At 39.6% G+C, this 288,358-nt stretch overlaps 4 protein-coding genes and 1 pseudogene across 17 annotated transcripts; 4 read left to right on the forward strand and 1 right to left on the reverse strand.

The window, feature by feature from the left end:
* Positions 1 to 48,617: 48,617 nt before the first annotated feature.
* Positions 48,618 to 49,970, forward strand: LOC143754035 (E3 SUMO-protein ligase KIAA1586-like; annotated as a pseudogene).
* Positions 49,971 to 57,899: 7,929 nt separating this feature from the next.
* On the forward strand, positions 57,900 to 104,021 carry htt (huntingtin). Of its 10 annotated transcripts, none has more exons than XM_077246539.1 (67): positions 58,052 to 58,280; positions 60,062 to 60,145; positions 60,822 to 60,942; positions 61,224 to 61,283; positions 61,755 to 61,834; positions 62,015 to 62,153; positions 63,763 to 63,904; positions 63,998 to 64,176; positions 65,236 to 65,440; positions 66,450 to 66,494; positions 66,681 to 66,761; positions 67,450 to 68,003; positions 68,956 to 69,079; positions 69,172 to 69,290; positions 69,409 to 69,520; positions 69,606 to 69,743; positions 70,285 to 70,443; positions 70,522 to 70,619; positions 70,705 to 70,844; positions 71,014 to 71,077; positions 71,842 to 71,942; positions 72,032 to 72,178; positions 73,537 to 73,657; positions 74,021 to 74,166; positions 74,353 to 74,504; positions 75,584 to 75,786; positions 75,909 to 76,035; positions 76,177 to 76,301; positions 77,214 to 77,324; positions 77,428 to 77,505; positions 77,584 to 77,807; positions 77,911 to 77,989; positions 79,685 to 79,846; positions 80,005 to 80,060; positions 80,604 to 80,752; positions 82,610 to 82,746; positions 82,845 to 82,961; positions 83,099 to 83,221; positions 83,586 to 83,836; positions 85,009 to 85,151; positions 85,280 to 85,490; positions 86,279 to 86,414; positions 87,417 to 87,596; positions 87,686 to 87,862; positions 89,082 to 89,158; positions 89,277 to 89,415; positions 89,498 to 89,620; positions 89,706 to 89,916; positions 91,198 to 91,343; positions 92,350 to 92,527; positions 93,290 to 93,379; positions 93,453 to 93,637; positions 93,725 to 93,851; positions 94,647 to 94,750; positions 94,846 to 95,000; positions 95,075 to 95,214; positions 95,307 to 95,389; positions 95,791 to 95,921; positions 96,021 to 96,153; positions 96,404 to 96,559; positions 97,471 to 97,661; positions 99,567 to 99,681; positions 100,558 to 100,789; positions 101,110 to 101,215; positions 101,325 to 101,487; positions 102,061 to 102,221; positions 102,342 to 104,021. In XM_077246539.1, the coding sequence occupies exons 1-67, from the start codon at positions 58,183 to 58,185 to the stop codon at positions 102,553 to 102,555; spliced, it is 9,558 nt and encodes a 3,185-aa protein (XP_077102654.1). In that variant the 5' UTR covers positions 58,052 to 58,182; the 3' UTR covers positions 102,556 to 104,021. The 10 variants fall into 10 exon arrangements, with proteins under 10 accessions (XP_077102662.1, XP_077102654.1, XP_077102655.1 ...); XM_077246540.1 differs by having other exon boundaries at positions 67,450 to 67,817; positions 69,603 to 69,743; XM_077246544.1 differs by having other exon boundaries at positions 67,450 to 67,817; positions 69,603 to 69,743; positions 100,558 to 100,771.
* Positions 104,022 to 106,807: 2,786 nt separating this feature from the next.
* rgs12b (regulator of G protein signaling 12b) lies at positions 106,808 to 153,677 on the forward strand. 4 transcript variants are annotated; one of them, XM_077246553.1, is made up of 17 exons: positions 106,808 to 106,907; positions 107,003 to 107,095; positions 108,512 to 110,582; positions 119,617 to 119,721; positions 138,959 to 138,980; positions 142,494 to 142,663; positions 143,111 to 143,203; positions 144,451 to 144,594; positions 147,252 to 147,431; positions 148,532 to 148,682; positions 148,873 to 148,967; positions 149,247 to 149,441; positions 149,714 to 149,787; positions 150,002 to 150,128; positions 150,500 to 150,596; positions 150,776 to 150,843; positions 151,882 to 153,677. In XM_077246553.1, exons 3-17 carry the CDS (start codon positions 108,576 to 108,578, stop codon positions 151,942 to 151,944), a joined length of 3,591 nt encoding a protein of 1,196 aa, XP_077102668.1. In that variant the 5' UTR covers positions 106,808 to 106,907; positions 107,003 to 107,095; positions 108,512 to 108,575; the 3' UTR covers positions 151,945 to 153,677. The 4 variants fall into 4 exon arrangements, with proteins under 4 accessions (XP_077102668.1, XP_077102664.1, XP_077102667.1 ...); XM_077246549.1 differs by lacking the exon at positions 107,003 to 107,095 and adding an exon at positions 151,491 to 151,587 and having other exon boundaries at positions 106,809 to 106,907; XM_077246550.1 differs by lacking the exons at positions 106,808 to 106,907; positions 107,003 to 107,095 and adding exons at positions 107,589 to 107,696; positions 151,491 to 151,587.
* A 14,411-nt stretch (positions 153,678 to 168,088) lies between these two features.
* Positions 168,089 to 191,249, forward strand: dok7b (docking protein 7b). 2 transcript variants are annotated; one of them, XM_077246557.1, is made up of 11 exons: positions 168,089 to 168,254; positions 168,380 to 168,425; positions 169,932 to 170,162; positions 174,480 to 174,680; positions 177,982 to 178,101; positions 181,966 to 182,073; positions 182,883 to 183,718; positions 187,265 to 187,331; positions 187,961 to 188,041; positions 188,140 to 188,286; positions 189,784 to 191,249. In XM_077246557.1, the coding sequence occupies exons 1-11, from the start codon at positions 168,201 to 168,203 to the stop codon at positions 189,921 to 189,923; spliced, it is 2,031 nt and encodes a 676-aa protein (XP_077102672.1). In that variant the 5' UTR covers positions 168,089 to 168,200; the 3' UTR covers positions 189,924 to 191,249. The 2 variants fall into 2 exon arrangements, with proteins under 2 accessions (XP_077102672.1, XP_077102673.1); XM_077246558.1 differs by having other exon boundaries at positions 187,964 to 188,041.
* A 100-nt stretch (positions 191,250 to 191,349) lies between these two features.
* On the reverse strand, positions 191,350 to 196,422 carry lrpap1 (low density lipoprotein receptor-related protein associated protein 1). The gene is made up of 8 exons (XM_077246559.1): positions 196,108 to 196,422; positions 195,816 to 195,960; positions 195,518 to 195,648; positions 195,276 to 195,396; positions 193,863 to 194,018; positions 193,688 to 193,770; positions 192,594 to 192,770; positions 191,350 to 192,429 (listed from the first exon to the last, which is right to left on the reverse strand). The coding sequence occupies exons 1-8, from the start codon at positions 196,261 to 196,263 to the stop codon at positions 192,361 to 192,363; spliced, it is 1,038 nt and encodes a 345-aa protein (XP_077102674.1). The 5' UTR covers positions 196,264 to 196,422; the 3' UTR covers positions 191,350 to 192,360.
* Between the last annotated feature and the right edge of the window lie 91,936 nt (positions 196,423 to 288,358).

The raw sequence follows: 288,358 nt of genomic DNA on the forward strand, positions 1-288,358 counted from the left end.
AACTGTTGAAAAGCTTTAAACCCATGTATTTCCTATGGTAAATTGCCTGTATTGGCTGTAAATGGTCTTTTCCATCTATGATCGTATAATTTTCATATCTTAATGTTTAAAACCAGTGCAGTACAATTATCTGGACTCTCTAGATCAATAATTATCAGAAAAGGTATAATTACTTCATTTGGATGGCTATAATAGAGTGTAAATCGGATGGCTATAACAGCTATAACAGCTTGGATGGCTATAACAGCCAATAAGTGGTATTTTACTGCCCCCTGCTGTCATTTCATCATACTACTCTCTAATATTTTTATATAAAATTGATATTTAGACTTTATTAAATCATTATTTTAACATTTACAATCACATTTTGTCAAAATTCATCTATCGCTTTGTACTCTCTAGAAGAATAATTATAGGAAAATGTATAACTTCTTCATTTGGATGACTATAATAGGGTCACTTCAATATGTAGCCTTGACCGAAAGCCAATATCTTTTCAATAAATGCTCATAGCTTCTTAAAAAAAGGTCAAGAAAAGCTATAACAGCTTGAAAAAGGCTAACAGCCAATAAGTGGTATTTTACTGCCCCTGCTGTTTAAAAAAAGTCATTTTGTCACACTACTCAACTATAATTAATATTTAGACTTTATAAATTCACTAATTTAACATTTACAATAACATTTAGTCAAAAATCGTCTATTGAAGTGACAATTGAGTCACATTGGCTCCTGAAGTTCCAAATGTCTCTATCTACATCAGAATGAGCGTGTGTAGATTAAATGATATGAAAAACATGGCCTATTGTATAAGTAGGCTGTAATAGCACTGTTGTCCACTAGATGGAGCAGCAGCATTAGACATTTTTTTTTATCTTTTTTTATCAGCTTTCAGCATTGGCTAACAAACAAATGCTTAAAGCATTTTCTTTAATTAGTTTTATATTATTACATTGCAAAGAAATATGTGAAATGCTCATATACCATTAAAACAGATTTTCACAATAACATATCCCAAAAGTGTGTGTGTGTGTGTGTGTGTGTGTGTGTGTGTGTGTGTGTGTGTGTGTGTGTGTGTGTGTGTGTGTGTGTGTGTGTAAGCATGCATTATGGAGTTAACATGAAAAAAATGGTTTGCTTCACTGGAGAATACTGGAGAAACAAAGTAGTTGAAAATGAAAGTGAGCCAATAAGTGGTCTTCTACTGCCCTCTGCTGGCCACTCTTCTTATTAATTGTCTTTTTTTGTATATAGACACTATAAAATCACTTAAATAACAATTACTATTATAACACATTCATATTTTGTCAGAGTTTATCACTTCAATTGTTCTTATGCTTCATATAATTGCTATCAACGTGGTAAATCATGGTAAATAACGCCAGAAACATGGTAAATCATAGTAAAAAAGGTAAATCATGCTAGAATCCTGGTAAATTATTCTAGAATGTGCTATATCATGGTAAATCATCATATAACATGGTATATCAAGGTAAACTATGGAAAATCATGTAAGATTCATGGTAAATCATACTGGAACATGGTAAATCATGAAAAATCACACTGAAATGTAGTATATCATGGTAAATCATGCTTGCTACATAAAACTTAATGTCTTTTGATGCTTTTGTGCTTAACGGCCTTAAAGGCCTTAACTGCTTGAACACCGCTAAATGCTGCTTGCAGCTTTAATTATTATTATTTTTCTTCTCCGCTAAAACGCATCGTGCAGCCCAAACCGTAAGTGCTGGAGCTCTGAAACTTTGTCAGATGGTAGTACAAAAATCGAGGAGAGGTTCAGAGAGTATGACCCCGATTGGCCTATAGGTGGCGCTACAGCAATCAATTGCGCGTAACTGCTCATAACTCCTAAACCGTAAGGCGTAGACTCAAGTGTCTTATATCATTGGAAAGCTGGACTCTTAACTTAAAAAACGTATATCTCCGATTTCATTTCCGCCATGATAGATTTTCCGCCATTTTGAATTTTGTCGAAAAATTACTTTTGCGAACTAGTCCCTGGTTTTTTGCCCGATCGGAACCAAACCAGTGCCAAAATGTTCTCTGGAGTCTGAATATCAATAATTATCAAAAAAAAGTTGAAATTTTGATTAACTGTCGCCAGAGGGCGCAAAATGAATGTTGTGGGCGGAGCCTAATTTACTAAAATGGCTATAACTCAAGAAGTAAATGAGATAGCTTCACCAAACTCGGTACACATGTGAATGAGTTGATTTTGAGGTCACAGTAAAAAAAACGCGTCGATCTAACACTAGGTGGCGCTATAACATTAAAAAAACATAAAAGGGGGTGTGGCCACCTGACCGTTAGTCCGATTGACCTGAAAATTGGTATGCAGTGTCTTGGTCCAAGGCCCCATGTATGTGTAAAAGGATATTGGCGTATCTCAAAAAACATGGCCGCCATCGGCCAATAAAGTTTGAGCACCTGTGAGACGAGGTTAACGGAGGCCAATCGGAACGAAACTCAATGGGCATGTTCGACTCATGGCCCAAGAGGTCTGTAAGAGTTTTGAAAGAAATCGGCCACTAGTTGGCGCTAACGAGTTTTACGGCTCTGTAATCACGTGGTGTTGCACACATCCCCACAAAATGCATATCATTTGATAGATCTCCTCATGATGAACAACTTTGCCTCTAGAACTATTGCTGTCAATCAAACCGTTCATTAAATATTCACGAATATGTTAAAAACCTACTTTTGCGAACTAGTCCCTGGTTTTTCGCCCGATCGGAACCAGACCAGTCTAGGACAATTCTCTGGACTCTCTAGATCAATAATTATCGAAAAAAAGTTGAACTTTTGCATTTGGGTGGCTGTAACAGGGTCATTTAGAAAATGGGCGTGTCAAAATACACTCAAATGCCTATAAATCATAAATAAAAAATCAGAACTTCACAAAAATTGGTGAGCATATGTGCCATAACATGGTGAAGAACCATGCAAAGTTTCATGGAGATCGGACCATAGGTGGCGCTATAACTGTTAAAAAGCTTCAAAACCATATATTTCCTATGGTAAATTGCCTGTATTAGCTGTAAATGGTCTTTTCCATCTACGATCATATAAAGTTCATATCATAATGTTTAAAACCATCATAAATCATTATAGAATGTGGCATATCATGGTAAATCATCCTATAACATGGTAAATCAAGGTAAACTAAGATAAATCATGGTAAACTATGGTGAATCATGCTAGAATCATATTAAATCATACTAGAATGTGTTCAATTCTGGTAAACCATGCTAGAGAAGGGTAAATCATGGTGAATCATACTAAAACTTGGTATATCATGGTAAACTATGGTAAATCATGCTAGATTCATGGTAAATCATACTGGAACATGGTAAATCATGAAAAATCACACAAAAATTTGGTATATCATGGTAAATCATGCTAAAACAAGGTCTATTCCATCCATGATGTCAGTGGTTAAATGCTTGCTACATGAAACTTAATGTCTTTTGATGCTTTTGAGCTTAACTGCCTTAACTGCCTTAACTGCTTGAACACCGCTAAATGCTGCTTGCAGCTTTAATTAGGTGTTCAAGCACGAAGTGCTGAAAACCTATTGTAATTGTAAGGATTTTTATTATTATTATTATTATTCTTCCGCCGTAAAACGCATCGTGCAGCCCAAACCGTAAGTGCTAGAGACTTGAAACTTTGTCAGATGGTAGTACAAAAATCGAGGAGAGCTTATCAAATTATAAGCCCAATTGGCCCATAGGTGGCGCTATAGCAACCAAAAGCGCGAAACTGGTCATAACTCCTAGACCGTAAGTCGTAGAGTCAAGTGTCTTATATCATTGGAAAGCTGGACTCTTGACTTAAAAAACGTATATCTCCGATTTCATTTCCGGTATGGAAATTTTTCCGCTATTTCCGGTTTTGTCCAAAACCTACTTTTGCAAACTAGTCCCTGGTTTTTCGCTTGATCGGAACCAAACCAGTGCAGAAATGTTCTCTGGAGTCTGACTATCAATAATTATTGAAGAAAAGTCGAAATTTTGATTTCCGGTCGCTAGGGGGTGCAAAATAAACGTTGTGGGAGGAGCCTATTTTACTAAAATGGCTATAACTCGTGAACAAAATGAGATATTTTTACCAATCTCACTACACATATGTATGAGCTCAATCCGAGGTCATAGTAAAAAAATCGCGTTGATTGAGCTCTAGGTGGCGCTATAACATGAAAAAAACATATGGCCACCTAGTGATTAGTCCGATTGACTTGAAAATTGGTATGAAGTGTCTTGGTCCAAGGCCCCATGTATGTGTATGAGGACATTGGCGTATCTCAAAAAACATGGCCGCCATTGGCCAATTAAGTATAAGACAAGGTTAACGAAGGCCAATCAGAACGAAACTCGATGGGCATGTTCGACTCATGGCCCAAGAGGTCTGTAAGAGTTTTGAAAGAAATCGGCCACTAGTTGGCGCTAACGAGTTTTACGGCTCTGTAATCACGTGGTGTTGCACACATCCCCACAAAATGCATATCATTTGATAGATCTCCTCATGATGAACAACTTTGCCTCTAGAACCATTGCTGTCAATCAAACCGTTCATTAAATATTTACGGATATGTTAAAAACCTACTTTTGCGAACTAGTCCCTGGTTTTTTGCCCGATCGGAATCAGACCAGTCTAGGACAATTCTCTGGACTCTCTAGATCAATAATTATCGAAAAAAAGTTGAACTTTTTTATTTTTCTTATGGTATTAAAGGGTTATTTAGAAAAGGCGCGTGACAAAATGCACCCAAAAGCCTATAAATCATAAATAAAAACTCAGAACTTCACAAAAATTGATGAGCATATGTGTCATACCATGGTGAAGAAGCATGCAACGTTTCATGGAGATTGGACAATAGGTGGCGCTATAACTGTTGAAAAGCTTTAAACCCATGTATTTCCTATGGTAAATTGCCTGTATTGGCTGTAAATGGTCTTTTCCATCTATGATCGTATAATTTTCATATCTTAATGTTTAAAACCAGTGCAGTACAATTATCTGGACTCTCTAGATCAATAATTATCAGAAAAGGTATAATTACTTCATTTGGATGGCTATAATAGAGTGTAAATCGGATGGCTATAACAGCTATAACAGCTTGGATGGCTATAACAGCCAATAAGTCGTATTTTACTGCACCCTGCTGTCATTTCATCATACTACTCTCTAATATTTTAATATATAATTGATATTTAGACTTTATTAAATCATTATTTTAACATTTACAATCACATTTTGTCAAAATGCATCTATTGCTCTGTACTCTCTACAACAATAATTATAGGAAAATGTATAACTTCTTCATTTGGATGACTATAATAGGGTCACTTCAATATGTAGCCTTGACCGAAAGCCAATATCTTTTCAATAAATGCTCATAGCTTCTTAAAAAAAGGTCAAGAACAGATAAAACGGCTTGAAAAAAGGCTAACAGCCAATAAGTGGTATTTTACTGCCCCCTGCTGTTTAAAAAAAGTAATTTTGTCACACTACTCAACTATAATTAATATTTAGACTTTATAAATTCACTATTTTAACATTTACAATAACATTTAGTCAAAAATCGTCTATTGAAGTGACAATTGAGTCACATTGGCTCCTGAAGTTCCAAATGTCTCTATCTACATCAGAATGAGCGTGTGTAGATTAAATTATATGAAAAACATGGCCTATTGTATAAGTAGGCTGTAATAGCACTGTTGTCCACTAGATGGAGTAGCAGCATTAGACATTTTTAATCTTTTTTTATCAGCTTTCAGCATTGGCTAACAAACAAATGCTTAAAGCATTTTCTTTAATTAGTTTTATATTATTACATTGCAAAGAAATATGTGAAATGCTCATATACCATTAAAACAGATTTTCACAATAACATATCCCAAAAGTGTGTGTGTGTGTGTGTGTGTGTGTGTGTGTGTGTGTGTGTGTGTGTGTGTGTGTGTGTGTGTGTGTGTGTGTGTGTGTGTGTGTGTGTGTGTGTGTGTGTGTGTGTGTAAGCATGCATTATGGAGTTAACATGAAAAAAATGGTTTGCTTCACTGGAGAATACTGGAGAAACAAAGTAGTTGAAAATGAAAGTGAGCCAATAAGTGGTCTTCTACTGCCCTCTGCTGGCCACTCTTCTTATTAATAGTCTTTTTTTGTATATAGACACTATAAAATCACTTAAATAACAATTACTATTATAACACATTAATATTTTGTCAGAGTTTATCACTTCAATTGTTCTTATGCTTCATATAATTGCTATCAACGTGGTAAATCATGGTAAATAACGCCAGAAACATGGTAAATCATAGTAAAAAAGGTAAATCATGCTAGAATCCTGGTAAATTATTCTAGAATGTGCTATATCATGGTAAATCATCATATAACATGGTATATCAAGGTAAACTATGGAAAATCATGTAAGATTCATGGTAAATCATACTGGAACATGGTAAATCATGAAAAATCACACTGAAATGTAGTATATCATGGTAAATCATGCTTGCTACATAAAACTTAATGTCTTTTGATGCTTTTGTGCTTAACGGCCTGAAAGGCCTTAACTGCTTGAACACCGCTAAATGCTGCTTGCAGCTTTAATTATTATTATTATTATTATTTGCATTGCAGTGATAATAAGTCCTTTTGCTGTGCTTCTGTCCTTCGTGCCCTGAAGCGTCCAGGACCAGGAGATCGAAAGAATGTAGAGATGACAGAGAAAGACAGACACAATAAAACTGACAGAGGCAGAGCTGTTGAGAACCAGCAGAAAAGGAAGACCTTCAGAATCATTTTTACATCATATTTACCTCTTGTAATAACTTATTTTATGCACATAGCTAAAATCAATGAGCATTTATATTCATGTACCGTTTTACCTTTGTTTCTGTCTATCACTATTATTACTGTATTAATTTCACCTCTTGTCAGAATGTGTAATGATGGACATCTTAAACACAGAATGTGCTTTTCAAAGCTTAAAGAACTCATAAAAGGAAAATAAGAGACCATATATTTAAATAAAACGTTTTTTATTTCAACTTTTTGTTTTCTCTAATATTTTTTTTGTTGAATTTTGATATATGTGACCATGGATCACAAAACCAGTCACAAGTTGCACGCCTATATTTGTGGCAATAGCCAACAATACATTATGGGTCAAAATTATTATCTTTTTATCCCAAAAATCCTTAGGATAAAGTATGATAATAAATCATTTCAGGTAAAGATCATGTTCCATGAAGATTATTTTTAAATTTCCTACCATTATAAAGTAAAATGGGTCAAATGGGGAAGGCAGAAAAGGCTTTAGATTTGGCCATTGTTGTTAGAGACGGATGACTTCAGCTATCACCTCCTGAGTGACTTAAGTGTGTATGTACACTTTAAGCACACCATAGCCTAATTTGTATGCATTATCCTACAATATATTGTTGCAAAAATTATATTCTTAAGCATGCAATAATAACATGAGCTAAATCAGAGGGACAGACATATGCAAATAAAATTAAAAAAGGGAGTGGCCACTGTTCATAGTTTCCTATGAACAGACCAAACAAATAAAGTTGATAATGCTGCATGTTTGGTAGCTCGTAGCTTCTGATCAAATAAAACCAATTCTTCAGTTTATTTTTCTTTCTCTACCATCAATTCAGGTATGACATTTCTTCAAATTGTAATTTTTATTATAGTCTGTATTTAAGAGTTAACAACACAAATAGTGATTTACAAAAATTCTTCGTCTCCTACATTCTCAGAAAAAAAAGTACAAAAGAGGTCATCTTTCAAAACCTTTGTTGTATATTAGTAGGCTACCTTAAACGTACACATTGGTACCAAAAGTGTACATATTAACAGTTAAAATGGTACATATTACCCTTTTAAAGAGTACAGTCTTAGTGAGCTTTTGTACCATTTTTTTTTTCTGAGAGTGCATGAAAACCTTTCTGTTTTTGTGGTTCATTAATTGAAAGAAAATAAGTAAAATAATTAAAATTCTTGTGCACACTCATCCATTTTTATTTCCACAGCTCTGTTCAAACATGTGCAATTCAACAGTAATCATCTGGAATGCAACTATATTTGAATGGTTCTGCATTTGTGAGGGGCATTTTGGCACTTATTTCAATCTTTTTACTTCAATACTGTGCCTCATTTTGGGAACGCCAGTCCATTGCTGGTTCTTCTGGGTACACCTCTGTCAGGACATCAAACCCAACTTGGTGTTTCCACTGAACATCACTATACTGGAGCTTTTTTATTGTATTCAATGCATTGTTGACATCATTGTTGTCAATTATCCCTCTATATTGGGCCAGTACATACTACACTTTCTTATTGGTCTTGGCTGGACTTTTCGACCCCTCATCCAGACCTTCGTGTGTATTGAACAATATTTGGCAGTGATTCATCCACTAACATTCCTGAGATATAAGAGTATCCAGTACAGGATTGCATTGGTAGCAACAGCTTGGCTAATGGCAACGGGCAACAGTTTGAGGCTTGTTTCCATTGGGATATACTACTTTCAAGATAACATATTCTTTGTGGGCTTTTGCATTGCTGTGATGACAACCTCATTTTGCTGTGTCTCTGTCCTTCACGCCCTGAAGCGTCCAGGACCAGGAGATCGAAAGAATGTAGAGATGACAGATAAAGACAGACACAATAAAACTGATAGAGGCAGAGCTGTTGAGAACCAGCAGAAAAGGAAGGCCTTCAGAATCATCTCTCATATTTTATTGTCTATCCTGATTTGTTATTTACCACTGGTAGTAACTTATTTTATACGCATAGCTAAAGTCAATAACCTTTCTTATATATGTGAAGCTGTTCCACTGATTCTATCAATCACCACAATTACTCTGTTCATTTCACCACTAGTCAGAATGTACAGTGAAGGCCACCTGAAACATATACTGTGCTTTTAAAAAAACAACTGGATGAGAAAATAATCCATATTATTCAAATAAAAAAGCGCAAATACTACAAAATAAAACATTAAAAAGTTTATAACACATTTTTCTAACACTGTCCAACAGTGACAACGGCAGGACAATTTATAGCGGAAGTCCGCATCTGTCTGGTTTCCCCTGAGCCCAATGAGTTTTAACAGACCCCCTAAACTGCTTGTGGTGGGTTTGGTGGGGAAAGTCACATGAGAGGAGGCAATGCCTCCATCCACGATTGGTTATGATTGGATACGATTGGTTTGTGAGATAAATCCTGACTCTTGTTTTCGTGTGTGTTCGGGACTCGGTCTGAATGAACAAAATGATGGCATTGGTGGGAAGACTAATTCAAAAGTAGACAACTCACCCACTTAGATATCACAGCTTCATGTCACGTCAAAACTTGAAAATACTTTAAACCCAAAACCTTCAAACTTCAATCTTTTAAAACTACTTCAAAATGTCTGGCTAGGCTTTCTCAAGCCAACATCAAAGTTCGTCTACAAACTTTTTAATCTAGTTTGTAATTTGATCTTTCTTTCGACTCTCAAATAGTCAAGACACTGGATCACTTTAAATTAAACTTTTGAAAACTTAGAAACTTGAGAATCCAAAACTTGTCATGACATTTGGAGTTAAAGAAAAGGAATAAGTTCAAATAACTTAGGGGAATTAAGTTTAACAGGTGAGTTAATATTGTTTCCCGCCCGGTCATAATCATCTCATGAAGTCGGTGTTTCTACTTTTGTTCAGAATTGTTTGATGTTCAATCAGTATCTGGTTCTGGGTTTAATTTTATATCTCTTTTATTTCACTGACTTAGGCTCACTGGATTCTTGCCATGTATGCCATTTAAAAAATCTCTTTAACTTTATGTTGAGTTTATGTTAACTCATGTTTAGTTGAGTTTACTTACGCTTTTAGGGCAGCAGGTGAACTTTCGTTTATAAGTTTAACCAACTGGAAATGTTCAGGAAAAAACAATCATTTTACATAAAACACATAAATTACACACAGTTGTTTTCTTTTCTGTTAACAAAAGGAAACGTGTAAACAGGTGCGGAGATAAGAAAAGTTTTCAAAAGAAAAGTAAAATTGTAAAAACCAAAACAACAACAACAACAAAACCAAAACACATACATGACATAAAAATAATAAAAACCTTTGTACTAGCCTAGCCTTGGACTGTTTTAATGTAAGAAAAAAAAGTCAATAGTTTAAATTATGGCCCATTTTATTACTACAGCTTTCATCTAAAATGGTCCAGCCATGTATTATTAAAAATAAGTCTGTCTACAATAACAAGGCCAGAATACAGGTGTTTTTGTAAATCCACATCATGATTTTCTATTCAAATGTTGCACCAATAGGTAATTATCCAAGTAATTATGTAAAACCTGAAAAAAAATTGTAAAACCTGAAATTTGTACCAAATAAAAACCTTTATGGACTTTTATTCCAATACTTTTTTACAGTATAAAAATTATATAAGTGGAAACCCAAAAATGAGCTTGGAGCATCCTAAAATATACTGTTGAAAAAATAACAACTACAGGTATACAAGTTGTTATGGTACAGGGACACGGAGACAGAAGGGCAGGTGAAAGTGTTTATTAGCAGCAGTGAGCAGACAAACAATTAAGTGGTAAACACAAGGTTGAGGAGAGCACAGGACACAGACGCTATAGAGGATCACTAGAGAAGGACGTAGGAGATGATCGCTGGAGACATTCGGGAGATAAAAGGTCTTAGAGGTTTCACATACGTTGGTAAAACGAGACAAGACAAAGCAGTGCTGTCGTTGAGGTGACAGGTGATGAGTATTCGGGTGATGGCTGATGGTGTGTAGGTGTGGTTCAAGGAGGATGCTGGGAAATGTAGTGAGGAGGAGGAGACTAGATGGTGACCGTGACAGTACTCCCCATGCGGGCGTCCTGGTGTCTTTATCCAGAGGGTATGCAGACTCCAGGATGATGCAGGCTGTACCGGCGGCCAGGACGGAGCAGGCTGACAGGGCGGAGTCGGAACTATGGGCTTGGACTCAGGCTCAGGGACAGTCTCAGGGACAAGTTTTGAGGGTTCAGGTGGCGAGGCGGCCATCTTGGACAGAGGAGAGGGTTCAGTGGAGGCTGACAGGCGGGCATGGCGTGAACAGTCTCTGGCTCGGCGGGCATGATGTGAACAGTCTCTGGCTCGGCGGGCATGATGTGAACAGTCTCTGGCTCGGCGGGCATGATGTGAACAGACCCTGGAAGGGTGGTCTTGGCGGAATGAGACCCTGGAAGGATGGTCTCGGCAGAACAAGACCCCGGATTGGGTGTGGTGGTGGTCATTCTGGCCAATCGCGCTGACATGAGCGGTGGATCTATCACGCTGGACATCAGTCTTGGACGCCCAGAGAACAATCCGGTGGCAGATGGTTGGCATGACGTGGAGAATGGCGGCCATCTTGGGACGTGGTTTTGGAATGGTGGTCTCGGCGGGACGAGTCCCTGGAAGGGTGATGGTCTCGACGGGACGAGACACTGGAAGGGCAGCGGTCTCGACAGGACGAGACTCTGGACAGAGTGGGGAGACAGGAACAGAAGGGAGATCGGGGCTACTTCCTCGACGGTGTAGGAGGACCCACCCGACCACAGAATGTAATCAATGTACCTTTCTAGGGAACACGTGGTGGCAGCAGCTGGTACTTACTGGAAGAGTCGATCATCCAAACCGCATCATAAGATGGTCTTAAGTGCCCCGTCATTCCATGGCACCCGATTCACAAGGTCGAGGAACTCCTTGATATAGTCCTCGATGAGGCGGTGATCCTGGTTGATGATGAAGAGTAGGTCAGCAGGATCTTGTGCGTCGGGGTGGATGCTCATCGTGCTGCAATCGGTCCTGGTCTAGTCTTCTGTTATGGTACAGGGACCAGGAGACAGAAGGGCAGATGAACGTGTTTATTAGCAGCAGTGAGCAGACAAACAGTTAAGTGGTAGACACAAGGTTGAGGAGAGCACAGGACACAGACGCTGGAGAGGATCGCTGGAGAAGGACGTAGGAGAGGATCAAGGAGGAGGCTGGGAAATGTAGTGAGGAGGAGGAGACTAGATGGTGACCGTGACACAAGTACAGACACACGTATATGCAAAACAAAATAGGAGTGGGCACACATACATTTATAGTTCTTTAGATGGTGGAAAAGGTGCTTTTGTAGCTTGTTTTTTTACACGGTTTGAAACAGAGGCACGTTTAGTATCTTGTCGCTGTTGGGTTGAAGAAGAATTCTTCAGTATATGTTGCACGCTGTAACATCAATCCAGGTATGACATCTTTTCCCCATAATTTTAATTCACATACTTCAGATTTAAGGATTAAACAAATAGTGGCAAACCTGACCACCAATATTTGTATCAAGTCGGACTATTAAATAAAACACTTTTATAATTTGAACTCCAGGCATAAAACACAAGAAATTAAATAACATGCGGTAATGAAAATAATATTTGATCAATGTACCCATTCCTGTTTTCCCCAGCTCTGTACAACCATGTGCAATTCTTCCATTAACATCAACAATACAGATTCCATATTTGATGAGTCAGTGGACTGGTTCTGCATGTGTGAAGGACATTTTGGCCCTCATGCCACTTTTTTTACTTCAATACTATGCTTCACTGTGGGATCGCCGATCCATTGCTGGTCCCTCTGGGTGTTTCTCCGTGGGAGCATTAAACCCAACATGGTGTTCCCACTGAACATCACTCTACTGGAGCTGTTTTTTTGCATTCAATGCATTATAGACATCATTGTTATCAGCTATCCTTCTCTGCATGGTGACCGTTTAGCCAACTTTCTTATTGGTGTCAGTTGGACTGTCAGACCTCTTCTCCAGATCTGCATGTGTATTGAAAAATATTTGGCAGTTATTCATCCAATAACATTCCTGAGATATAAGGGCATCCAGTACAGGATTACATTGGTAGCAGCAGCTTGGCTAATTTCTTTTGGCAACAGCTTGAGGTTGATTTTCAGTGGGGCAAACTATTTTAAAGATCACATATTCTTTTTAATTGTTTGTATTGCAGTGATAATAACCTCATTTTGCTGTGGTTCTATCCTTTGTGCTTTGAGGCGTCCAGGACCAGGAGATCGCAATAATGTAGAGATGACAGAGAAAGACAGACACAATAAAACGGACAGAGGTAAAACTGCTGAGAACCAGCATAAAATTAAGGCCTTGAGAATCATCTCTCATATTTTAGTGTCTATCCTGATTTGTTATTTGCCTCTGGTAGTAACTTATTTTATGAATATAGCTAAAATCAGTAAGTATTTGTATTTATGTGAAATTGTTCCACTAACTCTGTCCATGACTATAACTGCTGTGTTTTTTACACCATTAGTCAGGATGTATAGTGAAGGCCATCTAAAGCACATAATGTGCTTTTCAAACAAATAAAAGGAAAATAAGAAAATGAAAAAAGTGATGTGACAGGATCAGAATTGAATTTGACACTGCCACACGTTGTTTTAGCGCTAGTCAATATAAAATTGAATCATTTGTATGTTGCTGATTTGTGTAAATCTGCATCACAATATACAAGATCTGAAAAAAATTTAGGCTTTAGATAGATAGATAGATAGATAGATAGATAGATAGATAGATAGATAGATAGATAGATAGATAGATAGATAGATAGATAGATAGATAGATAGATAGATAGATGTAAGACTGGAAAAAACTGTAAGAACTGTAAGAGAGAGGGCTACTCTCTGAGAGAACAAAGGAAATTACCATTTGAACCCACTCTTGTGCACCATTCGAGACACAAGTTTCACCTCAGAATCATTCTCATCTACAACTCTTTTCCCCACTCTCTCTCTCGTTGTGATATCACCTGAAATTCATCCAAAATATATATGGTTTTAATGTGAACAATTATCATACAGTTTTATACATGTTTGGTATCATTTGAAATGTCTCAGTGCAACTGGTACAAATGTCTCATTCCCAAAGAAGTAAACCAAAAGTTAATAAAGTTCTTAAGAGTTTAGAAATATCTTGCACACAGAAGGGTGTGACTTTCAGGCAAATGGTCCCCTGCTCTCAGAAGGTGTTAACTCAATTCAAATTTCCACTGTCAGCTAATGGTTCCATGCAAATCAACTTCTGCCCCCGTAAGTCTGGGACAGTGATTAAGGTGAATTTCCACTGTGAACTCTTGTTTACATTTGAAATGATGTCTGTCTATATAATGAAATGCAACTAGAGCTCAGGGCCTTCTGTATCTCAGATCAGCTCGTGAATGTTGAGAGCCGCCGGGACTCTCAGCTTCATGTATTTCCTAATGTCGGGTTCGCATCTCTTCTCTTTATTCCAGAGCAATTGATGTTATTGTATTGATTATATTTGAACTGATTAAGAAATTGGCATGATACATTTACCTGACATAATAAATTGTTACATTTGATTATTCTAATTGACTTTGACATTATTTCCATGTAAGAGTTTAAAAAGAATAGTGAATAATGATAAAATAATCATTAAAACCTTTTCATTTATGGAGTCAGATGAAATAACGAGTTGATACATACGAAAATGTATTTCATTTAATCAAAAATACTTTGCCACGAGAAAAGACAGTAACACGTAAAGACCTTCCGTGCTGGTCGGATGCCGGACTTTGGGCCGATCGAGCGCGAGTTTACAATAGATAGATAGATAGATATGCATGAAGCTCAAATAAAAACAACAAACCGTTCTCAAACTTTGTCTCATTCTTTTTATTTTTTTACAACATAATATTTGTGAAGTTTCCTCACACAAATATAGGCATAGCTTATCTCTCAGCATGAGAAAACGTTTATTTTTTGTTTATTCCGTTATTTTCTCTCTGCACTAAACTAAATATTTACATAGCCTATAAATAAAAACACAAGGGCATATATTTTGATAGATAACAGTTAGGTCTTTAATCTATTTTATTAATGTTATTAATTTAGTTGCTAAAATGCTGCCTAACAAGAGATACTTTTTTATTGTTGTTTATTTAAATTTATTTGAACAAATTTATTGAACGTTTATTGTGCACACATTAAATATTTGTCTCATTTCAATCGGCTCCACTGTGATGATATTTAACGCGTTTCTCTTTAGTTTGGGCTCAGCACTGTCAGCAGTGCTTACTGTTGCAGCAAGAATGTCGCTCCAGTGCTTTCTTTGTTTTAAGTTTGGCCTCCAGTAGCTCTGTAGTGAACTTTCACACTTATGTCCACTCACAGACATAATTTCCCCCGATTCGAGACCAGCATACGACAATCTCTGCACCATGGTGCTGCGAAGGAAGTGATTTGTGTAAACCTTGGATTTGCCTGCTGCTTTACAAATTCTCTGCAACATTGTTGCGAGGTAGTTCACACCCATAGGCTCTCTTGTTTAGCTGCAACAGTCAAAAACGAGAAAAAACTTTAACACAACAAGATATAACACAATTTATAATTAGCTAATATGATTTATGTGCCGCTGCGTGATCTACGTACCAAACACATTTAGAGAGGTTTTGCTTTTTGGGGTGAAGGTAAAAAGCAGGGGGGTTAGATGGCAGAAGAGAAACGTACTTCTCCAGAGAGGCAATGGGACAAAGCGGGTTCCCAGTTTGTTGGAACATGTTTTAATTTAGGTTCAACAGTATTTTAACTGAGAAAGTGCACACACTGTTTTCCATTTGAGACAATCAAGGTTTTGGACATTAACCTCTTGTCACATCTCAAAGGTCAGCTGGGCCTTTTGTTGATCTAATCAGGCTGATTGGATTAGCATCTCAAGGCTCTGAGTTACACTGTTACCTGATGAAATCAGGTAACCAGCTGAATCATGTACTTTCCTTTACATGTTTTGTTCAAGAGTCCCCTCCTCTATGAAATTAATCCTACCCCCTTGAAATGTATATAAACTGCAATGTTAAGTTCCCTTAGATTAGATTTGATTGAGATGACTACAGCGACGAAATAAAGAACTTATACCTCGACAATCTCCTGGTCTGCAACTCTATCTTTTCTACACTAGAGAAGGAAAAAGTTCACAACAAAGCCACGCCTGCTCTCCTTATTTCTGTCATGTGGGTCCTTATGGTTTTTTGTGTCTTCATTGAAACTCATTGACGTACTTTAGACCATTTTCGTTTGTTAAAATGCGGAATGATTCTGGAATGAGTTCCCGGTTCCCCTCTTTTCCTCTATGTCCGAAGTGTAACTGCACGTCAAACCAGACTTTGTTTACGAGTCCTTCAGGTGTGTTAGGATTAAGCGCATCGGACAGTTTTATGGTGCTGAAATCTTTGGCAGAAATCGGTGTGTGATGCTCCGTTTTATCACGACCCTCTCTTCTCATTGTCTTTACGACTCCAATGAAAACCTTATTGGATGAGGTGAATTCGCTGTCTCTCATCAGACACCAGTACAAACTCAAAGGTGGATCATTCAGGAATCTGTTCAGACCCACACGTAACGCTATATAGCTACTGATCCAATATTTTTCGCCTTTGGAGCTTCTGACAGTTCCGTAGAAGTCACGGAGAAGTGCGTTGAGTTCCGTCTTGGTGATTTGTTTAAAATCAATGCTGCAACCCTTTTCACTACACCAGTCACCGAAACATTTCACTGCCCATTGGGTTTGCTGCACGGTAGTTTTTCATAACGAGTCTTCTCGAATGTATCAATGTTACATTTCAGCACTTCAGCATGACGGTTCATATTTGTAGAAGTCTCTACAAGTTTGTTCCTCAAACTACTTATCCATCGTCATGCCACCTAGTAAATCGAAATTTACTTTAAACATTTTAGCCTTTTTAATTCTTACGTTTTTTTCTGTTTATGTTGATACGTGTGGTTGCTAAGGGTGTTGCTAAGGGCGCAGTGATAAATAGAACCGTTGGGTGAAGCGGTCATAGCCGTGTTTTATCGTGAATAAAGCACAACTATTGACCAATCAGAATCAAGGATTGGAACTAACTGTTTTATAAATATATATATATATATATACCAAAAATTTTTTTTAGGTGGACAGATCAATACAGTACAAAGAACATGTAGGATGTTGGAAAATAGCAATTACTTTTTTGTTAACCAAATGCTTTTTAATCCAAGCTATTGCTCCAACGAGGGTGAAAAAGTGCACCATTATTTGTTGCTTAGTGAAGTGTATGTTCAAGTAAGCCAGAAATATGCAGATTCTGTGCAATACGCTGTATTTAGTAAATCATGATGACTCACGAGTTGAGTATTTGCACTAAATCCACACATATTTGGCTTACACGAACTTTGCCAGCAAAGTGAGTAAGCATTAACTCACCAACAGTTAGCACGTTAACACGCCAAATTAGCTAGTGATTTGACAGCGTTACCCGCCAAAGTAAATTTTTACCCGCATTTGGCGGGTTGGCTGGTGTTAATTTCAATACATATTCATAACATATTTCGGAAGTATAACTCATTATTTTGTGACTTAAAATGATAAATACTTGTGTAGAGGTCATTTAGTTATTTGTTTCTAAAAATGGGAAGGGGGGTGCCATCAGCGTGACCGGTGTCTGAAGCATGCGTGACAAACATGTGTGACATGCAGGCAGGCCAGAGGCATGGAAACGAGACGCAGTCTTTTATTCCCCTTTTCAGGGAACCGGTGTTACAGTCGTAACCTGAGATGTTCCCATTCGAAGCGGAACTTCGACACTGCATCTTGGATTGACGATATGAAGGAATATCCGTTTTTTTCCGCTCTGAAAAATATGAACCACATACATATCGTAAATCAGAGAAAAAAAATTATGCTAGTTACTGTATGATGATTGAAATCACGAAATGGCTTCAAACAGAAAGTAAATAAACTGCAAAATGTAATGTTTTCTAATACATTCATGCATGGATTGCTTCTAACTGCATGAGCTAATGGGGCCATCTGCGGGACACTATTAGCATGTTAGCCAGGGTTCAAAGCGTCAAATGCGAGTAAAAATCACCGTGGTTAATCTTTATTCTACAGTACATGTACTTACAGTGCACTTACCTAAGAAAGTACTGGTAATATAAGGTAACTACATGGGTTAATGTTAGGTTTAGGGGTAGGTTCAGGGTTAGAACCTAGTTATAACCCAGTTATTGTAAATGCTATAATAATGCTATAATAAGTACATAGTATGAACATGTGGAGAAGGACTGTAAAATAAAGTGCTACCTTTGGCTTTGAGGAGATGATACTCGCCTGCTGCCCAGTAACATTGTTATGAATTTTGACTATGCATGGTGGTGAGAATGTGATATGGCTTATTGCGATCATCAAATTGCAACGGTTGGGATGTAATTATGTAAATACAGTTTGACATGCCACATGTTTCAGAGTACTGTATTAGTTCTCATTTTCGATTCACAGTAAATGCTACTTTGCAAGTGCTGTGTGTTTGAGTCGCTTATATTTTACATTTGGGAGTGCAACATTCATTATAAGAATCGTTTGTGGGCGATATGGATATGATTCATGATTTTATCACGATTCTTTCTCATGTTGTTTTTACTATTTTGAAAGTGACTGAGCAGTATAGCCAAACTCATTCTTGGTTTTAAAAACGTAGCCTTAGAAGGTAACAAAATATAACAGAAAAAAGAAAGACAGGCCATAGTGAGCGAAGATAAAAATCTTTATTTCATTATTTTATCTTTGTTATTAAAAATAAGAGCAAAGATGCACATTGCAAATACACAACAGCATAAAATACAAATTAAATAAGCAGCGATTTCTTTTTCAGCAACAGTAGCCTAGATGTATATAATCCACCATTCAAATAAGAAATTGAATAAACAAATGTAAAAAAAAACAAAAAAAAAACTACATTACCTCTGCCTGGTTCTCGGACTCTGAGTGTTATCTGCCTGCCCCGACCTTCTGCCTGGTATTTGTATTCTGTTCTTGCCCTGTCTACACTGCTGTGTCTGCTGATTTTGACCCTCACCTGTTTAACGACTTTTCTCAATAAAGAAAGCTGCAAATGGATCTCTCGGATTCTGATGATTCACAACAGAAGACTTCGCCATTGCCAGATCCAGTAGCTATGTCAACCTTGTCTGCAGCCTACTCAGCCCAAGCAAGTCAACTCGCTGCTCATCATCACCAGTTGAATCGCCTCACCTCTTTAACGGAAGAACTGGTCAAAGCTGTTCGAGGTCTTCAAACTTCACCAACAGGGCAAGCGCCCATGCAAGCCGCCGCCACTGTGGCCCAGCCTGCAGTAACCCCGCCCACCGTGGGGTCTCGCACTCCCAGAAAGGTTTGACGGAGATCCTGGCAGATGTAAAGGGTTCATTCTCCAATGCTCTCTATATCTCGCGCAACAACCCACGCTGTATTGCACCGAAGCTGGCAAAATTGCCTTTGTCTGTTCGTTATTCACAGGGAGGGCATTGGATTGGATAAAGGCAGTTTGGAGGGATGATGGAACTTTATTTCTGTCTTTCAGTGTGTTTCTCCTTTGCTTTCGTGAGGTTTTCGAACATTCCAAGGAGGGGAAGAGCACGGGCGACCGTTTGCTTGAGCTCACGTAGGGCAGATTAAAGGTGGCTGAATACGCTCTCACGCATCGCACCCTTGCTACGCAGACTTCCTGGAATAACGACACATTTAAAGTGATCTTCCGAAGGGGCTTGAATCACGAACTGCAGTCCGAGTTGGCCTGTCGGGATGAGGGCACAGACCTCGATCATTTCATAAACCTCACCATTCAAATAAACAATCTCATGCGATCTCGTCGAGCGAGCCATCGCCCAGTTCCTGCTCCTCGCAACATTCAAATTCCCCGAGCCTCAATCCCCGTTCGCACTGACGAACCCGAGCCCATGCAAATCAACACTTACCATCTGTCCGTGGAGGAGAGAGAACGAAGGAGCTGTCATCACCTGTGTTTGTACTGCGGTGAAGCCGGTCATCTTCGTATTGCCTGTCCATCCAGATCACGCCCAGCCTCTGGATCGATGAGTTCAAATGTCGATGCATTAAATCCCAGCTCGTGTGTATCCGTGCCCGTTTTGATCACGGCCAAAGGTCGGCAGATTACTACCAGAGCTTTAGTGGACTCCGGAGCCGCTGGGAATTTCATATTTGCTGATTTTGCTCGAAAGCATAACATAACATTAATCCGTTGCCCCTCTTCCCTCACAGTCGAAGCCATCGATGGACGGCCATTAGGCTCCGGTCAAGTTCCCATTTAACCCAGGAGGTCCACTTACAAACTGGGGCTGTCCACAGAAAAATCATACAATTCTATGTCTTCCAAGCTCCACATACTCCGGTGATTCTAGGCCTACCCTGGCTCCGCAAATCTACTGGAGAGCCAACCAAATTGCCCGCTGGAGCGATTCATGCCACTCTAAATGCCTCATCCACTCGTCCGAGTGATTACCGTGCCCATGGGGAGGACCTGCACAATAAACCTCCCTTCTGAATATCACAATCTATCCGAAGCCTTCAGCAAAATAAACGCCTCGAAACTCCCGCCTCACCGCGCCAGTGACTGCACCATTGACTTACTACCCGGGTCCACGCCTCCCAAGGGTCGTGTATTTCCTCTCTCCCAACCTGAGTCCGAGTCCATGAGGAAATATATTGAGGAGGAGCTCACGAAGGGCTTCATTCGACCATCCACTTCTCCGGCGTCCGCCGGTTTCTTCTTTGTACAGAAGAAGGATGGAGGACTCTGACCCTGCATCGACTATAGTGCCCTGAATAACATCACAGTCAAGTTCTGCTACCCACTCCCCTTAATACCAGCTGCCCTGGAATTGCTCCGAGCTGCGAGGTATTACACCAAGCTTGACTTATGCTGTGCGTACAACCTCATCCGTATCTGGGAGGGGGACGAGTGGAAGACGGCTTTCTCCACCAACACAGGGCACTACGAATATCTGGTCATGCCTTTCGGCCTGACGAATAGTCCTTCTATCTTCCAGTCATTCATAAACGATACCCCTGGCAAAGCTCCCTACTGCTCTACAAACAGCAGAGCACCTCTGCAACCAGGTATTCAGGTTTTACGGCCTACCTGAGGACATCGTCTCCGATAGAGGACCCCAGTTCACGTCTCAAGTCTGGACTGCCTTCTTCAAGACCCTTCAGGTTAACGTTAGTCTCACGTCAGAGTATCATCCTCAATCTAACGGGCAGGCTGAACGCATGAACCAAGAGGTCATCCGGTTCCTACGCTCCTACTGCCATCAACATCAGGAAGACTGGAGTCGCTATCTGATATGGGCAGAGTACGCCCAGAACTCCATCCAAAAACATTCCACCGGAATGACTCCCTTCCAGTGCATGCTGGGAACCCTCAAACGTCCCAGCCTTGAACGACTGGCTACTACGCAGTGAAGAAACATGGAATCCAGCCCATGCTCACCTTCAACGAGCAGTTCGCCGTCAATGGGAACAAGCTGACCGACGTCGTCATCCTGGTCCAGAGTTCCACCCAGGCCAGTGGGTCTGGCTATCCACCCGAGACCTACGCCTGCGGCTCCCCTGCAAAAAGCTCAGCCCCAGGTATGTGGGTCCATTCAAGATAACAAAAGAAATCACACCAGTCTCTTTCCGTCTTGCCCTGCCTAATCATTACCGTCTTGCTTCCACCTTTCATGTCTCACTGCTCAAACCCGCTGATGGTCCCAATGAGAGGGAGGAGGAGAGGCCTCAGGAGCAGAGCCCCCAACCCATTTTGGTGGAGGGCGAGGAGGCCTATCGAGTCCAGGAACTTCTGGATTCCAGACGTTGGGGCAGTTCCCTTCAGTACTTGGTCGATTGGGAGGGATATGGCCTGGAGGAACGTTCATGGGTGAACGGCACAGACATTCTGGACCCCAGTCTAATCACAGACTTCCATCACGCTCATCCCAACAAACCCGCTCCCCGCTCGCCACATGGGAGACCCCAACGTCGTCAGGCCCCTCGCTCATCCCAACAAACCCGCTGTCCCGCTCGCCACATGGGAGACCCCGACGTCGTCAGGCCCCTTGCACCAGGAGTCGCTCACGGGGGGGTGTTCTGTCACAATCCCAGACTCAGTAAACTCCCTCTCTGGCCATCAGAGGGCACCCTCGCCCGAATATTGACTCTTCCCGGTGCTCACTACATTTTCCAACAGCCCCAGTTCTGATTCTGATCACTTTTCCCAGCTGCAGCTCATCCATCAGGCTTTATAGCTGCACTGCTCGCAGCCCTCTGTGCGAAGTCTTGTTCTGCTATTGTGAACATTACTGAGCATTTACCCCTGTGACTGCCTGATCGTTTGTGACCCCATCTGTATCTGATATCTCCTTGTCTGCCGCCCGCCTACGTTACCTCTGCCTGGTTCTCGGACTCTGACTGTTATCTGCCTGCCCCAACCTTCTGCCTGGTATTTGTATTCTGTTCTTGCCCTGTCTACACTGCTGTGTCTGCTGGTTTTGACTCTCGCCTGTTTAACTACTCTTCTCAATAAAGAAAGCTGCAAATGGATCTCTCGGATTCTGATGATTCACAACAGATACAGACACGCATCCGATTTTCTCCCAACTCTCTACTTTCACTTTAGACATAACCGACTGTGTTTATGTAAACCTTGTCTGTATTCGACAGTTTAAGCCCAATAAGACGTGAAATATAACTTTTCAGTACTCACGTGCTGCAGGCTTTTAGTGTTTTTACTTCCTTCAGTTGTACGCACTCCGAACAGCATGCAAGTTAAATTCCAGGACCTCTACGCTTTCACATATCACAAAGAAATCGAACCACAAGCGGACCCACAAACAAACCGTATTCAAGGTTCGCTTTTTGGTCCTTTTAGGGGAGTCTGAGATCACTTGGTTGGTTCACGTATAAACGCTGTACCGCTCCGAGTGCGTTTCAAGGACTCAAACGAACTAGGTGTGAAAACACCCTTAAATCTGTTGTTTTCAACAAAGAGAAGTGGTCTTTCTATGGGTTTCCGCCAAAATAAAAGGTCAATGGTTTCATGTTTGAAAACAGAAATTAAGACAAACATAAATGTTAGTATTGTAAGTTGAAGGTTTTTCCCTAAAATAAAATACTAATAATGATATTGCCTCATTTGACCTCAAATGAGTATCTACTGCGGCTACTCATAAATCAGGTTACCAATTGGACCTTATTTACACGCGCTACTGCTCCTCTGACCATACACTGGTCACTCCACTGCACATCTAAGATCACTTCCTCCTCACTCTCAACCTCAACCTGCCTCAGAACACAACACACACTCCTCCACAGGTCACCTTACGGTGAAACCTACACTCACTCTTACCCTCTCGCCTATCCTCTTTGGTCTCATCCACACTTACTCCACCTGATCAGCTCTCAACACTAGATACTAACAGTGCAACTGATACCAGAGATGCTCACGAGTCTCTGAGCTAGAGTCCAAGTCAAGTCTCAAGTCTTTGAGCTAGAGTCCAAGTCAAGTCTCAAGTCTCTTGTGGTTATAATAAGTGTTGCATCACGTACAGCGACCCATCCAGGCTGCTTAGAACACTACATAGCTATATATAAGGAATGCAAAGCATGTAATATGTTATTATGACTCCTTTTTCTATTGGCATACAGTATCAACGTTGATTTTGGTATATAATCAGTGTAAACAGGCTATTGCAACATGACAAAAACACCAAGAATGCTTTACTTTTAAGTTAATATCTGTATTTTGCCTTTTAGCTTGAACATAGGCCTACAGTAGCCTACAGTACAGACCAAAAATTGAGGTTCTGAAGAAAAAGAACTCCCTTGTCTGTCGCTGAATTATAATGAAAGGCCTTGGCTCCTATTGTGCTGGCTCTGTGGGGCCATGAGACCAAATATAGAAAATGTTATACCTCACAGCACTAAAACTTACATACTCCTATTTAGTGCAAAACATTACAGTGTAGCTAAATGCAAAACACTATTGCAACCAATTTTGATTGTTCGGTCAACGGGGGTCTTACATGCTTTCTTACATGCATTTCATGGGGCACACACGCACACTAGCACACACGCATGGTCTCTCGCTCTCTCCCTCTCTGCCATGCGCGCAAAACACGGTTTGGAGCGCAGTATGTGCAAGCTCTTGCTTGCTCGCTCTAGATTCCGGGAGATTTGAACTAATTTGCGGGCATCAGGGAGCCGCTATCAATATGCGGGAGACTCGGGATGTCTGCAAAGCTTACGATGAATGGCACAGCAGCGGCCGGTGCAGTCGACATGTTTGTTTGTTGTCCTCTCATGTGTGGCCACACGCAGCCAATACGTAGTATGTGTTACGTAGGCAGGTTATACGTAACAGAGGGAGGGGAATAATAGCGAGCTCATCAGACGTTTCCTAAAAATAAACATTGTTCACGAGTCCCGAAGCTCGAGTCCAAGTCGAGTCTAAAGTCTTTCGAGGACGAGTCTCAAGTCGAGTCTGAAGTCACCGTGTGTGCCACTTAAGTCGCACTTGAGGCCGAGTCTCAAACTCGAGTCCCCATCTCTGACTGATACTCTTTTCTCCATCTTAACATCCTGCTTGGACAACTTCTGCCCCCTTTCCTCCAGGCCAGCCCGCGCCACACCTACAATCTGCCCCCTGGTTATCTGATGTTCTGCCCTGCTCTCAGTAATTGAAGCTCTGAGACTAGCAAGAGCAGCTTCCAAATCCTCAGTTCTCATCCTGCTGGATCTGTCTGCTGCCTTCGACACAGTTAACCACCAGATCCTCCTGTCAATCCTAAAGATGAAGGGCATCTCGGGAACCGCACTCCAATGGTTCAAGTCTTACCTCTCAGGTAGGTCCTTTAGGGTGTCATAGAGGGGTGAGGTGTCTAAGACCCAACATCTAGCTACTGGGGTACCTCAGGGCTCAGTGCTTGGACCACTTCTCTTCTCCATCTACATGAAATCACTAGGATCTGTGATTCAGAAACATGGCTTTTCCTATCACTGCTACACTGACGACACACAACTCTACTTCTCATTCCAGCCTGATGATCCGAGGGTAGCTGCTCTCATCTCAGCCTGCCTGCTAGGCTCGTCATCCGTAACTCCATCAAGGTCAGCCAGGAACCTTGGAGTTGTAATTAATGATCAATTGAACTTCACAGAGCACATTGTTAGAACTGCCCAGTCCTGCAGATTTGCCTTGTACAACATAAGGAGGATCAGGCCCTTCCTATCAGAGCATGCTACACAACTCCTTGTCCAAGCGCTTGTTCTATCCAGACTGGACTATTGTAATGCTCTCCTAGCTGGTCTTCCAGCCTGCACCGTCAAACCTCTGCAACTGAAATGAAAATCTTGTTTATGAATATGAAGCTTATTTTTTGTAATACTATAATAATTAGTACAATTTAATTACAGCGTATCTAAAAAGAAATGAGACAGAAACAACAACAAAAAAACAAACCTTTCTGAGACGACGTTTAACAGCTGTTCTTGAACAGCTTCTGCTCGATCATCTTCACTAACATTCTCTGGGTCCGATTGATGCCATTGTTTATAATTCACCAAAGCACAAACTACCGGTAAAGTTAAGGGGCGTGACGTTTCCGAAAAATGTGCACTAGGCGGTTAGCGAATCACAACACACTGGGCCAGCTAACCAATCTGAGCCCATTCCGTATTTTTGAGGGACTGGCTTCATAGAACCCGGAAACCATCAGACCGTTTTTACAAGGAGGGACAGAGCAGTGTAGAATAAAGGTAAAATATTGAAAAATAATGAAATTTTTTAAAAGCGAAGCATGAACACATGTTACAGTGCACCCCACAAACACAATCAAGCCTTCGAAAAAATTTGTTTTACCACCCCTTTAAAATTAGAAATGCCACATTAATTAGTCAGGTTGGATGCAGCCACATAGTGGTTTCCTGAACCGACATGATAACAACAGAGCCAGCAGGAGAAGCCCAAAAAGTGAAAAACTTCCTGTTAGGCTCCTCCCACGCTCTGCCTACAATCCAGCAGCCATATCACCCTGTAGCCAAAGACTGGTTTCCCACTGAAGTCCCCAGGGTTGAGCCTGGTCAGTACCTGGATGAGAGACCCCCTGAGAAAACTAGGTTGCTGCTGGAAGAGGTGTTAATGAGGCCAGTAGGGGGCGCTCACCCTGTGGTCTGTGTGGGTCCTAACGCCCCAGTAAAGTGATGGGGACACTATCCTGTCAAAGAGCACCGTCTTTCAGATGAGACATTAAACCGAGGTCCTGACTCTCTGTGGTCATTAAAAATCCCAGGATGTCCTTCGGAAAAAGAGTAGGGGTTTAGTAGCGGCATCCTGGCCAAATTTGCCCATTGGCCTCTGTCCATCATGGCCTCCTAATCATCCCCATATATACTGATTGGTTCTATCACTCGGTCTCCTCTCCACCAGTAAGCTGGTGTGTGGTGGGGGTTCTTGGTGTTCAGGTGGATGCTGCACATTGGTGGTGGTTGAGGAGATTCCCCCTTTCATATGTAAAAGCGCTTTGAGTACCTAGAAAAGCTCTATATAAATGTAACGCATTATTATTATTATTATTATTATTATTATTATTATTATTATTATAGAATCCTCAAGGTCAATTTCACCCTGCCACTTTGGTGTTTGTGGGACCCGCTCAACTCTCATTCCTCAAGAGAGAGTCAAGCATGCGTTGAGCTTCCCACAGCAAACGCATCACAAAGAATACATTCAACTCCCTCGAGAGCTGTACGCGCTCCATGCAAATGCTAGATTCTTATCACTCTATTGAGAACCAAGCAAGAACAGAGCCTCTTACAACGAGTGCATCATCATGAGTGCTTCCAAATCCATCAAGAGCCAAACGTGCTTGTGCAAATGCTAGATTTCAAGTCGAACGCGCTCCAACAGTGTTTATCTTATGCGGGCATACAAACAAGCGGCTTCTGAAGACAAAAAAAATCTGATGACGTGTATTACATGCGCCCATTTATACTTACCGGCGCTCCACTTCATGGACTGTCGTCAGCCAATAATTTGGAGTCTTTGTCACACGTGCATCAGACACCGGTCATGCTTATGGTGTTCCCCATAGCGTCAATCCAAATCACAGTGTCGAAGTTCTACTTTAAAAAGGGAACATGTTTTTACAACAAAACAACATTTGCTTGAACAAATTGATGTTTTCTGGCCAGTGGGAGTACGTGTGGTTTCAGTTGGTTCTAATTTTTCATAAATGTAATTTTAAGTACTAACATTCTGAGTTAAAGCGTTCAATCACTGTTGGTTTTACCCACAAATATGTGATTTAGCATAGTGAATAAGGTCTAATGTCTGTCTCTACAATAACTATCAACAAGGTTACAAGTATTGTTAATTATAGCAGTTTATTACCATGATGTTCTATTCAAATATGGAACTAAGATTTGTTTGAACCAGCTGATAAATATTATGTACACACATTCATGAAGTGAAGTAAAACAACAGATACAACACTATTCAAACACAGTATGAGCGCTTATAAATTTTTAGTTCCCTATGAATAGATGAAACATGGTGGATGAGGTGCATCTGTAGTTTGATTTTCATAGATATATGCACTTTATAGAACATTTTCTTTACTGAAAATGTTCTATAAAGTGCATATAACTATGAAAATATTTTTTATTTCAAGAATCAAGATTTTGGTGTGCTAAAACTGTCACTTGACATTTATTTTGAGTTTATTGTCAGTATGGGGTCAGTGTCAGTGTCAATATTCTATTTTTGCATGTATGTATTACTATTTAAAAACGTCCATTTATGCTACCATGTTTAACAGGTGAGTATTATATTGTTTCCCGCCTGGTCGTAATCATCTCATGAAGACTGTATTTCTACTTTTTTTTTCTTTTTTTTTCTGATTTGTTTGATGTTCAATCAGTATCTAGTTCTGGGTTTCATTTTATATCCCTTTTGTTTCACTGGCTTAGGTTCACTGGATTCTTGTCATGTATGCCATTTAAAAATCTGTTTAACTTCAAGTTGGGTTTATTCATGCTATTTTAATTTACTTTTTTACGTTTTTAAGGCAACAGGTGAGGCACCAAGTTTACCCAACTTCTAATGTTCAGGGAAAAACATTAATTTTACATAAAATACATAAATTACACACAGTTGGTTTCTGCTCTGTTACCAAAAGGAAGCATGTAAACAGGTAGGGAGAGCGAAAAGAAAACAGCTTTCAAAAGAAAAGTAAAATTGTAAAAAAACAACAACAAAAAAACCAACAACAACAACATGAGCTACATGGAAAATAATCAAAAACTTTACAATAGCCTAGCCTTAAACTGTTTTAATGTAAGGAACCTATTTTTAAGATGACATAGTGACACATTACTACATACAGTAAGTACATGTAGTAAATTAATATTACTCAGTACTTATTTTAGTAAGTACAATGTAACTACGTCACCTTAAAAGAAAGTGTGATTAAAAATTACTATTATATTTGAAATTATATAAGGCCAGAATACAAGTGTTTTTGTAAATGCACATCATGATTTTCTATTCAAATGTTGCACCAACATTTGTTTGGACCTTCCCATAAGCTGTTGAAAAACAACATAATCTTTAAGAACACATTAATGACATGAGCTAAAACAACAGGGACAATTCAATGCAAAAAAAACAACAACAAAAAACGCATGAGTGGACATTTTTCTTGAAAAGTATTAGCAGGTATTTAATCAGATTAGGCTTTTTTTCTTAATCAGATTTACTTATTAAGGGTCAAGCACCGAAGATGCGTAGACACATATTGTAATCGTTGGCGTTCTTATTATTCTTCTTCAGCTCTTGGAGTCTATGGCTGCCCATAGAACTACTTCCATGAAAGTAATGAAATCTGGCACACAGATAGAGGACAGTCTGACCAGTCACCAGAGCAAATTTGGAGACTAACTCAGTCCCTCTAGCGCCACCAACTGTCTAAATTTCTCCTTACGTTTATGCGATGGCACACTATGACGTCCTTAAAAACTTTCTGCCATTTCGAATCTTCAAACTCCTCCTATGCCTTTGCTCCATTACAGAAATTGAACCAAATCATCTCAAGTTGATTTGTCAAACCGGTCTCGAATAACGTGCAAACGAATTTGACTAAGAGCACACCAAAATGGACTTAAGGCTATATCTCTGCAACGCTTTAGCATATTCTGACCAAACTTGGTGTATGTTATAACAACTGTGACCTGTGGCCATCTGCACAGTTTAGGCACAGTGCCACCTAGTGGTCAAGAGATATGAAAAATTTACATTTTTGTTTATAACTTCTGTACTGTTTGGCCAACAATCAATAAAACGTCTCTCTTTTGATTCTGTGCGTCATACTGAGTCAAACAATACACAATTTTACCATTTGACATTTTGGGCATTATACAAATTGAATTTTGTCATAAAATGCTATATTTTATGAATGCATTGGCGTATCGTTATGAAACTTGGTATTGTCAGGGTGCTGTAACTACAGTGTGTTTCTTGGTTTTGTGACAGAGCCCTGACATTCCCTTATTCTCCTGTCTTTGTGTGTCTTGTTGTGTTCTGCATGTGGTTTGTGTTTCCAAGGCCACGTGCTTTTCTGTTGTCTTTCTGTCTTGTGCTACATCATGTTATCTTGTTCTGTGTGAACACACGGCTTATGAGTATCCCTCATTAGCTGCGTGTTCGTGTCTCGTTCTGTGTAAGCTCATGGCTAGCGATTGGTTATCGCTGGTCATGTGCTTTGTGTGTGATTTATGTTTGATGTGAGCACATGGATTGTCTTGTTACGCTTCCCTGTGTCATGTGCTCTCCTGTCTATTGTCTGACACCGCCCATCTTGTTATCTGATTATTGGTTCAGTTTCCACACCTGTCCTCCCTTATTACTTGCCTTGTTTTCTGTCCTATTTATTCCCCTTGTGTTTGCTGTCCTATGTCAGATTGTTGCCGCACGAGGTTGTTACCCTGCCTGTCTGATGTTTCCTGTGGTGTATGTTTTCTACCTTGTCTTGTGAGTCTGCCTGCCTAGTCAAGTGCCTGTAGTGTTTCCCCCACAGGGTAGTTTTGTTTGTGTTTTGTTTTACTTTCAAATTAATAAAGCCCATATTCCTCTGCATCATTGAGTCCTCACTTTCACCATTACCTCAACCTGTGACAGGTATTATTCAGCACCATGCCCTGACAGTACTCAAAAAGTTTCCGTGCAGCACTTTGTAATCAAAAGTTTTAATAAAATTTACAAAAATGCAAATAACTTTTGTTTAATTAGCCTATTGTAACGTAAATGGTCTTAGTAGTTTCCTTGGGTCATGCCGAGAACATAGATTCCAATTTTGCCATAGTCGGCTGAACTCGAACTCCTCCAAGATCGTTTGTATGATTTTCACCAAATTCGAGTTAGATCATTTTCAGACTGTGCTGACAAACATTTCTGGATTTATGGATTTCGTGCTGATAGTCAAATCCGTTTTTATATAACTCATCAACAAAGTTTATGCATGATTCCAAAACAGCTGCATCTCTGCAATCCTCCTTATATTGACTGGCCATCAGACATCTTGGAGGGAAAACAAATTCCACATACAACAGTTTGCCAGTATGATGATGCATTAGATTAGAGTCCACTGTAGAGGTTGATGTACAACTTTATTATTTATTTATTCATTAAATAGGCATTATTTGTAGTGTTTTTTAATAAACTGAATGCTACACCTGGTCAGTATTTCTCATGTAAGCATTTCTCATTCTTCATTGTTATAAAAAATACCCCGAGCTGCATGAAAAACATACAGAACATATATCGCCATAATCATATATTTATTTGGCTTTATGTTTCATCTGTGGAAATGTTTCTCTCAGTTATTTATGGGCGGAACCGTGCGGAACGAGGACATGAACACAACGTCACCATTTATAAGGGCTAAAGTTATGATCACATAATATGATTGACAGCTCTAGAGCAAATGAGGTCTCTGACCATAGACTGTAAAAAAAAGTTGGACGATGCACCTTCTCTCTCTTCCATTGTAGAAAAGTGAATCCACCAATATGGTGCTGACATTGCAATGATTACAGTGAGAGAGAAGTGGAGCCGCGTATCAAGGCCCCACCAACACTCCAGCAGATTCGGTAAGTACAGTTTACTGCAGAAAAACCCATGATATCGGTGTGAAATAAACAGTTCTATCAGAAAGACTCGGAAGGCGAGATGATATCACGATGACATTTATTAATTAATAGACCAGAAAATACGAGGCAGGGGCGCAGCCGACCCCTCGGGGAGGTAAGGACAGAGACCATCCTGGTGGTGGTGGGGAGGATGGAGGTGAATGTTTGCGTCATCATCTGCGAACTCAAACATGTGTAAGTAACAAACTTTTATACTCTAGGTATTAGATAGTGATAAACCAGAAGTAATGAGTGACGTAACATTGACTATTCCTGGCAGAACTTTACGCTAAAGTTTTCATTTATGAAAATGTCGAAATTAAACTTAGAGCTACAATCTCCTCCTGAAGATCCCGAGTCAGTTGGTGCCTCGCTGACTATATTGCTTAAAGAAACTGTCAATCACAGCTGTCACTCATGACGTCACACCCCCATTTTTGTAGCAACCAAACTTATTTTAAAATTGAACACTTGAACTAAAATCTAAAATGACAGAAACCATCTTTGGATAAAAGTGTAATTTGACTGTTTAGTTTGAATCAGGTCCCATTAGCTTACATGGAGAGGGTGGGGTTTATGACCTATACTGTCTCCAGCCACCTGGGGGCGATCAAAACGTTTTGGCTTCACTTTTCAGGACCTGTGCAGCACACTTGTCTCTGACTCATAAAGGCCCTGATATACTCACGATGAGGTTCTTTTTCATTCTTCGCTTAGAGGTAAAACAAAGTTCAAAATAGCCTGCGTGAGCAGCAATACACTGTTGTTAGCAAACATGTGACACCGCCCACACTGACAAAACAGTAAGCATTTAAATAAAGCATAATAAAATCATCTGTTCATAGCAACCTGGATTTGTTTGTTTGAACGAGTTCTGTAATTCAGCACTCTAGTAAAGTCACGTCACGTGTATATAGCACTTTTAGGAATAGATTGCTTAAAATCAAGCAGCTTTATCGTATTAAAAATGAAAAACAGTGTCAGTGTCTCATTTCATCAGAAGTAACTTTATTTTCTACTATAAAGCAGCTCTCCAGTGTGTTCATGTTTTCACTCACGTACATCTGACCTCAGCGGGTTGAACAGGAGAATTAAAGCTGAAAAGATTTCCAGATGAAAGAAGGCGGAGCCTCCGTGCACACCTATATGATGTAATCACCACTGACCAATGGCTGCAAAGGTGTTTACCAGCCGAAGTGAATTTTACGGAAAATTCGCTTTGGCATGCTGTTTTGAACTCCCAAAATGAACTCGATATGAACTTCGTTTCAGCCTGATTTTGTTTGAAATTTTTTTCACATCAGTTCTTTCTTCGATTACGCTTGAAGTATATCGGGGCCTTGACAGACACGCACGGAAAAAAACAATGCTCTGTACACTGTTTCAAGCTCTTCAGATTGCATAATTGAGTGGAAAAGGAATAGAAATGATAATCTGTATAATGAACATGTAATAATAAATCCGTTCTTGGACACCAATAACACTCAACATCCATTCTCTTCTCTCTTTCTGTCACGATCACCTGTCACCTCAGAGCCTCATTGCCCACAATCCTTCCTGGTTCCCACCTGCTCACAGCCATCACCACACCTGCCACTGATTATCACCTCATCAAGACACACACATAAGCACTCACCTTGCACACCCTCATCCTCTGGTTTCCTTGGACATTTACCAGTTACGATCCCATCTTTTATTATCTTCAGTCTTCTGCCATCAGTTTGCAGCAGTCAACACCTACAACGATAGAGTGTTTGCTGCTATTTAATAAACTCAGTCACTTTCATGCATCGTTTGTTTCTTGCATTTACCTGCCAATAAAAATCATTTGTGGAGGGCACGCCAAGATGGCGTCTGAGTAGCTGAACAGTTTCTGTCTCGCATAAACTTTTGTGCAAAACTTTGTCTATTTTTTCCTTCCTTGATTTTTGCGTTACTTCTACAAATGTCTTTATGTTCTGAATGATGCTACGACATTTCTAAGCTGGAATTGAGAATATTTGCCTTCTGGGACTGTTAGAATTGAACGTCTGTCGCGGCCTGCCGAGTGTGTTGACTGAAACTCACGTTGCTGAAACATAACCTGAGATAAATGGAAGGAATGGCGGAAAGCGTGAAGCCGAAGCGTGTGCATGATTATGCTAAACTCACCCCCGAAGTCGAATATGATTTAAGTATGGATTGTTTGCCATCTTCAGACACCCCGATTAACAGCCCTCTTCCGAAGATCCGACGGCAGGTATCTGAGCCTTCAAATGCGGAAATACTAAATTATATACTGAAGGCGATTGAGAGGTTGGGAAAAAAGCAAGATGATTTCATGGAGAAGCTACTGGAAATTGAAAAGTCTGTTACATCCAACTCGACCCTGATATCCCAACTCACCACCAAAGTTGATTCAGTTGCCGACAAAACGGAGAGGGGGGTAGCTAAAGCTAACGAACTAGATCTTCAAGTAGCGGCTGTGGTCACTGAAAACAAACAGCTTTGGGAAAAAGTCGACGAACTGGAGGCATATAAAAGACGGTGGAATTTGAAAATGTCTGGTATTCCGGAGGAGGAGGCAGGAGAAAACGTGAAAATGATCGCAATGAATGGATATTGTTTCTCGAATCTCGCCGGGATTGAGAGACATTCTTCAGACTTCCATTGATGTTGCACACAGAATCGGCCCTGAGAGCAGGAGGCGCGAGTCCACGGAGGATTATTGTGCAGTTTTTGTCAAGCACTCATCGGGATCGCATCTGGATGGACGCGAAAAACTCTGAAGTTCTCAAACAGAAAGGCATCAAAATAACAGAAGATCTGACACAACGGGCAAGGGAGGCACAGAATAAACTGTGGCCCCTGGTAAGTCAAGCCAGGAAAGATGGAAAACGAGCTGGGTTCAAGGGATCATTTGCCATTATTGATGGAAAGAAGATTGCAGCGGATAATATGTGAATCATGTTAACGTTTGCCCTCTATCCTTTTATGGATCCAATAAATGACATTGAACCTTAGATACAAGTAGGCCTATGTAACCACTTTGCAAAGATGGTGTCCTTTTTGTTCTCTTATGTCATTTCCTTTGTAATGTTGGCCTATTAACGTTAATTATTTTATAGGTTTGATATTAAGTCATGTGATGCTTGGTGTGGAAGGTTGAAGAGAGAAGTTTTGCACTTTGTTCCTTCTCGCATACTTAACTCGTTTGCCCTATATAGGGCAGATTGTTCCTTTTTTGTTACTAAATGTCTTTTAACTATTCTTGTTTTTCTCTTAATGTTCGGGGGATTCGCGATCTTACTAAAAGAAAAGCTTTATTTTTATTTTGTAATTCTAAAAAAAGAGATGTTTATTTTCTACAAGAAACTCATTCTAGTGTTAATGAGTCTTTTTGGTCAGCACAGTGGGGAGGTAAAACTTTATTTTCACATGGATCTACTCACTCAGGGGGAGTTGTAATTTTATTTAACCATAATTTTAGTGGTAAAATTCTTGAGTCACACTTCTCCTTAGAGGGTAGATGGATAATGGCTGTTGTTCAGTCTGGAGAAGCTGTTATTATCTTATGTAATGTATATGGCTTTAATAGCTCTAACTTAAACCATACTCTTATCCAATCTTTATCTACAAAATTACTTGCTTTAAATTCGAAATTTCCTTCAGCAGCATTTATTGTGGGAGGGGATTTTAATGAAGCCCCTGATCTACATTTAGATAGATTCCCCCCAAGACTTAATGTTAATTCTCTTAATTTAGTAATAAATGATTTTTGTATCTTTGTTTCTTTGTTGGATGCTTACAGACATGTCCATGGAAACAGTATCTCGTCATTTACTTTGTCACGGAACGTGCAAGGTAAAAAAGGTGTGAGGACTCAAATGCAGAGGATGGTAATTTATTACAAAAATAAACAAACACAAAGCAAAAACCCACGAGGGGGAAAAACACAATAAACAAGAATGAAACAACTGAACCTTAACATGAAGCGGGGAACGGGGAATCACGGGGAACAGGAGACATTAGACAAACAATCCGACAAAGACTGCAAACAAGAGGAGACTTAAGAAGGGAACAAATCAAGAGGGGACAGGTGAAAGAACTCAAACAATAATCAGGTAACGAGGGGGAGGGATAAGACAACGACCAGAGCACATGGCCCAAAATAACAAAACACCCATGTGCAACACAAGACAGGACAGGCATGTGACATTACCACCTCCCTACGGAGCGGCTACCAGACGCTCCATTAGACCAGGGCGGGACGGGAAGGAAACACCAGGGCGGGACGGGAAGGGAAGGAAAGACCAGGGCGGGACGGGAGGGACAGACCAGGGCGGGACGGGATGGACAGACCAGGGCGGGACGGGAGGGACAGACCAGGGCGGGACGGGAGGGACAGACCAGGGCGGGACGGGAGGGACAGACCGCTTACTCCAGGGCGAAGCAGACAGTCCATCGGGCGGCCAGGGCGAAGCAGACAGTCCATCGGGCGGCCAGGGCAAAGCAGACAGTCCATCGGGCGGCCAGGGCAAAGCAGACAGTCCATCGGACGGCCAGGGCAAAGCAGACAGTCCATCGGGCGGCCAGGGCAAAGCAGACAGTCCATCGGGCGGCCAGGGCAAAGCAGACAGTCCATCGGGCGGCCAGGGCGAAGCAGACAGTCCATCGGGCGGCCAGGGCGCAGCAGACAGTCCATCGGGCGGCCAGAGCGGTGAAGACCCCTCGGGCAGCCAGGGCGGTGAAGACCCCTCGGCCGGCCAGGGAGGTGAAGACCCCTCGGCCGGCCAGGGCGGTGAAGACCCCTCGGGCGGCCACGACGGTGGCTCAGGCTCAGCAACAGCAGACACCGGCTCAGCAACAGCAGACACCGGCTCAGCAACAGCAGACACCGGCTCAGGAACAGCAGACACCGGCTCAGGAACAGCAGACACCGGCTCAGGAACAGCAGACACCGGCTCAGGAACAGCAGACACCGGCTCAGGAACAGCAGACACCGGCTCAGGAACAGCAGACACCGGCTCAGGAACAGCAGACACCGGCTCAGGAACAGCAGACACCGGCTCAGGAACAGCAGACACCGGCTCAGGAACAGCAGACACCGGCTCAGGAACAACAGACACCGGCTCAGGAACAGACACAAGAACTGTAACAGTCACAAGAACAAACACAAACACAGAAACAAACACTGGTTCTGGAACAGACTCCAGCTCTGGAACGGGCACTGGCTCTGCCTCCGGAACGGGCACTGGCTCTGCCTCCGGCTCTGGAACGGGCACTGGCTCTGCCTCCGGCTCTGGAACGGGCACTGGCTCTGCCTCCGGCTCCGGCTCTGGAACAGCAGACACTGACTCCGGCTCTGGAACAGCAGACACTGACTCCGGCTCTGGAACAGGAGACACGGGCATGTCCAGGATCCGAGCCAGACGCTCCAGATAGTCCGTAAGTGCCTTGGCGGCCACACAAATGGGCATTTCCGGATCTGTCTCTGGCTGGGCAGACGTGACGTGAACAGTCTCTCGCTGGGCAGACGTGACGTGAACAGTCTCTCGCTGGGCAGACGTGACGTGAACAGTCTCTCGCTGGGCAGACGTGACGTGAACAGTCTCTGACTGGGCAAACGGAGCGTGAACAGTCCCTGGCATGGCCCCTCTTCTCCGCTGAGTCCTCATGAGGTCGGATCGTTATGTCAAGGAACGTGCAAGGTAAAAAAGGTGTGAGGACTCAAATGCAGAGGATGGTAATTTATTACAAAAATAAACAAACACAAAGCAAAAACCCACGAGGGGGAAAAATGCAATAAACAAGAATGAAACAACTGACCCTTAACATGAAACGGGGAACGGGGAATCGCGGGGAACGGGGAATCGCGGGGAGCAGGAGACATTAGACAAACGATCCGACAAAGACTGCAAACAAGAGGAGACTTAAGAAGGGAACAAATCAAGAGGGGACAGGTGAAAGAACTCAAACAATAATCAGGTAACGAGGGGGAGGGATCAGACAACGACCAGAGCACATGGCCCAAAATAACAAAACACCCATGTGCAACACAAGACAGGACAGGCATGTGACATACTTGGTTTAAAGCAGACATGTCATAAAAATCTAGAATAGACCTTTGGCTTATATCTGACCGCCTAGTTTCTTTTAATAGCTCCTGTACAATCTCTCCTGCCCCTCTAACTGATCATGCCTGTATCGATCTTGAAATATCTGAGGTTCGTAATAGTTTTCAGAGGATGAATACTGGAAGATGAATACTTCGTTTTTGCAACTTCCTTCATATTGTTCAGGCATTAAGAACATTATTGAGAAATGTAAAGTTAATTCAGATTCTGCTATTGCAAAGTGGGAATTTTTTAAATACGAGTGCCGAAAATTCTCTATACAGTTTGGTAAACGGCTTTCTAAGGCAAAGGAGTTGAGAAGCTCTGAGACTGCGATCATAAAGGGAATAAATAATATTTTATGTCTGTCATCTCCCAGTGAACAGGACAGGGAGAAGTTGTTTTTATTGAAGGAAGACCTTGATGTTCTTTATGCTGAAAAGGCCAAAGGTGCATTCATCAGATCAAGGGCAAAATGGCTAGAATTTGGAGAAAAGAACTCTACATATTTTTTTAATTTAGAAAGAAGAAGAGGAGAGTTAAAAAGGATCTCAACCCTTAATATTAATGGTAATCTCACTTCAGATGAAGGGAAAATTTCAAAGTTTGTATCTGACTTCTATCAACGACTTTATATTCCTTCTTCATTACATTCTGAATTTTCTACTACATTTTTCATGGAGGTGGATTATTTTATTTCATCTATAAGTGAAGATAGTCAAGCTGTTTGTGAGGGAGAGATAACTATGGAAGAACTAGACACTCTAATTACAAAGACCCCATTTAATAAGAGTCCGGGCCCTGACGGGTTACCGTTTGAATTTTATCGATCATTTTGGAATGATATAAAATATTTAATTTGAGATTTTTTCAAAGTATGTTTAGATCGGGGAGAACTATCCGCATCGATGAAGCAATGTCTTATTACCTTAATCCCTAAACCACATAAAGATATTTTTTTTTTTAGATTGGCGCCCTATAACGTTGTGAAGGGGGTGGATTGGAATCCACTGCTGCTTCAATGTATATGTAATGATTGATTATAATTAAGGTATTAATCAATATTTTTCCTTCTAAATATCAAATGAATTGAATGACTTCTCTGGAGATTTTACTTTATTTATATAAGTTACCAGTGTGATTAATGAAATGTTCTTTTCATGTATTCTTTAATGTCTGTATTTGATATCTGAATGCAGTTGTAGGGTCTGGACCAATCAGACACACACTAATTATTCATATTCACTATATTTAATGAATATAAAGGTCTATGAAACTCTCCCCCAAAACTAACCTCACAAATGAAGTTACTTTGTCAGCCGGGTGTCCGGTTACAGAACACTTTAAGACTGATAACAGACTTTACGACCTCAAAGGAATGTGGCCACATGCGCCACATGCTTAAGAGAGAGAGACCATCTTTAATTAAATAAACTTTGCGGTGTTACTCTGATCTATGAAGGAACATGCCTCACAGAAACTGTGATGATTTACTGTCTCGTGTACTATTAGGTATAACAACATGGTATGTTTGATTGGGGTGTATGTGGTTGAACAACCACCCAACGGTCAATATAACCTCACCTGTATCATGCTTCCTAGCAAATTAATCCTCATTTAATGACACACACTTTGATGTACATCACCTTCTCTTAGAATGCAATGTGAATTTGTTATGTCTATTTGAGCTTGAATGAACAGTCTAAGCATGCTGGGGACAAAGACCATAAATCAACTAAGAGCCGCTTCCCCTCTCGGACATGTCACCTTACTCATAGGTCCATTCAAACCTTAGGGGTTGGTTCTTTCTCAGGGTATATCAGAGGCAGGCAACAGTGACCGCCCTCTCTTAGTTCTTTCATCCAGCCGCAACACTGTTCTGGTGATACTGGGGAGCCCCCCTCCCCCTCCACGGGGGCCCCAGGGCCCAGCAGGCCTCGATTCCAACCAGATATGGGCTCAGACAGGAGAGAGATGACTCTCTCACAAAGAACCAAGGACAATCTCAAGAGTTTTGGAACAAAGACTCCAACCAACAACGACTCCAATCACCCATCCTTCCGACTTCCTCACTTCTCCTGGGTGCTCGGCGTGGCCTCAACAGAGTCCCAGGCCTTGCCCAAACCAGCCATGCGGTCCTGGAGAAAGAGAACGCTCAACCAACTTCCACTTGACACTGCCGGAACCATCAACGACTTCAATTTTCAACAACTTCAAGAATTGTTCCCATTACATCAATTCAATGAAATGTGAAAATGAAATTCTGATGGTTCTTCTCATAGACCCTCTTCCGGTTTCCAATTTCATCCTATCACTAACCTATTTATGTATTCATGTGTGTATGTTGTTTAGTTTATTTATATTCATATAAATATCTATATTTAGTTAATAAAACTTGTACATAATATGTATTTGGTTCTGTTTTGTTTGCAATACAAGTCACTTTACGATCACGGTTTTTGCTACTGGCTCAAAGTACTGTACAGGCGAAGAAATAATTATTCTTCGGTGGCCATGGAAGATACCCTTTATTAGGATAAATTAATAATCAAAATAGTTCGTTGGAAGAACTGATTAATTGATTGTAATATTAATTCAGCCACATCAAGTTAATCCAATTAACTGACCAAAATATTTATAATTAATAATAACAAGATATTATTGATTATTAATATTTCCAAAAAGCTGAGTTCCTTACACAGTGCTTGCTTATTTAACACAGCTTCCAGAAATGAAATAGGGACTTGTTTTGTGTTTGAGAAAGGTCTTCAATGTGTTTAAACATATAGGGGTCATTGAAGCCAATCGTTTAAGGGGCCATTTCTTTGTTAAAGCCTTTCTTTCCAGTTTGACTAAAGTTTAGCTATCCTTGAGAGAAAGAATGCATTATCTTGATGTTTTGAGAGGACTCTCCTGTTTATAGTGAGAGCCTGGCCAAATCCAACCTTGGAAAAGCTGTGTGCGTGTTAGTCTTCTTGGTTACAGATTAAGGAACCACTGGCATTATTGGAGATTGACTGAGTTGTTGTTCTGGACATGCTGGCGCCCAGCAACCCAAATCTGCGACCTTGAAGGTCATGACGTGCCTAACTTCAGCTGCATAATCGATGGAGATATGCTTCAGTCTATCTGTATATGTGTGGAAAATTACTGTGTTTAACTATTTCATAGCCAATGAGAATCATTCATCCTGTAAGCAATGACGTAGCTTAGACCTTGGAAATCGTATAACTGCTGTGATCTTTGTAACTGTAAGGGGGGCGGCCTACGAACTCCTGTGCGAGTATTGAAGCTGACTTCTGCTGATGAAACTGCAAACTATCTTCAGTAAATATTTTCTTAAATTTTTTATAATTCTGACTCTGGGTCTTCATTCTTCATATCTGGTTCTGGGTCTTTAACTGTACACACCTTACAGTTGCTTAATTCTGATTACAAAATATTGGCTGCAGTATATGCTAAGAGACTAAAACCCTGCTTAGAAGAAGTTATCTGACTCACACAATCTGGCTTCATGAAAGGTCGACACATTTCAAATAATATTCGTCTTGTTTTAGATCTTTTAGATTACTCTGAGTTAGTTAATGATGATGCACTTATCTTGTTCTTAGATTTCTACAAGGCATTTGATACAGTAGAGCATGCCTTTATGTATGATGCTTTAGGACGATTTGGCTTCAGTCCAAAATTTATGAAAACTGTTCAGACCTTGTATAAAGACATTAATAGTAATCTATCCTTATCTAATGGGACTTCACCACGGTTTGTCATTGAGAGAGGCATCAGGCAAGGCTGCCCTATTTCTCCTTTTTTGTTTCTGTTGGTTGCAGAGCTTCTTAACCTTTATATAGTGAACTGTTTGAATATCGAGGGCATCCAAATTGCAGACCGTACTATTCTAACTAGTCAACTGGCAGATGATACATGCATTTTCCTGAAGGATAAAAGACAAGTCCCCATTATATTACAGGCATTAAAACATTTTTCAAATGCCTCTGGCCTTTTTGTTAATCAGAGTAAATCAGAGATTATGACAATTCATCATTCTGCTATCCCAGATAGGCCTATATGTGGAATTAAGGTAAAAGAAAAGGTTAGGTATCTTGGCATTATAATTAGTAAATCTCCACATGAAAGAGTTGAAAATAATTTTACTACGTGTTTACATAAAGCAAAAATGGGTTTTAATTGCTGGTCTCAGAGAAACCTGTCCATGGACGTGTTCTGCTTTCCAAAGCTGAGGGAATTTCGAGGCTGGTATATCCTGCTCTCTCCTTGTATGTTAACTCTAAAATGTGCACAGATATTGACAGGGCCATATTTAAGTTCAGTTGGAAAAACAGGACTGAATATATAAAGCGAAAAACGATTATTAGAACCACTGGTGTAGCCACGGGTGTGCCGGTGCCACCCACCTAAAATAGATGCAGAATTATTTTTTAAAGTTTTAATAAAAACGTTTCCTAAACTTGGCCTATTGTTGTTTACTTAAAATATTTGTACATTTAAAATGTATTTTAATTTTTAAATTATTATTTAAAGAAAATAATGTTAACAAAATATCTGCCGACATTCGGACTGCCAACCAATCCGCAAACAGCCGCTGACTGGTAATACGGTTGTGCTGTTGAGGCTCGCGCAGCCTCATGAGGACAAATGGAAACAAATGATCGCAGATCACACAAATAAACTTTATGAACATAGAGCGGTTAAAAAATTAATGTGGAGTTTTTATATGTATAACATATGATATGATACATACAGTTAAGCAACATCACGTGACCGCGAGTGCTGAATAACATCACGACTGAAAATATGACACTGATTTTATATGACAGTTCAATAAACAAGTAATTAATATCAAGTCACTTACATTTTAGATACAATATTGACTGTTTTTGTTCTATTTGAGCAGCGAAAATAGTTCCAAACAAACATCCCAAGAACCACAGCGCAGCTCACCTGAACACGTAACTGCATTAATGAATGATTCATTCAGCGCTTTGAATGCATCGATTGAGTCAAAGATTCAATGACCTATTAAACAACTGCCTGATCCTTTAACGATTCAGCCGTTTGAACGATTCATTTGAATAGATGACTCAATAACTCACTCATTAAGACGGACACCTGCCGCCCCCTACTGGTGGTTTAGTTTCATGTTTAAAAGTAGGCTATAATTCTTTCCAATATGTCATATTTGTATCTTCAAAAAATATTTAAAACAATCTCATAACATTATTTAATGCAGTTGTATTTTTTCAGTGTAAATTAATTAATTTGATTGGTAACAGCATAGTGTCTTATTATTTCAATTGAGTTTATTGATCAAATCTAAGATTTTAAAATGAAAGATGAAGCATACATTTAAACCGATTTCTGGATTTTTACTTGGACAAGAGAATGGCCGATTTACTTGTTCTAAGGACAAGCACATGTAAAGCCTTAATGTTGAGCCCTGAGTTATATTTTATATACTGTAGGCCTAGTATTATGTTTATGTGGCAAGCCAGTTTTACACATCAGCCCAGTCTATTCTGTAAAGTTAGTGATACGCCGGGTCCGAGTTTTTCTGCACATTAATTTGACAATAAATGTGGCACACCCAATTTGTCTTATGCACACCCAGAGACGCTTTTCTGGCTACGCTAGAACTCTTTCGGAGGGTGGGCTCAACGTTCTTGATTTCAGTACTCTTAACACCATTTTTAAAATTAACTGGATTAAACATTGCTTGGCCCATAATAATTCTATATGGTTTTATATCCCCAATTTGTTTTTTGAAAAGTGTGGTGGGTTAAAATTTTTATTATCATGGGACTTTAAATGTAGTAAACTTCCCATAAAATTATCTAATTTTCACAAGCAATCACTAGATGCATGGAAACTAGCCTTTAAACATAATTTCTCACCTCACACATGTATAATATGGAATAACAAATAGATATTATCTAATAGAAAAAGTATATATAAAAAGAATGGTTTGATAAAGGAATTTTCTTTATTTCCGACTTATTAAATTGTAATGGTGAGATTTATAACTATCAACAATTTCTTGCTCTCTCAGGGATTGAATCAACATGTAGAGATTACCGTAAGATTGTTAAAAACATTTCCATTAAATTGATTCATCTTGTGAAAGCGCATCTTAGTTACAACTCAGTGTTGCGGCAGATTCCTAAACTTGTTATTGGATGCGTTAATATTTTGGATATGAAGTGTAATAATTCTTACATCAGAAAGTGTCTTAATCAAGATATCGGTTATTGCTACCCTAAAGCAATTCTGAAATTGAAACAATTAATTTCTTTTATACCCTCTTCTGAGACAATCTGGTTTGCTATAATACATTTTTACTGCCAAACAAAGTAAAAGTAATTCACTTTAAAATACTACACAGGTATTATCCCTGTAATGCATTTCTTAATAAGTTTTAAAAAGACTTCCCTCCACAATGTTGTTTTTGTAATCTTGAATCTGAAACTCTCATACATTTATTTTGTAATTCTAAATATTCTGAAGATTTTTGGAAGCAAGCATCTATGATGGTTTTGATGCATTCTACAAAATAATCAGAATAGATGAGGCTATGATCTTCTTCTTGGATTGTAATACTGGCTCAGATATGATTGATAATACTTTAAAGTTAATAATTTTTCTTGGGAAGTTTCATATACATAAAGCTAAAGTAATGTCTATAACACCCTCCTTTAATTTCTTTTGTAAAGATGTTAAAATATTCCATGACTCACTGAATTCAATCACTAGAAATAAGAAGTGCATAAAAACATCTCATATTTTGGAAAAAATAGTTTGTAGAATTTAATGTTTTACTCTGTGTAAGATCTGTTATATGTTTTCCCCAATATCTGTTTCTTTTATGTCTGATGTAAAATGTCATTGTGAGTTTTTATGAAAGTTGAATAAATAAAAAATAAAAAACTGTGGCTCTGCGGCTCTGCAAACAGATATTATTGAAAAAAAAAATCATTTGTGGAAGTTACCTTTTTGCCGTATTATTCTGTTTGCTGACACTTCTGCAATCCTTTTCAGTTTTCAAAACAGCCATCTCTCACACTTTTGTACAACAGCAGCAGCTCGGGTAAGCTCAAATCTAATTGGACGGCTTGTTTCATCGTGTGGCCTACGGGGGATAAAATGGATACACTGGTTATTTTGTACATTCACTCAGTTTAATCGCACTCCGTGTGAAAGGGCATCTAGTGTCAACATTCTCACCATGTCGAAGTGACTGACAGATAGAGAAGGCCATTTATGGCCCAAGACAAACCCTATTTTGGTCATGTCACATCAGAAGTCGGAATGGCCTGAAAATATCCTCGAGCTTCATTTTTATGCATTCCAGCCCTTGAACAAGCATATTAATGTTCCCTATGACATGAGCTAAAAAAAAAGCATGAGGCCAAACATACTGTATGCAAAAATAGGAGTGAGCACATCTATATTTACAGTTGCTTATGAACAGATGAAACAAAGTGAATGAGGCACTTCTGCTGGCATCAAATATAACAATTATTCAGTATAGTTTGCTGGTTGTACCATCAGTCCAGGTAGGACAATCCCTTCAATCATTTTTCATATAGCTTAGTTTTAAGAGTAAAATTACACACATAATGCAATATTTAACACAAGATTTGATCCAGAAGTCATTACTACAGTAGGCTATATAAAGTTCTGATAATTTGAATGAAATATGATCTATTTTTGTAGCTCATAAAATGAAATAAAACATAACAAGTATTGTGCACACATTCTTTTCTGTTTTCTCAGCTCTCTAGAACCATGTGCAATTCATCCTTCATTATCAACGGTTCAACCATATTAAACAGTCAGGGTGTAAGTTGGTTCTGCATGTGTCAGGACCATTTTGGCCCTTATGTCGTTGTTTCCCTTTCAATATTGTGCTTTATTGTGGGAACGCCGATCCATTGCTGGTCCCTCTGGGTGTTTCTTCGTGGGAACATTAAACCAAACATGGTGTTTCCATTGAACATCACTCTACTGGAGCTGTTTTTTTGCATCCAGTGCTTTGCAGACTTCTTAGATTTTAAGTATTCAACTATGGCAAGCTTCAACTTATCTACCTTTCTCATTGGTCTCAGCTGGACTTTCAGACCTCTTATCCAGATCTGCATGTGTATGGAACAATATTTGGCAGTGATTCATCCACTAACATTCCTGAGATATAAGGGCATCCAGCGCAGGATTGCATTGGTAGCAGTAGCTTGGATTACTGCAGTGGGCAACAGTTTGAGGCTTGTTTCCATCAGGATGACCTATTTTCGAGATCATGTATACTTTTTCATTTTTTGCATTGCAGTGATGATAACCTCATTTTGCTGTGTGTCTGTCCTTCGTGCCCTAGAGAGTCCAGGACCAGGAAAACAAAAGAATGAAGAGATGACAGAGAAAGACAGACACAATAAAACTGACAGAGGCAGAGCTGTTGAGAACCAGCAGAAAAGGAAGGCCTTCAGTATCATTTCTAATATTTTAGTGTCTATCCTGGTTTGTTATTTACCTAACGTAGTAGCTTATTTCATGTGCATAGCTGAAGTCAGTACACATATATTTTTGTGTGAAGCTGTTCCATCCGCTCTGTCCATCACTACGATTACTGTATTAATTTCACCACTAGTTAGAATGTATAATGATGGCCAGCTAAAGCATATGTGCTTTTCAAAGCTTAGAGGACAAATTAAAGGAAACTGAAAATCTATTTATTATTTTAGATCTCTTATGTGACGTTATAGAATGTAACAACAATGTTTGTGCGCTCAACTTGAAAATACAATCTTTCGACATAATTTGTGTGGTGTGTCTTTTTTTCTGAATTTTAATAAAAGAACTAATTTAGTTGATAGGCCATGTTCTTGTACATTGTAAAATATGTTTAATCACTATGCAGTTGATCAATCTAAAGTGATTAAAAAAGACAACTGTAAATAATCATTTAAATAGTTTTTTTGCTCAGGGTTTGGGTGTGATGAAAGTTGCGAGGAGTTAAGTGCAGGACAATGGGTTTTTAATGATAATAAAATAAAACAAAATACAAACAAAAACTACCCCGAGGGGGATGACTTGACTCACAGGAGGAAAGATTGAGATGACTTGACTTGACACGACACACAGGAGGAAAGATGAGTAGAATTATGACGGCATCAAAAGAGGGTAATGAGAAAGGATAGGTGGGGCAAATTAATCAATAATCAAGTAACAAGATGGGCGGGGTTAGAATGACAGGAGAGCACATGGCACAAGGAAACACATGACAAGCCATGTGCTATGTGCTCACACAAAACAAGAAATGAATGCAGCTAATGAAAACACTCATGAGCCAAACCAATTTTAGCTTGAATTTAGAGCTCAGACTGCTTTTAAAGAAAGGAAGCATCAAATATATTCTAAAAGTCAATAACTGAAATTAACGGCACATTTTACTATCTACAGTATAGTATATATATATATAAATTTCATTTATTGAATTATTGGAGCCGCTTTGCAAAACTTTCTTTTATGGAGACCAAATGATGTGTTACATGGTCATTAAAACATTTGTCGAAAACATGCAAAAAGCTACTGAAAGTTAGTGTTAAAACATGTCTTTCTACAATAACATTCAACAAGGTCAGAATTGTATATTCAAATACTACACCAAGACTGATGTTTGGACCATTTCATATATGTTGAATGTACCAACAATTATAAACACCCAGCTAAAACAACAGGGTCAGGTTTATGCAAAACAGTATGTTTCACATAGTTTCCAACAAACATATGAAACATGGTGGATGAGGTGCTTTCTGTTGCTTCGATAGGCCTTTATCCTTATTTCATTTTATGAGGGAAATAGTAAATTCATAGCATTTGTCACCTTGTCATAGCGTTTGTCAACTTCCAATTTAACAAAATGCTGTTACTAATTGAAAATAACATTAAACGCAACCACATTTACTTGATTTGTTAAATTGTAATTCAAATCTTAAAGTCAACAGAAGCACTGGGACATGTAAGGGAGTTTGATGGGTTTATGTCACCGGGTGATTATTAAGAAAATGAGCTGCAGGTGTGGAGGGGAAGGAGCTTGAGTGGTGATTGGGGCACATGCTCCCAAAGTGGAGTATAAACAGTGTTCGAATTACGGGGGAGCTAAGGGGAGCTCGGCTCCCCTGAAAAGGACCTGGGCTCCCCTGAAAGCCTACCTTGAGACATTTAGGGGGAGCTCTAAAGCACTGTCCATTTTTTGTGTCACATATAGATTTAGATTTTCTGTACATTAAGGTTCCTGAAATAAATGATGATATTAAAAATGTGTCAGTGTTTATTCGCTCATTACATTACTATTTCCGAACATCTGTCTCCACTAATAAATGCAATGCTGTGTCTCCTGCTGTGACCATCCATGCTTGGCGGCGCTACACTGAAATTACTACGTTTACGTCACCACTTCAACTTCTCACTGAGATGTTATTTGAATGTTAGCTTAGCTTCAAGTTCAAAACATACTTTATTCGTTTTTTTGAACACTCTATGGATACTAATAAGAATGTCAAAAAGAAACTAGCCAAACCTCAGTCAATTTGGATTTACAAAACAAACGAAGAGGAGTGATGACAGCGCACCAGCTACAACTAGCTTGCCGGTGTTACCGCCGCCGCCGCCGCTAAAAGTTGTTGCTAGTGACAGCAGCACCAGCACCGAGGATAGCGAGACTTGGGCGCCAGAAACCACCGCTGCGACTTGCAGCGGACCAGGCGATCATACAACACCTTTCAACTGGACAACAAAGCAATGGAGTGAGTGGAGAATCAGGAATACATGGCTCTACACCAAAAATCAGAAGTTAGGATGTACAGTATGCATGGAGGCAAAAAGCCTGTTGCTCGCCGAAAGAGCAACGGGAGTACATATGTCAGAGGAATGGATGAATGGAGAGGTCAGAAGCGAGTCACAGAATAACCTGCGGAAAAAGATTTACAAGCATCAGGACAGTTTGGCACACAAAAGAGCGGTTGAGATTTCGGAGATGAAGGAAAGGATGTGCTCCCAAACAAGGTGCTTGAAGTAAATGCTAATTTAATGCAAGAAACAGCTACGTCTTTCAGAACTGCTTATATGGTGGCCAAGGAAAAAATGGCCTACAGAAAGCTCCCTGCTGTTATGTCTCTTCAAAAACGTAATGGTACAAACGTGGGAAATGTGCACAAATCAGACCATGCTTGTGCTGAAATAATCTGACATATCGCCAGTGAAATGAGAGCAAAATTTTTTTCAAAAATAAAAGAACTGGGATCACAAATCAGTATCACGATAGATGAGAGCACAGTTCATGGCCTGGCTTATATGATCATTTATGTGCGGTGTGACATGACAGGAACGGGGGAAGTGGATAATGTTTTCTTAGATATCATTGAGCTTTCAGAAGGCACGGATGCCGAATCGATATACAAAAGTTTGAGGAAAAGCTTGAGACAAGCGGGACTGGATGATGAGTTTCTGGGAAAAAATCTCATCTGCATTGCAACGGATGGAGCAGCGGTACTGACGGGCCTAGTCGGCAGACTAGTCACTAAACTCAAACAAGATTTCCCCAAAGTTCAGTCAATACACCGTCTAGCTCACCGACTTGAGTTAGCTGTCAAAGACTCACTTAAGGAAGTAGCTGGATGTAACCAATTTGAGTTTTATCTCAAAACTTTACGCCCTCTATAACCAGTCATCAAAAAACGCCCGTTTGCTCCAGGAGGCAGCTACAGGTTTGAACATGCAAATCCTAAAAATAGGTCAAATCTTTACAATTCGTTGGGTGGCTAGTAGTTTTCGCACTGTGAAGGCAGTATGGAACGATTATCCTGCACTGGCGCACCAATTCAGAACACCCATGGAAGACACATCTCGCTGCGACACAGAGAGGCAGAAATTCAGGGGCCTGCACAAACTCCTTACAAGCTCAGGTTTTTTGGCTGATTTGGCATGTATGAAGGATGTCCTGCGAGAACTACAAAATCTGTCACTAAAACTGCAACGCAAACAAACGTCTTTAGTTGATGCAACTTGCCACATTCAGCAGACCATTGATGTTTTGACAGCCATGAAAGCAAGTGGAGGAAAATCCACACAAAAAGCCGAACAACGCATATCGACTGGCCTGTTCAAAGATGTTGAGCTTTCAGAGAGCAGGCCGAAGATAAACCGTCTTCAGTTCAATCAGTCTATTATCAACAGCCTAAAGAGGAGACTGCCGGAACCGGACCTTGTCCAGATGCTGAAACCGCTGGATAAACGCTTTTGGCCACAGCAACATAGCGCCCGTATCCTATATGGGGAAACTGAAGTTCGAGCATTGACAAAAACACTGGGAGAACCGGCCCGAGAGGCTGTCGAGGAGTTCCGGGACTTTAAATTGCAAACAGAGCACCAGGGAAAACGCTTGTCAAACTTCAAACAGCAAGTCTGACCTACTTGCCGTCATCAGCTGAGTGTCAAAGGGGATTTTCTGCTGTGAATTCTACTGACAGCAAGTATCGCAACAAGTTGCGTGAACAAAGCCTCTCCTCGCTTCTCTTCGTGGATCTGAACGGACCCCCTTTGGAGCAATTTGACCCTCTGCCTTTTGTATCATCTTGGATTAAAGCCGGTCATCGACCCTCAACATCCTGGGTTACAGGACGGAAAGCAAAGACAGAAGACCCCAGGCCTCTGTGGTCACTTCTGATTTAAGGTAAGAATCATGGAATTACTTACTTGATCTGTGCGTTTGTGAGGATTGGCCCTAATCCTATTTAATATTGATGTATTTTTTTATGATTGTTATGAGAGTTATTCTGTTTTTATCATGATTTGCATGATTTAGGCCTAAGCGCGGTTGATTCAGAACCGTGGACAGAGCTGTTTGCCCTAACACTGACAACACTGACTGACGCTTTCGTTTTGAAGTAAACGGTTTACTAAGTAAATAATAGGTTTACTGTAAACCTATTATTTTAAATGCCCGAACATGCACCAAAAGCGTTAAAGTCAGTCAGGGTCAGGGAGGATCGGAAAATAGGGCTCCCCCGAAAGCCACTTTGTAATTCGAACCCTGAGTATAAAAAAAGGCCATTTTGAAGAGAGGGCGGAAAAAAGAGACACAGGGAGAGAGGCACAGGGAGAGAGGCACAGAAAGGCAGCGGAGGGTAGCCGCGAAAGAAGAGAACTTGAGGTATGTTTATTCCTCACACAGTCTGGAGAACCCCAAGCCAGCGGCACGAAGGATCCCAGTGGAGATATGAGTGGAGGCTTAATTCACTGGGAGGTATTGTGGATTGCAGTGTCTAGTGTGTAAACAAGCACGTTTGAAGTCTCGAGTGTTTTACTGATTGCACGAGTGCGGGAAATTCTAAATTCTACTTCCACTCGTAGTCCCAGCTGTTACTGATCCTCTGCTGTTCAGTCTCTGTTGCCAGGAATGAAGAACCATTGAGCCGCTGAGCGAATGTGAAGCTATGAGCTGTTGCTGACCCTCTGATGTTCAGAGCTGGAGGAACCATTGAGCTGGTGAGCGAATGAGAAGTTATGAGCGGTTACTGACCCTCTGATGCTCAGAGCTGGAGGAACCATTGAGCCGGAATGAAGAATCACTGAGCCGGTGAGCGAATGAGAAGCTAAGAGCTGTTACTGATCCTCTGCTGTTCAGTCTCTGTTGCCAGGAATGAAGAACCATTGAGCCGGTGAGCGAATGTGAAACTATGAGCTGTTACTGACCCTCTGATGTTCAGAGCTGGAGGAACCATTGAGCCGGAATGAAGAATCACTGAGCCGGTGAGCGAATGAGAAGCTAAGAGCTGTTACTGATCCTCTGCTGTTCAGTCTCTGTTGCCAGGAAAGAAGAACCACAGAGGCAACTTTTAAGACTTTTTATAATCCAATAAAGAAACATTAGCCGCATTTCCACTGCCGGGCCAGGGCCGAGCCGTGCTAGTGCGTGCCAGGGCCAGTCGCGTTTCCACTGTCACTTCCGGGGCTTGATCGGGGCTTACTCTGGGCTAACGGCCAGGATTTCTGGCCCGTCGAATACCTCGGGCCAAAGCGGGCCAGCTCGGGCTAGAGGCGTGGTCAAGGTAAAAGGTGTAGTTTATCCTTTTTTATATAGCGCAAAATAATCGCTGCTCGAAATGGGGAATCGCCTGTAACGTTACTGCCTGTCAAAGATACCAAAGCTCTTCTGAGCATTTGGGCAGAAGAAAGGGTACAACATCAATTTGACGGCGTGTGCAGAAACGAGGACGTTATAAAATACATTCAGCGAACAAATCTTTAAGTTCGGGAAAAAATAAAAAAAGTTGCGGACGCAGTACGATTAAAACGCCGAATGGACAACGCAAAGCCGAGAGAAGGAACTTTCCATGGTTCGACTTAATGGACAGTGTGCTGGGTCACAGAATCCCTCTGTTAGTGGCGAGACAAGTTTGGACACTATGGCAGCCACGGCCGGTGAGTTAATATACATGCTATCTTCCTAACAAAAAAAAATAATAAAATTTTATCAACTTTTGATAAAAACGCAGGATCGCAGGATCAACGGGCCGCGGGCGCAGGATCAACGGGCCACGGGCGCAGCACATCATGGGACTCGGAACTGGACGGGGCCAGCGGGGAAAAGGGCTCTTCAGAACCATGGATGAGGATGGATGGCATGGCGAAGATGGTTGGAGCCATCACCGGGGTGATGGTGATGCGGAGAACTCTCTCCATCAGGATCCTGATGAGGTAATCCGTCAGGTCATGGCCAGCCAAATCCATCTTGTCTTGGTTGTTCGTTCTGTCAGGTTGTTGCAGGTAGCTGAAGACGAGGACACAGGAATAGCAGTATAGTTGATTTATTTACAATCTTCAACTTACAGGAATAAACAGGAACAAAAGAACAAAACTCCAAGATTTCAGAAAACAACCATACAAGGACGACGACCAACAAACACTGAGGGAAAACACAAGGCTTAAAAGAACTGGGACTAATGGGATAATTAACAGAACACAGGTGAAGAAACTGAACACAAACGAGGAGCGGGAAAACTAACAGGACTGAACCAAAATCACAAAGACGGGGGGGGAAACAATATCTCAAAACTGAACTAATAACAGGACTAAACCAAAATCACAAAGACAGGGGAAACCAAGATCACAAAACAGAACTCAACACATAGAAACATGACAGTTGGTATCTTAAAAATGAGCTCAATAATATAATTATCAAAAATTGGCTTAATAATATGCATAAGCACAAAACAGGATTAATGTGAATTTTTGCTTTATAGGCCAGACCTGAGAAAATTGCAGTTTTAATGGGTTTCAATGCAGACATTTTTGTCTTTAAGGTCCTGAGTGGAATTATATTGTGTACCTAGTGTTAAATAGGTTTATTAAAGGAAATGGGGTTGAATATTAGAATATTTCACAATATGCATATTTGATATTTATAGACTCATGGCAATGACACAAGTAAAATAAAACTGTGACAATATGCAAATACAGCAGGCAGGTACATTTTGCCTAAATGGACAAAACCTGCAGGGGCATTTTTGGTACATTTTCACTGCTGGAAACATTTCTTGAAACAATTCTGTATATTTTGCATATCAATCGAAGAATGACATTTCTTTAAATAATTTCTCAATTCAATAAGTACTTCAGTTTTACTTGTATGTTTTCTAACTTGTTCAGACTCATTTGTTCCTTTTCTTTCTCTAGATCTCTACAACCATGTGCAATTCATCCTTCCAAATGAATTATTCAATCTCTGCATTCGACCAGTCATTAATGTTTGTCTGTCTTTGTAAGGGGCATTTTGGCAGCATTGTCATTTTTGCTACTTTAGTACTGTTCTTCATTGTGGGAATGCCGACTCATTGCTGGTCCCTCTGGATGTTTCTTCATGGGAACATCAAACCCAACTTGGTCATTCCACTGAAGCTGTTTGTTTGCATCCATTGTTTTATTGACTTAATTGTTACCAGCTATCCCACTGTGGCAGGTGGCTATTTGCTTGTCTTTCTTGTTGGTCTCAGCTGGACTGTCAGACCTCTTCTCCAGATCTGCATGTGTATTGACCATTACCTGGCAGTGCTTCATCCACTGATATTCCTGAGATATAAGGGCATCCAGTGCAGGATTGCATCGGCAGCGGCAGCTTGGCTAATTGCAGCGGGCAACAGCGTGAGGCTCATTTTCATTGGAATGGAATATTTCCCAGATCATGTATTCTTTCTGTTTTTTTACATTGCAGTGATGATAATCTCATTTTGCTGTGGTTTATGCCCTGAAGCGTCCAGGACCAGGTGAACGAACGAATGTAGAGAGACACAATAAAACTGACAGAGGCAGAGCTGTTGCGAACCAGCAGAAAAAAAGGGCCTTCAAAATAATCTCTCAAAGTTTAGTATTTATCATGATTTGCTATCTTCCTCAAATAGTATCTTATTTTATGCGCACAGCTAAAATCAGTAAACATGCATATATTTGCAATGTTTCTTCGCTGATTCTGTCATTTAGTATTCTTGCTGTATTAATTTCACCATTGGTCAAGATGTATAATGAAGGCCAGAAAAAACAAAGTGTGCTTTTCAAAGCTTAGAGAGTAACTAAAAGGAAAACAGGAAAACTGAAATAATATTTATTGAAGTTTTAATGTTTATTTAATTTTAGATTTCTAAAAAGCAAAGAGGTATGACATCAGGACACAATATTTGAGTGTGTAAATCTCTACAATGAATATGTGCTTGCTGTTAGACATCATCAAAATGTAATTTGATTAATCACTTGACTAACGTGCTTTTTTAAATTAAGACCAAGAATAAAACATTCTCCTTAATGAATGTTCATGAATCAAAAATACATTCAATGCATAGCATTTTTTGCAACATAATGTTGTCAGCATAATATTTTCACAAAATATTTTTTTTTATGCATGAAACAACACAAACAATGTATTTACTTCTGAGCATTATTAGGTTTTAAATTGTATATTTAGAAAACAATGATATCTTTTTGATCAGGAAAATTGTGAAGGTCGTGATTAATGTTTCATTTTATTAAAAACAAAAGGAAAGCTTCATTATAGCTTAAAGGGATGGTTCACCCAAAAATGAAAATTCTGTCAGTATTCACTCACTCTCATGTTGTTGCAACCTCGTAAGACCTTCGTTCATCTTCAGAACACAAATTAAGATATTTTTGATGAAATCTGAGAGCTGGATCACTCCTCCATAGGCTTCTAAGGGATTGAAACTTGCCATCCCCGAAAATGTATTAAAGACATCGTTAAAATAGTCCAAGTGACTACAGTGGCTCAATCTTAAGTTTATCAAGCGACGAGAATACTTTTTGTTCGCAAAAACAAACAAAAATAACGACTTTATTTCAACCATTCATGTCCTTCTCTGTGGGCCTCGAGTCAGTTAACGGTAGTGTGATTGCGTAATGCTACTTCACACGTAGGCTCACTATTGGCCGACGCTGGTCATGTGTGTGATGCATGTGACTTACCCTATTACACTAGTGAACTGACTCGAGGCCCACAGAGAAGGACATGAATAGTTGAAATAAAGTTGTTATTTTTGTTTGTTTTTGCAAATTACCTGAGTCTCAGGAATCAGGTAAATGCTGCAAATAAATAGGGCATTAATACTATATTGTCACAGTCTTCATCTGCACTGCTCTGTCTTCTTCTGCACTACACTTCCTAGAATCCCTTTTTTCTTCACACCTGAACTCACTCCCTCATTTTCCCACCTGTTCATTGTCATCATCATCCGTGTCACCTGTGATCATCTCGTTATTGTTGATTTGTTTCTATATTTATTTCCTTCTGTTCTGTTAGTCCTTGTCGGTTCTTGCTTATGTTGCATCATGTGTGTACCCTCTGCCTGTTTGCGTGCCTGTACCTGTTTAGTGATATTTGGAATCAGTAAATGTTTAAATTGGAACTTTGGACTCCATCTTATCCTTCAGCCCGCACCACACCCGTGACATATACAGTATATCCTATTATGTTTTCTTTTTTATTTATAAATAAACTAACTAACCCTATAGGGCAGGGATGGGCAACTCCGGTCCTCGAGGGCCACTGTCCTGAAGAGTTTAGCTCCAACCCTAATTAAACACACCTGAAGAAGCTAATCAATGTTTTCAGGATTACTAAAAAATATTTTTTGTCCGGGTTGGAGCTAAACTCTGCAGGACAGTGGCCCTCGAGGACCGGAGTTGCCCATCCCTGCTATAGGGTCACCAAAGTTCTACAAACTCATACTCATATCTGCAAACATATACATCATTTTGGCACTAACCAATTTTCTTTTTTTCCATCTGGGTTAACTGCATGCTTTTGCAACAGGAATTTGTGTCTCATTTCCAAATGAATGTATGAATTGGCCTTACTGGCTGTGCTGAGGGAGTGTGGAAATAAAAATCTGACATCTGACTTGCATTTTATTAGTTATTTTTTTAAAGACCAAAATATTTGGTACATATTAAAAATGTTAAGGAAAATAATGTCAAAGCTGAATATAAAAATGGTTAGAAATGTATTTACATTTCTGCTAATTAAAACTGGTATGTTTAGGTTAATAACAGAAGAACCTAATAATTCGAATGAAGATTGTGTGGAGATTCGAGCTGGCTGGCCGAGTCAAGAAAACTTAAATGATTTTTCATATGAAGAAAAAAAAATATTTAATGTGAATATGAAATGCTTATTTTTTAAGCTATGGAAGTATTATACAGTATATGAATATTCTGTTACACTTTATTTTAACATGTCCATGTTACAGTGTAATTATACATTTAAAGGTGGGGTATGTGATTCTCTTTTTTGTCCATTTTTTCAAAATAACTTGAAATCCTATTCCTAACCCACTTACAGCCACTGAGTTAGAAGCACTGAAATGAAAATTAAGCAATTTAATCATCTGTGGAACGGGCAGGACTCGAAAAACTCCAGCCAATAATTTCCAAGACCACCTAGAATCATTGGACAGGAAGTTCGTCAATCAAACGGTCGTACCACACCCCCTCCCCCAGCGCGCGGTACGCAACGTGCGCAAAATCTAAACTCGTGACGCATGCACATCTCGTCAGTAAATCCGGTTCCATGATTAGTATTAAATCGTCATTACAATCTCTCGCGCATCTGAGTTTGCTTGTGCATGATTGCGCGTCCATGTTCTTCGAATGGGTGGAGTCAGGGCCAGCGTTGGAGGAAAGAAGCTAGGACCATTTGAATTGTGTATTTTCAAAATCTGCCGGTCGTTTTCCAAATGACATACCCCCCCCTTTAAGTACTGAATAATAATAATTAACATGTACTTCCTATAGGGTTAGGGGTTGGTTTAGTTGCATGCATCATTTATTGTTATTACAAAACTAACTACATGTAACATGTGTAACAAAGGACACTGTAAAATAAAGTGTTACCGAGTAGTCTTTGAGGAATAATTAATGAGTATAAAGTGAGTAAGACAAATTCAATTTATATTTTGCTACAAGCCAAGAGAGCCATTTATTAGTCTCTTGCTCTAATGATATTTAAGTTTAAATACTATGCCTCTTTTTAATCTGACATAATTATCTGAGGCAACATTCAAATGAATCAATCATTTAAAATTTTATGAACATTTTTGTATGTGACTTTTTGTTATTTTTATTTTTATTCATGAATAAAAATATTCACATGACATCACACCTGCTATATAATATAATTACATTAAAGATTAACATTATATTTAAAGGTGCAAGCAATCGCCCAGGACTTGATTGTGGTTGAACACTTTTGATATTTGAAATCAACCCAAACAAACCTTCCCGGGTTTTTCATGCCTTCCCGGGTCCTAAAGCTCCTGCCTGATCATAACTCCTCTTTTCCTACTGATATTCCTGTGAGATTTTCTTTTTTATATTGTCTCTCATCTCTCTTTCAGCAGTTTTCAAATCTCCCTCTTCTCTCTCCTCCACCATCATACCTATTTCTGATTGGCTACACCCAACTTTTCAACAGGATTTTTGAAAAATCGCTTACTGCACCTTTAAGTCAGACTCATTAGTCCGCATTAGTCTATAGCTCAGGGGTCTCCAAACTTTTTTCATTTGAGAACGACTTTGAAAACGAAGTGGCCGAGAGCTACTCATGTTATACAATATTTAAATCTATAATCTATAATATATTTAAATCTATACAATATATAAATAATGTTTAGCTCCTCCTATGGACCTATTGTGTGTTCCATGTTTTTATGATTCACATTCCTAAAATCTTTGATTTTGCTTTTGAAACTTTATTTGTGAAAAAATAAAGACACGACTCAATGTATAAAGTGAGTAAAGTTTACAGAAACTTTATTTATTTTATTTTATTTTTTTACAAACTTTTAGAAGTTATTTATCGACATTATGCACAAGAATAAAGCATGCAGCGAAGGCAATGACATGTAGCATAGTTTTTGCAGAAAAAGAGATCACAGTCACAAGTTAAAATAGCTACTTTAATAATTGATCTGGCTTAAGTCAAAATGCATATCACTCAGACTCATTATAGATATACATCTTCACTGATTTTATTATGAAATATAGGACTTTGATTTTGACTGGAGTATTATTACCCGGAAATACAGCAGAACCGTTGCTCCCCGAACCGTGCATTAAGATGGCTTTCAGAACTGGACATGTTATCAACTACCTTCTGAACATTTTGTTTAAAAACTGGTCATAATCGGATGGTGTGTGGAAATTAAATCGAATTTAAGGGGGGGTTTGGACACTGGAAGCGGTGTCCGATCTCGACGACACCTTCAGTTTCCCTTCGGCATTCTGCACAGCAGCGCTCGCTATCAGCACTGCTACACTGGCTGAAGTGTTGAGTTTGTAAATATTATCAGACTCCATCTAGACCAGTGCTTCTGTTAAAATGGCCACCATGGAGAAACTGATGAAAGCGTTTGAGTCGCTTAAATCATTCCAGCAGCAGCAAGGCCCGCTGTCGGCAGAGGAGCTCGTCCAGAAACAGTGAGTGGTGAACTGATTGTTGTTAATGCAGTTTAACGCTTCGACGCTTCATCATCATCATCATTATCATCATCATCATCATCAGAGTGCTGACATCACCTGACACAGTCGCCATACTAATGTTATTATCACATGCATGAGGGCTGAGTGTTTTCTCGTATAAGGTTGTATGATTGTTGTTGTCTTGGGTTTAAAAATCACATGGTGCTCTACTCGTTAGAAGTGTCACAGCCTTTTGATAGATTCTGCGCTAATTTCGAAATATAGGGTACGCAATCCTTTAGAAAACGTAGGAAAATGCTACTGTATTTAAGGGAACCAAGAAATAACTCCTTATTTCTTGAGTACTGTTACAAAACCAGATACTGGAAAGTGTTTATATTATATTTATTTTGTAAGAAGTTGCAAATCTGTGTTTGAATGCAGCCTCTTGGTTTTTCCATCTTCTTGGCTGTCACTCATTATTAGTCAGCTCCCCAAAATATGCCAGATATTTATTACACTTTGACTAATCTAACATACATCAGAGAATGAATGGATGGCTCAAGCCAAGTTTTAGCTACAACAATTGAATTGTCACCGCAGTCAGTCACACTTAGGCTAATATTTTGCAAAATCACAATATGTTGTGCCTCACACATGTATTAGTTGCAAAAGCCACTTTATTTTTCTGTTTTTGCTAGCTCTTAAGTTGAATATATATTTGAAATTTTGTGAAGTGTTGAATTATATTGTCTCAGCACAGTTGGTTTTGAAGTATTGAGGATTAATATGATGTCGTAATTGAGATAAAGAGAAAATCAAATGAAGAGCATTCTATTGATTAGCCCATCACTGGTTCATTTCAAAGTGGAAATGCTATTTTAATTAGAAGAGCTTTTTAAAATCATATTTCGAAGTATATTAAACATTAAATAACAAACTCTAAATAAATACTTTTGAAAAGTCGTTGGATTATTTGTAAATTGAGTGATTTCTTCACTTAGGACACACGGAGCATTGGGATGGTTCACTTTGCATTTTACCAGCACTGAGCATTTGTTAATTAATGAGAATTTATAAATGATAGTTCTGTTAATGAGACAGATTTACATTATTTTGGATAAAACTTCACAAGATAAACTATTTGGTTTGGTACTATTTTGGATGTTAAAGGTTTAGGTAGTTCACCCAAAAATGAGTGATCCCAAAATTTACTCATCCTCAAGCCATCCTGGGTGTCTAAACAGTTATATTAAAAAATATCCTGGATCTTCCAAGCTTTATAATGGGAGTGAATGGTACCTTGTTTTTGGAAGCCCAAAAAGCACATCCATCCATCATAAAAGTAATCCATACGGCTCGTTTTGTAATGGATCACCACCAGTGAAAAGTGATTTTTATATGCGCTGCATTCCAGAAGGACATCTTTATTGCTGCTATGTTAGCAAGATTACATTAACCTAATGGATTTAGGTAATCAGCATCGCTGACAAATTAAACACTATTTGGCTGACTACTGTGGCCCAACATAATGTACTTCCTTACAGATTAATGTCCGATTTTCAGCTCAATTTCTTCTGTTTAGGTTGAGTTGCATATTATATCTGTGCTGAAGATGTTGTTTACATTGAAATTTCACAGGCATTTAATTAATAATGCAATATAATTCATTATTCTTCATCCATCCAAAATGATCTGTTTTACCTTGTAGACAAATAGTGATTCAAATAATGTGAAATGTTCTTATTCATTTTATTTTGTTTTCATGACTTCCATAGTAACTCTGTGTCTTCTTACAGAAAAAAAGACCTTGCTACAACCAAAAAGGACAGAGTGACTCATTGCTTGACGATATGTGAAAACATCGTGGCACAGTCGCTGAGGTATGCAACAGTCAATGGACGGGCACGTCAGATTCAGTGAAGGCATTTAAGATGAAAAACCCTCATCTATCACAGGTCACCTAGCTTCAACGTGAATGCTAGCAGTTTTCAAAGTCCAGTTCTTTCAGCTTGAATGCACTTGTAAAAACAGCAAAAACGATTAGATTATTGTATACTTTTAAAAAGCCAAAACAGGCGTGTTTTGATCTGTTTGAATTAGAAATGTGCTGTCCTTCACCTGTAGTTCAGCATGCGTTTAAAAGTTTGGGGTGGAAAATATATTTTTATTTTCTTTAAGTCTCTTATGCTCACCAAGGCTGCATTTATCTGATCAAAAATACATTAAAAACAGTAATATTGTGAAAAATTATTACAATTTCTAAAAGCTCTTTTCTATTTGAATATTTTTTTTACATTTTGTTTATTCCTGTGATGGCAATTCTAAATTTTCAGCAGCCATTATTCCACTCTTAAGTGTCACATGATCCTTTTAATACGCTGATTTGCTATAAACTCAATAAAATGACTAAAATAAATGGACAAATCGGTACCTAATGTACATAATGACCTTATATTATCCAGGGCAGTGCTAATTTAAGAGCTTTAGCCCGTCATGTTTAGCACACTAGTATTGTTAGCTGTGTTTGTAATGTATGTTATTGCACTTTGTTAATAGGACGTCTCCAGAGTTCCAGAAACTGCTCGGAATTGCTATGGAAATGTTCTTGCTGTGCAGCGATGACAAGGAGTCTGACGTCAGGATGGTGGCAGATGAGTGCCTAAACAAAATCATCAAAGTAAGACATGCATTGTTTGTATGTCATATATTCATTTGGATGATGATTATAGTGATGTTTTATATTTATTATTACAATTAAGAGTGTTCTTTTATGAGAGGTAACTTGTCTAAGTTATATATTTCAGAAATGTACATATACAAAATCACAGTAAGCTTAAAATTTATCAATTTTAAAAATGTAGTAATTTAATGCAGATACAATGAGCTCACTGAAGTAATGAATACTTGTTTGCTAACAAATGATTATGACATTTAAAAAATATATGTTTTTTTTTTCAGGCATTGATGGATTCCAACTTGCCTAGACTGCAGCTTGAACTGTACAAAGAGATTAAAAAGGTGAATCAGATTGCATTCTTTTTATGGGTTTGGATGTATTTTCACCAGGATCAGAAGTTTTAGGGATGCACTGAAATTTCGGCTGCCAAAAACCATAGGCGGAAAATGGTGTTTTTGGCTGAGAAAGAAAAACAGCTGAAAATATGGGCAGCAATAATAATTAATAAATGAGAGCACTAAATCGGCATGTTATATTGATTTCTGACAGATCATGTGACACCGAAGACTGATGTAACAGCTGCAGAAAATTCAGCTTACATAAATTCAAATTTAAATTGTAATATTTTACAATATTACTGTTTTTTGATCAAATAAATTCAGCCTTGGTGAGCAGAATGAACTTGATTCAGAAACGTCTTAAATAGTCCAAACGTTTGGCTGTCAGAGAAGACTTTATAGATACAGTGGTCTTGTTCTCTCTGATGACCTGTACTGATCGCTAACCGAGCATTACTCTGTCTATTGTAACAGAACGCTGCCTCTCGGAGTCTGCGGGCAGCCCTGTGGAGGTTTGCTGAGCTTGCTCACCTGGTGCGTCCACAGAAATGCAGGTATGCTTTTTGACTTAAAGTCAGTTACTTCCATTGGTCTGTTCAGAAATAAGTGAAACTGATCCTGGGTTCGAGATTACAAAGTGAAATTCAATTCAGATTTAGAATAAGCTGTAAAATGCTTCTAATTGTATCCTCAGTCACTCTTATCTTTGTCTTTCTCTCTTTTTTTTTTTTGAGGCCGTACCTTGTGAATCTGTTGCCATGTCTGACACGGATCACAAAACGTCAGGAGGAGACTGTGCAGGAAACTCTTTCTTCTTCAATTCCTAAAATCATGTCTGCCCTTGGACACTTCGCCAATGACGGAGAGATCAAGGTATTTAATGCAGTCTGTGAGTTCAGTGCTAATGAAATATTGTGCTAGTTTTTAAAAAACCCAAAGGAAACCACTGTAACGTAAGCCAATACTGTGTTTTTGGTTTCGTTAAAAGTTAGTCAAAGTTAAAGGTTTCCAAAGAACACATCACCTGATTTTCAGGTAGAAATGTACCTTGACTCAAAAGTCATGCCACAGCAATATTAACCATTCAGGGTGGCCTCATTCATTTGACATGTCAGTTAGATTCCCCTGGCCTGAATTCTGTGATTTGGCACTTCAGTGCGGGATTTCCCTCACTGTTATCTTCTCTCACTGTCTGAAGCTGTAAATGCGCAGTGGTGACATCATCTTCTCAATATGGAATGTGACTCAGTCAGATTGGATTTAATTATCCATGAGCCTCCGCTCACCTCACATCAGTAAGAGACGGAAACTGTCTGTTCCCTTGCCAAGAACAAATTCACATTTAAAGACAGGGGAATTGTCATTTTAGTGCTGTTTTCTGATGTTCTCATTTCATATGCAAGGACAAGTGAAGGTCCTAGGGAAGACAGGAAACAAAGACAAATCAATTTGTGTAGCTATGCAAACACTTTAGGAGTGCTTAAAATGTGGAGTGCTTTAGGAGTGCTACCGTTTAAAAATGATACAGAATACACAACTATTGACAAGTTTAGATGTTTTTGAAAGAAGGTTCTTATGCTCACCAAGGCTTCATTTATTTGATCAAAAATGCAGTAAATAACAGTAATATTGTGAAATATTACCATTGTTTAAAATAGCTGTTTTTTATTTTAATGTTTTAAAATATAATTTATTCCTGTGATGGCAAAGCTGATTTTTCATCAGCCAGTCTTCAGTGTCACATGATCTTTCAGAAATCATTCTAAAATGCTGATTTGCTGCTCAATTATTATTGGTGCTTAATTATTAATAATGATTCTAATAATTCTCAATGTTGGAAACACTGATGATAATGTTTAATATTTTCGTGGAAACCATAATACTTTTCCCCCCCCAGGATTTTTTGATGAATAGAAAGTTATACTTTTTTAGAACAGCAGGGAGTCCAGGGAGTGAATTTGGACTGGCGACAGTGTTACAGTTAAAAAAAAGAGGAATTCCATCTTTTATCCATGTAATACTGTAGCCTCCAGATGCAAATAATTGAATACATAAATATAGTGTGATTTTCTGCATCTATGGTTTAAAAATATTAAATATGTCCTCAACTTAGGGTCCCCCCAATGAATCTCGGCCACTTCCACCACTGATTATAGCCTTATTTATGCAATCTTTTGCAGACGAGGGATCACAAATTCACAATTGAACAAAATTAAAACGGGCACATAACATAACAGCACACCTCTCCTGTGCTGGCACAAACGGGCACAAATTAAAAATTCAAAGTGTGTGCGTAAACGATCATGTTCCTAGACTTGCATAAAAACCTAAATTATAGTTAAAGTATTACTTGTATATAAAGCAGTGTTATAATTAATATAGCAACTTAATAGGATTCCAGAAATGTATAAATTCTTATTCTATATGTATATGTACTCATATGCGGTCGCTTTAAATGTTGCGCTTATGAATGTGTATTTAGATGCTGCTGAAGGCCTTTGTTGCCAACCTGAAGTCCAGTTCTCCCACTATTCGCCGAACAGCCGCCAGCTCGGCTGTCAGCGTGTGTCAGCACTCACGCAGAACACACTACTTCTACACCTGGCTCCTCAACGTGCTGCTCGGTAGGACGCCCACACACTGGACAAATAGACTCCGGCAAAACCGCGTGCTTCAAATGTCTTCATTCAGTTGCCTGTTTTCTTCCTCTCTTTCAGGTTTGGTAGTGCCGGTGGATGAGGAGCATTCCAGTCACCTGATTCTAGGTGTATTACTGACGTTGCGCTACCTGATGCCTCTTCTTCAACAGCAGACTCCTAACAGCAGTCTGAAGGGCAGCTTTGGGCTCGTTCGTAAAGAGGCAGACGTCACTCCAGCACCTGAGCAACTCATACAGGTACCAGAGCTGTTAAACTTCATTGTATCTTTGTGATTTAACATATTGATATAATGGAAAACAGGATTTTCCTGACTCCCCCTTAAACTTTTATTGAAATTCATTTACTACCGTACCGTTCAAAAGTTTGGGGCCTGTGAGATTTTTAAAAAATGTTTTTTGAAAGAAGTCTCTTATGCTCACCAAGGCTGTATTTATTTGATCTAAAAATACATACATTTTTTGTGAAATAATATTTTCAATTTAAAGTAAAGTGTTTTTACATTTACATTTTTTTTTTAAATGTAATTTGAATTTTCAGCATCAGTACTCCAGTCTTCAGTGTGACATGATCCTTCAAAAATCAATCTAATATGCTGGTTTGTTGCACAAGAAACATTTTTTATTATTAATGTGTAATCCTATTATTATATAAAAACAGTTGCGCTGCTTATATTTTTATGGAAATAATCATACAACTTTTTTAGGATTCTTTGCTAATAGAAAGTTCAAAATAACTACATTTATTGGAAATGGAAATCTTTTGTAACAACGTGAAAGTCTGTCAATTTTGTATCAATTTAATGCATCCTTGCTGTATAAAAGTATTAATTTCTTTGAAAAACCTTACTGACCCCACTCTTTTGGTACTGTATGTAAAAACATTTAGTTCAGAAATTGTTTGTGATAATGTCATAACTGTTATGACATGACCACCAATATTTATATATCATGCCCATTCAGTAACTTGGCAAGGTTGTTGTTCTTTTTTTTTTAGGCAATCATGACATTTACAAAAATAAGTCACTTACATACATATTAATATTTTTAAAGTTACAATAGCAAAAGCACACTTTTTAAATCTTAGGATTTAAAGATAGGGTTAAAATGATTACGAAATTCGAACTGTTTTTAGTGCACAAAACCCAACATTATAATTGGAAAAATGTTATGATCACTTCTAGTTGTACATATAATTTTAAATTATTGTTTTATTATGTTTGTCTATGTGTGTTGGATTGATTCATTGTATGTGGCTGTGTATTTGTGCACGTGTCAAGCCTTTTCTTGTGTACTTAGGTCTATGAACTGACCCTGCACTACACGCAGCACTGGGATCATAATGTGGTGACGGCATCTCTGGAGCTTCTGCAGCAGGTGTTTCGCACTCCTCCCCCTGAGCTCCTGAACGCACTCATCACACGTGGCAAAATCGCACACACCGGTGTCTTCAGAGAAGAGACAGAGTGCCGCACACGCAGTGGCAGCATCCTCGAGCTTATTGGTAAATATTGCACCATATAGAACGCTGAGTTTATCCTATTAGTTGTCATGCCACAGTAGTTTGGTCAGTCGTCTTTGTTAAACTGTCAATGGAAAAGCATCTCGTGAGAAAATAACTTTTGCTTTGGGTATATAAGGGACTTTAATAAGTAGAAGTCGACCAATATTGGATTTTGTTTATACCGATAACTAAAATTGGAGAACATGGCTGATAACCAATTAAACATCGTCAGCAAGTAGTCTTTAATATCAATAATATGTAAGAAATCTTTCCACTTCATGTAAAATGTTACTGAATATTATTATAATATAAACAATGATGGCATAGCTATAATAATTTTTTGTAATTATTATAAATTAAAATTGGTGACTACTGACACACTGACATTTTTTTTGTATAACTTGAATAACATATACCTATATAAATAATGTACAAGGAAAAAATCGAATGAAAATGATGGAAAAATATGATGAAATTTTACATATTGTATATCCATGTACCCTCACATGAATGTTATACCTTGCTCACATTTTAGATGTATATATTTTACCTTGCTCGCACGTTATTTTGTGCATAACCACTTCATAAACTTTATTTTGTAAGAACAGCACAGAGGAAAATGGAGCAGTTAAAAACTATTTCTGATAACTGATAGTTCAGTACAGATTATTTGGTAAAAACGATATAAACGAGTTATCTTTATAAGTTGTTAAATTGTTAAAGTTTTCTTTTTTCAGTTGAATTGATTTTAGCTGGTAAAGCTATTTGCTACTCACTATTACTAATAACAACTCTAAATAATTCAGCTCTTAATATTTCTCACACTGCTTATTAATATTTTCTATCCTGTTTGATAACTAATCATGGATCTTCAAGATTGACTGCACCACTGCAATCCAATTTTTCACCATGCATGTGCTTTTCATTCTCTGCTTATTCCTTCCTCCAACCCTCCAATTGAATTTTTGGGCTTTTTCTGCTCTCTTCGCTTCCTGTTTCCTGCATACAGCCGGTGGGTCAACATGCAGTCCTCTCCTCCTCAGGAAGCAGAAAGGTGACTTCTTGTCTGCCCTTCTTTTGCGTCTAACCTACTGACATATTTCTCGGCTGTCTGTGGCGTGTTGGTAGAACTTCACTAGTTTTAATAATGAATGTGTAATCAGAGTTTTAGGAATGGGTTTGGAATAGAAAATGTTTATTGTATTATAATGATATGCCTTGAATCTTTTGATTCTCTTAGGTAAGCTGTTGTCGTCAGGTGAAGAAGAGGGTTTGGAGGATGACCCTGAGAGGGCAGAGGTCACCACTGGATCCTTCACAGGTAAGTTGAGGAGAGGTATGCTGTTATGTTTCAGACTCTCTCCTGACAGATGAAAAAAATCATTGTAAAAGAAACAAAAAACACAACGCATAAATTTACCTTAAAGGAAGGAGCAGAGTCATATTTAGGAATCTGAATATCATATACACTATTGTTCAAAAGTTTGGGGTCAGTAAGATTACCTTTAATTAACCAAAATTAATATTTTTTTCAGATAGGACGGTAAAGCCATTTACAATAGTACAATAAATTCTGTTGTTTTGAACATTCTATTCATCTAAGTATACAGAACAAATGTATTACTGTTTCCATACAAATATTAAGCAGCAGAACTGTTTTCAATATTGTTAATAATAAGAAATGTTTCTTGAGCAGCAAATCGGCATATTAGAATGATTTCGGAAGGATCATGTGACAGAAGCCTGGAGTAATGATGCTGAAAAATTCTGCTTTGCCATCAAAAGAATACAGCATATTTCAAAATATAGTCAAATTGAAAGCAGTCACACAAAACACTTTCACCATGGCAACTACTCAGAGTATCAGAGCCATGAATTTTGTGTTTTTCATAAAATGTAAAAATCTAGTTAATATTCAATTTTACATACTCATTGGATTCAAACAAATATATTTCATGTATTGTGCAGCAGGAATAATGCATTGTTGCACTCTTTCACATTTCCCTAAGCCTCGGTCGGTGGCGACAGCTCCAGCGAAGCTCCCTCCTCATCAGGCGTTTCGTCTCTTGGCACATCTGACATCATCACAGAGCAGCCACGGTCCTCCCAGCATACCTTGCAGCCGGGGGACTCAGTGGACCTGAGTGCATCAGAGCAGGGTGTAGGGCCTGATACTCCAGATGAGGAAGATGAGGAGGACATGCTAAGCCGCAGCTCAAGCGGGGGCGCTGGGGTCGTCAGCACGTCCGGCGACTTAATAGCGGATGGCAACCAAATGTCAGTAGGAGCCGTGTCATCGTCGCCCCCTAGTGACAGTTCCCAGACGACTACGGAGGGGCCGGACTCCGCCGTGACGCCTTCAGACTGCGCCGAGCTCGTAAGTGTCACCATCACCAGCAGGCGCTATCGGAACCATTCACCACCTTCCCCAACTCCCACCGAAGGGCCGGACACACACTCCGAAAGCGAGTCGTCTATCTACAGGCCATCCTCGTCCTCCTTCTCTACCTCGTCTTCTTCCTCCACCTTTTCTGCCATCTCTTCCTCTAGCAGTAGTGACCAGGTCAGCAGAGGACAGGGGGTGAGGTTATTGTTGCTCGTCCCCGCTCCTGATAGGACCCCGCCCCTTATTTGCCCCGCCCCCCACATGCACGACCTCTCTCCCGAGGTGTTCAAACGCCTTTATTTACCTCATTCTGGACCAATGAGTAAAAACCAAGTCCCAACAACAATGATGCTGATGTCAGATCAGTTTTAAGGGCGTCATTTGAAGACGAATCAGTGTTGTTATTGTTAATTAAAATGATAATTAAAACAAAGTTTTAATAAAATAAAATATTTTTAGATTAATAAAAAAATGTAAATGAAAATTAGATATGTTGCTTTGGCTACTAGCTAAAATAAATTATTTTAAGTTGGAGTATTACTGTTAACTAAAGCTTGAATAAAAATAAAATAAAGTAGAAATATTTGAGGTAAACAAAAACTAATAAAAACAACAAAAGCACAAACTTACTAAAGTAAAAAATAAAAACTGAAAGTGTGTAAATATAAGGCTATTCTAAATATTAATACATACTAAAATAGTATATAAATAAAACTAAAATAACACTAGAAGTTTTTTGTTGTTGTTGTTGTTGTTGCCGTTTCCCTGTTTTGATGAATCGATGAACCGCAAGCCACAGGCCACAAGCTCCTTTCAGCCAAATTAGAAGACTGAAACTTACCACTGTATAAATGAATAACTAATGAATCGGTCATTAGATCCTCAATCAGTAGTGCAACTTCGAGTTGGTGAGGCCCAAAATTGTCTTGACATGCATATGATTAAGCTTTGATCAAATAATATTTGTACGAGTTCCCCAAAGTGATGGTGCATGTTCGACTGTTGTTTGTTGTTTTTGCATGAATGAGTTGTTGTGAATGTTTATGCTTGTTTGTGAGTTTAGTTCACTTTTATTGCCACATATATAATATATCTATACATCTGTACTGTATATGCGTGTGATATGTAGGTGCTGGATGGCAGTGAGAGTCAGTACTCAGGGATGCAGATCGGCACACTGCAGGATGAAGAAGAGGAGGGAGCAGCTCCGCAACCTGACAAACCTCCAGAGCCTTTCTCCCAGTCGGCACTGGGTACACACACTCACTTGTACACTTGCTCAGTTATACACCCTGCTTTATTAGTTATCCTTTTGGCTCACAGTTCTGTTTTCTCTTGTCGCCAGCTTTAAGTAAGCCCCATCTTCTGGAGGGAAAAGGTCACAACAGGCAATCATCTGACAGCAGTGTGGATCGATTCATACCAAAGGAAGAGGTTCTGGAACCTGCAGAACTTGACAACAAGGTGAACATGCACATAAAAAATGATGTTGTACATCTCAAGTCCTCACAGATCCTTTACAGAGATCTAATATTAAAATTGTGCAGTCTGTGAATCTTTTGTATATGTTCTGTGTGTTTAGCCATCTAGGATTAAAGGAGATATTGGTCACTATACTGATCCAAAGGAAGAGCCTCTTGTGCACTGTGTCCGGCTGCTGTCTGCCTCCTTCCTGCTCACCGGCCAAAGAAATGGTGAGAAACATGACTATAGCTTCACTTGAACTCTCACTTAAAGTGCGTTTCTTCATTAAATATTATGCATGTATGTATGTAGTAGGGCTGGTTCCTGATAATGAGGTGCGTGTGAGCGTTAAGGCGTTAGCCGTTAGCTGTGTTGGGGCAGCAGCAGCTCTTCTACCTGAAGCCTTCTTCAACAAACTCTACCTGCGGCCACTAGATGGACAACAGCCAGATGGTGAGAAATACACTGACAATGATTCTGTTCATCCATCGGTCTCCCGCTCTCTGTTTTGTTTTCTTTTGTTTCGACCACTATTTTTTTTTTTTTATGTCTAATTTGTTTTGTTTTGATGTCTGTCTTTCGTCAGTTTTGTGTTATGACATTTATCTTTTGGTTTGTCTTGACATCTGTTTTGTTTTACTTTATCGTTTATCTATTTTTGTTGTTTTGTTTAGTTTTTTATTCTATTTAGGTTTTGACATGTTTTGTGTTGATATCTATTTAGTTTTTTAACATCTGTTTTTTGATATCTATTTTTTGTTTCGACATATATTTTGTTTTACATCTACTTGTTTTTTCATTCAATATAATTTAGTTTTTTTACATCTATTGTTTCTGTTTTGACATCTTTTTTTGTTGTGTTTTGCCTTTTTGTGTTTTAGTGTCTTGTTTTTGTTTTCTTGTCTTTTTTGTAAATACATTAAAAGTAAAAAAAACAAAACAAGCTGTGATTTCAACTTCTGGTGTGTGAATATGTTGTTGTGTTTGTCAACAGAGCAACAGTACATCAGTGATATACTGCAGTACATTGAACACGGGGATCCTCAGATCAGAGGAGCCACTGCCATTCTGTGTGGGGCTTTAATCCAAGCTATCCAGCTCAAGACACGCTACAACACGGAGACATGGCTGTCCCAAATCCATTCGGTCACAGGTTAAAACTGCAGCTCGATCAAATGAATGACAAAATCTAAGGCATGTGTTCACATTCTCTGTCTTTGTGTTTTCTCAGGAAGCTCTGTGACAATCGAAAACGTTGTTCCTCTGCTGCAGCGAAGTCTAAAAGATGAGTCTTCAGTCACGTGTAAAATGGCCTGTGCTGCTGTTAGGGTGAGAATATACTGTACATAAAGAATGCTTGTCTTGTCTATCAGTTTTGGAAGATTCTAATTATAGTGTGTTTACTCAACCACAGCACTGTATCATGGCGTTGTGCAATGGCAGTCTCAGTGAACTTGGCCTCCAACTGCTCATTGATCTGTTGACCCTGAAGGACTGCTCTTATTGGCTGGTTCGCACTGAGCTCTTAGAGACGCTTGCTGAGATAGATTTCCGGTGAGAGGACACAGACTTTACTTATGACTATTTGATTGAAAATCAAAGCACATTTTGATAAAACCTTTTATTAGGCACATATTTGCATAATGACTGTATAACTGCAGAACTTTGTGAAAAATCACAAACATCTGAATGTTAAAATCACCTGCTTTTTTGTGTTTGTCAGGTTAGTAAGTTTTTTGGAGAGAAAAACTGAGAAGTTGCACAAAGGAGAGCATCACTACACTGGGGTTTGTCATCTCTCTTTATCTCTTTTCTCAATGTAAGATGAAGGATTCATTTGTCATGTTTTATTTATCTAGTACAAAATAATAATAATAAAAATTCTGTCATTTACTCCCATTTGTTGTTTTCAACAAATGACTTTTGTAAATTAATTTTTGAAGAATATACTGGTAATTTTTTTTATTGACAAAATCATCACAAAACATTATCCAACACACTGTACCAGATATACAAATGCTTAATGTAATAATTCATCGATCATCTTTTTTTAAACAATGTTATATGATTTTTTATGATTTTATATATTGGCAGTTCAGCATAAATATGATTGTACTTGAGATGTAAAATAAATTTTGAACTGCAAAAAAAGCTACACTTCCTGAATGTATTTTTTATTTCTTTTATATAACAAATATTTTAGTGCTGTCAAGTCGAATAATCACATCTAACATAAAAGTTTGTTTATGTAATATGTGTGTGTATACATATATTATTAAATTGATATATATCATATATATGTCTGTGTATGTACATACACACACGTATATATGTGTAAATGTGTGTGTATACAGTATATACACACACAGACATATATATATACATTTAATAATATATACCCACATATTATGTGAACACAAACTTTTATGTTAGATGCAATTAATCGCGATTAATCGATTTGCCAGCACTAATATATTTATAATATATTTTACAGTATAAGAAATGTAATTAATATTTAATTAATATAAAATTGTAATTTTTAATTTATCAGTTGTTGAGGCTGCAGGACAGAGTTCTGAATGATGTTGTACTTTATCTACTGGGCGATGACGACCCACGTGTGAGACATGTGGCAGCAAACACCATCGGCAGGTATTTACACGTTTAATCTTTGACTAGTCATCTCCTAGCTACACGTCACAAAATCTCACACTCTGATTTTGATCGATCTCTCTCCTCAGGTTGGTGCCCAGGTTGTTCTACGACTGTGACCAGGCTCAAACAGACCCGGTTGTGGCAATAGCACGAGATCAGAGCAGTGTGTACCTGCAGCTTCTAATGCACGAGACCCAGCCTCCATCACAGTTCACTGTCAGCACTATCACACGGTACACTATAGACATACTCCATTTACATGACACCAGTGTTGTGTTTAAAGGGATAGTTCACCCAAAAACTGTAATTTACTCGCCCTCAAGTTGTTCCAAACCTGTATACATTTCCGTGTTCTGCTGAACAAAAAAAGATATTTTGAAGAAAGTTTGTAACCAGGACGCTTTGGGACACCATTGACTTCCATAGTTGGGAAAAAAATACTATGGAAATCAATGGTGGCCCAGAACTGTTCAGTTTCCCACATTCTTTAAAATATCTTCCTTTGTGTTCAACAGAACTGTGTACAGGTTTGAAACAACATGAGAGTGAGAAAATGATGACAGAATTTATATTTCTGGGTGAACTATCCCTTTAATTAGTGTTTAACTGGCAGCTTTCATTTGTCTTGTTTTTTTAAAATAAATTAATACTTTTATTCATTAAGGACACATTAAAGGACAATTCCGGCCAAAAATGAACCTAGGGCTAAATAACACATGGGTACCGCGTCGACCGTTCTCTAGGAAGCGTTTTCATGATAATCGAATGTACCCAGTTTTATTATTAGTTTTAGTTTAACCACAGATTAGCTTATAATGCTAGTGAATGGGGCACCGAATAAGTAAAAATAAAAATCGCTAGTTAATACCACTAACAAGGGTCAAAATAGCCCCACACTAACACGGTAGCATAATTAGGGTCTGTACCTGCAAACCGAAGCATTGAGAACTTTATAAGTGAACAGACAGTTTGATAAGAAGATACCTTATAAAGACAGTACACTTCGTGTAAACAAGCAGGAGCCATCTTTGGAAAACAGTCTCAACCAGTCGAATCACGAACGCTGTGCTACATGAGCTGAACTGTGACTATCGACCAGGACATTCCCAAGATGGCTCCTGCTTGTTTACGCGAAGTGTACTGTCTTTATAAAGTATCATCTTATTAAACTCTCGACTCTCGACACATGTGTTATTTAGCCCTAGTTTCATTTTTGGCCGTATTGTCCTTTAAATTCGAATTAAGTTCCATTTCAAATGAATGTGGTTCTTTTAAACTTTCTATTCATCAACGAATTCTGAAAAAATGTATTATGGTTTTCACAAACATACTAGGCTACACAGCTGTTATAAGAAAAAAACAATAGTAATAAGAAATTTTTTTTTTGGGCTGATGTATTATAATAGAAAACAGTTGTTTTAAATGTTAATAATATTTCCCAATATTACTGTTTTACTTTATTTTTATCAAATAAATGCAGCCTAGGTGAACGTAAGAGACTTTTTTCAAAAGCATTACTGACCTAACAAACGTATGAATGGTCGTGTTTTTGGCTTTAATCTTATTCTTTATAGGATCTGTTTTATTGCAGAACATACCGTGGCTACAATCTGTGTCAGAACGCACCAGATGTTACCGTAGAGAACAACCTATCTCGGGTCATCACTGCCATCTCCCATGCTCTCACCTCCTCCACTTCCAGAGCCATGACTGTGAGTGCCTCAACTCTGACCTTTTAAGTAAAATTGATTTAAAGGCCACCCTTTGTTTTATATTTAAAAAAATAATATATATTTTTTTAACTGTCTCTAAATGCCAAGACACCACAGAGGTTAAAAATATTGTTGTTTTAGATGATCATAACTTATTTTTCTTATATTTCACTTCATTTTTCTCAACATACTATAACAAAACAAGGCAGAAAAAATGTATAATAATGAAAGGCCTCTGTGGGGTTCCGTATGGTTGGAAATAGTTTGATGCTCAGTTTTGTGTAGCAGAAATAACTTTATGTATTATGAGTGGTCTTATTTGAACCTAATGTCTAATCTCTTTGCTTAATGTCATCTCTCCAGTTTGGCTGTTGTGAGGCTCTATTCCTTTTGTCCAGCACATTCCCAGTGTGCACCTGGAGCACAGGCTGGCACTGTGGCTTTGTGAGCTCTTCTGTCTTTCATCTCAACCGCTCCAGCCAGTACCGCAGCCGAGGACGCTCCTTCAGGTACACACTCACAAAATAAACTGAACCTTAGGGCAATAATGTCTTCCTTCAGGACCGAGAATAAAACCTGCTTAGATTTGATGGCTTGATCGTATTGTTAGTACAGAGAGTATAAAGTCAAGCTCAATTGGTAATCTAAGTGCAATGTTTTATCTGCAAAGGTATAAATGAGCTCTTTTTCTGTAGTCTCTCTCAGTCTGGCAGTAGTGAGGAGGTGCGCAGGTCTCTGACGGTTGGTGTGACCGGTATAGTTTTGTCTCTCCTCTCCTCTGCTTGGTTCCCTCTTGATCTCTCCGCCCATCAGTCTGCTCTTCTACTGGCTGGAAACCTTCTTGCAGGTATAAACTTATTTAGATTAGATTAACCACAGTTTAACCTGCCTGGGCTGTTCAAAAATAGTCACACTTCGGCTGTTCACGGTCATTTTTGAAAAGTGTAACTTTTTTTGTTTAACGAAATGTTTAAAGAAATGAATCTTCCCTGAAGAAGTAACAATACAATGATCTATCATATATTTTATGTTCTATAAATATACATTTAGAAATAAATTCTAATTTGAAATTATTCTGGTTTCTAGGCAAATCTTAGGAGAAGTTTTAAGGGGATTTTGGGCTATTCAGATCTTATTCACCCCCTTAAGCTGTGAAAAAATGATGCCCTCCCTTGTCTGTTGTGGGCTGCCTTTGACCTGGAACATTAAAAGTGTAATTTGTTTTTATGAAATTATATAAAACTAAATTTCCCTAATTTCCCTAATAAATTATATATAACTAATTTTGTAACAATAGTAGTATGCATATATAATTAATTTGGTCTAATTTGCATGCAAATTTCTCAATTTAACTCTTATTAAGCAAATGAACAAACATTTGGAACTTTACTACAGTAAAAATCTATGCTTCTGTAAAGGCGGGCGTACACGGTGCGATTTTTGCTGTTTTACGAGTTCGCAGAGGATCGCGTGGAAATCGGTGATGGTTGCTGCTTGCAACTTGCGAGAGGAATTACGAGACGAGCCGAGCACGTTACGAGCACCTCCCGACCTCCCGATAATAAGCGATTATCAAGTTAACTGACTCGTAACGTGTGCAATATCTCACGACCTCCCGAGTGTCCGAACTCGCACCGTGTACGCCTGCCTTAAGTGAATCTTTTTAACTCTGGATGTTTCGTAGTCTAACTCTACTAAGTCAACAAATTTTGAACTTCACTGAATACAGAAACTTAATTTTTGTTATAAAATAAACAAAAATGAAATCTGCCAAAAATGAGCAAACAGCCTGAGAAGGATAAGTGTGATTTTTATACCATTTATCCAAAGCTGATAGACGTATCACCTGTGGAGCACACATTTTTTTGTATTATTATTAATATTATTTTTACATTTTAAAATGTTGTTTTCTGCCTGTTTTTGAAGCTATTGCACCAAAGTGCATGAAGAGTCCATGGCCAGGTGAGGAGGAGTCTAACCCCGCCCCCTCTAAGGTGGAGGAGGCGTGGCCTGCTCTTAATGATCGCTCTCTGGTTGTTATGGTGGAGCAGCTGTTCTCGCACCTGCTCAAGATCCTCAATATCTGTGCCCATGTGCTGGATGAAACACCCCCAGGCCCTGCAGTCAAGGTAAAAATGCATTCAATAGACTCTGATTATAATAATGCTATAAATGCACAACACATCAGTAATATTTCATATTTTCTCACTATATTAATGGCCTCATTATTTCTGTTAATCCTTCCTGCCAGGCTACTTTACCATCATTGGCCAACACTACCTCTCTCAGTCCAATCAGACGGAAGGGTAAAGAGAAGGAGACGACGGAGCCAAGCAACACCCCCATGAGCCCAAAGAAAGGAGGAGAAACCAACACGGGTACAGTCACACCTACAGAGCCACCATACACCATTCAGGCTCTACTATGCTTTGAGTACACAAGGAAAATGGGTCTCATTGTGTGGTTCATTATTTATTAATTGAATTTTTATGGTTGTCTTGCACTGTGTTTTCATACAGGCAGAGTAGCAGACAGCACCTCAATAGCAGCAGTTAACAAGTCCACCACTATGGGCAGCTTTTATCACCTTCCTCCTTATCTGAAGCTTTATGATGCACTGAGAGCTACACACGCTAACTACAAAGTAAGTCTGCAGTCATAAGCATTTTGATTGGTCTTTTATATATACTACTGTTCAAAAGTTATGTTTTTGCTTGTAAGAAATTAATACATTTATGCAGCAAGGATGCATTAAAAGTGACAATAAATACATTTTCTAATGTTTCAAAAGATTTCTAAACTCCGCAAATAAAGAAATGTCCCTTTTTTCAGGATTTCAAATATAATTTTTTGTAGCTTTACAGACCTCTTTTGGAGAGTGTTTAAACTATGTTTATCATGTTTGTTCAATAAACGATAAACAATTATTGGACATGCATGTGACTCTGTAGATGAGTCAGTAGACCTTCGCAAGGAAAAACGCTCTGGTCACCTGTGTGAACATGCCGTAGACCTGCTGCAGGAGGCATGAGAACTGCAGATGTGGCCAGAGCAATAAACTGCATCTGTATCACGGTTTCCACATAAATATTAAGCAGCACAACTGTTTTCAAGATTGATAATATAATACATTTTCTTGAGCAGAAAATCAACAGATTAGAATGACTTCTGAAGGATCATGTGACACTGAAGACTGGAGTAATGATGCTAACAATTCAGCTTTTACATCAAAGGAATAAATTTAAAATATATTAAAATAAAATAAGTTATTTTAAATTGTAATAATATTTCACAACATGACTGTTTTTATTGCATTTTTGATCAAATAAATGAAGCCTTGGAGAGCATGAGACTTTTGACTGTCCCCAAACTTTTGAACAGTTGTGTATATATTTTGAGTTAGCACTTACTGGTTAAGAGAAATTCTATTGACTATCTTAAGAAAATATATCACAATAACATGTTTCGCTGTTTTTATCCCATTCCAAGTACTTAATTTGAAATGTCCTTCCCCACTGGATTTATATTGCTTACAATTTTTGTTTTCTTTTCCCAGGTCACATTAGACCTTCACAACACCAATGAGAAGTTTGGGGGTTTCCTGAGGTCAGCGCTTGATGTCCTTTCACAGCTGCTTGAGTTGGCCACCCTGCATGATATTGGCAAAGTATGATGTCAAAGCCTAATTATATCTTGTCAACGAACAAAGTATGATATCTGAGCGAAAGTAATATTAAAAACAAACTTTCCCACTGTATTTATCTGTCTAGTCTGTTGAAGAGATCCTGGGTTACCTCAAGTCTTGTTTCTCACGGGAACCTACTATGGCCACAGTGTGTGTTCAGCAGGTTAGAAGTGCGCATTTCTAACTCTTCTGTTTTAAACCATGAATGCCCGAGGCTTCACCGTTTGCTCTTTGCTTTCAGCTTTTGAAGTCGTTATTCGGGACCAATCTTGCGTCTCAGTATGAGGGCGCCTCATCTCACCCATGTCGGTCCCAGGGCAAGGCCCTGCGGCTTGGCTCGACCAGCGTCAGACCCGGCCTCTATCATTACTGCTTCATGGCCCCATACACTCACTTTACCCAGGCCCTCGCAGACGCCAGCCTCAGAAACATGGTGCAAGCTGAACAAGAACAGGACGCCTCTGGGTGAGTGAGAGAGTGTTTGTGAACAACATTTCCTCATATAGATTTATCTGTAGATATTAAGAGGCCCATTATGAGTACACATGTCCTTTCTGTGATCTTATAGGTGGTTTGATGTCATGCAAAAAGTCTCCAATCAACTGAGGTCAAGTATCACCAATGTCACTCGCCATCGAGGAGACAAGGTAAATTACCCGACGATATGTGACTATTAGGGATGGCCCGATACCATTTTTTTTCAAACCGATACGAGTACGAGTATTTACATTTGTGTACTTGCCGATATCGAGTACCGATACCGATATTTCTACCGCAAAAGTATCTATAGGCTCCCAGAAAAGAAGACAGAAGACTATTTTAGAACACAGGTTAGAAGACTGTTTTTATTTTCTTCTCTGCTTGTTTTAACAAGTCTATAAATAATTAATAATGAGTAAAATAATAAATGTATTAACACACAAACCACTGTTAATTTAACATAAAAGCAAGCAGTTACTGCGTGCATGGTCTGACATGACTGAATGCGCCCAAAGTGCGCTCCCTTAATAATCTAATTCCTAAAAAGCTGACAGTTCATCGCGATCTCACACATCTGTTATTATCAATGAAGCTGACTGCACAATGAATCTTTCATAATATCCACACTTTGTTTGTTATAATTAGAGGATTTGCCAGCATACAGAATTCAGCACTGAACAAAAAAGTTTTGAGCAGTGAGGGGAGTCTATCTTAAATGCTTCTGATTAGCCATTGCGTTCAAGAAATCAACACACATGTCTGTGATTGGCTACATCGCTCAACGCTGCAAACATGTTATGAATAGAAACTCTGGCCTGTAAATCGTTTCTATTTTGTTTTAGTTGTTCTTCTTGCTTTTCTGCAACAGATGAATGAAAATCTATTAGTTTTAATATGTTGTATTCATAGATATTTCTAGTTTGCGGGAGTCCCGCGAATCGTTTTATTCTCCCGGAACCCGCACACACGGAGTGAGTGCATTACCGCCCGTGCCCGCGCTCGCGCTCGGCCATCAGATCTAGTGCCGCGCCGCACTCTTTTGCGTTGGGAGTGCACGTCCCTATGCCTCAGTTCACCTCGACAAAGCACTCGCGGCGGCCAGTTTCGTTTCGCAAAATGTACGTGGTATCGGGGCGTGGTCTCGGCGAATTTTTATGAGTACGAGTACGAGTATATGAGGACAGTATCGACCCGATCCCCGATGCCAGTATCGGTATCGGGCCATCCCTAGTGACTATAATAATAAAATAAAAACTAAAAAATATCCCAAAATTTTAAAGATGTTGACTGACATGATTCTGTATTTATTGTGGTAGATGAGGAATATATTAAAATGGATATATTTTGGGTGTTGTGCATTTGTTGAAGGTTTTTTTATTAGTTAGTTGATGGGTCTGTTTGTTTGATAATGTATTGTTTAGTTAACAGTAGTGTCATATTATTGTTAATATTATTATTATTATTATTAATTTCTAATATTACTCTAATTTATTTAATGATTTCTTACAATTTTTGGGGTATGTGTATACCACCAGTCGAATGTCCCATCTAGTACAGTAAATGTATTTTAAATCAATACCTTGCAGTGTTATTTTATTATTACTTGTGTCCTATTATTGTAATTATCAATAATTTCATTTTAGTAATTTTGTTATGTACTTGTATGTTATTTTTATTAGTTTTTTTATATTTCTATTTTGCTTTAATTTTAAAACTTTTTAAGTAGTCTATATGACTACTTTTTTATATATATATATATTTTTTTTATTTTTATTTAAGCTTTTTTACAATTACCACACTGATATCTTGACCCTTCACTACAGTAAAAGTGGCTAATAGTTGACTCATTGTGTGTGTTTCAGAATGCCATTCATAATCACATCCGTTTGTTTGAGCCACTGGTTATTAAAGCTCTGAAGCAGTACACCACCAGCACCTCAGTGGGCCTGCAAAGACAGGTGCTGGACCTACTGTCCCAACTTGTGCAGCTCCGGGTCAACTACTGTTTGCTTGATTCAGACCAGGCGAGTCATTTTGAACTGTGGATCAAACTCCTACTGGGTCAACATACAATGTTCCATTTCTCTCCACTAATTGAGAATCAAATCAAATCTTTGTATTATTTTATTTTTATATTATACTTGCACAGTGCTAATTTTTTACTACCCTGTGTTTGTTTCAGGTGTTCATTGGTTTCGTTCTGAAGCAGTTTGAGTATATTGAAGTGGGGCAGTTCAAGTAAGACCTCGTGATAGTGTCATACCAAACATAAACATACAAAAGTTTGGGGTTGATAAGATTTTTAATGCTTTTGAAAGAAGTCTCTTATACGCACAAAGGCTGCATCAAAAATACACTAAAAACATGAATGATATAGTGAAATGTTATTACAATTGAAAATAACTGTTTTCTATTTTAATATATTTTAAAATGTAACTTATTGCTGTGATGGCAAAGCTGAATTTTTTAGCAATAATTACTCCAGTTTTCAGTGTCGCATGATCCTTCAAAAATCATTCTAATATGCTGATTTTCTCAAGTAACATTTATTATTAGTATCAATGTTGAAAACACATGTGCTGCTTAATGTGTTTTCAGAAACGTTATATACTTGAAGTTTCTATTCATCAAAGATTCCTGAAAAAAACAAACAAAAAAAAACTAAACAAATCTTACTTACCCCAAACTTTTGAAAAGTAGTGTACATTCAATTGCACATGCTCAGATTTGCTAATATTTATTAGTTTATACTAAACCAAAGGGATTTTTTTTTCCATGTAGGGACTCTGAAGAGATTGTGCCCAACATTTTCTTCTTCCTGGTTCTGTTGTCCTATGAGCGCTACCACTCCAAACAGATCATCAGCATCCCAAAGATCATTCAGCTGTGTGACGGCATCATGGCCAGTGGCAGGAAGGCAGTAACACATGGTGTGTAGTAGGGCTGTGAAACGATTTATCGCGATTAATCGCATCCAAAACAAAAGTTTGTGTTTGCATAATATATGTGTGTACTGTATAATTATTTTGTATATATAAATACACACACATACCTGTATATATTTAAGAATTTATATAATGTGTATGTGTATATATATATAATTTGTTTTATATAAATATAAATATTTTATATATGAATAAAAAAAATTCTTAAATATATACATGCATGTGTGTGTATTTATAGATACAAAATAATTATACACAGTACACACACGTATATTATGTAAACGCAAACATTTATTTTGGATGCGGTTAATCGCGATTAATCGTTTCACAGCCCTAGGAATCACAACACACATTTATATATTCACATCCTCAAGCAGAATATGTAACAACTGTAAACCGAAAGCCCATTTTAGACAATTTTTCAAAACCATATTTCCATATTTTCTAATACTGAACAGACAGTCCTATTATTTTTTTTTTTTACATTTTCAACTTTCTTTAGTGTGTCATTTTACTGTTCTAGCATGAAAGAGGTCTGCAAAGTTACAAAGCACAAAGTCCACTCCAATGGGAGTTATTTTTTATATTATTAATTACGGTTTCTGAACTCCCTGAAACACTTTGATTTCTTAAGTTTTCTTCTGATAATGTACACGTCACATTATTCCTCATTCAAATAATTTCCGATCCAAAGCATATGCAAAATTGGGGATGATGCCTGGTTGATTTGTGTTAGTGGTGTGCTGTCGCCATGTCTAGAGACGTTGTTGTTGTTTCCACCGCGCTTCTAACTCTGTTATGGTAAGGGGCGTGACATTTCCGAAACATGCTCTAAGCAATTGACCAATCACAACACTTATCCAGTCAACCGATCAGAGTGCATTGCGCTTTTTCGAAAGGGTGTGCTTTATAGTTACAGGAACTAAACAGAGCGTTACAGACAGACTGGGAGAGAGTGAGTAAGGAAGAGAGGAAGGAATAGAAGTGTTGCAACAATGTAGAACATGTGAAAAATGTGTTTTTTGAACATTCATGCATGAAAACCTATTCTATTAGACCGCAAAAAGTCAAGTCACCTTTATTTATGTATTGCTTTTTACAATACAGATTGTTTCAAAGCAGCTTTACAGAGATAACAGGAAATAATTTTGTAATAATATTGTTAAATATAAAATGAAATGTCACCAACTAAGGAAGCCAAAAGCCAATGGCGACAAAGGCGAAGAAAGGCGAAAAAGGCTACAGTGGCAAGGAACCAAAACTACATCAGGTGACAGAGTGAAGAAGAAAATCTTGGGAGAACCCAGGCTCAGTCGGGGGGCCAGTTCTCCTCTGGCTAACGAACGAACAGTGTATGATTATGATTCAGGCAGCATTACAGGTCAGAAGTCATATTGGATCGGAACATTATATTGTGCAGTTCATCTTGTTGAAGATCGGAGTCACCACGCGGGTATGAGGACTAGTTTGTTGAGGATCAGTGCCGATGGCTGTTGTGTCGATGAGGCCTTCACAGGGGAGAGTCTAGTTGACGCAAGCTCTGCTGTCACTTCAGGGATGCGTTGTGGTCGTTTCTAGGCGCAAGTCCACCATCTGATCTGGATACGGCCCGGGTCCCGCTGACTACAGTTAACCTCGAAATGAACAGAAATACTAAAATTAGCGTATATGCCATTCTTTTTATGATGTAGCGAGTACATCAGATGTTATAGGAAGTGTTCCCGGTTCCGGCTGACCTAATTTATGCAGCCTAATAATCATTTAACTGATTTGAATAATAGGAATGTAGAATAAGCTTCGATCTAATCAATTGAAAAAGTGATCCTCCTCTTCATTTCTCAGCAATCCCTGCACTGCAGCCCATAGTGCACGACCTCTTTGTGCTGAGAGGCTCCAATAAAGCAGATGCAGGAAAAGAGCTGGAAACTCAAAAGGAAGTTGTGGTGTCCATGCTGCTACGCCTCGTACAACACCATCAGGTAACACACTGTTTTGGTGTGTGTGTGTTAGTTTTGGAAAAACTTACTCTTTACATTAATGGATTTATGTGTAAAATAATTCATGTTTGTGTTTTTAGGTGCTGGAGATGTTTATTCTGATCCTACAGCAGTGCCATAAAGAGAATGAAGATAAATGGAAGAGGCTTTCACGACAGATCGCTGACATCATCCTGCCAATGATCGGAAAACAGCAAGTGCGGCTCTGTTTTGACTTAGTGTCTTGATAGCATTATGTTTTAAAGCACCAGATTCATCTCCGATTCTGAATTCAGGCTAATGAACAGTTTTTAAGTAAATGTACTTTACATATTTGCTTCTGTGTGCTTGACAGATGCACCTGGACTCCCATGAGGCATTGGGCGTGTTAAACACACTGTTTGAGACAGTGGCCCCCTCCTCTCTACGGCCTGTAGACATGCTACTGAAGAGCATGTTCATCACACCATCTACCCTAGTGAGAATCAGTCACATATTACTTCCCTGATGTTATAGATATTATTATCAGTTGAATAGGATGTAGAGTGGCGGTCAAAAAGCAAGTAAATGTAAACTTTGTGGGCAAAAGTGTCTATTGTCAATAGTGTAGTGATGTATGAAGCTCATCTCACATAGAAGTCACTTTCAAACCAAGCAGCTTTTTATTTGTAAACCCAGCGAATTCTTGTGACAAACTTGCCTAAGGAAATTTTCACCCTCATTCCAAATTCTCAATTGTGCGGATTCTTATTGAAGTGACAAATATTTTCTGAACAATGGCAATTCTGACTGCATATTAACCCTGTAAAGAGGCTCACTTGTGTCCCTGTTATTTTCTGTAGGCATCAGTGGGTACGGGGCAGTTGTGGGTGTCTGGGATTCTCGCGATCCTGCGTGTTCTAATCTCGCAGTCCACAGAGGACATCATTCTGTCTCGTATTCAGGAGCTTTCACTGTCCCCATACCTCCTCTCCTGTCCCACCATCCGTCGATTGTGTGACGATGACTGCTCCCCTCCTGAAGCTCCACCTGCTACCATAGAAGACTCCAATGAAGAGCCGCCGCGTTTTCCTCCTGAGGAAACATTTGCTAGGTAATTGTTGGTCGCTGTCCTTTAAAGTCAGTCTGTGATTGTGGCAAAACAAATGCATACTACGGCACTGCTAAATAATGAAATATTAATTTTATAAAAAAATCAAATGTATTTCCTGAAACGTAAATCAGAGAAAAATTGCTAGGTTTTTGAATACATTTTAAAAACATTTATTTCATGCATGGTTAGTTTCCGACAGCGGCTGCGCGAGAAACCCTTAACACCTCAGCTAGGGTGCAAAATTAACAACTCCCAAGTGCAAAATGTGAAATGCATTGTTGTGAAAACGTTACATGGCTTGGTGCCAAAAAAAAATCTGCAGATTTGCAAAACAGCCTAATATTACCTATTTTGATGATGCTGAGTTTGAAAATATCAATATTCAAAATTTATCATTTAACTTACAATGTGCAAAGGAGTGAAAAATATTTTCAATTATTAATTAAATGCCAAAGAACTTTAAATAATCACAAGTTTATAAATATATAAACCTTATTAACAAAATCTGTATCTGTGTTTGGATGTAGTAAAAACACAAACAAATGTATCAGATGGGTAATGTTTGCATTTTCTTCTGTCACTGGCCATAATTCTAACCTTGAAATCAGGATTAGGTTTTCACTCATGTGTTTTCTGGTGATTATGGGATAGTACAAGACTTTTATTTTGAGAAAGTATGACGTGCTTGAGCAAAACAGACACTATTTTTGGAATCACCACCCATACATTTTGGATTTCATTCAGCAAATAAGATGCAGGGCAGTTTCTTCATTAATTTATCATTTTTATAATCTAAAGGATATTACAGTATCTCTTATCACAGCATTACTCTCTCTTTCTTTTTGCATACTGTTTGCACTTTTTAATGTAAACCTTGGGTCTGAGGTAAACGAAATTTCAATCCTCTGTATGTCCTGTACATATAGTAGAATTGACAATAATAACCTTGAACAATAATATATTAAATAATAGTAATAATTGTTGTTGTATAGTCATATTTCCACTTGTGTCTTTAGTTGATCACTTTTCTAGTGAAGATTAGTTGAATATAGCTAGAACATTTTCTATGTATTACAATATTACACAGAAAACAGTAGACAAACAACAAGACAAACACAGCAACAATATTAATAATTAATGAACACAATTATGAATCTCTTTTTATTTGTCAGGTTCTTATTGCAGTTGGTGGGGGTGTTGCTGGATGATATCGCCACGAAGCAGGTGAAAGTTGACATGAGCGAGCAGCAGCACACGTTCTACTGTCAGCAGCTGGGCACACTGCTCATGTGTTTGATCCACATTTTCAAATCAGGTATGCACTCATATGTCATCTCATATGTCCAAACTCATAAACAGGACCCTTTACCAGCTTAGCATACTTCATGATCTCGGTAAAGGGCTTGGTTTGAATGATCCCATTATTTCCCGTAAACCTACCAGGAATGTTCCGGCGGATCACTGCAGCGGGCAGCAGGCTGCTGAAGGCCGAGGGAGGGGAAGGGGGTCATTTTTATACCCTGGAGGGTCTGAACGGCCTGGTGCTCCAGCTCATCACCACGCACCCATCTCTGGTCCTGCTCTGGTGTCAGGTCCTTCTCATCATCAACTACACCAACTACACCTGGTGGTCCGAGGTGCATCAGACTCCCAAGTAAGACTACATACCAGCAGTGTAAGTTAGGAAAGCCGGTTTAATTGTTCTTATAGTTACGACCAGCCTAAGCAAAATTCTTGGTAGTTTTAGGAAGTCAAATGCTGTTTATAATGGCAAATAATGGCCTTTCACTGATTGCAAGTTATTATATTTGTATGCTGGGTATATACGCTTTGTAACTGCAATAAGATTCCAGCGACAAGCGATTTGTCTGTACACACCAGATGCGACTACTACAAGACCTGACAAAATCAGAAAAAAAAACCAACAGAAAAAAAAACGGCCAATCAGAAGAGCATATGGACGGGCTCTCTCTGCAAGTGCAAAATGGATATGTGCATAATCAAATTAATACATAGTACATCATTAAAACATTAAAAATACATATTGTGTGACTGAAACAGTCTTTGTGATAAATACACTTGTTTATTCACCATTCACAGTTTGGAAGTTCTTGTTTCCTTTAATTCATTTTTAATATCTGAGGTGAGTTATTCATTGTCGCTTTCCGTATGGCTATAAAAGTCACATTACTCATGTTAAATGTAATAAATCACATAATTAGTACCTGAGATTAACAGTCATACTTTGTATGTTGTTGTTCCAGCCATAAAGTCGCATTAATTGATACCATTTTTAGAATAGAATCCCCTGTTGCTCGATATGTATCTGGTTTAGGAGAACAACTCTAATTAACACAGAAAAAATACCTGTTATCACATCGTGTGGTTAGGACACGGTGTAAGAGGCAAAGATTGCAAATCATGTTTTCATCACTCCATTAGGAGGAACAGTCTATCCAGCACTAAGCTGCTGAGCCCGCACTCATCTGGAGAGGAGGAGAGGCCAGAGGGGAAGCTTGCTGTGTGTAACAGAGAAATTGTCCGACGAGGAGCCCTTATCCTCTTCTGTGACTATGTGGTGAGATTTCTCAAGCTTTTTAAAAAAAATAATCTCCTGAGGAGTTTTATTTTACTTACCATAACCACTCCATCCCCTAGCCTTGCCGGGCCACTAATACTGATGAACCGGTTAATTAACTGTTAATAAAACAAAATTTTAATTAGCACTAAATTGCACACTTCCAAAGTTTATTTTCGAACATATCTGTTACCTCTGAAGCCACCTTGGTAGCACCCCCAAGAACCCACACCACTGTTTTTAACATACTTTTCTCTGCAAGGACACATTGAATTGTACCAAAGTGACAATAAAGGCATTTATACTGTTACAGAAAGATTTCTATTTCAAATAAAAGCTTTTTTAAAACTTCTGTTGATTAAAGAATCCTGAAAAAAAACAATCACGGTTTTTACATAATACTAATCAAAACAGTTTTCAACATTTATAATAATAAATATATATATATATTAGCATATTAGAAGGATTTCTGAAGGATCATTTGAAACTGATAACATTGTTGAATTTTCAGCAGGCATTACTCACAGCAATAAATGACATAAAAAAAATATATATATATATACTTTTACTTCACAGTATTACTGTACTTTTTTTTTGGTGAGCATAAGAAACTTTTTTTTAAAAAAACATTTAAAGTTATTTACTGACAACAAACTTAAAAACAAAAACAAAAAACAACACTCATTCATTTGAAAAGGTAGAAGTGAAATTAAACACTAACTTTTTCTAATTTAAAAAAATTATAATTTTGAGAATTTCTATATATAGTATTACATTTATATTTAAGTATTTATAAATTATTATTTATTTTAAAGATGAACTTTAGTGATTGTACCGACCAATATATATATCCAATATCGGCTGATACTGATAATAATAAAAAACAACAACAACTATGTGGTACCATATATCATACAGTACATCTGTTTGCCAACCATACAATTCAGAATATATTTATATTCATAACACAAAAATTGTCATCTTTGAATTTTATCCTCTCAGTGTCAGAACCTGCATGACTCTGAGCATCTGACGTGGCTGACGGTGAATCATGTGAGCGATCTGATCAGTCTTTCCCATGAGCCTCCAGTGCAGGATCTCATCAGTGCTGTGCACCGAAATTCGGCAGCCAGCGGACTCTTCATACAGGCCATACAATCACGCTGCGACAACCTTTCTACTGTATGTACATGCACACTCACCGCATCTTTTTAATTTCATGCTGTGCTTATCTTTTCAGTCACTTATGTATTAAATGTGTAAATGTGCAGCCGGTGATGCTGAAGAAGACCCTGCAGTGTCTGGAGGGCATTCATCTAAGTCAGTCTGGGGCTCTGCTCATGCTATACGTAGACAAACTCCTCAACACGCCGTTCCGTGTGCTGGCTCGCATGGTGGACACACTCGCCTGCAGACGTGTGGAGATGCTGCTTGCCGAGACCCTGCAGGTAAAACACACAATAATGACTCGCTACCAGCTTATTTCACTGTCTGTGCCATTCGTTGCAATAAACTGTTAATAAATAAACCTAAAATCAATGCAACTAAAGCACAAAAACTAAATCGAATTAAATGAAAGAGTTGGATGCATCTCCCAATGGACCGTCTACCACTGTAATAGATTCAGAGAATTGACGACTGAACAACCATCTATATTGAGCGATTTTGTACTATGGCAACAAGTCATTTGGCTCCTTAATTATTGTTTTTATGATCCAGTTTCTTCTCAGTAATCTTTCAGTTAGAATCAAGATATATTATTTTGTCTAACTTGATCAAATACCACTAAATTAACGTTTCTTAACCTTTCTTACTCTGAGGCCCCTCATTGTCAAACATTGTCATATTCGAACGCCCCCAAAGATATTTCTGGTACTAATGCTGTAATGACAAAGCTGCTTATTTTCAGACTTTTCTATTTACAGAAACTAGAAGCAATTTAATTTAGTTTAATTATTTAATTACTTGTATGAATATTATTAATTAAATTTATAATAATATAAATTCATTACTTAAATAAAATTTTGAATAATTAAAATAACTATGTATAATTATGTGATTTTAAAATTATGTAATCAAAAATGTAATTCCAGAATTCCAGAAGATCCAATAACTCATTATTACCAATGAATTTACGTGACTTTTCTTGTCAATTGTGATTACAATGGTTTAAAGGGTTGGTTCACCAAAAACAATTGTCATCATTTACTCTCACCTTTATGTTGTTCCAAACCTGTATGCTTTTCTTTGTTCTGCTAAACACAAAAGATGATATTTTGAAAAATATGGGTAATCAGACAGTTGATGGGCCCCATTGACTTCCACTATATGGAAAAAAATGCTATGGAAGTCAATATTTGGTTACCGACATCCTTCAAAATATCTTCTTTTGTGTTCAGCAGAAGAAAGAAATTCAAACCGGTATGAATTTCTTTCTTCTGCTGAACACGAAAGAAGATATTTTGAAGGATGTGTGGAAGGATTTTGTGTTCAGCAGAAGAAAGAAATTCATACCGGTTTGGAACAACTTGAGATTGAGTAAATGATGACAGAATGAGTAAACTATCAATTTAAACCATCTTGCGTTTGAAATGATGAAACCACCCCTGATTGAGAACCACTGCACTAAATGATTATTGAGAATTATGTTTGCTCCTTCTACTGTAGAATAGTATCGCTCAGCTACCACTAGAGGAGCTGGACAGGATTCAGCAGTACCTGCAAACCAGTGGCCTTGCGCAAAGGTAAGGCAGCTTGCAGTTTCCTGTATCATCAATCTACTTCTAATCTGTTTGTTTTGTCCCTGTTTGTGAAAATCTCCTAATCCTGATTTTTAAAATGATTGTCTCTCTCTTATGTCAGGCATCAGCGGTTCTTCTCCCTGCTGGACAGGTTCAGAGCCACAGTTGCTGAAGATACCACAAGCCCTGTCGCCCCCATTTCCACACACCCACTGGATGGGGACCCACCCCCTCCCCCTGAAAATGTGGACCCCAATAAGGTATGACTTACAATGGTGGTTGTAAGCTGAAAACATCTTAGCTAAAACATAACATTGTTGCTATTGTGTGTGTGTATTGCAGGAGTGGTATGTTGCTCTGGTAAAATCTCAGTGTTGTTTGAGGGGTGAAGGAGCTCTGTATGAAACTACTGAGCTGCTGACAAAACTTCCCCAATCTGACCTAAACACAATCATGACCTGCAAGGTAAAGACCAAAAATATGCATATCTCTCTCTTTTTTTTTTTTTTTTACTCAAACAAACACTGATGTTGTATTATTGTATTTGCAGGACTTCAACCTGTGTCTGCTGGCATCATGTCTGAGTGTTGGGGTACAGAGTGTATGTAAGGATCATGGGGTGGTTTTATTTGACACTGCTCAAGAGGTGGCCTTTGAGAGATTGGCTGGTGTCTTAGAGCTCCTCCCCTCGCCTCATCAGCCCCTCCTTCCCTCCGCTAAGACGTCCGCGGACTACTTGCAGAAGCTTTATCAAGTATACGGTGAGTCAAAATCAGAATAAATTAGTTTGGCTGAATCAGGGGTTCCTAAACTTTTTTTAAAAAATATTTCTTGCAAATTAATATTTTAGTAACACAAAAGTGTTGAAAATTATACAAATGTGTAAATAAAGTTAAGCTAATGCAATACCATTACAACTCACAGAAAACATAAAATCACGAGGTGCTTGCGTGTAAATGAACACAGTGCCGCGCTTCACTCTGAAACATGTAGCACAACAGAATACTTATTTAAATCACAGCCTTTGATTTGATTATTGCACTAAGCTATATCGCTATTTCTGATTTTATTCACACCTGCAAACTTGTCGCTTTTCGGCGACAATCGCCGTTTTCTTGGTCAATTGGTTCATTTACGTGAATCGTGTTGAACCGGAGTGTTTTTTTAAGGGGGGTGTAGGCCATTATTCCTGCCGACCAAAATTTCGTTATTTCAAATGTAGGCGCGTTGCGCGTGGTAAGCGCGCTCATAATCCGCCGGAGCCCCCATTGCCCAATATCAAATTGCAAACGTAATGCAAGCGGAAGGAAACTGCTCGTTATTGTGTGGTTGACGGACCGTTTATCAGTTTGGACCAAAGCAGCGCGAGACGATCTTGATCAAGCGACACTGTTACTACACAGCGCTAATAAGAGATCCAGTAAAGGAAGCATTTGAATTTGCAACAGAAGTAATAACATCGCTGCGACTCCTGCGAGATCTAGTGAGAAACATTCACATTTCTCCGTTATTAACGGATCAAACAGCACTGACGTGGAAACCAGGAAGAAACATTGTGCCATGAATTAACTATCCAGTGTCCGGAGATCAGCAACATTCACCAGGGATTTACATGTATTTACATTCACATTAATCAAATATTAGCTGTTCATCAACTAACAAACCCCCAGCATTTCCCTCATAAACCCCTGTTTGGGAAACCCTCAGCTAAATGACAAGCACATCCCCTCCTGTACGTTAGGTGGTGCTGATCAACATACAAATGTCTACAGTACTGTAATCAAGATAAGGGCTATTTTGTTTAGCATTGCTATGGTTACTGCAAAATTCCCATTCCTCTATTTGTGTTATCTCATGGTTTTGATGGCGTTATTGTTATTATTCCAACATGGTGAAAATAGTAATAATAAATAATGAGTAGGTGTGTCTAAACTTTCGTAGGTGTAAGTACATGGGAATTATCCTTTGTGGCCAATGCTGTAAATTATGGTGAAGTTGTAATGAACACACAGTCATTGCCTGTGTTTATGTGTGTGTTGCAGGTGAGCCTGGGTTTTATCAGACAGTGTTGAGTCTGTGTGGCGTGTTGAGTCAGTACCTGCTGTCTCTGTCCAAATTGCCGTCCTCACTACACATTCCCAAAGACAGAGAGACACTTATTACCACCTTCAGCACCCTCGCTATAGAGGTAAGAATGATGAAGCCTTCCCAAATAAAATAATTTTATAGGGAACATTCTAGTAGATGACCGATATGGATCATTTGATGGCAGATACCAATATTTTGGAGAGCGGAATGGCCCATTGCCAATACAAAGTTGATTCAGGCCTATGTGGTATCACAATACTTAATTTAAAGATAGTAAATAACACTCGGCGCTGCTATGTAAGTTATATTTACTAAACTTGAAATAAATAATTTGAAAATGAATGGAATTCATAAATGACAATAAACAAATATATACATGGATATCTTCTTATATAATCGTATATTAGAATTATTATAATTTTTCTTACAAATAAAGAAATTAAAAACACTGTCCACTAACAGGGTGCACTCAGTTATCTGGTAAGTTTGTGTACACTAAGAATAGACAGAGTCAGTAAATCTAGCAACGTTTTTATTATATTTAATTTAATGTACATTTATTGCACTATACACTTTTTGTTATATTACCTTGGCATTAAATTACATCTTTAAATGAGTGTTTCTAATATAATGGCTGAGGGGGTGACGATAAAATTTGTCATCGTTCTCCTGTTCTGACCAACATTATAAATCTATCGCCAATTTTTCCCTCTTTTGTAGAGTCATAGAAAGTCTATTGTATATTGTTTTCCTTTTGTTATTGGAGCAAATGGGAACATAAAAATTATATTTACTGTCGTTTCCCTTCACCACTAATAGAAGTTTTCCCAAGTATGATGACTTTCGCTTCTGAGAACCCCAGAAATGCGTACATGGGGGTCCATGGGAGCTCCGGGGTGACTGCACTCAGGCAATGCTGTTCTCAATGCTGTCAAAATAAAAGTCCATGCACTGTCAAAATAAAATTTTGACATTTATTGACCCCCCCAAAAAACGTATTGGCTGATAAGTAAAAAATATCAGCTGATATATCGACCTTTGTGATATATTGACATTGATTGAAAGATGATAAAATGGTAATATGGTTTCTCTTTCTGTCTCTGTAGGTGGTGGTTTGGCGTTTGCTGCAGGATCAGCTGCCTCTGAGTGTGGACATGCAGATGAGTCTGTCGTGTCTGTGTCTGGCTCTCCAGCAGCCAGTGGTGTGGACACACTTTGCCTCTCACTCCTACCTCACACACACCTGCTCAATCATCCAATGTATACAGCTCCTCATCCATGCAGGTTTGTGTTACAAAGCTCTAGGGAACGCAGCCAAAGACTACGATATACAAAGATGGTGCATTCATATTACTTATGAATGGGAGAAAGTGCAATGCGCAATGAGTCTTGCCTTCTAAATAAAAGATTGCCAATTGGTAAAACAAATTACTATTAAACCTTTGACAAAATCACAGCAGAACATTAAAATCTCCTTTGCCGCTGACCTAGAGAATGCAGTTATCATGTATAGGTTTGAAATAAAACAGTCTTTCATAAAAAGTCTTTTCAAGCACACAGTTTCGTTATTTCTGTGTTGTAAATATTAAAATTATCACAGAAGTACTGAGAAAAAAATTATATTTGGAATATACACACTGATGTCTACGGAAGTGATCAAAAGAGAGCAAATCATCTTTGGAAAGTGACTTGACCCTAGACGACAGTAGATGGCGACAAGTGTTAAAACAATTATTTGTCATTGAATCATTCTTTCAAGAGATTTGTTCTAAAAGGCTGATTCATCCAGTCATTTTTTTTTTGTTGATAATTAATTAAACATTTTAAGTAGACTGCAGCAATTGAGATTTTGTCTGAACCTAAATTGCATGTTATTTTGTTTAGTTGTCCGTTCAGAATCGTGGGAAAATCGTGATGTCTATTTGAAGCAAAAAAAATGGCGAATCTCAATTTACCCATAATCGTGCAGCTCTAACTTAAACCTAATAAAAATGCAATTGAAATTGATATTCATTTTGTAATTATGATTATGTGTGTGTCACGCAGTCTCTGTTGGTCCTGGTGACCAACTTCTGAGGCCGGAGCGGAAAACATCAAACACAGAACAGTCAGAAGACCAGTTGGACTCTGCAGACAGTGAGTTAATGCACACGTTACATTGATCAATGATGACCACAACAACAAGCGTTAATGATTCTGTAATTTTCAGACCAGCGTGAATGGCGGTGTTGTGAGATCATGGCTGAGCTGGTTGAAGGTCTACAGAGTGTGTTGGCTCTGGGTCACCATAGAAACAAGAACATCCCAGCATTCCTTACGCCCACCCTACAGAACGTCATCATCAGCCTGGCCAGGCTTCCCCTTGTGAACAGCTACACCCGAATCCCACCACTGGTGAGAGAGTGATTGAGCGTGTATTTATAGATTGTGTGCAAGTGTGTTTAAAACTGTATGAAAATATTCATGTCTTTGAATGAACAGGTCTGGAAGCTGGGCTGGTCCCCCAGGCTGAGTGGAGATTTTGGCACAGCATTGCCAGAGATCCCTGTGGAGTTCCTGCAGGAGAAAGATGTCTTCAGAGAGTTTCTCTACCGCATTAACACTCTGGGTATGACATGAGAGACTCATTTCAGAGTTGTTTGTCTATTTAAAAGTAGTCATGAAATGGGATTTTGAGTTACCTTACAGGATTTGGGAAGCAAATGCAGAGGAAAAATCAAATGTATACATTACCGGTCAAAAGTTTGGAAACATTACTATTTTTAATGTAAAAAAAAAAAAAAGTATCTTATGCTCATCAAGCCTGCATTTTATTTGATCAAAAATACAGAAACAAAACCGTAATATTGTGAAATATTATTATTATAATTTCAAAAAACAATTTTAATATGAAAATCTGAATATATTTTAAAATATAATTTAAAGTATAAAGCTGAATTTTCATCGGCCGATACTCCAGTCTACAGTGTCACATGATCCTTCATAAATCATTCTAATATATGCAGATTTATTGTCAATGTTGGAAACATTTGTGCTGCTTAATATTTTTTCTAACATGTCATACTTTTTTCAGGATTCTTTGATGAATAAAAAGTTAAAAAAAAAGAGCAGCATTTATTATTATATACAAACACATTTGACGTGTGTTTGTATATGTATATTTATAGATAGATAGATAGATTTATGAAACTCTTTATGCATTTTAATATTTCAAATTCTTATAATAATTAATATGAAATTAGTTGGCAAGGTGTTTCCTTCAGTTATTTAACGAAATATAGATGAAAATGCTTTATGATCTATCACTGTGTGTTGACATGTATCAAGCCTCATGTATAGTCCAGCCTTTTGTATAGTTCATTATTATTGAACCGCTTGATTTGCTCTTGTGGTCTCCTTGCAGGCTGGAGTAGTCGGACACAGTTTGAGGAGACGTGGGCCACTCTTTTGGGGGTGCTGGTCACTCAGCCAATCACGATGGACCAAGAGGAGGAAACCCAGCAAGAGGTAAATCATTAAATTTTTGCCAAAAAGACTGGAAGCACTCTTCCAGGTTTTGGAGACTGTGTGTGACAGATAAGACGTGTCTGTTTGTGGCACAGGAGGATCTGGAGAGGACTCAGATAAATGTCCTGGCGGTTCAGGCCATCACCTCTCTAGTGCTGAGTGCCATGACTCTCCCCACAGCAGGAAATCCAGCCATTAGCTGCCTTGAACAGCAACCCCGCAACAAAATCCTTAAAGCTCTGGACACCAGGTATGTACACATTCATTATATCGTAGTTGTTCTTCTAGGTTTAGAATTCGATAAGAAGTTTGTGTGTTTTGCAGGTTTGGTCGTAAGCTGAGTGTGATTAGAGGTATGGTTGAGCGTGAGATTCAGGCCATGGTGTCAAAGAGAGACAACATTTCCACACACTTCCCCTACCAAGCCTGGGACCCTGTGCCCTCTTTATCATCTTCAACGGCAGGTAAGTGGTCAAGCTAAAGATCCTGTTGAGATGCAAAATATATTTTTTTGTATTCATTACCTTTGCGTGTGCGTGTATATCTGCATATTCAGGCACCCTCATCAGCCATGAGAAACTCCTGCTGCAGATTAACACAGAGAGGGAGATGGGTAACATGGACTACAAACTGGGTCAAGTTAGTAAACTGACTACTTTAAAACACTTCACTTCATCATTCAGCATTTATTGAAAGGATAGTTCATAATGTGGCTTCTTTAATTATTCCAAACTTTTGACCGTGTATGTGTGGATAATAGCATAAATTAAATCTGTTCATCATATAACGTGATAGTGTCTCTTCAGAAGACTTAGATTAAATCGCTCGATTACTTGTACCATGTCTTTATAATCTTATAGAAGTGTCAAAGTTTTGTTTGGCGGACTTTCAGTGAATGAACAAAAATGATAAGAGAATATTGAAAAATATCTTAATTTGGGTTTTAAATGAAGAAAGTCTTTCACAGAATTTTCATTTTTGGGTAAATATTACCCTTTAAGGGTTATATCTGTATGTTACTTACAATGTACACTCCGCAGGTGTCGATTCACTCAGTGTGGTTGGGTAATAACATCACCCCTCTGAGGGAGGAGGAGTGGGGTGAGGATGAGGAAGATGAGACCGATGCTCCAGCACCTTCCTCACCACCATTATCACCAATCAACTCCAGGTCAGACTTACAGAGTTACTGGCAAAAAAAAAGCGCTCATTAAAACCAGCATCCTCCAGACTTCACACCCTGCATTGTCTTTCTACTTGCCCTTTCCAGGAAGCACCGTGCAGGGGTCGACATCCACTCCTGCTCTCAGTTCCTCCTGGAGCTCTACAGCCAGTGGATCCTCCCTGGAAGCCCCAGCAGCCGGAAGACTCCTGTTGTGCTTATCAGTGAGGTTGTCAGATCGGTGAGTGCATGCTTAGATGTTCGTTCATAGCGATCCATCAGCCTTTTTATTCTATATAGTGCAGGTGTTCTCAATCCGTTTGACTCAATTGACCCCAGTTATCCAAGTTAGAATTGTGAGATATAAAGTCGCAATTACCTTTTATATTTTTTAATCTGTGGTGGAAACAAGCTTTGATTAAAAAAGCGTTTGAAAAGTGTTTTACGAATTTATCTTAGGACAATCTATGTTCTCTTTCTGGCTCTTAAAGCTGCTGGCAGTGTCTGATCTGTTTACCGAGAGGAATCAGTTTGATATGATGTTCTCCACCCTGACTGAGCTGCAGAAAGTCCATCCACCTGAAGATGAGATCCTCTGCCAGTACCTTGTTCCAGCTATCTGCAAAGCAGCCGCAGTGCTAGGCATGGTGAGTGTGTTTATTAGAGATGCTTGGATGAGATCCAACGTCACCCAAATCCGCAGCCAAAAACAAATCATACACCCGCCACCCACCCGCACCAATAATTGTCTCTGATTTAAGTATCCGCACCTGACCCGCACCCGATGGTCAAATTCCAATTATTTTTATGTGTTGTTAAGCTGATGATAAATGGATGATCATCACCTTCAACAGTGGCCTCGCCGACAGTTGATGCGTGCATCTCTAATGGTAACATAAAACACTGATGAATGAGCGCTGCTTTTAAATGAACATTTCTTTAAAACAAAATGTATTTGACAATTTCATTTTCTTAATGGCATAAACAGGCTTTACTCCCTTAAACCGGAATGTCACTGTGTCTGTCACTTCGACTTTCCGAACAGGCGAACGCACACATACGCGCACACACAAACACTTCACAGCCGTTGCATATTACATACCTAGCACTTGATTCATCCTCGTTAACCACTTCGCTAAAACGCTTCCACACGGTACTTTCTTTCCTTCCTTTTGTTTTTAATTCTTCTTTTTTTTACTTCACTCTCGGACCTGCTCCATTTCTGCTTAAAAAAGCGGACCCTGCGCAACGTATATATTAAAGAGAGTGTAAATTACTGCCTGTCTGCCTGGCGTAAAAAAAATTTCATTTGAGACATGCTCATATTTTAAAGAATGTAATAATATTTTTGTTAATAATGATTTATCATATCCACCCGTGACCCACCCGAAATTAATCAGAATTTTATTTTTATTACTTGATCCGCGGATTATCCGCAGCGCCCCTCAGATATAACCGCAATCCGCGCATCACTAGTGTATATGCACTTCTGATGCACTGGCTATATAAATAAGCAGTTACAGCTATTTAACAGTGTGCACTAATGTATCTATGTCAGGATAAAGCCATTGCAGAGCCTGTGTGCCGTCTGTTGGAGAGCACCTTGCGCAGCACTCATCTGCCCAGTCGGATCGGGGCTCTTCATGGAGTTCTATACGTGCTGGAGTGCGATCTGCTGGACGATACAGCACGGCAGCTTATCCCTACTGTCAGTGAATACCTGCTCTCTAACCTTAGAGCTATAGCACAGTGAGTACAACTTAAACCTGTCACACTTTATGGTCTGACTAACCTTAAAGGAATAGTTCACCCAAATATGAAAATTTGCCCATGATTTACTCACCCTCAAGTCATCCTTGGTGTATGACATTCTTTTTTCAGACAAATACAATCGGAGTTACATAAAAAAATGTCCTGGCTCTTCCGAGATTTATAATGGCAGTGAATGGCAGTTTCTGTCATCTATCCATCATAAAAGTGCTCCACAGGGCTCCGGAGGGGTTAATAAAGGCCTTCTGAAGTGAAGCAATATTCATATTTATATTCATATTCATATTTAACACGTTACAAAGTAAAATTCTAGCTTCCGGCCAAACGAACATACGCAGTCTACTTGCGCCTAATGCGCAACTTGTGACGTCGGAAGTAGTGTAGTGCATCATGGCGTAGCGTAAACATCACCAGTACGTCGCATTACTCGCATAAGTTGCGCTTTACACTTGAGTGTAATCCGTATGTTTGTTTGGCCAGATGCTTGTTATTTTACTTCATAAAGTTTTTCTTACACAAACACACCGGTTCGCTCCAGAAGGCCTTTATTAACCCCCCGGAGCCGTGTGGAGCACTTTTATGATGGATAGATGGACTTTTATGGACAAAACAGAAACAGCCATTCACTGCCATTATAAAGCTTGGAAGAGCCAGGACATTTTTTTAAATATAACTCCGATTGCATTTGCTAAAAGATGAATTTCATATACACCTAGGATGATAGTATATAGTATATGAGTATATCATATACTATATGATAGTATATGAGTATATCATGGGCTAATTTTCATTTTTGGGTGAACTACCCCTTTAAAACTTCATCCAAATGGGCAGTAGTTAGGAAAAAGAAGATCTTTACATTTTCTGAAGAAAAAATTACTGTGAAAAAGTTGCTACCACAATGCTAGGGTGTAGTAGATGTTTGTCTAAGGTGTTCCAAGTGGTTGCGACATAGTTTCTTACTGGTCCAAGTTAAAATAGCCCACTAGTCGGTTCAAAGAGTCGATTCCAGACTAATTTTCTTTATTATTAAAAAAGGTGAGGTGAATACTTATAACAGTGCAATGTAAATTATAATTTACACTATTATAATTAATGTATCTTTAATGTCCTAATACAAATAACTATATTCTTCTACTAGTACACCATTTAATTCACATGCCAGGACAAACCTCATTGGTTCTTGTGCGTCAAGCAAGGATGTTTGAGTTCTGTTTACCATGTTTGACATGCTCTATGTATGTGCTATCTCTTCAGAAGACTTAAAACGTTCGATTCGTTTGGATTTCTTTAACAATGTTTTTATGAACTTTTTCAAGTGTCAAATATGTGGTGGAATGGCCTTTCAATAGAGAGACCAAAATCTTTTAAAGTTTATTAATGTCATTTTAGCAGATATTTGAATCCCTGCTCAATCCCAATGATGAAGACTCATAGCTCAGCAACCTTCCTATTACCAGTTTGACCTTTAACCCCTCCACCACACCTCTCCCAGCGGTAGGCAAAGGCAGTCCGATCATTAGTGTAACACTAACTCTTAGTGTTTGCCGTTTCATTTAAGAGAATATGGGATGAGAGGTTAATGGTTTGCGTCCTGCATTCACACTGTTTGAGTCTCTCTTAAGAGGTTATGCCTCATGCAGTCAAAGCTAATGCCAAAGTCTCTGTGGCATGCTGGGAGACTCAATAATAGGTTCACACTGGCAATCACAACACACTCCCACACACTGCATGGTCATCAGCTTCTCATTAGCTGTAATGTATGGTGTCTTACTGAGATCTGAGATCCCTCATTAAAGACCAGAGCTACAATTAGCATCAGATAGCCTCACTGAAAATAGATGAGCATGTTTAGGCCTAACACTGTTTGTGTGTCTCTCTCAGCTGTGTGAATCTACACAACCAGCAGCATGTGTTGGTGATGTGCGCCGTGGCATTCTACATGATGGAGAACTACCCACTGGATGTAGGGCCTGAGTTCAATGCTGGGATCATTCAGGTGGGAAGAGGCCACAATTTGAAAAAAAAAAAGATCATTGGTGTTTTCATTTTCTTTGATCAGTCTTGATTCTGGACTTCTGTTTTGCTGAAAAATTTACAATACACAAACTTCCAGCCACGGGTGAAAGTATTATGTACATTAAGAATTATTTGTGAGAAATATAATGTAATTTAAAGGAAGACTGTTGGTGGTGTTCTGTGGCACAGCAGGATTTTAAATAGCCTCTGAGGCGCCTCTGATGTATAGAAAACTGTGTTTGACTTGGCGTGACACTGTGCTTTTCATCCTGTGTGACCCCCGTTAAGATGTTTGGCATACTCTTATTATCATTTCTTAGAAAACAAAACTATTTCATTAAATCATAGTTCGAACAACATGCAGAAAAAACGTACATTTTCATAATCTGACATCATAATTTGCCCTTTTTCTGACAAGGCAAGGCAAGCTCAGGTTGTAAAATGTCATGTGGTGTAATTTACTATGAACTGAATGATATTTAAGAAACAACATGAATGCAAAGAGTACATTTATAAAAACTTGACATGTTTCAAGCTACAAAAATTTGGTAACACTTTATTTTACAGTGCCCTTGTTACATAAGTTACATGTACTTACCATAGTAATAAGAGTAAATTATGGATAATTACATGCAACTAACCCTCAACCAAATCCTAATCCTACCCTATCCCTGTAGTAAGTACATGTAGTTGCTTAATATTACTCGGTCGGTACTTAAATATATAATTACGCTGTAACAATGACACCTTAAAATAAAGTGTAACCAAAGATTTTTCCTTTTTTTTGTTATCATGGACACACTTATATGTCATTGAGCCTTGTCTCTCAACTATTGTTCCTCCCTTACATCTCCAGCTGTGCTGTATGATGCTTTCTGCTAGCGAGGAGGCCACACCATCCATCATCTACCACTGCGTCCTGCGAGGCATGGAGCGGTTGCTTCTGTCCGAGCAGCTGTCGCGCATGGACGCGGAGACACTGGTCAAGCTGAGCGTTGATCGCGTGAACATGCCCAGCCCACACCGTGCCATGGCTGCCCTGGGTCTCATGCTCACCTGCATGTACACAGGTGTGGCTGGAGAGGAAGGCAGGACACATTTCAGCTTCATCTTTAATACTGACCCACCTACTAACACCAACCCCTAAGAACAGACTCACCATAAATGCTTACCCTACTAACTAAGCAGAGTCCTCAGTATGAATTTAAGAAAGTGTCTTATGCAAGAGGTTTAATTTTGTTCTTGTAAAACTAAGTGAAAATTCTATATAAGAAGATTAACATTTATGATGTTTATTTTGTGGAAATCTGAGATATTGCTTAGTCAAGATGTAGAAACCTAGTTTTATCTTGAATGGATCCCTTACGGAACTGTTCTTCTTACTGGTGGCCATAAATGTACACTACAGGGAAGGAGAAGGGAAGTCCTGGGCGCCCTGCGGATGCTGACCCAACAGCTCCTGACAGCGAGTCAGTCATTGTCGCAATGGAGCGTGTATCTGTTCTGTTTGACAGGTACATATGTCTGTTTTTGAAGACACTGAATGCAAAAGGCATTTTTCCTGAAGGTACAGTATTTTTTTTTCTTTTCCACTAATTTGTCTGTGGAAAATTCTTGCCGCAGGATTCGTAAAGGCTTTCCGAGTGAGGCACGAGTGGTAGCCCGGATCCTTCCTCAGTTCCTGGATGACTTTTTCCCACTGCAAGACGTCATGAACAAAGTCATCGGGGAGTTCCTGTCCAATCAGCAGCCTTACCCACAATTCATGGCTACAGTGGTGTACAAGGCAAGTGCCACTTTTTTTGAGTGAAATTGTGCAGGTAAAATAGGTCAGTTGTCTATTGTCAATAATATAGTGATATATGATGCACAGCTTACACAGGAGCTACTTTCAAACTAAGCAGCTTTCAGTTGGTCAACACGGCAAACGCGTTGTAAAATCTGCTTGGGGAAAATGTTTGCCTACATCAAGATTCCTATTGAAATAAATTGATTTCGCCAGCAAAAAATGACTGAGCAATGGTAAATGTGTCTGCACTTTTAGTCTTAGAATTCTGTCATAATTCACTCATTCTCATGTTGTTCCAAACCTGTATGACTTTCCATTTTCTGTGGAACATAAAAGATGATATTTAGAAAAATATTTTGAAACATGTTTTGTACATACAATGAAATCAATGGGGTCCAGTGTTGATTTGGACTCGTATACGTTCATCGTATTGACAAAAACTGTTAAAGCATTCTTTGTGAGCTATCCTTACTTTAATATAGTCATTTAAAGTCGAAATCAGTTTACTAAATAATGTAAACTTGACTGACTGCTTAATTTCCACTTTAATGCATGTATTTCTTGCAACAGGTATTTCAAACACTTCATGCAACTGGGCAGTCCTCCATGGTCCGTGATTGGGTGCTACTCTCGCTGTCGAACTTCACACAGAGAACACCTGTCGCCATGGCAATGTGGAGCCTGTCCTGTTTCTTTGTCAGTGCCTCGACCAGCCAGTGGATCTCTGCCCTGTATCCTTAAATGCACATTGGTGCACCCCTTGTACTAGTAACATCACACTTCCTGTTCCTTGCTTTCCTTTTCTTTTCCTCTTCATCCTTGTTTTCCTTAACTTCTCCCTTCCCCTTTAGCCTCCCTCATGTCATCAGTCGCATGGGGAAGTCTGACACAGTGGACATTAGCCTCTTTTGTCTGGTTGCTATGGATTTCTACCGACACCAGATCGATGAGGAGTTGGACCGCAGGGCCTTCCAGTCTGTCTTTGAGATGGTGGCTTCACCTGGCAGTCCGTATTACCAACTACTGTGCTGTTTGCAGAGCATTCACCAAGACACGTCACTATAATACAGACCATATGATACAGGACAATAATGTATAACAATACATGTATATGAATAACAATAATGTATCTACAATGCAAATTAGGCATAAAAAAATGGTAATATAATATCAGAGCAGAAGACTTCACACTTATAAGAATGTTCACACCAGGATGCATGGCAACAGTTTATGGGATGGGATTGGCTGCTATGATACTGTCCTTGATAACCAGTGGACATTCAAACAAATAGTTCATTGTTATTCGAGACAGTGGAACTAATCCAAGCAAGACTACGTGTTTAGAAGCATACTACTGAAGTATGTGGCCACAATGCACCAGAACATCAGAAATCTGTAATTTAAAAAAAAAGAATACTAGTACTACCATCCCATGTTTGCCTGGTGTCACGGTATATCACTTAACATCTCAAAAAAAAGTCTATATGGAAGCAGGCTTGTCTTCTCCATATTTTGTATGCATCAATGCTCTTTATCTGGTTTCAGAGAATGTTACTGTGGCAAAACTGTGAGGCTGATCACAAAAGTTTTTTGGTAATGCAGTCAGAACTGACGATGCGTCTCCATCATTAGAAACGACGTAATATTCTAAGAGAATTTTCAGCTATAAACAAACTGACTGAAGAACATACTGTATTTAATGTTCTTACAAACTTCATGCAAACACTGTTAAAATATCTCCTGCACTTCCAGAATTCAACCGGTCCAAGATTAGATCTTTTAGTCCGCAGACCTCCCAAGATGCGTATCGTCCAACCTGGCTAAAATCCTTACATCCGAGGATTTTCTACGATGCTCTCTCCTGATCTCTAAGAAATGAAAGATGCACTCTTTCATACAACCACAACTCCCTCAGTTTAAAATCATTCCTTTTGCATGGGCAATGCATTGCTTTGCTCTGTTTGCGCTGGCACTTGAAGCGAAAATTAATTGTAAATCGAATTTGTACATCCCCTCTAATGTGGAAGACGTTGCATAAGACTAGTGGTATGATACGATTTTTTGTGTATTTAAATGTAAAATGTGTTTGACTTACTGAGTAAGAGGGGTGAATTGCCTGAAACAAAGTTTATTTTTCTTCTAAAAATTTAGTTGTCTATATTTGTTGTTTTTAAGATGGAGAAAAAAAAAACAGATCACAAATGTGAATCACTGAGGTCCTTTTGTATGGACAGGGCTTGAAACAGCCATAGCAGTTACCGTAGAGGGGCTTTTAGATGAGGGTTTCTGCATATGAAAATTACAGCTCAAATCTACATACTGTGTCCCTTGCAACACATCTGCAGTTAATTGTTAAATTTCTTTTAAAAGCTCAGGACGTAAGATATGATTATTGATCTAGTGTAATGACTGGAAATATGTATTTTAATCTATAGAGTGTTTACATTAATGTACAATTTGTGTAATAGAAATAATATTTGTGATTAAACGAATAAACTGTGGTGCATGACAACACCCATCGGTGGACATGAGATTGTGTCAAGTGAAAGGTCATTGTAACCGAACATGCGCTATAACCCAGTCTTCACTGTAAATATAAGCCTAGTTGCCCAGCTGAACATGTCTATATTAACTTAAAGCATGCTTTAGTTTGCTTTCAAAATTGACTCAATATTTTATGATGTCACAAAAAGGGGTGACTTTTGATTGTTAGTCGACTCAGTCTACATGGACACTGCATAATCGTATCTACCAATGACAGAAGAATTTGGCAAATTCACACAATTTATGGTATGTTTGCTACCATTGAGACAGTCAGACAGACGGTCATGTCCATTAGATATTTTTATTCTGATTCAGTAAGATGTTTGTTTTGACTTAGTGAAACCGAATATGTAAATAGCAATTTATACTTGATGTTTTCACTCCTCTGTGAAAAGCCTTTATTTATCTTAAATGTATTGGCACATTCATTTTAAACCAACATTGTCCCATGCCTACATAATTTCTTGCAGTTTTACATATTGTAGAACCATTCAAAATGATGGATTTCCATAAAAAACATGTTTTTGATAGTAGCTTTGAAGAGCTTTCAATTTCAATCTTGTTAGGCTGCTTTAGTGATTAAATAAGACATTAGTGTTATAGGTGACGGACAGCTTGAATGACTTGGAATGCCTTTTACAAAGACCACCAATGTGACAATACTGCAGAATCATAGCTATTTTCTTCCCTTGCATTGTATTGTTAATTTCTAGCAAATTCTGATTTTTTTTTTTTACCTTTTTATTTACATTTCCCCTCTTTAGTGATCCAGTCAGATCTCAGTTCAGCGTTTACTTCAGCTTTTTATGTTTTATTTGAGATCTACTTAAAGTTAAAACTCAGCTGGAGTATCACAGTAATGCCATGATGGTCTTGCATCAGAGACTTCTTTAAAAAAAAAAGGAATTTATACCCTTTTTGATAGTTATTTAGCTCACTTCTGCAAACTATGCCTAGTAAAAATGTCAAAAATTGATGTATTTGTTTTATGGACTGCTTTAACATCAACCATGAAAATACTAAAGTATAGAAATGAATAATAAATGTAAAGTGGTCCATTTGGTTAACTGTAGTTAAAAAAAAAATTGACACATATTGCAGGGCTTGTCAAGTGACTAGCAAAATCCAGCCAGTTGTTTTTTACTTTTATATTTCACACTGAATGGGAGTTTTCAGAAAGCAAGCTAGCTTTGAAAGCATTAGATCCCACCGTCCTATCAGTATGATCTCTAAAGCCTCACCTCCTCCAAAAACACATGAACACACTCAGCCAGAACAGAGTCAGCACCTCATGTCTCAAAGCACACAACATTATGATAAAAATGAACATAAACTTGTAGAGCTCTGACTTCTACCACATGACTGCTGCAGATTACTTTTAGCGTTAAACGGCTCTGGGTAAATGTCATGTGTTGCCATCTTGCATTTACAGTTAAGATATGGTGTGAACGCAACATAAGCTCGTTGTTGTGTTTCAGGAGGAACTGTAAAGTGGCTGCTGTTTGTTTGCGGCGCTCTGTGACTGTCTATCTACAGCTCTGCATATCCTCATGGAACGCGTGGATGACGTGTGATGTCTGCGCGAGCAGGTGTGCGGAGGTATGCAAATAAATAAGTTGACAGGCAGGTACAACATCCTATGATTGCATTTGGTTTGATTCGGGCTGATTGCAATGATTGGACAAACATTTTTTTGGTCCTGAGACTTCCACAGACTATGTACATTTTTAAAATATTTAGACCACTTCTATTATTGATTGCTATCAGGATGTGAAGAGAGTTTCATCACGAAACTCAAAAACCAAAAAAAAAAAAAGTGTTAATGAAAAACATTGCCTACACCACCTTTAAGGGGGAAGTAGGAACCATTGTTCTTTGTTTTTATTTTATTATTTTTATAAAGTGACAGTTGGCTATTTGGAGCTTATGTTAGTTTTCAAATTATAGTGCTAAGATTTGATAATTACTTCATATGTTCCTCAATCTGGTCCTTAAATGAAAGTAGTTGAAGAGCCTTCAAATAGGCTATTGTGATTCTTTTTTTTTTCATAATATATTTTAGTTCTTTCTTTTTCTTTTTATAAAAAAAATGTTTTGTATAGGTTTACTCCAAGAGCAAGGCTTTGCACATTTTCTACTCCAAGGTTAGATGTTTTATGATGAGCTTGGTAATGGATTTTAGAAGTTTACATTGTTAATCCTCCGAAAAGTGCAGGGTATTAACTTTGAGCAGAACAAACGGGGGAATCCCAAGCCAGAGTTTATGTGTGTCAGTAATGTAACTATGAACTCATTTTAAGAGTTATCAATAATCTTTGAAAAAGTTGAATTTATCATAATTTGTTTATGTAGGGTCAACAGCAGTGTCTAAACAGGAAGTGTCACCAGCATTCACTGTTAATCAGCTAATACAACTTTTAGTGTTGAGTAATTAGCCTACTTGTAATGAACTTAGAATTATCAAGAGAGAGATTGTTGTTTTATGTGGAAAGGGCTTCCAAAAAAATCTCAATATTCACTTTCTATAGACCAAAAGAACAACTTCAAGAAATAAAAAACTATTTTTTAAATTACCTTAAATTGTTGTTCTAGCTTGAACTTGGGAGGATATTTTTACTTTATGACATTCAAATAACTCTTAACACTGCATTTATAAAAAAAACTTAATTATACATCTAAATTCATTGTCATGTAAAGGAAAAGCCCTATACCGGTGTTGTCCTTAAAGAAGAAAAGAAAAAAACTGAGATGTAGATTCCTCCTCCTCCTGCTGTCCACACACCAGCTGCCCTCTCCTTTTGTTTACTCCTTATACAGCACTAAGGTTACCATGTCATTAAACTTCACATCAGGTTGGGACACATCCGTCACAAGTAAGAACACTAAATTACTTAACATAACTATGATTTATGACGCATTATTATTCTCTGTACTGTAATTGTAGGATTTTATTATGTATTCCTCACAGGAAAGTTTTTGGGAAGTGGCGGCTAATGTTAGCAATGTAGCCATTGGAAATTCTTGAGCTTTCTGCGGATATTAAAACTTCCAGACTTTTTAGGTAAATAATACTATTATTTAACTGTATGCGTTTCTATATGAGGTTGTCGTTTTATATATTTTTACAAGTTGTTGTGTCTCAATAGATGTTAACGTTACTCTTGTCAGTATCTGGCTACTGATGCCGATAATTCAATACCGTTAGATGTTAACTGTTACTCACTGCCCAGCTGTTCCTCGCGAAAACCAATACCGAGGCAGCTCGGCTCTCTACCGCTATTAAATATTAAGTTCCAGATTAATTTAATAAGTATTAAGATGTGTACGGTGTTTAACTTTTTGTCGTTTTTCGCTCGTGTTGTTTTGGACACCTGTAGTATAACTTTTGTGGTCAGTTCAGTTGGGGAGAGTGAGTCTGTCGAACAGGGTTTGGGTCGTTATGGAGATGATTGACAGCCGTGGAAACCAATGAGCGATGAGAAATATCTAGATACAGCTCCATTGTCATGGATACATAAGTTGACGCGTGAGCATTCCAACCAGATTCCAACAATGGGGAAAAGAAGGCGGGCCCGTTAGCAAGAGTGGAGTCTACTTACAAGGAAAATCTTGCGAAGTTGAGAACAATTAGGAAAATATTGAAGACAAACACTATTAAATTTGTGAGTTTATGCATCCTATCAGTTTCTAAGCGTGTTGTTCCTGGTACATGTTTATTATTATAAAATGCGTACTATTTTTTTTTTTAAATATTCGATAAGGATTGTATTTTTTTGTTGTTGCCATATTTAACATTAATCATGCCATATTTTAGAATATTGTTAGTTCAAATTTTTGTATTTTACATGTATTATATTCAGTTATCTAGGTCAATAACAAATGAGGATGAAAAGGATATTTTGAAAACACATTCCATAGAAATCTTTGTATTTATGTATTTTTTTCATATATTTATTTGTATAGTTAGGCTACACCACCTAGACATTTAATGACTGACTTGAAGCCAGACTAAAAATATGAAAAATTATTTTATTTAAACAATTGAAAACATGTTGATCATGGAAGATGTGAAATCATATAATGGTAAATTCAGGTTGATCAGGACACTTTCTTTTAGTAATCTCTATGGCAAAGATTGTCCCAATCAACCTAAATTCCCCCTACTTTTGGTAGAAATTATCTTTTTTTTGTATGTATTTTTTAATAGATCCAGACAGTGAGGGGATGGGTAAAAAATGTATATCTGTACGAAAGCCTATTCTAGACTGACACTATAATCACGACGACTAAGAATTACAAAAATGTTTTATGCATTTCTCAACTTTTTAATGAATCTCTTAATATATTAATCAACTTCGAAATCCATTTTTTTACATTTAACAACTGAAATCACCTGTTCACATTTTCCATATAAATTTCTCTTAATATGATGATTAATTTGTGAATTAATTACCTTTTTCCTCTCTACTTTGTAAAGGTAAGCATGCCCCACGTTAGTGCCTTATACTGGGGCTCTGGAGTTCTGATATCTGGATGATATCATGAATCTCTCTGCGTTTGTGAAGCCCTTGTCAGAAGAGGTTGAAACGGGGACTAAAAGAAGAATGTTCAGACAATCAGAGCAAGGCAGGAGGCGTGTAAATGCCCAGTCGTCTGCGCGCATAAGAGGGGTGGAGGTTGCAAGGGGAAGAACAGGCTATGGCTTCACATTATCTGGTCAGTCTCCATGTTTGCTGAATTGCATCCTGAAGGGTAGTCCGGCTGACTATGTGGGCCTTCGCTCTGGAGATCAGATCCTGAGTGTGAACGACATCAACGTGTCCAAAGCATCTCACGAAGATGTTGTTAAGCTGATTGGTCGCTGCACAGGTGTCCTACACTTGGTCGTTGCCGAAGGCAGTCATAACAACGCACACCTAGATTCATGTTCAAGTGATGAAGAATTGGGGTTCCATGACCACAAGAGCCACTGGTTAAGGCCAAAGATAGACTCAAAGACACTAGGCATAAACCGTGCAGAACGCGTTGTAGCGGAAATGCAGTCTGGTGGAATCTTTAACATGATCTTTGAAAATTCTAGCCATTCATCCAGCAGCTCAGAGAAAGCAGTAGCTTGTGCCTCTACTTCCAAAACAAGGGCTCTCTCAGAGCCAGACTTTCCTTACTGTAACACTGGCACCCGGCAGAGTGATCCCAGCTTGCTCACTGAAGAGGAGATGGCCAAAGTGCTCAATGAGGACTCTGTGTTCATTGATATGTTTGAACAGCAAGATGAATTTCCCCTCTTGCAAACTGCAGACTCTGCGGGAATTCTCAATGTTGGGATGATTGTAGGTTACCTGGGATCCATTGAATTAGCTTCTACAAGTGCTAATCTGGAAAGTGACAGCCTTCAGGCAATTCGTGGCTGTATGCGACGTCTACGTGCCGAACAAAAAGTGCACTCATTGGTCCTGCTCAAAGTCATGCATGATTGTGTACAGCTATGCAACGACCGAGGCGCTGTTCTAGCCACTTACCCTGCAGAGAAGTTAGCTTTCAGTGCAGTGTGTCCAGACGACCGCCGCTTCTTTGGCCTTGTCACCATGCAGGCCACAAACGACCACGGCATACATAGACACGGTGAGGAGGAGCAAGGGTTGCGTACGTCTTGTCACGTCTTTATTGTAGACCCGGAACTCTGTCATCATAAGATCCACCAAGGTGTTGCTCGACGCTTTGGCTTCGACTGCACTCCAGACCCAGATACCAGTGGTTGCTTGGAATTCCCACCGACTTCCCAGCCCCTTCTACAGTTTGTGTCCGTGCTCTACCGCGATATGGGAGAATCTATCGAGGGTATGCGAGCTCGAGCATTCCTTGATGGAGACCTAGATGCTCAGCAGAACAACAGCACAAGCAGCAACAGTGACAGTGGCATTGGCAACTTCTTGCAGGAGGAGAAAAGCAACCGAGTCCTCTTGGTTGACTTGGGTGCAAACCCTGGTCGGCATGTTCCCTCAGGACTATGGGAAAACCCTCCAGGATCTCGTAGCCAAAGTGGAGGTCATCCACCACCACCGCCACCACCAATCTCGCATCGTAATGGCTACCGCCCTGACCAGTTCGTAGATCACCCTCAACCTCATCCACATTCCCACGCAGACCCACCTCTGCTTTCTGGCAGGCATCTGAACTCCTCCTCACGGCTGGATGTGTCAGGCCTTCCTACGCGTTCCCACTATTCCGCCCATGGCAAGAAGGTGACCGGGGCATCAGGCCAACGTTGGCTGCCAGTTCACGTCCTGAGAGATTGGCGTCAAGGACACAGCAGTGATCAGGAGTCTTATGCAGAGTCTACAGACGGATGGTCCAGTGCTAACTGTAGCACCCTGCCTCCACCCATGAGTAAGATTCCAGCCGACCGGTACCGTGCTGCAGGCGAGATCGCCTCACAGCCTCACCGGCTCCATGCACAGAAGGACGAGTGGGCTAAGAAGCTGTTTGGGGAGAAGAACCTACGAGAGAAACTGAACGATGGCAAAAGGACGAAAGATTCAGAAAAAAAGGTAAGATAATTTTTTTTAAACATCAAATGTCTTCAATGTAAGTTTGCGTTTCACATCTGTGGAATACTTGTTTGGGGTCAAAATCAGTAAGGCTACTTAATTCCAGACGAGTTGCCCGCAAATTGAAGTGCATTCAAAATTACAACTGTAATTGATACTAAGGATTAGGAGGAATTATTAAGTAATGGTTTTAAATTTGATACCAGTGTATTACACTGGTTAATGAGCCAGGGAATGTTTTATTCAAACCACTGTTGTTTGTGAAAAGAAAAAAAAGCTTGCAGACATAAACTTATATGCCTGGAATGGATAGCACTTTCCCCCTCAATCTTATTATCAGGCACAGCGTGATCCTTTACTTTGCTGTTTTCAATTGTGCTAGGAATTTTATTCTATCCAACACACACAAAAAATGAAACACAACATTTAACTCCAACTGATATTCTCAATTATTTTTAAAATGTGTGGTCGCTTTTATAGTTTTGCATTGTCTCTCAGTAAAACTGCACAAACACTTTACTGTCAAGAAGAATTCTGTCAGATAGGTGACATGCATAGTCAGGCTGAAAATACATCATTCCCATTTGCTGCTTCAGCTGTGGCTCCTTGCTTGGAGGGAACTTGTTAAAACTGACCCTGAGATGAGAAGATTGAGATACAAAGCTAGGTATGTATCATTCTCCCAATGGAAAATTTTCGGTTCAAATGGCTGTGAGCTCCCTATGCTCTGACTGCCACTGATGGGCCTCTAGTAGCTGACTGCAGATCACTCATATTGAAGTCTTGAATCTTGAATTTCAAACCACTGAAACTGACCTGAATGAGATGCTTTCAGAAATAGTTTACCCGAATAGAAAAATTATATCATCGTCAATTCATGTTGTTCCAAAAAGGTTAGTAGAATGTTCTTTTCTATCAAACGGAAACAGATAAGGACCAAGGGGCAGTTAAGCTCCAGTAAATTGCCATAAAAGTATTTCTTATGACTCTGTGTGAACTGTGTTCTACAGATGAAAAAAAATGAAATAATAAATAATAATAACTTGTTACATTTATATAGCGCTTTTCTAGGTACGCAAAGCCCTTTACATATAGAAGGTGGAATTGCCACAATGTTTTGGATCGACATGAGAAAGAAATATCAGTATTCTTTTATTGACTAGATTATAAGTGCACTGCTAAGCTCTCTAAATACACACATATTCTCAGATATTTTGTAACAAAAATCAAATATGAATAATATATTTGTTCCACACTGTTCATCATTCATTTAAAAACACCTTCGCATTTATTAGGAATTGAGTAAAGCTCAGAATCGCTCCACAGGAACCAACAATGATGTCCACAGACCCAAAGCAACAAAACAAACTGCATTGATTGGATTTCCCTGAATAGCACTGTAGCTGTTACGCATAAATATATATGCTGTTATATGTGCTTTGACAATAGCTTCAGGGTCTACTAAGTACAGGATAAGACATGTCAGGCGTCAGTGGTCTGTGATCATTGCTTTAAAGGGGTCATATAATGCCATTTTTGTACAAGTTAATATGAATCTTTAGGGTCTAAATGAAAACTTTGTAATATACTTTTATTGAAAATTCTCATTAGTATTTTAAGAAAACACTAATTTTACCTGCTCAAAAACAGCTTTGTTTTCAGCACGCCGTTTCAGTGCATATGCCTTTAAATGATAATGAGCTTGCTGACTCCGCCCCTCTGTTCTTTCACCCCTCTTCACCCCTCTGGGGTGTTTTTGACACAACGCACGTGGAGTGTTGTCTTGACAACAGTTGATGGTATATTTTGGCGAAAGAATGGCAGCGGGAGTCTCTGAGGACACATCTGTAGTGTTGCCATACCAATTTGAACCGGAATCGGACCCGGAACAAGATGACGGCCCCGAAGAAGTTCGACCATTAAGGCTCGAACAGGACGTTTCTGAATGGTTGGTTAACATAATGTCACTTTAATCTATTTTTGTATGTACTGTTACTTATTAATAAGTAACATACGAGTAAACCAGGTGTAACTTAGTGTTAGCACGTTAACTGTAACACCTGCATACACAGTTTTTAATAACACAATAACCATAACGCATTGTTCATTATAAACGTGGGATTATGAATTATATTGAGAACGTCATAACGTTACATAGAATACATGCCGTAATGTACCCTAAGTGTAAACATTAGCCGCATTCATCGTGAAGCGTGCAAGAGATTTGCAAAGATTAATATGTATCGTAAAAGGTTAATAAAACTTAATACTCACTTCTTCAGGAACACTGCGGTCAATCAACAACCGTGGGAGGGGCGTCATGCGCCGTGTGACGTCACACGGTGAAACGGCTCGATTTGAGACAGGGGAATACATATAAGGAGATTAAAACAAAACCACTGGATGGATTTTTATCATTATATGATGGTTGTGTACAGGCGCTGCCAACACACATTGCAGTACAATCAACTTGTAAAAGTGCATGTACCATTATATGACCCCTTTAAGGAATCTTTTTTCAGTTTATTCTCTGCTCGTTTCTTTCAAGCTCCACTTAATGTGTGTATCAAAATAATGTGGATATCACTTTTTATGTTCAAATTTATATATTGTATTTATATGGAAATGTGGTATTTGATGCTGTAGCATTTCTTTAAGTTTTTAAGGTTTTGGTAAGTTCTTTGCCTACACTAATTAATTTTAAATAGTGTGACAGATCAATATTTAAAATGTCAAATATGCCGTGTAGTCTCTCAATTAATGAGGTAATAACAACTGCATGCATAACATGGAATCATAAAATTAGCGTATTTAAAATGCGTAGTTGCTAAGGGGCCTTTTCTGTTAATTACGTACATAATTGTTGTTACGACATTTGCCTTAACCTTAAAACACGACACATTGAAATATGTAATTAAAAATACTGGGAAAACACTGGGGAAAAATCAATACTGAAAATTCCTTCATTTTAACAACAGTACATCGGGCCTTGTTTTTACAGACTTTACTTAGAGTGTAGGGATCTATTCACAGTGGTTCCTTTCAATATTTTAGTTTAAACTTTCTTGTCTGTTTTGTGACATTATGAAAGAGATAGACAAAACTTAAAACTTGCTTGGCATCCACATGTGGTCATGAGTTGATCTCCTTCTCGCCAACAGGTGGCACTGTTCCTCTGTCTGTGCCAATTACAGGTCAAATGTTGTGGCAGAATAATATGATGATTCTTCTCCTTCATCTATTTTGACTCCTAAATGCATATTCATTTTCAAATGATAATTCAGTGGTTTTAAGTTGGTATACCAATCTATAAATCTACAAAATAGCAAAGTATTGAATTTCGCTTGTTATTTTATTATAATGTTTTTTATTTATTTTTGTTTTATTCTATATAAAGTAAAAGATTTTCTTTTATTGCACAAAAATGTTCGGTTTCATATTATTATAAAATAGATTTGTTAAAACTTCAAGGTAATGAAAAATGTGTTGAGACACCTTGTCTATGGTTAATGTAGTGAATACAACTTTATATATCCATTAAAAATCACCTTGACACCATTTGGCTAAAAGTCATTTCAAAAGTGGGCCCACTGTATGTCCCATATATAAGAACTGTTCACTATTTCATGTTCATATTATTTGTAAACTACACACCTACAATGAGTACTGAGCATGTGCAGAACAATTGTTAGTCTGATGTATGGTGAATTCCACTTAAGTCATGTCAAGACTTGAGGAGAGCGGTACAGAAAAGTTGTCAAAGAACACACTTTCTTCTGAATCATGACCGAAAATAGACTCTAAAGGCCAGTTACACCAAGCACGATAACCATAACTTTAAGATATAGTTCTATGTAAAAGAATAACAGTCCACACTTAAAATATAACGATAACGGCACAAAGAAACAATATTGTTGGAATGGCCAATCAAAATCAGAATCTCATGCCAATCATAATCCATTCTGCTTTAAGAACTATAGAGCATTTAAAGCGGCAGATGACAAAACTGCAGCACACACTTATAATAATCAGAACATGCTGTATATCGTCCGTTAATAGTTACCGTTTTAGTTATGTTTCTTGGGTCTTAATACTTAAACGTCCTTGTGGAGTGTTGTCTTATCATAAAAGATTGAGATGGTTATGGTTTTGATTATATGAATACTCTTTTGCAGTGTCTGGATTGTAATCTTACTGTGAAAGCTTTGCTTCACAGTCCTACAGAGAGCGAGATAGTTTTGCCATGGTTATGAAACCAATAAACAGATAGATGATGTTTTTAGTAACATTTCTTGGTATGGTTTGTCATCCCCTCCTCGTGGATGAAGTAAACAGGAAAGATAGCTCCTCAGAGCTCCTCAAAGATAGCTTCTCCCTGATAAGTCTAAAAGGTCTATGCAGCTCACTTTACGTCCCTGCTCCCCACAGGAATTTATGATGTTATCTCAACCCTGAGACTGACACAACTGCACCTTAAGAGGCGAGAGAGATTGAGAAAGAAAGAAAGTACAAATAGTACAGTTATAGAATATGTAAATCAACACATTTTGGTATGAAATCATCTCAAACGAGGGCAGAATGTTGTACTTGTAAAGCTTGTATACCATTCACTCTTTGGCAACCAAAAAAAGAGCTTTAGGCTGTGCTGATGTAAGCATAGTCATATGAGCCTCATGCTTTTTCCTCTTTATTAGTCTTTGAAGTATATAAATATAAAACTTTAAAGGGACATTGTGTAGGAATTTCTCCCATCTAGCTGTGAAATTGTATTTTGCATTCAAACGAATTGTGCTCTCCAGCGCCTCGCTTTTTCAACTGTGTGTTGCATCTACAGTAGCTGTTATGTACCAAAAAGCTATGACAGGATGTCTTCTAATAGCACTTCGTCGAGTTTTCGTTCGGGTGAACAGGTTTGTTTTTTCAAATAAACTGCAACTTGACACAACGAACAAACGAATGTTAAAGTATGGATTACTGACTGACTTGCCAGGGCAGTGACAAGCGCCTCTCACTGCTCTGCTCTGCTCCTCCGTTTCTGCTGCTTTCAGTCACGTGACGCTGGATCTGAACCAAGCGTGCCGCACAAGCCCTGAAAAGTGAAGCCAAAACGTCTCGTCTCTGAGCAAAGTAGTCACTGAAGCAACAATGGACTTTTTTTCGGGATCTTTGGAGGACTGAGGAGATTGAAGCTTTAAATTGAATATCTAAATTTCTATAATTAATTATTTCACACCGACATAATGGTTTGTTCTGCAGCAGAGGCGCGTGCTTACGATTGATTCAGCGAGAGTGAGGGCGGGACCAGAGCGGGACGTTGATTTCGCGGCTTTGCTTCCTGCTCACTACTGCGCATGTCTGGTCCGAAATCGCAACTGCGCAGAGTCAAGTCCCAAGATGTCAGCGCCATATCGGGACAATGACTGCTTCACTTCTCGCCAATGGAAGAGAGCGAAGAGGCGTCGTCCATTTGTTTTTTATAGTCTATGATCTGAACGAAAACGCATTGTGGAAACGCGTTGGCCTAGTACTTTTTGACCCTTTCTGCTATTTTAGTTTTTCAAGATGGCGAAACTACATGGAAGCCTCTGGACCTACCCTTTTACTGTCTATGGGACCTACCCGTCACATGTATATAAAGATAATAAATTCTTCGTTTACGAGGATAAGTCAGATAATTGGCAGAGGTATTTGTACACCATTGAGGACATATTTATGGATAAAAATATTGATTTTAGATAATAAAATACCTAAAAAACTACACATTGTCCCTTAAAAAAAACTAAAAAACTTTTTTTTTCTCCTAGGATTCAACTCCCAAGTACTACATTAAAAAAAGAGCAGCTTCTGTTAACATCTGGAACATTTAATGTTTTGTTCTAAACCCATTTTGACAGCTTTATGCTTATGCTTTTCAGCAATCGCCTGAACGATTCATTCAAGGAACGTAGTTTATTCCACAATATTTCCTTTAGATTAGTTGCTGCTCAATGGCTATGGAAACCGCTGGGATGATGAACAGTCGGCCACTTGTGTCTGACTCCCCTATTCCTCCGTTACATGACTGATGGCGTTTTTAATGATACCCAATATGGGTGTCTATGCAGGCACCCAGAAAGGATGCAGAATGTAAGAGCATTTGCTGGACTACAAGAGCAGTCTTTTTGTTTCCTTTGAGTTTTTGGTTAATTCTTTAGTTTTTCCTCTGATTTAAAGTCGGCATGAAACGGAAGTTGCTCTAGGCTTTTCTTCCACAATGTGATGTGTGAGTGAAACGGCTTCTCGACCTAGAAAAATGTACGGCAGGATTTTTAATTTCATTGGATGGTTGTGGCTTGTTATTGCTGTGATGTCATGTGAGTGACAGGTTGTTCTGCCCTCTCACCAGTAAACTCATCATCAAATAAAGGTTGCTGCAAGAGGAAAGGGAAGTCATTTTGTTTTAAAAATCACGAGGGCATATTCATTAAAAAAATGATGTGCACAGTCACAGATAAATTATTTATAAAATGTACAGCAATGTTCCATTAAATACAAAAACAAGAATAGCCAATTTTGTCATATAGTGAATTAAATTCATTATTACATGCTTCACATTGACGGTCATATCCTTTATTAAAGGCCATGTGTTTCATTTGTTTCGACTGCCCTGATCATTTGTCCTCTCCTGATTCTCTAAGGTTTCCTGTTATGGTACGTGCGTCATGTGAGCGTGTGTGATCACAGTGTCTTTGCATGCTTGTGATCCAGAGAGATATTATGTAAATGCCTTCTTTTGTTGGCCTTAAAGGGATAGTTCACCAACAATTTAAAATCTGTCATTGTGTATTCACAGTCATTCCATACCTGTATGACTTTCTTTTTTTCTGGGGAACATAAAAGAAAATATTTTGAGAAAAATGTAACATTTCCCAAATTGGAAGTCAATGCTCACCAAAACTGTTTGATTACCAACATTCTTCGAAATATTTTCCTTTGTGTTCAGCAGAAGAAAGAAAGTCAAACATGTTTGGAGCAACATGGGTGAACAGTTTTGGGTGAACTATCCCTTTAAATGTAGAAACATATATGCACATCTAGCTAAAGTATGTACTTCACTGACCCTCATGCGCATGTAGTCACTTGTGTTGGCATACATGTGTGTATTTGTTTGCACTTAATGTGTCATAATGATGATCCTGAACACAGAGTTCTCAGTGTTTCTAGGCAACACAGCAGACCATTTGATTATGCTGCTCTTGTCATCTGCACAATCAGTCTCTAAACTTTAGCCTATGAAAATGATCCCTCTCTGTCTGTGTCTCCTTCTGACCGCCTGACAAATAGTTTGCCCATCTTTGTTCATTCGTCCTTCTTTTTCTCTGCCTGGTGTTGCTGTTGCCTTTCTCTGAACACAAAACATGACATTGGGTCACGTCATTAAGTATTTACAGAAATGATTATGATTAATGCTGATATGTGTATTTTTTTTTAAATACTTTCTTTTATACCAGTTAAATGTGTTGATAATGTGTAAATACTGCTGTTCCTATGAGGCTTTGCACCTTGTAATTACATAATAAAATGGCCAAAACTCAAGTACTTAAAGGAAAAGTTCACCCAAAAAAGAAAATTCTTTCATTTTTTACTCACCCTCATGTTGTTCCAAACCTGTATGACTTTCAGTCTCAGTATTTGTTATGACTCCCATCGTTATGTCCATATATTGGGAATCAGTAGTCGCCAAAACTTCGAATACCAAGACTTTTAGAAATGTCTTCTTTTGTGTTTCACAGAAGAAAGTAAGTCATATAGGTTTGGAATGAATTGAGGGATAGTAAATTAAAATCGAATGGTACATTTTAAGATGGAGGATGCTTTTAAGGTGCAATCACATTTTCTGTTGTTTGGCACAATTTCTTTGGCGAAATTCAGTAATTTTTGTAGGAATGCACACTATCAAATATTTTGCTCAAGGGAAGATTACGAGTTTAAGTTGGTTACACAAATTTACTGCATTGACCAAAAGATAACTTCTTCAAATGTCACTATATTATTGACAAATAGACAAATTACCCTTTTTGCTCATTAAGTCTCATTGAAATTGCAATTTTGATTGCACTTTTATGGTGGAAAAAAAAAGAGTTTTTGGGCAACAAAGAAAACCATAACACCTTAGTGGCAGTTTTACACATGTGAGAATTACTCAAATTTTCTCTGAAAAGTTAAATCATAATATTGTTTAGCAATTCTGTGTGGTGATACTAGTGGCACAAACATCACATTTAAATCAAAAACCTCAGTGGGAAATCCACATAAAAATCAATTTGGTGACAAAAGAAACATTAGTATGGTAACCTTTACACGGTTGAGTTTTTGCATGCACACAAAAGCACATACTCATTTCCCTAAAGGACTGAGCAAACTCTGTGTTTGTTCATGTGACCCTGTGCTATCACCATAATGAAATCAAACAGTGCAAGTGTATTTCTGTCATGACAACTCTCGGAGTGTTTGGCATGTAATGGATATGACAATGTTGATATGTTATATATAGGCTAATCCTTCAGGAATCATGCTAATATGCTGATTTGGTGCTCAATAAACATTTATTATCATTGACTTTTGTGCTGTTTAATCATTTTGTGGAAAGCCTGATACATTTTTCCCAAATTCTTTGACTAGAAAGTTTAAAAGAACAGCATTTATTTAAAATCCATTTTTGTAATAATGTAAATAATGTAACAGACTTGCTGTCACTTTTGATCAATTTAATGCATCCTTGCTGAATAAAAGTATTAATTTCTTAAAAAAAATTTAAAAAAAAATCTCGCTTGCTCCCCAAACTAAATATTCTCTCTATTGTATCTGGTGGAAATTCAGTTGCGTTCCAATTATAATATCATGATGCATTGTAACAGTAAATCTTGACGTATGCATCGCCATATGTATTGTATAATGAGGACAACTGCATTGTAGAAATTTTGGTCAAGCACAGTAAAAAACTTGTCGTGTCTATGTTCATGTTAACTAATGTCTTTCTCTCTGTTTCTGACAGGGTGGAAGGTTCAAAGGCATGGGCTTTCCTCAGCGTTCCTCCGGCAGACGATCTTTTGGACGTTCCAAGCGTCTCAGTACGGCTCGCTCACTCGATGACCTCGAGGTGAGGTTCCCTAAATGCTTTTCTTTTTCTCTAGACTTTTCTCTCTCTTCCTCTCTCATTCTCACTTATAAAACTTCCCAGCATTCCGATCCTATCACCCGGATGGTCGCGAATGATTACATAAGGAATGAGTGTCCTACGCAGTAGAGACAAGAGACATGCATGCAAACTGAAACAAACACACACAATCACCATTTGGAGGTTAGAACTGTAGGGGGACAGAGGTTGTATGTCTTTAGAACAGATTTGACACCGCAACGAGGGTATTCCAGTGTGTTTAATGGCTCTGGTCACACTCGCACACAAGAGTTTAATTATAGACCCACCAGTTAAAGAGATATAGTGTAGTGACGGCAGATTACCATGGCAACGGAGGAGATGGTGAAACTTCAATGGTGTAATTCTCAGATGGAAGCGATCAGGGGCATGACAAAACTGACAGCGCGTCACATCTCAGTCTGGCCTGATAGCCAGCATGCCAGTGGTTATAATGGTTATATATATATATATATATATATATATATATATATATATTTTTTTTTTTTTTTTTTTAATTAGAGGCTTATCAAGTAGACATATTATCTTCTATTTGAGCTTGATTTGCAGAGACAATTATAAGTAAGCCATTTGTACACTGATTTACCTGTAAATTGTAAACACTGTTGATGTGTGGTGCTTTGAAAACATTGCTTGTTTTGTTGGAGCATGTTGACTTGCTTGATTTTTGGGGGAACTGTTGTTTTTTCTTGACCAACGGCAGTGGCAAGTTTTAGATAAATGTTTTAAAAATCATACTTTTTGCAATTGCGTTCAGTAATGCGAGTGGTGGAGAAATTGCACACTTCAGCTTTAACTTATTTTAAATGAACATCAATCTGTGGTTAACGTTCACTAATCGTTTATTATCAGAAGCTAAGCAATGATTAGTGGTGCTTGCCAAGGCAAATATCACTATTAACATTTCTCCATTGTAAAGTGGGACAGCCATGAGCATTGTAGACCCTCTGATGTGGGGCTCACTAAAGTCCTCCTTGGTATAGCATAATGATTGAGTAAAATAAGGGGATACATACCTATAAAATCTTTGTTCTGGGCCAATGGATTTAACTCCTAAGTATTTAACTTTGGTACATAACTCATTCCGTACAATCGTGTCATAGATGTAAATGTTGAAGTGGCCGATAATAAAACAGGCAAAACAGACCCTGAAAACACTAAAGGATGGACCAGAGCTATATCAACGCTAAAGTCATGGGTTCAGTTTCCTGGCAATGACACATTTACCATCGTCCAAAGCCACTTACATTCATTTCATTCAAGTTGTATTTGATTAGTTCATGCATTCCTTGGAAATTGAACATATGACTTTGTATTGCTATAGTCCCATATAAACGCACTAGCTTTGGATAAAACCTCTTCCATCTGCATACAATGTAAAGATGTAAAAATCTTAAAACTGTAAGAATAATAATTAAATATTATATAAATAAATCATTTTATTATACTTATTATATTATAATTATATAATATAGCAATTAATTTATATGCTTCCATTCAAAAGTTTGGTGTTTGTACGTTTTTTAAAAATGTTTTAAAAAAAAAAGTCTCTATGGCTCAACAAGGCTGCGGTTTGTTTGATCAAAAATTCAGTAAACAATAACGTTTTTTAAAATAATATTACAGTTTTATTTAATTAATTACTCAATTGTGATGATAAATCTTAATTTTTCAGCATCATTACTCTAGTCTTCAGTGTCAACATGATCCTTCAGAAATCCCGCTCAATAAACATTTATTATTATTATCAATGTCGAAAAATTTTGTGCTGCTGCTTAATATTTGTGTGGAAATTATGGTAGATTTTTTTGCAGGATTTTTTGATGAAAAGAAAGTTCAGAAGTAAGTCTTACATGTCTTTATTGTCGTTGTTGTTTTAATTAATAATTGCTTGCATACGAAATTGCTTACAATTAATCTTACACACCAACCCTAAACCTGTATTAAATATTATTAAATATGTTTTTTTTCTGAATCTCTATTTTCCAAAGGTAATCAGTTTGTAATTATTATCATACGTATCTCCGCTATTATGTCAGTAATGAGTAACTGATCCCAGAAAACAGTTACTCTTTTAAACTTGTTTTGTCTCATGATCAAATCCCTCTTTACCAGCTGAGTTATACAGCGTGAAAGTGAATGCCACTCTGACGGGACATTCACACTGTTGATCGGACATGATAAGATAAAAGTATGAAACGCTTCCTCTAGTGAGCGGCTGGAACAAACACTGGCCTGACTGCATAAAGCGGGTTGTATTCGGTGAAGAAGAGAGAAAACAACTGTCTTAAAGGAGCAGTATGTAGGATTGTGGCCAAAACTGGTACTGCAATCACCTTCAAATTACTGTAGAGCGGTGTATCCCCTCTCCCTCCTCCCTGACTCGAGGTTGCCAGATAGGCTGCAGGATACAGCAGGAACGTAGGCTGCTACAGAAGCTTCCAATGGCAAGTGACGAGTCCTACACAGTAGGCTAAGTTTTTTTCTCTGTTAATTATGTTTATGCTTCAAATGAGAGATGTTTTGCAAAGTAATTATATATCGCAAAAATTTACTAATGGCGATTAGCCAAATATAATAGTAAAGATGTACGCTCGTATGTGACAGTACATTGTTAGAACAGTAGCTGTTGGTATACTAACGGTAGGTATCTGTCATTAACGTAAGTACAAGCACAAGCCTCAGTCACTGTGTGTAATCGATATCAAAGATACAGCTATTAATTTAGCTGACATTATAAGTGAAAGCGACCAGCTGTATTTTTTAACTTACTCTGCAGTACACGTCCATAACGCTAAAATATGTGATGTGAAAGATTACATGTCATTCTATTATTTTTGGCTGTAGAACTTGCATGATAAACAAGTAGGCTACAAAACGTTCCAAGTGGGACACATTATTCACATCATAGGCTACAATGTGCTTTTCATTGGTGTTATGGACGTTAGAAAAAGTTATTTTACCGTGGAATTGCGCCTATAGTGCTTCCAATTCGATGACCCACCTCCTCCATATGAGCTAACGTAACGTTAATTTGCCCACGAACATGCATAACTTTGTTCGACTGTCATGAATATTTGAAATGTCCATTTACATCAAGTACAAGTTAGCCAAACATAGATGAATCTTACCTGTCCAGAAATTCTTCTCCGTTTTCAGCCGTCTCCATCTTTCAAAGGCATCTCCTATACAGATCCTTGTTTTATTCCGGACTTTGTCACAAAGTATTTCGGATTCATAACGAGTTTATGAGTTTATCAGTTTATCTGATTCGCAACGTTAGACTTTTTTTTTTTATCCGATTCCGACACGTTTGTAGCTGCAGCTGTGGTAACTAGCAGAGCTGGCAACCCGGATGCCGCAACACTACTGACTTCGTGATTGGTAGATAGGTGGAGAGTGACGCATCAGACCAAAACACAACATGACAACATCAACATCAGTTGAGGGCTGCAACTTCACTTTTTAAATGACAATATCCTGGCCGGACTACTGTTGTCAGTGATATAAGTATTTGAATTTAACATGATTTCTTAATGTCTAGTGACATATCAGGGCTATTTTATGATTCATTTAAATACATTTCTTACATACAGCTCCTTTAAGAGCAGGAAGATTTTCATGCTGTTCAAATGCTAACACGTGTATTGATATTTAAGGCAGAAACTGCAATAATGCTGCGTATTGAATTGAAGGTTGAATGTTTTATATTTTTTCCCCTTGCTTCTATTATTTTCCTGAAGTCTTTCTTTTCTCTATTTCCACACATCTTTGTCTTGTCTTCCGGTGACTTTGTCTCTTTTATCAGAGCTGTACATATGCAGGGTGGCGACACTTGTGTGTGAACAGAGCTCGCTTTGTGAAGCAGCACCGTAATTAGTGTGAGAGAGAGTGTGTGTGTGTGTGCTAATGAGCATTGAGCAGCATTCTTCTCGTTAGCAGAGACTGCTACGAACTCACACACTTTCTGCAGTGAGGCATAAACACGCATACACACTCTTAAATCACACGCTAATTGAATACTGTTCTTAAATGCTGTGACACACACTCTCAAGCTCTGAGATGAACATACACAAACAACCTCAGGAAAGGCACTAATTATCGGCTTCTCCAGCACACACACTCACATTTCCTCTGGCTGGCCTATCATGTAAGAGAAAGCGAGCTATGCAGTTATCTTGTCAGCGAGTGTTTACCCGGTGAGATGGCATTTCTCTACATGCCCACAAACACTGTGTGACATCATGCCAGCCTTTCGAGCCTTTAGTTTGCTCACTGAGCCAACAAATTCCACCCCCCGATTCAAAGAGGATCGTGACTGTCGTTGAGAGTCACGAATGCGATTTATTTTTAAATACAAACTCATTTTGCAAGGATCATTTAAACTGAATGGCACTCCTGAGACTGACTTCTTCATAAACAGACCAGGGAAGTGAACTTGAAATACACATTTCTGGTCTTATGGTGAATGATTTTAAAGACAATTGTTATCTTAATCTCTCATCAAAGATGAGTAACTTTGGTTCTGTATGACTTTTTGGCTGATGTCATCAAACCTTTTTATTTATTTTTTTTCAAAATATTGCCTTCCATCCAACATAATCTGATATAGTGTATACACAGGCTTTGCTCAACCAACTTGGTGACTGGGAAGTTTTCTGCACACATGAACCCCTTGAATGTGTGAAAACACCCGTGAACGACAAGGCTCTTGATGATTAAATCGTAAGATTACACACTGTTCATAGAACATTAGAATTGTGGGGGAAAAAATTTAAATAATAATAAATCTGGAGATTGGAACCTAAATACTTTTTTGGTGTGCAGCGCAAGACTTAAATACATATCAATGGCACAACACTTGAAAATGATTTCCTGTAGTTGAAAAGCTTGATTAAAAAATAAGGTAGACTCCTAATAATTATGCAACCCAGAAAGCAACTTGTCTAAACTCTCTGTCTTGTGACTGCCTGATTTAGAGGAGTTTTTCAGTTTGTACGTGTTTGTTTTTGGTTGTGTTTCTATAAGTGAGTGTTGTTTATAAAATCGATGCTTCTAGATGGGTGTATAATCTCATGTTAGGGCATTGTATAATCAATAGAATGAGAAATATGGTGCATTTTCAACTCTCTACGGCCGAGTCAAATACACTCAGCTGCGTGTACCATCATATCAGTCACAAATTCTGACTGAATTATGATGGTGATGATACTAGTTTGCTCCAGGGTCCAAAAAACCCCCCAGACCCCTCAGATTCTCAAACACCGCTTACGGAGATAACAGGGTTGGGACTTGTTGAAGAATGTAGCTCTTCATACCAGACTTATGTTTTAATAGTGCCTGTCAAACAAGACAAATCCAGACACAAACACACTAAGACTAACAATTCAATGTTCCGGATACTTTTTGTTGTGCACATCGACTGCAATTATACACACACTGAAATAAGCGCATGCCAGGAAGCTGAACCCCCTTAATTGTTCAAACACACACACACTTGCACACACTTACACACTAACACACACACACACGCACACACACACACACACACAGAGATTATTTCACGCTCCCTTTAAGCAGATGCTGTGCTCACGGCATACTAAGTAGGTGACACAACACATTGTGTAAATGACATGAAGAATCCCACTGTGAAGCACTTAAATTTCAGTGTGTGTGTGTGTGACTGTTTCTCACGCTTCTGTGAAGTATATGAGTGTGAATGCACACACACTCACTCCCACTTGCGAGCGTGTCTCTGCATCTCTGTCTGTGAGCCCTGGGCTCTGTGGGCGGAATAGGAAATACAGCAGAGAGAGAGAGAGAGAGAGAGAGAGAGAGAGAGAGAGAGAGAGAGAGAGAGAGAATCATACGACACAAGACGCAGAGATAGTGACAGGGACAGACTGTGAACACGGACTGTTTTGCAGACTTGCATGCCGTATTGGACGCAGCCAGTGGATGGATGTGTTTACAGAGCGTGGAGTCATTTAACGCCCAACTGTGGAGTCTTAACACTGCCATACATGGAGCCAACTTTGAGCGTCAATCCTGATGGAGTGAGTAACTGTACATGCACATTTGTACAGACTAGTGTGCTCGTTTGATCTGTCAAGTCATGTTGTGTTTAGAGGCAGAGTGTTTTAGTTGAGGTGGAGGTTGTGGATGCTCTGTCAGTTTTCTGTCGCAGGAGTCTGTGCTGTTAATATTTAAGAGTAAGGTTGTGATCAGGAGGCACTCTTTGGATTTTAACACCACTTGCACAAGTACCTGTGCGATCTTGCTTTGGAATGCAGGTCCTTGTCTGTTGAAACCTCAAATTAGTTTAAAAACTGTGCTGAGGGACAGGTTATCAAGTGAATTTGCATATCGAATGCTCATTTGATGCCCTTCATTGACAAGTAAATATATATAATGTAACTGTATGCTAAAGCAATTAGCAAGATATTTGTACACGTAAATATAATATTATATAATTTACCTTTTATGGTTTGATCACGAATCATCTTGGATATGATAATCATGTGACCAGATTTGTCCAATCAGGTGTCATAAAAATTTTATGAGCTACTGATTAAAGATTTTTGTGTTTGCCATCATTTTTGGGGAATTTTATTTTAGCATTATTTCAGTTTTTTGTGGTTATTCAGGTGTCATCTATGAATTTTAAGGCTACCTTGCCTTCAGTCTCACGTATCTCAATTGCAGGAGTGTGTTAGAGTGTTTTATTGTTGAAATTTTACAGGCTTAGACAAAACAAACATTTCATATGAAGCTGCCCTCCCCTTCGAGAAAGAAGAACACTAATCAAAAAGTTTCAGCTAATTTAATCAGATCTCACAAAGGAAGCTGCGTGAAACATTAATAGTTTAGTGGTGAACTCATTTGGGTTTTGAAATTAAGTTGTGTGCTATTTAATTTTGGGGAAAATGGCTTTTTTTCCTTCTATTTCTTTGGCAGACTAGCATTTCACCCAGAACTAGATTTTGATTTATTTTTTGATTTGTTTAAAATGTATCTTCTAAATTTCACTAAATATCATTTAGATCTATCTAGGGTTCCTTGTAAAGCATTTTCAAGCATTATGTAATATACTATTTTAAAAGGGTTTTTTAAATTTTTATTCATAGTATTGAATCATTTTGTGTACGAGTGAGTGTGTGCCTGTGTTGGAAGAAACAGCAGAGGGCAGTATCGAGACAAGGTTGTCTTTTAATGACGAAATCAGCTTTAAACTTTACTTTGTGTAAATAACAAGTATATCTACATTATGTATTGTTAAACAGTGTCCCCATCATCAATATTGATTGTGCTATTTATCTTTCTTCTAGCCAATTGTAATTTTTGTGTTTTGCAGTGTTGATCAGGCTTGTCATCCATGTATAAAGGAATTATTTTAGTTTTTTAATTTTAATTGAATTAAAAAAAGAATTAAAAGGGTGCATTCAGGCTTGTTTTTTAGCTCCATGTATTAAATTGTCTCCACAGTTGAAATGGTTGTGTATTTAACACTTTAAAATAATTTAAAATCATAAAAACTCACCAGAGCATATGTAGGGGAAAACCTTGAATATGCTGTGAAACCTTATAATTATAATATTATCATATATTATATATATAGCCTAACTGAATATTATATAAAGTATTTTCGTAATGGCCACTTACATTCCCAGATAAGATATCTTTCTATATAGACTTCCGTCTATTTGCCAGCCTGCTTAGCTCACACAAGCTTCATTGGAAGAGAGAACCACTGTTAATGCCTTCATGCCCATTGGGAACAGCCAGAGAGGATGGTCATGAAAACCAAAAAGAATGTGGATCTGAATTCAAATGACTTTAGATTTGATTAAGAATTATTGGTTTTCTCTTGAGAGCACCAGGACTTCCCCTGATTCAGAGAGCTAATCTCCATCTGAAATGCCACAGTATACTAGAGTAAAGATCTGGGCCTAACAATGCGTTTGAATATGCAGTGCTGTCAGCTGTGATCTGTGATACCTCTATTCATAACCAACTTCGCTCAGAACCTTGTATTTTACTCATGTGAAACTTAAATAGCCTACACTCCATGTTAGAGCTGCAGGATTCTGGATAAATTGAGAATCATGATTTTTTTGTTTCAAGGCGAGATCACAATTCTCCCATGATACTGAAAAGACAACTACACAAAATAACATGTCATTTACTAGAGTTTCTTACAAATGTTAATTGCTGCAGTCTATTGTCTAATGATTTGGAACAAATTTATGTATATTTAATTCATTGATTTGAATGACTGATTCAATGACTCACTCAAATCTTCACTTATTTTATTATGGATGAATGACGTTTTTTTAAACAAATCGTCTGAATGAATGAGTCAATGAAAGAATTTTTTTTTTCACTCACTTAGCTGTGGCGTATAATGATGCAATCGATACAATCGGTTTTTGAAGTGCCGAGTTAAAAAAGGTTATTTACTCTAATTTGATTGCTTCTGTATAGACATCAGTGTTTATATGAACTTTTATCCCAGTTCTTCTGTGATAATAGGAATATTTGTGACACAGACATAACGATGCTGTGGTTGAAAAGGCTGTTTGTTAAACTGTTTTATACTTATAGCCTACATGCTCAGCGGCAGTGCCGACGTAGATCTGAATGTTCTGGTTTTGTTATTTCGAAATGTGATCGCGTTGGGTGTTTAAATCGAGATCGCGATCTTTTAACGATTAATCGTGCAGCTACTAGCTACTACATGTATAGCCTACTACACGCGCCTCATTGCTTGGAGATTTAAACAATAGCCTATGGGATCTAAAATCGGGTCAAAATATCAGGACATTTCATATCCTGCAACTGGTTTGGAATCAGAGTCTGAAGTTTGAATCAAAATCGGAGTCTGTCCCCACCATAAACTACATGATTAGGCTACTGTTGTAGTTGAGCAACGCCGCTTGCCCAAAACTAACTAATGTTGACGCGTCCAGGCTGCAAATGGGAGCAAAAATAAGGGTAAAAGTCATGTAGAGTATTCCAGCCTTCAGAGCTCATTACCAACTCATTCAAAGTAATCAACATTATTTCTGATGCTGTGACATTGCTATTTCTCCCAGCATACCCAGTCGAGAATGGTTTTATAATAGATAGTTAAATATTTAAAATTTTATTTTTATTTATCAGAATTCATTGACATATTCCTTATATGTTCTAGTTGAAATTGAATATTTTGAATATTTAACTTATGAGACCTATTTAATTGTATAGACGCCAATCAGATTTTTGAGAAGCAGCTTTAGTTTAAAACATGTTCAATTTTAGACGCGAATCAGATGTTTGAGAAGCAGCTTTAGTTTAAAACATTTTTAATTGTTTTATTTAGTTGTTTTTTTAAACATTTACAAAGGACCATATTCAAGTGTTCCCTGTTTAATAAACTTATAGATCATAAATCATATAGGCTAAAGATAATTTTAATTGATCCAAACTGTGTTTTGGCTTTCGTGACGGGAGATCAAATAAACAGCCCACCCTAAATACTCAAAATAAAGCTCCCTTAAAGATCTCTCACCAGCAGCCAAACAGCATCATTTTAATGGTCCTCTATATTGTTTTTTTTTCTCTGAAATACATGTGCCAAGTACTTTTTAAGATCTTTCTTTTTTCACCCTCCTACTCAGGAAATTGCCAATTTTGCCGCTCATAATTTTGAATCGAGCTCATGAGGTTTGTATCAAACACTGCCTTTGTACATCCAGTTCTGGGATATTTTTATTACTTTCTCTCTCTGTTCTGATATGACCCACTCCAGAACCTGCCTTTCATTAACATCCACACTCACGGCATGGCTATTCACCTTACGTCATTCTCCAACTAGACTTTCCTCCAAAAACACGCCTTTCAACAGGACGTTCCAGAGGCCTGTCCATCCTCTTGGATTCCACATTTTTTACAGCACTAAGAAACTCAGCAGAGCTTGGCTGGCGAATTCCCCGGCTGTGTTTTTAGACGTTGGGAAATTCAGATGGATGATTATTTGAAGTGGCAGCGCAGTGCTGTGCCGTTGGAGGCCCGGAGTGAGTGCTTTCTTTTGTCTTGAATGGAGGATTTATTTGAGTTGTGGCAGAGCCAGGGATGGTGAAACGGTCGAGTAAGCATTTCTTGATTCCTCTAAGGTAGAGAAAGAGAGAGGCGCTAGTCTGCGTTGTAAAAGATCACCAAGTCTGACATCTGTTTTTTTAGTTACTACACAGGTCAAGCAAAGAGAGCAAGAGAGGAACGAGAGAATCCCGTCGTATTCTTCTCCATCTGAATTTCTCGCTCACATCCCAGGCGCTTTCTGCAGGTTGTCATAGTAACAGCACAGAATCAGAATGGAACTTCCTCGTCAGTAAGACTGAGTGTCTGTCGGCATGTCGGCTCTTGCTGTAGAGAGGAATGAAATGAGTGCAGTAGGCGTAAGAGACGAATGGATTCGTTAGTCAATGCGTCGGGTCTCTACATGTTGGGAGCTGCGCTATATGAGCGGACATACATCGCGAAAAGACCATGAGTCTGATAAAGAGGCTGTCGTTTAAAAGGGTCTGCTACTTTTATACGGTGAGTGGCAAAAAGTTGTTGCCTTTTGTTTTCTTTCTCTGCTATATTTCATGTTTCTTGGTGTCTCTTTATCTGTCTCTTTTTTGTGTCTAGACTGTGAATTGTTGTAAGATGTTAGAGATGTCTTTTTTGTTAGTCCCCATTTAATGGCTCTGTAAACATCCTCCTGACCTGCTGTCTGAAAGGGAGAAGAGACCGAACACACCTGGGCTACATTAGCTCAGTTTCCCCCCCCATACAACCACATCGAAATGTGTGCAGATTGATTAGACGTGGGTATTTTGTACCCACGTTAGTATTGTCAGATACTACCACTCGTATGCCTTTCACAAATAGTTTGTGCGGTAAGAGAGCTTGAGCATTCGCAAAGCCAAAGCAAATAGGCAAGTGCTGTAGACACACACAACTCACTCTTTCTATTCCAGGGAATTTAGCACTCAATGCGAGGCGCTATTCATTTCAGATTCAAATGTAAACACTGGAATCTGTTTGTCCGTTAGCTGTTAGTCCCACAGTTTCCTGCCTCTTCTCAAACCACAGTGTGTTAGGCTTGGCAAAACCTTGTCTGTTACTTTTCAAACACCTTATTGGAATGTGTGTTTGTGGGAGGGAGTGTGGTCATCAAACATGTTTTTTGACCAACATTACAGAGAACTGACATCCCTCATTTACCTTCAGGTTTTTCTTCTGTCTCAGTCTGAGCACACACTTATTTGATCCCCTTTTCTCCTATTCAGTTACTACATGTACTACATGTACAGGTCCTTCTCAAAAAATTAGCATATTGTGATAAAGTAAATTATTTTCCATAATGTAATGATAAAAATTAAACTTTCATATATTTTAGATTCATTGCACACCAACTGAAATATTTCATATACCCATAAAAAGGGTCTCTAAACGAGCTATTAACCTAATCATCCGAACCTAATCATCTGAATCAACTAATTAACTCTAAACACCTGCAAAAGATTCCTGAGGCTTTTAAAAACTCCCAGCCTGTGTCATTACTCAAAACCGCAATCATGGGTAAGACTGCCGACCTGACTGCTGTCCAGAAGGCCATCATTGACATCCTCAAGCAAGAGGGTAAGACACAGAAAGAAATTTCCGAAATCCGCTGCACAACGAGAAGAGGTGACCGGACCCTGAGGAAGATTGTGGAGAAGGACCGATTCCAGACCTTGGGGGACCTGCGGAAGCAGTGGACTGAGTCTGGAGTAGAAACATCCAGAGCCACCGTGCCGAGGCGTGTGCAGGAAATGGGCTACAGGTGCCGCATTCCCCAGGTCAAGACCCTTTTGAACCAGAAACAGCTGCAGAAGCGCCTGACCTGGGCTACAGAGAAGCAGCACTGGACTTCAGGCATTTTGGCATTTCCTTCTCCCCAGTCTTCCTCCAGACTCTGGCACCTTGATTTCCGAATGACATGCAAAATTTGCTTTCATCCGAAAAAAGTACTTTGGACCACTGAGCAACAGTCCAGGGCTGCTTCTCTGTAGCCCAGGTCAGGCGCTTCTGCCGCTGTTTCTGGTTCAAAAGTGGCTTAAAAATAAAAGTCCTGAAATATTTCAGTTGGTGTGCAATGAATCTAAAATATATGAAAGTTTAATTTTTGTCATTACATTATGGAAAATAATGAACTTTATCACAATATGCTAATTTTTTGAGAAGGACCTGTATATACCTGTATATACATACATGTATGTATATACATATAGATTTTTCGATACAAATCAAATAGATACACGATTCCAGCTGCATGCGCTTTCTCACTCTCTCATCTCTCCAACAGCAAGTTGACACACTAACCCACCTCCTCTAACTCGTTTCATTTGCTACAGATGAATATTGTTGGTGTTCCCGCAGATTTTATGCTCGCACACTAAATTGAGTTCTTTTTCGCTGCTTATTGTGCTTAAACAAATATACACACAATAATGTCAAAATGCCAGTCTTGACGAGTATTCCCGTAAACACAGTCAGTTATGTTGAGAAAGAAACCGCATGTGTAACAGTATATTGGATCCGTGTGTCAGTTCTTAAAGGAACAGCAGCCTAATATACCAGCTGCCATATTATGAGATAATATTAAAAATATGGGTTTTTCCCCATGGCATCGATGTCAAAATTGTGGTCAATGAAAATGGTGAGTGGCTAGTAACTTTGGAAAACCACTAGCCACAGTGGCTGGTGAGCAAAAAAGTTAATGTCAAGCCCTGTATATATACATATACAGATATATAGAGCCACATATATATATATATATATATATATATATATATATATATATATATATATATATATATATATATATATATATATATATATATATATTTGTCCACATGTCATGTGTGTGGCTCTGTAGAAAACAGTTGTGCTGCTTAATAAAATAATTATTGTGGAAACCATGATTTTTTCATGGTTTCAATTATTTTTTTCATGATTATTGGATAAGTTCAGATTCAGATGTATAGAAAGTTCAAAAGAACATAATTTATTTGAAAGTATAATTTCTTTCTAAAAACCATGTTCCCAGTAACAGAACCATTGCATGGGCTGTGTGAAGTGTGTGACTGCAACTCCCTCCACCCCTTGTTGAATGTCCAAATTCACTCAGAAATGCATCATATTAAATAAATACTGTGAAATAGCTTGCATGCAAATTATGTTTCATGACAGGCCTGCCTTTGGGAGGGTATATCCATACAAACATCATGCCTTTGTGAGTGTTAAATAGCTATTCTTTCACACACTGTCATAAAGTCGTCCATGTGTCAGCTGGTGCATGTTTAAATATTTCATCCTTGCTAACATAGCATTGAGGTGTTGTGCATGTGTTACCCACAGCCTTGTGTAAACAAACACACTTCGACATACAAGTGATGTTTGGTACATTGTGTCAGGGTTTGGGTAGGTGAAAGGAGATGGGACTCAAGTGCAGGACAATGGGTATTTATTAAGTGAAAAATATATACCCCGTGGGGGAATTAGTGTGTGTGTGTGTGTGTGTGTGTGTGTGTGTGTGTGTGTGTGTGTGTGTGTCTCGCATAAGCTGTCTTTCCGCTGCTTGCAAATGGACTCTTTGGAGGAGACAGCAGATTTCCATTCATTTGTTGCCCTGATTGCACGCACTATGCGCGAATACACTGCAGACTCACTCTTGCTCGTATCCAAGGTAAATCTTCATCCCTTACGTGTGTTTTATTTAACTAAATACATCATAATCGGCTAAAAAATATGCGCAGGATACTTTACTTCCTGAACAAGTGCGCACCCGAGTCTGTGTTGCTTTCACATACATGGGTCCGCAGCACGATTCGGGAGCAACCGAACTCAGACCACCTCCTCCAGGTAGTCTCGGGTTCGATACCCCAGTGCGCACCCGGGTCCACATGACAGCGTTCACATTAGCGATTTTTCATGTGAACCGTGCCCCGTTCCGAACTAAACTGCCAGTGTGAAAGCCCCCACCGGTAGTTCGGTTCATGTGGTCCGGACTAAGGGCTAAAAATTAGTCAGTCATTTTGGTTCCTTTTCACACCACACTGATTGCTCTGGTCCGAATCAGTTGATAAGTTGATGAAACGAACCAAAATGCGGTCACGTGACAACATCCACATCACTCGTTGGCCAGATGTGTCTTGAACATATTTCCACAACTGCACTTAGATTGGTCAGAATTAACGTGCGGGAAAATTCCAACAGAACACCCGGATGTAAACAAAGAGGAAAATCCGGCAGACATGCGGAGAATTCGCTCACAATGTATGTTCAGAATCATCAAAAGCTTTATCCTTTCGCAAATCCCCCCATAAACAACAAAGTCTAGACGCAATATAAATAAGAAATTCACTGTGCAGTGCGGACAACTTCAGTGTTTATGATGAGGTTTTAGTGAGAGTGCAGAACGCGTCAAGTCAGTCATAGCTTAAAGGGAGCGCTATTGACAATCTAAATAATAATTTTGTTTGACTACGGCAGCTGGTTTAGTCCAAAAATGCGCAGTTCTTTGGCAGTTGGGTCTGTTCGAGGTCGGATCACGTTCTCACCACAAACGAACCGCTCCAGAGTTCGCTTGAAAGCGTGATAATGCTGCTTTCAAACCTGCCCAGACAAACCGCACCAAGGGGGAAACAAACTATAGTGCGATTCAACCGAACTAATGAGGCAGGTGTGAAAGCAGAATAAATGGGGAAGCAAACAAAAGAGGGTAACTAGGGAGGACAGGTGGGGCAAATCAATCAATAATCATGTAACAAGATGGGATGGGCTATAGACAATCAACAGGAGAGCACATGGCACAAGGAAACATACATGACAAGCCATGTGCTAACACAAAACGAGACATGAACACACAGTAAATGAGAGCACTCATAAGCCATGAGTTCAGACAAAACACACACAGCTAGTGTAAAACACAGTACAAGACAAAACAGGAATGTCACGGCTCTGACACAAAACCAAGAAATAGACAGAAGTGACAGAACCCTGATATTTTGTTGTTAAAGCATCACTGTCAACCAAGCTATCATAACCCATCTATGTTGATTCTGTCAGTGAACTGAGAAGCCCTTCATTTTTGTGACAAATCAAATTCCTCAGTGGAATTATATATACATATATATACATAGACTGAGTCTTTGTGTTTGCAGATCCTACAGACTCAGCAGGAACATCACAAATGTATCTCATAGCAAGAAACTCATACATCCACACATATTTTGTGTGTGTGTGACAGAGAGAGAGAGAGAGAGAGAGAGAGAGAGAGAGAGAGAGAGAGAGAGAGAGAGATAGATCACAGGCCATCCAGCTGCATAGAGTTGAAAGTGTAAACCCTGAGGTATTTATGGATCTCTCCACAGTCTATCAGAGGCAAAGAGAAGGAAAACAAATTAAGTCACACCAGGGTCATCAGACTAGGAGAGATGCTGAGATGAAAGCAAGATGAGGCTGAACTTACGTGTTCTTGATGCTTTGATAACTCATCTGAAATAATTCATTTATTTTTCTGGGCTGTTAGACTGTAATGTGAATAACTCCATGCAGTGGTTCTCAATGGCTTTTTTTTTGCCTCAGGACCCAGATTTTACATTGGACATCAAGCGGTGACCTAACTTGATTTATTTATCAATATTTCCAAGAAGATTCAAAAAGATCTTTAAATATTCAAAATATTAAAGTTGCCCTGAAATAGAAATTCACCCTATTTACTTCTTAAATGCATGTTATAGATTAATTGTGAATTCATATGTTTTTTTACTGAATTAAATTTTTTGTTGTTGTTGTTCTAATTGTACACTGTTCCCCTGAGCAAGCCACTTAGCCTCAGGTTCTTCTGGATTTTCTTGACGCAGTGACAATCTATGCTTTCGTCACATGGAAGTCATGGGAAAAAAACACACCTGCCCCGCAGGCTTGTGGTGATAAATAGATTTAAAGATTTTATTCTGCAAATAATTTAGATATTGTTTTACATCAACCTCATTAACTGTGAAGAATGAGCACCATCAGCCCTGTTAGCAGCTTCTGTGAGCCACGATCTTCTATGTTAGAGTCAGGAATGTGAGGGGTGGAGAGGTTGAATAGGGGCTTGGAAAAGGCCACTTATATTTCAATATGTGGTTACAGGCAGCTCTACTGCCAAAAAATGAAGGGAACCCACTGGAATGAGAAGAGGAGGGAGGCAAACAGATGGGGTTAGAGGGTGCAGGAAAAAGAGCGAACATTAGAGAGAAGAATATATCTAGGCAATTTGCTTAGTGCTTTGCTTTCTCTGGAATGTCTTCATGGCATTTCATTCGGACAGGTTCTGAAGAATTATCAATTCAACATTATCTTGATCTGCTGTAGCTGTCTTCCCATTGTTATACTTAAAGCCTGATTTTCTGGTTTCAGATGTTGTTTTCAAATAATGTGTTAGTACTTGGTTTTACCAGGTTCGTTATAAGAGCAGCTCTTTCCACAAGTGACTCAACACGGTGGTGGGAAACGCGTAAATCCTGCATTAAACCTACGGTGTTTAATTAGTTTGATCTCATTTCTCATTTCATTCACGGTCAGAGTTAAGAAAAATAATTTAACATTGGCTGCCCTGATCTTTTGTCAGTGGTGTTACTCCTATTTAGCACCACTGACATGATTTTAATCTTTTATTTTTTATTTTTATTATTATTTAAATTGCTGTATTTTGCAACAAATAGTTGTTGATACTTTTATTACTTTTTCATTTTTGTTTTCAAAATTTGGACTCTTGCCGTTTTAAATATGCAGTCCTTAGACAACATACTAAAAATGAATGACTGAATGAGACATATATAGGACCTCATTGTGTGAGAGTGACCATGTTTCTATTACTCTAATGTAAATGAAGGATATGTGATAAACTGTATAGTGTGAAAACAAACATTTAACACTGTTGTGTTTATATAGTCAAGATATCTAGCTTTCAGCAAGGCTCAGCAGTCATTGATTTACATCTCACAGTCACCCGTGATGTTAATATAGTTTAAGTTAGACAGTGTAGAATGTGTCCCTGATGTCACTAGACCAGTATAATGAAGTTACAGGCTCTGCTGTTGTCATCTCCAACATGTTGACCCAGGACAGAGTCAGCTTTTGAGCCAAACTGTCATTATACAAAGTCTTCCACATTCTCTAGGATTTTTTTTTCTTCCAATTTGTAGTTTGAAAATCCCACTTATTTTGCAAATGCAGTAATAAATAACACCAGGGTCAATATGGCTTAATTACAAGGTCATGTTGGGAAAGGACATGTTGTAGTTCCAGCACGTTTGTTTGTATAGACTGTTCAATGGAAACTCCATCCATCTTTCTGTTTATCCATCCTGGTACCAGCTGCCTGACGTGGTTATTTTTTATTCCTCTTCCCCATGGCTGTTGCTGGATTGTACATGATCTGATTCCCCTTTTACTGTCCTTTAATCAATTTTAATAACCATTTATAGGCCTGTATATATGGAAACATATTTCTTGTTGTAGGAATATGCATTTAGCTTGAGAAGGCTTAGATCAATTTTGAGTGAGTAAACAATGCGTGATTCAGTTCTTTTAGAGATCAAGTGCTATTTTATTTGAGATGATTGACATGGTAAGTGAGAATTCTTCTGAATTCCCTGCATATCTCTGTTTTTTTGTTTTTTGAGGCCCATTTTATAAGAGTATTATTGGATCCATGTTGTTTGAATAAAATGTGAAGTTGGAAATGGAATATTTAGGGCTATCTATTTTTATAATGTTTTCAGCTCTTAACAGTATAGTACTATCAGTCTTATTTGCATCCATTCATCATAATTCTGCAGATTTTTCATCTCCATTTTCACAGATTCATTGTAATTCTTGCTACTTTTATTGTTTTATAGATTCCCTCTAGTTCATTGCATATTGTGCTGTGTGATCTTTAGTTAAATATATATTATATAATAAAATCAAACTATTTATTTAAATATATACACACACTACCATTCAAATGTTTGAGCTCATTATGATTTTTTTTTATATTTAAGGCTCTTATGCTCACCAAGGCTGCATTTGTTTAATCAAATATACAGTACAAACAGTAATATTGTGAATGTTCAGCATCATTACTCCAGTCTTCAGTGTGACATGATCCTTCAGAAATCATTGCAATATACTGATTTGCTCCTCAAGAAACATTTCTTATTATCATCACAGTTGAAAACAGTTATGCTGGTTAATATTTTTTGTGGAAACTGTGATAATGTTTTTTATGTTTGATAGATTTTATACATTTCTTTGATGACGTTTTTAAATAGAAATCTTTTGTAATATTCTAAATGTCTTAACTATCACTTTTAATTAATGTGAATGCACCCTTGATGAATAAAAATGTACATTTTAGTAAAAAAATTAATAATTCACTGACCTGAACATTTTAAACCGTAGTTTATACTAATAAAATAAAAAGCTCTAAATCGAAAACAAAGTATTTGTTCCCAGTTTTATAAGTAAAGGAGCTATTTGTAGATAAAGTGCTACTATTTAAGCACACCCTGGGTGTTTCATCACTTACTGACCTTTGAGCCCACATTTAAAGGAAATCACTCATGTGGCCCCCATCCCACACATCCACTTATTGCCTGAATGCCTCTGTTATGACTGTAACATGCATCATTTGACCTTGCAATAAATGGGTCATTACTGTGAAAAAATCACTAAATGCAATGCTTTATTGAAATATAGGTTTGATGCAGTCAACCAAGAATCTGCTTTGACTATTTGTGTAAAAATTCTATGACTCAATATTTGTACTATAAAGAAAGTTTCAGTCTCTTGCTTCATCTCTTACTAAACCGCTAAGTGACATGCCCAGGCAAATCAAACTGGGCGGTACTGATGTGTCACAGTGGGCGGGGTCTGGAATGTACCTGATGCATCTCATTATGTCTGAATGAGTGAGGAGGTGTGTGTGTGTGTGTCTGTGAAAGTCTATAGCAGTAAAACAGGAAGAGCTGGTGTGTGTATCATGCCATCAGAGTACCCTGCTATGTTGCAGACTTCAGTGTGTGTTTGTGTTGGTGAATCGAATCACTCACACATGTCTTTCTGTGTTCTCTTGCAGTCTGCGGCTGTCTCCGATGGTGGTGAGTAATCAATTAATGTTTCGATATCAAAACCTCAAATCACATCTGATCCTCTTGATCAATTGTCTGTTTTTCGGTATTTCATTTCATTCCACTTTTCTATCACAGTTTATTTTTACTTTTTACTCCATAAGATCTGTCATATTTTCACTCCTAAACATCTTGGTCTCTTTGGGATCTAATTACGTTTACATTCTTCATATATCCATTACTTTCACCCTCTTGTGCTCTTTTCCTAAACTACTCACATTTCCTCAGTTACTCACAGCTCTTTTCTGATGTCTCGTATCAGTCTCACTGTTGTTTGCTGTGTCTATGCTGTGTTTTCAATGTTAATGTAGTTTGTATATGTAGATCTGTAATGGAGAAAGCTCTACCCAAATGAAGGAGAAAGCAAACACCATTTTGGCTGTCTCTTAGTCGACCTGATCTCTTGATAAGATTGGTTCTCTGTTCCATCTGCCGTCCATCCCCTTAATTTCTGCTCTGTAAGTGCTTGTTGGATGAATTTAGACAAATCAAGACAAAGTCTTTGTGCCATTTTATCGGCATAAACAATGTAATTGAAGTTCTTTTGGCTCTTTTTGAGATCAGTTGCCAACATTATTTGTGATCGGTTTTCCTTTTGAATAACCACAAATGTATTGTATCAGAACAGTATAATGTGCCAAAGCAAATTCTAATGTTTCATTACGTGCCTCTTTAAACCTTCAGCCCAAGTTCCTCATACAAAACCATTAATGAGGAACAGCACCAATGGTTGTATCATAAGTAGTGTGTTGTCTGTGATTCTTCATGCCAGAGCGAGTTGCTGTTTTGGCCTAAATCTCTGCATTTCAAATCCAACTGCACTAGGAGTGAACAAGCCCTAACTACCTCCCGAATCCCCCTTCGATGTCCCAATTAGCATGTGTGAATGTGCCAGGGTTTCTGTGAATGTTTGCTTAACGCTGCCAGTCAGAGTCATAGATCTTTCCTTACGCATAACAAAAGCACATAGGGACAAATGTATGAATGCAAAACTGTGAGGAATTTACTTCAGTGGGCTGTTACATTTACAATCCTGTAGTATCATTTTTAATGTCTGTGTTATCAAGTTGCCTTTCAAACACAACGACCGTGAGAGGATCTGAATTGAGATCAGCTCGTAGTTAACCAGGACAGACAGGCTGGGTCAGTGTTCAGATCCCGTGGCCAGATTTATCCCTTAGAAACTGCTCCAGGATCAATTATCAGCATGGCAGGATGTCGTAAATCGTCCTGTGAAAGCGAAGAGAGAGTGAGTTAAAGGACCACTTCAAATGCTAGTAACACCCATCCATCTTGAGATCAAAGTGCAAATCTCAGGAACCTTTCATTTTCTTCATTTTCTGCTGTCTTTAGACTTCTTGAGCTGTGTTGTAGACGCTTTTACAGTCTTGACCCCTCCTTGTGCAAGACTAGTTAGTTTACGGGTCAATGACATGCTGTAGATTTTTTGGTCTTGATCTATTAATTTATTCAAAAATCAATTCATAAATACAAATACTTGAATGAACCTCTTCTATGATAAACATGTTTTTAATATCTAAATTAAAATTCATTTTCGGTATTTTTTGGGGGAAGAATAAAGAATGCAAAAAATGCATAAAAATGTGAGGGTGATACATTTATATCATAATGAAAAAAGTAAAGTGTTAATTAGTTTGGCATAATCTTTTATTATTATTTTTAAGGGGGAAAAATAACAAAACTAACAAAAATCACTGCGTATTAATATTCAAAAAACTGACCACTGAGTTTTCAAAAATAACATGGTTTGGCTACCGATAATTTTTTTTTTTACAAACTTAAAATATGAAATTATATAATAAGAAACTTCTACACTCTCATGAATGTGAAACGGTCAGTAAAGTGTCTTATGATATCAAATAATTTGACCTTTTTTTGATAAGACAAGGATATTTAAGGTTGTAAAATGTCATGTGGTGTGACTCCTCAAACTATATTTTGAATAAATTTTTATTAATACATTAAAAAAAAAATATATATATATATTATTAATTTAAAAAAATGAATTAATAAATCATAATAACAAAAAAAGAAATTACCTTGAATAAATATATATTTAAAAAAAAAATTGAGAATGAATAAGGTGCATATTTAATTGTGGGCACAACAGGACCAATGGGCATTTTATGCAGTGCAGTCAAATGTAAATCCCCTCATCTGTTTGTGTGTGCATGATTGTCTTCAGTTATGGTGCTACCGGTTGGCTGTACTGGTTCAGCATTAATATGGCAGGTTCCTGTTACCTCTACCTTCTAAGTTTCCCTCCTCTCTCTGCTTTCAATAATTCATCATCTACCCGTTCAGAGCTTTGTGCGCAGGCTACTATCTGTTTACCACTATACTTGCATGTAGGCTCGTCACCGTGTCTGTGTTGTTTAGATAGTTCCTAGTTGCTGATAAAGTTAGCTTCCAGCGTGTACATAAGCTCTATGGACAGTTTAATGGCTGTTCCCCCTCTTCACCGTGGCAGTGTGTGTGTGTAATGTCGGGTGATGGATGTCAAAGCCAATTGGCGTCCAATTGGCATGAAATATTTGGTGAAGTGGCATCACACAGGCTCGTACCAGCTTTACCCAGGTAAGAGGTCGTGCTGATAGTGACCTATGGTCTGTTGAGGTTCTTTCAGAGGGAGTCCATCTGAAAATTTACCATTGGATTTCTTTTGAGTGCTTGTTTTTTAGTGTAGTGTAGTGTTTTTAGTGTTGTTGACTACCTTGCTAAATGCTTATTGATGCTCCTTTCAGTGTTTTTGTGGATTATTTAAGAAAGAGTTCACTCAAGGCATTATTCCTCATCCTTGTGCATACAAGTAACAGTTCATTGCGATATGGAATTAAGTCATATGGATGACTTTTATGCTACTTTTTGTTGTTTATACAGCATGACAACTCATGTTAACTATGAACTGTTTGATTTTTTTCGAGTTCCACAGATAAAATTACAGCATATGAGTTTCGAACAACATGTGGGCGAGTAACTAAGGACTTTTTTTAATATTTAGTGAACTGTGCCTTTAAAGAAGAATGTGCTTTGTAACTTCAATCGATAGTATTTGATTACAAGAGCTTACCGACCACTTCAGAAGAATCACCCAGAAACTAAAAGGAGAGTATCTAATCTGACAGACAGCAGCAGCAGAAGTGTCAGGTGATTTAAGAAATCAGGGTAAGGACTGATGATATAATTTAACATCTCACATCTAGCTCTGACGTTTCTGTTGTTTATTTTCAAACGCAGGTCTATTTTTAGAGTATGGTCTTAAATTAGAACACCCTGACTTTTTACAGGCAGTCCCGATAGGCATTTTCCCGGATTTTGAAGGTGTCAAATGCAAAATGTGAAATAAAATGTAAAAAAAAAAAAACTTCATGTTATTATAAGCTTCTTCTTTAACAAAAATTATTGTGCCTCTGTGTTTGGTGTGAATAATACGTACATTGTTATCTCATTGTTTGTGCCTAGAGCTGAACAGTGTGGACCTGAAAGGCTGCAGCAGTGATAACAGTCTGAACAGCAATGCCAGCCTACCTAGCGTGCAATGCCATAGACGCCACACTGAACGGCGTGTTGCATCATGGGCTGTCTGCTTCGAGCGCCTGCTACAGGATCCTGTTGGTGTCCGATATTTCTCGGTATGTCAAATCTGTCCATGTAATCCTTTTGCAAAGCAGCTGTGTTAAAGACAGCAATATTGTCCTCTAGCGATATTGTCTGAGATTACAAGTTATGCTTTATGCATTTTAATTGAAAATGTGAAGCCCTCAGCTACTTTCCTATCAAAACTTGCATATGTTGTAAAGGCTTTCTCAGCAAGTGTTGCATGAGTAACTTATTGAATTCAAGGTTTCAAACAAAACCACAAGGAAGAGTTTGGAAAGGATTTTCCTTATCTTTAAAACAAGTAATGCCTAGAGAATTTAATGTTGCCAGTGAGTAGATACTAAGACTGTTTTTTCATAGTTGAAAGGTTTTTAATGAAAGACAAAACATGTGAAGAACCATTTTACACAAACAATTTTGTGTATGTTTTGCAGATTAATTACTTAAATATCTTATTTCTTTTTCTCTTCATCCTGCAGGAGTTTCTGAAGAAAGAGTTCAGTGAGGAGAATATTTTATTTTGGCAGGCGTGTGAATATTTCAGCCATGTACCTGAAACAGACAAGAAACAGGTATAAAGTCATAATATTTACAATGTTTCTTTAACCTGGGTACTTGATCATAAATCATATGCTGTAAATCTTTTAATGCTGTTTATTAGATACTTTGGTAACACTTTACTATAAGGTTTCATTAGTTAACATTAGTTAACTATGTTAGTTAACATGAACTAAGAATGAACAATACTTCTACAACATTTATTAATCTTTATTACACGGCTCTGTGGAATACTTGATTCTGATTGGTCAATTGCGCCATCCAGCGGTATGTTATTCTCAGATAACAACCGCTGAAAACAGATAATGAAGGCTCATCGGGGTTACCGAAGTCAGCAGCGCTATACGCTTTCTATGACCGGTATTTCTTCGTTGAAGTTTTGCATTTGGTGAGCTAATAAAATATTAAAACTCAGTCAAATCAATATTTTGTGTACAGTTATTTAATTATGCCATCCAGTATCGTGGACTCGCTCTCTCTTGTTTCATACAAACGCTGCTGTTGCCATTTTGTGACTATTGTTTTGTACACTGTTGGATTATAAAATACAAACAGGTACGATTTTAAAACAGTTTAATCTGAAATCAATATCTCTTAAATCCATAAATATTTATGTGGCGCAATGCTTTGTAATAAGTGGTATGACTGTATACCGTATCTCTTAAATGTCCGTCTTGTTTGAACTTGCCACGCTAGCAACTGCTCTCTCCGCGGAAGCTTTGTGTTTAAAGACCAAATAAAATCAATATTTCGTGTCTAATTATTTACTTGTGTGGCAAGTAGCCGTTTAATTAGCGGGACAATGTGCATCCAGCCGGTTGTTATCTCAGAATAAACCCCCTTCAGGCTGATGCATGACCACTCCTCATCACCCTGTCGGGGGTTTATTCTGAAATAACAACCGGCTGGATGTACATTATCCCTTACTTAATGTTGATTTCAACATTTACTAATACATTATTAAAATGAAAAGTTGTATTTGTTAACTTGAGTTAATGCACTGTGAACTAACATGAACAATCAACCAACAGCTGTATTTTTATTAACTAACACTAACAAAGATAAATTAATACTTTAACAAATGTATTGCTCATGGTTAGTTCATGTTAACGAATGTAACCTTATTATAAAGTGTTACTGATATTTTATGTTCAAAGCAGTCCATTTAGGATACTAAATACACCCTTAATGTGGACAGGATGAAATAAAGGTTTGATATTTGCTGTTTGATTGTGACCTTGTCATAACCTTTGGCCTCCAGCTGTCCCAGAGGGCTAGGGAGATATACAACAGCTTCCTGTCGAGTAAGGCCACCACACCCGTCAACATTGATAGTCAGGCTCAGCTGGCTGACGACATACTCAACGCACCAAGGCCAGACATGTTTAAAGAGCAACAGATACAGGTGAGACAGAAAGTGTTCAAATTAAGATATTTACTGAAAACCTGGGGGTATAACATTGTATTTCTGAATAAAAAGCATTAGAAAAGTATTAACAGAGCTTAAACATTTCCTAGTGCACTGCACATCATAAAGTTTATATCAGGCTGTGTGGGTGTCAGGTCCACCCTGAAGATTTTGAAAGTGTGGAAAATCTCTTTACATGCCTTGACCTGTTTTCTGTCTACTTGATATCTTAGACCAATGAATGTAGAATAATCAGCAAATGATTGAAGTTACTGTTCATGACACATGACAGCATAAAATAAAATTCCCAGAATTATCCAACAATTGCTGTTTTCAAAATGACTGTGTTCCCTCCACTGCATGTCTGTAAGGCTTTACCATCACATCCCCATCTTTGAGGGCTGCTGGCAAGATGTCTAATAATAAAGTATTTTCGGCACTGTGATGTCATAAGAACATGGATGTAGCATCCTGTACACTCCAACCCCATGATAACCGTGAGGAAACCCTCGGGCAATCTTTGTGCAGAATGTGTTCTTATAAAGTGTCTTTGAAGGCAAAGAATCACGTAGCAGCATTTAGAGGCTCCTGTCTGGCTGTCACCTCTTTATCCAAGAACTCTGTAATTCACAGATTCACAGAAATAGGTGCGATATTGCTTTCTTGCGTTATGACAAACTAATAGTTCATCCGCGCTCCAGCACACCAAACCCAGTGTAAAAAATCAGGATAATCAGCATAATTCTGGTATGTTGAAGCATTTCTTTTCACATGGCCTTTAACAAGTCTACTAAAGGAATTTCCGATTTTGAACTCTCATTAAGGAAAATTGCTGAATTAAAGGGTCACTCCACCCATTTCAACATTAATCTTTATTGAAAGTGGGTTATATATGTAGTCGAAATGTAAAAGAAATTTTGAATTTGGTGCCCTCTTGACCGAGAAAAGACAGAAAATAACTTTGGGGCGCATTTGTATGTAAGACAACAACTCCCACAATGCAGCTCCGCAAGCCACAGCTCCGCAAGCCACTCCCACTAATCCAGAACAGCGCAAACATCAGAGAAATCACTCTTCCGTCTACAAGAAGGCTAGCTGCCAAATGAGTTTGAAATTCATTTCACAAAAAACGTCTAGTTAGTTGGCTGTGGCGAGCAGGACGAGGGCGAGGGACGTGAGAGGACGACGCGAGTGATAATGAATGACACCTGTGCAGCGGTCTCATATCTCTCACGGAGGAGCGGAAGCACTAAAGGAACAGGCCTGATTTTATGTTTTGTTTCTGTTGTGTGTGGCCAGCTGGCTTATACTTTTGTTTTGTATTTGTTTATTTTACTATTAAAACGTTCAAATGTTCGCCGGTTCCAGCCTCCTTCTTCCCACAACAACGAACCCCGTTACATTGGCAAACTCATTAGTGAATTACTCGTTTGTATTTCTTTCTATATGGTGAATTATTGCATGATACCTGGATGTTCAGTCAGGCGAAACTAGGATGGTTCACATCACAACACAAACGTCCGTGTGGTCGTCTGATTCAGAGATTTCGTCCAGGAGAAATTGCGATCGTTGAAATTCTCTGCAGCAGACGGACTCTATCTGTGTCCGTAGCGCACAGCGAGAGCACACGCACCAGCAGCCCGCCTCAGCTCGACCCAGTCCGGGCTCCTCGTCCGCGACAGGCAGCCGCCTCCTGATCCTCCATCAGCCTCAGCTGCTCTTCACTATATTGCGGCTCGTAAAGATAGCCACGAACAGCGGATTCGAGCAGCAGAATTTCAAAATCCTCTATTCCATATCATGTTTAGTTTCTTCCGTCATTGTCGTAACTTCCTATATCCACAGCGCTTGTTAGCTTAGCTTATAAACAAGATGGCTGATATTGCTTTCAGTATCTGCAAGTGAAGTCCCACCCACTGATCTGTGATAGCTCTGTTAGCGCATTAGGCACAACCCCCTATGGGCGGGTTTGAAAGGGTGGGAATTTGTGTTTGTAGTCTATACATAAATCCCCCCTTTTTACACTTCCTCCTACAATGACCTCAAATGACGATTTTTGCGTCATTGTAGGAGGAAGTGAAAAAGGTAAATAGTAGATTTCTCTCGTCTCAGGGGAAAATGAAAGAATGTTGCACGACCATTCAATAGTATGACTGGTTGTCTAACAATGGACCTCTTAATGCAAATGGGTGGAGTGACCCTTTAAATTAACATTATATTGGCCACATTTTACAATGTCAAGTACTGTAGCTGTTCAGGATTCTTTGATTAGTTTAAAAGAACAGCATTTATTTAAATCTTTGTAATACTTTTTTTTGTATTTTTTACTGTCACTTTTGATCAATTTAATGCATCTTTGCTAAATAAAAATATTAATTAAAAAAATACTACTAACTTCAAACTTTGAATGGAAGTGTATGTCATCCCAGCTGAGAAGACCCACATTGCTGGTCATCAGCATTTGTTTTTGATAGGGATGCCAGTCCCAGCATGATATGCTGGTGCCCCCACCAGTTTACTTAAGCAGCTTAACCAGCGAGACTAGAAAAAAAATATGCTAGTTGACAAACGTAAAAAATAGGCCTATGCTGGACCAATATGGATTTTCAGCATGCTGATTTTACAGTGCCACTCTTCTTTTTTTTACTCAATAGATCTTCAACTTGATGAAGTTTGACAGTTACACACGCTTCCTAAAGTCCTACCTGTATCAAGAATGTATGCTTGCAGAGGTGGAGGGGCGTCCTCTTCCAGACCCCTACCAGGTCCCCAGTAGCCCCACATCTAAACATAGCACAAGCTCTGACCGCTCTAACCTCTCTACACCTAAAAAGGTAACACACACACACACACACACACACACACACACACACACACACACACACACACACACACACACACACACACACACACACACACACACTTGGTGTTGTTTATTTTGTCTTACACCCTTCATTAGAAAGATGATGGTCTGTTTGCAGTTGACGCATTGACTTCCTTTTAACATAATCACAAAATCAAACAATCTGTGAAGCACATCAAATAAGGATACCTCCAATTATCTCTCAGTGGATGGTTTAGTTATGCCTTCAGTAATGTATGTACATTCATATGTGACTATGTATGAAAATTTATGAATCATAGATTCAACAATGCATAATGCAGTAATGTTTGTAGATGTTATTTATGAAATTTATCAGGAATATTATCTAAATGCTTCACATCATTTGGCTTAAATGTCTTTCTTTAACTATCCTTAAAAGTTATTTGGGAACGGCTTCACACTCATGAGTATTATCTTGTTGTTTTTCAGGTGTGAGATTAAAGCTATTAGCATTCTGTTCTTGTTTGCATAGTTAAGTATTAGTATGGTTCATGGAAGAAGAGAGAATCATCTCATTTATCATCCCAACATGCCTTCCAGTCAGATCTAATTTCAGACAGTAAATTCCTGACCTATATCTTATCAATAGCATATCAGTGTTTCATGTAACATTAGAGTTTCTGGTAACATTTTACAATAAGGTCTCATTTTTTAACATTAGATAATGTATTAATAACATGAACTAATAATTCTGAGCAATACATTTTTATAGTATTTATTAATCTTTGTTAATGTTAGTTAATAAAAATAAGTTGTTTATTGTTAGTTCATGTTAGCTCAGTGCATTAACTAATGTTAACAAACACAACTTTTGATTTTAATAATGTATTAGTAAATGTTGAAATTAACGGTAACTAAGATTAATAAATGCTGTAGAAGTATTGTTCATTCTTAGTTCATGTTCACTAAACTAAATGAAACCTTATTGTAAAGTGTTACAAAGTTTTTCTTTGGCCACCAGAGAGAATTTTTATTATTATCTGCATCTTGGATCTTTGTGTAACACCTTTATTTTTGAGTATGGAAAATAATGTATCACTTTTTTTGAAGGTGCAGGACGACAAGAAAAGTAAATTGGGAAGGTCACTGAATGAAGACAGCAGAGATGAACATAGCGATAAAAAGAAAAGCATTTTCTTCTCTTGGTCCAGAAATAGAAGTTTCGGAAAAGGATCTAAAAAGAAGGACCTTGGAGACTACAGTAAGTGGAGGACATCAGTGACAATTTTGTTATGTAGTTTCATTACATTTACAGTGCAATTACGATGCTCATAAACTTTTGCATTTTTGTTTATGTGCTTCTCATCTCCTTGAATATTTCCTCCAGTTTGTCCAATTCCCCTGCATTTTCCAGGTTGTCATTTATGAATGTTATTTGTCTTTCACTACAGGCTTTACGGGTAGTAACGGACGGAGAGAATCACAGGGCTCTTTGTCATCTGGTGCGAGTTTGGAACTGGCTACCTCTGGTTCTGGAAAAAACGAGGTGGGTCATGCATCTGACTCAAGCTGATGTTGGTCTGTCTATGATTATTAGTATTTTGTTAAAATGACCAAATATATATATTTTTTGTATTAAAACAACCCAATCAATTCATAATAATGATGTTATTATTAAAATCGTTATATTGTGTACTTTTCTTGTATATTTATTTCTTTTAAGAATATATCTTCCAATTATTTTCTCCAATTTAATATAACTGAATTAAAAAAAATATTTCATTTATTTGCATTGTTCATTCATTTGTGTTCCTCTGTCTGACAGGGTGAGGTGTCACGTAACTCCATGTCGTTGTCCGAGCGTACGGTGCGTCACTGTAACATAAATCTTCCGGATGGCTCATGCTGCTCAGTACCCATCAGGCCTGGCGTCTCCATCAGAGAGGTGCTCTTAGGCTTGTGCGAGAAGCTCAGTATTAATCTGGCTGCTGTGGATCTCTTCCTAGTGGGAGGGGAAAAGGTAACATGCATATTATACTGTAGTTCAGATAACCAAAGCAGGGTGCTAATTGTGTTTTGTGATAAAACTATTCTATAATGATCAATAATTAAGGTACCGTCAGTTTTGCATTTGATTTTGTCTTGCCTACCTTTTTAGGTTTAAGGTTACAAGGTGGTTTCAGTATGTGTGTTTTTGTGCTGAATGCTGCATTTATGTGTGTGTGTGCATCTGCATCATTTGATACTGCAATGCTGTAATAGACTATAATAGCATGTATTGTCCTTGTAAAGCCTTTAGTGTTGGACCAGGACTGCATGACACTATGCTCCAGAGATCTGCGGCTGGAGAAACGTACGCTATTCCGGTACACACCCGTTTATCTGTTTTTTTTTCTCTGTCTGTCTGTCTGTCCATTCATTCATTCCTTCATCTATGATTTTTTTATCTGTCTTTATGTATTAATTTCTATTTTTACATTTCAAACCTAACTGAAGTCATTCATTATCTAACATTCATCAGGATTCCGTTTATTAAAGTTTATTTACCTTAACTTCTCTTTCTCCATCTCTCCCTCACAGATTGGATCTGGTGCCTATAAATCGTTCTGTTGGGCTGAAAGCGAAACCTACTAAGCCGGTTACAGAAGTGTTGAGACCAGTGGTGGCCAAATATGGCCTGAACTTAGGAGACCTGGTGGCCAGGATAGTGAGTTAAACATTTTTTTATTGTTTACATGAGGAAAATATAGTTTAATGGATGTATCCTTCGTTATTATGTGGGCATGTATCAATATTGTGCATAAAACTATTTATATTTATGTTCCTGGGAGAGCCCTTCTTATAAAGTCATTTTTTTATTTATTTACACAAGCTGCTCAATGATTAGTTATTGCCACTTTTAACAGAATACATTCAGAGCTTAACTGATTTGTCATAGCATTGTATTATATGGAGGATGAAATTAGTGGACTAGAGTGCGAAATGGAGGAAATTGGACTACTGCATCATAACATGTGAAATATGATGATTTTATGAAATGGATATGAATTAAATATGTTGATCTTCTTGTGTGGGCAGAGTGGAGAGAAAGAGCTCCTGGATCTTGGGCTTCCTATATCTAATCTAGATGGACTGAGGGTGGTTCTGGAATTAGGAGACCACGTTCAAGGAAAAGGCAAGATGCTTACACACATAGGACAGACATCATTCCCACCATCCAATTTGATTATCTGATTTCAAAGATAAGAATTTGACACCATAGAAAAAATGTAAATACTTTACTGTGTAGTGTTAAAATAGTTTGCTTGTAATTAACTTGATCAGAATGAGTTTACGCTCTCCCTCTCTAAACAGACAAACAAAAGCTGGTCTCATCTAAAAGTCATGGCCCAACTCTGTCTACGCGAAGCCAGTCTGCCACAGTAAGACCTCAATCTCCTGAACATTCACTTCAATCTCCTCTCTTTCTTTCTTTGTGTTTTTTGGCCTGTGTGTGGGGAGTCTGTGCATGGCTGGCTCCCCTATTCTTTCCTCTGGTCTGAAGGCTATGTGTATCTGTGCATTTCTGGGCATTTGGATGATCTAACCCATCTTCTCGAATCACAGCAACCCATCTCTTACCACTTCCTTTCCTTCAACACACCACACCGTTGTGAGGGGATAGCAGCCTCTGTCCGCCAAGAGTTCCTTAGTTCAAGGGTTGCCCCCTTGTACAGACTCTCTAGTCTTTATAGTTACTGATAGCTGTGTGATATGTTGAGAGAAGTGGTGGAAAGACAAGAGAAAGTGAAGCGTGGATGTTCAACGATGTTGGGTGTTGTGGTGGCATGCTGTGCTGGTGGTGGTTTTTCTGCAGTGAGATGCTGTGCTGTATGGAGATTGACTTTAGTATGCTTGCACAAGTAGAGTGAGTATGTACACTCGCTTTAGTGGTAGTTACTAGAGACCCACCCAGTGCCCCTACGATCCCCCTGTAGTTTTAGCCCTGTTCCCTAGAGAAAGCCTCGCAGAAGAGGCGGTTCTCATCCACGCACCCTAAATGTGCCCCATTCTCATTGTCGCTACCCAGGGGGAGGACAAAGCGGCAGGAAAGGCTTCGGCTGTGAAAACCAGGGCCCAAGTGGAAAAGCAAAAACAGAAAAAGCTTAATATAGATGAAGCTGAAGGTAAAAAAACTATTCCCCTTTCACTTTCTTGAATAATCTCTCTTTCTTTGACCTAGTTAAGCGCAGATGTTGATCCTGGCTACATCTTATGCTAACAAAGTCTCTGTAGCAACACTGGCTGATGTAGCTAATGCTAACACAAGCACACTTTGAACTGGCAGCTGCAGGTAATCTGTTGCCGAGGTCTTGCAAGAATGCTTTCTATCTCACGCTTGCTGTAATGTGTCAAAAGTGTGTCGCTTGTCACATTTCAACAAATAAAATGGTTTAAAATTGTGTGTGTTGTCCAACCAGAATTCTTCGAGCTCATATCCAAAGCACAGAGCAACAGAGCTGACGACCAGCGGGGCTTGCTGAAAAAATCCGACCTTGTCCTTCCTGACTTCTTGCGCCTTGACACGGAAGCAGACGCCAACAATCTCAGCTCCACCCCCGTCTCCCACAAGAACCGGCCCCGATCAAAGGAGAATGGCTCTGCCCTCAGCGCCAGCCACCAATCGCAGAGCTTAGATTCAACAGTGGAGGGCAAAGTGCCTAGACGAGCCCTAATGCCTCCCAGTAGCGCTCTCAAAAACAACACAGACCGAAATCCACCACCATTCAGTTCCTCACTATCCCCGATTCCGCACTCGCAAAAAGGGGGCTCGTCCAGGATCACAGACTGGAGGAGCGACGGAGGGGTCCGGGTGCTGGAGGAAGAGGAGAGCGGCACGGACCTGACATTTGTCGCCGAAGGCGACATCACAAGCCCTAACAGCTCTCTCCTTCACCAGTCCCCCTATCCTCTCCCTGCTTACCCAGAACGGCAATACCTCCTAAGGGAGGGCACTTACCAGGAAAGCTGGAATCGATCAGGTACCTCTCCTGTGTGAACAATCTACTCTCGCATGTTATCCTCACCTCTTTTTGGGCCCTCCTGAAGATGTGTGTGATTTCTGAGTGCTGTGGATTGCTGTGCTTTTCATCGTAAGCCCTGTGCCAAACCCTGGCAAAACCTCCTCCTTCCTATGTACATTTGACACCCTTTAAGCACTTTAACGAAGAATCGAAAAAGAGACTTCTACCCACAATGCATTCAATGGTTTATTTTCCTCCCTGAAAGTATTTTTAAACAACCAGCCACACAAAATCTTGACAATCATTAACTTCCATGGCTTTTTTTCCTCTGAGGGAAACAATATAGTTATTGTAGCCAGTCTGACTTATTTGAGGTCAGTAGTGAACTGAAGCGATCTTGCTCGTCTTCTGCATATCTCTGCCCTGTGGCTCATCACATGAAGGCCTTAACAGGAGCCATTACTGACAGAACTAAACATGTGATAATTCTTCTTTGACACTAAATATAAACTACATACCAGACGTGGAGTGTTTGAGGTGTCAAGCACCCTCGTTTACGCATGAATATATTTATCTGTTGTTCAAAAAGTTGTTCAAATGATGTGAATACACAAATGGATAAAAACAAACAAGCACAATCAGTTTTAGTACGACAGAGGCCTCGCCTTACCTCTCTGTGGCGACCAGTAGCGTGCCTTCCATGAACCTGTCCATGAAACCTAAATATTGACAAAGAGTCTTCTGTAACTCCTCATGACCTCACATTTCTACATTTCAATCTAAAATGGAGAACTCAGAGCTTATTTTTGTTTTTTATTTTTTCCATCGTATTCTTACAAAAATGCAATTCAACAATGTGCAGCTACGCAGATCACTTCCTTTTTATCACCATTACTTCCAAGTTTTTTTAAGCTACGGTATCATATGTTATGTATTTAATCGTGTAATATAATCCTAAAAAAGGATTAATTTATCCCAGATGAAACTTAAGTGTATCTTCCTGAATGACAAAATACTAAATGTGTACATAGTTTCTGTTACAGCTGTGTGATTTATTGCTATGTTGAGTAGCCAACATTGTTGAATTGCCCTCCATTCTGTTCATTCTGACACTGAAATCATTTTCAGTTTTCTGTAGCAGTCTTTTTTGTAGAAGACCAATATTTCTGCTCAGATTGATATTTCTGCAAACTTGTAAATAGAGTTAAATAAATGTTAGGGGTGAGATCTCTCTCCCTTCCTCTCGTTGTTTACTTCTTGTTCCGATTTCTTTCCAATAACAGTTTTACCATTTTTACAATCTCTCAGGCCTAGAACATACTACAAGTACATAAACAATTCACTTCATCTACACCAGTTTGACATTAGGCCTATCCATTGTTGTATAATTCAATAGCAGCGCAAGTGCATGTTACATTCTCAGACTTGCCACTAGGGATGCTATAAAGGGCGTTAACTTACACTGGTTGCTTCAGGTCAGCTACTGTCATGGCGGAGTATTCGTTTGAAAGGAATCTTGCTGTGAAAGTTTGATCATACTCCATAAACGTCACAAAAATTCATTGTAGAGTTCCGAAATTCAATTTTCGGAACTCTACAATGGCAATTTGATGGATAAGCATTGATGTTTAAGTACTTCTGTAGAGAATGTTTAGGGTCTTCATGATGTCACATACACACTTCGGTGAGTAACATACTGAATGGGGATTAGTAAATAATACTTTCTGGCATATTTTGGTAGTGTTATATGAAATCACACCTCAAGAACGTGGAGAACTGATCTGGGGAGGCTAAATCACCAGGACTTCTCTTAGGAAACCAAGTTTATCATTTTAACCTTTACCACAAGTACACTACATTTTTTTAATTTTGTGGTCAATAAGATTTTTTTTTTTTTTTTGCAAAGGCACAAGTGACAGTAAAGACTTGCAATATTTCTACTGTTTGATAATGATACGAAATGTTTCTTGAGCCATCTCAGGAATAAATTACATTTGTTATATAAAACGAATTAAAATAGAAAAGTTATTTTAAATTGTAATAATAATATTTCACAATATCACTGTTTCACTTTATTTCTGATCAAATACTGTAAACGCAGCCTTTGTGAGCTGAAGGCACTTCTTTCAAAAGCATTAAAAAAAACATTAATTTGTGTTTAGTATTATTTAAGTGTAAACAGTACCACATCCTTCAGAGTTCAAGGAAAGACAGAAGCCCAAATAATTCTGAGATAAGATAGTTTATCATTTCCTTTTCCTGTTATTGAATGAAGAATACAACGATTGGAAAGCATGGACTGCACAGCTTATTGCATGATGAAACTCTGCTCTCAGAAGCGTTCTTTAATATCTCCTTCACATTCCCCTCACCCCACTTCCCCCACCCTCTGTTTTGTGCTGTTTGAGTGAAGCCGTTCTCAGTGCATTAGCTATGCACAGAGGCCCAGTTAAAGTGAATGGCTGGTTAGGCAGGCTTTGTGTTGTTTGGATGCCGGTTCTGGGCTCAGACAAAACCAGCCTCTGTTTCCCTTCACTGGTCCCTCTCTCATCCTCCACCAGAGGAAGTGTCCTAATTCAGCATTGTCTCCCTGGGTACTTTTTCACGCTCCAAAAGAAGGGATACCCTCTATAGACAGAAAGCATAATGCTGTCGTAATTTGACCATGAAGCCAAATTATTGCGCGATTCCTCCTCCTGGTGCTCTCTTGTTTTATATATTCTAATATCTTTAGTCATTTTATCATGTGAGAACTGCTATGTAGCCTACTCTCCTTTTTTGTTTTATTGCATTAATGTCAGCAAGAACTGTTTGCTCTGTGGTTTGCTAGACAAATTTTCAACTCTGGATTTGAATAAAGTGTTGTGATTACAGGTGATTAAGAGAAGAAATAGACGTGTCCTGAGTGATGGAACACTTTTATTGAAGATGTATTCACAGGTCCTGATGACTCAGGCCAGACAGCCTGAAAATAATAGGAGCTACTTATAGACCAATAAAACACTAGTTTCATGATGTATGTGGTAAAGAATAAGGTGTTTAAAGCTATGAGTAAGAAATTCATTGTAAGAACATGTCTTCCAATTTATAAAGCCACAATATATCCCATCATGCTTCCAATATCCCAACGTTTTGAAATGAGGTAACAAGTGACTTATTTGTAGTCTAGTAGTCAGTGGGGAAATATGTTTTGTTATTAAAAATATAACTATTCAATGGTATAGTGTATAATTTAAACAGATTTAATAAGTCAATTATGTTTGCTCAAAAACACAGAGGGGTTTTAAATAGATTAGCGATTTTGATTATTTGCACATTATAGCAAACTTTAACAGGAAAGTGTCAGCTAGTAAATGAAAGAAAGTTAAGTTAAAAACAATATTCTAACATAGTAGAGGGACTTTGAATCATTTTTGTGAATCCATGTGTTTAAATTAATTGTACGAGCGATCCAAATTTTCCAGCGCTACACGAGGAGCGTTTAGGGTGAACCAGTTTATTGGAACGAATCAGATTTTTCTATAGATAAGCGAGATCGAGGAGCATTTAAGGTGGGCCACTTTGATTATTTCCTCTGCTGAGACATTACGGTTCACACAAAAAAAAGGAAGAAAAAAAACACCCCAAAAAAAAGAAAGAAACACAATGGCTGCGTCCGCAATCGCATACTCTCTTGAGTAGGTGCTTATTTTGAATAGGTAATCAGTTCACGACACGACCGCTAAAAAAGTACTTTTTTATATAGTATGAATGTAATCTGGATGCACTTCATTTGTCCATCACATGCACACTTCAGAATCTCGCCGGAAGTAGGTCATCTCGGTACTTTTTGCCTACTCATTAATGAGTACTGTGAATTCAGACATACTTCTTTTGTCACATAGCCTACTGTTTTTCGCCTGTGTAGGCCAGGGATTGGAAACGTCAGTCCTGGAGGGCCACTGTCCTGCAGAGTTTAGCTCCAACCCTGAAAAAAAAAGAAGGAAACAAACCCCTCACCTGCCTGTAGCCTTAGTGATCCTGAAGACATTGATTAGCTTGTTCAGGTTTGTTTGATTAGGGTTAGAACTAAACTCTGCAGAACAGCAGCCCTCCAGGACCGATGTTCCCCTTCCCTGATGTAGGCTATATAGTAGGGAAGTATGCAATTTCGCATGCAGCCCAAACCTGAAGTTAAGAAACAAACAACAACAAAAAACATCTTTTATGATGTACGGACCAACACCCAGAGCTTGTTTGGTGCGCGTTCACACTTATTATTCAAATAAACCGCACTAATGGAGCAATCGCGCCAGAGTTAATTTCAGGGTGCTTTCACACTAGCACTTTTTGGTATGCACCAGGGTTCGATTGACTGTTTTCTGAACTCAGGTGTGCACCCGCGAAATATACCCGAGTCCACATATAAAGGGTGGTCTGGGGTAGTTCACTGCTGGTATGAATGCAATCGTACTAAATATTGGAAGTGAAACGTAATTAATGACGTATGATCTGATAAAATTGTTTGGGCCCTATTATACATTCAGCGCAATGCAATGCCAGGTGCGACGCAAGTGTTTTTTTGCAAGTTTCAGCCTATCATTTTCACGTCCTGCGTTACGTTGTTTAAATGGGAAATGCTCTTGCGCCCATGGTCTGAAAACAAGGTGTGTTCGGGCACATTGTACACTTTGTCCCATAGAAGGTCTGTTTGCACGCTTTAACCTCGCGCACAAGCAGATCCATTTCCTTGCAAGAGAAGTGTTCAGTTTTTCTGCTTGCAAATTCCACCATGTAAATAGCAAAACTGCCATGGCCTGAGTGCAATGGCTTTTAAAGGGAATGGGAGATGAGACTCTGGGGCCGGTTTCACAAAGATAGGTGTTGACTATGGCTTAGATATAGAAGATAGTCAGACTTCAGATAGACATCAAAATCAGACCGTTGCACAAAGCACTTAAGACTCTGACTATCTTAAGTAGGACTACACTGCAATGCATTCTGGGTAAAATAAGACACTTTTCAAAACAAAAGCATATTCAACCGCTCAGTGCAGTTTACCCCAGTGGAAAATATGTGTTTGTTGGAGGAGTATAACAGTTACAAGGACATTTTACTTGGAAAATTTAGCGGAGAATGTAGTAACAAGAAGAAATGTTTAATTTGGATAGAGATAGCTACGACAGTTAACAGCGCTAATCCGACCGTTGAGCGGAGCGTTAAAGACGTAAAGAAAAGAAAAGTCCCCATTATTATGTATTGCCAATAGGTTACTGCGGTCCCTAAAAACCTTTTCCCTTCTCATAGCTCTCTCCATAACGTCGTCAGCAAACCACAACTTATGAGCCATTTTCCCTTTTCTTTTGGCTGTAATGTAACTGATTGTTACTGCTGCTTGCCAAGGTAACATAGAGTCTTAGACCTAAGTTAGCCTGGGGGTAAGGTGTCTAATTTTTTTGGTCTAAATTAAGTCAGACTTTATTTTTGTGAAACAGTCTAACTTGTATTAGACTAGTCTATAAGCAAATTTTAGACTTGTCGAACACTATAGACCGGTCTAATAGCTTTGTGATACCGGCCCCTGATTGGTTTATTACAAGTTACACCCAAAACACACCCATTACTAATTAAGAGAACAGGGACAACCCTTTTAGACCATGCGCCAGGCGCACGGACCATTTTTCACGTCACTAAACCATAGACAGTAAAAGAAAAGGACACAGCGACCCCATTGATTTCAACAGGAAGACTGAAGCCCGATTATTGCACTTCATGCCTGATGGCTGAGCGACTGCGCAGGCTCAAACTGAGCGTGACGACAGTCTGACAGTTGTAAATCTTCTAGTAGCTGTGTCAAGACAAATCTGAATCACCTAATTCCTCAAAAACGTTGTTGAAATATTTTTGTCCTGTTGCTTTTATGGACTCTATCTATCTCTATCTCTATCTACGGGCTTCTCCCAAGGGAGAAGCCCATAGATAATGAGTCCATAAAAGCAACGGGACAAAATATTTCAACAACGTTTTTGGGGAATTGGAAATAATTCGGTAGGCTATGTGGCAAGTGAATACATATGAAGTGATTAACGTTGGCAATTGTCACGCACAGCTACTAGAAGATTTACGTCTGTCAGACAGGTTGCTCACGTCATCAATCTTAGTTTGAGTCGGTTTGAGTCTGCGCGTCAGGAACGGAAGTGCTCAAAAATCGCTAAAAATGGCCTTCAACTGTCTCAACTGAGTTCCAATGAGATGGCTCTGTCCACTTCTTATACTGTCTATGCTTGCACTAAACTAGCAAAATTGGATTCGGACACGCCTAAGTGCACTTGCGCCCTTTGCTTTAGACCATCCGCTTAGATAGTTAAAATAGAGCCCTTTGTGTGTGTTCTCGGTCACTCCTGACAAGCGTGACTGATGCACTGCAAACAGAGAGAATGTAGGCTATATGTCGTTATGTGCTAAAGCTTTGAAAACGAATCCAAAAGTAAAAAAGAAAAAAGTAAAAAAATATATTATATTCTTACCAAACACCTATTGAAATGCTTGGTGAAGTCAGATGGTTTGGGATATTAGGAAGATTGACAACAATTATTTAGTGTTATGTAGTAGTGGCTACTTTTTTTATGTTTTAAAGAAATTAAACAGATTAGGCCTATAGGATATCATCCTTTGCTACTTACTGAAATTGATATTTAAAAACAAAACTGCTTGAACTTGGTAATTTTACTTAAATTTTAACTGTAAAGAAACAGAGATATTTTTTGTTGGCCGAAGAATCCCATCTGGATACTAATCTCCACTCATTTCGCAGCATGTGAAGGACCCAAATCCACAGCCATGTCCCAGTGTTTGTCTAAGACTTTTAAACCCGACACGTTTTAAACATCTGCTTAAACTTCTATAACAGGAAGTCTTCTTTTTTTTTTACCCCCCATGAAGAGTCAGAAAGAGAATCCCTTCAAACTAACCATGGTCACTGCGGACTCTTCTATTGTTTCGCAGTTATACTCACTTTTACAGTGTTCTTTGAATCTCGTGGTGATGAGCAGAAGTTTACAATGTTTGTAAAGCAAGTCTTAGGGGGGTTGTAAATTGCACAAATATGGCCAAAACAGAAGTTATCGGCAATTCACCAATCGCATCAATACTGAGAGGGAAACTTTGATCATCATCATAAGTGAGATCTTGAAAAGAGATGGTGCTCCATCTAGTGGCCGAGATATATTATTATTATTGAATTACTGCCTGTAAAACGCATGACAGTAATGTACTAATAATGTGACAGTTTAGACTTGGATTAGTTAGTTTGAAGATAAGTGCAATTAATTGATCATCAGTGTTATTGTAATATGAAGAGCGTTTATCACTTCCTTGAAGATATATGATCTTAATGCGTCTAAGGAAGACTAATAATGACCAATACAGGGTTTGCAAATAAAAAGAGCACAATGCCACAAGGGGGCAGTGTGTAACTCTAATCACTCAACAATAAAAAACGGCTCAAATTCAGTAGCCTACGTACACCATGATGTGCACAACCAAACTCAGTTCTGTCTGCATCATCCACATTTTTTCCTCTAACGCATATCTGCAACAGTTAGCAGTGTGTATTGATAGCCGTATCTTCCTTTAACTATATGAATGTCATTCACAATCTGATGAAAGACCATAGACACTAATGAAAATCGATGGACACACTTTAGGGATATTTTTGAGCATGTTTGAGTTTGCATTTGGTCTGAATGAGTCTTCTTAGTGAACATTAACAGCTTTAAATCAAGCTAACAAGTCATGCTACTCATCTCATCATGTGCTGCACTTTCTGCTAGTCCAACTCAATTGCATGTCGCTAAGCAACCTGGTGAGCTATGCATGTATTAGTGTTTTATATCTGTTCTGCTGAACAAAAACAAGCTTGCTGGTTGGCTTTTTTTCTTCTTCTTTTTTCTCATTGTGACGCGTTAATGCGCAGAAGAGCAGAAGCCAAAATATCAGCCTTGAATCAGTTTTTATTGGTCAAACATACAAGATAAGTACCCCTAAATCAACAGAACGATGAATAATGAAAAATTAAGGTTGCCCCATGTCTCTTTAGTGCTATACCTGCAGCACTGACCTCTGAGCACAGCACTTTAGATCCAAGCCTGCTTTTTTGCTTTTCTTTTCTGAATTCGCAATAGCATAAGTATTATATATAGGCCTACTACTTTCAATAATATTTTATTTGAATTGATACTTTTCAATTAATGTGCAAGGATGTATTCAATTGATCAAAAGTGACAGCAGACATTTAAAATGTTACAAAAGATTTCTATTTGAAATAAATGCTGTTGCAATTCATCAATTCATCAAAAAAAAGTAACAGTTTCCACAAAAATATTAGGCAGCACAACTTTTTTTAATGTGTAATGATTTCTGAAGGATTGTGAGACACTGAACATTTCAGAAATTGCTGTGGAGAATTCAGCTTCGCTATCACATCAATAAATTACATTTTAAAATATATTAAAAAAGAAAACCACAATATTACAATATTTTTGATCAAATAAATCCTTCATGGTGAGCATAAGAAATTTATTTCTAACTGACCCTAAACATTTGAACAATAGTTTAAGTCAGATATTAAATTTGGGTAACACTTTAGGGTCCAATTCTCAGTTGTTTATTATCATGCATATTAGGATATTAGCTGTTTATTAGAACTTATAAAGCACATATTAATGCCGTATTCTGCATGACCATATTCTACATTCCACCTTAATCCTACCAGATATCTTAACTTAATAAACCCCTAACTACTGCTTATTAATAGTTAGGTAGTTGTTAAGGCAAAAGTCGTATAGTTAGTTAATAGTGAAACTAAATAGTGAAAATGATAAACCGAAACCACAGGAGTCTCATGTTGCACCACCAAAACATGAGTGTCAGACTTGTGGTGATCAATTAGGAATATTCTGTCAAAAAAAAAAAAAAGTCTCAGCGATCTTAAAATACTGTTATATCTTCGAATAATGCAACACATGGATGTGCATGTATAGGCACATGTATTTAAGCACCATAAAATATCTCATGCAATATTTTCCAATTTTTGTATGTGGGACAGGGCAAAATGTAAGTTATTCAACAAAATAGGCCATCTGCCTTGGCCTTCAAAATGTAATTTTAAAAGATAACTAGACTGTATTGATAATTGCCATGTGGTCACAAGACATGCCAGAGCCAATGAAAATTTTTTTCGATAGTCTAAGAGCGATAGTTTTTTCATTCCTATTGTGACGTATATCAGAGTGATGGGGAATTGATTAGATCGTTGGATAGTTCAGTTGTGGTTTGCTATTGCTGTGATCTCGTGAGTGACGGGTTTTCCTGCAGTGCCCTCATCATCAGGGAAGAGAAGATAGAAGATACAGACAGTCGTTTTAAGAGGGAGGGGAAGTAACTAAGATTACAAAGGCACATTAATTAAAATAAATAATGAATTGCATGGATAAATCATTCGAAAATATTACATACATATGAATGGTTAATTTTGATTTTAAGTCAAGTCCAATACAATAGCCTGTCAGGATGAGTATGCTTTTTCTTATATATTTTCATGCTCCTCAGTTTGTTATTTATTACCATTATACCAAAACAATCAATTAACTATCTTAATTTGCTCCTCTCCCCTTTTGACTATCATTCCTTAGTGAAAAATGAAAGACGTCAGACAGAAAGGACCAGTGTTTCCAAATATTCCCACAGGAGGGCGCCCTCCGCCCCACCTCCTGCTCCTCCACCTCCACCACCCCGGGTCAGAGGGGGAGGTAAGCGGTCTCCTCTCCGCGTGAGAGGTGCTCTTGACGTGGATGGGATCAGGTGCGATGACCTTGGTGGTCAGAATGGTGACTTGGAGAGAGTGGTTGGCGATCTGAAAACCCACAAAGGAAGAATGAGAACAGGAGTTTACCAGACCTCAGGGCAAGGTGAAATGCTGCCTGTGAAAAAGCGTATTGATCCATCCACAAAAACAGCAACTAAACCTTCAATGAAAACTTCAAGAAAGAAGAATAACCACAGCAAGAACAATGCCACTTTTGTCTGATATGACAATGAAGAGCATGGAAACAATTGATAATCTATTGCTAACAAAAAGCCCTTGATAGCTTTCCCAAAACAGCAGACAACTAACATTTTACAACAAGGTCCCATTAGTTAAAATTAGTTAATGCATTATCTAACATTAACAAACAATGAGCAATATTTTTGTTACAGTTTTTAGTAATGTTTGTTAAAGTTAGTTAATAAAAATACAACTTTACAACTTTTCATTGTTAGTTCATATCAGGTCCATTAAATAGGCCTAATATTAACAGATAGAAATTGATTTGAAAAATAATAATGTATTAAAAAATGTTGAAATTAACAAAAAACTAAAATTAATAAATGCTTTAGAAGTATTTTTAACTGTTAGCTTGTTTAACTAATTTAGTTTAGCTTAGTTAACTTATGTTAACAAATGGAACCCTATGGGTACCACTTTACAATAAGGCATTAGTTAACATAGTAGATGCATTAACAATGAGCATTTTGTTGCAGTATTTATTAATCTTTGTTAGCAATAGTTGTTAATAATACAACTGTTCATTGTTAGTTCTTGTTAGCTCAGGTCCATTAAATAATGTGACATACAAAACTTATGATTTTAATAGTGGAAATCAACTAGATTAAGAAATGCTTTAAAAGTATGTATATTTGTTAGTTCATGTTAATCTAGTTAACTAATTGTTAACAAATGGAACCTTATTGTAAAGCGTTGCCCAGAAAACCGATAATGCTCAAGCTTGTGCAGGTTTACATTCGGTTTGAGATAATACTGCATTTTTAAATAAACAACTTCTAAAATGGAGCTTGTAGTGGATTTTCCGGTTAGTTTTTGCTCTCACTGCTGCTATAATACAGAACATTACCATATAAGGCCGTGTGTCCACCAAAGCGTTTTTTCACGCAGCTGGCGTAAAATTCCAATTGTTTTCAATGGGAGCGCCGCGTTTTTCAAACGCCATGGGCGTAACGAGGCGCTGAGCGTGTATTTAACGGTCAAGCGCTGAGCGCCCGGCGTTTTTTACTGGTCGCCGAGAGTTGAAAAATGTTCAACTTTGGGTAAAACGCTGCGCTCATCACTGTCACTTTTTACACAGCCGTCCAATCACAGTGGATGAGGGGCGGGACAAATACCACACGACCAACTGTCACAACATTCTTTCTGTACAACGAAGTCAACCAGCAGAGCTAACCGAATAAAATGGATGAAAAATAAATTTTTAGTATGAAACAAAATTATCTGCGAAATCAGTTACAAGTAAACTGTGCTGCGGATATTCTGTATCATAGCAACGAATCGTCTCAACTGAAAAACGCAGCGCTGCCAAAACGCTCTCAAGCGCCCACAGCTAGGCGTTTTCAGCAGAGCGTCCAGCGTTTTCAGCCGGCTAAAAACGCTTTGGTGGACACACGGCCTAAATGTCACCTGTGAGGAGCTGTTGGGAACAATGAGCTGGACTGACTTTTACTTATGTCAGGTCTAGTGGCAGCACTTATAATAAATGTAGTAACACCCAAAAACCAGGTGTCATACTTAAATTGTACTAATGTTGTTACTTGAGGTCTCCTCCACGTTCTTCTGGAGTCTTATGTGAGTGTCTGAATGGACAAGGTTGCGTTGTCTTGCATCTCTAAAGTTTACACATGTAATTTGAATGGTTAATGTTCAGCTAGACAAGTCTCATTGACCCGAGGATGTGAAGGCACTGCTTTCTGCCAAGATGTATTTCAGGGATAATTGCGAGGAGGAAGGAGAGACTGAAAGGGAAAGACAGATCAATACAAAATGCTGCGGGTATTTTAAGGACATGCAGTGTTTTCATTTGCTAAACCACAATATAATGCATTGGTGATTTCTGTACTCTGACACAGCAACTGTCTTCAATAAATATGAATTCATTTTTGGTCCCTGGTCAATGATTTGAATTTCTTAATGTTTGTTGCCCTCCTCTGAAGGCTGTCAGTGAGCATTGAGAAATTTAAACTTCATTCCTGAAACCGTTATAAACAGGTCTGTGCGGAAAAAAGTAGCCCAATGGCCAGTCAAAAATAGCCAACTGCGACTTACTCCATCTAAGGCCGAATTCTCCACTGATTTTTAATTTTTCCATGTCTGGGGGGTGTTTTGGGGGCGTTGGAGCGCCGAAATCGTACTTATACACTGAAAAAAAAAAGTAAAATGTACTTAATTTTTCTTTAGCAAGTTTTTAAACGCAGAAGTAAATTTCACATGTGAAATTAAGTAAACTCTACTCAACTAAGTTAAGTAAAATTAACAAAGAAAAGAAGTAACTTTAACTTGACCAGTAAAAGTTCGCTGAGTAATTTTTTTGAAGTTTATTTTGCTATACTTTTTACTCAATAATGCAACACTGATATTAACCACACTTTTAAAGTATATATTTAGATATCAAAGTAAATAATACAACAGACATTGTGTAGACACCATATCTTCATAAAACATAACGCATACCCACCCGAACAGACCGCAATACTTGTACACAATACACAATGACGTTACATGGATTGTTTTTGAGTATGAATGTCATTTTGAGTAGAAAATAAACTCCAGATGTCAAAAATGGCAAGTTACTAAACAACAAAAGCAATGATATAAAATAGTGTAAATACCGCTGGAAAACAGTGAAAATTTAACTTTATTAATTATTCATGCCCCCGTGCATGATGGGAGGACCAGTATTAGAAAAGTTGAGTAGGTTTTATTTAATTTTATAATGTTGATATTTACACTTTAATTTCTACAAGCTTGAATTTTGTTCTAATAATTTACTTTGTTTTTTGAATTCTCGCCTGAACTAACTTTTTCATAGAGAATTTTTCTTTTTCTTTTTCCTGTAGTATTTACTTCACCACAGAATCATTTTTATCAGGGGTGGAAATCAACCCACTGAAGAAAAACTGTTTTACCTGCGGCAACAAGTTAAAAGTATAGTCCAATTGGCTATACTTATTAATAAGAAAAAAAGGGTCTGAATGGCAACTTCTGACTGGCTTTGGTTTTCCTTTGGTTGTGGGACTGTGTCCTTGAGCAAAATCCAATGAAACCCAAGTTTCCCAGGGGTGCTTGCCCCGTAATGTAATTGCAAAACACTCTCATGGTATTTTTTTATTTATAACTATGTTATGTTTTGGTAAATTGGTGGCTAATTCAAATTAATCCATATCTCATTCATGTATTTTCATGCAACCTGCTTACACCCCACAGAAGGTTCGATTTAGGCCGGACCTTCATGCTTTTTTCATGCAAATCACATCATATGAATTCATACAAAATTGCCACCTCTTAAAATTGCTACATTTTCTCATGCAATCTGGTTACTCATATAACTTATTATTTATTGAACTGTTGTATAAAAACAATATCACAAAGATAGTTACTTTCATTACAGATTTACTTTGTCTATTTGCACTGCCAATAGTTCCAAACAAAGCCACAGTAAAACTTACTGCGGTGTCTCAGAGAAATATACTGTAGTGGTGTTCCCGAATGTCCTGGGTGTTTGAACAAATAAGTTGTGTAAATGATTCAATGACTCAATCATAAAGACATTTTCTGTGTCTGAATATGCCTATACTTCCATACTAAAACACTGTGTGAAAAGGCAGATTGTTCGAATTCATTTGTGTAGTTCAATTCGTACACGGATGACCTATAACTTCCAGCGAGATTAAGTAGTGCGCATTTTATGAACAATTTACCTTGACGACAAGGAAGAGTAGTTATGAATGGCAGTGAAGCAATGCAACTGATGCCATAAGTCACATGACAATGATACCATGACTGGATTTCATTCTACACACATTCATACTATATAGAACATTCTTTTCAACAGTTGCAAAGCAATTACTTATTCAAAAGAGGCACCTCATTAGAGATTGCAACCTTGAAAGCAGCCAGTCATTTGAATGTGTGTGTTTTATTAGAACTAATCAGTTGTGTGAATGATCTGATAACTAACTAATAAAGAAAATCACTTGTCACCACATGCTGGAGTATCATGTAACCTGCAGAAGAACTGTTGCATGAGTGTAAATTGACATTTACTTAGATTAATAAATGGTGTAAAATGTTTGTTCATTGTTACTTCATGATAGCTAATGCATTTACTAATATGAACGACAAAATGCATTTAGCAGTGTTTAGCACAATATATTCTAGGGGTGTGAAATGCTTGTCATCTGTGTGTTCAACTGGCCCTGCTGCTTCACGCTCCACAAAGGACAATGAGACTTCCTTAACCACTAGCTTTCTCAGCTCCTTAAACCCGGACTGTAGACATTTTACACCTTCACTCCGTCTACCAGCATCTGCTATTTGTCCTCTGGAGTGCATTCAAAATGCTTCAGCTTGACTTGTCTTTAACCTCTGGAATTCTCTCATGTTACGCCTCTACTGCCTGCCAATACGACGCCATTTCTGACTTTTACACTACTGCCAATAGCCTGACGCCCACTACCTTCAATCCTTTATCTAAACTTCAGCCCAGCCATTACTGTCAGGCCGTTCTGTTCGGCTAACTCCCTCAAATCTCCATATAAAAGTTTCTGCTTGTCTAGGTCCAGACATTTCTCCATTTGTTGATCTCTCCACTGGTGGAACAAACTCCCAAAAGTTGTCAAAACAGCTGATTTTTCAATAAAAAGCCACAACTTTGGAACACATGAACACATATTTTAGAGTTATCTACTCCTATTACACTCACCTTACATAAATCAAAAAATATTGAAATAAAGTGAGGTCTGAAACTCAGGGACCCCTAGTAAAGCTTCTATTTTGCATTTTTCTAGTATAACAAATTTTTTTTTTAGTCAAGTTCAAATGTGATCCATGTTACCCAGCTCCAAAGAGCATCTGTTGCTTCAAAGAAAAGGGAACATCTGACATTTACACTAATGGTTTTATCACAAATTTGCATAATTGATCAGGGCCCTAAAATACTGCAGCTTTTAGCTGCCTTTTTTTTTTTTTTTTGGTAATTGGCATTTGCGTGATTCAAGCACTTTGTGATCACTTTGGAAAGAAAGCATGTTAAGAAAATTATATGTAATTTCATGAATAACATCAGGTTATTTCAAGTAGGCCTAAATGCATTCTGAACACATACAAGAAAGGCCTTTTGTGTCATTAGCAGGGATATTATATTGATGTCTAAATTGTGCCTTTAGGCTAGAGTAGACACTTATTTGAGATTAAAAATGCTGCTGTCTCATCTCACTTCAGTGTTAACTTTACTCTGAGAGCAGCCCATGCATGACGGCCCTTCTGAATGCTACATCCCATAGAAGGATTCCTATTCTTATCCCCCAGTTTCATTTATTTATGTGGTTAAACATTTTTACTTTTATGATTGCATACCGATTATTAACTATTATTGAAGAAGTTCACATAATGCCATGTTTGTTTACATGTCTCTTAAACCACATGCTTGACTGTCTGCGACTTGCAGGAATGCTAGCATCTCTTGGCCAGGTGTTGTAAATTAAATTGCCACCTTGACCCATTGAACAACTGTAAAAACCTTTGCCTTGTGTTGTGTAGGTCTCTGTTTAGAGGGTGGGCCAATACATGTCAGAGTTATGTGGGTGAGAGAGTTTGTGCGTGTTGCAGACAGTTCTGGAGGTTATTTTGAAAGTGACCCCCTCACTCACTCCCGCGGACCGCACACAGCTGTCGGGAACCATGACACAAGATGACGGATACGGTTGTCGTAGAGGGACAAGTCAGACTCCGAGAGGGGAAAAAGGTGGTTAAAAGCAACGCAAACTACGTTTACTGTATCGTTTATTATTGTTGGACAACTTAAATCTTTCTTTGTTTGTCTTTACGAACACTTCCTTTGTTTGTTGTTTTGTTTCCCTGCGTGTACAGTGGAAAAACAGATGGGTGATTCTACGGAAACCTTCACCGGTAGCAGGTAAATTATACTCGCAAAACGTTTTGCACTGCTGTTTAACAGTGTTAAAATTAGCTATTAAAATGCATTTAGATAGCTGTTTTGTTTCATAAACGTAGTTTTTACGTGACAAAGGCCTGACATAGCGCTGTCACGGTTGTTTTTTTCTCGTGACGGTATGTGAGGTATTGGCACGGTCGTTATGCGTGATATCGGAATGACTCTCGATGCACGTGTTACGATGTAGCAATTCTTTGGACCAACAGCTACAACGTGCACTTTAAAAGTGTAATGTCGTAGAAAAAAAGTGTTTGTAGCCGAGACCGGGGCTAGTTGTCACAATAGCTGTATCACTGACGTTTGACTTTACAATTAATAAATGTAACGTCTTTTTAAAGTCTTCAAGATTTCTACAGCATTTCTTAATCTAAATTAATGTTTATTTGAACATTTATTAATACATTAACTAATGTAAACAAACACAACTTTTGATTTTAATAATGCACTGTGAACTAATATGAACATATTAATAAATAGGCATACTGTAACAAATGTTTTGTTCATTGTTAGTTGATGTTAATGAAACCTTATTATAAAGTGTTACCAAATTTCCATACACAAATGTGTGCAAAAATCTCTAGCAGTGGTTTTGTATGTTGTTTTGAAATTTCTGTTCAAAGCCCTTTACATTTCTCAGAACTTGAAGGTATGCATCTATGCAGACATTGACTTAAAAAAACTGCCCCTAATAAATATTCTGTACAGCGTTTAAAATGTGACAAGTGGCCCCAGTCTCTCTTATGATTAACATCAGCATTCACATTGCAAGCCAAGCACTTGCATAACTTCTTTAGGTGAACTTGGCTAGCGGATAGGTCATTTTTGGATCTCTGTTGTCTGAAGTTGTCATTGTTTAATAGGTTAGTCTCCAGTTGCTTTCATGGATCACTGTGTCTTTTGATGTGTGTTATGACAGCTGCTCGACTCGTCTCATACTTTAGAAGTCTGGTGATGAAGTGGTTTGTTCTTTTGTACAGAAGCATAAAAACAAAACATCACCGCATTCAAAACAACAAGTGCAGTCATCCTAGAGACTATATCTTGATGCCGTCACACACTCAACACTAGTCTATGGAAAGAGACAGTTTATATTTCATGGCCCAGTAACTGCGTCCCATGCATGTGTTACTTTGTCAGTTGTAATTCCTGATGATGATTATGCAAATGATAATATCAACTGCTGGAATTGTAATGCAACAGTATTGACATGAAAGGAAATGTAGACTTTTGATTGACTTAAAAGGATAGTATCTGTCCCTGTAATGATTTTATTTTACTTGAATGGTACATTTATGGTAATGGTGCTTATGCAATGGCACTGAGAGATTTCATGTGCAGTGGTGTTTATATGGAACTCCAAGGTACCATACAAAACATGATATTATCATTAATGTTTGGTTGATTTTGTTAGTGTAAGATGCATTTCTGTTCTGATGTTTTATCAATTTGTAATTTTCACTGTCTCAGACTGCCTGTCCTTGCTGGTGTATAAGGAGCGTGGAGAGAAGGGTAAAGGACAGCGGGAGAGGAATCGGGCAACGCTGAGGGATATCTGTGGACTGGAGGCTGTTCAGGGGTTTGATGGAGTGAATTATGCGCTCAGTCTGCTGTGCCTGAGCCAGTCTGTCATGCTGGGCTTCGACAACAGAGTGACTCTTCTGGCCTGGGATGCTCGTATCCGCTACAGCCTCGGAGAGGGTGAGAGGAGAGCATGTGTGCATGTGTGGTGATCAGATGAAAAAGGGCATTTATTAAAATTCTGTCCTTATTTACTCACCCTCATGTTGTTCCAAACACACATGCTGTTATTTTTATGTGGATCACAAAGATTTTTTTGTTGTTGTTGTTGGTAAAAATCATTCCGCAGCCACAAAATGACAGTTCGGTGCTGTTATTTTTATGTGGATCACAAAGTAGAATTTTCTGTAAAAAAATAATTTCACTGCCATACCACGACAATTCAAAGTAACTGAGGGCTGTCAAGCTCCCATATATTTAACGGAAACAGCATCAAAACGGCTTCATACATCAGAAGTCTATATGACTTGTTCACTGGAGTCAATTGGGTTTTTTTTTGCATCGGAAAATAAAACCTGTAGCTGTAGTTTACCCCTTTTTCAGTTTAGTGTTTTTTCTTTTCTTATATTTAAAATATTTAAAAAATATTTAAAAAAATGCCTAATATTTAAATGGTTAGTGATGAACTTGTAGGGTCATTAATCTTTTCATATGGCATTAGTGATGAAGTTCTTGACTTCAAATTGGAGGATTATATATACAGTATAATATATATATATATATATATATATATATATATATATATATATATATATATATATATATATATATAATGTAATATACAGTATTAATATATGTGTATATATATATATATATATATATATTATATATATATATATATATATACACGCATATATAGCAACTTTAAAAAAATCCTCCAATTTGATGTCAAGAACTTTATTAAAGCTACAATATGTAAGATTTTTGTAATAAAATATCCGAAAATCACTTGCACAGTGTGATGTATATCCTGCAGTTGTGTACTTACAATATCCCAAAACTTCCCAAAGATTTTTAATTTCAGAGAAATTCCAATTTTAAATAATGGCTCGTCCATGTTCACTTGTCGCCTGTCAATGACGTAATATCCGCGTTATCCCTGGTTTCCGATCGTACTGTCATAGTAACCATGGCGACAGACATGGACAACTGCGTTATGTCTAGCGGCACGCTCACGCTGTTGTTGTTCCATTCAAACATTATGGACCATGGCAATCAGACTTTGGGACAAAAGGAGAACTAAAACGATGATCAATATCAGGGTGGTGTTTTCGAGATGCCGAGAGCTCCACGTCCGCAACTAACTTCGACTTGACAGAGACGCCACTCTTGCATGTACATGTACTTACATGTACTTGCATTAGACAGGTGAGCAAATCTACATACAACTAATCAATGTTATATAGCTCAACAGGGGCGTATCACAAGATCCTGGGCCCTATGCATAGGCAGTCCTGATGGGCCCCCATGTTCCTTAAACTGAGGGCCATGTATTTCACAATGGTACGATCTGCTTCAACTAAATCTGCCATAAATATAATGTTGACATGATACGTAGCTACCGATGAGCTACCAAGCTACCTATGACACTGATTAGCCTATTATTGCTAATTTTAGATATAGCCTACACATTTAAAATTAAACATGTTTCAAATTAGGCTATTATAATGCTGTTGTATGCAAACAGCATTGTTAATGTACAGTTTATTTATTTAGCCTTTACCTCAGATTACATCTATAACCAAATTATCATCTGAAAGTGTATGTTCTGCTCTTTCAATGGGTTGTCTCAGTTCTTTTTTAGCACTAACGATCGTGGAGATTTTCAAGCAGTTTAGCACTATAGATTTCGTGTTCTAGTTTGTGCTCACCTTTCTTTGAAAAGAAGTCAGTTACCAATTGTTTCCCCTCATTTTGTTGTCTTTCCTTTCTTTTTTGGTGGCCTGATTTGGCTTTCTTTGAGAAAAACATTTCTACAGCAGAAGTTTGCGCTCCACCAGATGCTCAACTAACTAACTTAATCAAAATGCGCGCAGATGGACTAAACCATTTGGTGCATTAGCAAGGGGTGGGACCGTGACACCGAGATAGTCTTTACTTATTTGTGTACAAAATGTAGTCCGTCAATCAACCAAGTTAATCAGCCAATGCACTAACTTCACATTTCATCTGAGATTCATTAAGGAATTTAATTAGGAAATGAAAATATCCAGGTAAAATAAATTATATTACAGACTTTTCAAGGGCCCTCTCTCCTCTTGTGGCCCTGGTAATCAGTACTGGTTTTACGCCCAGTCCGATGCCCCTGTAGCTCAACATGATAAAATTTTACAATATGATCAGTATGTTATTCTAATGTTGAACTAGCTTACTGCTAGTCTCATACAGACAAACTAACACATAGAATAACATTATAACTTTAAACACACTCAAATGCAGTGTGATAGTCTTGACCTAGTGAAACAGCGCTGCGTTACCTCACAAGTTTCATTCATCTAATAAACTGTCCTGTGTGAGTATTAATTCTGCAATTGCGTGTAGTTCGGTAGAATGAAATGTCCTAATTCCTTTATATCCGGGGGACTCGCATGTGTCTGATATCTCTGTCTCTCATTAGCAATTGCGACCTGCTTCATACCACAGTCATGTTAAAAACATCTATGTATTCACTCATCCATAAACATTATTAGATCCATCAGCATGAGGACAAGTTCCATAAATCCGCTTATGCGCCATCAACCTATGCCTTTGTTATTGTAAGGGGTTAGCGACCCCTAGCGGCGAAAAAACCCATATTGTAGAATTTTAATGACATTTGAAATAATTTTAACATTTTTCACATAATTATTTTCACATTTATATATATATATATATATGTAAATGTGAAAATAATTATGTAAATAATATATATATATATATATATATATATATATATATATATAATAGTTTTACTATATAAATCCTGTAAAAAATTTACTTTTTAATTTATCATCTATTTTACTAGCAAACATAGCTAAAGTTTGATCTCCCTCAGGGCACTATATGAGTCAAGACCGCTACTGGGTCTGTTAATCCCAGACACCCTCAAAAAACACGTACAGACACACACCTACACCCTGGATCTATTGCTTTCACACGTACACATACACACTCAAGTCAGAGTGGAGTGGCGTGCCCTTTGAGAAGGCAGACAAGTTATAATTGGGACCCCTGTGGTGTGTGATACTCCGAGAGATCTTTTCTCGAATATGCGTTTGACAGAGTAACACATACTAAAAAAACATACAGTATTTTATCCTAGACTTGGTTCGGATGATTTCAAGTTATTTCAAATTAAAGTTTTCATTTTCATATGCAGCTAAAGTGTTGAATGATTAAGCTCTTGTTTGGCAGCTGTTATTCTGAATGCATGTGTCGTCTCCACTGTGATGACTCCTTGATTTTCAGGTCCCATGTTTGTTTGGTTATTTGTAAGGCAGTCAGAATGATGATAGATGGAGTCTGGTGAAGCGGGGTGCTGATGTCTCATTCTGCTCTGTTGCTCTTATCAGTTTCCTTCTAAACTGCTTTAACACACTTTTCTGTAGCAAGTTCCCTCACTTTGAATCATGACTGATGCGTCAGTGACTTTAGATTGCCTTTGCTTTGGTTTACCATAGATAGAGATGTAAGTAAGAGTGTGTGTTGTATGGATAAATCTTATAATATAAAAGATATATGATGGATAAATCTTTTGTGTGTGTTACATGTGACAAGGTGCACAATGGAATAGTAATTATGAAGTAAAAAGCATTAATCCCATCGCTGATACAAGACACACACACATATGCACACACACTGCTGCAAGCAAACTGTATCATTATGCATTATGCCCTCTTGGAATTTATCGATTACTTGTCTCTGTTATGATAAATTGAGGTATTTTTCTTAATGATTTGGAGTCCATATTCACACCTGTGTTGCCCAATTGGATATATTGATCTTGAAATAAATTCACTCCAAAATTTTCTGTGCCAAAAAAAAGACAATTAAAAAGCAGCTGCAAATTAACTAATGATGATCCATTTGGGGTTCCCACAGTCATGGACTTGGTGGAAATATCAGGGAATGTTAAATTGACGTTTGCCATGCCTGAAGAGCTTTTTATATTATAAATAAGACATCACTCTTGTGTAGAGTAAACATGCCATTTACATGTAACATGTAAGCATGTAACTTTGTCACCTTAAAATAAAGTGTTACCCAAAATTTACCATTTTATTTATCTTTATATTATACAACGGTAAGATTTTGGAATTTCAGATCCAAATGTACTTTGTCCTTAAAGCTGATGGAATGAAATTAGGCCTTTCCCGATTGTCTCCAGAACAACTGCTTTGCTTTGATGTGCTAATTTTAAAGTCATGCTCTGTGATAATAAACTTGTCTCTTTTTCAGTTCACAGGTTTAACGTCAATGTCCAGCCTGGCAGCAAACTAGAAAGTGGCCCCGCCTCCCTGCATTTGTGCAACAATTTGCTTGTCATCGCCAGAGACCTCCCTCCAACTGTCATCGGCCAATGGAAACTGTCGGACTTAAGGCGTTATGGCGCCGTTCCTAATGGATTTGTCTTTGAGGGAGGGACAAGATGTGGCTACTGTAAGTTCATGTTCTTTTCCTTATTCAGAGCTATTCTTGAATATATTTTCTTTGTCGAATTGCTCATTTGACACTTGATCTTTATGAGATGCAAATGGATTCCTGGACATCTCTTTTATTTTGTTTTGGTAGAACACAAATTTGTTTTGGCAGAGACGAATCCCTTGATGATTGTGTTGAACGTGTGGTTTGTTCTTGTACCTCTTCCTCTTTTTCTCTTGGTCTTAGTGATGTTCTCTGCGGTGGAAGTAGCACAGAGGTGTTTGCCAATAGTAAATGTGAAAATCAGATAACCTCACAGTCACACTTTAGTCTCTCTGTCTCTCTCCTTCCCTCTCTCACTTATTTTCTCACTCTCCCCCCATACTTACAGAATCAGTACGCATTACTTTTGTGCACCCACACAGATTGTGGTAATGTGTGATGTGCTCCAGTGTAAGATGTTGCGTTAGCACCAGTTGAACCCACCAGCTGCCTCTGGCAAATTCAAGTGCAGCTGTTCTGTGGCTTCAGCAGCTTTAATGTTCCATCTTATATGCAACTTCCTTACGACGGGTCAACGACAGCCATGTTGTCACAACAAAAAGGGTTTTTATTGCAATCACAATCAGGATAATTCATTTTTCACTTGAAATGGTGTTCAGGATATTTGGTAGATGCTGTTTTAATGCACTATGCTGGGAACTCTGGGCATTTTTATGTGTTTAGGCGGTGAGGTGGCATGTGAAAGGTCTCCTGCCAAGTGGAAGAACTTGAGGGGGAAGGGGCGCTTACATTGGACACCAGACTCTCATTGCTGTTGTAGTACATTAGTACAACATTAGTCGTGTCTAGGACTGCATGGAAACTGCACATGCAAAACTTCACAAAAAGCTCCTCATCACAAAAAGAACTAAATTATTTAGAAAAAAAAAGTGATCTTCATCCTTTATTCAAATATTATTAAAAATTGGTTAAAAAAGCATATTGCGTAGTTGTGCTTTAAGTCGCTTGTTTTATTTGTAATAATGCAATTAAACAAGCTAAATTGTGTGGACATAATTTTTGGCTAGGCTGTCACACAAAGAAATTATGAACACATGCAAAAACAAGAGAAAACCTTTTAAATAATCATACCAATTTTTAAAAAAAATGTTTATATATATATTTTATTATTCTTATTCAAAATATATCTTAAATGTTAAATACTTTTAGATTTGTTTTTACACATTTTACCATATTTAAATTATCAGTGCAGAAAATGCAAATCAATAGAGCTGCCGATGATTTCTGGGCTTAGACATCCACATAAAGAGAGCTTGTGCGATTCGTTTTAATTTCAACCACTACTACCACATCATGCATTCTGACAATATATGTAAATCCATGAAGACAGACAAGGAAACAGATACTAAGACAGCCAAGTTTACATTTGGATGCATACAGTGAAATAATTACCTTGTCTGGAGCATGGGACTGTTAGCCAGTGCTTTATCTCATTATAGTTTGACAACCATGAGCTCCGATTGGTCTCTGCCACCCAGAGGTCATGTCCCTCCCACTGCCATTAGAGTAATTCAGCGGTTGGCTGCTCATGGACAGAGTGAATTAAATTGAAAATATGGCCTTGTTGCTGTCTCTAGCGCCGTTCAATGTCAAAGGCCACACGCCGTGACAAAACACATACTGGCAGTGCAATTAGTGAGCGTGTCAGCCGTCTCATTTGATTTCAGAGACTGAACGGATGTGAGTTTATTCACTGGTTCAGTTTGTCAACAGACTTAGAAAAATTGTAACCTAAATTGAAACTGACAATGCAATTCTAATTACTCGATTCTGCAAGTGTTTGATTACAGATGTTGCACGTGAGACATTTATTTACTTGTGCAAATTTTTATACTGCACTAAAAAGTCATAAGAATTGTAAATTATGTCAGAGAATGCCTATGTTTGAACAATACCGACTTGTTTTATTGAATGCTGTGCAGTATACACTGTATACGGCTTACTATTTAAAAAAAAATGTGAAACTGAATTCATTATGCAACAATATACGTTTCAAACTGGAGTAATTTTCTTTTTCTTTTTTTTTAATTGGCACTTTTATCAAAAGTCAATAACCGTTTAAAAAAATCACCAATAATACTACTTACAGTTCATTCGTAATGTTGGAAATGTAAGTTCAACCGCATTGCATTGTGGGATATAGTACTCTATTGTATATTGCACATTTTAGCATCTGGGTATTTTCATAATCAAAAATTCTATAGTTTAGCAAAAGCAGGTTTAGGGAGGTTTTATTCTCAAAATGTGGGCAAGGTAAAGAAATAGCCACAGATTTGGCTACATGTCATAAGTATTAATAGCCTAGCAGTGTGTTTATGAATTATGAAACCAAGTGCTAAGGGGGTTATGGTTATTTTTGTAATGGACTGTCACTCCTATACCGTCTCCACAGTGATGCTCAGGGATTTGACAGGACTATATTTGCCTTCATGAAAGACTGCCTAAGTCTCTTTTCTAAACATGTCCTACAAAGAAAAACTGTTCAATGGGAGTCATAATCTGACTGCGGATGAATCATTAATGCATCTTGTCACAAATAAGGTCTTTGTTACCCCAGTTTTCCCATTATACTCGAAGCCTTAAGGCTCATTAAAAGCTTGTTTTTCAGTAACATTCAGCTGTGCTTTTGCCAGCTCTTATTTTAGTTCTAAAGGTGTTCAGGCTTTGCAGATGCTATTAACATTTGTATGGGGGAGGTGTGGGCACCGAAGCGGATTTTCTTGGTACACAATCCACTTATTTCATAAATTATAATTATGCTAAAGTGCAAAAATAAACTTAGGTTTTATAACACGGTTTCTTTCTTTTTTTTTGTTCTCATTTCAAAAGCTGTGGACCTATCAGATATATAACTTCCATGCATTTGGCTCATTGATAAAACATCACTGTGTTCAATTAGCCTTTACTTGAAGACAGTTACTTAACTTTATAGACGTTGTATGCCTGATGAATTTATTTGAATGATGTATGAACTCGTATAGTTTTTCTTGGTTCCATTGTGTTGGATTAATCTATATAATTCATTTATTCTGAATCAGTGAAATGTGAATGTTCTCGTCTGCTCAGAGGAATGACTTGATGTTCCCTCATTTGTTGTAATCTTGTGACTGCTATTGTGGTCATTACTGAAACTCATTTTCTATTCAATGCTATGGGAAATTAATATCAATTTGAATTTGAAATGGTGCATTATGTCTTTTGAATAAAACGGGCTCAAGACATTAAGAAGCTATTTCTTTTCTCTCTGTCTCTGTAGGGGCTGGTGTTTTCTTTCTTGCATGTGCTGAAGGAGAACAGATCAGTTTTTTGTTCGATTGCATCGTTCGTGGCATATCACCAAGCAGGGGGCCGTTCAGACTGTGCCCAGTCCTGCCAGGTGAGTTCATACTTGTGGAGGTGTGTGATGTAAGATCTCAGATCAGAGATTTCAAAGTTTGCTAATGTTGGCCTCATTAGCTTGCTGTATGTGAGCTGTCAGCTACGTGTGGATATCTGTGTCTAAGCTCTCTGTATGATTGATATGTGGTGTCAAGTTTCCTTCTCTCCCTCTTTATTTCTCCCAGCCCCCTCATGTTCTGCACAGAATGGCTGCTGATTTTTTGTTTGGAGTCCCAGAGACTCCAATTATGTAAATGTAAAAATAATAATACTAATTTTTAAATTAGCCTTTTATATTCCCTCTAATTCAATTTAATAGGTTCCTCTGATCTAATCAAAATCTAGTAGGCAGATATTTGTCAGGCTGCATCTCTCTGTTTTGCCACACAGTAGGCATTTACTGCTCTGAAATGTGAAATTAAAGGCACACTATTTAACTTTTTTTTGTTCAGAATAAACAACATTTAAATAATGAGTCAATACATCATCAATCCTTGTTCCAACATGTGGTTTTGTCTTACTCTAATTGACTGTTATAAGCCTATTATAAGTGTTTATATTTAAGACCTGACGGGATGGTTTTCATGGGAAATTGCATACATACTCGCCCGTGTGTGTCTCGTCATATCCTTAAATAGAGAAAAGTTACTACTTTGACTTGTGTATGGTGTGGGAGTGGGTTAATTGTCACAATGAGTGAGAAAGGTTGACATGGAGCAGCTAAATCTCTAACCTCCGGGGAATCACCTGAACAGAGGAGAGTGGTGGCAAAAGAGAGCTCGTAATAAAACATGAATCAACATTGGCTTGGCTTTTCGGAGATGGCGAGAACTGAGGGATTTGAAATGTTGCAAAAGCTATGTGGAGATGCCGTATTTATTACACAACAGGCGAGTAAGATATTTTACTGAACAGATAAATGGCCATATTTTAAAGCATTATCTATTGTGAAGGGTCATTTCATGATGGTTGTTTCAGCGCTGTGCTGGAAGGTATTTTCAAGGAAGTACACTGTCTGGGTATTGCTACGGTAACGTCTTCAGCTAGTCAGCTTGAGATCCTTTCCATCTAAACTGGTTATATCTTAAGCCTAGTAGTAGAATGTTTAATGAGCATTAGGATATTTTCTCAATTTCTATATTCATCCGCAGTCATGCAGAGCCAAAGCACAACCCTCCACAATGTTCTTCCGCAAAATGCATGTAGTTTTGTTGTTTAACTGCTAGAGGTTCAGAAGTTACCTACTGTACCTTTAAAATAAACAATAAATAATTAGCAGAATTGTTCTGGTTCATAATTTTATTATGTAAAAATTCATTGCATTATTTTATGTTTTCAAATTGGATTTTCTCAGATCCCTAATGTAAGAAATGCAATATTTTGTATGTGACATGCCACATGCCAATAATCAGTTCTCATAAGATTATTAAAAAGTCATTTTTAAAAATAAATAAATTTGACTTCGTTCTATGAATTTGCAAATTAGCCCCGCCTCCACTCACTCACACCAGCTCTCAGAGCCGCTCGTTGATGATCACACGTTGACGTGATTGGTTAGAAGGTAGTTTGTGACGTCAGAAACACCAGCGATTTCAAACCAAAGACTATCTTTGGTTCACTGCAGTTTTAAGGAGAAAATACTCAACAATGCTGTTGACTTATGATCTAGCAGTAACAGGGGTCTGTAATCAATCATATTCATTAAGTTTGATGAACTTTAAGGAGTCTTGCTTTGTAATGGCAATCGCTTTTTAAATCCTACCATTCAATAGCTCAACCTTGACGGAGGGTAATAATATCTATGTGGTACATATCTTTTTAATGGAACCTTACATGACTTCCCGGATACTGCATTATTGTCCTAAAAATCAATGTAAGATTCACATTTAGTTTATTGATTGGTCCTAGATAGATTTACCATGTACGCATAAAATTATATTAACTTGTCACATCATTTTATAGATCAAACCGCCACACTGAACACACAGAGAATCCCTTAATTGAGCTGCCGAGCCAGTGATATTGAGATAAAATGATAAGGTCTAGCTGAAAGGTTGCATGCTGTCATGAGTCGTGTAAACAGAATCCCGTGGAGAGGTGACACACGGTCAGTAACATAAAAGAAGAATATGGATATGAAGTGGCTTAAAGCTTTTCTGTGGTTCATAGCTAAAATTAGCACAGCCATAGTTAAAATGGCTCTCTACATAGTCAGAGAGCTTGTAGAATAGTTCAAACCACACAAAGATTGATCTGCGAAGCACTAATATTATGCCCGGGCTGCTCCAGGGCTATTTCTTGTATTACATGTACTATGTTGCTTTAGGGGAAAAAGCATGTGCTAAATGAATATATTTACATAGACCCATTTACAGAGGTGATCTATGCACTGTGGACAAATATTTTGACAGGTGTTATTATTTCCCCGTTCATTACATTGATGTTGTTGTGCACCATACCCTTAGAAATATGATTATTCAAAATTGCTAAACATATTTTGGTATTTCTCTACCACAGAGAAAACGCACTAATTTTCAGCCCGATTGTTGTATGGTTTTTGATGATGATGACGATGATAATTGCTTGCTTGCTTGTAATCACGGCAAAAACATTTTCCAGTATTTTTTCCTCTATACATTCTCCCAGTTTCTTTAATTGTTGTATGAAAGTATAAAGGTATACATCAAAAACCTTAAAGTTTTGTTTACTTCAATGTTTATGACGGCACATTCTCTTAATTCTCAGATTTATGATTTATGCACATTACATTAAGTTCTTGGCTGTCATCCCTCATACTGAGCTGTCAGAGCAGTTGTTCTAGCTGTCATTAAGTGTCATTAATTATGTACACTTTATGTATTTTAACCTTTGACATTCAATAAAGGTTGAGTTCAGATTGCCAGTGATAAATAAGGGGTAGAGGGTATTGATAGCCAAGGCACTCTTCTTTTTCAGCATTTCACTTTATTCTGTATTCTTCTGTATTTCACAGAGCAGATAAATTGTACAATGACAAACCTCTTTAAATATGCAAAACGCAACTGCTCTTTCAGCTTTCTATCTACACACACTCAACACTGTTTTTCAACTGTGCAAGAACAAAAAAACAGCTTGAATTGAAATTGAACTGTATAATATTATTTTAAGTATTTTAACAAAATCTACTCGCATGCTCCAGCGACATGTGATTTTTGTTTTTGCTTGTGTGATGTTGATTTTTCAGTTTATTTGTTGCCCGTAGCATTACTTGAATGCCTGTTGAACTACTTTAGACCAGAATGAAATTGACTCTTCATGCTAATAAGACACCAAAAAATATCCATCACTAAACAGTCTTTATTCCTCCATATAAGCTTTTCCATGCTACATTCTGCTTTTCTTTTCCTCTTGTTCTGTTCCAGTTGTCTTTTTTGTATGTTTATTCTTTCCTGACTGATTTATTGTCTTATTTGAGCACTTTGTGTTCAGTGTCCTGATTTATTCTATTGTAAGAGAGAATATTACCAACCTACTGCCATATTCAAAAGGAGGTCTCAAAGCTTCTCGTGTGTGTGTGTGTGCGTGCGTGCGTGCGCGCGCTCGCATGAGTGCTTGTGTGAGAGATTATTGCTGTGAGGCTTTGTCTGTGATGTACCAGTAGAAACTGATAAATGTGGCCAGTGGCTCCAGTAATTCTCCCAGGAGAGACAGTGATACAACAGTGATGGATTATATATGACTTAATGGGCAGAGACAAATCAGCGCTGTCTGGTGCATGTTTGTGTTTCGTTTGATCATAAGGATATATGTTGGTACATGTGCGTATGAATGATGAATGTTCACTTCACTGTATTGGTTTAATTAAAATTTAATGTTTCCATAGACCCCAATGCTAACCCGTCATCTATAGAAGACAGGATTAGCCAGGAGGCCAGTGAGCTAGAGAAACGACTCAGTATGCTGTCGATTTGCAGCCACCACAGCATGGCAGGTAATTCAAAAAGCCATACACATAGGAGGCTATTTTATTTAAAATAAGGTTTTGGTAAATAATAGTTCACCCAAAAAAGAAAAATCAGTTATAATTTATCAGTTTTTTTTTAAATTATGCAGTATTTTAGTGGATCGCAAAAGGATCATTTTTGAAGAATATTTTACACAGTTCATTTCCATACAGCAACCGTTCATAGTGTCTGTCACGCTCCAAAAAGACCATAGAAGCACTATAAAAGGATCATAAAAGCCTTCACATAAGTCACTCAATTGCTTTGTGTGGGAAAAAGACAGCAATTGAAGCTCTTATTTGTTATTATTGTTATTACATTGCAGATGGCAAGGTTTTGTAAGGGATAATGTACAGTCAAACTAAATCCTGAAACTTCATTCTGACGGGATTTATTTTGTGATAATGACAGACTGACTTTATACTATGGATACGTACAGTATAGATTTCTTTATCTATAGATAAATATATAAAAAGAAATATTGATTTGAGTTTCAATTTTTCTATCATGTTAGAAGATAGCGAGGACAAAGTGATACAAAAAAGCCTGAAACTAGCGGTTTTGGTTGTCAGATCCAACATAGTATTTATTTATTGTACAAAAATACATGAAATACCAATGAAAAACATGTAAAGATTCTTCAAAAATGATTCTGTGTTGCACCCAAAACATAACTGAACATCATAAAGTCATAATTCGTTTTTGTCACTCCCTTTTTGAAATGCATGCACAATGCTAACAATAGTTTCCAGGCAAACATTTTTTAATCCGCCCTCTCTTTGCCATAATTTGTCAGCCTCCACCTTCAGTTATGGCGCCTCCTTGGCAGGAGATGATCGGAGCATCTCCAGCTCCTCCTCAGAGACCAGTCATTCTGATAGCAGCCTGGGCAGCCGCCTGGCGATATGGACTGAGCCAGTCAGACACCCCACTCCCATTGAACCACCATCATCATCACCACTGTTAGGGGTTGCAGGACCTAAGAGTACAGCCTGTTCTGTCAGCACGTCCAGTGACGAGCGTCTATATGGAGTAATGTTGGGAGGGCTTCGGCCCCCATCCAAGCCACCTAATCCTAGAGGCCTTCAAGAGGCGGGACGGCAGAGCTCAACAGACAGCGGCATCGCCACCGGAAGCCACTCTTCGTATTCTGGAAGCTTCTCCTCCTACACTGGTAGCGTGGATATTGGGCATGGAGAGACTGATGAGTTTGGATCCTTAACAAGCCTCCCTCAGAACCCTAATTCAAACTCAATCTCCCTTCTCAACACTCCAGTACGGACAATTCCCCTGATTCCAGAGCACAAACCCTGTGTGTGCCCTCTCAAAGAGTCTGCTCAAATGCAGACCCTCTTGTACCAGGTACCCAGTCCACCTCTGCAGCATTACGACATCCCGCGCAGGCTCCTACTACAACAATCCTCCAGTCAGGAACAGTTTATGACTGCTGTAGCCCAGGAACGGGGGCCTGAATATGGAGCTCTGGGATCAGAGGGTGTCCCTGCAGATGCCACCCCCAAACAAACTGTCCAATGGAGATTCAACTGTTATGGTGAAGGAGTAGCGCCCCCTGAAGGCTCCACCGCACCACGATTACAGCCCGCCATCTGTCCTGACTGTGGGGGAGGAAAGGTAACAAGATTTGTTTTCTTGTTGATGTTTTGCTTTTTGTGTCTTTCTGCGAGTAGTTTTTTACTGGTATTTTTTTTTTAAATATCAGAACTGAATGACATTAGGTGTCATTAACAGTTCTCGCACATATATTCTTTGCGTGAAATGCTGAACTAAAATTATCCGACAGAGTTTCCTGCTGACAGAATATCTGACTCCTTATTCTTTTTAGTGAAATCAAAAAACATACAGCTCAGAAGTCAGTGTAATCTGTTGTCTGTCAGTTCTTTGTTGTGAATCAATAACAAATTGCAAATAGTGTAGTCAGAATTCTGAACAAATGACTCTTGAGTATTTAGTTATTTTTAGTGAATGAAACGCATATAGCATACAACTTACTGTGAGACTTAAATTCATGTATTTACTGTCTGGTTCTGAATATGACAACAGTTAAAGATACACATACATTTCTCAGAGTTTTTTTTTTTTTTTAGTACACTTTAATGTTTTTATGTTTTTTTGACTGAATTCTCTTATGCTCACCAAGGCGGCATTTATTTGATCAAAAAATACAATAAAATGAGTAATATTGTGAAATAATATTATTACAATAAAAAATAACTTACTTTAGAACCGTTTTCTATTTGAATATATTGTAATTTATTCCTGAGATGGCAAAGCTGAATTTTCTCATACAAAGAAAATGAACAACAGCTGACAAGCTCCACTCAAGATGTCACTCTTAGTTAAAGCTTAATGATCAAGATTAAACAATCACCCAATCAGAAAACATCCTCATCAAATTGGCACGTTTAACCATTTTTACATCATAAAGAATTAAGTCATCGAAAAACAAAATCATATCTCCCATTTAAACAACAACAGATTCATACAATAAACAATATCACAAACTCTTTAAGACAAAGGTCCTCATTTATACCTTCTGGGAACAGACTTTTCAAATAAAACAAATCCAGGAAGCCTCTCATTTTTTCCTAATAAAAACAATGTTACCTCCTCTTGTACTGTGTTTTATCTTTTCAATACCAAGGAAGCACTTTTTATGCTTACAAAAATGTATGCATAAAAAATCCATTCTGTTTGTTACACTTCTATGTTCTGTTATCCTCTCTTTAAATGAACAAGATATTACACAAACATACATTTTATTACATGGACATTAAATAATATAAATCACATATTTTGTCTTGCATGTAATTAAACTCTTGATAAATATAGGAATTTTTATTTTCAGGGTGATTGTAAAATGACAATTAATACAATTACCACATTTTGAGCACAATTTTTAACACAACTTACAGAGAGAATATCTAGTTTTGTAGATCATCATATTAAACAATTTGTCCCTAAACAACCATCTTATATTATGGTTAGTACTAGTTTTTTATTGTTTCTGAAACGTTTCCCACCCAGAGGTACGTACATTAGATATTGAATCACTATAAACTAACATTGATCATCAGTTAGGTCTGGACACATTAGAATATTTTTTAAATATGCGGGAAACAAAATATATCTTCTACCACATTTTTAGGTAATCTGGCCGCTTTTTTGTTCAAAAATAATGATTTATTTTTAAGTGGTATTTCTTATCTTCAATGTGCAATAAAATGGGTTGAGTGTCTTTTTGTAGGTAAAGAGAAATATTATAGGATGTAATCAATTTGTTTAATCTATTATTCCTTGGAAATGTTATTATCAGTGTTGAAAACAGTTGTGCTGCTTAATATTTTTGAAATCTAAAACTTTTGTAACATAACAAATGCAATTAACTGGTACTTTTAATTAATTGAATGTATCCTTGCTGTTTAAAATAATTTTATCTAACATCAGTGTATGTTACTGCATTTTTGTTTGTTTTGCATATATGTATATACAAACCTTTTGCAAAAGTGTTACAATGGAATTGCCAAACACATCAACGTGCAGGCAAATTTTAGCATATATTTATCTATGACCTCTCTGAAGCTGTGGAGTCTCAAGAGAAGCCAGGTTATCCTGGTATATTTTTCTATTGATATGCAAAATCGTGTAGATTTAGCGATATAGCGGGTGTATGATGTATTACGATGTTATGATGAACTATATGCATTTCTCCACTGATTTCTGAGTTGTTCAAAGCGTATGTAAGGATACTGATTGTTAGAAGGCGGCGTTCTGACTCTGAGGTGGTGAACGGGAACATGGTCCATGTAACATTAGCAACACACCATTAGTTGTTTGATAACATAGTCAAACAAAAGCCTAATCGTAGTAATTACAGTTATGTGTCCGACGTAGTAAAGAGCGAGACCATTGTGTAGCATTTACTTGAGTAAAGTTGACCGATCGAGTGGATCTCTGAGCTGGTGTAAGTGAGTGGAGGCGGGGCTCATTTGCATATTAATGGTCCGCGTATACTAAATGAATCAAGGGTGTAGAGTTACATTGAAGCTATTTTTAGTGCCTGAAGAATTTTTTTTCCACAGGATAGAACGTATAAATGTGTAGTTTTGGTGATCAAAGATTAGTTTTAAGAGATACAATTATTGAATACAGGAGGACTTTAAACCAGATAACTGCTTAGCTATTTGAGTCTAAATGCATCGTTTGTCAAAGTATGCAGACAAACTGTTCTCTAGATTTGGACTAGAACTTTACCAACAAAATCAGACTTCTGCAACAGGTCGGGGCAGTGTTGATTGAGCATCAGTCTTTCGTTATGCACTCCTCTAATCATGGAATCCAGCGTTCCAGCACAAATCTGAAGCCTGTTCCAGCCGTCTGTGTCTCTGAATCATGCTCAGCCATCACTGCCAGTGGGGAGGCAGAACCAGTTTGCAGAGTGAATTTAAATGCGTTTGTCATCTCGCCACATGCTTCGGGTTGATCTGAGAACGCAATAATAAACTATAAAAACAGCTTGCTTTGACCAAACAGTGAAAAAAAAATGTTTTTCAGGGAAATCAATATTTCACACTGAAAAGCATTCCATTCTCATTATTGTTGCCCACAGCATTCAATACTCTTTTGTACAATAGTGGCAACATTTCAGATGCTTATTGCAACCGCAAGCATGTCTTTAGACTTTCACTAAATATAGGTGTAGTCAGTTTTTGCTCTTTGTACAAATGTAATTTAAAGATATAAATAACATCAGCAACAGCTGAATAGAAGTGGTTAGTTGTCAGAAAAATTATCCGATATTTGGTTTTTATATATTTCCACAAAGTTTAGTTCAATGATTTTTCTCACACTTTATATTAGGTGTCTTTAACTACTATGTATTTGCTTAAAAAAATGTTAGGCACAATGGACTTATTGTGTTCATGTTGTATTGTAGAACACATTTGCTGCTATTGAGGTGGTATACGGGTGGTATGGGTAGGTTTAAGGGTGGGTGAAGGGGTAAGGGAAGGGTTTACTGGGTTATTATAGATGTAGTTACATGCAGGAATTTTTAAATCTAAAAAAAATATATACTGCATCAAATGAATAAGAATAAATACAGCGTTAAACAAGTCTACTGCTGCTTTGGGGTTTCTGAATCACTTTTGTTTCTTGTAGGTGGAGAAGAGCAGGTGTGAGATCAGAAGCAGTTCTGAGCAGCAGAATACTTTTCATGAGACTGACGGTGAGCATCATATAGTTATCCACACTGTATACAATTTTTGTTGGTTTAACTTAAAAAGGTAAGTTACCTGGTTGCCTTATTTTTATTTATTTAAATGAACTCACATTTTTGAGTTAATACATAACAATAAATGAGACCTGGTTTAATAAACAGAAACTCCAAATATTGTGTTATGTGAACCAAATTAATTATCTAAGACAAAGTTGATTTGACAAAAAATTTGATGATAAATCATGAAAAAAAAATTTTCGGTGTAGTTTTGAAATGGTAATAATATAATACATAGTGCCTTAATCAGGTAAACATTACTTGGATGTCATTTCAACAGGAATTGCATCTGTAATGCCTCTTCCATCCCTTAGTTCAAGCTGACTTTCTTGCCTGTATCGACTGATAAAGCGATTCTAGTCTCCGCATCGACATGTTGCTAAACATAGTAGCCATGGGGAGAAATTGCAATGCTTTGTTGTCACTGGATATCTAATGTTTGTGTGTGTAATATGCCATGTCAGACTACTTTCAGCTGATTACATTAACAATTTAATGATTTGGAACATACATCTGAGTGTATTGTGATTCTGAATGAATGGCTTACTTGTGATTTATTCTTGGGGTTTTGTCTTGCTCAGTAGATCAAAAAGGCAATTATGAGCAGATGGCATTTATGACTGATGTATCCAGGTGGCCACAGTTCAGAGCCGGAGAGTATGGTAATTGAGATGCCGCTACTTATATATCACCACCTGATCACAGCATTTTATTCGCTCGATTTCATTGGTAAATGAGCATGTTGTGTCGTGTCTTACAGGACAGACAGGATTGACAGTTATTGACAAACTTCAAGGTGATTCCATTAACTATGTGAATATCCCCATCAGTCCAACGTCTAAACGACAGCTACACTATATGGAGTTGGATCTGCAGGACCGTCCCGAGTCAAGCCACACTATCAGAGGTATAATATGTTCCTTGCATATTTACAACTCATTTTTTATTCAATGACATTCCTTCCAACCTAGTACTCATTTTTTTAATCGTTACTTTTACAATTTACATTCTACTGTTCAAAGGTTTAGGGCTTGAAAGATTATTTTTTTATGTTTTCAAAAGAAGTCTTATTCTCAAAGGCTATTTGAAAGTAAAGTGAAAACTAATATTGTGAAATATTATAACAATTTAAAATAATTGTTATCTGTTTTAATATATTTAAAAATGTAATTATTCCTGTGATGATAAAGATGAATTTTCTTCAGTGCCACATGATCCTTCTAAAATCATTCTAATATGCTGATTTGGAGCTCATTTTAATTATTATTATCAATGTGGAAAACAGTTGTGCTGCTTAATATTTTTTGTGGAAACTAATATTTTTTTTCATGATTCATCAAACAGCATTTATTTGAAATAGAAATGTTTTGTAACATCATAGGTCATGTCTTTACCATCACTTTAATTTAATGCATACTTTCTGATTTTTTTTTTGACTCAAAAAAATCTGACCCCAAACTTTTGGACAATTCTATAAATTGTTGATAGCTGTGGTTCTGTCTATTTTGGGCGTGAAAACAAATGTTTATCCAGCTGTGTTGAGCTTTTTAAATGTTAAGCAGTGGCTGGTTGCATACAATGCTAAGGACTTACAAATTAGTCATCTAAAAAAAAATCAGTTACATAAAAAACATAAGACTTGGTCTAATTTGAATCTGAAAAAAAGACTATCCTTGGCTAACGCCGATGCGTCACAAACTACCTTGTAACCAATCACGTCAACATGCGGGTGGGCTTTAGCATATCATTAACTGCTGAGAAGCAGTGGAGTCTCAAGAGAATCCACGTTATCCCAGGATATTTTTCTGTTGATATGAAAAATCGGGTACATTTAGCCATATAGCTAGCTGGTGAATTATGTATATATGATGTATATATTGCGATATTATGATGAACTATATGCCTTTCTCCACTGATTTCTGAGTTGTTCAAAGCGTCTGTAAGGATACTGATTGTTAGAAGGCGGCGTTCTGACTCTGAGGTGGTGAACGGGAACATGGTCCATGTAACATTAGCAACACACTAGAAGTTGTTTCATAACGTAGTCAAACAAAAGGCTAATCATAATAATTACCAGAGAACAATACATTAAACGCATTACCATCCTGATACATCGAGTTGTAGACGATTAGAGTGAGTGGAGGCAAGGCTCATTTGCATATTCTTGGATCCGTATATACTCAATGAAGCAAGGGTGTAGTTACATTGAAGCTATTTTAAGGCATGAAGATTTTTTTCCACAGAAAAAAACATTTAAATATGCTATTTTGGTGATCAAAGATGGGCAGGGGTAAGCAGGTTTTAATACAAAGGCTAGGTTTATGCAACTGGCCACAGATAAAAGAAGCTTGCACATTTAAAACGTTGTTAATAAATTCTTTTTTTTTATTGTGTTTGTGATCAGTGGCCGGCTCCAGCACTAAATACGCCCACATTGACATCACTGCTACCGAGACAGCACAGAGGGTGGGAGCCCAGCATGCACAGGGCCGAGAGGAGAGACTACAGGAACTAGAACAGAAAAGGAGAGGAACGCTCACCTGAACATGTAATCAAAGTGGAGTTTAAATGCCTGAGACCACACTGAAACTTTTTCTTCTTCAGTTAAACCTGGAAATAGTTTTCTCACAATTGTGAGCAAATTTATGAAATTAACTTTAAATTTCTTGCATCCACTGAAGCACAAAAACATTTTGTTTTACACAAACTTTTGGAATTTGTGGAGCTCAAATGCCATAGTCATTATTAAAGTAACCAAGAGACATTAAGAAAATCTGAAATTTATATGTACAGGTGAAACTCGAAAAATGTGATTATCGTGCAACAGTACATGTATTTCAGTAATTCAAATTAAAAGGTGAAACTAATATATATATATATATGCATGATTATCCTTTTCAGATGGCCGACATTTCTCTATTTAAAAAACGTTTTTTTTTTATTGATTTTATGTAATACTCAAATTTTTGGAGATTTTGAATGTGGGGTTTTCATAAGCTGTAAGCCATAATCATCAAAATTATAACTTTTGCACAATATCCTAATTTTTCGACTTTCACCTGTATTTTTCAATTAAACGTTTCTCTCAAATTGTAATGATGAATAAATATGCTAAGTTAGAGAATTGAAAAATATAATCAATTTTAATTGTCTCTCGGATGTTTAGACTCTACTGTTTATCAGTGGTTCTCAACCTGAGGTCTAGGGCTCAGTATGACTTAAACATGTTGAACTTAATTAGTTAAAAGCCATAATTAGTTAAATTAGGAAATTTATAAACGTGCCTTAGAAAAAAAACATTACTGGTGTGCATCTTGAGACAAAATAATGGCCCTGACATATTTTCAGATGTCAGTGCAAGTTGCTTTCAGTTAAAACAGCTAAAACATCCATTTTAGTCTGGGACTAGGCTAAAGCCTCGTCTGTGAAAATAAATTGGTTAAAAAAAAAAATTCTAACTATTGTTTTTATAGAAAAACAGAGCTCATTAAACTTCTGGATCAATGGCTCGACTCGTTGTTTTAAAAAAAAAAAGGTTCATAATTGTGTTGGATTTCAGTGGGCTTTTGGTTGAGAACCACTTGCTTATATGCTAAATGTATTTCTGCATTGTATTTTATGTACAAGTTTGTGGATGTGTATTTATTTCCATGTTTAATATTGACATGGAATTAGAAAAGTTATAAATCTGAAAACAGATCCCGGATGCAACAACTTTGACTGTTGACAACTGTAAATATATACTTTGGTGACCAATTTTGTTCTACACATTTACATATTTAATGAGAACATACTGTATTTTTTTTCCAAATATTTTCTCAAATTTCTATATCGACTAGCAGTACTATGATAAAAATGATATAACAGTGACTAAAGATGCTCATCATTTAAATGCTTGATGTAATATCACAATCACTCAATGGCAGCTCAGCATATCACACATTTGAATTTGTCATAGAAAACACAAGGATCGGGCAGTTTGTTTTATTATGAAATCTTCAACATGAATCGTGGATTTGTACAAAAGCGATCCTATTATTTACGGAGATCACATTCCTGACAGTTCATTACAATGCTGGATTATAGGATTTGTATGAATAGGAAGATTTTAGATTAGTAATAACAGTGTCATAGTTTAAAGAATTAGTGTGGATTTTATATTAGAATTTTGACAAATCTCAGTGTCTACCTGATGGAACTGTTTAAACAGTGAGGATGTTGATTCAAGTCTACCTTGGGACAACACTGTCAATCATAGAAAGGTACCCTGTACCCATTGCTATTTAGTGATTCAGTCAATATTATGGTTGACTCAAGGTCTGCCTTGTCAGATATAAGTAATGTAGTGTGTGAGCTCGGCTTCTTTCTCCACTGAAGCACACTTTTTTCCTGATAAAGTTTATCTGTTAATAGAAGTAATTTTAAAGCAAGCCTGTGCACTGTTGTTCATTAAGGGGTTTTATTTTGCAACCATTAAATCTTAGGATGCTCAGGACTGGGGTATAAAAAAAAGAGAATTATTAAAATGAATGCTTAAAAAGTTTATATTGAAAATTTTGAGAGCTTTTTCATGTGTGAAAGCTTTATGCCGCACGGATATGTTGTAGAGGAATGTTGAATTCTTTTGCACCCACGTTTATGGGATTTTACACACGTTTCTGTGTGTGTTTGCTGTCCTTAAGCAACTATTATTAAACAAATTGAGTCACAAACTAATTTTTCCACAATAGAATGTGGATAACACACATAAGCTTGCTGGATAAATCATCTTGTAGTCATTTGCTGTAAAAACATTAAACGGGAAATGAGCAACAAAAGCAGAACTGATCACTACTCACAGTAGCATAAAAATAAAATCATAATTTACCAAACAGTCTAGCTTCGCAATGGAAATGTTAAATTCATGTACATTATGCCCTACCTTGATAACCCCAGCATATGTGATATGTGACCTATGAATAATTGTAGCTAACAGAAGTGTTCAGAGTTCATTGTGTTGCAATCCATTTTGGGAAATCTTATTCGTCAAATCCTGCAAGTGTTTCTTCATCTAAAGAAAAAAGGCGTGATAAAGTTAGAACAGATTTTAAAACACACATACTGCACAACACTTATATTTTTCTTCATGACTATTTAAAAATATTTTTTTTATGAAAAGCCCACAAAGTACACCAAAAAAAGTGAGTAATTCTAAAACCCAGTTTGCAGCTCTACCTTGTATCCCATTTCTCGTGCTTTCTCAGCAAGAGTGTTGTATTTCTCTTTGTTTCTCATGATGTGTTCTTCGTCTCCCAGGGCTTCCACATGCTTCAGTTTCTGATGGGACAGTTCCAGCTGCTCCTGATAGTGCTGGTGCTTCTCCACCTTTGTTTCGAAGTGTTTAAGTTCCTCCTAAATGAGAAGGAAAAAAAGAAAAAAGAAGACTCCAGATAAGCAAGTTAAGCCAAAAGCTTAAAGGGATAGTTCACCCAAAAAGGAAAATTCTGTCAGTATTTACTCACTCTCATGTTGTTCCAACCCTGTAAGACCTTCGTTCATCTTCGGAACACGAATTAAGATATTTTTGATGAAATCTGAGAGCTGGATCATTCCTCCATACTAGTCCATAGGCTTCTTGAGGGATTGAACTTGCCGGCCTTGAAAAGTTATTAAAGACATCGTTAAAATAGTCCAAGTGACTACAGTGGCTCAATCTTAAGTTTATCAAACGACGAGAATACTTTTTGTGTGCAAAAATAACGACTTTATTTCAACTATTCATTTCCTTCTCTCTGGGCCTCGAGTCAGGTCACTAGTTTAACAGCGTATGATCTGTTGTTGTACGTCACACGCATCACACACATGACCAGTGTCGGCCAATAGTGAGCCTACGTGAGACGTAGCTCTACGCTATTACACTAGTTTAACTGACTAGAGGCCCACAGAGAAGGAAATGAATAGTTGAAATAAAGTCGTTATTTATGTTTGTTTTTGCGCACAAAAAGTATTCTCGTCGTTTGATAAACTTAATATTGAGCCACTGTAGTCACTTGGACTATTTTAACGATGTCTTTAATAACTTTTCGAGGCCGGCAAGTTTGAATCCCTCAAGAAGCCTATGGACTAGTATTGAGGAATGATCCAGCTCTCAGATTTCATCAAAAATATCTTAATTCGTGTTCCGAAGATGAACGAAGGTCTTACAGGGTTGGAACAACATGAGAGTGAGTGAATACAGAATTTTCATTTTTGGGTGAACTATCGCTTTACCATTAGCTGTGTAGTAATAATCTAAAAGATATTCAGTCTATGACACAAGCAAAGCTTACTTTAAGAGAATCAAGTTCGTCTTCACTCAGATTAGATCGTTTTGCCATTTCCCAAAGTTCTATGACTCTTGGCTCCTTAAATTCTGCCATAGGCAAAGATAATAGAGAGAGCATCAGAAAGTCATGAAGCAATTTATTAATGAGAAACAGATTCAATCTTAGCAAAGGTAGGCACCGCTGTCATCACTGTAACCCTCATGGGTGATCTTGCGGAGTCGTTCAAAGCCCTGGTTAAGGTCCCTCATTCTCTGCTTCAGATCTGCATGTTTCTGATGGAGAACATGTTCCTTCACTTCGCCCTCCAGAGGACTTATTACATTCTTATGGATCTCTGATGGAAAGAACAGAAATTCAAAGATGAAAATTCTGAGTATCTGCACAAGAGGTTAAAATTTAAACAGTCCTATTATTAATTCAACTAAACAGGGTGAGTTTACCAAAAGCAGTTTTAACCAAATATGATCGCAAGTTCCGTCATTACTAACGCAGTTAAACGATTCAGTGTTATTAACCGTAATGCAAACAAGCATAGCAATTTGTGTGGTTGGAACTACAGCTCTTGACCTGTAATTAGAAGCATAGTTTCTTGTTTTTATTAATACAATTAGTTATAATTGTATATACAATACAATTATTAATACATAGTTTCTTGTTTTTATTTTTATTTAAAAAATTAAAACAAAACCCTGAGGAACAGAAATAGTGAATTAGTACTGTTGAGAAAACTGCTGACTTAACAAAGTGTAATGTCAGTTACATACTGCATGTATCATGATTAAAAATGAATGGCTTTCTGTAATATGTGCAAGTGAACTACAATAATCAGACATTACAATCTTGAATTGAATAATTAGCCGAATACATTACTCCACCTCCTACCTTCATTAACGGCAGTTCTTTATTGTTAAGTCAACATGGTTCAAAAGACAGAGGTGCCATATTACTATGGTTGTGACTAGCTAGCTAATTTCTCCAACAATGCATCGTACTACAGTCATTAAAGCAGGGAGTTACATTGCTGTATAGGAAACGAACCCTTGATTGGGACAAGGGATATAAAAAAAGCCAACCTGAAAGCCTTAGAAAATCTCAAAGAAATGTGTTCATCAAAATTTACAAAGAGATCCATTAGAAAAAAAATGATCATGCCTCACTTCAGCCTTTTAAAGTCACCATGAAATTAAAATTGACATATTGCAACATTTATTATAAATGGTTTATCTGTGTACATCTTTTTTTTATTCATGTTGCCTCATAATCTTTATTAAAAATAACTTCCCCTCACTCTTACAACTACATATCTCCCTGATGATGAGGGCGGGACAACCTGTCCTGTCACTCACATGACATCACAGCAATAGAAAACCACAACCATCTAAAGATTAATTCACAATGGACAAGATCAAGTCCCGTCCTACATTTTTTCTTGTTCAAAAAGCTGTTTCACTCAGATATAAGTCACAACAGAGAAGAAAAGACTATCGCAACTTCCTTTTTTCATGTCAACTTTAAAGATTCTGGATATTCTACTAAACACAATTAGAGATCCTATGAGATATCTTGGCACTAAACACATCCAAACTCTTACCTTCAGTCCGGCTGACAGTGTCCATGACTATGTTGTACTCATTGATTCTGTCTTTGTGGTGCTTGAATTCTCTCTGAAGGGTCTGGAGTTCCTCGTCAGAGAACTTTCCAGAAGTCTTGGCCTGACGATCAAAGGTTAAAGAGAACTTTTAAGCAAAGCTAGTAATAAGTGAACAAGTCTATAAACCTGCGAATGAGTTACACATTCACACTTCGTGGTTGTTTTGTCACAACATCAGTTACCTTGTTCCACAGCTTGTCCAGCCTTGGGTCATCAAATGTATCTCCCTCTTTAACATCATGATCTTTCAGTCTGTTGCTGTCCAATGTTCGGGTGTCTTTTTTCCCATCCATTCCATACTTTGCCAGAATAACTGTGCAATGAAGTTATACATTTAATTTTTACATCAATAGGACATATGTCCTAATATGTTGTGTACTAACTTCCAGTAGCAATAAGAAATATGTCTGTTTGTCAAGCCTTTTCATTGGTTTTCTTTAATGTCATAACCTAAACCAAACAAAATTAGTGGAAACATACTACTAAAATTGCGTCTGAGCTTGGCTTCTCTCTCTCCATCCTCGTCCAAACCTTCTGCTTTCATTTTTTTCCACTGAAGTTCATCTTTCTCCTGGATCTTCAAGTCACTGTGCAGTTCTGACAGCCGCACCGGTGCAAGCTGCATCTAAAGCAGAACAGATGATGGGCTGTAGCATTAAAATGCTCAAAAGAGCAGTAATGAAATACTACAATGAGATTTAAATACAATCAAAACATCCGATAACACTGGCAAACATAAAAGATTGTGTATTTTTAATCTCACATCACTTACCCTTAACGCCTTTTCCCAGATCTGATTAAGTTTGGCAATCCTGAATTCCACCTGATTATTGTTTTTATCAGATGCCTTTTGTTCATTCATTTCTTTCGAGTACTTCCCCGCCATTGCTCCAATAACAAACAAAGAAATCAAAATTATAAACTGCATTTTCGTTCTGACACAAAAGAAGCGAATTAGTAAACAAAACGTAAGTGTGTAATGTTTCCTAGAGCATCTGTAGCGCTATTCAGGAAGCGCTACTAATTTACGAGAATCATACGGCATTCACATGCCTGAACTTCCAGCGTCGCAGTGCATCATGGGTACTGAAGTTTTACATTTCTTAGACATTCGCGCTTTGAAACGAGGAACTGTACTTTTAAAGACTTCAAATCCCACACAGCGCTGCTTTGCTCGTTAACTGGTAACAAGGGGCTTTGAGCAAATGAGATCAAACCACGCACTGGGAAAGAAGGGAAGCCCATTTGCAGGCTCCTTTCATATGATGGCATCTACTTATTGAAACCGCACACAAATTAGATTTAAATCACACACACAGACATCCCAATAGTGCAATATTCGTTTTTTAATGACTGAGTGTTAGCCCGTGTGTTGGACTTCAAATAACATAAAATCCAATACATGGGACGTGAAATTCAGCCATTATTGTCAGCTCTAACAGGGTTTCTAGGCGTGAACACTCCTTTGCAATCTGTTTTGCTCAAGCCTGCTACCTCTATTGCAATTTGTCTCTGCCAATTTCCCCAATTAGAATGCAAGTAGAACTTGCCAGTTTTCTAATATGTGACCCTGGACCACAAAACCAGTCATATGGGCTGAATAAAAGCTGAATAAATAAGCTTTCCATTGATGTAAGGTGTGCTAGGATAGCAGACATACAGCTATTTGAAAATCTGGAATCTGAGGGTGCAAAAAAAATGAAACATTGAGAAAATCGTCTTTAAAGTTGTCCATTTATGTTCTTACAAAAATAAATGTTTTATATATTTACTGTTATTTCTATATGGAAAATGATCTTTACTTAATAATGATTTTTGGCGTAAAGGATGTATTGTTGGCTACTTGCCACAAATATACCTGTGCTACTTGTGACTGGTTTTGTGATCCAGGGTGACATATTGGAGATGATACAATGATTTATATAGCAAGGAAACCACATTTAGGCTACTACTAAATGACTGAATCAGGACAATGGTAGGACAAAGTCTGAATCAAATTGTGCCACCAACACTATAGTGTGACATAGCAACTCAAAATGAAATCCAATATACATGATATTTAATTACACATTTTTATCTAACAACAAAGAACACTACTTAATCCTTATTGCTTGGTTAACCCGCTTAATGTGACAATAAATTTTGTTTCATCAATCATGTTAAAAAATTTGTGGAACATAATTAGCCTACACGTGTTTCTGAGAGAGAGCTGGAACTTTTTGTCTGTAGTACTGTAGGTGACATTCAAAACCTTTGGTATAAAAAGTGATACTTCCAACTTGTATCACAGCTAGTCAATCATTCTTGTTTTCCCATCACATTATTGAAATACATTTACATTATCAAACCAAATTGACATCCATAAAAAAATCCATAAATCCAGTAATATGTAGCATTAAAATTAGTGTCAAGGTTTCATCACCTTGACACTAGCTCTCTGAGGGACCTCTTTTACAAATTCCTTGAATGCCTCTTCTTTTTTACAGTCTATGCTGTTCTGTTGATATATTGCAAATGCTTGTGATATACAGCAAACAATTGAGCTTTTGAGATAAATACAGAACAAAACAAAAAAATCCTGTTTGTAATATTTAATTTAAACAATCAAAACATTTGAAAACCACATGCTCATGCAAGTAAAGCCAAAGTGAAAATATATAAAGTGGATTTTGTAATGCTTTTTTCAGGTGCAGCATAAAAAGGCAGTTAAGTGATCGAGGTTGCACCATCTTTGCTCACTGTCACGCATTCAGACCTTTGATTCTACTCGAATTGACCTTTTAAATGAGCAATGTAGTACAAAATGTCCCTATAAAAAGTACACGAGTTGCTTCAGTAAAAGCACTTCATTTGCTAACACAATACATCTGCCTGTTGCCACCCACTTGACAACAAAACTAAAAATTGCTGATTAATTATCCACTTGATCATTTGATATTGCTTCTATTCTTGAATAATTAATACAACATCCAATTTCAGGATGGTAAAATGAGATTTATGAACTAATTAATGGGTCTGAGATTTTTTTGTCCCACCCAAACTCCAGGTTTTTGTCCTCTGCATGAATTAGACAATTAGATCTTTATGCAGATATAGCTAATATCTCTTTACTGTATTGTTGACTATAAAGAGATGTTTAATAAATATAGCTACTATCTCTTTACTGTATTGTTGACTATAAAGAGATGTTTAATAAATATAGCTACAATCTCTTTACTGTAATGTTGACTATAAAGAGATGTTTAATAAATATAGCTACTATCACTTTACTGTATTGCTGACTATAAAGAGATGTTTAATAAATATAGCTATAGCTATCTCTTTATTGTATTGTTGACTATAAAGAGATGTTTTCTTAAAAGTATATATTTCATGTTTACTGAAGATGTCCTTGGACCTTGTATTACAATAACATATAATTTTAGAAGACACTGATTTGATTGACAATTAATCCAAAATGAAAATTCGCACTTATCACAATTATGTTATAATAGAAATATCATCATCATCGAATTTCCATGACTGAAAACCTAAAAGAATTATAAATAAAGATATCACTTCTTGATGTATCTGTATCCCATTATGTTTTCAGTTGACTCGGATTTTACACTCAGAGATGCTTGCAGTGGTGCTGCAGTTTGCATTTTACCATACAGTTTATTTATATATTGTAACTATTATAAGTATTTTGCGCGATGTCTGTATTCAGCAATACTGGGGAAATATAGCTGATTTTATAAGCTCATCTGGTTTGCTTGCATGAAAAGAAAACTAAGTAATCCATGGCTTGCAAAAGTGTGTTTGCCCAGATAAATCTTCATTATTCATGTTGTTCGAAATTAAACACTTTTCTACCTTAATGTTGTATTTTTTCATGTATAGTATTATCAATGAATACAAGCCAAGAGCACCGAGCAAGCAAACCAGAGCCTAAAGCGATTCCAAGTATATAAAGTTTGATGCTTTTCTCTGTTTCTCAACCTTTAATGTAGTTCCGATTCCATTAACGTGCAGCAGAGATGGTCAAAGGCCTTTGTGTTCTGCTGCCAGAGACGTCTGTGGGCACATCAAGCCTAATGAATACACTCAATCACAGACAACGGGAACAAACATGGTCATTAAGCGAGCAAACATCACATTTAAGGACGTTCTCCTCCATCCATTTGTCTTCATTTAAACAGGTCAGGGAGGATTCTTCGGTCAAGTCGTCTACTTCTTTTTAGAACATTATGACATTATACAGCTGTAAGAGGTAATGGGGGATCGGCTGCTCTCTCATTCACATAGCAACACACAGTAATGACTAATGCTATTTAACAATCTCTCGGTTTTATTCTCCATATCTTTTATGGAGAATATTCACCCAGGGTTTCTGGACATCAAGCCATAAATCTTCTGTTTCAAGCCACGGGATCTAAACCACAAAGCAGATAATAAACAAGAACATGAATGTGCCCTTTTGGAGAACAAATTGACCACAATATTGTGTTTTGGATGGTGGTGTCCTTACCTGGACACCTTAACTATCCTGACATGCTGTGCCACCAGCAAGGCCAGCACCAAACCGGCACAAACCAGCTTACACTCTTAAAAATAATGCTTCTTTATTGCCATTGATAGTTCCATGAAAAACCTTTCATATTCATGGAACCTTTCCATTTCACAAAAGGTTCTTCAGATTATTAAAATTCTTAAAGGTTAGTTTCCCCAAAAATGAAAATTCTGCCATCATTTATTCACCCTCAAGTTTTTCCAAACCTGTATGAGTTTCTTTCTTCTGCTGAACACAAAATAATATATTTTGAAGAATGTCGATAACCATACAGTTGATGGAGCCAATTGACTGCATAGTATTTTTTTCTCCATACTATGGAAGTCAATGGGGCCCATCGACTGGGTATTAAGATTTGCTTTTTTTGACATTTCAATGTGGAGGAGTGTGGATGGAGAGCATTTTGAAACGAAAACGCCATTTTCAGATGTATCTGGATTTATAGTTGATTTCAACTGATCACTGAAAGGTTCTCTGGGGAACCTAAAATGGTTCTTCTATGGTATTGCTGCGAAAAACCCACTTTGGAGCCTTTTTAGGGGCTGTTTACGACCCTGTTTTCAACTAAAAATTGAAAACTTTTGTGCGTTCTGGCCGTTCATTTACAGCATTTTTGGGGCCTGAAAACTATTTTTTAAACCTTTATCATCTCTGTGTAAACTACTAAAATGCGAATTTTTGAAAATGGTGTCCATTAGTCTTGTGCATAGCTATTACATGTTCAGTCTACATGTGCGTAGTGTATCATTACAAAGTGAAATCGCCAACTACTGGCATTCATAATACAGCGTTTTTAATCGTTTTCGCGTAACAGTATATGAACGGGATCATTTGACAACATTGTCGTCAGTACACGGAAAACCAGCTTTCCGTTTTTAGTACGTTGTTGTTATTCAAACGTAACCTTCTGCTGTCTGATAAACCTGCTTACATGTGTTTGGAAAACTGTTACGTAGTCCTAGTGATTTGTGTCCTTGGCTTATAGTAAAATGAAGAGCTGTCACTATTCTAAAAGTCTTTGAACTTGCTATTATTCATCGCCTGTAGATGGTGCTGAAGTTTTCTTTCAATCATGAGAGAGAGAGAGAGAGAGAGAGAGAGAGAGAGAGAGAGAGAGAGAGAGAGAGAGAGAGAGAGAGAGAGAGAATGCGTGAGACAAAGCACATAAGTCATCTCGTAGAAGACTCAGCACGCTCTTGTCTAGGAGTGTTAATGTTGTTTATAGGTGTCGGGCCTTGACAGACAGATGCACACAGCCATCCCCACACACCTGCCACTATAACCAAATCAGTCTTTCACATCAGATGCTTCAATAAACTACAGCTCATAAACTTCAACACTGTTTAATAGTTCCTTTAGTATTAATCTTCCCAGTTTACAGTAGCCTACTTGAATCCACTAGCACATTAGTGCAAACTGCATATTTACACATGGATACAAATCTCTTTAAGTAAAGGAGCAAGTGAACTGCTGTCACCAGCCAAAGGGTGTTTATTGTCAAGCCTGTCCTTTATTCAGTAATCACTTGACAGTCTTCTTCTCCAGTGACCTTTATGCAGCACTCCTGTCCTCACCATCAGCTGTTGGATTCAATGATAGCAGGTCATTTTTACCAAACAATGTTTTAGGGCTGAAACGATTAATCGACATTGTCGACAATGTCGACAATAAAAAATAGTCGACAAATATCTTTGTTGTCGAGTAGTCGTTTGATCCCACGTGACCTAATGTAAGGGCGTGCAATGTCGCGATTTGGCCGCTACGACGCTGTAGCGCTAGAGTGTAATGCAGCCCTTACAAAAGCTATTGGTAAAAGAAAAAACAGCGCGAATTATGATGGAGTGCAAACGAATCCGAACTAGCAAGGTTTGCTTGCTTGGGAAAGTTTCACAAAACTTCAAAACAAGAATGCTGTCGTGTGCAATACATCCAAGGCGGAACTTGCTTTTCACGGGAGCACAACATGCACGTTGGAGCACTTACAGAGGAAACATCCCGGCACAAGTGGAGCCGGTGAGAAGTGAGTGTTCTCCAGCTAGAGCTAACTAACTAGCGGTAAATCTCTTTATTAGAGAATGCAATACTACTAATAATATTATCAATAATAATATAATTACAGTAATGTAATGATTTATTTTGCATAAAATAAAACTTGATCGAGCTTAGGAGTCAGGGCTGTTTTTATTATTGTAACACTATTAGGTATTATAGTCTTATCACTTGCCTGTATTTTGTTCCATAATCATGACTTGCAAAAGGAGATGTCAGGAAGAATATCATGGCAGTTACTTTTTCATACTGTAAATTAAAAGGTGAATGAGAACGTCTCTGTCAGCTCAATTGTCATGTAAAAAAAAGGTTGTAATTTTATACTTATAATAATGGTTTGCAGATTAATATTTTACCATTATTTGTGTCCTGAAGTAAATGTCCCTTTTTCTGTTTCAGTTCTAAGAAAAGCAGTGGGCCTATTCAACAATGCTTGGAGAGCATTTGTGTGTGATTTGAGTTGGACCGAAATCTGAAAACTTAAAGAGAATGACCTGTTTAGTTGGCTCAAAGTTCATTAAAACAACTATTTCAAAAGCTGAACTGATTTTAATTTTTTATATTATAATAAGAATATGTATAACTCAATGTTTTAAGTAATTGAAAAAGCTGAATAATCGTTCCAAACTTACTGATTAGTCTGTGAAATAATCGACGATTAGTCGATTAATCGTTCTAATAATCGGTAGATTAATTGATTATCAAAATAATCGTTTGTTGCAGCCCTATTTTAGGCCTCAGGCAGTCTTGTTTAACCTATATTGCTCTTTTCTGTCCTGCGATGGTATTATATGGCAAAGAAGGACAATTTGTCTCCATCTGTAGTACTAATATACTGTTTCGAAAATCATTTGTAACCTTGTTTGAAGCAATTAACACTGATTCGTGGAACAAAACATGACCCACATCTGTCACTAGTTTTTCCACTTTGTTTTTTCCAGTTTGTTTTTCTGTTTTTTCCATTTATTGTATCCATTTATTCCATCTTATTTATACATACACATATATGTACATACACATTAATATATAGTTATTTACCTTTATGACATCACATCATCACTCAAATATTTATTAGACTAAAGGAAAAAACATTGGTCATGAGATCGTGTGTGTGTGTGTGTGTGTGTGTGTGTGTGTGTGTGTGTGTGTGTGTGTGTGTGTGTGTGTGTGTGTGTGTGTGTGTGTGTGTGTGTTTGTGTGTGACCAAAGCAATGTTACTTTTATTACTTTACATCTTTTATAAAGTTACACAAATGTTGATAGCTTTTGTCAACATTATCAGATACTTGTGTGATATGCACAAGTAATTGTGATATGGAAAATTATTTGCTGTTTATTTAATAATTTAATAATTAATGTTTATTTTGTCAACACTGGAATTTTCTGTCTAATGGTGATGAAAATGTAATAGAAGGAACTGAAACCTTTATCCTGCAGTCTCAATTAACTCAATTATTGAAGCGATTGCTGATTGTTCTATGAAGCATACAAAAAAAGGGAAATTTAAGAAAAAGAGTAAATATAAAAAGTAAAAAATAATAATAGAATGAAAGAAAGAATGAGGGTAAAAGCACAGTGGGAAAGTCTACGATTACATAAAAATTCACAGACAATGCATTTGATTTTGCCAAGCAGATGGACTGACCTAGAGAGAGAAATATGACAGTAATTGAAAGGCTCAATCACAGTACAATGTGAAGTACCGTATTAACCTTCAAACTAATTATGTCTTATATTACTTATATTATTTTTTTCACAAACGGAATTTTTCACCATAGGACACATTTCAAGGGGATTTATAAAAGCATTTCCAGTGACATCATCCTTTAAAACAGATCAATGGTCATGCATTTAAGGCCCTGCATTGTATAAATAAGTTCATCTGATCTCACAGTCAAAGTTTTCCTTGTTTATTCAGATAAGGGAGAAGCAGAGGCACATTGCGGCTGCTTGCCCTGAGTATTGATAGTATTGATTGGTTCATGGTGGTGGTCCGTCACAGCCAATTGGGCAGAGGAATGAAGAACACAGAACCTTGGAGTTGCGACCTGTAAGAAATGCTGTAGTGTTATGAGCACTTGCTCAGCAAACTTAATCTGCAAACCCAGACTTTTTGATGGTGCTATAGAGACATTTTAAAGAATTTTTTGTAAAAAAAAAACAAGGGCCTGATTAATCTTTTCTTCAGACTTTGTGCAAAAGTGCTACTTGACAATAAACAGCATTTTGTGAAGGTAAAAAGTCTGTTACACACAATTGGCTTGCAGAATGAAATAAGATAAGCAAGCCTTCTTGCTTAATGCACTATATTCACTATCAACCACTTCACATTTTATCAAAGCACAATATTTACATAAACTAATAATTGTGTCCATGACCAATGCTGGGAAAATTAATAAACAATTAATGAACTGGTGTCAAAATTGAATGAGTGGATACATTTCTATTGATACAAATGTATTAAACTGTAACTCTAATGGTACCAGTCACGGCGGTGGCTGATTCAAAATAATATAACTTGCTCTGAATAAGTGCATATAAATCTATTGGCAGCTACAGCCTTGGTTATTTCATTTAGGCATAGTTGAATGTGTGTGAATGTGTTCATTTGATCTTCTCATTTATTTATGGAAGACTCATTGAATGACTGTGTCACGGACACGAAGGCTCAGCGTGGTGTAGGTAGAAGACAGACGATGATGAAGTATTCACAAAGTGTCTTAACCAAACCAGACCATGCGTTAGAGTCAACCGACAAACAGAACTGAAAACACAGGAAATAAATACTCAGGGAGATAAGGTTAATTAATGACACACAGCTGATAACAAGCAACTACTAATATTTTAATATGCAAGACAAATTCCAGATTATTTTCTGAACTTTCATTGGTACCTATGGTATGCAACTCTTTATATTTTATCTGATCTATTCAAGGAAAATGAAAAATGTTACCTTTTGATAATTGCACCAATTAGACTATTACAATAAAACTACATAAAGTCAGAGAGATCACTGCAACTGTATGGATGGATTGTCAGTCTGATGGATGTAATTATGCAAACGATATCCTCTTTGAAGAGAGACAGAACAGGCCACAACACCTCAAGCAAAGAGACAGAGAAAGAGAGAAACAGTTCATCTTTTATTCATTGCATTGTGCCAGCTAAGTCTCACACGTACGATGAGATTAAAAAGACAACATGCTCTGTTTAAAACAGAAAAAGCAACAGTGCACTTTAGCGCACAGACAGTGATCCCATAGTTCATTCAGTGCCATATCATAATTCAAACCCATTCACTTTGGAAAAAGGTATAGTATCTAATAGTATCTGAAAACACAGGTAACAGCAACAGTATGTCAAACAGACCCAGCATTAGAAAAGTAGATAATTTCGAAAACAAAAAACACTCCATGATTGCTTGTAGAAAATTAAGCACAAGTCCAGAGTTCAATGCTTTAGCATACAAATTCTATCTGATCTTTGTCATCTTCCTCTTCCTCTCTTTGTCTCTCTCATCCATTGTTTATGTGGAACCTGAAGCCAGTTCACCACTGCTGAATTTCTAGGGTGCTCAAAGTCCTGATGCAGTGATTTTTTAAAGGGCTAGTAGACATACCAATCACTGCAGTTTCAAACAGAAAGGAACACTAGAGACAGTTACAGCAAGCGCTTTAAATCGTTTTCACGCACAATTATGATTAGAGGGGGAGATTATGGATTAATGAAGACTTGTTTTCACGCGGCTCCTTGCACAATTATGACCACAAAACACTTTTTACCATAGTAAACGAATATATTTTGGCGTTTGCATCACTTATCCAGCTCCATATGTCCGGTTTTAGGCCTACTGACGAAAGCCTGCTCGGTAGCTCAGCTGGTACAGAATTGTAGGCTACTTGTTATGCGGACAGCTCTGGTACGAATACCGTGAAGATGAGTGACATAAAAGATCTCAAAAACAAGCTAAAATGCCATGGTTACGATTGCGTTTTATGCCATATTTGCTTTTTTTAACACAATCGGGTAGGTTTAGGGTTTTGTGTAGGTGCACGTTATTTTGAAATGGAGCATTTCAGAACTGCGGTGATATGTGCAAACTTCAAGGTAATATAAAGTTGCCATATTCACGTTCATCTGTTCCGGAAAAAAACTAAACAAGTTTTTAGCGCCACTCACTGGACAGTGGAAATTCACTTTGGAACTGTTGCGAACTGTTTAATCAACTTAGCACAGCTACTAGAAGATTTACAACTGTCAGACTGTCGTCAAGCTCAGTTTGAGCCTGCGCAGTCGCTCAGCCATCAGGCAGGAAGAGCAATATTCGGGCTTCAGTCTTCTCCGTTGAAATCAATGGGGTCGCTGTGTCCATTTCTTTTACTGTCTATGGTTTGCACTTATCAACCTCAGCGATGTCTGAGGAATAGTCAATCTGTTTCCTGTTTACACCGGCACGTGCATGCCCCAGTGTAGGTGAATGGTCATGTGATCCGCGTTTTCAGCCGTTTTAATGTGGATGGAGATCAATTCTAATACGCAGCTAAAACGCTGGTGTGGACGGAGATCGTATTCGTTTTAATTCTCCGTTTCTAAACTAAAACGCAGTAGTTTGGATGGGGCCTTAGTGATGAGCATTACGACAATAATCTTCATGATCACATCCTCTTGCTTAAACACCACTGCCAGGCTTGGCACGTTCTACTTGACTAGGTGCTGATTTCGAGAGCAAAACAGTGAGGATGTAAAATTGCTCAATATCAGCCCAACAGGAACGGGTGGGTTGTTGAAATGATCAATAAGTGACAGGCTAAGGGCTTTGTCCCTGGAGATGGCTTAAGTAGGCTACCTCAGAAGTGAGAGAATGAAAGAGGAAAGAAGGAAAGGAGAGCCGTTTAAGAACAAGTTCTTAGAGAAAAGCAACCCAACAACTCTCCAAGGTGCAGTTTAGCTCTTTCAATCAAATGTTGACATCTATTCTGACATACATGTAATTTAAATGTGGATACAAATAAAGCCGTAAGATATTCTTCGGCCCAGACCAAAACATTAATCCTGACTAATGAGCATGCTCACATATAAAATATATTAGATCACACTACCTGTCTGTAAATAGCCAGACATTATTCATAGGCATGATCACACTTTCTTGAATTTTATATACACGAATATATATGTATATATATATGTATATGTATATATACATACACTATACATAACACACACACACACACACACACACACACACACACACACACACACACACACACACACACACACACACACACACACACACACACACACACACACACACACACACCTAGCCTCATCTGTAGTCCACTGTCACCAAGGTGTAAAAGAGAGTGAAGTAGAGAATTGAGAGAGTGAGAGAGTGAGACAGACCGAGAGAAGGTGAAATGTTGTTTGATCATGAATAGTTCAGTTTCTCAAAAGCAACATTCAAAAACTTAAAGGATTAGTTCACCTCAAAATCAAAATTTCCTAATAATTTACTCACCCCAATGCCATCCAAGATATCCATGTCTATCTTTCCTCAGTGGAAGAGAAATTAAGTTTTTTGAGGAAAACATTTCTGGATTTTTCTTCGAATAATGGACTACAATGACAACCAACATTTTGAAGTCCAAATCAATGCAGTTTCAAAGGTCTTTGAAGTGCTTCTATTTTTCAATAAATAAAAATTTATATACTTTTTATTTACAATTGTTTGGATTGAGCTGATATGCAGCGCGCCGGGAACAACGTCATAACGTCAGGTACTTCCGCCGGCGCCAGCGACATCAACCGTGACCTTTCAACGTGATGACGTAGTTCCCTGCGGGCTGCAGATCAGCTCAATCCAAACAATTGTAATTAAAAAGTATGTATATATATATATATATATATATATATATATATTTTATTTTTATTTTTTTTATTACCTATTGTTTCGCCAGATAAGACTCTCCTCCTCAGCTGCGATCGTGCACAGTCCATTGAAGCACTTCAAAGACCTTTGAAACTGCATTGATTTGGACTTCAAAATGTTGGTTGTCATTGAAGTTCATTTTTCGAAGAAAAATCCAGAAATGTTTCCCTTAAAAAAACACTTAATTTCTCTTCCACTGAGGAAAGAAAGACATGGATATCTTGGATGGCATTGGGGTCAGTGAATTATTTGGAAATTTTCATTTTGAGGTGAACTAACCTTTTAAGCAAAATTATATGTTGTTCATTTCCCAAGCAAAATACATAAACAGAGATAAAAACTCATAACAAAATATTAATAATAATAATAATATTATCAATAATAAAATCTGAAAAAGGCCACATAAAGAAGAACATTCAAAAATTTTAAACAGTATTTACTCATGCCATTCCAAGCCCATATTGCTGTAAAACAATATTCTGAATAATCAGTGCTCTTTTCCATAAAACAAGTTTTTTCAAATTACATTTTGCAAAATATCCTCCACAGATTTGTGTTTACAAAATACATCAATCATGAAATCAAGTGCACAAAAACATCTTGCAGACAAATACCACTTTGTGATCCACACAAAGATCCTTTTGTGGACAAAATACATCTCATTCAAAACTTGAGAATTTTGTGGGCAAAAAGTATTTTCATGCAATGAAAGATGCACTACGACTGATGCTTTCTTTTATTCATAAATAATTGAATAATATATTTACTCTTATAGTATGAGCATGTAATGGAAAGCAAGGGTTTGAACACAAAATTATTTTTCCGTTCATAAATTTGTGCATGAAATATAGCGCTTTTCATCTTTACTGCGTATGAAATGTATTACAGGTTTTCTCGATTACTTAAACACATTTCTTGAAACTAGGCCTCGTATTCTCAAAATAGTAAACACATGCTCAATCATGAAATCAAGTGCACAAAAACATCTTGCAGACAAATACCACTTTAGCATTGATAACGCCACAACGCGTCACCCAATTCCCCAAACATCCTATTTTTAGGTCAAAATGAAGCTCTACTCTCAAAACCCAAACTTTGCCCTCAGACATCACACAAGCCCTCACAAACACACACACACTAACATAGTCTTACACACTGGTGCAATAAATTCAAAACAACATTTCCAAAACTGGTAAGTTATGTTATTGGTGTGCTTTTTTGATAAATGGCGTTATGGTTTTGAAATTTTAGTTCAAATGCCTGGTTATAGTGTTTAAGCAATCAAGAAAATCTGTAAAGGCACAGTGCTTATTTAAAAGAAAAACAAAGATGTGATTTGATGATGCAGTGATGGAGCGTGGAATCATGGGAGTTGTCGTATTCACCCCCAAAGCTGTTTTATCTTTGGTGTCAGAACCACAAACAATAATGAATAATTGTGGTCCATCACGAATGTGCAAAACAAACAACTGTTGATTGCTAAATGGTGCCAGAGAATGTCGGCTTTGACGCTACAACTACTACTTCCGCATTATTCAGGAAGTGCAACTGTGTTTCTATGGTTTCTACCCATAGATATTTATACCTTGAAACCACATTCTACCACTCCAGACATGTTGGTGCTCCCGCCATCTTGGAACGCACTGCATGTCTTTACTCACAGTAAGAATCAATAATGCCACAACGTTGCGCTGCTTCTTTTTGTGAAACCGCCAACATTTAAATTTCATAAGAAATGGGACAACCTTTCACAGTTTTTATATGTAATAACTCAATATTACAGGTTTTTATACTATGGTAACTTTTTAATACCGTGTTAGCTGACGCCTTTGTCTTCTTGTATTGTGTTAGTTAAGCAAAATCCTCTGCTAAAGTCTATTGCAGATATAGATATTCATACATGTTTCTAACTACGGTTGCAGATGCACAGTGTTGCTCTATAATGTTCATAGGCCAGTGTTTTGACCGTTCCAATATGGCGGACAGCGGCTTACGTCACATGTAGCTGCCCATAGAAACAGACACTAATGAGGCATCTATGTTTATGGTTATACGATTATATTGACAGGCAATGCAATGTGTCACTGTTTTTTTGTTTGTTTGTTTTTTATGTTTTTTTCACTGGTTATTATTACAATTGTGTAATAATAATAATGTTTTATTAACAAAGGACAGGAGAAACACATTCAAATCTTCTCTGAGTCGTCTCCAAATTGTATAAAACACTGTAGCCAGGCTTTTAACAGGAACCAACAGAAGGACACACATTACACCGGTTTTATCCATACTCCATTGGCTTCCAGTCAAAGATAGAATTGATTATAAAATTTTAGTTTTGACTTTTCGAGCACTACATGGACAGGCTCCCCAGTACATCACAGACCTGTTGACCCCCTACTCCTCCTTCCGCACTCTGCGGTCCTCTGGTCAAAACCTCCTGATGGTCCCCAAAACCCGCTTTAAAACTCGAGGGGACCTGTCCTTTCAGGCAGTTGCCCCCAAACTCTGGAATGCTCTGCCCGTCGCTGCATGTGGGTGAATTTTTTTTTTTTTTAAAAAGCAGCTGAAGACATTTTTATTCAGACAAGCTTTTAGTTGATTAGGCTTTAATGTTATATTTTTAGCTCCGACACGTTTGTAGCTGCAGCTGTGGTAAGAGCAGAGCTGGCAACCCGGATGCCGCGACACTACTGAATTCGTGATTGGTAGATAGGTGGAGGGTGGCGCATTAGACCAAAACACAACATGACAACATCAACATCAGTTGAGGGCTGCCAGACTACCGTTGTTAGTGATATAAGTATTTGAAATGAACATGATTTCTTAATGTCTAGTGACATATCAGGGCCATTTTATGATTAATTGAAATGATCTTCAAATTCACATAGGTTTTGTATTTACTTAAAGTGATTTATGAACACAGATGATGGTTGATCAGCTGCGACAGAGTTTTCTACATCTTATGCAGTTGGCAGTAAAGATAAGCCTTATCACGTTCTGCAACATGCTAATCCTTCTCCACACTGATGATCTGTCTGTCTTCTGTCCTAACAGACAACCTCACTGAAAAACAGCACTTTGGGCGCTTTCAGATATATTGTCAAATAGTGTTCGTCTCGTTGTCCTGACATTTACTAACACAATTGTGAGAAATGTTTGTAAGCTGTTATCCATAACCCTTACCATTGTCTAACATTTTTGCATGAATGCCTTCAATATTAATCTAATCTTAATCCTTAAAGACTTATTTAAGAGAAGACCGAGAATGATGTGAACACTTTATATTTAATGACTAATGGAACACCTAAACCTTTTTACAGAATTAACGTTTTGGGAACCATTTAATCATTACAATTTCCCAAAAAAACACACTTGTGGCAAAGTATGATAACAAATCCCATTATATCAGTGCATACTGTTTACAGTCAACACAATATACCAACATAATTTCAATTCAATGGCTGTGCAGGCAATTACGGCAGATGGAAAGTAATAAAATGCCAAAATAACAAGAAGGCAGTTACTGATAGAGTGGGAGTCCTTACAATGGGAATCCTCATACAAGTCCTCACACCAATGCCGACAGGGAATAAACCGGAAAACAAAGCCATGATACACTATAGGTAAATGAAAAATGTAAATTCACAGCAACTTGTTTGATTACGCTGGTAATTGTTTTAGAATGAGCCATGTTGCAAAACACTTTATTTATGATGAATACTTCATGTCCTCTATTTCAAAATCTATGGATTTTGATTTCTCTACTGTCTTGAGAATTGTAACATTCAAATAGAGCCAAATAATTGCTTTCGAACAATATGTTTTGTGCAAAGCGAAAATAAAAATCCCTCACTACACAAACAATGTTAGACATTCTGGAACACTCTTAAAGTTGCATTGTGTAATATTTAGGCGGATCTATTGACAGAAATGCAATATCATATACATAGCTATGTTTTCAGTGGTGTAATACTTAATGAACCGTTATGTTTCTATTACCTTAGAATGAGCAGTTTCTATCTACATACACTGCGGGTACCCTTACTTTACATTGAAATGCGCCGACATGTTTCTACAGTGGCCCTAAACGGACAAATGCGTTTCGTCACGATGTTGTTCTTTATACAAGGAAGCTAGCTAAAGTCAGCGAATAAATCACTGACACAATGATGAACAAGTAAAAATGATATGTATAACATATCGTTTTACTGAATAATAAAGTAAACATCATTTCTTAATTTATCTTTGTAAAGAAACCTCATTGCTGAACTGGCTACTCTCTGCTGTCTCAGACGCTGACATATTTTCTTGTTGGCCACCGTAACTTCTGTTGGTTGCAATTAGTAACTTCACCACTAGATGCCGCTAAAAATCACACACTGCACCTTTAAAAATAAATGCTTTTAGAAAAGCATCTAGTTCCATGAAGAACCTTTAACATCCATGGAAGCTTTCCATTTCACAATAGTGGTTCTTTATAGTGGAAATGGGTTCTTCATATTAAAAAAAGAAAAAGGTTGAAAGGTTGTTTTGCAAACCCAAAAACCCACTTTTGGGACCATTATTTTTAAGAGTGAACTCAAGAAGGACCCTTTAAATTAGTTTTTGTCCTCCTTAAAGGCATTAATAGTTAATACTGAGGAAAGATGCATCTTGAGGAGATGCATTTCTTCTCCTGACTGAAGAATTGAGCATCATTCGGACAGAATGACTTCCTGTTTTTCAGATCTGTTGGCCTGAGGCGTAGTGGTATCAGCTATATAGAAAGAAAAAGTCTGTGTATGTGTGTGCTTGGCAGCTTGTCAAGGTACTCACACTCTGCTGACTCTCAGGTAAGTCAGTGTCACACAGAGAGAGTGGGTAAGCATAACATGGTGAGAAATGCTGCTTGAGCTCGCCCCGAGACATTCCGAATCACCATGACAACATCTGAATTTCATCAATAAAAAAGAAAATATCCCAATACGACAGCGGTGGCAGTGACATTAACTACAACACTAAATGTCCAAGTGCAGCTTTAAAGCCATGTCGTGGTTAGGTTTGGTGAGCTCAGTGGCGAGGCAGTAAAACAAGATGGTACCTATGAGTCTGCTGTCTGGCACTGAACTTATAAAACCTGCCATATCTTCATAGCTCACATTGATGCTTCATTCGGGTCTTGCTGCTACCTGCTGGGACGCGCTGACATGACTACAGCAAGAACAGAAGGCACAGATGGGAACTTTGTGTGTGTGTGTATGTGTATGTGTGTGTGTGTGTGTGTGTGTGTTTGTGTGTGTGTGTGTGTGTGTGTGTGTGTGTGTGTGTGTGTGTGTGTGTGTGTGTGTGTGTGTGTGTGTGTGTGTTTTTGTGACTGCGTCCATGTGAGTTCTATGTGGCTTGTGTGTGTTTTGTATAGAGTGCTGCCGTGTCAGCTCTAAGCACTGATGCTGTTAAAGGACTAAGGACAGATTCTGAAAAAAGAAGAGGTTTGCCCTTTGAAATGACAGTTTCAAATGTGTGGCGCATACAAGCTATACATTTAGATACATATAGCCTACAGTACAGTATATATATCCGGCCTATACATATATAGCCAGTGATTAGTAAGCATTTTTTACATTATGAAAAAAGAACAGCTTTGATATAATATTCCATTCATTCATTCGCCAAATCACTTGTTCTCTGTTTCAAATGACATGAAGATGGCTGGATTAAAGTGCATGAGGTGCAACTCGATTGGATGGTGTTATTTCTGGACGTTTTTTAAAACTTAATTATATATATATTTTTATTTATTTAGGCTAATCAATTTTTAAAATGAACCTTGCAAAATTATTCATACCCTTTTATTTCAACATATCATACACAATATCTGAGGGAGCATGGGTATTTATCTGAGAAAACAGCAGGAAGCCTAATGCTTTCTTACTACTTGCATCTCATTATTCCACGTGCATCACTGCTCCATGAGTTCACAGCCCTAGGGAAAGTAAGCCAACCAAAGCTATGGTAAATGGGACTTAAGCTGGTGCTTTGGTCTTGAAGTGATTTTTTTTTCATCGGGAAAGATTTACGTGACAGTCCAATGAACTATACGAAGAGTTTTAAAGGAGTTTTTAATTAGTTTAGTTGTCCAGTGTGCAATTTAAAGAGTTGTGCTCTGGTGCCCTGTTAATTTCGCAACAGTGCATTAAAACACATTTTCATTCCACTGCTTAAATTGATTAAAGATTGATTTCTTCGTCCCTATACCCTATCAAATAGATCATTATAGGCATGCTAGCAATGGACATACAGGACGAAATACATTAAAAATTAGCATCACTACACTATTAAACAAATCATGTTTTGATTTGAGGATCACAGGATCATAAATGGCAATATTCCTTGAAATACCTTCATCTGTACTCTTCATAGCAGCCTTAATTTGTGAATTGATTTAGTTGCTCGCTTTCATTGGAGCGACATCAAACCTTTGAGTTGGGTCCACTTTCTGCTCTGCACTTCAAGGGCACGAAAATGTTGTATGGAACTTGTGCGTAAGCACATAACAAAGAGACATGTCATCAGCATTGTATTGTGCCCAGGTTTGTCTCTGATTTAAGAAAGATGTCTGGCAAAGACAACTGACATCTAATAGAAACAAGATTAATTTTTTTTTACTGTTAAAGCTCATTTGTTCATTTTGATGAATGATTATAGAGACAAAATACTTAATACGTTTGAAGTATTACTGTCAGCCTCTGCTCTCACCGATCAGAGAGAATATGAGAGAAAAGAAGAGGCTGTGATGAATTTAAAAGAGAGAGAGAGAGAGAGAGAGAGAGAGAGAGAGAGAGCTGAAAAAGAAATTGAGTTGCATGTAAATATGGGCTGGGCGGTATGACAGCATATAAAGTTACCGCGGTAGAAAATGTCAACTGTAACTGATTTTTTTTATGCCCTGTATACCGCGACATGTAAATAAGTGGGCGTGGTTAACTCACATGCAGCATGCGTGAGACTGACCCCCAATTTCCACCAACTGCAGAACGGCGGCGGATTCAATAGATTTACATTAAAGTCAATGTGTGTATTTTCACTGACTGCGGAACGGCTGCGTTCCGACTCCGTCCCAGCTCCGGCGGCCGCAGCCCTCCGGAGCAGATACTCACCCCGGATTTCCAGCAACTGCGGGGCGGCTGCGTGTCGGCTCCGTGCTCCGGCGTCCTTCAATACCTACCAGATCCGGATTTGTTGCGGAATAGCTGCGGCCATGACTGACAGCTGAAGTCATGAGGACACACGATATCTCATGAATTTACGTATGATCGCACGATATAACCAGAGGTGGAAAGTAACGAATTACATTTACTCACGTTACGTAATTGAGTAGTTTTTTTGTGTACTTCTACGTTTTTAAGTAGTTTTTAAAATCTGTACTTTTACTTTTACTTAAGTACGTTTTGTTTGAAGTATTTTACTTCGCTACATTTGAAATCGTATCCGTTACTGAGTAAAAAATAATAATACAAGGGAGAAGAAGAAAAAAAATCCCACTCCGGAAACTACTGCATTGATTGGTTGAAGGGCGGGAGAACAAACGCGCAAGAAAGGTGACGCAGACCCAGCTGAAGCTGAAAGCAAAGCGCCCTCGAATTCTTATGAAGCGAATTATGGCCAGTATGAAAATACTTTGTAGAAAAAAGCGTGGTTGTCCTCGAGGATAGATATCCAATTTGCAAAAAATGTGGACGCAAAGTGGCTGCAAAAGGAGGATACATAGGACACCATCCCTGCAGATAAAGGTATGCCCCGATTATAACGTAAGGCCGAATGATTTACGTGATGCAGAGGGAATGCCGGAATCCAGTCATTAAAATGGAATTTACATAACGCAGATGTCACGTAAAACACGCAAAACAATGGATGGATGAATACATGGAAAGTAGAACTGTGCAATAAGTCCAATCGCGACATGGTCTGTGATTTAAGCACAAAAATACTACTATGTAAATATATAACCTATTTGTTCTGCTGAGCTGCGCCGCTTTGTCTACTAAGTTACTCAAGTACGCGTGACGTTCATGGTGTTTTCAGCGTCTCACAAACAATTTGAGGATATGAATACATGAACATTTCCAGAGCTGCTCTGAGAGAACGCCTAATGAGCATTTTCATCATTTTATTTGAGAAAAATCATTGTCAAATACACTTTGAAACAGGTCTTCACTACAACCTGTCAAAATAAAAGTTCGGTTTTACTACTAGGAGAAATTCTGACAGAAATGTATTACTATTGTAGGCATACAATAGAACGTACTTCTCAAAATAATAATAATAATAACAACAATAATAATACATTTTATTTAAACATTATTTAAAGGAATATTTTTTTTTTTGTCCATGGTTTACTTTAGTAAATCTGTTTTTGCAGCGCTTCCCCCAAAAATAAAAGGACACATGTTTAAATTTACATTTGATGACCACCGTTTTTGATTATATATATTTGGATTAAATCATAAAAAGAAACATTAATTTTCTGAATAAAATACATTTCATAGGACTATATTATTCTTAAACATTTTAATAAATTATTAATGTTTTATTGAAATTTTCAAGTTTGTTATAGTAAAAGCATTTGTTCAACCAAAAAAAAAAAGTCATTTTAACTGATGATAATAATAATAACCATAATTTAATAATACCGCGTTTATTTATTTAATAATTGATTAATACTGTAAACCGTGATATTTTCTGAGATGTTATCATACTGTGAAAATCTCAATGCTACACAGGGGATTCCCCCACCCGACCCCCGCTGTTAAAAAAGTTACTCAGTAACTTTTACTCAGAGTAAATTTTAAATGAGCTACTTTTTACTTTTACTTGAGTAGATTTTTAGACCGGTAATTTTACTTGTACTTAAGTAAAATTTCATTGAAGTAGTAGTACTTTTACTTGAGTAGAATATTTTATTACTCTTTCCACCTCTGGATATAACAGGATGTAGTTTCTATAAAAATAACCACAAAACCAGCATTAGGCTATGTTTACACGGAAACGATCTGAAGAGAAAACGCAAAAGTGCGTTATCACTTTTTATTCTGCGTTTAGACGAGCGTTATCGGGGGGAAATCCGCGTGCATATGATGACGCAAAAGTGTGTGAAATTCGATGTAGTATGCACTCCAGGCGGCTAGGTGGCAATGTGAAGCACTGCGACACAACAACACCAATATCTGAGAATATTTTGTACAACTGCTGAGAAGACTCTTGTACGTTTATCAGAGCTGCTATGGCAACTTGAAGGTCCGACGTATGGAAATAATCCGACATATTGGGGTTATTTTCCTGTAATGGCGAATGCCTGTGACGTAAACACGTACGCGACGAGAGCCACAGTGATCAGATTTGCGTTTTTACTGTTTAGATGGGAATGCGACGGTGGATCGTTTTTAAGATTTCCACTCTGGAGGGTGGTTCCCCTTTTTTTTGCGTTTTTAAGCCTCCAAAACGCCGTCGCCGTGTAAACGAAAGGCACATCCGATAAAATATTTTTACGTTTTCACCCAGAATCGTTCTCGTGTAAACAGGGCCTCAGTTTGTTTCCATCCAGAGGAGTAGAGGGGAAACAACTATGACCTGCTTATCTCCCTTTTTTGTGGAGATTATTGTGATTCCACCATGGGATAGTACAATATTTATAATTATATAATCAACTTATAAAATGCTAAATGTTTATTTTGGGTTCCTTTTTGAATGTATTGGGAAAGTAGTAGGCTGTGTAAATAAAGTTAACTATTGTTCTTGTTGGAAAAGGAAAAAGTATATAAAACAAAATTTCCGCCCATTATGACGTTTTCATGGTGTAGTGCAGGGAAATACGATCAGCCGTGAGCATGGGGTATTTTATTTTGAAAATTACCGGATGTTTTATTTTGTTTCTGTGCTCGATTTCCTGCGGCGCTCTCCGGCATCCGGCAAAGATAGAAACTCTGCGTATCTGCTCCGGAGGGCTGCGGCCACATGAGTTGGGTCGGATTCGGAATTCAGCCGTTCCGCAGTCAGTGAAAATACACACATTGACTTTAATGGAAACCTATTGAATCCGCCCGCCTTTCCGGAGCGGATCCGCAGCCGTTCCGCAGTTGGTGGAAATTGGGGGGCAGAGTTTCTATTTTTGCCGGATGTTGATTATGCAATTATGTAATTATAAATATTATGCTAACCCATGGTAGAATCACAATAATCTCCACAAAAAAGGGAGATCAGCAGGTCAGCACAGAGTTGATCCCCTCTACTCCTCTGGATGGAAACAAACTGTTGCTGGTTTTGTGGTTATGTTTATAGAAACTACATCCTGTTATACCGCGCGATCATATGTAAATTTGCGAGATATCGTGTGTCCTCGTGACTTCAGGTAGGTACCTGATCTGGTAGGTATTGAAGGACGGTGGAGCACGGAGCCGACACGCAGCGGAGCTGATCCGCAGCCGTCCTGCAGTTGGTGGAAATCCGGGCTGAGACACTGGGAGCGCGGTGTGTCAGTGCACAAGGTGTATAATTTAAACTACTCAGCTGCTGTTTGGTTTCTTCTTTTTAATTGGCGGTTAGCAACTATTTCTTGTGCATTTCCGCCACCACTGGGTTGGAGTAAGAAACGGGAGTTACTAACTATTCTGTACTGTTTTGAACAAACAAAATAACCAAACAAAACCAAACATATCAAGTAGAGTTTATATCCTTTTAAAAAGGCCTGTACTTTTCAAGGCAAGATGCTGACACATAATAGTTTATGTCTCACAATTCTGACTTTATAACACGCAATTGCGACTTTATATCACGCAATTGCAACTTTATATCACGCAATTCTGACTTTATAACACGCAATTGCGACTTTATATCTCACAATTCTGACTTTATAACACGCAATTGCGACTTTATATCTCACAATTCTGACTTTATAACATGCAATTGCGACTTTATATCTCACAATTCTGACTTTATAACATGCAATTGCGACTTTGTATCACGCAATTCTGACTTTATATCTCGCAATTCTGACTTTATAAAACGCAATTGCGACTTTATATCACTCAATTCTGACTTTATATCTTGCAATTCTTATGTTATAACACGCAATTGCGACTTTATTTTACGCAATTCTGACTTTATATCTCGCAATTCTGAGAAATAAAGTCAGAATTGTGAGATACAAAGTCGCAATTACCTTTTTTATTTTTCATTCTGTGGCGGAAACAAGCTTCAATACTTTTCATTTCTAAAGTATTTGGGTTTATTTATTATACAAAGCCTTTTTGTCGATTTTTCGAGAATAACTACATACATAAATAGGTTAACTATATCGTGAAATATATTGTTATAACCTTGAAATAAAATTAGTCATACCGTGAAACAGAATTTGGTCACACCGCCCACCCCTGTGTTCCTCCAGACTTTTTATTTATACAGTTCTGGCAAGTTAATGTACCGATATTTTCAACAGACACACATACAGAGAGGCACAGCTTTACAATGACACACACACATTTCCATTAGTTGGACTTTTCCCTCAAAATACAGCGAAGGAATCTTCCATACTGTTGGCACAGAATATGCCAGAATATGAGATGCTTTTATATAATAATTCTTCTCGGATGGAGCATTGCAGGCATCTGCGCTGTCTACAGCCCCTGCAGTCATGAACTCAAGCACAGAAGTTGATCTGGAGATTGAACTTTGGAAAGTTTGCAGTTGGAACAGGAAATGATTGGCAATGCAGTAGACTTACTTTTATCTGGCTATTCTGCTATTATATAGGGGTGAAGTCAGGTAAAGTGGGACACTTTGTGGTAAATTGCATTTTAAACAACCTAAATCAGTTAGAATGTATTAAAACTGTATGTGTTTTGTTTAAATAGATTGTAATGAAGGCCACTATGGTGAAATTTTCCTAATTTATGTATTTATTAACAAACTATTCATCTTTAAACACCATCTGACACCCTCTTCAGCAAACTGGAAGCAATCAGGTTGAGTTGGACACTTTGTTAGGGAAAGTCGGACACTATTTAATGGTTAAAATGAACATGAGAAATACAATACAAATACAAAAAATACAATAATAAAACGTAAATAAAACCAGAATACATGCATCGAAAATGTGTGGCACATTTGAAACGCAAAATACAACAACGGAGACCTCCAATTAATTAATACTTGGAAGGATGTTTTTAAAATGCATTTCTGGAAATAATGCAAAAATTATTACATTATAAACTTCACTCTACATTCAATTAATGGAACTTTCAATAAGCCTACATCCTTTTACCTGAGCTGAGAGCAGGGGGCTCTTTCCTGAGGTATGGCTGTAGCCACTAACCAGCCCTTTCACTCGCCTTTGCAGTTTTGATTTTGGGATGTTCCATGCCCTGGCTAAAAACCTTAATTTTGGTTGGTGTCCTTCAGTCACCTCCTGCTCATATTCTTCAAAAGCCCCTGCCATTCTCTCGTCACTCCACTAGTTTAGTTTTCTTCCTTTCCTACTTTGCTCTCATTTCCTTTTCTGTATTGCCCTGTTCTGCCCTGTATTGCTTTCTTCTCTCTCTCTCTGTCCTTCTCCTCTCTGTATGGGTGCCATCTTGTGTATATTGAAGTTACCAACCTAAAATTTTATATTCAGACACATTATTATTTCTTATAACTTTCAAATGTTATCTTTTGTTCATGAAATGGCTGCACGGTGTTTGCTAGCATTAGCCCTAAAACTGTCCCACTCAACCTGAAATGCACTGTCCCACTCAACCTAACACTGTCAGGTTGAGTGGGACAGTGCTGTGAATGTAATTTTCACACACATTTTATACAGTTAGATGCTCATTATTATTAATCTCTAATACACAGACAGTATAAATGAATGTAAAAGCAAAAGTTTTATTGTTACATCATAAGTGACAGAATTATCCACCTTATTATTCCAAAATAGATTTAGACTTGCCGGGTGACTTACCGCAAGGTCCCAGGAGTCAAGCAATATGAAAAATAACAACTGGACCACATCTGTGATGTCACACCAATCACAACCTTTATTTTATATCCAATAGACATTCAGCTACAACACAGTAACAATTGTTGTGATTGGCTTACAAAATTAACTCTTTATATATATAGTGGCGGGAGGAGCAATCGACAGAAAGTGGGAGTGGTGTCAGGCCTCGGAGAGGCATAAAGTAAATAAACATAATGTCCAAAGATGGGGGAAATAAAGTGTTAAAACAAAAGGGCCTGGTGTCCTAGTCGTGCCAGGGAATCGTGAAGGATGGGTAGTCTGCTAAATGAATACATGTAATGTAGTGAAGAGATGGGATGGGTCCATGTAAGGGGGCGGTGTCCGGCGGTTGTATGCGCTTCTCTCTCTCTCTTTGGTCTGAGGCGGCATCGCGGCTTGTCTTCTATAGGGCTTGGGAGTCGTGACGTCATTACTTGGCGTGACCGCCATTTTGATGGTCTCCTTTACTGCTACTCGGACTACTGCGCACTGTTTATAGACGTACTCCCTCTCAGTTTTGCATAACAGAAATCTTCGGCCACCTTGTTTGCGGTGTGAGCGCCTACACTTCAGAACAGTTCCGAAGCTACAAGTCATTAGTCTCATGTGCAATTCACAAATGGATGGGTTCAGGAGCTACAGATCTTATATATATAGACATTAGGTCGAACGTGACTTTGGTTACAGAATGGCGTGAAATCGTTCTTTCACAACAACAACGCTGTTATCTTAAAAAGGACAACATCACGCTAAGGTTGCCTTCAAGTAAGCAAACAATGCTTTAAAAACATCTGTTTCGCTGGAAGGGCAAGGGGGTAGCAACAGGACAACAGTAAGTTACAGAGACTGAAAGGGTCCGATGGAAGGGACAACGTTAATGTTACGAGAGTATTATAATACGGGATATTTTACAGGAAAATACTAAAACGGGAAGACAGTGGGAAAAGAGCTCAAATACGTGAGAAATCCGGAAAAAACGGGAGGGTTGACAGCTTCTAACTACACTTGTGAAACACATAGTTAAAAGTACATGTGTGAATGGTTGTTAGCACTAACGGTTACTAAACTAGCAGCTAGGTGGAGCTGGGTTTACCTTTGTCCGGATTACTGTGTTCCCACTGTTTGCCACTGGCTTTATGATCTGCAGCTCCTGAACCCATCCATTTGTGAACTGCACATGAGACTCCAATTTCTTGTAGCTTCGGAACTGTTCTGTAGTGAATGCGCTCACACCACAAACAAGGTGCTGAAGATGTCCGTTACAGTGGCGGAGGGACCAAAAAGGGCACTAAATAAAAAAAACTTTTTGTTTTTATTCTTTCTTTCCTTGGCATTCTAAGAAAATATGTTGATACAATTATTAGAATGCATAACACATCAAATGAAAATAGGGAAATTATTATAATATTACTAAATATTACTTACTTTACCAAACAAAACAGTGAGAATCAAGAAGGTAATTATGGAAAATTAATTTTTAGTTTTGTTGATGTTGTAAATTTAATGTATGTATTATATGTATGAAAGACAGTGGTAGCTATCATGAATCAGTAACACTTTACAATAAGGTTTTATTAGTTAAAATTAGCTAAAAATGAACTGCACTTCTACAGCATTTATTAATCTTAGTTAATATTAATTTCAGCATTTACTAGAACATTAAAATCAAAAGTTGTATTTGTTATCATTAGTTTATGCACTTACTGTGACATAACATGAATAAACAATTACCAGTTGTAGTATATTAACTAAGATATAGCCTACAGTAACAATGTGTTGCTCATGGTTAGTTCATGTTAGTTCATACATGAGTAATAAACAAATGACCTTATTGTAAAGCGTTACTATGAAATCAAATAAATAAGTTCCTTACAATTTAGAGTTGGACATGGACTTAAGATTTAATTTAACTAACTGTTAGATGTATTTCCCCTTGCACTTTTATTCCTTGGATAAAAACGAATGACATTGTCACTCAGAATGCGTCTGAAATCGAGTTATACTTTTATTGTAGTTGAGAATAACACGCATGCTGCAGCAACTTTTAGAGTAGCATGGTGATGGTAGGATAAATGTAATTTTCCGTATTAGCTTAAACGTTACCTACTGCTCGTTTGAAGAGACTCGAGCGAAATTCTGCGTAGTGCGTACCAGAACCTTTCAATGCATATGAGGCGCTGCAAAGGAAACTCCGCCTACCACTTCTCCGCCAAATTTTTTTTTTTAATATAGGGTGAATTGCCCTAATGTGGGACATTTTTTGCACTTCAGACTTCTGTGACATATTGCGATGTGTAACCAAAACATTATATCCACACCCAATACCTTTTTAAAAACCACAGTATGTCCTAATCAAATCAAAAGAGAAAATTCAGATAACCCATTCATAAGAGAAATTATAGACATATTAGTGCTCTTATTGCAAGTTGTCTGAAAAAAATCGGCAGCTTCCTAATGTGGGACAGTTGTGTTCCCAATTTGGGACACATGGAAAATCTATGATAAAAGACCAAAAATCACATTGATAAATGTAGAATAATCTTATTTTATTTTAGATTCTTTTTTAAATCTTAGTTAGTAATTGTCTTATGAATGGATGAAACATGTAAAATAACAACATTTTTAGTTATATTATGCATTTCCAGTAAACCAGTATAACAATCCATAAACAAGACCATTATATCAGTTATAGTGATGAATTTCTAAAACACCTAACAAATAAACAGAGAAACTTTGGACCAAAATAATTTGGTATAATTACAACTAAAAAAATAAATGTACAATTGTTTCTGTTTCCTCTTTACAAAAACAGCATAATGGAAAAACCCCTTCTTTAAACTTACTGATTAAATCATTACATGTATAATATCTATTAGTGATGCACTGATGTGAAAATTGTGGCCGATACCGATATTAATATTGCTGTGTATGGCCGATACCGATATTTACCGATGTCGATATCTCTGTATAGAAAACACATTTTTATGATAATCAAATAAAGAGCTATTTTCCAAAACACTTTTTTTTTTTTTTACTTTTGTAATTTATTTTCAGAAATGACTGATATTGGGCACCTTTACCTATGTGCAAAATATGTCATCAGATTTTCAGAAGAAAAAATAAATAAAAATACATTTTTATAAAGGATACAAGTGTGTCCTAAATTCACACTATGAATAAGCCAACCCTGAGTATTCTCAATAAACATCTAACTCAGTTGAGACCAAGTCACTGTATTCTGTGAACCTTGTACAACAGTTCCAAACTTTAAAGTACAGTAGCTACTGTCCTACTAAGGCAAAAGAGATTAACTTCTATTTTATAGCGCAATGTTATGATAACAATTAAAATGTAATCAATATTAACCCTATTAGACTCACTATGATAAAAATGGCTTCACATGTATAAACAAGAAGTTGAAGTAGTGAGCATATAGTTGGAATGTCCTGTATGAACACAATCACGGAGTATGTTTTTGTTTCCACTGTTCGATCGCGCCCGCGCCTCTCTCTCTCTCTCTCTCTCTCTCTCTCTCTCTCTCTCACACACACACACACACACACACACACACACACACACACACACACACACACACACACACACACACACACACACACACACACACACACACACATTCCAGCATTGCAATCTTGGCGTCGCAGGGCTACAGATTAGGTGTCCCTAAAGAAATGTAACGTTATCTAACAGTTAGTAATTCCGCATTGTAATGGATTTGCTTTCTCGTCGGTTGTTTGACATGGATTTTAATCAGGGTTCAACAAAAGGTAGGCTTTAAATTACTACATTCCTGCTGCTGGTGTATAATGGGTGTGTCGTTGCGGCTCCAACTGAACAACTCGCGTAGTTTTCAGTCAGTGGACTGTCATTGACAGGCGAGAGCTAGCATTTTATTTCAGGTGTAGCCTACATGTAGGCTTACGGGCTGTGAATTAAGATATCCTACAAGCCTGCTCTAATGCAGCACTTGTTACTAGATAAGTTGTGATAAGTTGTTGATTATCGCTCGAAACGTGTTTGTGTATAGTTTGTGAAGTAGCATCGCTAGCTAAAGGCTACCGCTAGCTATTACTGGATTTTAAAGATTATCTTTTTTATGAACCCGTGTCGTGTGTCATTCTTACCTTGATCATTTTCACCATAATTTTCCCCCGAGAGTATGCCATTATTCAGTAATCGAACAAAAGCAATCACTGTGAAACATGTAACTTACATGTGTGTCTGAGGTGATTTAATTGCTACATCATAACTCCGTAACTCCAGCGCGACAATACTTTGATGGTCGGTCAGAACAAGGCAGAGTGTCATAACTTACGCCTCCAGCACCTGCTTCAGCACATTATGTGTGTAATGTATGCGCTCGTGCAAAAACAAACATCCCTTCCGGGCCCACATAAGCCTACACACACGTCAAATACACAGGAATGATTATCGGCCTGTTCACAACGGCCCTATTTTGACATCGGAACGATACCGATGTGTATAATATTGACCATATCGGCCGATATTATATCGGCGGCCGATATATAGTGCATCACTAATAACTATTTATTATTTTAAAGTGAGTTTCTTTGACTTATTTATTAGGAATTACATATTTATTCATATCTGACCACAGAATATGAAAAAAGGTAATGAAAATCCTGTTCCCTATCAGGGAACTCGAGCTGCATGACAACGCTTTGGGAAGGCCCCTGCGTGAATGCGTCATGAAGCACGTATGAAATCAGTCCAATGGCGAGACGGAACATCATAGGCGGGTGACGTCATCGACCAGGAAACTATATAAGCACCCCAAAACACAAGCGCGTCAGCTTCTGAGTCTTCAGCAAGCGCTCTGTGTGTGAAATCATATCAGTCTGTCTCTCAAGTGTTTTTGTCTGTCCCTAGAAGTTGCTAGGCAGGAGTTTTTCACATTAAAACAAAAACTATATAAAAAGACGATATACACACACATATATATATATATATAATGGCGAGCGAACAGCAGTTCAGAAAGTGTGTTCATCCCTGCCCACGCTATATCACGGGTGGGGACACTCACGATCTGTGTGTTGTTTGTATGGGAGTGCAGCATGCCCAGTCAGCTCTCGAGGGAGCTGGTTGTGTGCATTGCGAGCGTTTGTCCATGAAAACGCTCCGCTCCCGCCGAGCCCTCTTCGAGAAGAGTGGTTCGGTGCGCTCTCCCCGCGGTTCGGGTCCCGCTGCTGCCGAGGCACAGCGGAGGCTTCAATCGTGGGGCTCGCAGATGGATCTATCAGCGGGGATGGAGACGGGCTCTGCCCTATCTCTGCCCTTACCTGGTAGATCCAGCGCCTCAGATCCGGGTTTGGAAGCACGCGCTGCGGGTTTCTTCGGCCCGGGCTGAGGCACCATTACTTCAGCTATCCAGTTCTGAGGAACTGGACGTTGAAAGTGTGGATACTGCAGAGACTGGGGACTCGACACTTCAGTCTCCTGCTAGTGAGGAGCTTATAGAGGTGTTAACTCGTGCAGTTGAAAAATTAAGCATTGAGTGGCCAGCTGATAGACAGGAGTCTAGATCTAAGAGCAAGATGGATGAGAGATTTTTGCCATCTCGCGCTGCACCTCTACGCCGGTGTCTGCCATTCTTTCCTGATCCCCACACCGAGGTTTCGAGATCATGGAAAAGACCGGTTTCGTCCAGAATATTCACACAACAAACATCGTTATATTCTAATATTTCTGAGGCGAAATCTTATGGCTATGGGGCGATGCCTAAGGCTGAGGAAGTGTTGGCGAGCCATGTTTCTCCTGACACGGCATCGTCCTTCAAGACACCGGCGTTGCCCACCAGACCACTAAAAAAAAACACTTTGGCTCTGGTGGGCAAAGCTTACTCGGCGGCTGGAAAGGCAGCATCCTGTTTACACACTATGTCGACTCTTCAAGCCTATCAAGCTGATCTGTTGAAAGATATTAGTGAGGGGCAGGAATTGAGTGCTGATGTATTGAGAGCGTTACGTCAGGCAGCCGATCTCTCACTCCGTGCCACCAAGGAGACGGCCAGATCAGTAGGCCGTTCTATGGCAGCCCTGGTGGCAACGGAGAGGCACTTATGGCTAAATCTTTCCAACATGAAGGAGAAAGAGAAATCCTTTCTTCTGGACGCCCCGCTGTCGACCACTGGCCTCTTCGGTGACTCGGTAAATACGGTCATCGAGAGGTTTCAAGAAGAGAAGAAGCAGGCGGCGGTGCATGCCTCATTGCATGCATGCCATTTTCCTCCCCCTCAGGGTGCATGTTTCCGGGGCTGCTGGGCGGAAAGAGCAGCTCCTCGCACAGGGTGCAACAGAAAAGGAGCGTCGCGTCTCGTGCTCCTCCCCAGCTAGACTGGGCCGAGGCGCGGCGCTCTCAGTCGAGGCCTTCCAGGGGCAAAACCGATTTGAGGACGGTTATTGTCGCCAGGAAGGCTTCGTCGAAGAAGCCCTGACGCCACAAACGTCAGGGTACTGAGGGTGGTCCCCACCAAGAGAGAAAGGTGTTCGCCGCAGTACACGGCGCCCGTTCTCTCTCGGTGCCCTCAGGGGCCCGTTCTGCCAACCCCGCGAGCGGTGTGGTGCGGTTAGACCAGTTGTTCCCTGCCGGTGCGCCGTTACAGGGCACTGTGTCTGCCACTCAAAATATTCCAGAGGCCAGTCTCGAGAGACTGGTACCCTTAGTAGAATTTTTGGCGGATTGGAACAGCCTTCCAAATATATCTCATTGGGTGCTGCAGACTATCGAGCACGGGTACGCGATTCAGTTCAGATCACGCCCACCACGCTTCAGAGGGGTTCTTCCCACAGTGGTGGACCCCGAGCAGGCTCTGGTTATGGAACAGGAGGTGAAAACTCTGCTGCTGAAGGGGGCTATAGAACGAGTTCTTCCTCCCAGGCGATTCGGCATCGAGATGTCGTTCTCGCCCATATAAAGAAGTTAGGGTTGAGGCTCAATGCCAAGAAGAGTGTGCTTTCTCCAGTACAGAGGACCACCTTTCTGGGCGTGGTTTGGAATTCGACGACGATGCAGGCACGTCTGTCTCCTGCTCGTATAGCTTCGATTCTCTTAACCGTCAAACAGGCAAAGCTAGGCCAGTCACTCACTGTAAAAGAGTATCAGAGAATTCTGGGTCTGATGGCAGCTGCGTCCAACGTTATACCTTGCGGCCTGCTGTACATGAGACCACTGCAGTGGTGGCTCAGATCCGAGGGGTTCTCCCCGAGGGGAAACCCGCTCCGCAAGATCAAGGTCACACAACGGTGTCTCCGTGCCCTGGCTATGTGGAAAGATCCTTGGTTCCTGTCCCTAGGTCCTGTGTTGGGGGCTCCGTGTCATCGTGTAACACTAACGACGGATGCCTCTCTCACAGGTTGGGGGGCGATCATGAGTGGTCGCTCAGCTCAGGGTCTGTGGCAGGACCATCATCTTCAATGGCATATAAATTGTCTAGAAATGCTGGAGGTGTTTCAGGCTCTGAAACACTTCCTCCCAGACCTGAGAGGTCATCATGTTCTTGTCCGGTCAGACAACACATCGGTGGTCTCTTATATAAACCATCAAGGGGGGTCTGCGTTCGCGCCCGTTATACAAGCTGGCTCGCCAGATCCTTCTATGGTCCCAGGGGAAGCTTCTTTCATTGAGGGCGATTTATATCCCGGGGGATTTAAATCAGGGGGCAGACATCCTGTCGAGGCAGGGGCCGAGGCCCGGAGAATGGAGACTCCACCCCGAGGTGGTGGAGCTCCTATGGAAACATTTCGGTCATGCCGAGGTAGACCTATTTGCATCCAGGGAAACATCACACTGCCAACTGTGGTTTTCCCTAAGTCCTCTGTGGTTGGACGCTATGGTACAGGAGTGGCCGAGGTCACGCCTTGACGCATTTCCCCCGATTGCTCTGCTCCCAGGAGTTCTGGAGAGGGTTCGCCGGGACGGGGTCAGTCTACTGTTGGTAGCCCCGTACTGGCCGGCCTTTGGTTTGCGGACCTAATATCGCTCCTCGACGGCTCTCCTCTGGAGATTCCGATCAAGAGAGACCTTCTCTCTCAGGCGAACGGGTCGATACTTCACCCCCGCCCAGATCTATGGAGGTTGTGGGCTTGGCCTCTGAGGGGGCCCAGCTCATAGAATCTGGTCCATCGACCGAGGTCGTGGAGACCATCCTCCACTTCAGAGCTCCGGCCACTAGGAAATTATATGCCTTGAGGTGGAAAATGTTCACCTCTTGGTGTGGAGAACACCAGTTGGACCCAGTTAACTGCCCAGTGGGTGCAGTGCTGGAATTCCTTCAGGAGCGTTTCTCCACAGGGTTATCCCACTCCACACTGAAGGTGTATGTGGCGGCCTTATCTGCTTACCACGTCCCTTTGAGTGGAGCTTCTCTCGGGAGACACCCACTTGTAACCCGTTTCCTTCGTGGCACTCTGAGGCTGAGGCCAGCAGTTCGCATGAGGGTGCCGACCTGGGACCTGGCGGTTGTTCTAGAAGGTCTCTCTCTAGCACCGTTCGAGCCCATTGAAGAAGTTTCTGAGAAATTCCTCTCTCTAAAGACTGTATTTCTTCTTGCTATATCTTCATTAAAAAGAATAGGAGATATTCAAGCTTTGTCGGTTTCTCCCTTGTGCTTGGAATTTTCACCCGGCATGGTCAAGGCTTTCCTCCTTCCTAGGCCGCGGTATGTTCCCAAGGTTCCAACTAATGTGGTCAGGCCTATTGTACTGCAGGCTTTCTGTCCTCCTCCATTTTTGACGTCGGACCAAGAGAAACTAAATCTGCTATGCCCTGTTAGGGCTTTAGATGCGTATGTCCATAGAGCTGCCCTGTGGAGAAAGAGTGAACAACTGTTTGTTTGCTTCGGACCCCCTGAGAAGGGATGTCCAGTATCTAAGCAGATGTTGAGCAAGTGGGTGGTTGAGGCCATCTCTCTTGCCTAAGAGTCCTCCGGTCAGCCTTCTCCTTTGGCTGTCCGGGCTCATTCAACCAGGGGTATGGCTGCCTCTAAGGCTATTTTGTCAGGAGTATCTATTCAGGATGTTTGCGATGCGGCAGGATGGTCATCACCGTATACATTCGTTAAGTTTTATCATCTTGACTTCAGCTCCAGTCCAGGGGCACAGGTGCTTTCGTCCGAATGTGCGCTCTGACTTCACACGACGGACACTTGCTCATATGGCGGTGTTGGTATTAGTGTTCCCAAAGCGTTTTCACGCAGCTCGAGTTCCCTGATAGGGAACGTCTCTGGTTACATATGTAACCCTAGTTCCCTGATAGGGAACGAGATGCTGCGTGTCTTTGCCATACTCCCGGCATGCCCGTGAGCACTTGCTTCAGTTTTATCAGAGGCTGACGCGCTTGTGTTTTGGGGTGCTTATATAGTTTCCTGGTCGATGGCGTCACCCGCCTATGACGTTCCGTCTCACCATTGGACTGATTTCATACGTGCTTCATGACGCACTCACGCAGGGGCATTCCCAAAGCGTTGTCAAGCAGTGTCTCGTTCCCTTCAGGGAACTAGGGTTACATACGTAACCTTAGGTGAAACATTTTTTTCTTTAGTTAAGATTTGTCTAATATAAACATTATTAATATTTGTATTAAAATTAAAACAAAAAAAATGAAACCATGCCCCACCACACATTTTTGACTCATTGAAGTACTGTCCCACATTAGGCTGATCATGCTGTCCCGGATTTGGAAACCACATTTCCTAATGTGGGACACTAGGAAATTTGATAAAAATATAAAATATATAGTTTATACACATAAAGTTACACTATTTTTTGATGGACAAATATTTCATAAGCATATTAGGCTAAAAAGTAGCAGGATTGCTTTGTTTAAAATCTATTTAACTCCTTAAATAGTCTTAAATAGACTGTCTTATCGATCACAAGTTCAGTATGGCGTACCACAAGGCTCAGTACTAGGACCGCTGCTGTTCACTCTGTACATGCTACCTTTAGGGGATATCATTAGGAAACATGGAATTAGCTTTCACTGTTATGCTGATGATACTCAGCTCTATATTTCTTCCAAACCTAACGAAACTCACCAATTCACAAAATTATTGGAATGCATAGTTGATATCAAAAATTGGATGACTAGTAATTTCCTACTACTAAATTCTGAAAAAACAGAGATTCTAATTATTGGACAAAAAACTTCAACACGTAATAACCTAGAATACCGTCTAACACTTGATGGCTGCTCTGTTAAGTCTTCGTCGTCAGTTAGGAACCTGGGTGTGCTCTTTGATACCAATCTTTCATTTGAAAGTCACGTGTCTAGTGTCTGTAAAACTGCATTTTTCCATCTTAAAAATATATCTAAATTACGTCATATGCTCTCATTGACAAATGCGGAACAACTAGTTCATGCGTTCATGACATCAAGGCTAGATTATTGTAATGCTCTACTGGGTGGTTGCCCTGCATGCTTAATAAACAAACTACAGCTAGTTCAAAACGCAGCCGCTAGAGTTCTTACCAGAACCAGGAAGTACGACCATATTAGCCCGGTTCTGTCAACACTGCATTGGCTCCCTATTAAACATCGTATAAATTTTAAAATATTGCTGATTACTTGCAAAGCACTAAATGGTTTAGCTCCCCAGTACTTGAGCGAGCTCTTAACGCATTATAGTCCTTCACGTCTATTGCGATCTCAAAACTCCGGCCAGTTGATAATACCTAGAATATATAAATCGACTGCTGGCGGTAGATCCTTTTCCTATTTAGCACCAAAACTTTGGAACAATCTTCCTAACATTGTCCGGGAAGCAGACACAGTCTGTCAGTTCAAAGCTAGACAAAAAACACATCTCTTTGACCTAGCATTCACATAACACTCTATAGCCTTCTATAATTCAATATTAGGCTGCTTAGATTAGGTCATTAGCTCAACCAAGAACACTTCCCTCAAATCCTGATGTGCTCGTTACATCATAAGAAGAATGGGATCTACGCTAATTTTAGTGTCTTTGTTTATCCCGAGGTTTTCCCGCAGCCTGCTGGATCCAGGCCGTTTCCAGATCTGACGAAGGACTTTCGCCTGGACCTGATGACAATGCAGTGCTGGGGTGCCGGCTGGCCTCTCCCTATGGAGGATCCCTATACCACTCTACAGATAAAGCGTTGTGGAATTTTTTGGTTCGCGTACCTACCCAAAGTGATAAGATTAAATAAAAATTCTGCATCAAAATTTATAGACAAGTAGTTTGTTTAGGCATGGTTTGTAAGGAATTACAAACCTGCAGACATATATTCAAACGCACATAACTATACAATCAATTCTTAATGCGCATGTGAACGCCATCAGCGTCTACCACAGGTTCACGTTTAAAGTCTGTTTAGAGAGAACGGTGTCGTCTTAGCGGCCCCTAATTTAATAACAAATGATCATTTAGACGGAAGTGAATCAATCAAAACTAACTTTAGCTGGAAAAAACATTTTTCAAGAGCCACTATAAAACCAAACCAATCTCTGTTACCTTAAATTATATGTGTATCTCTGTAAAGCTGCTTTGAAACAATCTACATTGTTAAAAGCGCTATATAAATGAGGATGACCTGACTTGACTTAACGCCAAATTTGTTAAAACTCTATGTCATTAACCTTCATATGGTTTTCACACAAGGTGTCTCCTGTTTGATGATTGCTCCACCCTCAAATATGATTGGACATTTGAGAGGTCATGTGATTTTGATCACATTACACCACAGCTTTGTCTAACCTATAGTTTCACTGTCATTCATGTATTTATGGGGGACCTACAAACACTAGACCTTAGGTGTCCCACATTAGGGCAATTCACCCTAATATGTGTTTGTATTATTATTGTTAGTGGCAAGGGTGTGTAAGTGTGTTTATTATAATATTTATAATAATTATTATTATTATTTACAATTATCAGAAAAGGGCACAATACATTTTGAGACAAAAGGGGCAGGGGCTTGAGCCCCCCCCCCAACCCCCCCCCCCCCCCCAGCCCCCAGCCCTAATAAATGGTAACAATCCAATGTAACAACGAGAGGCTTACATCCATAAACTTGTTTAGCCTTTTCCCCCTGATGTGAACTTTTGATTTTGAACTTTCCTACGCTCCTCTGTTTCAGACCAGATGCTGTACGACTTAAATTATTATTCAAACTCATTAATTTGGGCTGATTTTTCATTAACAAATTGCCTTTGTTTGTTTTTCTGTTTATTTTCCTCTCCCCATGTTTGACCTCAGGCCGCAAGTAGTCATCAGTCAAACTGAAACATTAAATGGCTTTTGTAGCCTCCAGGAACTAGTGCTTAGGCAAACTTCTGCAAAATTTCAAAAGCACAAATGTCATGTAATAAATGCATATGACAACAAAGACAATGATAAATGGTAACACAGTCCTTCTAAGAAGAGCTATGAGTTCGTAGTTTAAGGGGTTGTTAAACAGTAAATGAGAAAAACAAAAAACACTTTCTTGGCCTTGTTAAAATTCACAGAGGACTTTGTGATTAATTTGTGGGGTTGGGAATAAGTGAGAGAGCGCTATTTCACATAGCCGTTATGTTGGTTTAGCAAACATTGGTCCGCACAACATCTTTTATTTCAAGCATGCGGGTACCCAAATACCCAAAGAGATGCAGCTGTCCCATGACAAATGTTTAAGTAGCAGTTGCTAAAATTAGACTGATGTTTACTGTGATAAATAATTTGTCATGGCTGGGCTAAGGATGAAGATGAGGAGAGGCAAAGCATATCTAAAATGAAGAGTAGATGTTTATAAAACAAAACAAAACAAAACAGTTGGCTATAATCCAACAACGAAAGTAATCCAAACAAGAGAAAGGCAAAGTAACAGCGTGCATTTAAAAAAAAACAACACCAGACAATGAATGAATGAATGAAACTAATGCTGGGTACACACCAAAAGATTTTTTACTTCTTATAAGATTTTTTAAAAAATCCTAGATTTAACCGTTTTACTCCTATAGAGTGTGGTGAGCCATGATGTGACAAAGACAGCACACCACACACGAACAGAATTTCAACCAGAGTCTCGACTGTGGAAACAGGAAAAAGTCTTCCGAATAAGCATGGTGGACAATATGCAGGAAGAAATTGCGATGATAGTGTTTGGAATGATTTTCACAGAAAATTCACGGAAAAAAAAGAAAAGGGTTTGGGTGAAGTCGTGGACCAACTCTTCTCCTTGTCCAGTCCATTATGGTAGGTTTTACATGACACGTTGTACAAACATTTGTGCTGTTGCCACAAATCAACAAGCTGATCCTCCATCTCTGCTGTCAAATTTCACGTTGTGCTGCGCCATGTCTGCGTTTGTTATGCTTCCGTCTTCCATCATCTCACTTTCTGATTGGATATTGTTTCGTTTCACGTGATAATTTCCAGAGCGTGCATACGTTCAACATGTTGAATATTTACGATTCGCGATGTTCTTCCGAGCAGGTTCGGACACTCTTAACAGACCTCACACCAAGGGAAAATCTGATAAGATAATCTGTAGAACCATCAAGATAATCGGGACATAGCTAGGATTGTCGAAAGAGGGGAAATCGGCCCAAAATCAGCCCGATTATCTTTTGGTGTGTACCCAGTATAAGGGCATTATATTCACTGGGACTAATACACAAATGAGGAACAGGTGTGTGTAATCAATGAGATGATGAGAAACCATGACTGTGGACAAAACAGAAAATGATGATAGCAATCTAAAAATTGAAACTAAAGAAAATACAGCAGAACGTGACAATATGTTAAAATATTGTTTACAGTGTTGGCTTTACAGTATTGTTCAACCAATAGCAGTGACCTTCATCTTCGTGAAACCTGCATAGAAATTACACACTTCACACTACCACAAGAAACTCCTTACTTGGCAGGCTTTCTTAATTTGGTCTGAACCAGAGCCAATAACAATCTTTCAGTGTCATCAAAGTGACCCCAAAGAGGACATTTACAGATTCTGAAATGAGGTAATAGATTAAATATTGATGCCCATGCATCCTATTCAAAATACCTTGCTATTTCTGAGACTTTTTAATCTTGTAAAACCTGACATAGGATATAAGAGTCGGATAAATCTCTATTTTTGTTAAAATCAAACACTATATATATATAAGCTATATCACACGAGTAGTAGTGAGATATGGCTGTATATCAGCACGCTGTGATACGGGCCGTAGGTAGTCAAAGTGTGCTGATCTACAGCCACATCGCACGGCTACTCACCTGATTTTGTGTTTATACAACAGTTTGATAGCACATGTGAGTAAATAAATAAGAAACAATACCGGAGTGCCTTTAAAAACCTCTTCTGAGCAGAACTATAGTTACTTACTTATATAAGTTACTACTTATTTATTAATAATAATACTAATAATACAAATTACTATGTTATTACTTATAGTTACTTATACTTAATTCTGTCGCGGATTCAAATCTCAAGGTGACAGTTTAACAGTTGAGCCCAAGCCTACAATGGTGTAATAATGTAACTAAGTCCATGCCATAATCACTTACAGACCATTTCTCAATACCAAATACCAAAGCTGTTCTCTGCAGGTACATGAGCACTGAACAGGCGCTGACGGCCTAGAGCTCAATCTCCGTAAACTTCTAAAATAGGCCTATGTTTATAAATGAGTCACATATTTGAGGTCGAAATAACTACATTCTCGCCTAAAAAACTCTTAAAACTACATTCAGTGACACCAACAGTAGTATTTGTAAAAAAAAAAAAATGGTGAATTCTCTCGACCGCCATGACAGTAGCTGCAAGCGGAGTGATACAAACGATGAAACAGTTAGAGTGCTGATACTGGGGGAATACTGGAATACTGGAAAAAGGCTCTCAGCCAATCAGATTCGAGAACGTCTCGGTTACATATGTAACTCTCGTTCCCTGAAGGAGGGAACGGAGACGTAGTTGGACATACCGTACTGATTGGGATCGCTTTGAGAGACCAATCTACTTCGAGTGTAATAAAATGAAGCAATGCACATTGGCATGCGATAATTGCATATAATGAGCAGAAGGTGCGTCACATTTTTGTTTTTTCTGCTGAGGAGCCGAGCGGAGCCTGGAGTCAGCGGTGGTCCAGCAATAGTGGCGACGGGACTACGTCTCTGTTAACTCCTTCAGGCAACGAGGGTTACATACGTAACCAAGACGTTCCCTTTCAGTTCGGCCACGTTCGACATAGTCAGACGTACCGTACTGATTGGGATCCCAATTAACACGTCACCTAGTGCTGCCACCTTCCAGTGCCTAGCGGAAGCCTCCTGAACCCCCCGCATGGGACAGGGCTTTGGCCAGGGAAGTCCATTGCTGTTCCGCATGACCCACTCAGACAGACTTGGATAACACTGGGAAAGAATACCCTTTCGGTGGAAAGGTAGATCCTGCCCATAGGGAGGTATCATGTGGAGGTTACACATATTGACTGGACGTTTCCAGGCAGTACATCATATGGAATGTCACTGAGGTGACTCCAGCCTAACCAGGGGGTAGACCGCACCGGTCAGAGCTGGAATTCCGACTTCCGTTGACTTCCGGTGTGAGAACTCTAGGCGCGCTTGTGCTGCCGCTTCAGGCTGGTACCTGTCTGTCTGCTATTGTTGACTGTTACGTTTGTTTCTGGATATGTTTTTTCTCTGAATCGACATTCTTGGATTATTTCCTGGACTACTTTACACACTCAAAAAGTTTTGCATAACTGACCCGGCAGTCTCCGTGATCCCCCTGTCACACAGATCGGCTGTGACCCCTCTCCATTCCTATCCTTATATCCTTATATCACTTATAAATGGTGTGAACAACTTGGACCAAGTTGAACAAGTTTTACACCGACCTCGCTACATACAACGTTCGCGGAAGAAACTTTGGATTTATCACTGTTCGTCTTCAAATAATATTCCGGTTGTCTGTACCAACACTCGTGCTTCGGGTAAAACACAGCAGGAAAATCGACTTATCAACTTTGGAAATCTAAGATCATTGCATTTTGATCCCAACCTCAGAACCTGCTGACGCGCATCTTCAGACTTGCGATGTGTGCTGTTGAACACTCGCTCTTTAACTGATAAAACATCAGTGTTGAATGACATAATCATTGACACAAACTTGGACATGCTACATTTGACAGAAACCTGGCAGGTGCCTAATGACGTTTTCAACTTGATCCTTTTGACATCACCTGGGTACATCTATTTCTCTCAACCAAGTCTTCATCATAGAGGTGGAGGGCTGGCTGTAGTTTGCCATGAGACTATGTTGTAGATTTTTCCCTAAACCTAACCTAACCTAAGTTTCACACACGCATACTCAAAGTCAGAAGTTTTCAACTAAAGGGGAAACATACATTTCAAATTCAAATGTTAGATGTTAAATAAGGTTTTATGTTAACATGGTTAGTCCAAAATTTCCACCACAACTATTAAAATATCCAAGATCGAGTTTCATGATGTTGCAGCTTTGAATACCTAGCGCTGAAAATGACTTGCCAAACGTCACTGTCTGTAATCTTAATTTACCGACCTTCTCTGACTTTTTCTATGAGATTAGTGAGTTACTTACTCTTGTCTGTGTAGTAGTCATTCATCTGTTATTTTGCTTGGTGATTTTAATATACATGAGAACACTGCACAATGCAAAGAATTGATGTCTGTGTTAGACTGTTTCAACTTAACTCAACATGTAACTTTTGCTACTCACTCCAGGGGTCATATACTGGATCTCATATGTACATCTGGCTTATATAATATTCTTGTTAGTGGCTCTGAATTGGCTTTCTCAGATTACAAACTCATAAACTTATATATATGTATAATATATATATAGCAGATTTCTGAGGGACAGTTAGATAGTAAACATTCTGACAAGGTTGAAGCTCTTTTTGAAACAGAGAAAGAAGATGGATTCACAAAATTGATTTCACGATAGGTGAGCATTTTCTTCAGTGGTAAAATGCTCACCTATTGTGAAATCAATTTTGTTTACTATCTAACTGTCCCTCAGAAATCTGCTGTATTTACTAGTGTTTTTCTCAAATACTTGAGAGGCATGCTCCTGTTAAAACTAGAATTGTTCCATCTACTCGTGCCTCACCCTGGTTCACTCCTGAACTTCGAACGATAAAAACAGAGGGTCGCCGCCTAGAAAGACTATAATGGAAAAGTGGACTCATTGTGCACTCTCTGGCTTTTTAAGATCATTTACTCAACTACCATACAGCCCTCAACGATGCAAGATCCTCTTATTTCTCCTCTACCATTAGGAATTCCACGTGCAGGTCCAAATCACTCTTTGCTATGGTTAACAAACTCACTAATCCACCACAACATATTATTTCGGGCTCTGGGGTGCTTGTGAATAGCTTTTCACAATTATTTTCAGACAAACATCATTGAATCATTGAGTCAATCATTGAATCCATATCCAAAGACACCCCTCATACAAGTGACTCAAATGTTCATTTGATGTTATCTGATTCAGTTTCTAACAAATTCTCTCTCTGCTTTTACTCTGACTACTCCTGTTGCCATAAGTGATCTAATTGTGAAGTCAAATTCCACATCCTGCCAGCTTGATCCTACACCTACTGTTTTGCTTAAGATGTGTGTCCTCGAGGTTGCACCCACATATGATAAACTGTAGTTTGGCTCCGGCCATTGTCCCAGCAGAATTAAAAATGGCTGCGGTGACCCGCAATCTTAAAAAAACAGGCCTTGACCATCTAAACATGGACAATTATAGGCCAATATCTAATTTAACATTCTTAAGCAAAATAAACGAAAAGGTTGTGGCTTCGCAATTGTGATCATATTTAGATGTTAATGGTCTTTTTGAACCTTTTCAGTCAGGATTTCGCCCATCTCATAGCACTAAAACTGCTCTTCTTCGGGTGGTTAACGACATCCTTTTGTCAGTGGATTCAGGGTTAATAAACATCTTGATGCTTCTCAATCTAAGCTCTGCATTTGACACAGTCTGCCATGAAATATTGATCTCTCGGCTTTATGATATTTTGGCATCCCTGGTTCCGCTCTTTCCTGGATCATTTCTTACAACAGCGACAGAAAGTACTATTGTAAGGGCCACCCGTTGGCATGAACGACGGATTCGAAAGGGTTTGGGCGAAGGTATGATGCGTGTATGTCTTTTCAGCGACCTTATTTATTAGAATTTAGTTCAATATTACTTTAGCTCTTTTAATCTGACTCCAATTTCAACTGATAATCAAATTTTGATTGTGTTCCTTATTAGAAAATAATCATAAATATTGATTATGATTTAATTTAGATCATTGATTAGTCTGAGTTTCTTATACTTTCATTTATTAATTCATTATGGAGCCAATGCTGCACAGAGATCATTTCGGCCTGATCGTGTTTCTCACAGACACCAAGCATGTCAGTTCTGAATTTAGTCAGAGGGTGCAGGGTTAGCTAATATCTCTTAAGTCGGTTGCTTATTGCTCACTCGTACAAAAAGTTCACTTTTTGGTTACTACAAAAGGTTACTTTAGCCATTTCCATACAACTTGCTAAATCAGTGATAGACAGAAATCAAAAGGTCTTCAGATGATGTGCCTACTGCTCCATTCATACATGCACCTTTAGTTTGACCTACCCTGCAAGATTTGCGGTAGCACTAGCCTCCTATAATCTACTAAAATCATGATTTCAGAATACTTCAGAGTAAATCAAGATGTAACATTTATTTGTCAGGTAAAAATGTATCATGCCAATTCCACAAGTAAATCATTAAAAGCCAATTCAGAAATAATAAATACATGACATCAATTGCTCAAAGATGACTCTAAGAGTAAGAAATGCATTCCTGACAGAGACACACAGTGGTGTGTGAGTGTATTCCGAGTGCAAGACTCGAGAAGCCACTGACACAGCACTGCATGGGGGTTTTCCTGGTTACAGTTTCCCCCAAGACTGCTCTGCCACTTACCCTTATATATCTAGAGCAGAACAAAAATCTTGTACAAATATGTGTTAGAGTTGTTGTGGGTCTCTGCAGAGATAAACAAGGAGAAGCGTTTGGACAGGACATTGTCCTGTGCTCTTTCTTTGAGATCTTCTGTCCAGGGTGCATTTTATTGCTTTATTGCAGGAGAAGTTTTATCTCAGTTTTTGTCTAAGCAGGAAAATCAATTCTTACACTATATCACCATACAAGTGTATAGATCTGCCATTGCTTCGCTTACACAGGGTGTTCCTCAAGGTTCAGTTCTTGGCCCACTATTGTTTATCATCTATATATATATGGTGACATCATACACAGGCATAGACTTCAATTTCATTGCTATGCTAATGACATTCAAATTTTATCTTACCACCAGCTCCGATAGGCCATCCCTGCCTGACTCTCTCACTGAATGTATCAGGGACATCAAGCATTGGAAGTCCCTGAATTTCCTGAAATTAAAGCTGCAGTAGGGAGTTTTGAGAAAATGTTGACTTAGCCTGAAAATTTGAACAAGCACAACTTACAGGTCCAACCCCCTTGCTCTCTGCTACGCTACAGCCCTCCCTCCAGAGCTCCTCCCCCACAGCGGAGCCTGCCGTGAACGTGCAGGCTAGTAAGCAGGACCACCGATGACGGCGGATTATAAACAGTTATGGAACATTCACTAATAGGGACGAAACATCAACAATATGCTTTACATTGACTATGGCCTGCCCATACTTTGACTACAAAGTTGGTCCTCAAATCATTATGTATTTTGCAATACATGTAACTTTATAAGGTTGCACTCTTTCTATAAGTCATAGCTACTAAGATAACGTTAAAGGATTAGTTCACTTTAAAAAAAAAACTTTTGCTGATAATTTACTCACCCCCATGCCATCCAAGATGTCCATGTCTTTCTTTCTTCAGTCGAAAAAAAAAAAAAGTTTTTTGATGAAAACATTCCAGGCTTTTTCTCCATGTAATGGACTTCAACAGGACACAAACGTTTCGAGGACCAAATGACAGTTTCAGCGCAGCTTCAAAGGGTTTTAAACGATACCAGACGATGAATAAGGGTCTTATCTAGGGAAACGATCGGTCATTTCAAAAATAAATAAAAAACTTTAAGTTTTATAAGCACAAATGCTCGCCTTGCTCTGTTCTGTGATGCACGTTCGTGATCCTGTTCGAACTCGTTCATCCAAATGAACAAATCTTTTTTCGAGTCATTCATCTGTTGAATGAACGAAATGACTCCGAAAAAGACTCGTTCAAAACGAACAAATCTTTTTTCGAGTCATTTCGTTCGTTGAATGAACGAAATGACTCGAAAAAAGATTCGTTCATTTGGATGAACGAGTTCGAACAGGAGAGTCACGAACGACGGTACGCGCTCGCGCTGTGCAAGAGAGGGGTGATCAGCGCGTACACGAGCGTGATTGACACTGCTAAGACATTACTCCTGGCTCTGATTGGTTGTTTCTGACCGGGAGCGGTGTATTTCTGCAAATGGCAGTAGGACCACAGGGAGGAGCCAGAGGAGCTTGATTTTTTTCACAGATTATCTGTCTCATATTCTACTTTCAGGACATAATGAGAGTTTTAACAAATATTTGTTTACAAAAGCTACCTACTGGAGCTTTAAATAGAGAGAAGTTAAATAGAGAGAGAAGGTCCTTCCCAAAGGAATGGGCCAGGGAGGGGCTGTCGAGAGGAACATCAGTTTGGGAAACCAGGTCCGGTTGGGCCAATAAGGGGCAACTAGCAAGACCTGCTCCTCTTCCTCCCTGACTTTGCACAGTGTCTGTGCAAAAGGCTCACTAGGGGAAACGCATACTTGCGCAGGCCCCGGGGCCAGCTGTGTGCAGTGCATCCGAGCCGAGGGTCCCCTCGGTCAGAGAGTAAATCATCTGGCAATGGGATGAGACCAGAGAGGCAAATAGATTTATCTGTGCAGTCCCGAAGTGGTCCTAAATCAGCTGGACAGCCTGGGGATGGAGTTTTCAATTTCACTGGGCCACAGGATATCGCGAGAGCTTGTCGGTGGCACTATGGAGCAGGCCGGGGATATAAGTGGCACGAAGCTAAAGATATAAGTTGCGGCATACGAGGGAAGCATAGACCACCTTAATGGTTGATGTACGTAACAGTCGCAGTGTTGTCCGTGCAGACCAGTACATGCTTACTGAGCAACAGCGTTTTAAGGTGGCTCAGAGCAAGGTGTACTGCTATTAACTCGAGGCAGTTGATGTGCCAATGCCGTTGGGGCTCCACCCACAACCCCGCTACTGATCTTGAAAATGACGAAGTGTCAACCCGTGTATGCTCTTTCAAGATACTGTAGTATACTACAATCGCTCGGCTCCGAAACGATAAGCAAAGATGCGACGCACCTGTTGCTCATTATATGCTTGTGCTGCGACGCAGAGCAGCTGATGCAATTATCGCATGCCAATGTGCATTGGCTCGTTTTATTACACTCGAAGTAGATTGGTCTCTCAAAGCGATCCAACAGTTCAACAGTTCTTTCTGGTTTTCTTTCAGTTCGGTCACGTTCGATGTAGTCGGATGTACCATACTGATTGGAAACCAGAAAGAACTGTTGTGATTATATATATATATATATATATATATATATATATATATATATATATATATATATATGCATTTTTGTCGAATGGCTTTTAGGCTTTTATGGGTCATGTATGATATAGGACAGGGGTGCCCAATCCTGCTCCTGCCGATCGACTGACCTGCACAGTTCATCTCCAACCTAATCAAACACACCTGGCTGAAGACCTTAATTGGTTTCTTCAGGTGTGTTTGATTAGGGTTAGAGATGAACTGTGCAGGACAGTCGATCGGCAGGAGCAGGATTGGGCACCTCTGATATAGGAGAATATGAAGCTTTCTCGAATAAGACAAAAACATCTTAATTTTATTCAGACGTCCAAAATGAACAAAATATGCTATTTGTCACAGATTATGTTTTTATGTGGCCAAAAAGTAATATGAAATTCTGTTACCTTATAATATAAACCAATGAGATAGTTAGAACACCTGAAGGTGGACATTTTCTAAAAGGCTAATTTGCTAATTGAGTAATATCAGAAGGCAGAATGCATGTAGTCCTTGTGTACGACATGTTTTTCAGCAAAGTTTTGATAATGTTGGTAATTCAGAGGCCTTAGAAATTCATAAATATGATATTGTATGATTTCGACTGGGTTAACTACACAATGAAATGATAGTCTATACAATTAGCACAACTCTCTTTCTAAAATACCAACATTTTAACCTTTTGATCAGATTTTTTTTAGCCATAGCAGTTGCCAGATTATGATCCAATGCAAGGAGTTCATCTAAGATATGTGTAAATGATAACTGACAAGAAAAGAAGAATCTCAGGTACATTCCTGTTCGCATGAAATTAAATTATTCATCAACCCCCACGCAGGTGAAACTTCTGACAAATAAATCATATTATTAACTCTGATTATTTGCACAGTTTGTCCTTATATGTCCTGTTTTTTCCAATTGTGAGATCAGGTCTTTTTACTTGCATTTCATCTCGTATGCCTTCACACATCTCAGCAAATGCATAGTTACAGCTTTTATCACGTTGCCTCATTTGCATATGTTTTCTCTGCATCAGTTATCTCATCCCCATTTTAACCTTTTATGCAGACTGAAAAATCCTCTTAGTAATTAACTGAATAGTTAATTCAATTGGTTGAGTTTGAGGGAGATAAAGAGAGTAGAAGCTCTGGGCTGATGTACAACCCCCGATTCATATACCTCTAACAGACGTTGGTTAGACAACGTGGTCACCCGGAAAATTTAAAGAGCACCAGGTTGCCATGATGCATTTTTTTCTATTAAAAAATCTCAGATAGGGTATAGGCGTGAAAGAAGAAAATTTACTAGCACATGCTATTGATGGATTGTGATGGCAAGCTTCAGCACTGCTTTTTCATCACAAAGTAATCTCTGCTTGTTGGACCTTTGGGATTTACAGTATAGCCTGGTCATATCTGGTGAATGCTGTTCACAAAAAAATTGGTAAATCTGGATATTTATTCCTTTTTGCTTAGCTACACCTGAACAATTTCTCTATGTTACACAATAGTGCTTAAGAACTCAATGTGACCCTGTTATGAAAGATAAAATGTGACTTTAAGCTGACTTCTGCTCACAATTTAAAATGTCAGTGGTTAATTGATTATTCTTTAGTGTAACCCTCAGTTGAACTTCATTTGTCACCAGACTGATTCTGGGGCTGAATTTATGTGTTCAATTTATGGGCTTTGGAATGGAGTGTGAATGGTGGATTACATCAGTTGGTTGCTATCAAATATTTATCAAGAAAAAACAGTCACTCATGCATGAACTGGCAAGTAAATCGATCCATCCATTACGATTCACAGTTTTCAGAACAAATTTCTGTGCTAAACAGTAAGCAAGCTTTATCAGAGCACTGGGCCAAATTTACAAATACAAAGTGAACACGAAAAAAAAATATATATATATATATGTATATAATATATTATATATATATGTTGACAATCATTCAGAATGAGAACATTAATTCTACATAAATGGCAAATCTAAAACATGTTCAAAGTTAAACCAAAGGCAATAGCTTAGCATTCAAGATGAGTAATGCAAAAAGGTGCCATTTTTTCACCCACTGAGGTACTTGGAAAAATAAAAAATAAAAACACAGTATAAAACAAAATAAACCTCATTAAATGTTATTCACCAAACCCTCCAGGTCTTTTTTTTTCATCACCCCGAGACAGATATTACTGTAATACAAGGTATAATCTGGGTCCATGTGGGCCAACTGTCCTACTGGCCTTTCTTTCACTCACTCAAATCTTCTCATCTCTCGGAGCAGCTATGCTTCAAAGGCAAGCATGCTGCCTACTGTATCCTCCAGAGTACGTGCTGGAATCTGAAAATATAAAAGTAGTGAGGGAGAGGGGAAAGAAGGAGTGAGGGAAAGAAAGTAATAATGCATATGAGGTAGTGCTGTAGTACTGTGACACACAAAACATGATGTAACCTAAAATAAATGTAACCCTCTTGATAACGTAAGTGGCACTGATAACTAATTTGATTAGCTATGAATTAAAGCTGGGCTAACATCAGAAGCTCTAGGTACGACTACGGAGCCTGAAGTAGTAAAAGGTCAGCAGAGAACAGACACACAACAGAAAAGCTCAAGAAATGTATTATACAAAATTAAAGACAGTCATTTACATTCCCTGCCTATCTAAGCCGGCTTCCTGAGTGCACAGGCGCACAATAAAACCACAATAAACAAACCCAACAAAAGAAAGAGTCCATGAAAGTTCTTGGTGTGTGTGTTTCTTGGAGTATATTCTTTTCACTACCCGAGTAGATTTATGTGTGTTCTTATCTGTCGTTTAAATGAAGGCACAGGATGATGATGGTTCCAAAGATGCCACGGCTGGCCACACCAGGCTCTAGGTCCGTTCACACACTTCTACGGTTGGCTCGCCACTGACCGCCAGGGTCAGATTCAGATGATCTATCCTTCTCTAATAAAAACAATCGGAGGTATCTTCAGGATCTTGCCAAATCGTGCGGCTTAACTCTCTCTCACAGCTTTCAACCAGTCCTTGATGCGTTCGGGCAACGTTTCCACCAGAAGAAAGGTGTGGTTTTTTTTTTTTGAAAACTTTTAGAAAACCACCCTGGGTGTATGCACCACTCCGTAGCGGCGTAGAGGGTTGCACTCCAGTAACCTTGTGTGGGTTACATAAACAACAATTTATATACACTATGGACAAAAATATTGGTGTTTCAATCATTGCCACAGGTGTATAAAATCAAGCACCTAGCCATGCAGTCTGCATTATCAAACATTTGCAAAAAAAATTGTTGTTCTGAAGAGCTCATTGAATTGAATGGAATCATGGTACTAGATATTCCACTGCAAACTGTAAGTGGTATTATTGGGAACTGGAAGCATTTAGAAACAGCAGCAACTCTACAGAGTGAAAGACCACGTAAAGTCATAGAGCAGGGTCACTGAGTGCTGAGGCACATGGCACATAAAAGTCGCCATTGCTCTGCTGATTCCAAAGCTGAAGAGTTCAAATTTCCACTGGCATTAATATCAGCACAAAAACTATGCAGCGAGAGCTTCATGGAATGGGTTTTCATGGCCGAGCAGCTGCATGCAATCCTCGCATCACCAAGTACAATGCCAAGTGTTAGACAGAGTGGTGTTGCATGCTGCCACTGGACTCAGAGCAGCAGAAAGGTGTTCTGTAGAGTGACAAATCATGCTTCTCTGTTTGGCAGTCTGATGGGTGAGTCTGGGCTTGGCAGATGCCAGGAGAACATTACCTGTCTGACTGCATTGTGCCAACTATAAAGATTGGTGGAGGAGGGATAATGGTATGAGTCTGTTTTTCAGGAGTTGGGCTTGGCCCCTTATTTCAAGTGAAGGATAATCTTAATGCTTCAGCATACCAAGACATTTTGAACAATGCTATGCTTCCAATGTTGTTGGAACCATTTGGGGAATGCCTTTTTTTATTCCAGCATGACTATGCCCCTGTGCACAAAGCAAGGTCCATAAAGACAGAGCCGGCCCGAGCCTTTTGGGGGCCCTAAGCAGAATTTGATTTTGGGGCCCCCTCCCACTACGCGGAGTCACCTGTGCTTGACGACTATTGACACAAATACCACACAATAATGATACATTATAAATTAATACAGCGAGGTTATGTCTTATTAATACAAAATAAATACTTAATAAAAAATAGATAGCCTACTCAAATAAAAAAAGTTTTAAATTTTACTTTACTCTTTTACTAACTCTCTGAAACTTCTTAAAACAAACTGTCTCAAAACATATCATATAAATGATGATGAAAAATAATGACAAAACTGAGAAATCAGAAACATAATAAGAGCAAGGGTTCAACAATGACAATTATTGTTGAAAACTGTAAAAATATTATTATTTCTCAACTGTCTCAATACAGTGTAACTGTCCTCAAAATCTTTTTTATTTTTTTTTTATTATTATTGTAACAGACTTTGTTGGATCGTACATGACAGAATCCAACAAAGCCTGTTACTATAATTCCGGTAATGATGTCCTGGCGCTCGTTGTATATGTGTGTATGCAATGTATTTTTCCCCTCGGGGCTTGCCGTAGATAGGAATGGGTCAATTCCTGCACAAAACACACCGTAAATAATCATGCAAACATACTTTTATCTTGCTCTTTTTGTCCCCTCCTCTGTCATTTTTGTCTTTCTATTTTCGGCACCAGAGGGATACCTCCTTTTTGTGACATGGCTTAACATTACCGTGACTATGCACAGTTGCGCACGAATTGTCTATGCACGCGCGAGGTGTCTAGATCATGCGCATGACTTAAACGCTGGCAAACCCAGCAGCCGTTGTAGGCAGGTATATTGATCATGAACTCAGAATTTACTTGTCTTTAATTATTCATTCATTCATTCATTCATATTAATTAATTCATTTATGTCACCTGTTTAAGTCATCTAAAAAATTTCTTTTTCGATTTTTCGACTCGATTGGGGGGTCCCCTGGTGGCCGAGGGGCCCCAAGCAGCCGCTTAGTTCGCTTATGCCTCGGGCCGGCCCTGCATAAAGACATTGCTGGATGAGTCCAATGTGGAAGAACTTGACTGGCTTCTGACTTCAAGAAGAACTCTGACTTCAAACACATCGAACACTTTTGGGGTGAACTGAAACGGAGATAGTTAGCCAGGCCTTCTCATTCAAAATCAGTGCCTGACCACACTAATGCTCAACTAGATGAATGGGCACATATTCCCACAGAAACACTGCAAAATCTTGTGGAAATCACCTGCTGCAGTTCAGAATAATGGGCCTGCCGAAAGGTAAATTGCTACAACTGAAACAGACAGCTTTCGTGACCAATGATAAAGACCTTTCTCTACACCCCTACTCCAACCTGCAGATACCCACACTTGTGGAAATCCAACTCCATATAAATGTCCATTATATATAATAATACTTGCAACATTCCCAGCAAAAAGGCAACCAAAAAAAAAAAAACAACTACAAAAAATTCATTAAAACAGGGTTCGTACAAGGTGCTTAAAGTGCTTGAAGTACTTGAATTTGACTTTTTGAAATTTAAGTCCTTGAAAACCCTTGAAAACAGACATATTTTTGAAGAAGTACTTGAAAAGTGCTTGAATTATTAAAGGGATGCACCGAAACCGAGCTCATGTACTCGTAAAAATGCTCCGATACCAACAACCGATAGGCCTACTAGGTAGCGTGTAGTAACAATCTATGATAGTAACACACAGCTGTGGTGCGGGAGCTGATCAGAGAAAACCGCGCAGTGGATTGAGCGAGCAGCGGCACAGACGCTGGTCGAGCACATCCTTTAAACAGACATCAGTGGAAGGTTTGTAGTTCAGTGGGATGTCAATGGCAAGACAATAAAACGAGTACATGTAACGTTAGCTTATTATTAACGTTAAATGACGAGAGAGCGCAGTTCTGTTGAATGCTCTTGATTTCTGATCGTTCACTCAGCACGTGTTATTTGGATGAAAACTAAATCGTATATGTAAGTAAAGTAAAACATGAACTGTTACCCGATTTATGTATAACGAGTGATTCCCTACATTATTACTGGACGTTTGCGGTCAAGAAGTTCCATGAACGCAAACATAAGCGCGCGTGAATAGCTACTGAATTAAATTGTCTTTCACGTCTTTTCTTGTACGGATTAATTCACACAAAATTATGTAAAAACGCCCATCTTGGCGAGTATCCTAGTAAACAAAGTCAGTTATTTCTCAAGTGATTGTAGCCATGTTCAAATAGTCTAATAAACCCACTGCTGTTTTAATGTTAATCAAACAATGGACAAATAAATTACTCACTGCTCTTGACTAAATAGGCTACCCTTTTCAACTTTACAAAAAGATCCATCTATATTTAATTTATCCAGTAATGAATATGCAATTTTTTCACATTTGATTTACTTTATTCAAATTTCTGTACCTGTTACGTCTCGGTTACGTATGTAACCCTCGTTCCCTGAGTAGGGAACGGAGACGTTACGTCGGATGACGACGAATGGGGTTTCGCTTAGAAAGCCTATCAACTTCGAGTATTACAAAACGAGCCAATGGCAAAGAAATGCCATGGGTCTGCGGAATTTGCATGACGTAACTCCGCCCCACCTCGGTGGTATAAAAGGAGGACGCCAGCAACAGGCAGATATGTTTCTTCGCTGAGGAGCCAAGACTGAGCTCAGGCGATCCCCGCGGTACAGCGGAAAGTGGCAGGCAGACGTAACGTCTCCGTTCCCTACTCAGGGAACGAGGGTTACATACGTAACCGAGACGTTCCCTTTCGTTGTCACTCCGAGTTACGTCGGATGACGACGAATGGTGTTACCAGTCTAATCACGCCACCTTCTCAGCTGTCTTCCAGTGCCCTGCGTAAATCTGAGATCCCTGTCGTGAGACTGGCACGGACGAAGGACTCCTATTCAGCACAGGAATACCAAGGTACACTGGGGAGCATATCCCAAAGTTTAGGGGAAATATGCAATTACTGCCAACCCAGAGGGGGGGGGGGACTTAGAGAATACACATATGACCCGAAGGAGACATATGGAGAACACTGGGGTGTCCAGCCGCAGGTGGAATATTTCAACCCCAGGGGTGGCAAGGTGGCTTGCCAAGGGAAAGACACATGCTCAAAGAGGCTTACAGTGGAAATACACATGTGGGGGTCGCTCAGGGGAGGGACCATGCACACGGGAGGCACCTAGCCGACGCACAGGCAATAGACACTGGCGCCAACGTCAGGAGTGCTGGAGGAACTTTTCGGGGAAGCTCACCTGAGGAGAATATCGCACGTATCCAGTCCGTGGAGTGGAATGGCGAGCAAGCGAAGACACCTGAGCGGGTCCAGTACTAGCTGGTTGAAGCGAGTACATGAGAGGACACTGGCTCCACTCGGAGATTGTAGAATCTGGCGAACTGGTCCCAAATCAGCTGAACCGACTGGGGATGGAGTCGCCAATCTCCCGGGAGGGGCTGAAGCCGTGAAAGCTCGTCGGCTGCACAGTTCAGGGCTCCGGGGATGTAAATGGCATGAAGCGACCTCAGATGCTTCTGACTCCATATGAGGAGGTGGCGGGCGAGTTGCGACATACGGCGGGAGCGTAGACCACCTTGATGGTTGATGTACGCTACAGTGGCGGTATTGTCTGAACGGACTAGTACGTGTTGGTTCTTGAGCACGGCCCGGAAGCGGCGCAGAGCAAGACGTACAGCCAGCAACTCGAGGCAATTGATGTGCCAGAGGCGGCGGGGTCCTGTCCAGGAGCCCGCGGCAGCACGTCCATTGCACATGGCACCCCAGCCCGTGGAGGAGGCATCTGTCGTTACAACAACATGCCGCGAAGCTCGTTCCAGGGGCACTCCGGCCCGTAGAAAACTGAGGTCCGACCACGGGGTGAAGGTCTGACGGCAGGACGGAGTAACAGTTACTCGGAAGGTGCCGTGTTGCCATGCCCACCTCGGGACTCGGTCGCGAAGCCAAAGCTGAAGCGGTCTCATATGAAGCAATCCGAGCGGTGTTGCCACAGCTGCAGATGCCATATGCCCCAGGAGCCTCTGAAAGAGTTTCAGTGGAACCGTACACTTGCCCTCGAACTGTCTCAGGCAAGTCAGCAGTGACTGCGCGCGCTCGCTCGTAAGCTGCGCGGACATGGCGACCGAGTCGATGTCCATACCGAGAAAAGAGATCCTCTGCACGGGGCAAAGTTTGCTCTTTTCCCAGTTGACCCGAAGGCCCAGACGAGCTAGGTGCCGGAGCACTAGGTCCCTGTGTTCGCATACCTGGTCTCGAGAGTGAGCTAGGATCAGCCAGTCGTCGATGTAGTTCAGGATGCGAACCCCGTGTTCCCGAAGGGGAACAAGGGCTGCCTCGACGACCTTCGTGAAGACGCGAGGAGACAGGGCTAGCCCGAAAGGGAGAACCGCGTACTGGTATGCCTGCCCCTTGAAGGCAAACCGAAGGAACGGTCTGTGTCGAGGGAGAATGGAGACATGAAAGTAGGCGTCCTTCAGGTCGATTGCTGCAAACCAATCCTGGGGCCGCACACATCCGAGAATGTGTTTGGCAGTGAGCATCTTGAACGGCAGCCTGTGAAGGGAACGGTTCAGCACACGCAGGTCCAGGATTGGTCGTAACCCACCGGTTTTCTTGGGGACAATGAAGTACGGGCTGTAGAAGCCGGTCCTCATCTCGGCCGGAGGGACGGTCTCGATCGCACCCTTCACCAGCAGGGTGGCGATCTCTGCTCTCATGATAGGGGCGTTGCCACCGACCAAAGTGGAGCGGACTCCCCTGAAGCGGGGAGGAGACCGCGCGAACTGAATCGCGTAGCCGAGCCTGATCGTCCGTGCGACCCAGCGGGACAGGAGGGGGAGCTCTAGCCAGGCTCCCAAAAACTGTACCAGCGGGGTCATACGGACCACAGACTTCCCACCGATGGTGCAGCAGGGCGGAATGACTGGCCCGGACGTGGACGGCATAGCGGCCCGGTGTGGGGGCACAGTCATTAACCGCGCCCTGACAGAGGAGACCAGGGAAGGAAGAACGTTCCACGGGGGTCTGCTCTGCCAGGGGGCTGGCGACAGAGGCGGAAGGGAGCGGCATGGTCCGGGGACGGCGCGCACTGCCAACCGGCTCTGGGACAGAGGGGGACGAGGGGTGCACGGCTCGGAGGCGGCGCACCGTGTCGTCCGAGAACTCTGTGTGCTCAGGGATGGGAATGTTACTTCTTTCTTTAACCACATTAGGGTGCTGCCCACCCGTGGGTGAGCAGCGGGGAGTGGAGAACAAAAGATTCTTCCCCGGCCCTCCACCGGGGGAAGGAGTGGTCCTGCTACCATCTCCTGAGAAGTAATTTTCAGCATCCCTGAGCAGCCCGTCTCAGGAGCGCCGCTTGGCCCGGCGTTTAGCGGGGGGCGGGGCTGGAGAGGGCTGGGGCGCCTTCTTACGGCTTCCTCCGCGACCGGGCCTGGGTGGAGGCTGCTGCTTGGGCCGGGCGGGAGGGGCGGTAGCCGCAGGATGGCGCCCTCGGCGGCGAACAGACTGAGGGATCTGCCCGGTCGGCTGGGTGGAGGCAGCAGCGGGCCGTCGGGGCAGAATGTGCCTAATGGCCTCAGTCTGTTTCTGGGCGGTGGAGAACTGTTGGGCGAAGTCCTCCACCGCACCGCCGAATAGGCCGGCCTGGGACATGGGGGAGTCGAGCAGGCGAGAGCGCTCAGCGTCCCGCATGTCAGCCAGGTTCAGCCACAAGTGTCTCTCCTGGACCACAGCTGTGGACATCACCAGACCCAGGGAGCGTGCGGTCACCTTCGTCGCCCGGAGGGCGAGGTCGGTGGGGGCGCGCAGCTCATCGAAGAGCCCTGGGTCCGTCCTACCCTCGTGCATGTCCCTTAGCATCTGCGCCTGATAGACCTGCAGAGTGGCCATGGCATGCAAAGAGGCAGCCGCCTGTCCCGCCGCTCTGTAGGACTTCGCCACTAGGGTAGACGAGAACCTACAGGCCTTGGATGGGTGCTTAGGCTCGCCGCGAGAAGAGGCACTCTGAGGACACAACTGCATCACAACAGAGCGCTCAACCGGGGGGAGCCCAGTGTACCCACGGGCGGCTGCCCCATCGAGGGGAGGAAAGGCGGATGAAATCAACGAGCGGTCGCGGGAAGACATGGGAGTCTTCCAGGACTTCGAGATTTCATCATGCACGTCCGGGAAGAAAGGTATTGGGGCAGGCTGAGGACGGGAAGCCGCAGCTGCACCCAAAAACCAATCGTCCAGCCGCGAGCGCTCAGGACAGGGTGGAGGGTTCCACTCCAAACCAATGCTCGCGGCCGCCCGGGAAAGCATGGCCGTCATCTCTGGATCAGACTGAGCCACAGCCGTATTCACACCCGAGGGTGGCAGCTGTGACGAGTCGTCACTTCCAGACGAATCAGACCCGCCTAGTGATGCTGCGATCGACATCGCATCTTCCTCTGGAGCGCCAAAGGACACCCGCGGGACCTCAAAGGACGGTCCCGCGATGATCCCCTGAACGCTCGCGGGTTGCAACACTGGAGAAGGTGCTGCGGGGCACGGACACATAGTCGGCGCTTTGTTCCACACAGTCACCCTCAGATCACCCTGGCCACCAGCCGAAGTAGAGCCTCTCGAGGAGGCGCTAGATCGGGGTGTGGATGAGGGGACTCTCACTCTTGCGAGATCCTTGAGTCTCGATCTAAGTGTTGCGATGGTCATGTTCCCACAGAAAGAACATGACTCATCCACGAGCGCTGCTTTAGCGTGATCAAAGCCCAAACACACCAAGCAGCGCTCGTGCCCATCAGAGTCAGACACCAGTCGACCGCAACCAGAAGTGCACGGGCGAGGCATCTTTAAAAAGACGTGCCGCGTGCAAGCTCTTTTTGTGAGAGAAACTCAGTGCTGAAGCGCCCGCGGAGAACACACTCGCTGGCAAACCACGCTCAGATAAGCAGGAAGTGTGCACTCGCCGGGAGATCGCCGTCACACCAACACTGTAGAGTTGCTCGTCTCGTAAGAAGCTGACAATCAGAGATAGCTTAAGGAGTGAAGAATTACACTTGGCTCCGAAGCGAAAACATATCTGCCTGTTGCTGGCGTCCTCCTTTTATACCCACGAGGTGGGGCGGAGTTACGTCATGCAAATTCCGCAGACCCATGGCATTTCTTTGCCATTGGCTCGTTTTGTAATACTCGAAGTTGATAGGCTTTCTAAGCGAAACCCCATTCGTCGTCATCCGACGTAACTCGGAGTGACAACGAAAGGGAACTCTAAAAACACTGTTTATTTCATTTGTAGCCTTTCTTTGTTCTATTATATTTATTTGTAAGTTGATTATTCGTTCTTATTTTGTTGCTGGCTGCTTACCTTTAATAATGTTTTAAATTCTCATTAATTAGGCTGTTGTAGTATCAAAATTGGATTAAATAATTGATATTTCACTGGTGTCTAAACATTTGTACCATTGACCCAATCCTCAGCACTGACCCTTCTGGAGCTGCTCTAGTCTAAATATGTGCAGTGCTAATCAATGAAAGATAAAATATGATAGAGCAATAGAATGTAACAGAAGCTCATACAATGCATTTTAGCAGGCTTAAAGGGTTAGTTCACCCAAAAATGAAAATTATGTCATTAATGACTCACCCTCATGTCGCTCCAAGCCCGTAAGACCTCCGTTCATCTTCAGAACACAGTTTAAGATATTTTAGATTTATTCCGAGAGCTTTCTGTCCCTCCATTGAAAATGTATGAACGGTATAGGCTACTGTCCTTGTCCAGAAAGGAAATAAAGACATCATCAAAGTAGTCCATGTGACATCAGTGGATTAGTTAGAATGTTTTGAAGCATCGGAAATACATTTTGGTCCAAAAATAACAAAAACTACGACTTTATTCAGCATTGTATTGTCTTCCGGTTCTGTTGTGGATCCGCGTTCAGTGACGCTGCTGACGTAAGACGCTGCTGACGTGTGTCTGGTGCGCCCGAGCTTTGTTTACAGTCTGAGGGAGACGCACGCCGGAAACAAAACAATCTTCACAAACATGTCTAAGGATTTCCACACAGAGGAAGACTTGCATTTTTTTGCTCAGCCATATTTATTTGAACCCGAATACACGGACGCACCAGATACACGTCAGAAGCGTCTTACGTCATCAGCGTCACTGCGGACTCGTGAACGCGGATCCCCAACAGAACCGGAAGACAATACAATGCTGAATAAAGTTGTAGTTTTTGTTATTTTTGGACCAAAATGTATTTCCGATGCTTCAAAACATTCTAACTAACCCACTGAGGTCACGTGGACTACTTTGATGATGTCTTTATTTCCTTTCTGGACAAGGACAGTATACCATTCATACATTTTCAATGGAGGGACAGAAAGCCCTCGGACTAAATCTAAAATATCTTAAACTGTGTTCTGAAGATGAACGGAGGTCTTACGGGCTTGGAGCAACATGAGGGTGAGTCATTAATGACATCATTTTCATTTTTGGGTAAACTAACCCTTTAATTAAGCATGAAAATAATTGAAAGAAATGTATATTTGATGAACAAATTAAGCCAACTAATATGATTTATATTCTTTTGGTTTATCTACTAATACATTTAAAAATTACAAATGCAGTGAAAATTCAGGGATCGGTTACAGTATCGGTATCTCGTTCTGCAAAAAGTGGTATCAGTGCATCCCTAATTCAAAATATTGTGATTTCTTTGTTGTTGTTGTTGAACAAACAGCGTTTACACAAAAAGATTGTTCACCTAGACAGCCGGAATATAGGAACTGACAATATTCCAAGTTCAGATGATCTAAGAAACCGGGTGGGCAGGTATGGGTGGAGTAGGACTGATAGGTATACACGTGCAAGACCATTTAAAGCCTCAAAGGTTAACCAGTGAAGAACAAAGAGAAACATAGAGAAAGGGAGTTATGTGAGAACAACGTCTAGCCAAGGTGAGAGTTCTCGCAGCTGCATTTTGTACATATACTGTAGCCTTTTAATACGTTTTTTGGTAAGCCAATTAATAAGGCATTATAGTAGTCCAAATGATAAGTTATAAGTGCATGAACGAGGGTTTCTGCATCAGACAGATTGAGGGAGGAGCAGAGACATGCAATATTACGAATGTGATAAAAAAAGAGTTTTTAAAAACTGAAGCAATATTGGAAACAAAAGAAAGAGAGGAATGATAAAAAGTACCGGACCAAGAACTGAGCCCTGCGGAACACCCCGTGTCAGTGGAATTATGGTGAACTACACACTTGCATCGTAATATAGTACTTTTTATCAGTGAGATAAGAAATTAATCAGGAAAGAGTAGAAAGACTGATTCCGAAATTTAAAAAAATCGTGAAATTAGAATATAATGACAGTTAGTAATATAATAAATAATATAAATAATTATTATTTAAAAGAATGAAAATTTGAAAGAAAGAATGTGTGAAAGAAAGAAAACATGTGCTGTCAATCTGAATAAATTATTTACAACTAAATAACTTGTGTTTATGAATCTTCAATGAGTCATCAGGGTGAAACTGCATGTGCCAGACGCCACATTTTACTGCATAAACAAATCTAATTACCATGCAAAAACACACTGCTACTGCAGTGTTATGTTTATCAGTTTATCATATACATCATTTTATGATTTGAACACTTTCCTTTATGTGATACTGATTTCTGTATGGATCTATCTGAGCAGCAGGCAGTTGGGACTTGCTGATTTTCACATTTCCGTGTTTTGTGAAGACATCTGGCTCTGGCTAGAGTAGAAACATTCTGCAAAGTCCTGTATCTTTCCTGCAGGTTGCTGTTATGGCTTCTGATACTGCAAGATGAATTTTTTTAATAATTTTTTTTTTTACATAATTTGTTATTTAGTGGATTCGTTTTAAAATGAGGTAATAGAAGGGCACGTCAATCGTTATCAAAAACAACTACATATCTAAACTCCTTATGTTGAAAACATTTGCAAGAGTCATAAAAGCAATGCAATATTCCTGGTTTTATTTGCAATGTTTTTCTTTGTGGCCAGAAAAATGGTGTCTATGATTATAGACCAAGCAGAAAAAGCAATTATGCAGCATGTCCTGAAAACACTCACAGCACAAATATGGCTAACAATCCAGATAAGCAAAACTGTGAGAAGGGAAATTCCCCTGTTGTTAGTGTAAAATAAACTGTGTAAGCTATTATTCTGTAGCTATTAGTCATGTTAGTCTTTGCCTGCTTATGGATGTTTCAGGCTTATACAAGGTTAAGAAGTGCATTTCGCATGCTTTGCTATGTTTTTGGTTTTTTGCAGCTAAACTGTGTGTAGTTTGGTAAATTAAGATGCTGGGTAGGAGGCTGTGCAGTGCTTGTTATTGAAGAATTCAATTATTATTATTATTATGCAGTATTTATTATACATTATTTATCTGTACACACATCTTTTTTTTTAAATACCGTGCCTTCATAATCTTTAATCCATAGATAGATAGATAGATAGATAGATAGATAGATAGATAGATAGATAGATAGATAGATAGATAGATAGATAGATAGATAGATAGATAGATAGATAGATAGATCTATAAACTGCCATTTTTATTGAAATGCAACATTCAGGACTAAGAAGGATTTAACATTGAAACCACAGATTATCTTGTTTGCCTATTATATGTCTTGTGCATGACAGTCACTTTAAAATCCCTTTCTAGATTTAAAATCAGCTAGCATGAATTCATTCAAATGAAAAAAAAACAACTTCATTCTGTTGGATAAAGGTCTAGCCTAATACTATTATACATAAGTAAAAGAAAAGCACGCATGGCCCTTGAGAAAGGTTTGAGGAAGGGCAGGAGGCAACCAACCATGTTAATTCCCTTTGCAGAATTCAAGCCGACAATCCACCCCCAAATGGCGTGACACAGGTCTCCACATGACAGATGAGAGCTTAAATCATTCATAATTTGCCCTGTGCAGAAGAAAATGCGGGCGACAGTGGGAGAAGACTTGGTACATTTCTGAGGCAAATTAATTAGTACCAGTTGGCCCCTTTGAACTCCCACAAGTGCTTGTTACCAAATCTACGTGACTCAGAAAAGGTGGGAAACACTTTAACAAAAAAACAAGCATATGTAAAATTAATGAAGTTCCTCTACGGAGCCAAGTAGAAGACATTAAAACAAAGCTTGTCACAGTTATGAAAAGGTGAGGCACTTGTTTCAGTTTGATCACTAAATTAAAATGTAAGCCTCTTGTGCGTGTGCTAGCTGCCATTATGTGGGTTGGCCATTGCTAGTAGCTTCATTCCTCTAGGAGTAAAACACCCAATTTAGTTTTTTTGTTTTATTTTTTTTAGCTCAATTTACCCAATTATATTCCCATTCCATTCTGATGTCTGCGGATGTGGGTTACCTTTGTGAGCGAAATTGTGGGTGACATTTGCAAATGTCGCAATCATTTTAGAGTCTGTCAGCATGATGTGAAAGTGTATAGGGATGTACAGTACCTCTGTGTGATATGTAAATATGCATAAATGCAATGTGGACTGAAATGAGGTGGCAAATCTGGATTTGGATTTTATAAATTCCTTTTTCAGTACCATTTAATTTTTGTGCAGCTTACAGATCAAAAGGTAAAGTTAAATGAAAACCCATTTACCTTATTTTATAAATAACTTCCTTTAACCAAGGTAAATAACATAACAAAACATTTATAATTTATATAAACATGCTATTTATTAAAACAGTCATATTTCTTAATATTTGTCTTAATTTTGTACAACAATGATTTTCTCATTCAGAATTTTCATTATGCATGTTAGTGAATTTATTTTATTGATTTATGAAAACCAAGTAATAATTAGCGAACTTCCTAACAGTGCATCCCAACTGTTCTCACACATTATGATTCATAATGTGAAGGAAAATGCCATTAATATAACCTCACAGTCAGGACATTCAGTCAATCATGATTTTTGTATGAAATATTCATCGAAACAGCAATGTTCCCTTTCAAGGGAACTTCGAGCTGCGTCAAACGCTGCGGGAACGCCCCTGCGTTGTGCGTCATGAAGCACGTATGGAATCAGCCCAATGGAGAGATGAAACGTCATAGGCGGGTGACGTCATCGACCAGGAAACTATAAAGCACCCCAAAAACACAAGCGCATTAGCTTCTGTGCTTTCAGTCGCGCTACATGTGAATCTGTCCCTGTGTGATATTGTCTGTCTTACATACCCTGCACCACACAAACAATTTATCCCTATATATATATATATATTGAGAGATTATGGCGGACGAACAGCAGTTTAGAAAGTGTGTTCCTCCCTGCTCGCGTTATTTAACGAGCGGGGATACACATGATCTTTGTGTTGTTTGTTTGGGAGTTCAGCATGCCCAGTTTGCTCTCGAGGGAGCAGACTGTGAGCATTGCGAGCGTTTGCCGTTAAGGACGCTCCGCTCCCGCCGATCGCTCTTTGAGGAGAGCGGTTCGGTGCGCGCTCCCCGCGGTTCGGGTCCCGCTTCTGCCGAGGCAGAGCGGCGGCGCTTATCGTGGGGATCGCAGATGGATCTCACAGCGGGGTTTGAGACGGGCTCTGCCTTATCTCTCCCTTCACCTGTGAGATCCAGTGCCTCAGTCCCGGGTTCGGAAGCACGCGCTGCGGTTTCTTCCGCTCGGGCTGAGGCACCAATGCTGCAGCTACCCAGTTCTGAGGAACTTGATGTTGTTAGTGTTGAGGGAGATGTGGAGGATTCGCCACCCCACACTCCTGAGAGTGATGAGCTTATGGAGGTGTTAACAAGAGCTGTTGAAAAACTTAATATTGAATGGCCAGTGACTAGACAGGAGTCTGTTTCTAAATCAAAGTTGGATGAGAGATTTTTGCCGTCACGTGTGCAGCCTCCACGCCGGTGCCTGCCGTTTTTCCATGATCTCCACACCGAGGTGTCGAAATCATGGAGAAAACCGGTGTCATATAGAGTGTTTAGTCCCCAGACTTCAACATACGCTAATATTATGGGAGCCAAGGCTCATGGTTATGGTGCTTTGCCTCGTGTGGAAGAGACGCTTGCGAGCTATCTCTCCCCCGAAGCAGCATCATCTTTTAAGGCACCGGCATTACCCACCAAGCCTTTAAGAAACACTTCGGCTTTGGTGGGTAAAGCATATTCGGCAGCAGGTCAGGCTGCGTCATGTCTGCATACTATGTCAATCTTGCAGGCATACCAGGCTGATCTGCTAAGGGACATGAGTGAGAGTGAGGAGGTCAGTACTGACGTAGTTCGCGAACTGCGTCAGGCTGCTGATTTATCCCTGCGTGCCACCAGAGAATCGGCCAAATTAATGAGTCGTTCTATGGCAGCTCTGGTGGCCGCAGAAAGACATTTGTGGTTAAATCAGACTAATATTAAAGAGAGAGAAAAAGCTTTTCTTTTAGATGCTCCTCTTTCTCCCATGGGGTTGTTTGGTGATGCTGTGAATTCAGTTATCGATAAATTCCAAGAAGAAAAGAAACAAACTGCAGCTTTTAAAAAGTTTCTTCCCCTTAAAGTTCATGTCCCTGGGGCTGCTGGGCGGGAGCAGCCCCGGCCGTCTTCGAGCTCATCACATAGAGCGCAGCAGAGGCAGAGTGTCGCGTCTCGTGCTCCCCCTGCTGGACAGTGGGCTCAGCCGCGACACTCTCAGCCGAAGCCTTCTCCCAGTAGAACTGATCTGAGGACAGTTATATTGGCTAAGAAGGCTTCGGCTAAGAAGAAGTCCTGACGCCAAGCCGTTCAGGATGCTGAGGGTGGTCCCCACCTAGGCGGAAAGGTGTTCACCTCTTTTTACGGTGCCCATTCCTCCTCGGTGCCCTCAGGGGCTCGTTCTGCCAACCCCGCCTTTATGCCGGGGCACAGACGATCCCAGCGAGCGCTTTCCCGAGGGACGCTCGCTCCCTCTGAGGAGGGTCTCAGAGCGGTCAGACCAGTTGTTCCCTGCCGGTGCGCCGTTACAGGGCGCTGCGTCTGCTGCTCAAGTTACACCAGAGGCCAGTCTCGAGAGGCTGGTACCCTTAGTAGAATTTCTGGCAGAGTGGAAAAGCCTTCCAAAAATATCTCATTGGGTCCTGCAGACAGTAGAAAAGGGTTATGCTATCCAGTTCAGGTGTCGTCCACCAAAATTCAGAGGGGTTCTGCACACAGTGGTGGGCCCCGAGCAGGCTCTGGTATTGGAACAAGAGGTGAAAACGCTCCTTCAAAAAGAGGCTATAGAACGGGTTCCTCCTCCCAGTTTGGAGTCAGGTTATTACAGCCGATATTTCATCGTTCCAAAGAAGGATGGGGGGTTGCGTCCAATTCTAGACCTGCGCATATTGAATCGCTCGGTAGGGAAGCTAAAATTCAAGATGCTCACTATCAAGCAGATCGTGTCTCAAATCAGGTCCGAGGACTGGTTTGTCACGATAGATCTGAAGGACGCATACTTCCATGTGTCCATCCTTCCACAACACAGGAAGTTCCTGAGGTTCGCCTTCGGGGGCGAGGCGTACCAGTACAGGGTTCTTCCGTTTGGCCTAGCTTTATCTCCCCGCACTTTCATGAAATGCATGGATGCAGCACTAGTGCCTCTGAGGCTTCAGGGCATTCGTATTCTCAATTACATCGACGATTGGTTGATTTTAGCTCAGACCGAGCAGATGGCGGTTCGGCATCGAGATGTCGTCCTCGCTCATATCAGAAAGTTGGGGTTGAGGCTGAACGCAAAGAAAAGTGTATTATCTCCTTCCCAGAAGACAGCTTTTCTGGGTGTCGTTTGGGATTCGGTATCGATGCGGGCGCGACTCTCTCCGACCCGCATCGCTTCGATTCTCTCAGCTGTGAAACAAGTGAAGCTAGGCCAGCTACTCACTGTCAAGCAGTTTCAGAGACTGTTGGGTCTGATGGCAGCAGCGTCCAACGTTATACCTTGCGGCCTGTTGTACATGAGACCGCTACAGTGGTGGCTCAGGACCAAGGGATTCTCCCCGAGGGGAAATCCGCTCCGCACGTTCAAAGTCACGCGGCGCTGCCTTCGTGCTCTGGTCATGTGGAGAGAAACTTGGTTCCTATCCAAAGGTCTTGTGCTGGGGGCTCTTTGTCGTCGCATAACGCTAACGACGGATGCTTCCCTCACAGGGTGGGGGGCGGTCATGAGTGGTCGCCCAGCCCAAGGTCTGTGGCAGGATCATCATCTTTCGTGGCACATAAATTGTCTAGAGATGTTGGCTGTGTTTCAGGCTCTGAAACACTTCCTAACAGACCTGAGAGGCCATCATGAGTTAGTTCAATCAGACAACACGTCGGTGGTCTCTTATATAAATCATCAGGGGGGCCTGCGGTCTCGCCGGCTTTACAAGTTGGCCCGTCAGATCCTCCTGTGGTCCCAAGGGAAGCTACTATCTCTGAGAGCAATGTATCTCCCTGGGTATTTGAATGTGGTAGCAGACTCCCTGTTGAGGCAGGGGCCGAGGCCAGGGGAATGGAGACTCCACCCCGAGGTGGTGGAGCTCCTCTGGTTGAGTTTCGGTCGCGCCGAGGTGGACCTATTCGCTTCCAAGGAGACCACTCATTGTCATCGGTGGTTCTCCATCACTCTTCCAGCCCCCCTGGGGTTGGATGCTATGGTGCAGCCGTGGCCGAGGTCACGTCTGTACGCCTTTCCCCCGATTGCTCTGTTACCAGGAGTTCTGGAGAGGGTCCGCCGGGACGGGGTCAGTCTACTACTAGTAGCCCCGTTCTGGCCGGCCCGAGTATGGTTTGCGGACCTGATTTCTCTCCTGGACGGTTCTCCTTTGGAGCTCCCGGTCAGGAGGGATCTACTCTCCCAGGCGGGGGGCACGATACTTCACCCCCGCCCAGAATTGTGGAAACTGTGGGCTTGGCCTCTGAGGGGGCCCAGCTCATAGACTCCGGTCTCTCAACCGAGGTTGTTGAGACCATTCTTAACTCCAGAGCTCCATCCACGAGGAAGCTTTATGCCTTGAAGTGGAAACTTTTCACTTCTTGGTGTGGAGAACACCTGCAGGACCCAGTTAACTGCCCAGTGGGTGCAGTGCTGGAATTCCTGCAGGAGCGCTTCTCCACAGGGTTATCCCCCTCCACACTAAAGGTGTATGTGGCGGCACTAGCTGCTTACCACGTCCCTTTCAGTGGAGTTTCTCTTGGGAGACACCCGCTTATAACTCGTTTCCTCCGTGGCACTTTGAGGCTGAGGCCAGCAGTTCGTACGAGGGTGCCGACTTGGGATCTGGCCATTGTATTAGAAGGTCTTTCCCTAGCTCCTTTTGAACCTATCGAAGAAGTTCCCGAGAAGTTTCTCACTTTTAAGACTATCTTTTTGCTTGCTATCTCTTCACTAAAAAGAATCGGAGATTTGCAGGCTCTGTCGGTTTCACCCTCGTGCCTGGAATTTGCACCTGGCATGGTTAAAGCTTTTCTGCATCCTAGACCAGGTTACGTTCCTAAGGTTCCTACTAATATTGTTAGACCTACGGTTCTGCAGGCTTTCTGTCCTCCTCCATTTATGTCATCGGACCAGGAGAAACTTAATTCACTCTGCCCTGTTAGGGCATTAGACGCTTATGTCCACAGAGCTGCCCTGTGGAGGAAATCAGAACAACTTTTTGTATGTTTCGGGCCACCCAGGAAAGGGTGTCCGGCGTCTAAACAGAGAATGAGCAAGTGGGTGGTTGAGGCTATCTCACTTGCTTATGAGTCGGCTGGCCAGCCTTCACCTTTGGTTGTCCGAGCTCACTCTACCAGGAGTATGGCTGCTTCTAAAGCTCTTTTGTCGGGGGTTTCCCTGAGTGATGTTTGTGATGCGGCTGGATGGTCTTCACCGCATACTTTTATTAAGTTCTATGACCTAGACTTAAGCTCTACCCCTGGGGCACAGGTGCTCTCGTCCTCTGTGCGCTAGTCTCACATGACGGTCATTTGGTCCTATGGCGACGTGGGTATTCGCGTTCCCGCAGCGTTTGACGCAGCTCGAAGTTCCCTTGAAAGGGAACGTCTCGGTTACGTATGTAACCCTAGTTCCCTGATAGGGAACGAGACGCTGCGTCGCTCCGCCATACTCCCGGCACTCCCGTTAGCGCTTCCTTCAAGCCTATCAGAAGCTAATGCGCTTGTGTTTTTGGGGTGCTTTATAGTTTCCTGGTCGATGACGTCACCCGCCTATGACGTTTCATCTCTCCATTGGGCTGATTCCATACGTGCTTCATGACGCACAACGCAGGGGCGTTCCCGCAGCGTTTGACGCAGCGTCTCGTTCCCTATCAGGGAACTAGGGTTACATACGTAACCGAGACGTTTGACAAACATGTCATCATTTGAATGACAGAGTGTTTAGTCTCCCGTTGATCTGTATGGCATGTTGAATTATTTAAGCCCATCAAACACAACATTTACTAATCACACAAAAAGAACAAGCTGTAATTACTGCCGGTAAAATGTCAAATGTTAAATGCTCAAATTAAAAGCATTACATTTTCAGAAGTCTAGTTAAATTCAAAGAAAAGACTAACAACATTAATCTAAGCATAAAAGCTATAAACAATTTCCCCAAAAGGAGAGTGAATCTTACTATGCAGCCTATGGAAAATATGCAAATCTAAATACAACACCTTGTCATGTAATGCTGTTCGCAGGCAGAGGAAAAAAACAACTTTAGACAAAGTTGAAGGACAAGACTCTATAAGAGTTATGAAGACATATTCTTGATTGATTATTATATGATAAATGTAATATTAAAATTAATTGAGACTTTAAAATAAAGTAAGCCAGACAATGTTAACTAAAATTAAATTAGAAGAGAAAGAGTAGCAGGGGTGTGAAGTAACGAATTACAAATACTCACGTTACAGTAATTAAGTGTTTTTTATTTATCAGAAATTGTAGTTTAAAAATGTGTACTTTTATTCGAGTGCATTATTGATGTGAAGAAACATTTTCAGGTAAAAAAATTCTGCTTAGATGATCTGTAGCCTATATCTATAGCCGTGGTTCTCAGACTTAGCAGGGACCACTTATAAGGTAGAATTTTCATAATTATAACAGTGATTAATGTGGGTAGTGGTAGGCTAATGAACACAATATTTCATTGGCGCAAATGGTCCCTGAAGACTAAAATTTCATCTTTGAATATAATTTCATTATTTAATATTATGTATCTGTATTATTATTCTTAATGTAGTATTCATAATCAGGTGTATTATCGCATGAAGTTTAAAATGCATGAGTAGACTATAGATTGCATGGACACATGTGTTTAAGGAACATATTTTAGACACAAGGAGGGTTGCTGAGATTATGTATTCTGCTTAAAGGTATGAGTAAAATGCAATGTTAATTTAGCAAAGAGTTCCAATGATGGTGATACTTCAAATTCGTACAGTTGGCATGCTCTTTGCACGAAAACGAACGTTTAAACTGATGCAAATGTACCATTTGTATACCAATAATGTATACACTTAGAAATAGTTTCTTAATGTGGAAGGTGGATTGTACCATGTGTATACACAGGTATTCATTTTATTTTTAAACATAAGCAAAATGTTTTTCTACCTTGCAAGGAAGTTGAAAGTCGCTAAGTTGTGTATAAAGCTCAATCCTCACTGTACTACAGCAGAGAAACACGGAAACGCATAGACCTGGCATGAATATAACATCTTCTCAAGTTTCTCTCCTGACATAGAAGAATAAATATTTTTCTTGGCAAGATAACTGATGTCCGGTCCCGTGAATCAAATAATAAAGGGGAAAAGGCTTAATTCCAATTCTACACAGTCCCCATCTGCACTTTTCAATAATACTGCATTTTCCATTATAATCATTGAAGCTGTCTACACTGCAGTAAATCTCTTATTTACATCGCGTCTACACTTTGTTTGTCATAATGAGAGGATTAGTGAGGATGCAGAACACAGCTTTAAACAAAAACTCTGGCGTTTTGAGCAGTGAGTGGATTCTGACTAACTGAAACACCTCTGATTGGCCATTGTGTTCAAGAGATCAACAGACATGTCTATTATTGGTTTCATTGTTCATCGCTGCAAAAACACATTGTAAAAAGAACCCCTTTGGTGCTCTCCAGAGCACAAACACAAATACACACTGAAGCGTTTGTCAAATCAGTTTTGCCAATGTGATATTATTACATGAGGGTACTTTTGTTTTCATTTAAGGGTGCTTAGCAGGCCTGGCTCTAGTGTGGCGCCCAGTGTAATTTTTATAGGCAACTGCTTATGGTCCAGATTTAGTTTGCACCAGCGCAAACCCTCTTTTGGCATTAAAAAATGTCTCGGTTACTTGTGTAACCCTCGTTCCCTGAAGGAGGGAACGGGAGACGTTACATCGACGTGGCGATGTAATTGGGATCATTTCAAGGAGCCCTATCTTCTTCAAATGTCTACAGAACGAGTCAATAAACATTGGCAAGACACCGTGTAAGTGAGACCAACGGCACTCGCTTAAACCCTTAGGGGCTTGAGGGTGCTAAGGCATGGCGCCGTCGACCGCCAAGCGCCCTCTTGGGAAGGGAATTTCTTTATTGAAATTGTGGGTGACCTGGGGGCCAGTGACAGAACAAAAAGAAAAGGAAACGTCTCGGTTACGTATGTTACGTTAAGTCGGATGACGACGAATGGGTGTTTCGCCTAGAAAGCCAATCATCTTCGTGTATTACAAAACGAGCCAATGGCGATGAAATGCCATGGGTCTGCGTAATTTGCATAGCGTATCTCCGCCCCACCGCGTGGGTATAAAAGGAGGACGCCGGCAACATGCAGGTATGTCTTCGCTGAGGAGCCGAGACTGAACTCAGGCGTCTACCCAGCTGTACAGCGGAAGTGGCAGGGAGACGTAACGTCTCCGTTCCCTACTTAGGGAACGAGGGTTACATACGTAACCGAGACGTTCCCTTTCGTAGTCACTCCGAGTTATGTCGGATGACGAAAAATGGGGGTCCCCGTGTAATCACGCCACCTTCACAGCTGTCTTCCAGTGCCCTGTGAAAGTCTGATCCGCCTGTCGTGATACTGGCACGGACGAAGGAGTCCTACTTAACACAGGAATACCAAGGTACACTGGGAAGCATATCTCAGAGGAAATATGCCGCTTATATGGCCGGGGGGCTTCATATGGAGGAACGCTGGAGTGACCAGCCCGAGGGGTGGCAACTTTCAACTCCAGGAGTGGCAAAGTGACTTGCCAAGGGAAAGACACATGCTCAAGGAGGCTTACAGTGGGAATACACATGTGGGGGTTACTCAGGGGAGGAACCATGCACACGGAGGCACCTAGCCGACGCACAGGCAATAGACACTGGCGCCAGGGTAAACAGTGCTGGAGGAACTCAGGGCTTCAGAGAGGAAGGCTCACCTGAGGAATATGTCGCACGTATCCAGTCCGTGGAGTGGAATGGCGAGCAAGCGAAGACACCTGAGCGGGTCCAGTACTAGCTAACTGAAGCGAGTACACGAGAGGACACAGGCTCCACTCGGAGATTATGGTGGGAACCTTGGGCATATATCCAGGCCGGGGTCTCAGGATCACGTGAGAGTGACCAGGCCCGAATTCCAGGCACGCTTCGTCAACGGAGAATGTGTGCAGGTCCCCTACCCTCTTGATGGAGGCCAATGAAACCAGGAGCGCTGTCTTTATAGACAGGAACTTAAGCTCAACTGATTGCAGAGGCTCAAAGGGAGGCCTCTGTAAGGCATTTAACACCACAGAGAGGTCCCAAGAGGGAAAGAGAGGAGGGCAAGGAGGATTCAGTCTCCTCGCTCCTCTCAGGAACCTGACGATCAGGTCGTGCTTCCCCAGAGACTTACCTTCAACTGCTTCGTGATATTCGGCGATGGCGGCCACATACACCTTCAGGGTGGAGGGAGACAGCCTTCGCTCCAGCCCATCTTGCAGGAAGGAAAGCACGACAGTGATCGGGCATCTCCTGGGGTCTCCTCGGCGAGAAGAGCACCAGTTGACAAAGAGGTTCCACTTCAACGCATAGACATGTCTCGTGGACGATGCTCTAGCGGAAATGATGGTAGCCGCCACCGCTGGTGGCAGGGTACTCAAACCTGCCTCGTCCCGTCCAGGAGCCACACGTGGAGCCTCCAAAGATCGGGTCGAGGGTGCCAGAGGGTGCCCCGTCTCCGAGAAAGTAGATCCTTCCTCAGAGGAATTGGCCAAGGAGTTGCTGTCGCGAGGAGTATCAGCTCGGAGAACCAGGTCCGGGTGGGCCAGTACGGCGCAACCAGAATGACCTGCTCCTCGTCCTCCTTGATCTTGCACAAGGTCCGTGCGAGAAGGCTCACTGGGGGAAACGCATATTTGCGTAGGCCCCGCGGCCAGCTGTGCGCCAGTGCATCCGTGCCGAGGGTGCCCTCGGACAGGGAGTAATACAGGGCGCAATGGGATGAGTCGTGGGAGGCAAACAGGTCTATCTGTGCGTCCCCGAACTGGTCCCAGATCAGCTGGACCGACTGGGGATGGAGTCGCCATTCGCCGGGAACGGGCCGAAACCGTGACAGCTCGTCGGCTGCAAAGTTCTGATCTCCCGGAATGTAGATAGCACGAAGGGACCTCAGGTGCTTCTGACTCCATAAGAGGAGGTGGCGTGCGAGTTGCGACATACGGCGGGAGCGTAGACCACCCTGACGGTTGATGTACGCTACTGTCGCGGTATTGTCTGAACGGACTAGTACGTGTTGACCCTTGAGTAACGTGCGAAAACGGTGCAGAGCAAGGCGTACTGCCAGCAACTCGAGGCAATTGACATGCAGAAGACGCTGGGGTCCTGTCCAGGAGCCGGCGACAGCATGTCCGTTGCACATGGCGCCCCAGCCCGTGGAAGAGGCATCTGTGGAGACAACAACATGCCTGGAAACTCGTTCTAGGGGAACACCGGCCCGTAGAAAACTGAGGTTCCTCCACGGGGTGAAGGTCTGACGGCAGGTCGGAGTTACTGGAACTCGGAGCGTGCCATGATACCATGCTTACCTCGGGACTCGATTGCGAAGCCACAGCTGAAGCGGTCTCATATGAAGCAATCCGAGCGGCGTTGCCGCGGCTGCAGATGCCATATGCCCCAGGAGCCTCTGAAACAATTTCAGTGGGACCGCACTCTTGCCATCAAACTGTCGAAGACAAGTCAGCAGTGAGTGTGCGCGCTCGCTCGTAAGCTGCGCGGACATAGCGACCGAGTCGACCTCCATACCGAGAAAAGAGATCCTCTGCACGGGGCAGAGTTTGCTCTTCTCCCAGTTGACCCGAAGGCCCAGACGGGCTAGGTGCCGGTGCCTGTGTTTGCAAACCTGATCTCGAGAGTGAGCGAGTATTAGCCAGTCGTCGAGGTAATTCAGGATGAAATCATGAAAGTAGGCGTCCTTCAGGTCTATCGCTGCAAACCAATCCTGTGGCCGCACGCATTCGAAAATGCGTTTGGCCGTGAGCATCTTGAACGGCAGCCTGTGAAGGGAGCGGTTCAAGACGCGCAGATCCAGGATCGGCCGTAACCCACCGGTCTTCTTGGGGACAATGAAGTACGGGCTGTAAAACCCTGACTTCATCTCGGCTGGAGGGACAGTCTCGATTGCACCCTTCGCCAGCAGGGTAGCAACCTCCGCTCTCATGATAGGACACCATCAAAAAACCGACACCATCACTGAGCAGCCCGTCTCAGGAGCGCCGTTTAGCGGGGCGCGGGGCTGGAGAGGGCTGAGGCGCCTTCCTGCGGCCTCCTCCATGACGCGGCACGGGTCAAGGCTGCTGCAGGGGCCGTGCGGGAGGGGAGAGAGCCACAGGAGGGCGCCCTCGGCGGCGAGCAGGCTGAGGCGTCTGTACCGACGGCTGGGTGGAGGCAGCAGCAGGCCGTCGGGGCAGAATATGTTTGATCGCCTCAGACTGCTTCTGTGCGGTTGAGAACTGCTGGGCAAAGTCCTCAACCGCTCTGCCGTAGAGGCCGGCCTGGGATATGGGGGCGTCGAGCAGACGAGTGCGCTCGGCATCCCGCATATCAGCCAGGTTCAGCCAAAGGTGACGCTCCTGGACCACAGAGGTGGCCATCACCTGACCTAGGGAGCGCGAGGCCACTTGCGTCGCTCGGAGAGCGAGGTCAGTGGCGGCACGCAGCTCATCAAAGAGCCCTGGGTCAGTCCCCGCCTCGTGCATATCTCTGAGCAGCTGGGCCTGGTAGACCTGCAAGGTGCTCATCGCATGCAGAGCGGTGGCCGCCTGTCGTTCAGCTCTGTGAGATCTCGCCACGAGGGTGGACGAAAATCTACGGGCCTTGGACGGGTGCTTAGGAGTACCACGAGATGAAGCACTGATACGGACAACGCTGGAACTCCAGAAGGAGGCAACACAGCCGCATCGTCACTTCCCGATGACTCGTGTCCGCCTTGTGATGCCGCGATCGACATCGAGTCCTCCTCTGGAGCGCCGAATGAAATACGCGGGGCATCAGTAGATGAACCCGGTAAATTCACCGCAGCACTCGCGGGTTGCAACACTGAAGAGGGGGGTGTGTTCCTAGGACACATCGTCGGATTGTTCCACACCGTCACCGTCAAGTCACCCTGTCCACCAGCCGAAGTACCACCTCTCGTGGAGGGTGTAGATCGGGGTGTGGATGAGGGGACTCTCTCTCGAATGAGATCATTGAGTCTCGACCATAGTGTTGCGATGGCCACGTTCCCACAGAAGGAACATGAGTCATCCACAAGTGCTGCTTTAGCGTGCTCAAAGCCCAGACACGCAAAGCAGCGATTGTGCCCATCAAAGGAAGACAGGAATCGACCGCACCCAGAAGAACACGGGCGAGACATCTTTAAAAAGACGTGCCACGTGCAGCTCTTTTAGAGAGGAAAACTCAGCGATGCTGAGGCGACCAGGGAGAACACACAGACTGGCAGATCACTGCTAAGATCGCAGGCAATGTAATACTCGCTGGGTACCGCCATCACACCAACACTGGAGAGTTCGTTCGTCTCGAAGAAAAGATGATGTCACTGAACTCAGGATTTGGCTTGTGGAGTGAAGAGAAGCTCTTGGCTCCGAAGCAAAAACATACCTGCATGTTGCCGGCATCCTCCTTTTATACCCACGCGGTGGGGTGGAGATACGCTATGCAAATTCCGCAGACCCATGGCCTTTCATCGCCATTGGCTCATTTTGTAATACACGAAGATGATTGGCTTTCTAGGTGAAACCTCCATTCGCTGTCATCCGACATAACTCAGAGTGACTACGAAAGGGAACTAAAGGTTCTTCGCACGGCCCAATACTGGGGAAAGGAGTGGCACGTTCACCATCTCCTGAACAAGGCAGTCTGATCCACCTCTGTGTCGCCCGCCTCAGGGTCGTTTGCACCTCCGCTTGCCTCCTTGTTTGGCAGCGGCCTGTTTGGGGCGGGGCCGACTTCCTACGTCTTGCTCCACACTGAGGCCTAGATGATGGCTGCTGCGGTGGCTTAGCGGGAGCGCAGGACGCCACAGGAGGTCGACCTCGGCGATGAGCCTCCGCCTGCTTCTGGGCGGCCGAGAACTGCTGGGCAAAGCTCTCGACCGCATCGCCGAATAACCCACCTGGGAAAGAGGGGCATCCAGGAACCGATATTTATCGAGTCCCTCATATCCACCAGGTTGAGCCAAAGGTGGTGTTCCTGGACCACCAAGGTGGACATCGCCTGACCGATGAAACATTCTTTCTCCGTCTGGAGGGCAAGGTCAGTTTCCGCACGGAGCTCCCGGAGGAGTTCTGGGTCAGAACCTCCCTTGTGCATGTCCATGAGCGCCTGGGCCTGGTGGACCTGCAGGAGCGCCATGGCACGGCATGGCACGGCACGGAATCAGCTTATCCACAGGCCCTGTAAGCCTTTGCCGTTAGACCGGGCGAAAACTTACATGCCTTGGACGGGAGGCGTGGATTACCCCGCCAAGAGGAAGCGGACGCTGGACACAGCTGCATCGCAACGGCATGTTCCACTGGCGGGACATCCACATACCCCTTCGATACTCCGCCATCGAGAGTGATGAGGAGGGAGAAGCCACTAGGACGGCTTCTGGCACTATACGGCGCCTTCCACGTCCTAGTGAGCTCCTCATGCACTTTTGGAAAGAATGGTACTGGGGCGGTGCGGTGAGAACCAGCACGGCCTGCCCCGTGAAACCAATCGTCCAACTGAGAAGGTTCGAGACGTAGTGGAGGGTTCCACGCAAGCCTGACCTTCTCGGCGGCCTGAGAAAGCATAGCCTCCCCTTCTGGATCAGAATCGGGCAATGTTACACACCTCGAAGGGGGTAACACAGCCGAATCCTCATCTCCAGAGGACTGAAGCTCCCCCTCTGATGCTGCAACCGACATCTGGTCGTGAGGTGGAGCTCCGAAGGACACAACTGGTCGTCCATGAGAAGGACCAGTACAGGGGCGTGAAGGACCCGTGGAGATTGCCTTGGCGGGGAAGCCCTCACGGTAATCCTCAGATCACCCTGGCAAAGAGCAGAAGTAGGCCTATTCTGAGGTCCAGAATAGGCACTAGACTGCACCTCCCTTGAGGTAAGCGACTCTCGATCTCAACGCTGCCATAGTCATATTCATAGTCAATGGGAACATGAACTATTCACAAAAGCTGCCTCAGCGTGCTGAATGCCCAAACACGAGAGGCAGCTTTTGTGGCCGTCTGCTGGCACCAGGGAACGACCGCATCCAGAAACGCACAGGCGGAATGACATCCTGAAAAGGATGCAGTGTCACGCCCGTGTTGCTCTTTTAGTAGAAAACAAAAAATAGAAATAAGAAACTCTTTCAGTGCTGAGGCACCCAGGGATAGCCGCGGTGTAATTTTATACTCTCAATGGAACGCCCACCGAACCGACACACACACAGAATGCAATGCTGTGAAAACAGCAGTTTGTGAGCTGTAATGCTCGCGGCCACCGCTGATCGCGCCATCACACCAACACTGAAGGCAGAGAGTTTTCAATGCTATTAGAGTCTTTGTAGAACCCTGAAGACAAACAGGAAGCTTGGCTCCGAAGTGATTGACAATGAGTGCGTGCGCCCGCTTCCAGTTTATACCCGTGCTGCGGGGCGTGTGACGCGATTTACGCAAGCCAACGTTCACTGGTTCATTCTGTAGACACTCGAAGAGGATAGGGCTCGCTGAAGTGATCCCAATTACATTGTCACGTTGACGTAACGTCGAACGTGAGCGACAGATAGGGAACGTCCTAGTTGCGTATGCGACTCACCGTTCCCTGAAGGAGGGGACGGAGGACGTAGTCGACTCGACTGAAATGGGATCACACCAGGGAGCCTATTGTCTTTGAGTATTATTAAACGAGCCAATGCACATTGGCTTGCGAGATTTGCATCTCACACTCCGCCCTGCGGCGCAGGTATAAATACGGAAGTAGATGCACGCATCATTTGCTTTTTTGCTGAGGAGCCGAGCGTAACTCGGAGTCAGCGGTGGTCCAGCGGTAGTGGCAAGGGGACTACGTCCTCCGTTCCCTCCTTCAGTGAACGGTGGGTTGCATACACAACCAGGACGTTCCCTTTCAGTCGATAACGTCGGATGTAGTCGACTCGACTGAAATGGGATCACCCTTTGAAAACGCCACTAACGCTGCCACCTTCCAGTGCCTAGACAAAAGCCTTCTGATCCTCCGACATTTTAGCGGAAGAGGATAGGCTTAGGCCAGGAAGTCACTGCTGTTCCTACAGGACCACTGGGAAAGTGTTCCCGTACATTAAGGGACGCTGCGGAAGCCACATCCTACCCAAAGGGATGTAATGTGGAGAATACACATATGAACTGGGCGGATGATCGGCAGTACGACATATGGAATGTCACTGGGGTGGCTCCAGCGTAAGACGGGGAAGACTCACCGGACAGTGACGGCAGAGAGACTCTGCCGAGGGAAGACACGGGCTCGACCGTAGGGAGCCGTATCGTGGAAGAATACACATATGGGGTCGCCGTAGGGACAGTAACATATGGACCCAGCCTAGCACAGGTTCCACACTGCTTACGAGTGGTAGGCCTAACACCAGACGTTCCGCACGTCCGGCGTCGTAAGAGAGTGGAGGAATTCAACGGGGTTCAGAATTAAGGGAACTCAACTGGAGTAGAAAAAGGCACACGTATCCAGTCCATAAGAGGGGAATGGCGCAGCAAGCCGACACCTGAACCGGGCTCACGGTGAAACTGGCTTCATGAGAAGGGAGCCCATGGGAAGCAACGGTTCAATAGGTGTCGTCCAGCCCCCAACTCTAGAATCTGTTTAGCAAAGCATATTGTCAACGCCCAGGCGGAGCACTTTACACTCATCATAGAGGAGCTCAACACCTAAGTGGACATGTTGCATCTCGGAATTTTCCACCGAAATGAAAGTAGGCACTAAGTGGCCAACTTTGCTTGGAAAAAGCCTTCCCTCTCAGCTGAATTCCTAACAGATAAGAGCGGGTCTGAGGTCTATGACTTGCATTCTGTACACATCTAGCCGCTATAAGTGAACGGACAGAGAAAGCCTGGGCTGGAGACTGGAGGCTAACCTAGGCTTGCAAGCTCACCACCTGCTCCTATTACGGGAGAGGTAGGAACCTTGGGCACAATCCAAGCCGGGGTCTCAGCTTGTGAGAGTTAGCCAGCCCGAACTCCAGGCACAATAAGTTGACCGAAAGCGAGCAAGTCCCTACCCTCTAGTAGAGATCATGCGAGTAGGAGAACTGATATAACAGAATTTTTAACTCACCGCCTGCAGTGGCTCAGGGGCAGTCTCTGCAGTGCAGTTGCACCAGAGATAAGGCCCAAGAGGATAAAGAGGGACGCACGGATTTACATTACCTTGCTCCTCAGGAACCTGACGATCAGGACGTGCTTCTCCATGCTTCTGCATCACGATGAGCATCGTTTAAACACTGAGGCAACATCATTTTGAGGGTGAAGGAAAACAGCCTACTCCAACCCATCTTGCAGGAAAGAGAGCCCTGAAATGATTGAAAGCTTTCAGGATCTCCTCTGGAGAGAAGACGCACTCAACGACTAGGTAAGTGCAAGCGACTTTTTAGGGCGCAAAAAGAAGGGAGCACGGCTCAACACTACATGTGAACATCACTGAGCTTAAGGAGCATTTCTGCTCAGCACTAGAGAGAGATAAGTTCACTAAGCTTTCAGGTGCATTTCTGCTCAAAACTTGGGTGTGAAGAACTTCACTGAGCTGCAGGAGCATTTCTGCTCAACACTTCAGTGTGAAGAACTTCACTGCGCTGCAGGGGCATTTCTGCTCAACACTTCAGTGTGATAAATTTACTGAGCTACAGGAGCATTTCTGCTCATCTCTTGAATGCGAAGAACTTCACTGAACTACAGGAGCATTTCTGCTCTGCATTGAGTGTGAAAAGGATCACTGAACTTCAGGAGCACTGCTGCTCAACACATGAGTGCGATGAATTCACTGAGCTACAGGAGCACTGCTGCTCAACACATGAGTGCGATGAACTTCACTGAAATTCAGGAGCTTTTCTGCTCAACGTGAGTGTGAAGAATTCACTGACTTGAGCAGGCGCCAGACAACCATGAGTTGCAGTCGCTTTTGGAAGGCTCACTGGGGACTAATTGGGCCCCTGGGGCAGCTTCGAGCCAGCGTCTGTCCAAGGGTTATCGGCTCGGACAGAAACACAACAGGCAGAGAGACGAAACCGGAGAGGCAACTGAGCGGCCCCGGAATGGTCATGACCCTGCTGGACCCCAGGGTAGGGAGTCTCCACTTGCCCTGGCTATAACTGTTGTGAGGCTCGTTGGCGGCACGATTGAGTAAAGCGGGAAGAGTGGAACAAAGCGTCCTCAGAAGCTTCTGACTCCAAGCAGGAGGTGACAGGTGAGTTGTAATATGCAGCGGAAGCTTGCGCAACGTTTGCAATCTCTAACAACTCGAAGCATGAATGCCCGTGTAGTCGAGGGTCGCCCAGGCCCCCGTTAAAACACACCCTTTATACATGGCCCTTCAGTTGAAGAGGGTTTGGCAGCAGACCGGGATGAACTATAGTCACACAGGGTGAGCTGCTCTGCCACGGTCACCTCGGGACCCGATCCTGAAGCTAGCGCTGAAGCGGTCATCATACGGAGGAAGCCATGGAGTGACGTGTTGGACCGAGTCAATCTCCAAAACTGAAAAAGAGATACTCAACCCGTGGGCGAGATTACTCTCTCCCAGTCGACCTGAAGACCCAACGGGCTCTAGCGCACTCGAAGGGAAGGACTCTGTACTGATACTTGAACCCTCACACGCAACACACAGGATTGCCTGCGGCGCGGAAGGTAGGGATCTGAAGCACATGTCTTTCAGGTCGGAGCTGCAGACCAATCTTGGGCCAAGATGTTCACGACCCACCACCTAGTAGCATGAAGAACGAGTTTACAACCGGCCTTCATACTGGCTGGAGGAGCGGCTATATCAAATCCTTCGCCAGCAGGATAAGATAAGCACACACAATTCAGGAGCACTGCTCAACACTAGGTGTGATGAATATCACTGGATTTTCAGGAGCACGTCTGCTCAACACCTAATGTGATGATTATCACTGACCTGAGCGGGATAGCTCAGGTGAGGCAGCAAAGTAGAGAAAGTGGTGCTAGTGTGCTGTGCAACACTTACCTGTCTCCACTAGCGGCAGGGGGCGTGTGAGAAGGCGGATGATCGGGTCCTCGAACACACCAAGCTGCCTGCTGGCGACTGAGGGGTGTAAGGCTATACAGGATCACAACCGCCAAACTGGCCCAAGAACAGATGAAATTGCTCTTTCTTTGAAGTGTGGTTACCTCTTGCTCCGCTTTTTTCTTTTTTTTTTTTTTTAGGGAGCCAGCGGCGGAACAGACACACAGACAAACAAAGACTCCACCCGGCCCTCACCCGGGGGGAGGGAGTGATCGTTTGTGCCAACTCCAAAAGCATTCTCATGCATCCCTGGGCGACCCGCTCCGGGATGTTTTTGCTGTCGCTTGCCACCTGGCTTTGCAGCGCCTGGAGTGGAGTGGCCTCTCTCCTACGGCCGGCTCCATGCTGAGGCCTGGGTGGAGGCTGCTGCGGAGTCCCAGCGGGAGCGGTGGCCGGGGGACACCCTCGGCGACGAGCAGGCAGAGGAACTGCCACCGGCGGCGGGATGGAGGCAGCAGCGGGCCGCCGGGGCAGGATGTGACGAATTACCTCCATCTGCGCTTGGGCGGCAGAGAACTGTTGGAAGCAGTTCTCCACCGCGTCGCCGACCAGCCCAACCTGGGAAATTGGGGAGACCAGGAACCGAACCTTGTCCGCAACCGCCATATCAACCAGGCTGAGCCAACGATGGCACTCCTGTACCACTAAGGTGGACATCGCCAGACCGATCGCACACACCACGACACTCATGCCCCGGAGGGCGAGGTCGGATGTGGTGCGGTGCTCACCTATGAGCGCACGGTCTGGGCTACCCTCGTCCATGCCATGGGTACCCTGGCCTGACAAACCTGAAGCAGCGCCATGGCAAGCAAAAGAAAGCAGCTTGCCCAGAGGCTTTGTAAACTCTGCCCATCGGAACGGACGAGAATCCACAGGCCTTGGGGGGGATGAGGATCCCCCCAAAAGGCAGCGGCCGCCAGACACAGGTGGACCTGTGGCATGACAGACCGCTCCAATGGAGGGACACCTCGCAACCCTTCACCGTTCCTGCATCAAGGGTAGTGAGGGAGAAAAGCTATTCAGGCAATTTCTGGCAGAGTAAGGTGCTGTTCACCACCTGATAAGCTTTCCATGCATTTCAGAAAAGAAAAGCACTGGGGTGGCGAGCTGAGAACCAGCGCGGCCGGCCTCAAGATACCAATCCTCCAACCGAGACTGAACGGGACACGGTGGAGTTTCCACTCAAGCCCAGCAGCGTAGGCGGCCCGTTTCAGCATAGCTGACATTTCTGGATCTGGCTTGGGCAATGTTACACTCCCAGATGGAGATAACACAGGGGCATGATAATGGGGACTCGCACTTCGCAGACGAAGGCGAGTCTCGATCTCAACACCGCGACAGTCATATTCTCACAATGAGAACATGAGCTGTCCACAAAAGCTGCCTCAGCATGCTGAATATATACATACATATGCATACATATTTATTTATCTAAACATAAATATATAGCCCAAACATGTGATGCAAAAATTGTGACCGTCAGAGAGGAAAAGGGAACGATCGCATCCAGAAACGCACAGGTGGAATGACATCTTGAAAAAGACGCAAACGCACCCGTGTTGCTCTTTTAGTAAGTGAAAACCTTTCACCAGTGCCAAAGCACACAGGGGAATGACTGCGGCAACACTGACACAGGAATGGCGCAGCCTGTATCAGTGTAGCTCTCACACTCTCGCCCTCAACCGCCGTCAGACAAACAAACAGAAATTTGATTGCTGTAAAAAACAGCAGTTGAGAGCTTGAAACCTTGCGATCACTGCTGCATTCGCGCTGTAAACACCGACACCAGGAGAGACTTCCCAAAGAAGCGCCGACACACTCGCTCGTTTTGTAACAACACTCTTCAGAAGACCAAACATGAATCTCGACTCCGAAGCGAAAGGCAAATGGTGCGTGCATCTACCTCCGTATTTATACCCGCGCCGAGGGGCGGAGTGTGAGATGCAAATCTCGCATGCCAATGTGCATTGGCTCGTTCAATAATACTCGAAGACAATAGGCTCCCTGGTGTGATCCCATTTCAGTCGAGTCGACTACGTCCGACGTTATAGACTGAAAGGAAACTACTGTCAGGATTTACTAAAGACACAGTGAAAAAATTGTGCTTAAAAGGCTTGGACACAGTTATTTTTGCGGCTGACCTTGCATTTGTAAGAGTTTCCCTTTCAGATACAAAATTTATGGGAGAAGAGTATTAAAATGAATCATGCAAGGTGATTTACAAGGGTTTGTTCATTTTCTCAGTACTCTTTTCACCCCTGAGGCGTAGAGAAAGAAAGAGTTATAAGCTTTATGTAATCACTTATGTGTCTCCTGTGTATAATTTACAGTGTCTTGATTACAGAACTGTGCTCTTATTGGGGTCAAGCAGAGAGGCCCCTACACTTCTATTAACACTTTTCAAAAGGCGACAGTGACACACATGCATCTTTTGTAATTATAGCTAATCTTTACTGTTCATTTATGCTAACATGACACCAACAAAAACACAACAACCAGATCTTTTTTTTTTCAGAAGGTTTGATTAGACAGAATTGCAGTTAATCCAAATAAATGCCCAAAATGGCACATGTAAAAATAGACGGGGTTTCATCATGGTAGCACACATGGCTTACAATAAAGAAGATCGATTTTTTTTTGTGAGGCCTCTATTCTCTTTGTATTGTAGAGCAGAGAACACTTCATAAGAACACAGTCAAATTTAATATTACAGGTCAATAGGTGTCTGAGGAAAAAATTCTGGATGCACCATTTCAATAATTGAGTGTGCTTTTAATTATTCAACCGAATATTATTTAATTATTTATAGTGGGCAGGAGTACAGGATCAGGGGTGAAAGGTATCAGGCAGACATGAAGTGATGTGTAGTGTATATATGATGAGATGTGTCAGGTAGATATGAAGTATATTCTATATACGATGATAAGGCTAGATGTGATCATGTAAATAATGACATGTATAGGGTAGACAGGGACGGATTAGACTTGTAAAGGCCCTGGGGCCAGTTATCTCCAAAAAAATATTATAACGCTATTATTATAAAAAACGCATTATATTAGAGTTGTTAATTTTACCCTTTAATAATAATACCAACTCCCTGTATGTTTACAGCATTAGTGAGAGATTTTTCCTTGAGAAAAATTAACATGTAGGCTAGCTATATATGGTACCTGATATTTACCATATTTTATGTAAACATTGTTGTTCTAATGATTTTAGGCTGCCTGCTGAACATGGGTTTGAGCTTTTATATTTCTGAAATCTCAAATTTCAGATTAATGCATTTAACTTTAAAATTGCCCCCAGATCTAGAAGAACTGAGGTCCACCCCTCTAAAATGCTGTGGATCGTTTTGACGTCTCTAGTCTAGTGGTGATAGGTATTACAATCTGATTGGACCAATCGTTTCGAGTGCTGGATACTAAGATTTGGGTTTGACCAGTGAAAAAAGAAAATCTGTAATTTCCAATATGCACTCTGCTTAATTGCCTTTTTTATTTGAAGGTGCATCTTTTACAGTCGTTCAAACAACGTGTAACAGTTGTGTAACAACTGTTTTTCCAATACCTTTCACACAAAAAAATAAGCTCAAAGATTGGTTCTAATAAATATATCTTTATATTTTATATTTATAGGGACAATAGTTCTTTAAGAGGTTTTGGGGCCTTCATATTCACATAGGGCCCCACAGTAAGTTCCAGGGTGCCCTCATAGTCCAAGAGCCTTGTTTAAGAGGCCTTGTGTAGGCTATGGGACACATTTATTACAGCATTAATAAACATTTGTTTTCATTGTTATTGGGTCTTCTGAACCAAACTGGATTGCGCTGCCTTAAACCCCAGGGCCCCCCCGGGCTTCTGGTAGTCAAGGGCCCCTGGGCACTGGCCCCATAGGGGCCCAGTCAGTAATCCATCCCTGAGGGTAGATATGAAGTATAGTCTGTATATGATGGCATGTATGGTAAATATGATGTGATGTATAATGCATAAAGCTGAGGTGTATTGGATAAATATGATGAAATGTAGATATAATGTGATGTATGGTGTACATAGGTATAGCATAAATATGATGCAATGTACCGTATAGTGTATATATGTGACACTGGACCACAAAACCAGTCACATGGGTAAATAGTAGTAAAAGTAGTAAAAAGTAGATTTGTATATCATCTGAAGGCTGAATAAATAAGCTTCCCATTGATGTATGGTTTATCAGGACAGGACAATATTTGGCCGAGATGCAACTATTTGATAACCTGGAATCTGAGGGTGCAAAAAAATCAAAACATTGAGAAAATCGCCTTTAAAGTTTTCCATTTATGTTCGCTATTGTTCTGCATTCACTCACAAAAATTAATGTTTTAAATATCTGTGGCGAGCAGGACGAGGTCGAGGGACGTGAGAGAACGGCGCGAGGCCGGTGGCGTGATTGGTAATGAATGACACCTGCGAGACGCACCGGTCTCGCATCTCTCACGGAGGAGCGGAAGCATAAAGGGGAAGCGACGACAGAGAAGATCGAGAGAGGTCAGGCCTGTGTTTTATTTGATGTTTTGTTTCTGTTCGGTGTTGCTAGCAGTCGGCCGTGAGGTAGGGTGACCAGATTTCTCGGAGTGGAATACGGGACAGATACAGAACGCATGCGTATAGAGGGAATGCACGCGACGTCACCGTTGGCCGGAGTGACTGCAGTTACGCCCACAAGTGGCAAAAAGACTGAGCGGCAGCATTGGTTTTCAGTGTGAATGCTGCGGAAAAACACACAAAACGCGTCTAAAACGGGAAAGACCTTTGAGACTGACTGTACAACTAGATTTGACAAGAAATATGAGGAATATTTTTACAGACTACCTAAAGCTACAGAACAGAGAAGCAAATAGATCGCTACAATTCATAGAAACAACTGGACTCCAGGCAGCGAAAGGTGGATTTGCAGTTATCCTTTTTGTGTCAATATGCTGAATTTAGTGGTAAAATCATTCTCTATATATTGTATTGTTATATATTGCAGTGACAACTCATCAATCAAATATTTACCACTGTATATTCTGTATAATTTGACATTTTTAAATAAACACTGACAAAAAACTATACAAGTTTTAAGTCTCTAGACGATATGATGATATATATAACATTGATAAGTGATCACCTGGATTTAGACCTGCCTATTTTGTATTTATATAAAGCATTCACAGGCAAATTTGCTGTATGTATTTCCCTGGTGTCGAAATCAGGCACATATAAATGTCAGGAAACACGATTCCTGGCTGCATGTTAATATCCATGGATCACTGGATCTTTAGTAAGTTGTAAGGAACACTATATTGAGTCCAATCTTTAGTTTAAACTGATAATCGTTTGTTTTACTTGCGTTTTCGCAGTTTCCCCTATTAAATCCAGTCACGCAGCTGCTCTTCTGCCACTCAGTCCGGCTGAGGGGGCGTGTTCCGGCGGGAAAGTGACGTTTATGCATTCCCTCTATTAATGCGTCTTACATGCGCTTCATTAGGCACACTAGCACACACACACAAGGTCTCTCCCTCTCTGTCATGCGCGCGCTACACGGTTTGAACGTAACATATATATTCACTTAGCCTTTCGGAAACGAAACCTATTATATATAAAAAATATATATATATATTAACGATGAAATAAGGGACAAAACATGATTTTTTCAGAATAAGTCGGGACACTAAAATTAGAGTGGAAATACGGGGCTGTCCCGGGAAAAACGACGTCTGGTCACCCTACCGTGAGGGGCTGCTGGCAGTTTCTTTTGTTTTTGTATTTGTATTATTAAAAATGTTAAATGTTTGCCGGTTCCCGCCTTCTTCTTCCCATAACATCTGAACCCCGTTACATTGGTGTCGAAACCCGGGAAGAAGGAGGGGCACGCTGTCGGAGAGCCTCGCTGCTGAGGGGGATTGCGGTGCTGAGAAGTTCAAGCAGCACGAGGGAGCGATGGTCGCCGATTGCTGCCCGAGGCGATGGTGCTGGAGCGATTGAACAGCAGGTGGGACGGAGACCTCGCTGCCGTGCTCCTGGGTCGAGGAGGAGTGCCTGCCGTCCGAGAGGGAGCGGAGGAGTCGCTCGTTCGCCGTGGGCCGGAGCCTGTTGCCGTCGGCCATGATGGGGGCGGAGCAGGGAACGGGGGACTCGCTGCCGGCTGCCCTCAACCGGAGGAGCCATCGCCGTCCGCCAGGAGGCGGAGGAGCGTCGACCGTCCCCCAATGGATGTCCAGTACCATCGCACGGCACCGCGAGTGAGTCTCTCAGCTGGCTGAGGACCGAGCGGCAGTGTGTCCGGGAACCGGACCAAGATTTTTTTTCTTTTTTTCTCCTCTCTCCCCTCTGTCGGATCTGTCGCTCCTCATGCTTCTGTCTCCGTTTCCCTCACCTCGTCGGTCCATACCCCCCAGGGATCGCCGTCGCCGCCGGGGGGGAGTAGAGCGCAGTCTCGTGGGTACCCCCCGGCCTGCGAGGGGCGATGGGGGTATGTGGCGAGCAGGACGAGGTCGAGGGACGTGAGAGAACGGCGCGAGGCCGGTGGCGTGATTGGTAATGAATGACACCTGCGAGACGCACCGGTCTCGCATCTCTCACGGAGGAGCGGAAGCATAAAGGGGGAGCGACGACAGAGAAGATCGAGAGAGGTCAGGCCTGTGTTTTATATGATGTTTTGTTTCTGTTCGGTGTTGCTAGCAGTCGGCCGTGAGGGGCTGCTGGCAGTTTCTTTTGTTTTTGTATTTGTATTATTAAAAATGTTAAATGTTTGCCGGTTCCCGCCTTCTTCTTCCCATAACATCTGAACCCCGTTACAATATCTATGTTAGGAGATTTACAAAATATCTTCATGGAACATGATCTTTACTTAATATCATAATGATTTTTTGCCATAAATGAAAAATCGATCATTTTGACCCCTACAATGTTGGCTATTGCCACAAATATACCTGTGCCACTTGTGACTGGTTTTGTGATCCAGGATCACATATAATGAAATGAATAATGAGATGTGCACTATATATGTATAGTGTCCGTATATATAATTAAATTATAGGGTGGATATTATTAAATGTATAGGGTATACAGTAATTACAATGAGCAGTTTAACTGCTCATTTGGCGTAAAGTGCATCTCCACTGTGTCATTGGAAAAACTAAATAGCTGGTGACCAAATTAAAAATTTCAAGGAATGTTGATTATCTATTATCCTTTTCAAGATCATATAATTATGAAATTACAATGAGCTTTAAAGGCAGGGTAGGTAGAGTTCTCCAAAAATACTTTTTTCCAAATTTGTTTAAACTGTCTCTATATATCAATGCATAATTAAAATGTAAGTACTCTGGAAAAGAAATTATAAAAATCGAGTGTCTGTAGCCCTCTCAGGACTGTAATAAACACAGCTCATTATTCCATTCTGGACGAAAGAAATGATTGGCTTGGGCGACTGTCACTCTCCCTCGCTACCATGGATACCACCTCTGCTGATACAGGAGCAGCCCAAATGCGCGCACCTGTTTGAAGAGGCACGGAAGCTAGTAATAACAATTATGGCAGAGAAAGAACAGTCAAAATTCTCAGTACCTGCATATGTCTAAAATTCTAGAAAAAATTGTGTCCGCTCAATTGTGCTCTTTCTTGCAAGAAAATGATATCTATGAAAAATTCCAGTCGGGATTCAGACCGCATCATAGCACAGAAACTGCGCTAGTTAAAATTACAAATGATTTACTTTTGGCTTCTGACCAAGGCTGTATCTCAATACTAGTTCTACTCGATCTTAGCGCTGCGTTCGACACTATAGATCATAAAAATACTCTTGGATCGACTACAAAACTACACTGGTGTTCAGGGACAGGCATTAAGCTGGTTTAGATCGTACTTATCAGGTTGTTACCATTTTGTCTGTTTAAATGGGGAAAAATCAAAGATAACGTCAGTAGACTATGGAGTGCCGCAAGGATCGGTGTTAGGCCCTCTGCTATTCTCAATATACATGCTGCCACTTGGTAATATTATAAGAAAACATGGAATTAATTTCCACTGTTATGCTGATGACACTCAATTATATATCTCATCACGACCAGCTGAAAACACTAACTTATCTAAATTGACAGAGTGTCTAAATGATATAAAATGCTGGATGACGTGTAATTTCCTGCTATTAAATTCAGGTAAAACGGAGGTACTACTTATTGGTCCAAAAACTACCCACAAATTCCCTTACAATACAACTTTAATTTAGAAGGATGTCCTGTTACTTTATCCACTACAGTAAAAGACCTGGGTGTTATACTAGACCGCAACTTGTCTTTTGAAAATTATATTTCATATGTTACAAGAACAGCCTTTTTCCACCTTAGAAACATTGCTAAGCTACGTAACATGCTATCTGTTTCTGATGCAGAAAAGTTAGTTCATGCATTCATGACCTCGAGACTAGATTACTGTAATGCTTTATTAGCTGGTTGTCCTGCATCCTCAATAAACAAGCTACAGTTAGTGCAAAATGCAGCCGCTAGAGTTCTTACTAGATCAAGAAAATATGATCATATAACACCTATTTTATCATATCTATACTGGTTACCTATTAAGTTACATATCAATCACAAAGTATTCCTACTGACCTATAAAGCCCTAAATGGTTTAGCTCCTGTGTATTTAACAGACCTTCTATCGCCATACAATCCATCGCGCTCTTTAAGATCACTAAATTCGAGGCTTCTGGTCATTCCTAGGATATCTAAGTCCACTAAAGGAGGGAGGGCGTTCTCACATTTAGCTCCTAAACTCTGGAATAGCCTTCCTGATATTGTTCGAGACTCAGACTCGCTGTCCCAGTTTAAAACTAGATTAAAGACGGATCTCTTTAACCAAGCATTCACTTAATGCTTAACCTTTAATACTACTGCTGAATCAGTTCGAATGCATTAACATTATGAACATCAACTATGCTAATTATTTCCCATCTGCCTTTCTGCTGTAATCTCGGGACGCTAGTCCCGAGGTAAATAGCGTTCGTCAGCTCCAGTTTGTATCCAGCCTCTCACGGAGACTTCAGATGCCCCCAGCGCCTGTGAAGAGATGACTCGACGCCTGTGAAGAGACGACTTAAAGCCGGCGATATGTTATGCCATAAATTAATACATGATTAACTAACTGTATTTTTCTATGTACATTTCCGAAATGCACTTTCTGTAAAGCTGCTTTGAGACAATGTGTATTGTGAAAAGCGCTATACAAATAAATTTGAATTGAATTGAATTGAATATAGAGGCAGCGAAGTCAAACAAGTTAAAAAAAGGAAGACAGTATTTGAAAAGGCTATGAACAAAAAGTCCTTGGATAAATCAAGAAATCATACGAGAGTCAATATCGGCGAGGCTTTTCCTGCGGTGGCGACAACTGAGGGATCTCAAGGGGCTGAAAAGTGACTCCATGATGGCTTTTTTTCTGCTGGACAGGTAATCTTGCTGTTTTCATTTTGATGGCATTTATTTTTTCATGAAGCATGTATCACTAGCACACATAGCTACCTAGTATAGCTACCTAACGTTACGTAGCATAACTAACAGTTACACTGGCTTAGCTATGACAGTGTAACTTTGGTGTCGACTGGTATAACGTTACTGTTAGTGAGCCAGGGTTGAGACGATAAATAAGCAACACCTTGCACGACCTCCTCTGCTTCACCCTCGACCCCGGACCTATCCTTGAGCCGACGATGCGGTACTTGTCTCCGGACTGTAGTCCTCATCAGAGCCAACAGTGCTTTCATCATGGAAGCTCTTACATGCAAAACACCTGAATATGTTATGAATCTTACAAATTCACCTTCATCACAGTGTAACTGATAGTAACGGCAAACGTGTATCAATGAAGCTATTTATAGCTTTGCCTTATATTGAGTTTGATTCGGTTACGAGCTAGTAAAATATTTTAAACTTTACCAGTATCGATATGCAAGCTTGATAGTGAGTACTAACAGCCATGTTAATTGTTTATATTCATACTGATAAAGTTAGTTATTTTATTACTTGTGATTCTGACATGATGTCACTACATGCACTGCGCTCCTCTGTGCTCGGCGCTGGTAAACGCGTCCGACTCTTCCAGCTGAGCGGGGTGGGAGTTAATGGAATAATGAGCTGTGTTTATTGCAGTCCTGAGAGGACTACAGACACTCGATTTTTATAATTTCTTTTCCAGATTACTTACATTTTAATTATGCATTGATAAATAAATAAAGTTTAAACAAATTTGGAAAACATTTTTTTTGGGGGGGAATTCTACCTACCCTGCCTTTAATAAAGGATTTCCATGATTCTTTTTGTGAAGTCAGTCAGTAGTGGTAGCAAATGGCCTTCTACACAAAATTTACCACCATACTACTTTTTCTGCCCCTGAAAAATGAAAAACCAAAATGTATAGTATGCTCTTTACTGTGCTGATGAAAAATATATTCTGTGGCTTTAATGAATGTTTCATAAGTGCACTTTCATAAAATGAAAGTTGTATAAAAGATGCATAGAATTTCATCTTTGGCATTGCAAACATAAACACATATCCAGAGAGAGAGAGACTGGAGAGAGTGTGTGATAGCAAGCAGTGGATCAATTACACAGTTGATGTGATTTCCTCCCCGAGTCAGTCAACAAAACTCTTATCTTTGTCTCTATTATGGCCAGGGTGTGAGTGTGTGTGTGTGTATGTGTATGTGTGTGTGTGTGTGTGTGTGTGTGTGTGTGTGTGTGTGTTTGTGTGGATGTGTGTGTGTGTGTGTGTGTGTGTGTGTGTGTGTGTGTGTGTGTGTGTGTGTGTGTGTGTGTGTGTGTGTGTGTGTGTGTGTGTGTGTATAAGAGCATGCGCTGTCTGACATAATGATGTGTGTGTGTGTGTGTGTGTGTGTGTGTGTGTGTGTTTCAGCATGCGCTGTCTGACATAATGATGTGTGTGTGTGTGTGTGTGTGTATGTCTGTGTATGAGATGCTCGGAGGGACCCTATTATATTGTGGTATCATATGGCTGTGAGCAATACTAAAACAAAATGAATTTCCTGCAGTGCATCCATCAGTGCATCCCCAAAAAATGTCACCAGCCTGTCCTCTCATACTCTAAGCATTTTTCATTTTTCTGGTGAAATTAAATTGCATGCAGTGCATCTGTATACGTATAATTTATCATTAATGACTATTGAGTGGAAGCCACGTAGAACCCTTGAAGAGAGAATTACTATAGTAGACAACATATGCTACCAGGAATATATGAGATGTAAATGCAGACACAATCCAATTATGCTACAGCATAAACTAAGGGATGGCAATAGGCTGTCTCCCATAAGAAGCTACAGCCACCAACCATATATTGTCAGGTTGGAATGGCCACACAAATGCAAATACAATTGTGCTCATACTGTAATTTGAAAAGCATTCTGTTCTTATAGAAAGTTTAGAATTAAACTAAATGAAAATAATCATAAAATAATTAATTTTATGAGAACAGAATTTTGAACAGAATGATTTGTCTGATGGAATATGCAAATATTAGTTAGGCTATGCAAAATGTGTCATGGCAGTACTAAATAAAAATAAATAAAATTTTAATGCTTAAACAAAAAAAGATACTATAATGCAGGGTGAACTCAAGAAACAAAGGGAGAGCTGGATCCAAAGGCAAAGTACTTTAATCAGAAAATAAAAATAAGACCAGGGAACCGAGAACAGAATGAGACACACCAAACATACAAACCCCAATCAGAAAAAGTTGGGACATTTTGTGAAATGAATTAAAATCAAGAATCTGTGATTTGTTAATACTATTTAAACTTTTGTTTACTGACAAAAGTACAAAGAAAAGTTTTCCAATGTTTTCACTGACCAACATAATTGTATTTTGTAAATATGAACAGATTTTGATTTTGATGGCTGCAATACACCCCAAAAAAGTTGGGACAGAGACAAAATAAAAGTGAAAAGATTATCCAAATTAGATTATACAACTCTTTTGAAACAGTCCACAATGAGCAGGTGAATTGGTAATAGTTGAGGGTATTTGGTTGTAAAAGTGCTTCTCAGTCTTTCTAAGCAAAGATGGGTCATGGC

Source organism: Siphateles boraxobius, unplaced genomic scaffold (genome assembly GCF_051911475.1).
Source record: "Siphateles boraxobius isolate OS27281-9 unplaced genomic scaffold, OSU_SipBor_1 29, whole genome shotgun sequence".
In the NCBI taxonomy this organism is placed as follows: domain Eukaryota; kingdom Metazoa; phylum Chordata; class Actinopteri; order Cypriniformes; family Leuciscidae; genus Siphateles; species Siphateles boraxobius.

Coding starts and splice junctions, on each gene's coding strand:
- htt (XM_077246539.1), top strand. CDS start 58,183: ATGGCCACCATGGAGAAACTGATGAAAGCGTTTGAGTCGCTTAAATCA. Junction 85,491..86,278: donor GAGGTGCATCAGACTCCCAA/GTAAGACTACAT, acceptor TCACTCCATTAG/GAGGAACAGTCTATCCAGCA. Junction 94,751..94,845: donor AGGAGGAAACCCAGCAAGAG/GTAAATCATTAA, acceptor TTTGTGGCACAG/GAGGATCTGGAGAGGACTCA.
- rgs12b (XM_077246549.1), top strand. CDS start 108,576: ATGAATCTCTCTGCGTTTGTGAAGCCCTTGTCAGAAGAGGTTGAAACG. Junction 142,664..143,110: donor TTGGTGTCCGATATTTCTCG/GTATGTCAAATC, acceptor TTCATCCTGCAG/GAGTTTCTGAAGAAAGAGTT. Junction 149,788..150,001: donor GAGAAACGTACGCTATTCCG/GTACACACCCGT, acceptor TCTCCCTCACAG/ATTGGATCTGGTGCCTATAA.
- dok7b (XM_077246557.1), top strand. CDS start 168,201: ATGACGGATACGGTTGTCGTAGAGGGACAAGTCAGACTCCGAGAGGGG. Junction 182,074..182,882: donor CAGCCACCACAGCATGGCAG/GTAATTCAAAAA, acceptor ATAATTTGTCAG/CCTCCACCTTCAGTTATGGC. Junction 183,719..187,264: donor CTGACTGTGGGGGAGGAAAG/GTAACAAGATTT, acceptor TGTTTCTTGTAG/GTGGAGAAGAGCAGGTGTGA.
- lrpap1 (XM_077246559.1), bottom strand. CDS start 196,263: ATGCAGTTTATAATTTTGATTTCTTTGTTTGTTATTGGAGCAATGGCG. Junction 193,771..193,862: donor GGGTTACAGTGATGACAGCG/GTGCCTACCTTT, acceptor TGCCTATGGCAG/AATTTAAGGAGCCAAGAGTC. Junction 192,430..192,593: donor CACGAGAAATGGGATACAAG/GTAGAGCTGCAA, acceptor TTTTTTCTTTAG/ATGAAGAAACACTTGCAGGA.